This window comes from Andrographis paniculata, unplaced genomic scaffold (assembly GCF_009805555.1).
Source record: "Andrographis paniculata isolate CXL003 unplaced genomic scaffold, ASM980555v1 Contig52END, whole genome shotgun sequence".
NCBI lineage: Eukaryota > Viridiplantae > Streptophyta > Magnoliopsida > Lamiales > Acanthaceae > Andrographis > Andrographis paniculata.
In genome coordinates this window covers 4,985,512-5,190,654 of record NW_026137587.1, presented here as the reverse complement: position 1 = coordinate 5,190,654, position 205,143 = coordinate 4,985,512, and the positions used below count along the sequence as shown (strand labels likewise).

General features: G+C 32.7%; 30 protein-coding genes, 1 long non-coding RNA gene and 1 other non-coding gene across 55 annotated transcripts; 17 read left to right on the top strand and 15 right to left on the bottom strand.

Moving 5' to 3' along the window:
- The first annotated feature begins 5,927 nt into the window (after nt 1-5,927).
- Nucleotides 5,928-6,001, top strand: TRNAN-GUU (transfer RNA asparagine (anticodon GUU)). Its single transcript has one exon. It is a non-coding gene; the product is annotated as a tRNA-Asn (tRNA).
- A 1,512-nt stretch (nt 6,002-7,513) lies between these two features.
- LOC127254414 (MYB-like transcription factor EOBII) lies at nt 7,514-8,766 on the top strand. Its single transcript, XM_051279506.1, has 3 exons — nt 7,514-7,646; nt 7,876-8,005; nt 8,193-8,766. The coding sequence occupies exons 1-3, from the start codon at nt 7,514-7,516 to the stop codon at nt 8,764-8,766; spliced, it is 837 nt and encodes a 278-aa protein (XP_051135463.1).
- Nucleotides 8,767-17,582: 8,816 nt separating this feature from the next.
- Nucleotides 17,583-20,812, bottom strand: LOC127254565 (uncharacterized). 2 transcript variants are annotated; one of them, XM_051279732.1, is made up of 7 exons: nt 20,615-20,812; nt 20,339-20,518; nt 20,128-20,168; nt 19,002-19,165; nt 18,797-18,899; nt 18,530-18,699; nt 17,583-18,448 (listed from the first exon to the last, which is right to left on the bottom strand). In XM_051279732.1, exons 2-7 carry the CDS (start codon nt 20,491-20,493, stop codon nt 17,849-17,851), a joined length of 1,233 nt encoding a protein of 410 aa, XP_051135689.1. In that variant the 5' UTR covers nt 20,494-20,518; nt 20,615-20,812; the 3' UTR covers nt 17,583-17,848. The 2 variants fall into 2 exon arrangements, with proteins under 2 accessions (XP_051135689.1, XP_051135688.1); XM_051279731.1 differs by having other exon boundaries at nt 20,640-20,812.
- A 225-nt stretch (nt 20,813-21,037) lies between these two features.
- Nucleotides 21,038-24,137, top strand: LOC127254566 (nucleosome assembly protein 1;4). The gene is made up of 11 exons (XM_051279733.1): nt 21,038-21,259; nt 21,351-21,394; nt 21,475-21,570; nt 22,244-22,336; nt 22,465-22,549; nt 22,717-22,778; nt 22,859-23,043; nt 23,163-23,340; nt 23,433-23,476; nt 23,551-23,728; nt 23,826-24,137. The coding sequence occupies exons 1-11, from the start codon at nt 21,190-21,192 to the stop codon at nt 23,835-23,837; spliced, it is 1,047 nt and encodes a 348-aa protein (XP_051135690.1). The 5' UTR covers nt 21,038-21,189; the 3' UTR covers nt 23,838-24,137.
- A 248-nt stretch (nt 24,138-24,385) lies between these two features.
- Nucleotides 24,386-28,755, top strand: LOC127254567 (putative hydrolase C777.06c). Its single transcript, XM_051279734.1, has 12 exons — nt 24,386-24,522; nt 25,568-25,695; nt 25,803-25,915; nt 26,139-26,180; nt 26,505-26,560; nt 26,653-26,729; nt 27,291-27,410; nt 27,929-28,005; nt 28,085-28,148; nt 28,235-28,285; nt 28,358-28,406; nt 28,482-28,755. The coding sequence occupies exons 1-12, from the start codon at nt 24,390-24,392 to the stop codon at nt 28,598-28,600; spliced, it is 1,029 nt and encodes a 342-aa protein (XP_051135691.1). The 5' UTR covers nt 24,386-24,389; the 3' UTR covers nt 28,601-28,755.
- A 9,690-nt stretch (nt 28,756-38,445) lies between these two features.
- LOC127254563 (protein indeterminate-domain 7-like) lies at nt 38,446-42,155 on the top strand. Its single transcript, XM_051279728.1, has 3 exons — nt 38,446-38,837; nt 39,934-40,339; nt 41,183-42,155. Exons 1-3 carry the CDS (start codon nt 38,609-38,611, stop codon nt 41,988-41,990), a joined length of 1,443 nt encoding a protein of 480 aa, XP_051135685.1. The 5' UTR covers nt 38,446-38,608; the 3' UTR covers nt 41,991-42,155.
- Nucleotides 42,156-42,279: 124 nt separating this feature from the next.
- Nucleotides 42,280-44,029, top strand: LOC127254562 (uncharacterized). The gene has a single exon (XM_051279727.1). The coding sequence runs from the start codon at nt 42,294-42,296 to the stop codon at nt 43,773-43,775; it is 1,482 nt and encodes a 493-aa protein (XP_051135684.1). The 5' UTR covers nt 42,280-42,293; the 3' UTR covers nt 43,776-44,029.
- A 248-nt stretch (nt 44,030-44,277) lies between these two features.
- Nucleotides 44,278-52,491, top strand: LOC127254560 (beta-galactosidase 17). Of its 3 annotated transcripts, XM_051279724.1 has the most exons (20): nt 44,278-44,457; nt 45,313-45,614; nt 45,925-46,029; nt 46,120-46,315; nt 47,121-47,209; nt 47,600-47,680; nt 48,520-48,614; nt 48,845-48,915; nt 49,495-49,585; nt 49,653-49,770; nt 49,844-49,939; nt 50,042-50,090; nt 50,605-50,792; nt 50,891-50,962; nt 51,076-51,222; nt 51,298-51,348; nt 51,428-51,578; nt 51,678-51,811; nt 51,913-51,978; nt 52,102-52,491. In XM_051279724.1, exons 2-20 carry the CDS (start codon nt 45,480-45,482, stop codon nt 52,228-52,230), a joined length of 2,064 nt encoding a protein of 687 aa, XP_051135681.1. In that variant the 5' UTR covers nt 44,278-44,457; nt 45,313-45,479; the 3' UTR covers nt 52,231-52,491. The 3 variants fall into 3 exon arrangements, with proteins under 3 accessions (XP_051135681.1, XP_051135682.1, XP_051135683.1); XM_051279725.1 differs by lacking the exon at nt 44,278-44,457 and having other exon boundaries at nt 45,478-45,614; nt 45,909-46,029; XM_051279726.1 differs by lacking the exons at nt 44,278-44,457; nt 45,313-45,614; nt 45,925-46,029 and having other exon boundaries at nt 46,256-46,315; nt 47,121-47,680; nt 48,520-48,699.
- On the bottom strand, nt 52,339-54,073 carry LOC127254564 (uncharacterized). The gene is made up of 2 exons (XM_051279729.1): nt 53,968-54,073; nt 52,339-52,692 (listed from the first exon to the last, which is right to left on the bottom strand). The coding sequence occupies exon 2, from the start codon at nt 52,680-52,682 to the stop codon at nt 52,488-52,490; it is 195 nt and encodes a 64-aa protein (XP_051135686.1). The 5' UTR covers nt 52,683-52,692; nt 53,968-54,073; the 3' UTR covers nt 52,339-52,487.
- Nucleotides 54,074-54,189: 116 nt separating this feature from the next.
- Nucleotides 54,190-55,742, top strand: LOC127254619 (mediator of RNA polymerase II transcription subunit 9). The gene is made up of 5 exons (XM_051279832.1): nt 54,190-54,465; nt 54,583-54,645; nt 54,886-54,966; nt 55,226-55,284; nt 55,445-55,742. Exons 1-5 carry the CDS (start codon nt 54,217-54,219, stop codon nt 55,500-55,502), a joined length of 510 nt encoding a protein of 169 aa, XP_051135789.1. The 5' UTR covers nt 54,190-54,216; the 3' UTR covers nt 55,503-55,742.
- A 655-nt stretch (nt 55,743-56,397) lies between these two features.
- LOC127254413 (uncharacterized) lies at nt 56,398-57,464 on the top strand. The gene is made up of 2 exons (XM_051279505.1): nt 56,398-57,236; nt 57,335-57,464. Exons 1-2 carry the CDS (start codon nt 56,398-56,400, stop codon nt 57,462-57,464), a joined length of 969 nt encoding a protein of 322 aa, XP_051135462.1.
- A 17-nt stretch (nt 57,465-57,481) lies between these two features.
- Nucleotides 57,482-62,321, bottom strand: LOC127254219 (chaperonin CPN60-like 2, mitochondrial). 2 transcript variants are annotated; one of them, XM_051279202.1, is made up of 18 exons: nt 62,155-62,321; nt 62,033-62,069; nt 61,816-61,947; nt 61,333-61,489; nt 60,999-61,174; nt 60,668-60,763; nt 60,480-60,584; nt 60,064-60,150; nt 59,841-59,930; nt 59,597-59,677; nt 59,455-59,523; nt 59,294-59,371; nt 58,882-58,977; nt 58,708-58,807; nt 58,432-58,535; nt 58,239-58,344; nt 57,902-57,980; nt 57,482-57,809 (listed from the first exon to the last, which is right to left on the bottom strand). In XM_051279202.1, exons 1-18 carry the CDS (start codon nt 62,193-62,195, stop codon nt 57,710-57,712), a joined length of 1,734 nt encoding a protein of 577 aa, XP_051135159.1. In that variant the 5' UTR covers nt 62,196-62,321; the 3' UTR covers nt 57,482-57,709. The 2 variants fall into 2 exon arrangements, with proteins under 2 accessions (XP_051135159.1, XP_051135160.1); XM_051279203.1 differs by having other exon boundaries at nt 62,048-62,069.
- A 1,847-nt stretch (nt 62,322-64,168) lies between these two features.
- LOC127254217 (protein FAR1-RELATED SEQUENCE 4) lies at nt 64,169-67,569 on the top strand. Of its 2 annotated transcripts, none has more exons than XM_051279200.1 (5): nt 64,169-64,310; nt 64,461-66,571; nt 66,650-66,706; nt 66,873-67,037; nt 67,425-67,569. In XM_051279200.1, exons 2-4 carry the CDS (start codon nt 64,502-64,504, stop codon nt 66,996-66,998), a joined length of 2,253 nt encoding a protein of 750 aa, XP_051135157.1. In that variant the 5' UTR covers nt 64,169-64,310; nt 64,461-64,501; the 3' UTR covers nt 66,999-67,037; nt 67,425-67,569. The 2 variants fall into 2 exon arrangements, with proteins under 2 accessions (XP_051135157.1, XP_051135156.1); XM_051279199.1 differs by having other exon boundaries at nt 64,176-64,310; nt 64,441-66,571.
- A 93-nt stretch (nt 67,570-67,662) lies between these two features.
- On the top strand, nt 67,663-73,237 carry LOC127254215 (receptor-like serine/threonine-protein kinase ALE2). Of its 8 annotated transcripts, XM_051279194.1 has the most exons (12): nt 67,663-67,782; nt 68,025-68,092; nt 68,247-68,337; nt 69,884-69,988; nt 70,209-70,319; nt 70,406-70,507; nt 70,594-70,704; nt 70,804-71,175; nt 71,254-71,547; nt 71,634-72,011; nt 72,095-72,338; nt 72,420-73,237. In XM_051279194.1, exons 4-12 carry the CDS (start codon nt 69,961-69,963, stop codon nt 73,039-73,041), a joined length of 2,262 nt encoding a protein of 753 aa, XP_051135151.1. In that variant the 5' UTR covers nt 67,663-67,782; nt 68,025-68,092; nt 68,247-68,337; nt 69,884-69,960; the 3' UTR covers nt 73,042-73,237. The 8 variants fall into 8 exon arrangements, with proteins under 8 accessions (XP_051135151.1, XP_051135152.1, XP_051135150.1 ...); XM_051279195.1 differs by having other exon boundaries at nt 68,025-68,337; nt 70,227-70,319; XM_051279193.1 differs by lacking the exons at nt 67,663-67,782; nt 68,025-68,092; nt 68,247-68,337 and adding an exon at nt 69,117-69,373 and having other exon boundaries at nt 70,239-70,319.
- Nucleotides 73,238-74,012: 775 nt separating this feature from the next.
- On the bottom strand, nt 74,013-77,700 carry LOC127254218 (protein HOTHEAD). Its single transcript, XM_051279201.1, has 6 exons — nt 77,275-77,700; nt 76,648-77,041; nt 75,606-75,916; nt 75,140-75,525; nt 74,477-75,045; nt 74,013-74,374 (listed from the first exon to the last, which is right to left on the bottom strand). Exons 1-6 carry the CDS (start codon nt 77,393-77,395, stop codon nt 74,320-74,322), a joined length of 1,836 nt encoding a protein of 611 aa, XP_051135158.1. The 5' UTR covers nt 77,396-77,700; the 3' UTR covers nt 74,013-74,319.
- On the top strand, nt 77,286-81,733 carry LOC127254221 (uncharacterized). The gene is made up of 2 exons (XR_007839429.1): nt 77,286-77,428; nt 81,617-81,733. It is a non-coding gene; the product is annotated as an uncharacterized LOC127254221 (long non-coding RNA).
- Nucleotides 81,286-90,749, bottom strand: LOC127254216 (protein ROOT HAIR DEFECTIVE 3 homolog 1-like). Of its 2 annotated transcripts, XM_051279197.1 has the most exons (24): nt 90,603-90,749; nt 88,685-88,756; nt 87,797-87,946; nt 87,527-87,593; nt 87,330-87,432; nt 86,787-86,857; nt 86,615-86,678; nt 86,466-86,531; nt 86,321-86,368; nt 86,161-86,223; nt 86,011-86,067; nt 85,674-85,832; nt 85,512-85,580; nt 85,325-85,416; nt 84,937-85,015; nt 84,500-84,665; nt 83,931-84,055; nt 83,364-83,626; nt 83,151-83,247; nt 82,900-83,058; nt 82,594-82,698; nt 82,359-82,453; nt 82,132-82,228; nt 81,286-81,803 (listed from the first exon to the last, which is right to left on the bottom strand). In XM_051279197.1, the coding sequence occupies exons 2-24, from the start codon at nt 88,686-88,688 to the stop codon at nt 81,567-81,569; spliced, it is 2,436 nt and encodes an 811-aa protein (XP_051135154.1). In that variant the 5' UTR covers nt 88,689-88,756; nt 90,603-90,749; the 3' UTR covers nt 81,286-81,566. The 2 variants fall into 2 exon arrangements, with proteins under 2 accessions (XP_051135154.1, XP_051135155.1); XM_051279198.1 differs by lacking the exon at nt 88,685-88,756 and having other exon boundaries at nt 90,603-90,694.
- Nucleotides 90,750-93,366: 2,617 nt separating this feature from the next.
- Nucleotides 93,367-96,463, bottom strand: LOC127254220 (uncharacterized). Its single transcript, XM_051279206.1, has 6 exons — nt 95,783-96,463; nt 94,911-94,963; nt 94,644-94,731; nt 94,454-94,552; nt 93,772-93,899; nt 93,367-93,676 (listed from the first exon to the last, which is right to left on the bottom strand). The coding sequence occupies exons 1-6, from the start codon at nt 96,362-96,364 to the stop codon at nt 93,640-93,642; spliced, it is 987 nt and encodes a 328-aa protein (XP_051135163.1). The 5' UTR covers nt 96,365-96,463; the 3' UTR covers nt 93,367-93,639.
- Nucleotides 96,464-97,598: 1,135 nt separating this feature from the next.
- Nucleotides 97,599-102,508, bottom strand: LOC127254651 (beta-galactosidase-like). Of its 3 annotated transcripts, XM_051279874.1 has the most exons (19): nt 101,897-102,505; nt 101,706-101,801; nt 101,401-101,513; nt 101,246-101,312; nt 101,074-101,166; nt 100,833-100,976; nt 100,663-100,751; nt 100,454-100,559; nt 100,290-100,377; nt 100,080-100,198; nt 99,824-99,988; nt 99,585-99,757; nt 99,386-99,495; nt 99,179-99,288; nt 98,976-99,086; nt 98,784-98,894; nt 98,498-98,703; nt 98,093-98,429; nt 97,599-97,994 (listed from the first exon to the last, which is right to left on the bottom strand). In XM_051279874.1, the coding sequence occupies exons 1-19, from the start codon at nt 102,056-102,058 to the stop codon at nt 97,881-97,883; spliced, it is 2,514 nt and encodes an 837-aa protein (XP_051135831.1). In that variant the 5' UTR covers nt 102,059-102,505; the 3' UTR covers nt 97,599-97,880. The 3 variants fall into 3 exon arrangements, with proteins under 3 accessions (XP_051135831.1, XP_051135830.1, XP_051135832.1); XM_051279873.1 differs by having other exon boundaries at nt 99,585-99,988; nt 101,897-102,508; XM_051279875.1 differs by lacking the exon at nt 101,897-102,505 and having other exon boundaries at nt 101,401-101,524.
- A 1,753-nt stretch (nt 102,509-104,261) lies between these two features.
- On the bottom strand, nt 104,262-109,359 carry LOC127254653 (uncharacterized). 3 transcript variants are annotated; one of them, XM_051279878.1, is made up of 8 exons: nt 109,085-109,358; nt 108,745-108,866; nt 108,155-108,244; nt 107,520-107,572; nt 105,621-105,723; nt 104,673-104,837; nt 104,475-104,562; nt 104,262-104,399 (listed from the first exon to the last, which is right to left on the bottom strand). In XM_051279878.1, exons 1-6 carry the CDS (start codon nt 109,305-109,307, stop codon nt 104,736-104,738), a joined length of 693 nt encoding a protein of 230 aa, XP_051135835.1. In that variant the 5' UTR covers nt 109,308-109,358; the 3' UTR covers nt 104,262-104,399; nt 104,475-104,562; nt 104,673-104,735. The 3 variants fall into 3 exon arrangements, with proteins under 3 accessions (XP_051135835.1, XP_051135836.1, XP_051135834.1); XM_051279879.1 differs by having other exon boundaries at nt 104,262-104,562; nt 105,621-105,711; nt 109,085-109,359; XM_051279877.1 differs by having other exon boundaries at nt 104,262-104,562.
- A 2,160-nt stretch (nt 109,360-111,519) lies between these two features.
- LOC127254652 (protein FLX-like 3) lies at nt 111,520-119,826 on the top strand. Of its 5 annotated transcripts, XR_007839465.1 has the most exons (7): nt 112,608-112,748; nt 114,667-115,201; nt 115,308-115,453; nt 115,541-115,623; nt 115,725-115,891; nt 117,219-117,332; nt 119,003-119,826. XR_007839465.1 is itself a non-coding variant. In XM_051279876.1 (5 exons), the coding sequence occupies exons 1-5, from the start codon at nt 112,610-112,612 to the stop codon at nt 115,806-115,808; spliced, it is 987 nt and encodes a 328-aa protein (XP_051135833.1). In that variant the 5' UTR covers nt 112,608-112,609; the 3' UTR covers nt 115,809-116,038. The 5 variants fall into 5 exon arrangements, 1 of the variants encoding a protein (XP_051135833.1); XR_007839467.1 differs by lacking the exons at nt 112,608-112,748; nt 117,219-117,332 and adding an exon at nt 111,520-111,659; XR_007839464.1 differs by lacking the exon at nt 117,219-117,332.
- Nucleotides 119,827-125,336: 5,510 nt separating this feature from the next.
- LOC127254655 (PRA1 family protein F3-like) lies at nt 125,337-126,072 on the top strand. Its single transcript, XM_051279880.1, has one exon. It carries the CDS (start codon nt 125,337-125,339, stop codon nt 125,898-125,900), a length of 564 nt encoding a protein of 187 aa, XP_051135837.1. The 3' UTR covers nt 125,901-126,072.
- A 2,849-nt stretch (nt 126,073-128,921) lies between these two features.
- LOC127254863 (inorganic pyrophosphatase 1-like) lies at nt 128,922-130,471 on the bottom strand. The gene is made up of 4 exons (XM_051280187.1): nt 130,253-130,471; nt 130,014-130,135; nt 129,721-129,928; nt 128,922-129,566 (listed from the first exon to the last, which is right to left on the bottom strand). The coding sequence occupies exons 1-4, from the start codon at nt 130,388-130,390 to the stop codon at nt 129,174-129,176; spliced, it is 861 nt and encodes a 286-aa protein (XP_051136144.1). The 5' UTR covers nt 130,391-130,471; the 3' UTR covers nt 128,922-129,173.
- Nucleotides 130,472-151,355: 20,884 nt separating this feature from the next.
- On the bottom strand, nt 151,356-153,463 carry LOC127255035 (dof zinc finger protein DOF3.1-like). Its single transcript, XM_051280458.1, has 2 exons — nt 152,399-153,463; nt 151,356-151,491 (listed from the first exon to the last, which is right to left on the bottom strand). The coding sequence occupies exon 1, from the start codon at nt 153,034-153,036 to the stop codon at nt 152,404-152,406; it is 633 nt and encodes a 210-aa protein (XP_051136415.1). The 5' UTR covers nt 153,037-153,463; the 3' UTR covers nt 151,356-151,491; nt 152,399-152,403.
- Nucleotides 153,464-157,436: 3,973 nt separating this feature from the next.
- On the bottom strand, nt 157,437-162,656 carry LOC127254086 (serine/threonine protein phosphatase 2A 55 kDa regulatory subunit B beta isoform-like). Its single transcript, XM_051278971.1, has 14 exons — nt 162,069-162,656; nt 160,907-161,010; nt 160,695-160,793; nt 160,429-160,548; nt 159,852-160,058; nt 159,596-159,687; nt 159,276-159,394; nt 159,040-159,163; nt 158,834-158,957; nt 158,676-158,744; nt 158,509-158,600; nt 158,345-158,422; nt 158,064-158,134; nt 157,437-157,943 (listed from the first exon to the last, which is right to left on the bottom strand). The coding sequence occupies exons 1-14, from the start codon at nt 162,184-162,186 to the stop codon at nt 157,807-157,809; spliced, it is 1,554 nt and encodes a 517-aa protein (XP_051134928.1). The 5' UTR covers nt 162,187-162,656; the 3' UTR covers nt 157,437-157,806.
- Nucleotides 162,657-164,695: 2,039 nt separating this feature from the next.
- On the top strand, nt 164,696-172,142 carry LOC127254085 (uncharacterized). Its single transcript, XM_051278969.1, has 12 exons — nt 164,696-165,178; nt 166,464-166,690; nt 166,824-166,891; nt 167,714-167,785; nt 167,957-168,309; nt 168,408-168,476; nt 168,555-168,643; nt 169,323-171,140; nt 171,262-171,339; nt 171,424-171,535; nt 171,619-171,669; nt 171,753-172,142. Exons 1-12 carry the CDS (start codon nt 164,834-164,836, stop codon nt 171,801-171,803), a joined length of 3,333 nt encoding a protein of 1,110 aa, XP_051134926.1. The 5' UTR covers nt 164,696-164,833; the 3' UTR covers nt 171,804-172,142.
- Nucleotides 172,143-174,864: 2,722 nt separating this feature from the next.
- On the top strand, nt 174,865-180,617 carry LOC127254293 (uncharacterized). 2 transcript variants are annotated; one of them, XM_051279327.1, is made up of 16 exons: nt 174,865-175,094; nt 175,921-176,519; nt 177,077-177,206; nt 177,325-177,526; nt 177,786-177,872; nt 177,974-178,033; nt 178,121-178,207; nt 178,642-178,713; nt 178,805-178,860; nt 178,964-179,049; nt 179,217-179,307; nt 179,375-179,532; nt 179,631-179,722; nt 179,890-179,964; nt 180,111-180,184; nt 180,336-180,617. In XM_051279327.1, the coding sequence occupies exons 2-16, from the start codon at nt 175,961-175,963 to the stop codon at nt 180,409-180,411; spliced, it is 1,905 nt and encodes a 634-aa protein (XP_051135284.1). In that variant the 5' UTR covers nt 174,865-175,094; nt 175,921-175,960; the 3' UTR covers nt 180,412-180,617. The 2 variants fall into 2 exon arrangements, with proteins under 2 accessions (XP_051135284.1, XP_051135285.1); XM_051279328.1 differs by lacking the exon at nt 174,865-175,094 and having other exon boundaries at nt 176,371-176,519; nt 177,061-177,206.
- A 1,217-nt stretch (nt 180,618-181,834) lies between these two features.
- LOC127254294 (ESCRT-related protein CHMP1B-like) lies at nt 181,835-182,886 on the bottom strand. Its single transcript, XM_051279329.1, has one exon. It carries the CDS (start codon nt 182,730-182,732, stop codon nt 182,121-182,123), a length of 612 nt encoding a protein of 203 aa, XP_051135286.1. The 5' UTR covers nt 182,733-182,886; the 3' UTR covers nt 181,835-182,120.
- A 593-nt stretch (nt 182,887-183,479) lies between these two features.
- Nucleotides 183,480-185,137, bottom strand: LOC127254027 (60S ribosomal protein L28-1-like). Its single transcript, XM_051278882.1, has 4 exons — nt 185,018-185,137; nt 184,762-184,911; nt 184,226-184,386; nt 183,480-183,808 (listed from the first exon to the last, which is right to left on the bottom strand). The coding sequence occupies exons 2-4, from the start codon at nt 184,907-184,909 to the stop codon at nt 183,686-183,688; spliced, it is 432 nt and encodes a 143-aa protein (XP_051134839.1). The 5' UTR covers nt 184,910-184,911; nt 185,018-185,137; the 3' UTR covers nt 183,480-183,685.
- An 85-nt stretch (nt 185,138-185,222) lies between these two features.
- Nucleotides 185,223-187,549, top strand: LOC127254025 (IAA-amino acid hydrolase ILR1-like 4). 2 transcript variants are annotated; one of them, XM_051278879.1, is made up of 5 exons: nt 185,223-185,742; nt 186,105-186,230; nt 186,324-186,638; nt 186,713-186,841; nt 186,915-187,549. In XM_051278879.1, the coding sequence occupies exons 1-5, from the start codon at nt 185,383-185,385 to the stop codon at nt 187,320-187,322; spliced, it is 1,338 nt and encodes a 445-aa protein (XP_051134836.1). In that variant the 5' UTR covers nt 185,223-185,382; the 3' UTR covers nt 187,323-187,549. The 2 variants fall into 2 exon arrangements, with proteins under 2 accessions (XP_051134836.1, XP_051134837.1); XM_051278880.1 differs by having other exon boundaries at nt 186,324-186,663; nt 186,765-186,841.
- Nucleotides 187,368-188,774, bottom strand: LOC127254026 (glycosyltransferase BC10-like). The gene is made up of 2 exons (XM_051278881.1): nt 188,186-188,774; nt 187,368-188,114 (listed from the first exon to the last, which is right to left on the bottom strand). Exons 1-2 carry the CDS (start codon nt 188,714-188,716, stop codon nt 187,476-187,478), a joined length of 1,170 nt encoding a protein of 389 aa, XP_051134838.1. The 5' UTR covers nt 188,717-188,774; the 3' UTR covers nt 187,368-187,475.
- Nucleotides 188,775-190,517: 1,743 nt separating this feature from the next.
- On the bottom strand, nt 190,518-195,246 carry LOC127254024 (uncharacterized). The gene is made up of 10 exons (XM_051278878.1): nt 194,835-195,246; nt 194,343-194,585; nt 193,791-193,952; nt 193,011-193,120; nt 192,264-192,372; nt 191,735-191,890; nt 191,433-191,548; nt 191,179-191,345; nt 190,945-191,075; nt 190,518-190,873 (listed from the first exon to the last, which is right to left on the bottom strand). The coding sequence occupies exons 1-10, from the start codon at nt 195,198-195,200 to the stop codon at nt 190,766-190,768; spliced, it is 1,668 nt and encodes a 555-aa protein (XP_051134835.1). The 5' UTR covers nt 195,201-195,246; the 3' UTR covers nt 190,518-190,765.
- Nucleotides 195,247-205,143: the final 9,897 nt, after the last annotated feature.

The following is a 205,143-nucleotide window of genomic DNA, read 5'->3' as shown; positions in this document are numbered from 1 at the left end:
CCTTAGTAAAAAATACAACTAACAAACAAACTTAAATTCTACGAAGATAAATATGATACTTTCTCCTCGGTCTCGTAATAAGAATATCATTTGTTTTTTATATATATATTTTAATATTAATATTAATATTATATTGATTTGTAGTAAAAAAAAATAAAAAATATCACTATTAGTATGATATAGTATAAAAATATTATATTAGTTAAGTACTACGATTATTAAATTAGGACGACACCATTATTTTAAAATGGATAGAAATGAAAAATAACATTCAAGTACAATAATTACACTAAAATATAGTTTGGTTAAAGAGCTAGGTTTGTTTTGAAAATTTACATTCTAAGCGTGGCCAATATATTAGTCTGCAAAAATATATATGTATGGTCGATGCCTAGCCTATTTTAGACTCAATATTAAATAATAAAAAAATAAAAATTTGATCAATTATTTATTATTTATATATATATAAGAACAATTAAATTGATTATTATTTTTTTATATTTCAATATTATTAATAATTTTTTTTTTTAAAAAATTATAAATACCTAAAATATAAAATTATATATTAAATTATTTGTATATATATATATATAAATAAACAAGTCAACTTGATATCAATAAAGTTTTTTTTTTTTTTTTTTTTCATTATTAGGATTTTAGAAACACCTAAACTTGCTTGTTTGAATAAAAAAAAATCATTTAAATAAATTTAAAAATCTTTTAAATTAAGGGATGTATTCATTTGGAATTTTATTAAATTTTAAAAAGTAGGATTTATATGGATTTGAAAAATCTACAAAATTGATGGAGAGTTCAATGAATTTCATTTATTAATTAAATGATTTTTTATTAATTTAAATGAATTTTTATAAATTCGATTGAATTGTTTATGAATTTATATGAATTTTATAGTATTGTAGTATAATTTATTATTAATCTATACAATCTGCCTAAATTTATATGAAATATATTTGTAGATAAAAATATTTAAATAATTAAATGAAAATACAAAAATATAATAGTTGAAAAATACATTAAAATTATCCATTATTTTCATTTTTATTATCGTAATCTTCATTTTCATCACTATTGTACACATTTGTTATATATGTATATCCATATTAATTTACTAAATTTAATGTGAGATGACGATGAGATAAAATAGATATGAAAGAGAAATAATGTCCCAATTTCTATATATTTTTTTAATTAAATTTATTTGAATATTTTTTATGAAAAAAAAAGAATTAGTAATTCAGAATTTCAATAAAAAAAAAATATTTTTTAAATATTTGCTAATAATTTACTATTATATTTAATTTTTGAAATTATTATTATTTTTCGCTTAGTATATTTTAGTTTTTAAAATTATTAGTATTATTTAATTAAAAAATTACAATAATATTAATAAATATTATAATAATATTTATCACTTCTAATAATAATAATGGTAATAATATATTTTTAAGATTTTATTTTCAACCGAATTATTTATTCATCATTTTCAACAAGAATTCAACAAAATTCATAGAATTTTAAAGTTTATGAATTGCTGAATACTCGTACTTTTAAAAAAATTTTAAGATTTTAAAATTATTAGTATTATTTAATTAAAAAATTACAATAATATTAATAAATATTATAATAATATTTATCACTTCTAATAATAATAATGATAATAATATATTTTTAAGATTTTATTTTCAATCGAATTATTTACTCATCATTTTCAACAATAATTCAACAAAATTTATAGAATTTTAGAGTTTATGGATTGCTAAATACTCATACTTTTAAAAGATTTTTAAGATTTTGGATTAAATATTTTCGGATTTTAAAAGACTTTTAAAAATTCGAATTAAATACATTCAAATTTTTAAAAGTCGAGATTGAATACATTAAGGGTGTGTTTGTTTGGGGGATTGGATTATATTTTCATTATTCATTTCATTCCTCCTTAAAACATCAAATTAAACACCTATTTTTTTATTTTTTATATTATACTAAAAATCAATTTTACATCCAAAATATCACATCAAACACCTATTTATATCACATCATACAACTATTCAAATTCAAAATTTTTACTATTCAAATTTTAATTCAAAATCCGAACCCCCAAACAAACACACCCTAAAATTATAAAAATCCAATAGAATCGTACAAAATTGAATCAACTACAAATTGAATCAACCCTTTAATAAATTAGTCAAATCAAAGTTGGTCTTATACATATCAAACTGTAACCCCTTGAGTAGGTAGTATGATATATTCCACCCATATCAACAACCAGCTTGAATTGATTGAAATTAAGAAAAAGACTGAAAACATAAATGAACCAGAAACGATAATTCAGAGTAACTGTCATTTTATTTTAATGGAAATTGTTAAATGCAAGACCAAAACTAAAACAAGTTAATGGTGTGTTTGTTTAGTGAAATTGTTTGAAAAGATATATATATATTCTGTAAAGTATATGAAATTATATAAATAATATAAAAATAATAAATGTGTATAATATATTAATTTTTTTGAAAAAATATATTTTTTGAGATCGTACAAGAATTTAGAATTGTAATTTCATACATTATGCCTAGCTACAAATATTTTATTTTAATCATTAATCTGCATACACGTAAATTGGTTATTATGATTGTGGTGGTTCCTATCAGAATTATATATATATTAATTTAACAAGTTTAATGTGAAATGACAATAAAATAAAATAAATATGAACGAGAAATAATGTTCCAATTACTATATCTTTTTTTAATTAAATTTATTTGAATATTTTTCATGCAAAAGAAAATAAGAATGAGTAGTTCAGAATAAGTAAATTATTAGAAAAATTTTCAAAAAAATAAAATTTTCTAATAATTTACTATCATATTTAATTTTTGAAATTATTATTAATTTTCGCTTAGTATATTTTAGTTTTTAAAATTATTAGAATTATTTTATTAAAAAAATTACAATAATATTAATAAATATTATAATAAGATAATAATAATATATTTTTAAAAATTCATTTTTAACCGTATCATTTATTCATCATTTTCAACAAGAATTCAACAAAATTCATATAATTTTAAAGTTTATGGATGGCTAAATAATCATAATTTTAAAAGATTTTTAAAGTTTTAGATTAAATACCTCCTAATTTTAAAGTTTTTTTAAAAATTCGAATTAAATACATTCACATTTTTAAAAATTGGGATTGAATACACTCAAATTATAAAAATCCAATAGAATCGTAAAAAATTGAATCAACTACAAAATTGAATTAACCCCTTAATAAATTAGTCAAATCAAAATTGGTTTTATACATGTTAAACTGTAACCATGGGTAAGTAGTATGATACATTCTACCCATATCAACCACCAGCTTGAATTGATTAAAATTAAAAAAATAAATAAATAAATAAATAAATAAAAGACTGAAAACAAACATAATTAAATCAGAAACAATAATTCAGAGTAACTGTCCTTTTTTTAATGGAAATCGTTAAATGTAGGACCAAAACTAAAATAAGTTAATGGTGTGTTTGTTTAGTGAAATTTTTTGAAAAGATATATATATATATATATTATGTAAAGTATATGAAATTATGTAAATAATATAAAAATAATAAATATGTATAATATATTTATTTTTTAAAAAAGTTATAATTTTTGAGATTGTAGAAGAATTTAGAATTGTAATTTCATACATTATGCACAGCTGCAAATATTTTATTTCATTCATTAATCTGGATACACGTAAATTGGTTATTATGATTGTGGTGGTTCCGGACAGATACTTTGCTTATGGCACCCAGAAAAACACTAATCCGACGGCGGCTAAAGGCAACGAAGAAGGTGGAATTAAACGAAAACAACTCTTCCGAAAGGCAAAGGTATGCACATATGTTAATACATTTTGGTTTCGATACATATATCTAAACCTAATAATTTAAATATTTTAATATTTTAAATATTTTAATATTTTAAAATACTTTTAAAAATTTAAATTAAATACCTTCAAATTAAAAAAAATAAATTAAAAATCGAGATTGGATACACTCATATTATAAAAGTCAAATAAAATTGTACAAAATTGAATCAACCCCTTAATAAATTAGTCAAATTAAAGTTAGTTTTACGCAGGTCTAACTGTAAACACCTGAGTAGGTAGTATGATATATTCTACCTATCAACCACCAACTTAAATTGATTGAAATTAAAAAAAAAAAAAAAAAGACTGAAAACGAACAAAATGAAACCAGAAACAATAATTCAAATCGTAACTGTTATTTTTTATTTTTATTTTTATTTTTAATAGAAATCGTTAAAAGTAGGACCAAAACTAAAACAAGTTAATGGTGGATTTATTTAGTGAAATTATTTGAAAAAGATATATATTTTTATGTGAAGTATAAGAAATTGTATAAATAATATAAAATTGATAATTATATGTAATATATTATTTTTATTTTTTGTTCGAAGAAAATGCATTTTTTTTTTTAGAATCCTAGAAGAATTTGGAATTGTAATTTCATACATAATGCTTAGTTGTAAATATTTTATTTCATTCATCAATCTGCATACAAGTAGATTTGTTAATATGATTGGTTTTGATATGATTATGGTAGTTTCGGACAGATACTTTGCTTATGGTGCCTAAAAAGACACTAATCCGACGGTAAAGGCAACGACGAAGATGGAATTGAACGAAAACAACTCTCAAGAAAGGCAATGGTACGCAAATATGTTAATGCATTTTGGTTTGGATAGATATATTTAGATCTGATAATTACTCGATTCATGTCGAATTGAATATTTTAAACAGGCAAAACAATTTAACTTTAATCTGATCTGTTTATTATGATGTCAGATTCGTGTTAAATTCATATACATAATTAGGTCAAATTTTTTTATTCAAATTTAATTATTTTGTATTGAATTGTCATGTCAATTAGTTTTCATCGAATTTATTGTAATATGTATTGTGAATTTGATTGTATTATTGGAGATAGAAATTAAATTAGCGTGTAGCTAATTATCAAATTAGAGTTATTTTATAATATAATAAATTAAGGAATCAATACTAATATATTATAATCAGATTCACATGTCGGTTCGAATTGAGCACATCAATCATAACCTAATTCTTTTATTATTATTTCGAATTTGTGTTGATCTATATATATAATTAAGTCAATTTTTTTTTTTTTGAATTCAAATCCAATTATTTTATGTCAATAGAATTAATTTTTTTTCAGCTTTAGATATATCCACCTATCGTGGGTATTCATTTTGTATTAAGATCAATAGCCCTAAATCATAATCGTAATCATAATGGCATAGTTTTGTTATTTTATTTATATATAATTAACTTAATTTGTTGTATTTATTTAGTTTTATCTAGAATTACTCCTTTAGCTCAATTCATTTCTTAATGTACAAACAACTTAGCATTTTCAGACGCAATTCTCAATAAATATTATTTAAAAAATATAATATACACAAATATTAACACGATATAATATAATTTATTCGTTTATAAAAACTAACAGTTAATAAAAAATAAATAATCAAGTACAAAATATTATTTTTTATATTACCAATAAAATTTTTCGTACCCCACATAAAAAAAAAAAAAGTAAAAAACAAACCGACATCTAAATCGAACAAACCCACTATGTATCATTGTTCTATTTATTTTTTTAACAAATAATTTTTAAAATTTTTGCTTAATTAATTGGATTGTTAAAAAAAAGTTAAAATGAAGCTACATAAATAATTATGTCTATGCAATTGACTGCTTAAGTTAAAAAATTAGGAATGGATAAAAAGAATTAGTTAAATAATTGTAATTTGATATTATTACATAAAAAGAAAATCTATTTTTAGAGAAAAATATATCATGATAAAATTACAAAAGTACAGCTGGAGTAGCTCAGTTGGTTAGAGCGTGTGGCTGTTAACCACAAGGTCGAAGGTTCAAGCCCTTCCTCTAGCGCTGTTGGATATTATTTTGAAAACTTTTTGTTATTTAATTTATTTATTTATTTTTTTCATATTTTCTCAAATATTTACAATACTAATTAATAACAACAAAAATTAGAAAAGTAAGTCCATTTGGTTTTAATTTCAAATCAAAATCAGCACTTTGCATTTGAATTTTTTATTTTTTTTAATAAGTTTGTGTATAAATTATATTTGTGAAAAATAATACTATATGTTTAGTAAAAATAGTTCCTAATGAAAATTTTACAGAGATATATATTTTCCTAATTACATTGCTCAATCGTAACGGAAAATGATGACGCCATGAAACTTCATTCACGCGTATGCACATACGTACATCGAAGCAAATAATATATTTTGAAAAGGATGACGTCATACAACTTCATTCGTACGTAAGCACATACCCGAACTCACATATATGCAGTGTGTGAACACGTTCGTATATGTACACCTACATTTATTTTATTTGCAGACAAATTTGTTTCTCCTGTCAGAAATTATTCTTTCCCACACACTCCAATACACCTATACACACGTAAAAGTAAATAAATAAATAACAATACAAAAAAATTTAAAAAAAAAAATAAAAAAAATTGAATGTGTTTGTTTTACTTCATATTTACCAAAAAAATAAAATAAAAATGAAGTATTGTCTAAATACAATTCATATATAAGCTTTGAAATTTCTGTGTATTGAAGAAAATGAAAATGTGTGTATATATATATATATATATGTATATAAATTATTGGTATTTTTATTGAAAAAAAAAGAAGTGCATTGGAAATCCGAAAATTTTGATATATAAAAAACTATCCAAAGGAATAAAATTGGTAAATAATATCCTTAGCTGTATGAATATTTATGTACAATAACAATAATTGTCAATTAATAAAATGGATGCTTTCTATTTTCCCAACTAACCCTAAAATTTTTATTACATTCAGACCTTAATTAGCAAAAAACCAAACCCCCCTCATTAATTCCAACGATACACAGTCACACTAGCCCCATTGCCAGTTATGAAAATTAAATTCTTCAAAACAATTAATTATATAATTATCTATCAAAAATAAATAAATTATTCCCTTTTAAAAAAATTAAAAAAATAAAAACCTCGTTTTCCAAGTTCTTGAGAATTTGAGCACTGCACCAACCCTGTCAGAGTATATATATATATATATCCCTAAATGGCATAATTAAGGTTGTAATAATGTCGCGGTTTCGCCGAGCGTATTAAATGCCCGCTAATTAGGGATGTTCGATTTGTGAACTAATGATGCAATTATTCCTTTTCTTTTTAGGTCTATATATATGTGTGTGCCCCTTCACTCAATTGTATTGGATCTGAGGAGCTCTTGAGAAATTTTCTTGTAGGTAAATTACTATGTAGTAGTTCAAATCCAATTTTTAGGACATTTTCGGAGAAGTTCATGTTGATTCTTGTCTCGATATTTTTTATTTTTAATCTTTAGCTTGTTGTGTATGTAGATCGATTTGGATAAGATGTCTGGCCACAACTGTTGCAACAAGCAGAAAGTGAAGAGGGGTTTGTGGTCGCCTGAGGAAGACCAGAAACTCATCAACCACATCCAAACTTACGGCCATGGCTGCTGGAGCACTGTCCCGCGCCTCGCCGGTATCTTATTATACATATTTTTGTATCTATATCTCTATCTATATGCGCCGCATATGTACTAAAAGAAAGTATTCTATTTTGGGATAATCCTTTGGTTGTCCTAATTTGAGGAAGCATCTATATATACCAAACGCCTGAAGAAAACCTAAACCACCGTCGAATCCATAGATCTATTTTTTACATAATGTTTGATTTGGGGTTTTTTTTTAATTTTTTTAAAAAAAATTAGGGTTACAGAGATGTGGAAAGAGCTGCAGACTGAGATGGATCAACTACCTGAGGCCTGATCTGAAAAGAGGGAGTTTTTCTCCACAGGAAGCTGCTCTAATCATTGAGCTACACAAACTTTTAGGAAACAGGTATGGTTTTATGGTTATTCTTTCTTACATTTAAGGTAAAAGTACTGTCTAAATCAAATTCTTTCGATTTTTTTTTTTTTTTTTTTTTAATCTAGGGTTTTTGGAGAAATTTTGGATTTGTGTGTTTTTCATTTCTAGATTTGTTTTTTTTTTTTGGAAAAGCCCTGACGATCGATGGGTTTTGCAGGTGGGCTCAGATTGCGAAGCATCTGCCTGGTCGAACTGACAATGAGATCAAAAATTTCTGGAACTCGAGCCTCAAGAAGAGGATCATGGCACACCAGCAGAAGCTTCCAGAAGCTTCTGCGTCGTCTTCCCAATTCAACCTCTCTGAAACTGTGGCTGTGCAGAACCCTAACTGGCAGATGACGTTGATGGCAAATAATCCCCAAATTGGACAGCAAACCCTAAATCCCCAAATCTGGAACCCTAATTTGGCGGTTGTGCCTGCGCAGGGAATTGAACCTGTCAATCCTCATAATCATCATCTTCAGCAGCTGAATCAGCAGAGCAGGGTCGATCAGATGACTGTGGTTTCTTCCCCGCTGGACTCCGCCAACACTAACCTCCATGGATGGACCTTCAAACAGGACGACAGCTTGATGATTCCTACCCCAAAAATCAACTCTGCAGGGTTTGGAAATGGGTTTCAGAACCACCCGAATCACATCAACAACATTGCTGCTCTGATGGCTGCCTTTGCAGCGGCGGGGCCGTCTTCTTCCTCCGGCATTCCCCCAGCCGGCGTCTGGAAACCCTAATTGCTGATTTCCGCCATTGGAAGGTTGTTATTGCAGCTTGAGTATTATGAGTATGGTAGTGTTGCAGACATTTCTATATATATCTATGTTTTATTAATCAGACTTTGTTGCTTTGTTGAGTTTTCAATGAATGATGAACTACTATGAATGTCGAACTATGAATGCAGTGATATTTTGTGTTTTAAATTTGGCGTTTTGCTTCGATTTGGTTTCTGTTTTTATCGTATTCGATAGCCGACTTCTTGAGATTCATCGTTGCATTAAAGTCGAGCTCTAATTCAAACTTGAATGCGAAATATTCTTCAAAAAGTTATATGTCGATTTTAGGTAGTATTTTATTAGTTGAGTTGTTCGAAAAGCTTAGCTCATTAAAGCTTTTGATTTTTAACGAGCTTAGCTTGAACTCGAAAAGGTAACGATATTCTACTTTACTCCTGTCGTGCGGATAAAAAGATAATTTTAACTATTTTTCTTGATTCGTTTTCCCTGATTGAATGAGGGTTGAAGAGGTACGTAATCATATTCTACTTTACTCCTGTCGAACGAATAAAAAGATAATTTTAACTAATTTTCTTTGATTCGTTTTCCCTGATTGTATGAGGGGTGAAAATGTATGTAATCATATTCTACTTTGATATTAACATGTGAATAAAAAAATAATTTCAACTACTCTTTTTTCAATTCGTTTTCCCTAAATGTATGAAAAGTGAAAAGACACGTAATCAAATCCTACTTTGATCTTGATGTGCGTGTAGATATAAAAATAATTTTAACTACTTTTCTTCGATTTGTTTTCACTAATTGTATGAAGGGTGAAAAGGTACATAATCAAATTCTACTTTGATCTTGCCGTGCGGATAATAAAGTAATTTTAACTATTTTTATTCGATTCATTTTTCCTATTGTATGAGGGATGAAAAAGCAATGAAGTTCTATTTTGATCTTAGCATTGGGATATAAAGATAACTTTAACTATTCTTCTCCGATTCATTTTCCCTAATTGCACGAGGGATGAATAGTTAATCAAGTTTTACTTTGATCTTAACATGAAGATAAATAGATAATTTAAATTATTTTTCTCCGGATTCATTCGCCCAATTGTATGAGGGATGCATAGAAGAGAGTATCCTAATGCAAATCTACCATGAGTTATGGTGAATTAATGTCGAGTAGACAATACGAAAGTTTCACATATTATCGTTATTTATTTATTTTTTCATTATTTTCTATAACATGTTATAACATGCAAACTTATTTATTTAGGGTTAAACAAAACAAATAAGCTCTTTGTTTTTGTCTAAAATATGAAGAACTTTGAACATTTTATATGGCATGTTAAGGCATTTATAATTAAGTTCATGAAGCAACATCTAGTACAATAATATTAAACACAACAATTAATCAAATTATTGCTATATAAAATACAATATTTTAAGTACATTTCCTATATTGTTTTTCAACATATTTAAATATTTAAGTTAATACTCTCTCCGTCCATTTTCTAATGTCCTATTTGATATTTATACGTATTTTTAGACAATTAGGGTTTTTGTTATAAAATTACAAAATTGCCCTTAATCTTGTGTATAGAAAATGAAAGAGTAAATAAAATAAGCGTAAAAAAGTAAATTTTGTGTATAAAAATAGAAAAAAAAGACAATATTATTGGACATTCCAAATAAGAAAATAAGACGTTAGTTTGTGGAAAGAGAGAGTATAATGTTTAATTAGTCTCAACATATAAGTATTATAGAGTATCTTAACTTTACATAAATTAGTTTTCAACATATTTTTCGTGAAGGGACGAGTTTTTATTGAATAAGGATTGGATTGCTACTTTTTGCAATGGGATTTTGGAGACCAAATCCACCATGGCTAATCGAGCTCCCTCTCGCGCCTTGTTTGAATCTCGCTTGACTATTGTAATTTATCTATTGCTATTTTTAGAGTTATAATTTTTTTTTTAAAAAAAAAATATTTATCAACTCTATTTTTTTTAAAAAAAAGTAATTGTCAAGCCATTGTCTATGAGTCGTCGACTCATTCTTCAATTAGATCGGTGAGCTTATGGAGTCGGTTTAAGAGAATTGTAGAATGTCCAGACTGCAAATATAAGGAAGGTGATTATTATTAAAGTTTCTAATATGGGTAGAAAGAATTTGAGAAGTGATTATGGGATGAAATATTAAGAACTAATTAATTAATAATTGCAAAAGAAAATTGTAATTATATTATTTCAATGATTGGTAGTATTATAAAAAAAACAATCAAGTGAGATATATAGATAATCACATGATCAAATATGAGGAATGAAAGGGATCTTAAAATTCTTCTTAAATCTCAGGCTGACTCACTTTCGTAGCATGTAAAAATATAGATTGAATTATATATAATTTTATATTTCAAAATTTAAATATATACACTACAAGAAAAAATTGTAACAAAACTTTTTTATTTCTAAATCTATTTTTTCCATTAGTAATGACATTAGAGATGGAAATAGGAATGAAATTACGTTAGCTACGTGAACTTTAAGGACGGAATTCCATTACAAATATATTAATTTTTTTGTAGTGATAGACATATTGTTTCTGAAGAAGAAGAAGAAGAAGTAAATGTATAATAAGTTATAATCCATCCATTGTCCAAAAACTATTTTAAAACTTGTTAACTACTCATCAAACCCTAATATAAAAATAAAAGTAACAAATAGGTGGTAGCTCTGATGCTCTTTTTGTCCGAGAAATATAGATTTATTTTTTTGACCCAAACCCTCAAATTTGTTATTATTTGGACTATGCGTTACTCGAAAAAAATATTTCATAAACATTATTTTAATACTAAACTAAAACTAAATTTTTTTTACAAACCAATAAAAAGAAATGCACCCATATATTTGTTTGTTCCTATGTGAAAATTAAGAATGGAATAATAGTTTAATATAAAAGTAAAAATTATATAATAATATCTTGAAATATTGGTTGGAGAATGCATTTAATTGATAGCAGAAAGGTATAGTATTTTCTATTGTTCATATAGGTATCTAGGTATATATATATATATATATATATATGTGTCTAACATTTATAACAAGTTTTCCTCCAACATAGATGATTTCATGCTTCACTTTTGGTCATGTAGATTAGTCTTGTGCAATAGATTGTCCCTTATCTTTTCTATTTCTATGATATTGCTAGCAAAAATTAAGTTAATAATACATTTATTTTTATTTTTATGACATAAAAAATTTACAATTGCTATTGTTCAAATATAATATCAAGAATGAACATAGTGATAGCCTTGTAGAAAGGTTCCCATTATATTTTCTAATTCTATGACATTGCTGCTTGTAGCTTTTACAGTTTGATAGAATATGATCTCAATACTGAATGTAGTATTATTTTTGTAGAATGTCAGTGTAACTGTTTCTGTTCAATCTGAATCTCAGGTTGAATGCAGTAACAGCCTAGTAGAATAAATTATTATGAACACTGTAAGATCAATAAATTTTGAATTAAAATCACAAGTTCACCTATCATATCAACTCAACTACTTCTTACTGGATCATATTGACCTCTTTTATTAATATTGTTGAACTGCATTGCTTTAAATCTAACATTTATTTATATAGAAATTTTGAAATTTTGGAGATTTTAAAAATTCTAGGAATAATTAAAAAAAAATGATATTTAGTATTATATTTTATTAGAAAATATAAATAAATATTGTATATATATTTGTTTTAAAGAGTATTGATGATAAATTATGTTAAAACTTATATATATATATATGTAATAGAGTGTTAATTTTTTATTTTTTGTATAGAAATGAATATTACATGTGATTGTATGAAGATGTCATTTTTGTGGCCATACAAGGCTCGCATATAAACTTTAGTACTGAACCAGAGTCGGTAAAAATAGGCACAATTCGAATCCGACACACAAGAATTATGTTCGGATTTCAAAAAATATGTTCGAAAATTTTCGGACCGTGCCTAAACCAACACGGGAATGAACCGGGCTCATCATGGTCGGGCCATGCCTGGCTTGGCGCATGTTTCAAAATTAATATTTAATATTTAATATTTAATATTGTTATATATATTGACAAATAAAATAAGCATAAAAATCAAAGCATAGTTTGATGATAAAATTTTTGGTTGAAATTGTAATTGATTGTGGGTTCGATTTTTCCTTCCACCAATTGAGTTTTTTTATTATTTATTTTTTTAAAAAAAAATGAAGAAAATATTTTTTTATAACGGGCCAGCCCGACTTCAAATTGGGCCATACTCGAGCCTAGCTTTACAAGCCCGATTTGAAATCGGGTTGTGCTCAGCCCAGTAAAATTCAAATCCGGATCGGATCAAGTCGATTTGTCACCTCTAATTTATAGAATACTAATTTCAGCCAAAATCGGCTTAGTTTTAATTTCTCAAGTCAAAATTCACTGTTCTTCAAAATAAATAATAGTACTACTAGTACTAGATTTGAATCCATATACATATATAATAAATTTAATTTTACAACAACATAATTTTAAATAGTAATAAATAGAAAAACCACAATATATATGTATATATATATTCACTGAGGAAAGAACCACATTTTTACGTTCAAGTTTATTTTTTGGATACTGATATTTGAACATAATTATTATATCAAAATATTTTTATCAATGTCTTATAATATTAATATAATAATATTTGTACAAAAAATTATACAAATATAAGAGTAGTTTGAACATCAAGTAGAATGATGTAAAAAATGTATATAATAGAGAGTTTGTTTGTTCCTATGTAAAAATTAAGAATGAAATAATAGTTTAATATAAAAATAAATATTATATTATGATATTTTGAAATATTGGTTTGAAAATGCATTTAATTGATAACAAACGGGTAGAATATTTTCCATTGTTCATATAGGTATCTAGGTGTATATATATATATATATATATATGTGTGTGTGTGTGTCCAACATTTATAACGACTACTCCTCTATCATAGATGATTTTATGCTTCACTTTTGGTCATGGAGGTTAGACTTGTACAATAGATTGTTCCTTATATTTTCTATTTTTATGATATTGCTAGCAAAAATTAAGTTATTAATATTTTTATTTTTATTTTTATGACGTGAAAATTTACAATTGCTATTGTTCGAATAGAATATCGGAAACGAACATTGTTATAGCTTTGTAGAAAGGTTTTCAGTTATATTTCTAATTCTATGACATTGCTACTTGTAAGTTTTGCATTTTGATAGAATATGATCTCAAGACTAAATATAGTATTATCCTGGTAGAACAGGATACCAGAACAGTATGTCAGTGTAACTGTTTCTGTTGAATGCAGTAACAGTCTTGTAGAATAGATTACGTGTGTGGACATTGCAAGATTATTAAATTTTTAACTGAAATCATAAGTTCACCTATCACATCAACTCAACTACATCTTACTGGATCATACTGACCTATTTTATTAATATTGTTGAACTGCACTGCTTTAAATCTAACATTTATTTATATAGAAAATTTTAAAATTTTGAAATTTTTAAAAGTTTTAGGAATAATATTTATTTATATTATATATATATTTGTTTTAAAAAGTAGTGGTGATAAATAATGTTAAAACTTATAAATATGTATATATATATATATATGTAAATAGAGTGTTATTTTATTTTATTTTATTTTTTTTGTACAGTGTGATTGTATGAAGATGATGTCATTTTTGTGGCCCACATGAGACTCACATATAAATTTTACTATTGAACCTTTTTTATAGTAGAATCGGCAAAAATAGACACGATTCGAATTCGACATAAAAAATCATGTTTGGACCTAAAAGTTTATGTTCGAAAATTTTCGGGCTTTGCCTAAACCGACACGGCAATGAACCGGGCCTTGACCGTGTCCGGGCTCATAAAGGTCGGGCCATGTCTGACCTAGCCGTTTTCAAAATTAATATTTAATATTGTTATATATATATATTAACAAATGAAATAAGGACAAAAATCAAAGCATAGTTTGATAATAAAAATTTTGGTTGAAATTATAGTTGATTGTGAATTTGATTTTTCCTTCCACCAATTGAATTTTTTTATTATTTAATTTAAGAAAAGGAAGAAAATATTTTTTTATACCAGGCCGGCCCGGCATCACATTGGGCCGTACTTGCCTAGCTTTACAAACCCGATTTAGAATCAGGTTGTGCCCGGCCCAATAAGCCACCTAATATATAGTGTACTAATTGCAGCCAAGATCATCTGAGTTTTAATTTCTCAATTGAGCAAAATTCACTGTTCTTCAAAATAAATAATAGTATTACTTCTACTAGATTTGAATCCATATACATACATAATAAATTTAATTTTACAACAACATAATTTTAAATAATAATAAAAGAAAAAACCACAATATATATGTATATATATATATATTCATAGAGGAAAGGGCCACATTTATGATGTTCATCTTTGGGTATCCATCGGGTCATATTTATTTTTGCGTGTTGATACGTTAATATTAATTATTATATTAAAACATAGTACAAATTAAGAGAAAATGACAAAAATATAATATTAATATAATAATATTTGTACAAAAAATTATATAAATATAAGAATATTTTTAACGTTAAGTATAATGATGCAAAAATATATATATATATATATAATAGATAGTATTTGTTTGTTCCTATATAAAAATTGAGAATGAAATAATAGTTTAATATAAAAATAAATATTATATTATGATATTTTGAAATATTGGTTGAAAAATGCATTTAATTGATCACAAACGGGTAGAGTATTTTCTATTGTTCATATAAGTATCTAGGTATATATATATGTCCAACATTTATAACGATTTCTCCTCAACATAGATGATTTTATGCTTCACTTTTGTTCATGGAGGTTAGCCTTGTACAATAGATTGTCCCTTATATTTTCATTGCTAGCAAAAATTAAGTTAATAATACATTTATTTTTATTTTTATTACGTAAAAATTAACAATTGCTATTGTTTGAATAGAATATCGGAAACGTATGTAGTGAAGCCTTGTAGAAAGGTTTTCCATATATTTATAATTCTATGACATTGCTACTTGTAACTTTTACAATTTGATAGAATATGATCTCAAGACTAAACATAGTATTATCTTTGTAGAACAGAATGTCAGAACAGAATGACAGTGTAACTGTTTTTATTCAACTAGAATATCAGGTTAAATGCAGTAATAGCCTTGTAAAATAGATTACGTGTGAACACTGCAAGATCAGTAAATTTTTAACTAAAATCATAAGTTCACCTAGCACATCAATTCAACTACTCCTTCCTGAATCATATTGACTTCTTTTATTAATATTGTTGAACTGTACTACTTTAAATATAACATTTATTTGGATAGAAATTTTTAAAATTTCGAAGTTTTTAGAAACGATAGGAATAATAAAAAATTATTTAATGTAATATTTTATAAGAAAAAAATAAATATTTAATACATATATTTTATGTTTTAAAGAGTACCGCTGATAAATAATGTTAAAACTTATAAAATTTTATATGTAAATAGAGTGTAATTTTATTTTCTTTTTGTACAGAAATGAAAATTCCATGTGATTGTACGACGATGTCGTTTTGTGGCCGACACGAGACTTGCATATAAACTTTGGTATTGAACCCCATTTATAGTACAACTGGCAAAAATAGATACGATCCGAATATTCGATCTGAATTAGGCAATAAAAAATCATACTTGAACCTCACAAAACATGCCCAAAAATTTTCGGCCTGTGCCTGAGCTCATCAAAGTTGGATTGTGTCTGGCCTGCCTGATTTTCAAATTAATATTAAATATTTAATATTGTTATATAAATATTAAATAATGAAATAAAGATAAAAATCAAAACATAGTTTGACCGGAAACTCTTGGTTAAAATTGTAGTTGATTGTGACTTCAATTTTTTCTACCAATTAAAAAAAAATATATTATTTAATTTAAAAAGGATGGCCGACCCGGTATCTCATCGGGCCGTACTCGGGCCTAACTTTATATTTTTGAATTGGAATCAAGCTATGCCCGGCCCAGTACAGTTCAGATTCGGGTCAGGACGGCCCGAATTTACATCGGGCCATATTCGGGCCTAGTTTTACCTGTCCAATTTGAAATCAGGTTGTGCCTAGCCTAGTACAGTTAAGATCCCGATCGTCGATCATCTGACTTTTAATTTCTCAATAGTCAAAATTCACTGCTCTTCAAAATAAATAATAGTACTACTAGTACTAAATTTGAATCCATATACATTGTGGATTTTCCTTTTATTATTATTATTATTATTATTTAAAGTTATTTTAGTAAAATTACATTCACAGAAGGGCCACATCTATGATGTTCATCTTTGGTACCCATCGGGTTGATTTCCTAAAAATTTACATTTTCATTTAAACCATCATGTTAAACAACCATTTATATAAAATATAGTAATTACTAATTTATATGCGTAAAAATTTAATTCAAACTTCACTGTTCTAAATCTCAAATTTAATTTCAATACCCAAACATAAAAGCCCAAATAGAGATGACTATTGAAGTGGAGATTCAATTTCAAAATTTTATATTCTATAAATTATAAGAGTTTAATTTGAATCTGATTCAAATTCACACCAATATTTCTCAACAAATAAGCCAATCATCAGTTTCCAAACAATTTTGCATCACAAGACCAAAAAACTGCAATAGAAACATAACAATGCAATAAAGTTTCAAACAAAATGAATAATATATGTTAATCAAATAACCAAAAATCAAGTAACACCAAATTAATATCAATAATTCATAAACCTGAGTTAACAACAGGTTGCCATCAAATCCTCTTAGGATCAGAACCCATTTAATGGTTTTACAGAGCACAGCACAGCACAGCACATCACAGCCAAATAAAGCATTCAAATCCAAGAAAAACGTAGGCACCATCATATCTCTTTAAGCATATTATCATTACTACAATTCAAGAAAAATCAACCATCTATCACAATTCATATGTCTACCCAACTGCAGTATAGCGTACCTAAACCATCACTTCCGGTATGGGTGGAACCTCCCGCCGCCGCCGCCGCCGCCGCCAGCAGCAGCATTACCATTCCCGTAACCCTTGCCACCTCCATATCCTCCGCCACCATTGCCTCCACCACCACCACCATACCCTTTTGCAGGGCCATAACCTCCGCCACTGCCGCTGCCTCCACCATAGGTTTTTCCCCCACCACCGCTATCGTATGCACCTCCAGGGCCGCCATATCCTTTACCCATGCCGTAGCCAGAAGCTCCTCCTCCATATCCAACAGGTGCGCCAAATCCACCAGCCCCGTATGCACCACCACCGTACATGGGCCCACCAAAGCCGTAACCGTAGCCATATCCACCATACCCACCGTAAAACCCTGCAGCTCCACCAGGAAAATTTCCGGGGAAGTTTCCATATCCCCCATAACCACCGCCATAGCCACCATAACCACCATAGCCTCTACCCATTTTGCCTCCGAAGCTACCATCAAAGCCATCTGAACCACCGCCAAAGTGACCAGAAGACTTTGAACTACTGCCACCACGGCGGAACCGACCTTCACTTGAGTGATCGAAGCCCGATCTTTTGGGCTCGGCCCTCTTTATCTCAACCTGAAATTTAGTACAGATGCTAAGTATCAAACTCATCTTGACATTAACTCATTGACCTGAGATAATGTAAAAAAGACTCACTTGCTTCCCACCAAGTTCATGCATCTGACCATCAGAGAATATCTTATCAACAGCATCTTCATTCTCAAAGGTAACAAATCCAAAGCCTCTAGACCGACCAGTTTTGTGATCCAGCATAATTTGGTGTTCCACAATGTTACCATAAGCAGAGAAGTATTCTCTCAAATCATCTAAAATAAAAACAATAAGTGATTAGCTTAGGCAGAAAAGATCCACAATTAAAAAAAAGGTGAAACATATAAATAAAGTTTGGCAAGGTTTAGCTACCTTCATGTAGAGACAATGGAAGACCCCCCACAAATATCTTTTTCGTTCTTGATACTCCTCTACCGTGCATGTCCTCTCTAGGGACTGTTCTCTTCACTTCCACCTGATATGCAAAGAAGATCACATTAAGCTTTCCACCCTCAAAAAATGACGGTGATCTGAATTGAAAATCTAGATGCTGTTTGCTAGATTATAAAGGAATTACCACTCTGCCATCAATGACATGCTCTTCCTCCAAAACCTTGGAGGCAACATCTGGATCAGAAAATGTTACAAATCCAAAACCTCGAGGCCTTCCCGTGTTTCTGTCCATCATTATTACAGAATCTGTAATTTCACCATACTTTCCAAAGTACCTCCTGAATGACTCTGCAGAGGACAGCAACAACTCATGTAAGCAACCACAAAAGTCTCCTCAAATATTAATTTTTGGAAGATAAGTAGCCATGTCAATCAGAAACATGTCATGTCATGCGGTGCTAGGAGTCATTGTCCATCATTACAAATGAATAGAATTGGCACATCGAGAAAAATACTACACTTTGCCTCGGCACAATAATCACAAAATGTGGCATGGAAGCTTCACAGTTCACATTGTTATTTTCCAGCATGATTATAAAGCAACATCAGTCTTCATACAAGACTTGTCACGGCACCTGTTACTTAATATGTAATACCTATGAATTGTGAATCAAAGACAGCCACCTGACCCTAACCAGAACATGTGCTGCCAGATTAGCCTATCTATCAAAGTTGGACCTGGGAAGGAAACAGCACACAGACATTTACTAAACTATTCCTATTTGTTCAAGGAAGATGCTCACTGGATTAATCATAGTAAAACTGGCATTACTACAACAGGAAATATGGTGTAGGTAGAAATTGAGTTTTTAACAGTTTATTGAATAAAAGTTGTGCTATCCTAGTTATATAGTGGAGGAGCAGGACTTGCTAGAATTTCCAGCAAATTTGATTCTCTGCCTAGTTGTAGTGCAGAATCCCAATATAGCTTCGATTCTACCTGTTAGACTTTACATCCTAAATAAACATATTGTTTATGTGCGAAAACACGTAAATCAGCATATAATCCTCCAACAAAGATTGATAAATCTATCCAGGACTAGTCAGATACTAAAACAAGCATAAAAACAGTAAAATTAAATCTCAGAACTACACCTAAAATCCTCCAATATCTAATGTACTGAAGATATTAAACAAGACAATATCGCCAATTTTACCTCCTAATCCTGAATCATGCACAAGAATAATTACTACAAGTCTACAACAAACATTAGAAAAGAGTCAAGAAAAACTAGAGACGCATATTGTACCTTCCGAAGTCTCCCATGCAATGCCTCCAACGAAAAGTTTTCTATCACAACAAAAAACCAATAGTTACTACAGTTTTTCCACATCCCACCCATTTCTTGGGGATCGTACCCAAATCCTCACCTCCACCCCTCATAATACACAAGCTAAACCAATCAAAACATTTCAATCTAACATGAACCTAACGACGCAAGCTAAACTAACACAACTAACCCTGCAGACGACGAAGAATCGTGCTTTACGCCTGCACTATCATCTATGTTATCAATCGAATCGTAGTTCCCCTCTTCCGCTCCGTAATGCCCTTCACACTGCAGTTCCTCTTCGCCGTAAACGGCGTCGTTTTGTTCGGGCACACCATAATCCATTTGAGAAACTGTGTTCTATACCTACCTATACATCAAAACACAAACAAACACCGGCAAACGTATCAACAATATGGCTCTAATTCTGCATCCCCCCTTTACGCGTGGAACCCTAAACAAATACCTGAACCCGATAGCAACAAAATTACCTAACCCCGACGGCTAGCTACGATTTACTATTTGCTGATGTGTGATAGCAGGGGACAAAGCTTCCAGCTGCTGTGTCGTTTTCGTAAATTCGATCGGGGCTCTCGAAACCCTAGCATTCGCTCCAAGAGCTTATTGATCTCCCCTTTTTTACTCTCTGATTAACATTTTCGTCCTTCCTATGCCTTACATGCTTATATAGTAACCCAATACGACGCCGTATGAATATGTGTTACCGGTTAGTACCGTTCAACGTTTTTCGTTTTACTCTTGGGTTGGGCCGGGCATTAATTGGGCTTATCATGTTTCGTATTTATACATATAATACAGATAAAAATACGTATAGACATCGTATTTGTACGATGGTGATTATGACAGTTAATTGGCCATAATAAGCGATGTCATGATTTTGCAGACACGCAATCATCACCATTACCGCAACCCTTTGCATTTCCTTTCCAACCTCCCGCGGCGATTTCCTCTTCGATCTCCGCTTCGCGCCTCTGCTCGCTTCGTCGATTCCATAGTCCGTTTGCGTTTCGCTCGCCGATCATGAGTAATACTGAAAAAGGCAATTTCGATATGTCCGAGCTCGATTCCTCCCTCCCCGCCGCCGCCGCCGGTACAATTTTCAATTCTCTGTAGTATGTGTTGCGTGGCTATTTGTGCGGGCGATTATGATTGATTGTGTTTGTGATTGATTCTGTGTGCAGCTTTGAGCCCCGAGGATCGCGCTGTTTTGGTCAATGACCTTAAGGTATTGGCGATTTCTGCAATCGAATTTGCCTTCGTTTCTGTTTCTCCGCCGTCTGAGAGTTTTCCGAGTTTGGTTTGTAGAATAAGCTGCAGAATCTGGCTGGGCGGCACGCCGACGTCCTGGAGACGCTGACGCCCAAAGTGCGGACGCGTGTGGAGGAGTTAAGGAAGATTCAGGTGTTTGATATTTGCTATACTTTTCTTCAGCAATTATGTAATCGTCCTTCATACGCTATCTGTTTGTTCTTATCGGATATTCTTTTCTTTTCATGTTGTCAATTGAGTGTTATTGGTTGCTGATCAGTATGGTCTTTATTCTAGAGTTTACTTTGTCATTTTGTAATCTTGTGTTGTGTTGGCTGTTTCTTATGGCACTATAGAGCATAGGCAAGTTCGAATTAATGGCTAATGCTGGAAAGGATGTATAATCATCTTTATCTAAAAACTTTGTATTGGGACTTATCTAATACTGTGATTCCATTTTCCTCTGGCTGATCTTGGAGTTTCAATTCTGTTGTATATGATTCTAGGCATCTAAAATCCTGGGGAGGATATATAATCATCTTTATCTAAAAACTTTGTATTGGAACTGATTTAGTACTGTGATTCATTTTCCTCTGGCTGATCTTGGAGTTACAACTCTGTTGTATATGATTCTAGGGATCTTAAAATCCTCTAGTCTGCTGGATCCAGTCAATTTGATTGAATGTATTTAACACACTGGTTTCTTATAGTTGCTATTTCTGATAGAAATGTGTTTGTAATCTTTATGGATGTGAATTTCATGAATAGTCTGTTGATATATGTGGGATCCTTGCTGTGGTAGTCTAACATTTTTTCCAATTTACAGAGCCAACATGATGAACTAGAAGCAAAGTTTCTTGAGGAGAAAGCAGCACTGGAAGCTAAATACCAGAAACTTTACGAGCCATTATACACGAAGGTAAGTTTGTTTCTAAAACAGTGCAAGGTTTGCTTCTTGTTTCCAGTCTGAGGCAGCAGATTATACATTATTCTTGTCTTGCTTTTTTCCTCCTTCTCCATCCTTTTATTTTGCAAATTTAAATGCAGCGATTCGAAATTGTGAACGGTGTTGTGGAAGTTGAAGGAGTGACTGAGGGTTCAACGGAACAGGGCGAGGCCCAGGCAAATGAAGGTAACATGAATTGCTTCTTGTCCCTTTTTCCTGCTGAATGACCACTGAAATTGTAATGAATATAACGTCGTACAAATTATTCACTGATTTAGTTTCTTTATTAAATGAATTTTTGTTACTGGTTATGTAAATGGCTGCGCTGACATTAAGTCGAAGCTTCTTCTTAGGTAAAGGTGTGCCCGACTTCTGGCTGACAGCATTGAAGGCTAATGATTTATTGTCCCAGGAGGTTGATATTTCCAATGCCGAACTTTTTCTAGCCAGAAATTTATCTTGAACTTAATATATCTATCTATATGCCATTTTCAGATCACGGAGCGAGATGAAGAAGCCTTGAAGTATCTCAAGGATATAAAGTGGTCCAGCCTTGATGATTCCAAGGGCTTTAAGCTTGAGTTTCACTTCGATACTAATCCATTTTTCAAGAATTCCGTGCTCACCAAAACATACCATATGGTTGATGACATCGAACCCATTCTAGAGAAGGCAATAGGGTATATCTTTTAATCCTCTCAAATATTGTGGTTTCATAACCTCATGTGTCCGTTTGTTTTTCTTGATCTATATCTTTCATCGTATACTAGTTTTTTATATCATGATGAATACCTTTCAGCACACATATTGAATGGTATCCGGGAAAATGCTTGACTCAGAAAGTTTTGAAGAAAAAGCCAAAGAAGGGGGCGAAGGATGCAAAGCCAATTATAAAAACTGAAAAGTGCGATAGCTTTTTCAATTTCTTCAGCCCTCCTGATATTCCTGGCGATGGAGACGACATCGATGAGGATGAGGTGAGTATAATCAATTCTCCATATATCCATGAAGCTGTAGTAAGCTCATGAATTCCTCAATCTTACTCCTGCATCTACTGTTGTCTGGACAGGTTGACGATCTTCAGAATATATTGGAACAAGACTATGACATAGGGTAAAGCTAATTTTTCCATTTAGGGAGATGCATTCGCATTTGAACATCCTCTTGATTTTCGCCTTTGTGCGTAGATCCATAATTCGAGACAAAATCATCCCTCGCGCCGTCTCATGGTACACCGGGGAAGCTGTTGAAGTAGATGACATTGACGATGAAGATGACGATGATGACAACGACGATGATGAAGACGAGGATGACGATGAGGATGAAGAAGATGACGACGGAGACAAGGCCGACAGCCAGAGGAAGGTAATGAACGAACAATGAATCAATCGAATTCCTTTATGTCAATCTACATCAGCACCGTTTACCTAAGCTGACAATTTTTTTTTTCTACTATTCACAGAAAGACAACTGAGGTCAGTCGGCACAGAGACCGGCTTTGGTGTATGCAAGCAACATTATGGTTTCAGGCAAGTTCACGAGGTTTTACACGATTCGATGGTGTCGTCGATGACGACTTCGAGTTGTCCTAAGTCTGTTACATGCTTTGTTCATGAATGGGGTTTGGTTTTACGGTTGTGGAGTGGAATTGTGTTCAGTTCTTGAGTCGTTACATGAGCATTGTAACGTATATATATATATATATATATATATATGCTGTTTTATCTCATCCATATTTATACTCAAAAACAGCATACGCTGCTGCGGTTGTGTATAGAGGACATGTTTTAATTTTTAAACTGATTTATTATTATTTTTTAATGCAAAAAGAAAAAGAAATATTGCGTTGTTGTATTAAATATAATATTTTAAAAAATAAATTATGTATTAAAAAATGGAGTACACGAGAACATAACAAGATGATACACGACTTTTGTAATTAAAGAAAGTTTAGGGACAGATCTGTAAATATTGACGGGACGCAACTACCGCTGACATATAAACCAGCGTGTCCCTCTTGAAATCGATGGACTCGAAATCGTTTGCAGTCCAAATGGTTGTACCTCTCGCTTTGGGGCTTGCACGTCCTGCTCCGGTGCAGTTGCTTCGTTTCGCCCACGCGAAGAACCCGCTCCTCTTCCGAGCTTCACTTCATTCCGGTTAGCTTCGTAATCCTAAGCTCGTGTTGTGAGTTCCGTGGAGGTTTATATGAATGTGTGAGTTGTTACGCTTCCATCTTTGAATGCCATGGAGCCTGTTTTTTATTTATGTTAAATCATTTTTCGTCCAACTTTTGTGTATTGGAACCGATTTTTAGAACGGGGAGTTTAGTTGATTGAAGTTGCGCCGCGGGAATAGAAAGTTGGTTTTGATCTTTTAGAAGGCGTTCAATGATCTAATGTGTGTATTTTGTGTTTTTATGCGGTTGTGTTTCATGTTTTCATTCTCATTTTACTGAAGCATGGTTGAGTTAGGAAGCAGGTTTAGTGTTGGAGACTTTGTAAAAAAAAATGTTGTATTACTAGTGGCGTGATGCATTGGAATTTGGATGTGGTATGCCGTATTTTTAATTCATTAAGCAAACAGTTGTAAGATGTTATATTTGTCCAGCGATTGATGTTACACTATCTGTATGTTCAAGCTGAGTTGAAGTCATAATAAAAAATAAAAAAAAAAAAAAGCAAATTATGTATCTAGCTTTGTTGAACAGTTTAAATTTGTTGTAACTGCTTATATATGTGGATTGACTTAGACATCCTTGTTTTATCTGGATTTTTTATTTTCTTTTTATGAGAGGTTACAGAAAAAACTTCACATATTATGTTCATCTAGTTGCTTCTGATTATTAAATCATTTGCATCTTATTTTCACAATTAACTCTATGTGTTCCTCGTACATACCTGACTTGTAAATTGGATGGTGCTCTTTAGGTGTCAATAAAATATGTAAGCAGATTTGTTATATGCTTTTCCCTGTCTAATTTTCTCCTCATTATATATATATATATGTGTGTGTGTGTGTGTGTGTACACATACATATGTTTAGTGTTTGTTAATACACACTTGTGTCGACGGTGATTTGTTTGATATGCTCATATGGAGATCTGCATGCAGAGTTAACTGAGTAGTGTGGTAGTATGGATTTGTAGCTATTATGCTACTACTGCCTTAAACTGGTTGTTTAACTTTAGTGGAAACTGTGCAGATTCAGTGCGTGATTCAGATGGAGTGCGAGTGTCTGATCACCAATCTGAACTAATTTTCATAGGAAGTGGAACTAGTGAAGGGATTCCACGCGTTAGCTGCCTCACAGACCCCATTAAAAAATGCTCTGTAAGCCAGACTTTTGCTAATCTACCTCTAAAATAAACATGCATCAGCTCTTGATGAAAATGGGTTAGTCATGAGATTAAAAGATAAGGAACTTGTTTTAATTATAGGTGTGCTTCAGGGCTACTGAACCAGGTAGCCGAAATAGGAGACGCAATACAAGTCTCCTACTTCGTGTCCCCAGGCCTTCTGGAATATGTAACATTCTTATTGATGCTGGCAAGTACGTGTGAGATCCCCCATTTAGACCCTAGGAAAAAGGCTTTGTCATAGATTGAACAAATGCATCTATAGACTATAGTTGTCTTAGTTAATACTTTGATGTAGTGAGACTAATATATATTTTAAATGTATGTCAAATTAAAACCAGCATATTTCATACATTTCCTTGCAGCCCAAGGATTTGTAGACTGAGTAACAATTTTTTATTTGCTTGACTGTTACAGATTTTTCTATCACAGTGCTCTGAGATGGTTCCCCGCCTATGGGTAAGCAAACTTAAGTTCATCATCTCTGTCTGCACTTGCATACTTCTTTACTTGTTAACATGCAAGACAGATAATAGGATTTCTGTTGCTCTTTGCATTACTGGTTAATTGTCCACGTTGAGACATTGACATTTTGTTCGGTCACATGTTACTTCAATGTAGCGTTGATTTAGGATAGTATCAAAGAGGGATCTGTAGCATGTTATTTCAGAATAGCTTGTGCTGTACTTCTAATGTACTTATCATCTATCACCTAATTGAATTCTGTTTTACTTATCTGATGATTTCTAACCATCTGCAATGATGGCTTGAATTTTGTTCCAGGATAAGAACAGTTGATGCGGTTCTCATTACTCATTCTCATGCTGATGCCATTGGAGGTATCTGACATGATTGCTTTTCCCATTTATGTACACTTAAAACTATCAAAATAGCATGAGTTTGCGTGAATCATGATTTGTTTGGTTATCAGGTTTGGATGATCTGCGAGATTGGACGAACAATGTTCAGCCTTCTATTCCAATTTATACTGCAGAGCGTGACTTTGAGGTCCAAATTTCTCTGTGAATCTTCAATTCTTGCTAAAATTCTGTTTCAATTTGACTGCTTCAATGAACCTTGTCAATAGTTGAAAATTGCAGTGATATTATGAAATTAGAATCTTCATTAAAAATTGAATGATTTGCTTTTATCTTTCTATGGAGTCCTCCTACATGGCCATATGATATGCCAGACAACCTTGCCCTATGTAAATTAATGTAGCTGTGTGCAGATTTTAACAAATTAATTTATTATATCATGTGTATGGATAGAATCTGAACTGTGAATGAGATTAGCTAGGAAATTCAAGACAAACAAATCATATAATGCATTGTGTGAGAAGTAGATGAAGGGATTATATTCTAGTTTCCTGCGTTAAGCATGTAGCCCATTCTTCCATAGAGGAAGAAGTAGATGGACCCGGAAATACTCTAATTGCAAGTTCTTTACCAGATAAGAGTTGGGCCTCTCAACTCGCTTTCACCTTAGAGCGGGACTAGATTGGGCCTTTTGGATATGGCATTGCCATTGGGACATTTTGTTAACTTGATTCTACTTGTATAATTTCAGGTGATGAAGAAAACACATTATTATTTGGTAGATACAAGTTGTGTTACACCTGGTGCTGCAGTTTCAGCATTGCAATTTCACATAATACAAGAAAAACCGTTTGTAGTACACAATCTTGAAGTAAGATTTCTTCTGTTACATTCTCATTGATGATAAGCTTGTACATATGTTATATTTAGGCTCTGAATATTGCTGGCAGCAATCGTGCATTTATTTGTTTACTATATGTCAAGGCTCCATTATTCGCTCTAGCATCATACCAAGCACACATGTGTATTTAGATTTACAAGTAGCATTCTAGGTAATAATATAGTAAAGAGATATCTTGCAATTTCATTTTGATGTTATGAAGTTACGATTTTATAATATTGTAGTATTTTACTGCAGCACCTTTTTTATATTTGAATGAGTAAATCATAATTAGTTTTATAGTCTTTACATATATTGCAGGGTAATTTTGCATATATAATAATTTTGTTAACTGTGCATAAGCATTACACTAATTTCCAGGCATTAACTTGTCAATTATTCTGATTGATGAGTGATACTAATCTATCACTATTCATGAATTTATGTATATATACGATTCCGGATATGTGCCTGCATTCATCACAGCTTGATAATTCCTTGTGTTGCAGTTTACTCCTTTACCAGTGTGGCATGGTCCTGGCTATCGTTCTTTGGGCTTCCGATTTGGCAATATTTGCTACATTAGGTAGTTATTCTATCTAGTTTGCACTGATTGTGTTCACTCTAGGGACCCTGAATTTCTATGAGCTTGTTCTTTCTTGTAGTGATGTTAGTGACATACCCAAAGAGACGTATCCTCTGCTCGAGTCCTGTGACATTCTTATTCTGGTCTCTCTCTCTCCCTGGATGTCCTTAATTCTTGTAATTGGGTTATTCCTTGTTGTCATTAAAATGCTTCTGTTTTTACTGATTAGGATGCACTGAGACCCGATCGATCTTCTGCAACTCATTTTGGACTTCCAAGAGTAAGCTAAAATGACCACTCCAAACCTTTACATACACTTGAATTATACTTGTAAACGCTCACTATGTTTCAGGCCTTAGATGAAGTCCGGAAAATAAGACCCAAAAGAACACTATTCACCGGTACTTTGCTTCTTATTATTTTTCCGTAAACCCTTTTTCAAATCCGGAATCCTTATTTCCTCCATTTCTTTGAAGGTATGATGCATTTGATGGACCATGAGAAAATGAACGACTATCTTCTTAAGTTGAAGGACACGGAAGGCCTCGACATACAGCTCAGCTACGACGGTCTCCGTGTTCCAATCACTCTATAGTCTCAACATACTGCCTTGAGGTCAGTCTATTCATTTCCTCATCGATTAAACATACTAAAAAATGATACTACATTTGAAATAAAATTTCTTTGTTTTTTGTCATGTACTGGACCTTAAAAGTTCAAGTTTATACTGCGGAGACAATTTTCTTTCAATTAGATTGGTATATGGGCGTGCACATTGCACGTGTTAATGAAGTTACATGGTTTTGTTTGGCTTATTTCATAATTAGGTTGGAAGGTTCATTTATTTATTTATTTAAATTTTATTTAGGTTGAGCCATCTATTTTTGACTTGATTTGTGGGGATTATCAATAGTTTTATTTGACTTATTTGGTCCTTATTATCGGGATATGATACCTAATTTCATGATTATGGTGTGTGTGTATATATTATACGCGTCTTCCGAGCAAGCTGGGAAATTTTGGGGATTTTGTTCAATTGACCTTATTTTAAAATATTTTAATTTAATATTAAAATAAAATATTTGATGTGATGTTTATATATATATATTTTCGAAAAAAAAATAGAATTAAAATAATAAAAACTGAGATTTGGTTCACAAAAAAAAATAAATTAATGACACTCCTGATATTTAAAGTGAATGAACCATATATACTTAAAAAAAATGTAACCCAGGGAGAGTTGTAATATATGTGTGTCATGCAAACTGCAAAGACGTGTGAGATCACCGATCAATCTATTGTTATTATTACTGATTTTGAAATTTATAATTATAATATGTTTTTGTTTCTTTTTAAATTTTTATTATAAATAATAAATTTGATGTAGTGTCTTATTAAAAATAAAAATAATTGTTAGTTAAACAGAAATCGAAGGTGTGCTATTAAAAAAATATATGCAATAATATAATAAATTAAATATTTGATGGTCGAACAGTTATGTGGGCCCCTACCTACCCTCTACCCATATTTTAGGGTTCTCGTGAAGTAGTAGACTGGCCTCTCTTAATTGACTGACCCGTACAATCAGATATTTCTTGCAACACTATTCATCTTATTTTTAATTTTTAAAAATATTAAATTAAACACTTATTTTTTATTTTTTATATTATATTAAAAATTAATTTTACATTCAAAACATCACATCAACACTTATTTATATCACATCATATAACTATTTAAATTCAAAATTTTTATTATTCAAATCCCAACTCAAAATTCAAACCCCGATACAAACACACCCTTAAATTTCTAAGCAGAATTAAAAAAATAATAATAATAATAATATTTTAATTATAGTAAATATTTAAATATAATGTAAAATTAATTGTCATTTACTTTTTTTTATAAAAATAATAATGTCATAAAATAAAAACATTTGTTAAAATAAATAAGATATTTTTTAAGTAATTATTTTGTACTTGGATAATTTAAACTAAAAATGTTTATAATTTGTGAGTGGGTAGAGATTAGAGAGAGTATTATACATATACTTTTCTTCAGTGTAAATTGAAAATGTTTTTTCTATTATTTCTATCTTCTATGTAAAATTATTTATTTTTATGTAAATTATAAATATATTAGTATTATTTATCTAAATACTTGTTTGATTAGATATCAATACGTATTGTATTCGCATTATGTTTTTTAATATAAAATTAATTTTTAATTAATATAAAAATAAAAAATTGAGTTAATATTTTTTAAAGAATAGCAAATAATGAAAAACTATTTTTTCTTTTAAAAAAAAAAGAACGTGACGTTTAATTTACTTTTGAGTTTTAATCATATTTAATAAAAAAACTTATGTGTAATTTTTAATATAAAATATATTTTTTTTCTTGTACTATTGCACAAACTTACCGTTCATATAATTACAAAACAAGACAACTCATGTTTCAGGAATTTCGAAATATAATAAAAATATTTTTAATATAATATTTTTTTTAAGATTTAACTATAAATAAATAATAATAAATATTTTACCTTATTTTATTTATATATGCAATCAGAGCCTTAATAATTTGACAAATTTATTATTTTAAATATACTCCTGGAGTTATGAAGACAAGATTCTATTATTAAATTTTGGTTAAGCTGTCAAATTAAATAAAATGATTAGTTATTAAAATAGCATAAAATAGTATATGAATATAAAATTCAAAGTAGAGGTCAGCATTGGTGGCCTCACTCACTCTCGCAGTCTCACTCATCAATCACCAATCATATTATATTAAAGTAGTATATAGTACTTTCTCAATCGCCTTTTTTAAAAATTAAAAAAATAAAAAATGAATTTGTTCAATATGTTAGTTTGATTCACTCGAATTTTATTTATTTATTTTTATTTTTTAAAATTTTGCAGCTGTAATATTGCATAAAAAACATTAATATTTTAAAATTTATATGTAAAAAATAATTAGAAACATGTATACAGTACAGAAGAAGTATTATATAAGTAGAATGTTTTTTGTTTTTTTAATTAATTCAACATATTTTTTTTATTTTTTTTTTCTACTTAAAAATGTAAAAATAATAAAATTATTTTATATATATTTTTATTGATCAGTCAAATATTATTATTAAGTTAAGGGTGTTTGGTAATTAATTTTTTTTAACAATTTAAATTTATTTAACCGTTTTTAATTATTTGAACAGTCAAAAAATTTATTATAGTATTTGGTAAATAAATTTTTTGAAATAGTCTATTGGACTTGAAAAGCTATCGTATACTCAGTAATATTTCACATTACCTTTACTTTTAATCTTATTAAATTCAATAATATTTTAAAATTTTTTATCTTATACAAACTCATTTATCAATATAATATAATTAATTGGCAAAAAATTTTCGAGACAATTTAGGTTTAGTGACACGAATAATGATGTTAAATAGGAGGATATTATTTTTCCTTTTACTCCGTCCAATTTTATTTTAAATATTTTTAAGAACCAAATGATACTATTCTTATGGGAGGATTGTAATATTTGTTTGATTTGATTTAAAACAAAATTTATTTAAATTATAATTTAAATATATTTAAATATAATATTTTATAATTTAAAAAGAAACTCAAATTAAATATTTATTTGTCAAGTATTTTTTTGTTTACTATTTTTATCTGTCACACTCACAAGTATTACTTTTATGTTATATTAAAAGTAATTATATATTAATATTAATATATTTTTAATTTTTATATAGATTACAAATATTGGGTAGTTAAAAGTAGTATAATCATATTTTTATCCATATTTTTTGGTGTAAAAATAATGATGTGATATAAAGTAAGTGTATTTGTGCAAAAAATAAAAAAAGTGAAGTATTTAATAAAATCTTACTTTGTAATTGGACTTCTCAAAATAAAAATATGTATACTTTTTAGTTGGATCGATGGAATATATAATGTACATATAAAGAATTTATACCTAAAATATATATATATATTAAAATTATTTTTATATATTTTTATTTACTTATAAATTAGTAGTATTTTTTAAGTTAGGGTGTATTTGTTTGAAGAATTTTGCAAAATCTACATTATTCATCCAAAAATTTCTCCTCAAAAATATCAAATTAAACACATAATTTTTATTTTCTATATTATTCAAAAAAATCAATTTTACATTCAAAATATCACATCAACGTGTGTTTATATCACATCATTAACTATTTCAATTCAGAAATTTTACTATTCAATAGAGCATCTCCAACCTGGCTTATTTGGCGTTGGTTGTCTCCGATCGATGTCAAATCCAACGCCACTTTTTGGCATTGATATTTTGGTGTTGCACTGTAGCAACGTTATTTTTGGCGTTGCTTTATTATTATTATTATTGTAATTTTTTAATTATAAATTTGACTTTTAATTTAATTATTATTTTTTAAAAAAAATTTAAAATTTTATTTTAAATTATAAAAATAAAAAATTGTTTAAAATAATAAAAAAATTAAATATTTGAAAAATAGTAGTGAAAAATAAATTATAATTATAATAAAATTATTATAACAGTAACATATTTATAATTAAAATTGGATAAATAAATTTGATGGGTTGGAGATGCGGCATCAACAACTCGTTGATTTTCACTTGTCATTCTTATTTTCGCAAGTAAAATTATTTTCCAATTATTTTGACACGTCAGCGTTCACATACATATATTTATTTTATTATTTATTTATTTATAAGCCATTCCTTAGAAGTCCAAATCAGAATATGGTCCTCAATTCATTAGTCAATTATAGCAGCTCACTGCATAATAGTGAGAATGGTAATTTCAAATTATTTTATTATTTTTTATATGAATAGTATGGTTGATATTTTAAATAATTTTAAAATTATATATTAATAAAATTTATATAATATTTATATTATTTTGTATATAATATAAATAAATAGACAAATAAATTTATTTATTTATAATTAATTTAAAATTAATTTTATAAAAAATAATAAGTTTTAGATATAGATAAAAATATGTTTATTGAAGAGATAAATAAAAATAAAAGAGTTTTGAGTGAGCCTACGTGTAAGAAGTTAGAAATTTAATTAAAATGATTTATGTTTTTCTAGGGTGTGTTTGTTTTGAGGTTTGGATTTTGAATTGGGATTTGAATAGTAAAAATTTTGAATTTGAATAATTGTATGATGTGCTATAAATAGGTCTTGATATGATGTTTTGAATGTAAAATTAACTTTTAATATAATATAAAAAAAATGAAAAATAGGTGTTTGATTTGATATTTTTTTTAAAAAAATGAGATGAATAGTACAAATCCAATTCAATCCAATCCCCCAAACAAACACATTTAAGATAATAATTTTACTAAAAATAATTAAGATTTATATTTTATGGAACAGAAAAAAAAAAAAAAAAAAAAAAAAAAAGGGTCATATGTAGCTGGACGGAAGGAATATAATTTATTTTGTTAGATCTAATTTGCAAGTTAATTATTAGCAATTTTTTTAAAAAAAAATAAAGAAATTATACATAAATAAGAATTACGAAAGTTTTATTCAATAAAAAAAATTAACAACTTAGTATAAGATATTATTAGTATAAATGTATTTTAAAAGTTTCACAATATTTATTTCTATTTAATATAAAATTATCCGTATATATGTGATTCTTAGTCGTTATTAACGTTGGATAAAAAATATTCAATATAAAGTTTATGCTATTATGAAAGAATTTTATGTAATAAATATTTCATCTGTCGCAAACAAAGTGCAATATTTGTTTTTGACACGAGTTTTTATGCGAGTAGTATTAGGTAGGATAATTTAGAAATTAAGTGATGTGATGGAGAGATAAATATATATATATTTTTTATTTGTATGATGTGAGGGGATAAAGTGTAATAAAGATTAAGTATAATTAATTATTTTTTATTTTAAAAATATTACATAGTGTTTAAGACATACCCAAAAAAAAAATATATTAGAGTGGTTGAGACGAAGGAAGTGCAATTCAATAATATGTCTTGCGCTGAGAGGATTTCTTACATTAAGACAATGCGGAGTCTTTTTGCATTTTGATAGAATAAAGGGATATATTATGCAAATTATGTTATACAGTTATAATAATGATTAATAATCATTTGTGTTTTAATTTCCTCAAAAATCTCATCAATCAATGACTCAATCATGTACAGTAATAAATTGGAAGGAATAATAATAATAATAATAATAATAATAATAATAATAATAATTTTAAATTCATAAAAATTAATAGTAAACATTAATTCAATTTAAAATCTTTTTTTTTAAAAAAAAATAAAATTAAATGATGGATTACTTAGACCATCAGCACAGTGATATCCATTTTTGGTATTTTCACTATATTTTATTATTTACTTTATTTTCACATAAAATTCTATTTTATTTTATATACTCACAACAAAGATATTTTTTTATTTTTTAATTAATTTTTATTCTCATATTATATATATACCTATATTATTGTTTAATTATATTTTAATCTTGTATTTTTTTTATTATTATTATTTGTCAAGATTTATTAAAAAATTATGCAAATAGAAAGTTATATTATTTAATTGTGTTATAATATATAATTATATTTTATTATAAAATAAATTATTTTGTTAATGAAATTAAATAAAATTTATATTTACAGATTTTAAATTTTAAATTTTAAATTAATAAAACATATCCAATATTCATATCATTTTTAGGATATAAAATCCTGTAAATTTAAAATTTAAAAATATATGTATTATATATAGTAGTATATATATCTAATATAGGAGTATATCATATCATATAATATATGTTATGTATTCTAGGGTGTGATCTTTACGCTGGGTTTGGGAAGATTAAGTTTGAATTTGGTTTGGATTTGAATTATTTTAAAAGTTTTGGAAAATCGCGTTTCTTTAGTGTAGTAGGTTTTGTTAGGATTTGAGGAATTTTATTGAATAGTGATTTGATAGGTGATGATTGGAGTGATGAGATTTTTAATTTAATTGAAAATAAGTCATATTAAATATAAAAGTAATTGAATATATGTGAAGAGTGATTTTTTTTCTCCTTTATTATTATTTTTTTCATCTGTGACTAAAAGAAATATATAATTTCGAATCTACTTCTATGTCTTGCCTACAGCTACACATGCAAGAACAAGCTTTGTGCACGGTTATGCATGAGTCCGTGGCTGTTCGGAAACAACACTAGATGCACCGGACAAAGAAATGCAGCCACATTTGCACGGCGGTGATCGATTGTTGTTTGTTGTGTGCTTCACGTAACATAAAAAGCAGCGTAATAGAATTAATCAAGTACGGCTGTGCTCATTCCATATAAGTGGTTGTTTTTCGTAGAAATTGAAGCAGAAAACCGGACCTAAATGCACATCCGTTCACAACTATCCATATTCTTCTGGCTCCCATATGAAACCCTTAGCGAGGCAACGCCGGATTGGTGTGTAGGATGGTCCTATCACAGATTTATCGAAAATTGCACGAATTTACGAAATCGACTAATCAATTAAATCCCAAATTGAAATGTAGTTCAGTTTTCCTTACCTCTTTGCGCTCAACCGCCGAAAAACCTATACCCTGTCAACGTTCGTCCCCCGAACTTTTTCGCGGCAATCCTCTGCATCAATCGTCGACGAAATCGCTAAAATTCCACGATCCTTGCTCTGCGACGAAGGGGGTGAAAAAAATTTGGGAGGAAAAAAAAAACATGTATTAAAGATGAGAAATAATGGAGGAGGGAGAAGAAGAAGAGTAACGAAGGGAAGATGAAATAGTTGAGGAGTGAGATATACGTACAGTCAACGCCTACGAAGCTAAGTTGCAGACTTTGTCTGCCTAGATCTGCCCTCGCCCCAAAATAGCCATCAACAGTAAATGAATAGTAGGTTTGAGAGGAATTGTGCCAAAGAAACACACCCTGATTACTGAGGTGGCATATCTCCGGATACATATTCTCTCCGTCCGTCAAATTTATTCTCACTTTCCTTTTTAGTCCGTCAACTAAACATATCTCATTACTAATTTTGACAAAGTTAATAAATCAACATTTAATTATTATCCTCTATTCAACACTTATTCACAACAAATATCACTAATTTTATTACATTCTTTCTCTTCGTTTACTCTGCTTTTTAACTAAATTTTCAAAAATACCATCAACTACCTATTATTTTTTTTAATAAGATATTTATTTTTTCTTAATTCTCATGTTGAGGCCAAATAAATTAATTTTAATAGATTGAGAGAATATTTCCCTAAAACAATTATATATAATAGACAAAAATTTGAAACTATTGAATATTTGAACTCATAATTTCTTGATCAACTTAACAAAAATGAAGACAGAAAGGGTGTGTTTGTTTGAAGGATTTTGGAGGATTTCCACTATTCATCCAATTTTTTTCTCCCAAAAACATCAAATCAAACACCTATTTTTCATTTTTTATATTATACTAAAAATCAATTTTACATTCAAAACATCACATCAAACCCTATTTATATCACATCATACAACTATTCAAATTCAAAATTTTTACTATTCAAATCCCGATCCAAAATCCAAACCCCAAACAACCACACCCAAAGTGCATCTCACTCACTCAGTAGTCAGTAGTTGTTGTGTGTATGTATAAATATAATTATATATATTTATTTATTTATTTATTTATCTTTGTTTTTGTGGTGTTGAGGGTGTTTCTATCTCTTCTTTCTTTCTTTGTATATTTGATGAGTGAGAAAACTTTGAACTTGGTTTTAGAGAGAGAGAGAGAGAGAGAGAGAGAGAGAGAGAGACATAGGTAGGATGATGGGTTTCGTCGTGTCATTGTTCTTACCTCCATCCTCATCTTTGTCCTATGGTTGCCAATTTATTTTTTAAAGTTTTTTTTTTTTTATTTATGTAATATATATAAAAATATAAAAAATAACATTTTATTTTGAATGTTGATTTTTTTAAAAAATTAAAATATATATTGTTTCATAGGGTTTATCTATATTTTTCATTTTGGTTATTTTTATATAGTTTGTCTTTTTCTTAAAAAATAATTATATTAATAGCATTTTATATTTTATAATTTATTATATTTTTAATTTAAATTAATTTATTTAGTTGTCTTAAATTTAATTTTATAATTATTTTTATTATATTATAATTATTTTAACTAATACACCTATTAATTATTTACTAAACAAATAAAGTATTATATATATAGAAATTGAATAGAAAAAGATTACTGGACAAATGAACTTATTATTCTTTTTTAAAATTGTATTAAATATTTATTTTATTTTACAAAATATTATATTAAACATTCATTTTTTCTAAAGAAAAAAATTCGAAAATTTTAACAACAATTTTCTAAATAGAATAATATTTTTCTTAATTTTTTATCAATAAAACAAAACCTATTATTGAATAATTAAAGTAAAAGGCTCTTTTTCTCTCTTATATAATACTCTCCTACTATAAAAAAATAAATAAATTATACTACCTATAAAAAACCAGGTTATTTATTTTTTTTTTTTCTCAAGGTCCAAAAAATATTCTAGACAACCCTGAAATTTTTTGTACCAGTTTCAGTATTATTATGTTTGGTTAAAAAAATGCAAGAAGTGGTGTAAACTATGTTTGTTTTGTATTTTGATATTTTTTTTTTTTATGTAAAATATAAAAAATTGTATGAGTAATATAAAAATAAAGAATATACATAATATATTAATTTTTTTAAAAAATATGTTGAAATTTTTTATTAAAAGAACAAAGACATAATATTTTACAAAAATATATGTATATTTAGTGATAAATAAAGAAAAACACTAATTTAAAAAATGGAAAAAATAATACAGTATTCTAAAGAATTAATTATTAAAAATAATACTCCCTGTTCCAATACAATAAGGACATAAAGGTTTTTTATCTGTACCTTTTACCCAAACTAAAGTTATGGGACGGAAGGAGTATTATTTTTTATTACAAAATATCGTATTAAATATTAAGCAATTGTAAAATAATAATAATAAAAAACTATAACAAGTGCCTTTAAGGGTGTTTTTGTTTGAGGGATTTTACAAAAAAATTCACTATTCATCCAAAAATATCAAATCAAACCTCCATTTTTTATTTTCTATATTATTCTAAATATCAATTTTATATTTGAAACATAATCTCAACCCCTATTTATATTACATTAAACAACTATTCTGATTAAAAAAAATTTTACTATTCAAATCCTAATTCAAAACCCAAGCCTCCAAACATACACACCCTAATTAAACTCTTCAAGTTGAAAGAGGCTCTACATGAAATTTTTTAAAAATTATAACCCCACATATATTTGCCCAAATTATTATACTATTGTACTATCTATCCCCTTCGCCTCCTCTCCAATTTGTCCAAATCCTCAACTCACTTTAGCCCCCCTTTTTTCCTTTACAATTATTATTATTATTATTATTATTATTATTATTATTATTATTATTATTCGCGAGTAAATTAAGTAAGTGGAATCTGCAGGTAAGGTGTTAGTGAATGAAGTTGAATTTGAGATGACAAACTCAAACTTGGAAGAAAACATCTCCTCCTCCTCGAATCTCACTTCATCATCTCATCGTCTTCATCTTCATCGTGTCTCCATTGAAGCTGAAACTGAAGCTGCAGTAGTAGTTTCTTCCAATTCCAACACAAGAAATATTCATCTTCATCTTGATCATGATCATCATCTCACTCCAACATTACTGCTCAAGAAGAAGAAGAGAAATCAGCCAGGCCATCCAGGTAAATTATTAATTAATTTTAACCATGTCAAAACCTAATCTTGATTCATTTTAACCCTAATTCTGATTTTTAATTTAACAACTTGGGTCTTCTCAATTTCACTCCCATTTCACCAAAATGAACTGTTTGGGGAAATGGGTTTTTTTGTCACTGAAATATTCGATCTGTATTCTGTAAATAGTGAATGAATGTTTGAATTAAACGTTTCAAGAAATTTAAACAGTGTGTTTCGTTAATTAAAGATGGTGCTATGACATTAAATTCTGCACTATTTTAATTAATTATGTTAGGGCCCACAAAAGCAATTCAATCAGTGGTGTATAATTCGAGTGAGTTTTATTTTTATTTATTTTTATTTTTATTTTTATTTTTGAACTCATATATCGAATTTAAATTCACTTGAATAAATACACATTTTCAACTCTATTTTCTTTTTCTTTTGCTTTTATATAATTCAATTTTGATCCAAGGTTTAGTCCAATATTTTATTCATGAAATATAGATTTATTCTATTATTGAACTGATTTTGTTTGACTCTATTGTTTTAAAAAGTTTCTTTTTTCTTTTTGAAAATCAGCTTTTGAATGCTGACTTGGACAAGAATTATTATGGGTGTGTTCTTTTGTAAAATAAACATATACATTTTCTATACAATTTTCTATATTTTATATAAAAAAAATAAAATTATAATTTTAAAATATTTCACAAACAAACACATTTTGTTTTGTCAAGTAAATTTTAGTGCACGTCGCAGCATTATGGTTAGTTTTTTATTATTAATTTTTGTTGCAAAGTCAATAATTTTTTATTCATATTTGTTTGATTGTTTTTTAAGTGAATTATACTAATAATTGTAAAGAAAGTGAATACTGTTTTAATTTCTTGAAAACCACAAAATTGTATAGTTAAAAAAAAAAAAAAAAAGCAAAAAAAAGAGCTAGGCCACAATTTAATCCTAGACTAGGGTAAACTTAATTGTGACAAATAAATCTTGAAAATACAAAATATATATATATATATATTTATATTGCATATATCTAAACAATAATTTGGGGTTTTTAATTCATATATATATGTTTTTGTCCCATGTTTGCAGACCCTAATGCAGAAGTAATAGCTTTGTCCCCAAAAGCCCTTTTGGCAACGAACAGATTTGTATGCGAAATATGCAAGAAAGGGTTCCAAAGGGATCAGAATCTGCAGCTGCACAGAAGAGGCCACAATCTGCCATGGAAGCTGAAGCAAAGATCCTCGAACAAGATGGAGTTTGTACGAAAAAAAGTTTATGTCTGCCCAGAGACAACATGTGTCCACCACGATCCTTCGAGGGCCCTGGGAGACCTGACAGGGATAAAGAAACACTTCTCCAGGAAACATGGGGAGAAGAAATGGAAATGCTTCAAGTGTTGTAAGAAGTATGCTGTTCAATCTGATTGGAAAGCCCATTCCAAGATTTGTGGCACTAAAGAATACAAGTGTCACTGTGGAACCCTTTTCTCAAGGTAATATTAATATATATATATTTAATTAATTAATTAGGCTTTATATATATATATATAATTATTTTGATTTTAAATGAGTTATAAGAAAGAATGGCCTTTAGGGGTTTTGATTGTTTGGCTGTAAATTATTATTGCAGTATGGGTTTTGGAGGTTTCTTGAATTTTTGTTTGTGGGGTGGGTTTTGATTATGATCAAAATTCTTACTTTCATTTATATTTACACATATTAGATATACAACATTAAATCACATGTGTATTTTTCGTTTACAATATCATGTTAAGCATTTATTTTTATTCAATTTTTTTAAAAAAAATAATTTTAATTGCTAACTTAAAAAAAAAAAAAAAAAGTTTTAGTTTCTCCTAGTATAGTTCAACTTTACATCAATCATTAGAAAAAACTAAAAAATAATCCACATACAAATATGATGCATGTCATTGATTACCAATACATTTTTCATACTATTTTTCTTTTATACAATTATATTTTAAATTTTTTAAAGCTGAATTGCTGTAAATAAGTGATTTTTTTTAAAAAAAAATAATTATTATATATATATATATTTTTTCTAACGGTAAGATTGATGTAGACATTGTAATTAAGTCTAGCAATAATGTTTAGAGTAGTGCAACTAATTTGTTAGTTGTTATAACTTATTATCTAGGATTTAAATTTTGTATTTTGAAATTTATTTTCTAATGTTTTAAATTTAGTTACGTGGGCTTTGAATTTTATTATAAATTCGGCAATGAGCATGCTATCCCACATATATATATATATATATGTATTTATATATTTGAGCTAACTTATTAACAAATTTCTGTAATATTTTGTGCATGCAGGAAGGATAGTTTTATTACACACAGAGCATTCTGCGATACTTTAGGGCAACAAAATCAAAATCAAAATCAAAATGCAAGAAAAAACAGCAGCACAATTATGATCCCAACCCTCGAATCATCTGCTTCAGATAATAAAGATTCTCTTCACCAAACGAATCTCCCAATCAAGAAAGAGCACCAGAATGGTTGTTTCACCCACACCCCCCAAATCCAGTCATGGCACCGCCTGTCCCCCCACCCACCACCACCACCCCCTGGTCCCTTCTTCCTCTCTGCTCCACCGCCGCCGCCTCCTCCGCCGCACCCGATCTTTCAAGATCTTCTCCACCAAAACCCTAATTATCCTGACATCAATGGCATCTTCTGGCCCTCCTCCCAGTATCCGTACAGTCACGTGCCGCCGGCTGCGGGTTTCATCAACAACAACAACCTCGACCTCCTGCCGTCACGTGACGAGCTTATCATCACCGGGCTGTCTTCTCGCCCCGATCACGGAGGGACACGTGGCGGGACAGGGACAGCACCCGCGGGTGACGTTATGATCAGTCACCCGCCTCCTCCGGCTGTATCTTCTGCTGCTTCTTCTTCTTCCCAGTATGCCTTGGTCTTCCATGGATTCGACGGGTCTGAATTCGAGGATTGCCTGAAATTGCAGGCGGTCATGGAAGATCAGTTCATCGGCAGCTGCAGGAATATTAATTATAACAATGGCGGCTGTAATGACGATGGATTGATGGCGACTAGGGATTTTCTGGGATTGAAGGAAAGTGATGATTTATTCAGTTTGAGCAATTACTTGGATGGATAATTACCAGGAATTCTTCAAATTAAATTAAAACCCTTGCAAGATTAGTTATTAGCTAGCTAGGTCTGTAATTTAATTTCAGGATTATTATTATTATTATTATTTTTATGGAGTATGTGTGTTTTAAATTTTAATGTTGTAACTTTTGGATAATTAGCGGTTTCGGTTCGGGTTTGGATATACCCGATCCACATCCGGACCCTACCCAAAACATTATTTTTAATTGATTAATATAGTATATATATTTCACATTAGTTCAAACTCCCTCATGCCCGTTTGCCTCCCAATTTCGAATTCAATCCAGCAATGGTGACGAAGAAGAGATCTGCAGCAGCAGCAGGAGAAGACGCCCGATGCCTGACGCTGCAGCTAGTGATGGAAAAAGGTCCGCTCGGGGGTCAGATCAGGGGCTACAAGCCCGGAACTTTGGTCAAAATTGGCCGGATTGCTCGAGGCAATACGCTCGCAATCAAAGACGCCGGAATATCCTCCAAACACCTCCGCATCCAGGTTGAACCCGCCCGGGACGGAGGACGCCATTGCTGGACTGTAACTGACTTAGGGTCTTCGAACGGGACGTTCCTGAACGGCGCACAGCTGGAGGAGTCGGAGCCTGCTGTTATCGCGGACGGTGATGTCATAAAAATGGGTGAGTTGACTTCGATTAGAGTTAAATTCGAAGCGAATGTGGAAGAGAGTAGGTTTAATTCTAGAAATGTGAGGAGGAACGCGAAGCGTAGGATGGGTGCGGTTGGGGAAGAATTAGGGATAATTGATGAGAACTCTGAGTCAGGGTTAGGGGAGGGTAATTGCACAGAAAATATAACCAATTTGGTTCCTGAATCCATAAACAAAAAGGATGAAAATTTGGGGGCATTAGTTAAAGAAAATGTGGGAGGAAGAAGAACACGGGGATCTGCAACGGCTAAATCAAAAAATGTGGGCGAAATTCATGTGAAAGTAGAGAGTTTGGAGAATGTAAGTTGGAGGAGGACTAGAAGTTCAAAGAAGGAAGACAATTTGAGGAGTTTGATGCACGAGGTTGATGAAGGTAATGAAATTTCTGTAGCTGAGGTTATCCAAGGGAGGAATGTGAACCTGGGAGGGACTAGGACTTGTAAGAACAATTTGAGTATGTCTGAGGATTCAAATGCTGCAGAAGGGGACAAAGATTTGGGGCTGAATGAGCTGGATGAAGATAATGAAATATCTGCTGCCATGGCAGAGATAGAGGTTGAGCAAGGGAGGAATTTGAGGAGTTCCAAGAATGAGGATTTAGAGCCCAATGAGGCTAAAGGCGTGCAAAGAGCGTGCATGAGGAGTACAAGGAGTTCGAGAAAGGAAGGAGTTGTTATAAGTGAAGTTGGAATTGATTTGAGTGTTAATGATGATAAAAGGATGAGGAAGGGTCCGAGAGGGAGAAGGAAGTTGCCTGCCCGAATTCCTGAGGAGAAAGAAGAAGAGAATTTGGAGAATATGTTATGTGAAGAAGAGGAAAGGGAAACAGAAGCTGCTGGTGTTGATGAGTTGGCAGAGCCAGGGGGAGAAGGTGTTTCGGGGTTGGCTAGCTCATCTGGGATCAAGAAAGATGTCGCTGGTGTTGGGAATGGGGAGGAGGCTGTAATTCCACTTCCGGATTTGGAGAAGATGACAATGGGGGAGTGGTTCGATTTTCTTGAAGTGTTTCTTCCTAAGCAGATTATTGATGCAACAGAGGCCATGGTTTCTGAGATGAAGTGGAAGGCGAAGAGATTGAATGAGTATATGATGAAGAAGAAGAAATCTTAAGGCAGCGACCTGGCAACAAATTTGTAAGTGTTTTGGAAATTCAAAACTGCATTATGCTGACAGTTTTGTTTTGCTATGTGATTCAAGAGTTTAGATCACTTAGAAGTTTGCTACTAGAACATTAGATCGAATGCTATTTGCATATAATACTGTGGAATCCAATAGAAAGATGCTTGGCATTTTGTTTACATTCATTGATTTCTACTATAGTTGTTAGATGCTGTAATGCTGTAAGTATTTGAGTTCGAATCTGGTTATCGATGATTTATCTAATTGCAGATTCGTGTTGGTTTCAGTTTTCCAAATGGCTTCTTATATTCATTCAGACAGCTTTATGGTCTCTTTGTGAATGCTCATCTTCTTTTTCATTAAAAGGAGCAGATGAAAGAAATCTCACATGACTGTACACATCCACACACCATCACTGCATAAATCTTTACTCCTTTTTTCACAGGAAAACTGCCCGGCCTTTGAATATGAGCCTCGAGGATTCATTCGAAACCCCACCTGAAAGCACTACTCCTGGATGCCACTTTCTCTGGCATGGCTGTTGAAGAGAAAGAAGAAGATTTTCATCCGAGGAAGAGTATCAGCTCTTATATTTGGTTCAGTGAGTATTTGGGAGAATGGGAAGATGACAACTTTCTAATGTATGCAAGATAGAATGGGATCATTACTTCAGGTAAGCTCTTCCATTGACTTTCTTTAATACGACATTTCCTCCGTCCCACGTCATTTGTTCCTATTTTTTTTTTTATTATATTTGTTTGTTTTTTTTATTTTTTAAAAAATTAATTATACACTTTAATTATATTTTTAATTTTAATTAAACTATTTACCTTAATCTATAAATATTTTTAGTATATAATAATTCTTTTTATTAATATATTTTTTAATTACTTATTAATTATATTTTACTTAAATTTTAAATTCTCGCAACTAATATTATCTAATATAGAGGAAGTACTGTATAGCATCGTAATAAATTGGGCTGGGTCAGACCTTTGTGGCCCGGGGCACAGCCCGGTTGGAAATTCAAACATTTTCAAAGTGGAGGAGGGAGTACTATATAGCATCGTACTAAATTGGGCGGGCCCAGACACGACTGTCCTTTGTGGCTCGGGTCACAGCCGGGTTGAAAATCCAAACATGATTTTTTTCAGCGTTCGGATCGAATTTTCGAACATGCTCTATTTTGGTCGATGCTCTCTTTTAATTTTTATCTTTTTCTACTGCGTTCACAAAAATTTAACATTACAAATGCCAACATTTCTAAAACTATAATATAGGGAGTATTATATTCTAGAGTAAATAATGTTATTGTTATTTTATTATTATTATTATCTTTCACCATTTTTTAAATAATTTTATGATAATTTATAGTAGAATTGAATTTTGTATGGATTTTTTTCTTAAATTAGGTGAAAAAATTATGTTTAAAATTTAAATAGAAAACACAATGATTGATAGTAAATTTGTTAAATATATGTATAATTATTACTAAAATAATGCCAGTCAATTTATTTATTATATCCAGAGTGACTTCAGAGCTTGGCGTTTGAGTAAAAGGCAAGAGAGGGAGACAAGATAGAGAAAGCCAAAGTGCAGGGAAGTGTTCGAAGCATTTGAGCTGCCAACAGTTGATCAAGAGCTGAATTGATCGAGTGTAAACTGGCGTCCAGGCATCGATCGAGTGAGGAGAGGATGGCTAGGAATCGGAGCTTCAAAAAAATGGCAGTGATCGTCTTCTTTTTTTCCATGTCGCTTTTGGTTTTGGTGGCTTTTGCTCCATTGCCTTCGGTTTCGCATCATCCTTCTTCTCCGATTCGTTTGGATAAAGTGAGTTGGTAGATTTGAAGTTGTGATAGTTAATTGTGTGTCTGTGTGTTTAGCTGGCTGGCTATTATTTTATTGTGGTTTGGACTTGTTTTGGTGAGACGTTGCAGTGTAGAATTTGAAAGGTTGTAGTTTGATTCAATAAGTAATCTTTCGAATTGTTTGATTTTAATGTGACCATTGAAGTGTTAGCTAGCTTAGGTTGGTTTTGAGCTTTGAGGAGTTAGTGAAACGGCTGCAGTCACTTAGAGGTTTAATATCTTTTTAAGATTAATAGCATTGAAGTAGTTTTTATAGGTTTATATTGTGGCAGGGAAATGAAAGAAGATTTGAGATAGCCGAGGACATGTTCTGGAAAGATGGGAAACCATTTAGGATAATTGGAGGTGATTTGCATTACTTTCGAGTGCACCCTGAGGTATAGTTTGACTTTGTAACCTTACCTGGTTATTTACAGTTGCTTGGTGAAAATTTAACCTTGGAATTATGTGTAACCATTGGGGTTTAGTACTGGGAAGATAGACTGCTGAGGGCCAAGGCATTGGGATTAAATGCTATACAAACTTATGTTCCATGGAATTTGCATGAGCCGAAACAAGGCCATCTGGTATTTGAGGGCTTCGCAGATATATTATTGTTCCTAAAGCTTTGCAAGAAACTAGATTTGTTGGTTTTGCTGCGACCTGGTCCATATATATGTGGAGGTTAGCAAATTCAATTTGGAGTTTTATATACTGCTCATCTTTTACCCCTCATTTTCTTGATGTCATCTGATTCTGATATAAAGGTGTTTCAATGTGTATGAATATTTCACCAATTCGCTGAAAGGTTCTTCTTGTGTGTTTGGTATTTGAAATTTTGTAGGTTTTTGCCAGTTAGTGGAAATGTATCAGTTTGCTTGGAAATTTCAGTTCCTTTTGTATAAAGTTGTTTATAGGCGAATCAATCTTATTCTTCAGTCAATGTGAAGAAAATTCAAAGGGAGAGCTTTTTTATTAATGCAAGGGAGCGTGTAGGCAATTTGAAATAGTCTTTTTCTTATCGTTGTTCTTTTTTATGAAACTAATATATCTGGTGGAGCTGACATGTGATCCATGTAGTTTTCTTGTCTGATGGTGAAATTTTCATTGGAGCTGAGGGCACTGAGTGCATGATAGGATTGCATGTATAATAATGATTTCATGCTTGTGTTTCTGCTTTAGCATTTTCTTCCTATGAAGGTGGATATTAACATTTGGTTGCCACATGAACTTTGCTAGCAAAATATGACTGGTTAGGACCCTATCAGTTATACAAAAAAATCAACATATTATTGTACTCAATCCCAGTTTTTGACTTTACATAGTTCTTCCAAATGCTTGGTTTTTTCTTCAGTCAGTTGAAACAGTTTACATCTAGATTTCAGTAGCTAGCACTTTACATGAAATTTTGATCTGGAGATATGTATAGCACAGACCTCAGGAACTTCTGCCACTTAATTATACTCTTGACCTTTTCTTTTGGTTGTAGAGTGGGATTTGGGTGGCTTCCCTCCATGGTTACTTACTAAGGAGCCTGCTGTTAGGCTAAGATCATCAGACCCTGCCTTCCTTGACTCTGTAAATTTTTCATATGCATTTATGTTCTGCTGCATGGTGCAAGTATACTGGTTTGCAAGGATAGCTTATTTTTTCATGTTGCATTAATTTCAAAATAATGTATCTGTGCCACAGCCCACAGGTATGCAATCATATTAAGTGGTAAAAGATTTGTAATGAACTTACGAAGCATGTAACAGCAAGAGATATTGCACAATTGTTTGTACAAGTGAAAAACTGTGTTACAAAAAGAAAAAATAAAGGGTTGCATATGGTGGTTTAATTCCTAAGAAAAGTTTTGAGCCATTTGGCAGTATTAACTTTGACTCGCTGGTTCAGCAGACTTAAAAGATTCATGTGTTTTATTCCTAAAGTTTACACAAATTGGTGCTTCATGATAATTTATTCTAGGTTGAAAAGTGGTGGAATGTTCTACTTCCAAAAATTTCTCCTTTTCTCTACAGCAATGGAGGTCCTATTGCAATGGTCCAGGTTTGTTATATCTATTTACTCATCATATTGAATTTTGAATTGATAAGTTGTAGTAACTTGTGATACAGACCAAGAATTGTAAGCAACTAATTAAATAGAGCAAAAATAAAATTTAGTGGATATTAATCACCACCTGAAAACAATCTGTTTCCATGACCTTAGCCTGCCTGTGAAAAAAAAAATAATATTTTCCTCAATTGAGTACTCTCAGTTAGCAATAATGAATCATCAGTAACTTAAAACAAGATGAGTAGCCTCTTAAACCTGCAAACCTACCAGTTTAGTACCCAATAATTTTATTAATTTGAAGAGAAACTGTTTCAGTTTCAAATACAGGCCAATTCTTTAGTTCCATTAATTGCTTCTATCAAATTAATAAACTTCCAAAAATTATAGGTTTGCTTACGGTTTTTTTTTGTGGGTGAAATAGTTGTTGAGTGTGATGCTGCGTTGGATGTAATGTTTTTGAAGAGAAAAATAAAAGATTGAATAGTAAAAAAAAATTGGAAAAAACACCAAGTAGGCAAACCCAATGATCCTTGCCATTATGTTGTAATACTTTTTCCTTTTTATTTATTTATTTTTAAATTTATGATAAAACCATTGTGCAATACTGTTATTGTTTGAGTGGAGTTGGAAAAGGTCAAAGATTAGATTTTCTAGCTCCATGTTAATTTGCCTTAATCTGTGCATTGGAAACCATACTGCTTATAGCTACTAATGAGTAGAAGCTCATCATATTTTTACTCCATGTTGTGTAAGATGATGGTAATTATGTGATCTTGTTTAGCAAACATATTATATGCCAATTTCTGACAATCGTGCTTGTTCGCATATAGGTTGAGAATGAATATGGTTCATATGGAGATGACAAGGCTTACCTGCATTATTTGGTCAAACTTGCACGAAGGCACCTTGGGGATGATACAATATTGTGAGCTGAAGCAGCAAACAGTGGGCATTGCCGCTGCTTTTATTAAGTGGACATATTCTATCTTTCCATTTTGCAGAAATTTAATGCAAGCAAACTACTTAAATTCAATTTTTGTTTATACCTGCAATGGCCTGAGATCTAGAAAAATATTAAAATGATGTCAACCAACTTGTTATGTTCCAGGGTTGGTGGACATTGATGTTGTTCTCATTTTCTATTTGGGTTTGCAGGTATACCACCGATGGAGGTACTAGGGAAACCCTTCATAAAGGAACAATTCCTGGAGATGTTGTTTTCTCAGGTAGCATGACTGGAATACTTTATAGATATTCCTCGCTGTCTAAGTGAATTCTGACTTTACATTGCTGCTTTTTATTCATTTGTACTCCGATATTCACAGACACTTATTTTGTTGAGGAAGTATAACCAGTAATAAGGTCAACGTTGACTGTTAAATCGGATCCGCAAAAGATATGTTCAGATTATTACCATGTCCACAGCCACTCAAGCAAGCTAATGGTCATTGTGGTTGTTGTTCATTAGCAATCACACGGTTCACATGGGATTTGTTGGTTTGATTTTTTGGAGGTGATATGGTTATTGAATGTGATATTTTGAATGAAAAATTGGTGTTCATGTGATGATTTTTGGAGAGAAATTGGGAGGTTAAATAGTAAAAAGTTGGTCTGAAAACTACAAGTAAACAAACCATCAATTCTTTGATCATATCTTCACAATATTGGACTTCACACAGGGCATGAGAGGAGTCTTAATCCACAGTTTGGCTTCGTATGCTACTTGAGTGTTGAGTGTCTAACCAGTTAGTAATTCATTGAGTGTCTGACCAGATGGATCTTTCTTTATTTTTATTTTTTTACAGCTGTTGACTTTTCCACTGGAGAGGAACCATGGGCAATATTCAAGTTACAGAAAGAGTTTAATGCACCAGGGAAATCACCTCCTCTTTCAGCGTTGGTATCTTCTAAAATTTATTACTACATTTGCATTGCAGCATATAACAACCATGCATCATTCCAGTGAATTCTATACTGGCTGGCTCACACATTGGGGAGAGAATATTGCGAGTACGGGTGCACAGTTTACAGCTACTAACTTGGAAAATATTTTGTCAAAGAATGGATCTGCCGTTCTTTATGTAAGTCTTTAAACTCAACCTTTATTTGTTGAAAATGTCTTTTTCCACCACTCACTGAATGCTTTATATCTAGATGGCACATGGTGGATCAAACTTTGGTTTTTATAGTGGTGCTAATACTGGATCAAATGAGTCAGACTACCAGCCTGATCTTACATCCTATGATTATGTGAGGACCTTAGTAGACTCTTTATGTTTTTTGTTACCTTAATAAGTGTTACCACAACCATAATTAATTCATTTTCTTTTTCAACTGTCACCTGTTTTCTAGGATGCACCTATTAGGGAATCTGGAGACGTGGATAATGAAAAATACGAAGGTACTTGAACCTTGCAGATACCTTTCCCAGATATATTTTGCATTTCTCTTTTGTCTTTTACATGATTGGTTGCTTCATTCAGAGCCTTGTTTCAGTTTAATGTTTGAATTGACTTTAAACCAAGTCAGTTTACAGAGGCTACCAGATATGTATTTTCAGAATCCTCATGCAAATGCAATTTATTTTCTTGATCTAGTTTTTATCTTCTTATTTTTTATGCTGGACTTTCTCATAAGAAACTGGTTATCTGATACGGATGCTATTATTACAATCATTAGGCAGTATGAACACTGGGTTCAATCCTCGATTAGTTTTTGAAGTGGTCCCTTCTGATCTGTTTATTAGAATAAAACTCAAATGATTAGATACATTGTATATATTATCTATTTGTTTTTGTTGCAATTTATAGATTTACTTAAAAAGGAGTTTCAAAGTGATAATTATCTTGCCCTTTAAATGAGAAACCCTTACTGATTATTCTGTGATTTTGATGATCATGTGGCATTGCTTTCAGCTCTGAGAAGGGTTATTGCCAAATACAGTGCAGAGCCACTTGCTTCTGTTCCCCCTAATAATGAGAGGATAGCTTATGGCCAAATTAAGCTCGACAGAGTTTCATATTTGTTTGATACAATCAGCATGAAAGGCCGTGCCGATGTGGTTGAGTCTGCTAATCCAATCGCAATGGAAGTTATTGGACAGGTGATGAAGCACCAACTGCACTTTGATTCTTGAAAACAAGCTTAAATGATTGAATACAGATGATGAGTTCATTTAACTTGCTGTGTTTTCTCTTCCAGATGTTCGGCTTCATCTTATATTCTTCACAGTACACTCCAAAAGACGACAAAAGTATATTGTCCATACCAAAGGTTAGCGCCAGTCATATTTGCAAAGGAAGGTTCCTTTAATTCACAACCATTCTTGTTGGCCTGGTCTTAAAATGTTCTGTAACTCTCACATTCAAGAATCATCTATTTTTCAGGTGCACGACCGAGCTCAAGTGTTTATTTCCTGCCCAAAAGATAGTGAGAAGAGGCCAACATACGTTGGTGTCATCGCAAGATGGTCTAATAAACCCATTTACCTGCCGCGCTTAAAATGTGAATCCGAAACTAAATTATATATCCTGGTATGGATACCCAATGCTTTCAAATTCTGTAAAGAATTTCTTTTGTCAAGTTGACATTGCTCTTTACTTTTGCAGGTTGAAAATATGGGTCGCATAAATTATGGGAAATATATTTTCGACAGGAAGGTAACTATCATTAACCCTGTGTTGATACCATCACTAGTATTTCACCGGCATTGATTATTGTTCGGATATTTGCTTTCAGGGCATTTTGTCAGCTGTTTATCTTGATGGGAACCCTCTGTACCATTGGGAAATGCTTCCTATCGCCTTCCAAAATCTGAACGAAGCCCGTAACCCCATCATTCTGAAACAAAGTATGAATGGATCTTCGTACAAAAATCCGAAAAACAAGAGTGAGTCCCTCTATAAGCTGCCATTGCATCTTCTTTCCTCGATATTGTTCTGTAGCTACAAAAAGGCATGTTAATTCTAACATTTGCTTCCCTTTGCAGATAATATTCATGAACCAGCTTTTTACGCCGGCCACTTCACCATCGACAAAGTCAGAGACACATATCTATCCTTCAGAGGCTGGAGTAAAGGAATTGCATTTGTTAATGATATTAACATTGGTCGATTTTGGCCGGTAAATTTACTCATTTTCATCCGGCAAAACAGCCTTGATTGCCTTCTTGTTCTGTCTTCAATGTGCAAATGACACTGTGGTTTCGTCTCGATTTTTTGCAGTCTGCTGGACCTCAATGCAACCTTTATGTGCCGGCGCCATTCCTACGGCAAGGAGATAATAATGTGGTATAAATCATACTGACATACTAATGTTCTTGAAACTTAGGGAGAGGAAACATATTTGTAGTAGATTGCATAGTGAATTTATTTTGAGACTAATTAACCAATTGGTTCATTCTGCACAATCAGGTCATCTTGGAGCTCGAACCCCCGAAACCAGATCTGGTTGTGAGCTCAGCTGATGGCCCCGATTTCACCTGCGGCTCTAAGAGCTCAAAACTTGGTAAATCAAGAAGACAAGGTGTTTTGATCTCCTGATCTCCTGAGGTACCGAAATGAAATAAGATCATGTAGATTCTATCTGAGGAATATCCTACACTCCAATGTCCCATTGGGCCATACCATACAGTATCGAGCGCAGAAGGCTAAATGTGTACCTAGATTCATTAGCATATACTTCGCCATTCATTAGAAGAATTCATAATGTTCTGTCCCAACAGCGTTAACACGCTCCGAGCTAAATGCAGATTATGATATCAGCAAAAATTCCCGAAAAAATAGGATGGGGTTTTATTTTAAGATTGTGCTTCAGTGTTTTTCAGTTCTGGTTTCGATCCGGATACAGCAGCCGTTGCTGCTGCAGTCACGGCAGCTGCAGCTGCGCCGAGCTTCACTCCACCAGCTGCTTTCATTGCGCCTCCGATTTTAGCAAAGGCAGCAATCCCTCCGACGAGCATTGCTCTTAATGCTACTGTTGGTTTCACCGACATACTTCACTGACTGCAGATTCAGGGTCGAAGATTTAATAGGGGCGAAGAACTAAGGAGCGACAATAAATCAAAATAAAATCGAAAACAGGCACCACCCAACAATTCATCAAGTTCAATAAACAGTTCATCAAGAATGTTAATATGCAACCAGTAAGATATGTAGATTCGAAAATACTTTATTAATAGCATATGCAGAGAGTGCATATTGTTTTATTGGAAAAATGAAGATAAAATCTCGTAACATAAATGAGAATGAACAGCAGCTCCTTCTACATTATTATGGAAGTCAAACTGTTGCTACTGATTCAAGTTTCTCACGCAGTGCATATGTAAATTAAGCTTCAAAATTAGAGCTGTTAAACTAGCCGAGCGCAGTGCATATGTAAATTAAGCTTCAAAATTAGAGCTGTTAAACTAGCCGAACGAGCTCGAGTATCGGTTGTTCTAGCTCGACTCGAACTTGTTGACGATATAAGCTCAGCTCGGCTCGGCTCGTTAAGAATTCGAGCCAAAATAGTGGCTCTAGCTCGACTCGTTAGACTCAAATTCAAGCTCGAGCTCGACTTGAATTTTATATATATTCTATATATTTTTTTAATATATTTAATTTTATTCATAATTTTTTATAATAAAATATTCAAATTTTAATAATAAATGTAGATTTTGATATAAAAAATTATATATATTATATTAATATATAAATAATATAAATATATTATCACTATAAGAAAATTAATTTTTCGAGCTCGAGCTCGGTGCTCGGTTCGTTTATCTCTATAAATGAACCGAGCCGATTCGTTTAACAGCCTTATTCAAAATGCATAGTGAAACCCTAAGACCATGAAATTGAACAAATAATTCACTCTCCAGTTTCAATCAACACAAGAACACATCACAAATTGTTCCAAAGTCTTTCAAAAACGATTAAACAAAATGAAAAGGCTATCATCTCATCAAGAACACACAGCCATGCCAAATTCAAAGCCTTCTCAAAGCTGATTGCCAAAAGAAATGTCAATTTCCCAAAATGAATCATTACCTAAACACGACACATCCCAACAAATGCTTAATTGTCACTCAAAAATCGCCCAGCCAGATATTCTCTAGGAGCAAAATAGAAGAACTAGAGCTAAAAGGCAAAACGAAGCTAAAATAAATCATCCGGAGCAATCAGCAACCGGCAATCCAAAGAATACATAGAATTTTCACCAAATAGTTGTTCGAAAGCAAATGAATTCGATTGATCAAAGCACCTAATCACAGAAAACACAGTTGAAAAACGAACCTCGAATCAATCCCCAACTCTCGCAATCCAGCAAACGGAATTCTCCTCGAGTCCGATTTTCTTTTTTTTTCTTCTTCTGTGCGCACCATTGTAAAATGTTTTGAATCCACGTTGACTTAACAGAGATCATTTTGGGCCTTACTTTTGGCCCAATAATAATTTTTAAGCCCAAAGCCATATGGGCTCAGGGAACTACACGACGACGTTTTTATTCGCTCTGTTTCTTCGTGAGTTGGGAGGTCTCCAACAATGGAGAATTTCGGTGGAGGGAATTGGACGATGATTCCCAACATTCAATCCCATAGTAATCCCGCTACTCCGTCAAATCAGGATCATTTGTTCCTTCAACAGCAGCAGTTCAATCAGCAGCAGCAGCAATTTCAGCAGCAATTCAATCAGCAACAGGCGCGTTTCCAACAACCACCACAACAGCAGCAGCAGCAACAACAACAACAACAGCATCACCAGTCTCTCGCCTCTCACTTTCATCTGCTCCATGTAATTTTCCGATTTTCGTCCCTTTTTAATCGATTCTGTTTGCGCGCTAGTTAGGTTTTTTTTTTTAAAAAAATAATAATAACAATAATGATGAAACATGTTTGGAATTCGTTTCAGCTGGTGGAGAAATTAGCTGATGTGACTGAAAATGGGGCTAGGGATCAGCAAACTGATGCTTTGGTTGGTATTCTATTGTTATTTTGACCTTTAATTGCATCAAATTGGTATAATTTCGAGATCAAGTTTGCCTGACCTAATTAGAAAGTATAATCATGCTTTCAGTTGTTGCAATATAATATGCATTTTATGTATGATGGTACAAATAATCCATTTGCAATTATTCTTCTGTTGCTACTGGATCATTCAGCTGGATTTTGGTTTTTCTGATATAACAATGGTGGTTGTTTACTTTCATGGAAGGTTGGTGAGTTGAACACACAGTTTGAGAAATGCCAGCAACTATTAAACTCTATCTCAGGCACAATTAAGGCCAAATCCACGGTAACTCCCGACTCAATATTTTTGCCTATTTTCCATTATTTTAGCCATCACGAGGGATTACTGAAGAATTTCTTTGTTCAAATTAAATGCCATAGCTTTAAAAAACTAAATCTTGTTTCCTGTATCGAATGCTGTGTTATCATGGCTTAGTTTAAACCCGACAAGTGCATAGTGGTTTTGTATTGATAAAGCACGGATTGAAAATAATTCTTGTTCGATAAATACTCAATTGTTCTTTCTGGTGCATCATGATTGACAGACTGTTGAGGAACAAAAGCACAGGCGGGAGGAAACTGAGAAATTGCTGATGCAACGAAGGTAGGTTTGTGTGTTTTCGTGTAAATTTGCCATGAACTGAACTTGGTGCTGCATTAATTGGCAATCCATTCTGCTCTATTTTGCTAAAGTAGAAATCATTATTGGTGTTATAGAATTAGAATGTATGTCTGTATATGAGACAAAGTTTTCACTGGTTCAGGGATCTTATATCAAAGTACAGAAGTTCAGTTCAAGAACTCATCCAGGATCAAATCTAAGTGCTTGCCCTCTAATTTGGGTAAAATCCCTTGTGTTCTTGCATCCTTACAACACGAAAAACCATTGTTCTAACTCTTTGGTGTACCTGATAGAGGTATATATATATATATATATATGTTCTCATTTGTGGCTCAGATATAGTTGGAAAGTTTTTGTAATGTTGATATTGATATTTGTTGATTTTCTGCTTTGTAATGACTTCTTTATTTTAGATCATTGGAACCAAATGGTTTGGGTTACTCTCTTATTTAAATAGGATCATGAAATTGGGATGATTGTGAGATTATCCTTCATTAAAGAATACGGGTGTGTTTGGAATTTTGGTTTTAAATAATAAAATTTTGAATTGAAATAGTTGTTCGATGAATATGTAAAATTTAATTTTAGTATAATATAGTAAATAAATAATAGGTGCTTGATTTGATATTTTTCTGATGGTAAAAAAAAAAAAATTACAATAGTAAAATCGATCTCACAAGTAAATACACCCTTTGTGTTTTCATACTTCTATTTTGCAAGTCTATGTTTGATTTTCCTTCTCATTTCTAAAAACCAAAAACAATTTCCATATCCCAAAAAATAAATAAATAAATAAAAATCAATAAACACAACCAGTAATAACATAAGAATATAAAAAATGATGACAAATAAAAACTTGATAACCCATATGATAGATAAGTTTCCCTCCAAGAATCCCTCCCAACCTTCCAACAATAGATTCCTTAAATATTATTATTCCCAACAAATTAAAATTAGTACAAAAATAACAAACAACAATAGACGAGAGACTTCCCAACAACAAAGCCTCAATTCAATCATCACTCACAAAAATTCTCCCCCTTCCCGCCGGAGCCGCCCCCCACCCCTCATATATCCTACCCCCCACCCCCCACCATGCACCCCCCCACCCTCCAACAACATTCCCCCCTTCCTACTAACAACATCCTACATTCAAACAACAACAATTATAACAACAACAACAATAACAATTCCAAGAATCGAACTCGGGACCTCTCGACCGGCATTCGCCGCCACCACCATCCGCCGCCTCCGCCGCCGCGCAACCATAGTTCGTCGTCGACGCAAGTTTGCGCTGCATGCAAGTACCAACGGCGCAAGTGCGCGTCGGACTGCATCCTTGCCCCCTACTTCCCCCACGACCGCCAACGGCAATTCCTCAACGCCCACCGCCTATTCGGCGTCAGCAACATCGTCAAGATCGTCCGCCACCTCGACCCGCCGGCCAAAGACCACGCCATGCGCACCATCATCTTCCAATCCGACGCGCGCGCCGCCGACCCCGTCGGCGGCTGCTACCGCATGATCAGGGACTTGGAGGACCGGATCAGCCTGGCCAAGGCCGAGCTCGAGATCGTGCTCCACCACCTCGCCGTTTGCCGGGCTGCCGCCGCCGCCTCCCAGGCCGGGCCGGTCCCGGATTCCGGCGAAGCTCCGGCGATGCATGCCGGGGATTTGGGGCCTTATGATGATGATGAGAAATGGACAGGGGAAGATGAAGTTGTCAATTCTTGGGGATGCAATGTTTCTGCAGACTCGATTTCTGATTCATTTCCTCATCAGAATAACAATTTGGAGGAATGTCCGAATGATATGAGGCCAATTCTCGAACACTTGAATTGCAATAATAACGACGGCGACGACGAAAATGACGACAATGTTCGAGAGGACGATCGCTTCGGATTCGACGCCGATGGCAACATTGTATTAACAAGGTTTGTCCCATTTCAAGAACGGTCTCATTATAACAAAAAATTCATCGAAATCACGATGAAATCGATCAATGATGACGAATGTATTTTTATGTTTGCAGTAAAAATGGTGTCTTGACAGAGGAGAAAGGGCTGTGCAGAGAAGAGGAAGATTGTTTTTCATGTGTTGAAGATCATAGTGATTTGAAGGCTTCTGATCCATTTTTCAGCCTCACAAATTGTGACATTTGATTCGAAGATCATCGAAATTTGTAGATATGAGAATAAATATGAAGAATGGTTATTGCAGGAAGGCATACAAATGGGCAATTCTTGTCTTGTAGGGGACAAGAAAATTGACAATGCAATAAATGTTTTAGGATCATATGGGAAACATATGATATTGTATTGTACATGTACAAAAATGATGAGAGATTGATTTGGCTGAATTGGGGATTCTTGTGTTGGTTCTTTCTTTCCTATTTTCGAGGGTCGAGTTAATACCCCATTGAGTCTAAATCTGCCACGCGCTTTTTAGGCTTCTCCCCTTGGGAGACGAGGACAACAGCTTCGGTTGTTGTCAAAAGCAACGAGACGCTGCAGATGAGAATAGGATGTTAGAATATATGTCGATGAAATGATGTAGGAAATGTGTGTAGGAGGATAGTATAGCAAAGTTTGATCCTCACCTTGCGGCGTCTACCAAAGCTGTTCTAATGACTTTCACGGGATCTATGATTCCTTCGCTTATCATGTTCACATACTGATCTGCTTTTCACATAATCGAACAACAGAAAGACATACGAAGATGAGTGAGAACTGAAAAGTTGTCATCACAGGTACAAGTTTAGCATCACAACACTTTATGAGACAAGGCGAAGCTAGGGCCAATAGTATAATAAGAAACATGGCAAAGATAAAATGGTAAAAATAACCAAAAGTAGAGATGGATAAATGGCAACTAAGAAAGGTTAAAAATAACCAATATCCGAAAAAATTAGTTCATGCTTTCACAGGTATACGAACCTTTGGCAGCATCATAGCCCAAGTTGGGATCATCCTGCTCCAATAGCTTACCGATAACTAGAGCCCCGTCAGCTCCTGCATTCGAGGCAATAGTAAAGGTCGGTGCCTGTTACATAAAAGATGTCAGCGGCTCACATACTGCTAGCCATTAAGATGACAGAGGGAACAAAGAAACATTTAAATTATAAACCACCTTCAGGGCATTTTCTATTATTTCGACTCCTCTTTTTTGGTCCTCATTTTCCGTTTTAAGGTTTTTGAGAGTTCTTGTTGCATATAAAAGGGCGACACCGCCCCCTGCAAGAAAGCCACCCCAAAAGTTTCTCAATACGCATCTTCCTTTCCTACATGTTTTCTAAAAGAGAAGACTGGATTTTGCATTCGTCAAAAGGTTTCCGTCTGGGTGTTTAAATGAATGGATTCATAAATGGTGTCTTTCGACTCCACCTTCGCAACCCTTAGTGTTTACCTGGAACAATGCCCTCTTCCACAGCAGCCCTTGTTGCATTTAGAGCATCTGTTACCCTATCTTTCCTTTCTCCAACTTCCATTTCACTGGACCCTCCAACCTGCGAGAGGAAATTAGTGGCCAACAAGTGTGGTATAGAAGCCGTCGCATCGAATATTGATGTGATAAATGTACCTTGAAAACAGCAACACCACCAGACAGCTTTGATAACCTTTCTTGTGCTTTCTCCTTGTCAAATGCTGCACTACTTCTCTCAATAGCAGATCGTAGCTATACAGATAAGAAAGATTAGTTGGCTGATTGACAATAGATATTGCGAGGCATGCAATATACACTTTATGATACGTCCCTGTTATCATCTAGGACTAAAATGTTATGGTTAAATAAGATGTGGGTGTGATTTTAGAGAAGTAAGCAGCATCTATTGAATAACAAAGCCAAGAGAACCAAAAGAATGCTTCATCTACTGGAGATAAATCTCAGCAATAGATTTTCTGCAATCGCTAGGAGCTAAGAAACCGCCAAGAAAGTGATAAAGCAATTTAACCACGAGAAGTTCTCAGATTTTCATGTTCGTCGCTCATACCTGCTCACACCTTTCTTCTATCAACTTTTTATCGCCACCACCATGTAGAATTACAGAGTCATCAAGAGAAACAGTGACCTGCTCCACCAGAAAAACAAACAGGCTCTATAGAGTTCGTACTTAATATCATTCAACAAGTGTATTCATAAAATTATACAAACCTTTTTGGCTGAACCAAGCATATCAATTTGAATTTTGTCTAGACTTGTTCCATGTTCTTCAGTAATGACCTGCAGATTTCACAATGAGCCGGATACTAGATCAATGTGTACAACTGTATTGTCAGGTTGACGCCTGTCTCACCTCCCCTCCAGTGAGAATGGCAAGATCTTCTAAATTTGCTCTTCTGTTTTCCCCAAACCCAGGAGCTTTCACAGCACAAACCTACCAAATCATGGGATAGAGCATTAGAGTGTGACCTTCTCAATTAAAAAAGAGAGTTGGGGGGGGGGGGGGGGGGTGCGGCTGCTCCATCAAATACCAGTACTAATTCTTAACTATTATTTTACACAAAACAGATATTATTAACAACACATGGTCATCTTACCTTCAATCCTGCACGATGCTTGTTTATTATGAGCATGGTAAGTGGCTCACTCTCCACATCTTCGGCAACAATTAACAGAGGCCGGTTTCTCTGTAAAAAATAAAGTCATGAGATGCAGTCATTCATCCTAATGTTCATCTAAGATGCACCAACAAGTCTTTTCCTCCAATCATCAAACTTATAGGCATGGTGTTGAATATTCCGTCGAATGAGCATATATTACCTTTACAGCAAGCTCCAATACTCGCACAAGAGCATTCATGTCTGAAATTTTCTTCTCGTGAATTAAAATTAAAGGATTTTCAAGTTCCTGTTTGCATGAAAAAGAAAAATTACAAAACAACGTAACGAACAACATTCAAAATAGAACAATAGAAAAACACAGAGTAACTTTAAAACTAGCATCGTTATCATTCATATATATCCATCTGTTGTTACTCTGTCAAACGTTGAGTAGCTTTGCAGGCAAGACATTCCAGTTTAACATGAGAACCATCAGATTTTTTCCTAAGAGAAGCAATTTGAACTAAAGAGTCATAAAACAACTCAACCGACCGAGCATGTTGCAGACGCACTCAGCAACTATTGAAACAACAAATATGGTGACATGTTTTTCCATGTACAGTGATTTTTACATACACATTTTTGGGTCTTTTCATCTGTAACAAAATAAGGGGATATATAACCACGGGAAAGCTTCATTCCCTCCACCACTTCCAATTCATTATCCAGTGTATTACCATCCTGCAAAATTTAGGAACTGCCTTTTAGTTGTGCACCAATCATTAGAACACATAGTTGCAAGATTAGAATTAAAGCATACTAACAGCAACAGTAATGACTCCTTCCTTCCCAACTTTCGCCATAGCCCGAGCAAGAAGTTCACCAATTTCACGTTCGCCATTTGCTGATATAGTTCCCACCTTTAATACGGAGAATGTGCATAAGAAACAAGAAAAATGAAATCAGTATAAGTGTATAAAGCCTATTTCTATAAACATGCGATTAGCTATCAAGCCGATTAATGAGACTATTTTCAAGTGACTAAGCACCTAAAAAAAGGGCATAAGTGCCAACATGTTGTAAATTTAAGTTTTTCCATTCCTAATACACATATACAAAGAAATATATCAGTTCCAAGTTCCATAGGCCAGTCACCTGTGTAATTTCTTCACGTGTGCTGATCATGATAGCTCTGCCCTTCAAATCTGCAATAACAGCATCAACCGCCATGTTTATACCCTTCCGCAAATCCATCACATTCACCCCAGCAGCCACTGATTTGCAACCTTCTCTGAATATTGCCTGTGCCAACACAGTGGCACAAGTGGTGCCTGTTGCAACATCATTTTCTGTGTCATGATCTTATAGCTTGAAATAATTCTTATTAAAAGTTGTTCTGTAATGGGAGAAAACTGTTTTCCATTTCATACAACATTTATCAATCAAGGGAAAATGACGATCCTCTTAAGTTATAAGGAAATTAGATTACCGTCACCAGCAACTTTATTAGTTGCCTTAGCAACCTCTTTCACAAGATCTGCTCCTGTATTTTTCGCCTTATCTGGAAACTTGATGCTTTTGGCAACTGTGACCCCATCCTTTGTGACCTTGGGATCTCCATGTTTCTCAATAATTACATTTCGACCCTAAACAAGACATGTACAACCATGAGCAGCTTTTCAAACCAGAAAATCGAAAGTGCAGAAATGGAACGAAAAGAAACAAATTGTCACTATTCAGGCATTATGGTACACTGTCCAAATAAGATTAATGTTTATCATCTATTGCTTGCTGCCATTTAAGATTTAACAATAAAACATGATGCTCCTTTCCATTACATAACCAGAACCAAATTTTAGCACACCTATTTAAATGATTCATCACCTTGTTCTCAATTGCCCCTTCCAAATTGGACTTCGTACAAAAACTCGCAAATTAATTATGAGCAAACTAAAGCGAAGCCCCCACATACCTTCGGTCCCATTGTGACTTTAACAGCTTCCGCAAGCTCATTAACCCCAGCGAGCATAGCCGCTCGAATTCCTGTCCCGAAACTAATATCCTTAGCAACATAATTTCTGCTATGAACGACCCTGCCGCATACCTGTCCATCCAAATTTAACCAAAAAGGAACACGCTAATAAAGATTATAGCACATCAATAAGCAAGTAAGAATCAACCGAACTCACACTTGAAGTACACACCTGGTTTCTGGAAGCAGAAGACCTGCACACAGAATCATAGAGTAAATATACAACAGAGGCCACATTCAATACATAATGAACTAAGAGCAATCCAGCTGGCATCTAACCTTATCGAGGAGGCAATGGCAGCGGCGGCGATTCTGTACATGATCGAATCAGATGACGAATTCCGGACAGGGAAACAGGGTGAGAAAGTTAAATTAGGGTTTTAGGGGTTTTTGACTTTAGTGCAGAGAGAAACGTGTACGGCGAGTTGTGCCTGTGCTGTGTATTGAGGTTTTAGTCTATGCTTATAACATACACTATGGCCTAATTTTATTTTATTTACTAAAACCTTATAATATAATTTCATTATTTTTATAATTTGAAAATTCGCAGTACACTTGTAAATTCTGCGCTATCTAATAATTTGCAAAATAAGTTTATTGAGTTTTTAATGTGCTTATTTATTTTCTTTATCATAGTTTATTGAATTTTTTTAACAGTTTTATATTACAACATTTATTTGTTTATTCAACAATTTTTTAATAAAATAATTTTTCATAAATATTATTAAACAATATAAATATATACATATCCTATCATATCTTATCCTATATATCCTATCTTATATCCTAGAAAAAAAAAATTAAAATTTAGTACAAGTATTTTTTATTTTGAAATTAGTGTTTAACAATTTTATAATGGGTAGTGGGTGGTTTTAGATTTAATATAAAAAATTAATTTTGGATAAATTTTATAAAACAAATCATCACTGAAGAAGATCAAAGTACATATATCTCATTTATTTTTCCATATTCTTCACCAATTAATTTTACATTTGTTTTTTTTTTTTTTCTATTTACTAAATTATTATTTTTTGTTATATATATTTTTTTATGGAGTATAAATTTTGTATATGGTGGATGTATGAAGAACGTGAGATCCAGCTCTGGAAAAGACTGTGCCGTCTTCGCCCATCAATTTTACATTTGTTTGGATTTTATCTCTTTAATCTCATGATTTTTTTTTTCTATAATTTCATTTAATTTTAAAGTTGGCAGTAATATAGTTTTTTTTTTTTTTTTTTTTTCCACTATCTAATTTGTGTATATTTGTATTCATTAGGTAATATTTATTCATATCTGAGCAAAATGCTATGTGAACGCGAAAATTGTTCATCGTCCTAATTATTGTCGTTGATTGAAGTTGAACATAATATTTTAGAAAAAAATTTTAGAAAATTTTATTAATATTATTTTACAGTATTTGCAAAAAAAAAAAAAAAATGCCGATTTTTATATGTATAGTTTAATTTGTTTTGCATTTTCTTTTTCCAATCTATTTTTTAAATAGTTTTTTTTTTCTATTTTATACGAATTGATTATATTCGTCTTAGTAGTTGTCGGTGCCCTTGTCATTAAAAAAATTGTCTGAAAATTTTTATTTATTTTTGTTAAACGTTATTTGATTACAAACAATAATGTTATAATTACAAATTAATTTATTGTTTTGAAGCAAATAAAAATAAAAATAAAAATAATAATATGATGAAAAATTAAAAAACTATTAAAAAACTAATAAGATAGTAAAATATTAAATTATATAATTATTTACATAATTTTTCTAATTTAAAATATTTTTACATATAATATAATTTTATTTATTATTTAAATTTAAAAGTAAATAATAATTATTGATACTTTCAATTGTAATTATAAATATTGATAGTTTGATATTATAATTTTATTTTATTTATATCTTTATAAGTTTTTCTTTTATATTTTTTATTAATTAGTATAATCTATTGTATTTTACTAATTAATTATTATATTTAAGTGACTTTGAAAAATATTATCTTATAATCTATTGTATTATTTTACTAACTAATATTATTTTTTATAATAATCTCGCGCATATCACACGAATTTAAGCGCTAATTTAAAAGAAAAAAAAAAGTAGTAGGAACATATATATCGTGTAAAATTTTGATTTGGGCAAATAAACATATTTTCGTAATTATTTATGTAAACGGAATTGACAGCTCAACAAGTCAACCTATCCTATCCGTTGGTTTTCAGAAAAGTGTTTTTTGGGGAATGAAAGCAGATACACAGAAGTTTGAGGACTATAGTGCAACTATTGAAATTATGAAGAAAACGTTCGCAAGGCAACAATCTTACTTCCCCAAATCGCCCGACTGACCGTGGTGATCTCCTCAAAGAGCCCTCTCGTTTCATCAGCGGCTGATTTGCAGAACAATAAGTACTCTGACGCATTCCTGGTACAGTTCTTGCTTCATGTGTTGTGGAATTTATTTTATTTTATTTTTGTATAACTATGGCCTTTAAAGCTTTTATATTCATCTGTTGGATTAATATTCTAGGAGGATTCGTTGCTCTAATTTTCTTTAGGTTTATGATTTCATTGGCAGGGATTGAGTTTTAGTTTCTTCTTGTTTGGTTTAATTGATCAATGGAGGCGAGTGGTGGTAGTTTGATTGTAAATTCAAGCTTAGAACCGAGGGATGACATGGAATTTGATACGCACGAGGCAGCTTATGAGTACTATAAAGAATATGCTAAATCGTTAGGGTTTGGTACGGCCAAATTGAGCAGCCGTCGATCCAGAGCATCGAAGGAATTCATAGATGCCAAATTTTCATGCATTAGGTATGGAAACAAGCAGCAATCAGATGATGCTATTAATCCAAGGCCTTCGCCGAAAATTGGGTGTAAAGCTAGTATGCACGTGAAAAGGAGGCCGACGGGGAAGTGGTATATTCATAGTTTTGTGAAAGAGCATAACCACGAGCTTTTACCAGCTCAAGCACACTTTTTTAGAAGCCATAGGAATGTTGATATTTCTAATAATGATACGAAGGTCAGAAAGAAGAAGGCTGTTACTTCAATGTCTAAACAGTATGGTGCTTATCAGTTTTCAGGTTCTTGTACAGAGGGTGTAATCCGGAACCAGCATGATCGGGGGCGTTTTCTAAGTTTAGAAGAAGGTGGTGCTCAGATTGTGCTTGAATTTTGTGCTCAAATGCATGAAGAGAATCCTAAATTTTTCTATGCATTGGACTTCAATGAGGAACATCGGCTTCGAAACATCTTTTGGGTCGATTCAAAAGGAGTGGAAGATTTCACATATTTCAGCGATGTGGTTTCATTTGACACTACCTATTTTGCAAACAAGTACAGGATTCCTCTGGTTCTTTTTATTGGAGTGAACCATCACATCCAACCTACATTGCTTGGTTGTGGATTGATTGCTGATGATACAGTGTATACTTTTATCTGGTTGTTTCAGTCATGGTGTTTGGCAATGGGGGGACGGAGTCCTAACGTTTTACTAACAGACCAAAGCGACACGATCAAGGCTGCTGTACAGTTGGTTTGTTCAGACACACGCCATTATATCCATCTGTGGAATATCCTGGAAAAGATACCAAGGCAGCTCGGCTATCTTAGTATCTGGCATGACCCTTTTATGGAAAAACTCAATAAGTGTATCTATCGATCATGGAATGAAGAACAATATGAGAAGCGGTGGTGGAAGTTGATTGAGAGGTTCAACCTGCGGGAAGATGAATGGTTTCAAATTTTGTACGAAGAGCGCAAACTTTGGGTGCCTGTGTTTATTAAGGATGTCTCCTTTGCCGGGTTGTCTGCAGCTTCGAGGGCTGAAAGTTTGAACAGTTTCTTTGATAAATACATCCATGGTGAAACTTCATTGAGAGAGTTCATTGAAAAATACAAATCAATTCTTGAAGACATATACGAAGAGGAGGCAAAAGCAAATTTTGATGCGTGGCATGAAACACCAGAGGTGAAGTCACCCTCACCTTTTGAGAAACAAATGCTGTTTGTTTGCACTCATGAAATCTTCAAAAAGTTTCAAATGGAGGTCCTGGGAGCAGCTGCGTGCCATCTGAAAAAAGAGAAGGAGGATGGTTCAACTTTATTATATGGAGTGAAAGATTTTGAAAATAATCAAGACTTCATTGTGGAATGGAATGAACATAAGTCAGACATATACTGCTCTTGTCGTTCATTTGAATACAAAGGCTATCTTTGTAGACATGCTATTGTGGTTCTGCAAATGTCAGGTGTGTTTAGCATTCCTTTTAAGTACATACTGCAAAGATGGACAAATGCTGCCACAAGCAGAATTCCCCTCAGTGAGAAATTGGATGAAGTGCAGGCCAAGGTCCGACGTTACAATGACCTCTGTCGCCGAGCTATAATATTGGGTGAAGAGGGCTCACTATCGCAGGAAAGCTACAATGCTGCAGTTGAAGCCATAAGTAATGCTCTGAAGCAATGTTCAAATGTAGATGAACATTCCGAAGATGTTTTGAGACCCATTGCTCCCTCGATGGCCATTCAAGTGGCTGCAGGAGTGAGCCAAGATAATACAAGTGTCTCGGGTGGGCAGATGCTGCATACATGTAAAGGAACCAATATGAATAAAGGTTCCAAGAGGACAAATCTTGGAAAGGAACCCACAGACAATGGTGGAATCACAAGTAAAAAAGGGAAGGTTAGTACTTTAGCTCCTTATCTCTTTCTCAGTATTTTTTTTGATAATTAGCTTAATTTTCTTTAAAAAATGCAACAGGTACCAATAGATTCACCAGCTGCTAATCCTGGGACACAAGGCATTTTTCAGCATATGGTTTGTCTCCTTGTCTCTTAATTGTTCCTTTGAAGTATAGGAGGCTGGATCTTGTTTTGACATATTTTTTCCTGGAATGATTCGAAATGGCACTTTTTATTTTTACTTGTTTATCTAAATCTAATTGTATCATGGGGGGCTAAGATTTTGATTTTCATTTCTGTAGGATTTGCCTGGTACCATGGATTACCATGCATTGTACCCACGGTTCCTTACAACATTATTGAAAGGTGGCGAGATGTCCAAGAGAAGTGTAGAGATGCTTGGGGAGATTTTGGAGGAACAGAGTTGAGAGGCTATGATCGTTCACAAGTCTCTGAAAATTGTGAAGGTATTTTTGCATTTACTCAATTCGCTTTGTAAAACATTGATTCAATTCACCTCATAATTATTAATACCCGAACTTCCAGCAGCTCAAATTGTTGTAATCAATGTATGTTTTTGCTCTTGAAATTACCCCCCAACACATGTTGAGTTTGATAGAGTTGCGTGTCTATCACAATTTTTCGAAGCTTGTTTCATTATTCAACTATTGAGTTTTCCCATATCATGAAATGGCTCTTAGCAGTTTTCTTGTCACCGTTTCCTGGTGCATGAAATTCAGTGCATTGTAAATAAGTTTAATTGCTTCTTGTAAATTACATTTTATGCATTAGATATCACACAGGCTGCTCTGGTGCTTGTCTGTGGCATAATAAATTTGATCTCCTGTTTGCAGCAATTTCTTGACTGGTTCACGGTCATTCTTGGGGCAAGGAAGAACTTGTTTCAAGGAAATTCAAGCCCGTATATCTACCGGAGGATCCTGACTGGCTCGTTTACATGATTAGCAATCTGCTCCCTTTAAAGTTGGCTTCTTTTCATATCCTAAGTTGTGGGAACTGGGAACTTCAATACTGCATGCCTTTCACTGGCTGTTGGGCTAATCTTGGGAGCTCTATCGAACCTATTAACGCTGTGGACATGCTTTGTGCATGGCAGAGGATTCTCCTGGGATTGGGTTCCAAGGAGCTCCCAAGAACTTGCGCAAAAATGTCTATGCATGTGTATAAATGACATGCTCAAGAGCTGTACAGGTTGTTACCATATTTTCTGTTGTCAATACATATCGTCTCCTCCATGTATCAGAGGAGACATGGGAACCCATGATGAATGTAAAGAGTGATCCATAGCGTGATTGTTTATGGCTGCTGCTTGTGTTGAGTTTTATAGGATCATTTTTATTCAATTCTTTTGACAATAAGAAATTGTGAACTTGAAGACTGTCAATATTTTTTATTCCCGGGGGTTATTTGTAGCTCGATTTTGAAATGTGCAGCTCTAGGACTCATTTGGAAACAAGAAAAAAACACAGACAGTGTTGTGAACCACTTCACTGATGATCCTGTAAGATTTTAGTCAGTTTATCTATGTTATGTTCGCAACAAACGTTTCATCTGCAGATGGAGATTTACAGTACAAGAAAGGGACACCAACCTATGATTAGAACAAGGTGAGTGATTGTGTTATGTTTTTCTTACTTGATGCTCTATGTACGCAGGGTCGAATGACAGGGAATCAATGAGCTCAACTTGGGTCCTCGACTTACTTCAATTCAGCTACATTTCCGTTGCTCTTTCGAAGGACACGAGGTTAGTTGCCCCGTGTTCTCCTCATCTTTATAGATATTAAGATGATTAGATGATCAAGATTTGAGTTTGAACTTCGAGAATCGAGTCTGGTAGCTACTTTGAAGGATCATTTTGTATGTGTGTTATTCTGCTTATGTCTAATTTAATTGTATTGGATTAATTAATATTTATATCATCAATTCTGAATATTATGTAAAATTTGTATGAATTTTGTGGGCAAGAAATCTTCTCAATCTATTCTTTCTACTGGACATTGGTCCCTTTCTTCCATCCCTAATGGGCAATAAAAAAATTGTATTGGAATGTTAGCCACTTAAGTTGGGGTTTGACAGGACCTCATCATAGGTCCATTCTTGGTTAAAACATCACTACCCACTCTGACCTTTGAAAGGGTCAATTTGTGGACCAACAAATATGTAATATATATATATATTCTACAAATTAAAAAACAAGAAACACACACAAGTCTAAACACACTTTGACTGGTGTTTAACTTCTAGTTAGGCAGCAAATAATTTTAAATTTCCCAATAATACCAAGAATAGGCACAAGCCCAACAAAAAATTCAGTAATAACCAATATAAGTAAAGTTAATCCATATCTAAATATTGTTTAGTGTCAATCAACCAGTAACTAAAATGGAAGTGGGGATTCAGACGACAAGAGAATGTTCCATGAATCAGACATTTGGCAGATATTGCCATGTAAGAGACACTCGCTGCACAGCCATTGGACTTCCTTCTTGAATTATTTCAATTTTTTAAAAAACTCCTTTTTCCAAACTCAATCAAACAGCAAAGATTTATAAAGATTCATTCAAACCCTTTCCTTTACTTGCACCATTCATTCATCCATTCTTACTCACTGTATCTCATTTTCTTTCACTTCAAACACATCTTTAGGGATTTCTTGGGAAGATAAGAAATGGGTTTTGGTTTTTGATTTCTTCTGGGAGATATGGTGCTGAAATTAAGCTCTTTCTTTGAAGGGTTCTTTTTCTTCATAATCTGTGTCGGGTTATTACAACAATCATCAGGTAATTAATTGATGAGCACTGCTTTTTCCGCATCAAATCTTGTTTTTAGAATATTCAGTGTTTATGTTGGAATTAGCTTTTTTATTTTCTCGAAAGTTTCGTTGAATCCTATTTGCAGTTGTGTTAGGATTTTTAGTTTTAATTGAAAGTTCTCAATTAGCTCTTCTTTACTAGATTATGATATTGAATCTTTGTTATACGATCATAGGATTTTGAGTGTAATGGTTCCTGTTGCTATAGTAATTCTCAATCTTACATAATAAAACTTTCCCCTATGTTTTTCCTACATTTTATTTGTTCACTTATGTTATTCATAGAATCTAGTTATTCTCGTATTGAAATTTTCATCAAGAAGTAGCATTAAACCAAAGCAAATTCTGGACATAAGTCATATTTTTGTTGATTTATTTGTTTAGTATTTATGTTAATTTGTATTTATTCTAGCAAATACAGGTCTTACAACTTCTTGATGTTCTGTTCTTACAGTGTATGGTGCATATCTATGTACAGGTCTTGGTTCACCTTCGATAGGTTCTTGGCTTCATGGTATTGAACGGAAAGCCGGTGATCTTACCCCTAATGGGCGCATGCACCGGTTTCGATTTCTGCAATATGGTAGCTCGTCTTTACTACCTCGTTTTACTTGTATGCCTGTGCACGTGTTTATTCTTTTCATCGACCATTTCGTATGACGTAATGAATATGTATTCGAAATCATTGAAACTTGTTGGAAACTAGAATCTAGTATAAAAAAAAAATGAATTGAGCTTGCATTACTACTGTTAGTTAGCAAGGGGTCTTCAACACGATTTGTTCCTGTTTTTCTGTAACAAAGACGATGATCTTGCGCCAGTGTCTGGAATAGGGCGGACACGGTGGAAAGAATGGAGGTTTATTCCTTTTCCGGCAGCGGTCTCGTCGTGGAAAAACAAGATTCGTAGTAGAGGTTGGTTACTCGACACCAAAATACTGCAGGTTGTTTCAATTTTGTGCTGGTTCAAGTCATTTTACGACATTTATGTTCTTGTGCAGGATCAACAATGGCTCCATCGCCTTCTTTCCTACCTACTTTGCACCGGCGGACGTCGAAAGGACATCCCCGGCCGCCTGCAATTCCTTCCCATCATTTATTTGGTAACAGGATATTCGATCTTCATCGCATGGTTGTATTTTCATGTTTCACCATCTGATTCTAAAACCATTTGCACTGCATCTTCTAGTGCCTGGCCATTCTCCTGCCATTGCTCCGATGAGCTCGAGGATGATAAATGATAAGAAATCTCTTTCACCACTTCCAACCATGACATTACCACAGCTTCCTCCGAATCAAGGTATGGTTGTACGTGCATTCAAGAATTGTTCAATTTCTTTTCTATTACCCAATCCATTTCATCGTACCCAAAATCGCCTCCTGAATTCTTGCCTTGCAGGATGCACTTCCGTAAGCTGCACTGCCCCATTGACTTACGCCCCTCCTGGCTCGCCCTGTGGCTGTGTTCTGCCAATCGAAGTTAAACTTCGCTTCGGTATTCCCCTGTACACATTCCTTCCGTTGGTCTCCGATCTTGCCGAATGTATCGCAGTTGCTACGTCGTTAAATCGAAGCCAAGTACGAATAATGGGAGCGGATGCAGCTGACCAACGGCTCGACAAAACCACCGTGCTTATTAACCTGGTGCCTCTAGCTCAGATGTTCGACTCTAGGACCGCATTTTTTATTTATTCGAAGTTCCGGAACAGAAACCTTCCCATAAAAGCATTAGTATTGGGCGATTATGAGGTGCTCTATGTTCACTATCCAGGTAGTCCTCGAAAAACACCACTTTTTTTTTATCTAACATCACTGTAGGCGAATCGCTTAAAAGAGTTGAAATTTTCAGGCCTTCCGCCGTCACCCCTCTCAACGACCTCAGGATCTACAACAGTCAACGTTCAACCGTTCCCTGGTGGTGGAGATGACGATGGACCGATAAAACCGATGGGAGTATACGTGCCACGAAGAAGAAAGAACGACTCGAGCAAAAGTATGGTCATCATTGTGATCCTCTCGTCGGTAACAGCCTTCGTAGCGTGTGGAGGTTTTCTACTGCTGCTTTTATCAAAATGTGGCTTTTGTGGTTGCCTTCACAAACAAGATCGACGAAGTTTATCATCATCGGGCGAAAAGATTTCAGGTATGGTGCCTGGTAATCGAATGCATCTTAGTTATATATAGTTACATTAGTTGGCACTCTTGAATCGAACGGATACGAATCGACAGGTTTAGGAAGCCAACCGAGCTCAGCTTCGATGTCGTCATTCAACTCTAGTCTTATGGCATACACCGGTGCGGCAAAGATTTTCAGTGTCGAGGATATCGAGAGAGCCACGGATAGGTTCAATATGTCGAGGATTCTTGGGGAAGGTGGTTTCGGGATAGTGTACGGTGGCACTCTCGACGACGGAAGAAACGTGGCGGTGAAAGTTCTCAAGAGGGACGATCAGCAAGGCAGCCGCGAGTTTTTAGCAGAAGTCGAGATGCTCGGCAGGTTGCATCACAGAAACTTGGTTATGCTGATTGGAATATGCCCGGAAGACCATCGTCGATGTCTCGTCTACGAGCTTGTCCCTAATGGAAGCCTCGACTCACATTTGCACGGTCAGTACAAATACTAACGATCTTCGATTCATGTTCATCTTTAAGGTATTCGTAAAATTAAGTGGATCTGTTCGACGGCGCAGGAGCTGACAAGGAAACTGGAACGCTCGACTGGTGTGCGAGGATGAAGATCGCATTAGGCTCGGCCCGGGGCTTGGCTTATTTACACGAGGACTCGAGTCCTCGTGTAATACACCGAGACTTCAAATCGAGCAATATTTTACTCGAAAACGATTACACGCCTAAAGTCTCCGATTTCGGGTTGGCTAGAGCGGCGATGGACGAAAGAAGCAAACACATCTCGACTCACGTCATGGGAACTTTCGGGTACGTCGTTCGGATTGACGATCTTATGCGATGCTTTTAAGCAACGCCGTTTTAAAGAACGTCGAAAACTATCGTTTGCAGCTATTTGGCTCCCGAGTATGCGATGACGGGCCATCTCCTAGTCAAGAGCGACGTATACAGCTACGGGGTCGTGCTGCTTGAGCTCCTAACGGGGAGGAAGCCCGTCGACATGTCGCGGCCGCCGGGGCAAGAAAATCTCGTATCGTGGGCGCGTCCGCTCCTCGCGACGCGACAAGGCACGGAAACGATCATCGATCCGGATTTGAAACCTGGCGTGCCGGTCGATAGCTTCGCTAAAGTTGCGGCGATCGCATCGACGTGCGTCCAGCCGGAAGTGTCGCACCGGCCGTTCATGGGCGAGGTCGTGCAGGCGTTGAAGCTCGTCTGCGATGAGTTCGAGGAGACGAGAGACGTGGTTTCGAGAACCTGCAGTAGCAGAGGATCGGAGGGGATTGTTGTCGACGACTTGGAGAAATGCGAGTCGACGGTCGATAGTTGTGCGGCAATATCCGCGACGGATTTGCAGAGTGCATCGTTTGGGTTCCAGAGGGAGTCGGAATCTTTCCGGAGACTGTTTAATTCGGCGCCTCTGAAAGTGGCGCGAACTCGGAGCTTCTGGCGGCAGCTGAGAGGACTGTCTCGCGGCAGTGCAAGCGAGCCGGAGTTGTCGTCGACGCTGTAAGTCGGGGCCGTCGATATATATATATATATACACATACATACACAAGATGAGGCTCCAACACCATGTTATAAATGCAAAAAAGTATAGAAAGAAAAAACCTGCAGTCTTGTTCATAAATCTTTGTCTTGTATCATCGTACAGAAAGTTACATCGAACAAAAGAAGCCAGGGAAAGTATAAAAAAATTGTTCTTTAAATGATGACTGTTGATGTTAGGATAAATTCGTAACTATTTGTTGTAGCGGTTCGGAATTTGCCTATATTTAAATTTATTTAATTAAATTATATTCAATTCAATTTTCAACGGCAATTCCAACTAGCAACAAGAAACAACCTGCGCAGGGATGATTACGGTGTCAATTTAAAAAAATTTCGCATCATCATGCGGTTATATATATAAACAAATGCTATCAGACAATACACGATGTGCTGTTGAAATTATATTATATTATTTATATTTATGGATTGTATTTGTATTATATTAACATCATATAGTGTATTATTCTATCTGTAATAGTATTATGTACTGTCAAATAGCACACAACCTGCTGTTCAGCACAATGCTGAATTTTAAATTGCGGCATTTCCAAACTATTATGATGTTGGGCATAGGAGTGTATCCTTACTTTAAAATTCAAAATTTAATAGACAACCTTTTTTAGAATCGACATTCTCTTAAATATGTACACATGCATTTCCAAAACTGGTCCTTTTAGATGTGGGCTCATCTCATGTATCCTAAGGCATTGATTGAGCCATTCGTGTCATATTCATATTTCATTATTTGCTTCGTAAGTGAAAACAGTAATGTTAGTTCTTAGTTTATGCTTACTTTAAACGTTACTCAACCTCAAATAAAACCAATCACGCTAAAATTACCAAACACGCTAAAATCCCACTTAGCAAAAAGTTGAAAATAAAAAGAAAAGGGACAGAAAAACAACAAAGAAAAAATATAAAAGGCAATAAAGAGGACTCAAAAGTGATATATAGATGAAGAAGTAGCAAAGAGCAAAGAGAAAGAAGTGACTCACACATAACAGCAACAAGAAAAGAACATATTGATACACCAAAATGGAGTTCACCTATTTTCACATCTTCACACAGGACACGACAGGAGGAATTTCATCCTTACAACTCTACATCAAATTTCTACCTAATAATAATAGGATTAAAAAGAATTATAACAGTAGAGCTCTTTCCTAACATCAAGATCAAGATCAAGATCGGTCCGTCGTCGTCGTCGTTCGATCGAAAATCGATATCTGTCGCCTACTCGTCATATCCCGGCTGCTTCGCCTAATCTCCCCCTCAGAATCTTCACTCCCATGTACCTGCATTCGTCATTTTCCGATCAAAAAAATCCTCGTTTAGTTATCGATACGCAATGCTAACATTATGTGCTGTGATATTCGACAATGTACATCTCGATTTACCTTCCCATCATCATGACTGTGGCCTGAGGATTAGTCCCGGGAGATTCTTTGAACGTCGAGCCATCGATAACGCGGAGCCTGTCGACTCCGAGCACCTTATAATCCCGGTTTACGACCTGCCCGACGTGGCAGCCTCCATGGTAATGCCAGATCGTGATCACGGTGTCCTTGCAGAACTGTTCGAGCGATTCCGTATCGTTGGTGTGCCGAGGAATTAGATTTACGTTCGCTTGAACGCTCATGTTGAGGAGTTTGTCGACGACATCTTCGTCGTATTGTGTGTAGTTGAGGAAATGCTTCGACTTCACCATCTTCTCGATGATGCGTATCCCGTCGACGCACCGCGCCAAGTCATCCGGGTGTTCAAAGTAATTGAACGTGATCAACGGGTTGTCGTCGACGTTCGTGTTGTTGAGGCTGATCTGTCCCCTCGACTTTGGCAGCGCGATCTTCTCCAAGATGAAACCACCCTGGAACGCCTCGTACGGAAGGTCTCGCTTTCGACTACGAAACTCGTGAATTGCTGCGTGCGTTCGTTGCTTCGGAGGGATCGTTGACAGCTGGCCTATCTGTTTATAAACGCAACACAAAGTTACGTCTACAACGACAATAAGAAGAAAGTGAAGATTTTTTTTTTTTTTTTTTTCGAGTTTCTCGACGAACCTCGGCGGAAGCAATTCCGTGGTCTCGATGAATGCTATCGGTGGATTGCCCGAAACCGCAGCTAGCCTCGATGTACACTCCCAACTTGGTAATCCCGACGGTTTGTATCAACGACATCTTGACGGGGTTCTTGCTCGGGACGAAAATTGTGTTGAGGGGATTATCTGCCATTCCCTTCCCGACGAACTCGTTATCGAGCACGATGGGGATGTCGAATTTTTCGAGATCGTTCTTCGGGCCAATGCCGCTGAGCAGAAGCATGTGGGGGCTCCCGATGGCGCCGGACGACAGGATGACTTCGCTCCCAGCCCTTTTCGACACCACGGCTTTATGCAACTTCCCGTTTTCGTCCTTGAACGTCACTCCGACCGCCCTCGGCCTTTTACCTATATATCATTTCATCAATCGAGATATTTTTGGTGTTCATAAAACTTGCAGTTTCAAAAGTTTTCGGGGTTACATTTACCTGATGTGTCGAAATCGATTTTCTGAACTGTGGCATGGACTAATACTTGGAGGTTTTCGGGATTAGCTGAGGCGAGAAGCTCGGCAGCCGTGTGGCGACGACCAAACCTGTCGAAGATGGTTCCGCCGACTTTGGTGCCGTAGATGTGGTCGTAAGTGAACCCGTTGAATGGCGAGACCCCGACCTCGACTAGGCTGTCTTTAACGGCTTGCTGCCATGGCGGGAAGTCGGGTCGATGAACGATCTGCTTCTCGACCCAGGGGAACGACTCATTCACCAGTTTTTCATCCCAACCTACACTCCTTATGTAGCTGCAACATTACATTGATCTAAATGAATCCCAAAGTAGCAAAAACATCGGAAAAATGTTTGTTTTTCTTACAAAACATCGATCACTTTTTAATCTATAAACATAACAATAGAGAAGAGAACACAGCCTTGACAAGAAAAAATCCAAAGAACAAGAAGAAGAAATACAATCAAATCAATGGTTTGGATGATCTACACAAAAGAAATGATTTTTCTTGTTATCTTGCTGCTGTCTAACTGTTTTTTCAGGTCCACCAAAGAGTCAACAAAGAAAACTGTAAACTGTACATTGAATGACAATAAAAATTCTTCCCACGTCTCAATCTACATTGCAAAATTGGATATTAACCAGCTTTTCTATAATGGGATTCAAATCTTTTTGGCACAACTTCAAAAAAATAATTGAAGTGAAAAAATCCATGGATTGACAAGAAAGTATACTGTTTGGTGGTTATTTGATATTAATGGCAGTAACCTAACCCCACGTGTCTGCATTCAATCGTATTGATGTGTTCCCATACTCCGTATCGATTCTTTGTTAAGCAATTTAATTTGGATTTTGCTTTGTTTGGTTCTTTTCTCACTAATTAAAAAGATCATTTTGGTGGGTGATTCTTGGGAGCTCCTGGGATCTCAGAGCCAGATGGATCCGCACCGTTGACGGTGTGGATCCATCTGGTTTCGAGGTCCCGGGAGCTCGTGAGCAAATGAAGAGCCGGGGGTGGAGTTGTACCTTGTGCCTGCGCGGGTGTAAAATCCGGCATTGATACAAGTGCCGCCGCCCAAAACCCTGGCTCTGGAATTGAAGACGCCGTCGGTGGAGATGAACATCTGCGACGCCGACGTCGGCGAGATGTCGGCCAAGGTGATGTGGAAGTTCTGCATAAAGGAGACGTTGGAATTGGCAAATGGCGTCCCTCCCCGTTCCAGCAGCAGGACGCTGAAATTCCGGGAGAGCGTGGCGGCGAGGGGGCATCCCGCCGTGCCTCCGCCGACGATTATGTAGTCGTAGGACATGGCGGCTTCGCCGCCGCTCCCCGAGGCGGAGGATTGGCCGCCGGAAGAGAACGAGCTCGCCGGACCGATGAAAGGGTAGCGGTATTGGGCGGGATGCTCGTACGGCGTACCTGCAATTTGGGAATTAGGGCAAAATTCAATGTAAGGCACTGTTTGGCAGAGAAAACAACCAAAAAACACAAAATTCGTCTCAAAAGAGAGCAGCATTGATCTTCATCGACAGGATCAATACATCCTCGATCATAACATCAGAAGCGATCTTAACATTAATCTTAACATTCATCAGAAGGACTTGCAATGAAGAATTTAGGATTTTCGAGAGAGGTGGCAAAGAAGAACCAACCTTGACAGAAAGTGAGCACAGTGGTGAACCAAACAAGTAAATGCAGGTAGAGGGCAGCAGCAGCAGCAGCTGCTGCTGCTGATGCTGATGCTGCAGAGCCACCGCCACCAAGCAAAGCCATTGGAGAGATTAAAAAAACCCACAAACAAACAAGGTACTACTACTTCAATTCACCTTCTCTCCTTCTCTTCCTGCAGAAAAAATTATTCACCAAGTTTTCTTGATGTGGCTATTACTGGTTGGCTTGTGTTCCTGCGTTTCCCTAAATTTTATGCACACACACAGAGAGATATATATATACACACACACATACACATTCAAGATTGAGAGTCTTCTGTGTATATTTATATGTAGGTTGTAAATTAGTCTTAGGGGGTGGGACTGGATACACCCATTAGGGGTGCATAATTTCATGTATTTGTTTTTGAACAAAAGAAGCTGAGTGCATAATAAATGACGCACAGAAATCCCCCAAGTTGGAAAATGGATGGCAATCAATGAGGAAATTAAATGCCACAGTTGGAGAGATCATCAATGATGGTTTTTTTACATAATGGCTTAGCTGCTTTTTGAACTTGGTTTGGTTGATGATGAGAGAATTGGTACTCACTTAATGGACAGCTCACAAAACGCCAGCCTGCTATTTTCACCCTTCTTTAGCTTTTTATTTAATTATTTGGTCCTGTTCTTTAAAAAAAATATATAAAAAATCAATCTTTACTATGCAATTCTCACAATTAAACTATTATTTAAACACAATACATAAACACAAACCAAACACACCCTTTATTATTGCACTGTTATCTTGAAAGGAAAATTTCAGGGTTGCATTAAATACTCTAACCAACCCGCAAGCTTTTCTTTGTACATGTTGCATTATTAGAATATATAAATATATATATATATATGTATGTATAACTCTGTGTGTGTGTGCACCATTGAACTAATTGCTGGTGAGTGTTTTAATACCTATATGTGAAGAGTTGGGAAGTTACAGCGGTTTTTTTGGAATTCTGATATAATATTGAGAGGAAATAAAGAAGCAATTATTTAGTTCTATAAATCTGTGTGTGTGAAGCTTTCATAGTATATGTAATTGTGTATTTGTATTTGGGATTTGGGATTTGGCATATGGGATTGTTTTACATTGAGTATTTTAGGAAATAAGTTATACATTTATAGAATGCATGAGATCACCTTTGATTACATGGAATCTTTTTTGTTTTGTTGCTAAATATAGGCTCGATTGAGTTTCTTGCATTATTTACTTGAAAATTGTTAAAAGTGCTGATTTTAATATTTATTAGGCAATTGTATACTTAGATTTTAAGGTTTGGATTTGGGTTTGAGAATAATAAAAATTTGAATTTAAATAGGTAGGGTTCTCAGTCCTCACTAAAGTGTTTACCTTAAGGCCGGATGGAGGAATTATATTAAATGAAAAATAAGTATTTGATTTGATAATTTTTTAAAAAAAGAAAAAATGATTTATTGTGTGACACCAAAATCAAACAATAAAGAAGCCTCCAGACCACTTTCATTATTATTGAATCATCACAATGTTTTAGTTTCATATGCAGTCATTGTAAGCAGGACAAGTGGACACATTGATAGCCACTCCTTATTACATGCATACATTATCTATATATATATATATATGTGTGTGTGTATTTTAAAATATTTTTCAAGATTTCATTTGTTACTTGCCAACCCATTGTCCTTTTGCTCAAAATAGAACTCATCAAGAATTGCACCATTTGATTTTGGGGCCATAAAACCAAAATCTATACACAACTATAAACTGTTTCCTTTAGTTATTATCACTAAACTTAGGGGATTGCTTTGACTTTTCTAAAGATTTTATAGTTGTAATATTAATTTATATACAGTACATATAAATTCTATTTAAAATTTGAAATCCCATTTTACTATTCAGCCTCATTACTCAAAACTGCCACATTCACTGCAGTGAGACAAATGCACATGAAAACTGTCAATTTGCTAGCTGGAAATACACCTAAAATTTAACCACAGCTTTCAAACATTGTGATACATACATATATATATATATAACTAACTATGTATATGTGAGATAACACACCCAACTCTTCATCTCTATACATCCATTTTCTAGTGGTACACATTATATCATCTTTTACTGATAGGGAAATTTATTTAGGAATTAATTATGGGGAAGTCAAACTATTTTTTGGCCTGATTGATTCCATCTTGTGAACAATGGAAGAGGTAATCTGTGGTCCATATTGCATTTTGGCATTTCATTTTAGGGAAACACCAAAAAAAGTGCTTGAAATGGACTCAAATCAAGAATTGACATTTACTTTGATGAAAGTGGAAAATAGTTAGTAATTCATATAGATTTTGAAGGCTTTTAGATTTTTACGGGTAACTAACATTACACAAATTATGTGAGGTAATGTCTTTTTCTTCATGTTAATATATGTATTTAAAGAGAAGATCACAACTGCCCATTCAAATATCGACATCTGTCTAATCTTGTTTAATTACATATTTTCCCAATTTTAGGAATTAGTTGATCATAGTGACATATAACTGCATGGCTTTATATTCCACTTTGGTACACCATTGTTTGTGTTGTGGATTTTCCCTAATTACTATTAACTTCAAATATGCTTTGATAGATGATACAATTTTGCAAGCCTCCAAAAAGGATGATGATTTTTAGGGGCAGGAATGACATTTTGATTCTTGAAAAAAAAGGATTATGTTTTAATTTGAAGGAAGTATTTGTTGGTGGGTGGGTAGGTGCATTATATGGTTATTTTGTTTGGGAGTGGGTGAGTAGTTGCATTATATGACAAGACTATGTTATCTCTTTTATTTATAGTACTTCTTGAATTGTTAGGGTCACTTCTGTGGCTCAAAATGGAACATATCACAAAGCTACAGAACCTTGGGGCACAGAAGGGCATTCTATGATCAAGATTTTAGATTCATAGCGTTCCTTGTCTTTGATTTTTATTTGAATATGGGCTCCTAATCTAAGTAAATTTATATGTGTCCCCTTTGCTAGAAAAATAAAGATATGATCATAATAATATAGAGGGTGCCCCATGAAAGTTGCCAGGCAACAATAAGACACAATGCATCAAATGCACTTGTCCCTACAAATTAAAGACCCTCTCCTGCAGCCTCAACTGACTTCTCAATGACAACCATTAATACTCACAATTTGTTACTCTTATTTTGTTATTAATTGTTTGTTTTACTTAGTAAATGTGATGAGAAAGCTAGCCTGGAACAGCTAAGCTACCTCACAATCAAATTGGGCAATAATGTATTAGCGTCATTACAAGGAGATTTAATTTTGAGGCTTTATGGATGCATCTGGAGGATGTAATTGCAAGGGCAAATTTGTCATTTTGCTATATGCGTGCCTTCGACGGAAACTACTAATTCAAGAGAATGTAAAGCATTGAAGTCTCAGCTGAACGAAAGTCTAAATGTGGACCAATTTCATAAGTTGATTTGTGAAACATAACAGTAATTCTAAGCTCCATTGCTGTTTCTATGCATAATAATAATTTTAATATAAATAATGCGTAACAATCTAATAAATAAAAATGAGATTATTGCTCCTCTAGATTTGTAGGTATGCTTTGATCAAATAATAACCTCAGTAGCTGTTGCACCCTAGTTTTTATGTGTATGATTGTGCTAGGCTGACATTATTCGCCTCCAAGCTAAGTTCAACCTCTAATTCAAAATATTTGAGCTACATTTTGCACATAATTAGGAAGGCCATTCAAGTTATTCATCTATATCTTAGTAGCAAAAGCTAGTTTATAAGGTTTGAACATGTCCGGACCTGTATCAAGTTGCAGTTAATGTTATTCAATATAAGATTATAAGGGGAGCTTAATCAAGGAAGAAAAGAATCAGAAAAAAATGGATCTACATGTAGCAAGTTAAACTATTGAGTCAGGCAAATCAATGCGCTGTAGATAAGATTATTGCTTGGACAAAGTATATAAAAGATGGTATTGATAACAGATGTGAAGTTATTACAAAGAATCATATTTGTCATTTAAAGAATCAAGTATACTCAGATATGTAGTAACATAGGAAATAACTTCTACAAGTAGGAAAATGAATCGCAATCTAGGCTGTGTTAGTAAAAATCCTAAAATCTGCAGAAACTTTTGTGGCGAAAACTAAGAAGAAGAGATCCTATACTTTCTTGATGTGCTCATTTCATGCTTCTACACAGTAAATTCCTCGTGCTTTTAACATGAGATTAATTTGGCAGCTTATTGAACTTTTTGATGTCCAGTGGAGTTATACTTGTCTCCATTTTCAGATGAGGTTACCTCAGAAGAAGCACTTGACGATGTGTTGCTATAGTTGCTTGTACTGCTCCTTGGTGGATTTGGATGATTTTGCTGAGGGCCTGTAGTAGTTTGTTTTTGACCCTCCTCAGCTAGTTTCTTGAGAAGGTTGACAACAGTGGGAAGAAATTTCATGGACACTGAGAGAATTCCAGGTAGCTGCAGAAATGCAAGAGAACTCATTAAGGGCTGTATAGTCTTTAGGTTATGAGAAATACTAAGTAGATAGACATTAAAGCAATATTTGTTTTAAATTTTTCGTAATTGTCCTCCCCAAGTTCAGAAATGAAAACCAAATAAACAGAATATAAAGAATGTTCCCAACATTTCAAATATCACTAGCAGAACACTAGACCATTCAAGATGAAGACTAGATGCTTCACAGAGAAAAGTATGTCACTGAATACAATGTTAGTTTGTATACGGAAGAAACAGAACACGAGTTTAAATCGAGGGATCCATACATTTATAAACTGAGTTAACTTACAAATCCATTCTGGAATTCGCGGGAGATGTCTAACTGCGCCCACAAGGCCTTAACAAGGAGAAAACCAATAAATATGACACCCACGTACAATGGATTTCTGTTGAAAGAAACAAACTTACTCAGCAGATGTCAGAGACATAAAATATTGATCATCATATGTTCTTTCTCGTTTTGTTTTGATGGGTGTATACCCATTGCCTGTGGCCAAAAATTTATACAGTAAGTACCTTAAAAGGGTCATAAATTCATTAAAACCCAAGATGAGTAATGCTGCAATTGCCCATGGAGGTGGCAACCAGTTGTTGCCTCGCATGTTAGCCTCCTGAGAGTTTTGAAATAAGTAACAATCAGCTATCTGTCTATGAAGTTACTCGAATGAAAAATCGAGTCACCAAGAAGTACTACAATATGATCTATGCGTAGCATGTGGTTTTTCCTGAAGTAGTTTCATAGTAAGTTTACCTGTGCAGCAATGGCTTGGCTAACTGTGTACTCAGTCTCAGTTTTGAATTGCCTCCACAAAGATTTACATTGGACTGGTGTTAACAAGGTTCTAGACGGCGGAACCTGGCGTTAAAGTTTTGAATGAGATAAATATTTTTGCCTATTGTTATGATATACTTGATCACTATAAGCTCTAAAAATGATCTAGCAACAAAAATGCAAGTCAAGAAGTTTACATGTGTTGGCATATGGAACACATTCAGATGAACATCATCAATGAGGCACTTTAATTCTGGAGTTCCATACTAGTATTCAAGTTAATACCTTATCCCAAGTGCTTGATGCAAGAGGATCCACACTGCCGCTCTTATTGTTGGAAGCTGCCGGTTTAGGATCCATGAGGGCAAGCGACAAGGTATTGTCGACATTATCAACATCATCATCCAGACGAACAACAGCCATTACAGCAAGTAGCTTCAAAGACTGGAATGAGAAGCAAACGAACCATTTGTTAGGAAGGAAAACAAATAATATCCAATTTGATTACCAAAAGTAAATGTCAGTAAAGAACATACAGAAGAGCGAGCAGTTTTGGTGATTGCTCGAATGTCTTCGTTTCCAGTCCAAAGTCGTGGCATTGAGTCTTTATCTTGACTAAATAGTGTTAAGAACCTGCCAATGGTACCCCCATATATTCCCATTCAAAACATGAACCAACAAAATATAAAGAAGTGAAACAATATTGAATTGCATGATCATCTAGATTTTGATCACACCATAGCAAATACCTGTCTTTCATACGGATCAAAACCCTTCCAGCTTCTTCTTTAGCCTTGGTTTCAACTAACACTTTTGCATATCCTTCCAAACTTGCAAGCATTTTGTCCTTGGTTATATCATCTATTTCGAAACCAGCAAGCGCACTATAAAACCCTGTAACAGCTTTTTCAGTCTCACGCTGCAGAAGTTTTTTAATTGAGGGCCATGTATCCTCGCTAGCTTCATCTAGCAATGCCTCTACAGGCGCGGATATTGCATCGTTTAATTTTTTCTGCACATAAAACTTACTGGTGAGAAAGCAGTAATCACATAATCTAAGAAGACAAAACAAACCAAAAATACTACCAGAATAGAAACTCGAATCCTACTATCCACTTCATAGACAATGTATTAGATACATCTGTTCACATTTGAAAGCTACTGATTCCTTTTTATAAATATAAAATTTATTATCGTAGTGATGCATTGTTGCAGAAATCCATGATTTTCCAGATATATCTTAGTAGTTCAATCTTTTATGAAATATCTTAGTGGCTTGAAGGTGCCAATCAAATCTAACATGACCTAGTCCATACCTCATACATGGTTGTAAGCTCAGATAGCTTTGCCTCCCGAGCAGCGGCAACATGAGCATCTATGTCGCGTCGAAGTTTCTCTCTTACTTTAGAAGAGTCCCAACTAGCTTGCTCAATCTCAGTGGCTACAAAGCAGAAAGTAATACATCAATTACAACTACTATATCAAGGATATCTTGCACAAGTCTTCGCTTTAGCTGCAGTCACTATTTTTATTGTGCTTTTCCAAATGGATTAACCAGTCTATCTAGGGGTACATTCTTACCGCTTCATAATCTCTGCATTCTATAAAAACTTTTTCTTATTGCTGAATGAGCCGGTATAATTCCCAAAAACTAGAAAAAATAATTTATTCTATACATCAAATCAGTTTTATGATGAACATCAATGAGAAAGCTTTGCAAACAAAAGAAAATAATAAGTAGTTATACATAGAAGAATAGAAGATACCAACATCAATTTGAATTGCCTTAAGGAGTTAAGTTTACGTAGAGCAAAAATTAGCTGCATTATTATGTCAGTGCAGAAACTTCATGTCCAGATCTGATGTTTCTTATCAATAACTGTACCTGCAGATTCTTCATCAAACTGTGACATAAAATGCTCAGTAGAATCACGAGCAGCTGCAGCAAAACCTTTTCCGTCATTCAAAGCACTCTCAAATGCTATTTTGAATTTATCCAGGATTCCATGGCGAATGTGTCCCAACATTAAGTTGTATGCTGGTTGGACAAGCTGTTGCAACATAAACAGGAACAAGCTGTAAGTGCAAAAGGAGTGAAAAGAGGTGGCTGATGGAAGAGTTCAACTCGTATGAATAAACAATGACAGCATCCCAACTCTCATCTAATAAGAGTAGATGTACTGTTAGAAATATCACAGGACTATCAAGTACATGCAAAAGAGGACTATTATAGTCTTATGTAAGCTAAATACTTCACGTTAAGGTGCTTCATTTCTGCACAAGCAGGAAAGAAACTAATATATCAACATCAATAATTCTTACTTGCAAAAGTTTTTCTTCCAGCAGTTTTCTCTTTGCAGTTCTGACACCTTCATCGAAAAATGTTGCCTCTGCATCATACCTACAAAAACCAAAAAATTCAATACATTCACAATGACCTCAACATCTCATTTTCATGTTCTATCACTGAAGGATACAAAAAAAAAAAAAAAGAAAATCAGATTCCAACCATAGTCTAACAGTTTACTTCTTTCGTGTGATAAAACAGATTCAACATAATGGTATCTTGTCCATAATCATATTGACATACTAACTCCTGCAGTAAGTTGACAAATTCTTCAATGTTTTGCTAACCTCTGATATGATAGTATGTGACTAAATTGATCCTTCAGCCACCAAAGAAATTGTCATAAAAAAATGCTTCACTTACTGTGATAAACCATCATGAAGGATCGAGCTGAGCTTCTTCCCAAACCCTGGCACTGATTCTGATTGTACCGTTTCTTCTAATTCGTGCCACTCCTGCACGTACGGATTGATAATTTATCAATATACAGTTTTCACTTTAATATAAAAGGAACTACTAATAAAAGCTACAGATTTCATAGGAGATGTACTTCGTTTGCCACAAAAGAAGCGTATCTTTCATTAGCAATCTCATCACAGCGAACAGTGGCAACCATGACCTACAAATGTACCAACAAAATTTATTAAAATTCAATAGTAAATACTAAGCTTCCTTCACTTCTCACCTTAGAAAAAATGTATTAAATCATAACCTTGTGAGCAGGTAGGTCAAGGTCCTTATTCTCCTTAATAATTTTCCATATCTGCTCTGCACTGAATGAAAAACCAGAAGCAGGAATGACACCACGCCTATCCCCAGCAAGACCCCCCGGAGCAATAGAATGGAAAAATCGGCTTCTCAAATTTGCCACCTTTAAATGAGGATGTGAAGAATAAATCAAATGTAAGGTTCAAGTTTTCAGTAATATATAAAGTATCAACCTGTCTCTAAAAAGAAAGTATTCACACATATCTTGCCAATCTATGATGAGTTAAGGCAGTGGCATATTTGCAAGATATCTTAAAAATTAAAAAATTTCAAACGTCAACCTGCTCTCTAAATTGTTCTTCCTTCTCTTCAAAACTGGAAAGAGCCACAACTTCAACCTGCAATTTACAAATTCAGGAGTGGACTCTGTCACATTTTCATTTTAAGTTTGGAAAGACATTATAGAATGTCCTAACACATCCTGATCTTACATTGAAAAATTCGCTCAGTGGTGTTTCCTTGTGAGCTTCTGGTTTAGGAACAGCATCCCATATCTTCCCAGTAAGTCGCAGAAAGAAAAGCACAGAGGAAGAGTTAGAAAGCAAGTATGCGAAAAACATTGAGCATGCATGAAAAAATAGAATGATGTACCTTCTGAATATCTTCCCTCAAAACTGGTTCTAAGTTTTCCAAAGGTGTCTATAATAATTTAAGAGTGAACAGAAATGTGTATAGCAACATGAAAAAATGCAACAAATTAAATTACACAAGAAATAAGATTGAAAAAAGTGCACACCCTTGTTTTATCACGAATAACAAACAACAGAGTTGTCTTACGTGGGCTGAACAATCTCATCATAACCTGCAGCAGCATATTGCAATGTAAAATCAGTAAAGCATTCATAAATTGCATAACAGACGTGCACCAAACACGTCTGCGGGCACCTGGAAAACGGTCTTTAAGAGGGGCTTATTCGCAGCTTGCTCACGGCCAATGTCATGACACCACCTGAGAAGATTATTAGAGAATTAACTCAGAGAAAGAAGCAAAAGTCACCTGTAGATCATTATTTGCTAAAGACAATCATATCATTACTAATCAGCTCATCATCCTTACATATTTATTAGTACTATATCCGATATGGCAAGTGCAAAAAGAGCACTCTGCTTCTCAAATGTAGTATCATCCTGAAAAACAACAAAGAAGTTGGAAAGCAATAGAAATTAATGTCAGGATCGTAATTGAATGCCAGGAACATATTATATATTTTTCGGTTTTATTTAATTTCAATATATAATATATATAGTTATATAATTGAGCATTCACTGATACAATGCAACAGATTGATTTAGTCCCAGATTATGTTCCTGATACTAATCCTTGCAGTAGAATAAGAACTCTAGAAAAAGTTTACACTAAAAAGAAAGAACTATCTGTTTTATGTATCCATAGACAAGGCAGAGAAACTTAATCATCATTTAGCTGTGTGGAATCAAAAGGAACATAACAACACGGGTAGGTAGAGCCAAATTATTAACAGAAAAATATAGATGAAGATGTCAAAGCATGAAATGCAGCATGTGCCAGAATGAATGCTTCAAACAACAACTGCATAGATCAACATTAACATATTTTTATTGGGAAGGAAATATGGCAGACCTCTCCTCTTTCTCTTCCATCAGTACCCTCTAAATCCATCACAATAGTACAAGGTTCAATGCCCACGCATCGTGCCATCCATATACCTTTTGTAGTTTGAGACCTGATGAATATTAGATACTGTCAAGAATTTTCAAGCAATTGATATTAACGGGCCAATAAATGACACGAGAGGTGAGTCCATCATAAGTGCGTGCCTTCCTTTAAAAGCATCCATTTCTCTGAAATCAGTCTGGAACAGGTTATTCAGCAATGTACTCTTCCCTGTCAATAAGTCCATTATTTGCTCACAAAACTAATGCTGTAATCCACATTATCATCAGCAGTAAAATTTGAGTAGCCAAAAACACAAAAATAACTAAAAGGAAAAAAATTAAATTAAATTAAAAAATTTATAAATAAGTTAGTAACTCAATAAGACTTAGTTTAATCAACGCAAAAATCTGTCAAAGATACACAAAATATACCGCTACTCTGAGGACCCATTATGGATACTATAGCATATGAAAGCCCACATTCTGCAAGTTTAACTTCCTTCGTGAATTTTTCAAGCCCTTCTGTGTTAAAAGTGCCATCTCCATCAATGAGGTGAGTTGAACAACAAGGTTTGCTTTCATCTGTAGTCACAGTAATAGATTAATCAGAACAAAGAACTATAAAATATGATGATTCATTTATTCCCTTAACAATAAAAAGGAATCATCAATCAAATATTATTACTATCACCAACTGGCCTAGGAGCATGGATCCATCTCTATAGAATCATTAGATTATAGAGTAATATAGCGTTATAATGTGTGCGCGCATGTGTGTGTGTGTGGGAGCTTTACTTTTCAGTGACTCGGAATTTCATTGTTAACGTGAAGTCACCCACAACATAGACAAAAAAAAAAGAGAAAAAAAAAGGGATGAATCACTCTGGAAATGGCACAAAAGTTTATTTTTGAAACAGTTATTGTTGGTGTGGCAGAAGGTTGATCGATCAGATAGATTATCGTACATCTACCTCAATCATCATAGCTTAGGATTCCAATTTTCAATCTCCAAAAATTACCGTAAGATCAATCCCTAACTTAGGAGCCAACGAGATCATGCATTAGCTCTGGCTAGGTTATAAAATAAATTAAAAGCATATCTAAGGCAACAATCATGCGATTTACAATCCAAAGCAAAAGCAGAAACAAACACCAGTCAATCTGTCATTGAAATCGACAAAACAAATACATTTTAAAAATTTTCTCATTGACAGAGATAAAACGTCTAATAAGACCTCGTCATTTGCATTTCAATAGCAGAGCATTGATTGCTGTGCATAAAACTTGTGCGGAAGAAACTGAATCAAATCGATGACTCACCCATGTGATGAACGAACAAAGGAATCTTCCGATTCCAATTCCAATTCCGATCGACGCAGGGAAATCAGATAACTGGAGAAGAAAATTAAAGCGAATCGCAATGCAAGCAACGGAGGATTACTTCATGATCATCTTCATGCACACAAAACATATTATGCGTCTCTTTAATTTGTTTCCACATAAACGGTTGCTTTTCAGATGAAAGCTTCCATACGTATACTCGTCGTATGTATATACATACGTACGTACGGAACCAAAATTTACCGTAAGAAAATAGCATTTTATTTTTGGTAAAAAAAAGAAAACACCGAAAATAATGTTCTATTTTTGTAGCTTATTTTATTTTATTATTTTTTTAAATTACTTGTTTGTTTGGATTGACTTTCTCTAGCTTTTCCAAAAAATTTTAACATGCTAACAAATATTTTCTGTTATATTATAAAAAAAATAATAATAATAATTCTTTTTTCCATCTATTTTCGACATATGAACAAATAGGTAAGTTGTTGCAACTTATTAACACCATTTTGAAAAATTTGTAAACATACAGAAAGTTGACCTAATTGTCTACCTTGATTGCATTGAAACTTATGTTATACACATTGAAATGAAACAGACAAACTTGTCTCGTTAAGAGGACATGTAGAAAAAGTCAATAGTGTCTCTCTCGTCATACATGACATTAATTGTCTCATACACATTTATCAAAATATGCATACCGGCCATATTTGTTTTGGTATGGAGAGTGTATATTTTGTTTTTTATACAAGCGTTTGAATTGATTGGGGTGCTATTTGTTGAGTTTATTTTGTTCTCTCAACTTTATAGAGCATTGAGAGGTGAATTTATGAAACTTTAAAATTGACCAAAAAAAGTTTATGGAGTCGAAATCGAATAAGATAATCAACTGATATGTAACTTTACTTTTAGCTTGACAGCAAGTAACATCCAATCAGTCTGTATTTGTAAAACATAGATAGGATAAATTTGTTTGGTGTCTTGAACACTGTAAAATCAAATGTTTGATTTAGTTAAAAAAAAAACTGCTGGATTGACATTATAAAATATAGGTTTTAACACCGAATTGGATTAACAAATTGTGTGTGTTGTTTGTTCTTGTTTTGCACTTATTTGTGCACATACACCTACTGGTTTCAACAACACGACAACCCGTTCACCGATGATTTAATATTTCTGCTTCATATTATGTCCTCTTTTTGGAACTAATTCAAATATATAACATTTTTTTCAGTTATTGTGGGTTTGTTCACTTTATATTTTAAAATTATGTGTTTATTATATTATATATTAATAATTGTATTAATAATATAAAAAATAATATTTTATATTAAATTATTTATAAATAAAACATATAATAGATATTGTGTTAATAGTATATATATTGAATTTTTTAATATTATTTATGAAAACGTTACACTCAAAAATACTAATTCAATTGTGATTATGTAGGATTTAGTTGGTTTTTAAAGTGTAAATATATATAATTTAGACTTTTCTTCAATCTAAATTTTTAAAAATATAAATAATAAATATTGCTAAAAACTTATGGCATATAACACCAATGATTTATAATCATCCTATCACTCAAATCATGTAACACATACTACATATGTATATATATATTTAAATACACACATTGGATGTTTCTTTAACAAAATTTTTCATATTTCTACATATTTAAAAAAAAAAATTGTATATTTCTTTCTTTCACAAAACACCCGTCAAACATTATTTTCATAGCAAATTCAAACCAATTTTTTTTCAAACTCATCAAGAGTAATACAACTATCCGTAGGAGTAGATAAAATTAAGAAGTGTGTATGCACATTACATAATAATATTTTAAGAGCTTGAATGTGATATTCCACACGATCGATGCTTATTCAATTATGGTTACCTTCGTCCCTGGGGATAAGAATTTGCGAGAAGAATCATTTTTGGTTGCCTTCTCATACTGTTCTGCAACTCTAGGGGATCCTTCAATGATCAGCTCCTCCAATGGCGATGCCTTGTGCAGGAGACGAGACACCTTCAAGGTTTGCAGGCATGGAAATATGGAAAGGGCAGGGGAAGCTCCTTCTGCAGATGAAGATGATCCAATAATACCCAACTTATCATCATCGTCATCCACTGTTATTCCAAGAAAATCTGGTCCCAAAATCTCCAGTTTTGCAGCCATAGAAACCTCAAGCACTTCCAAACATGGCAGTTTTCCTAGAGGAGGCAATGATGTCAAGTTTGAACAATCTTCCAAGTCATATATACTTTCTGGTAACACTTGAATAGAGTCGGTCCGGCTCAAGTCCAAGTGCCTCAATTCAATCAAATTCCCGATTTCTTTAGGGATCTCTTCCAGCTCACATCGTTGCAAAATGAGGGATTTCAAGTTATACAACTTTAAGATCATTATCATTTTCAGCTCAGCAGTTTTATCGATGTTTCTATCAAGTGTAGCTACCTCAAGTGAATCAGTTTTCCAGTTCACTCAATCTAATTGTCTAGATTTGATATTACTTTTCCCTTTCCTTACAGATCGAGCAAAATCATGAACTACGTCGTGCATCTTGCACTCGATGACCGCATTCTTCTTATCTCCAACTCTCCAATGTCTTATAAGATCTTCCACATTCATCACAAAGTCTTTAGGGAAGATGGCACAATATGAGAAACAACGTTTTAGGGATGGGGACAACTCATTATAACTCAAAATAAAAAGACAAAAATTTCTTGTTCGAGTTCTTGAATTTCCCATATGTCACTGCCCGACAGATTTTCCCACTCTTCTAACCCATGTTTAAATCGTAAAGCACCTCCCAATGTCTTTGCTTACCTATTTCTTCAAACTTGCCACATTCATTTTCGTCCCTATCGAAAAAAGCAATGTGGCTAAGTAATTTCCAACAATCATCATTAGAGAGAAATCCCAGATCATGAATCTCAATCTCTTTGGTTCCCATGGCTTTTGCAACTCTTTCATTTCTTGTGGTTACCAACACTTTACTACCTACTGTTGCACTTGCACATGAATTCAGACAAATTTTCAGGGGATCCCACTTGAAAGAGTCTTCTGTCCAAACATCATCAAGAACAACAAGAAATCATTTTCCATCGGTTGAATCTTTTAATTCTGTTAAGATCTCCCTTTCACAATCCCTACCAAATCGAAGGGATCTGAAACACAGATCCAAATCCTCAATTTGTCTATCATTGTAAACCAGTTGAGCTAGAGTTGTCTTCCCAATACATTCAATGCCCGATTCTTCTTCATTACATGTGAGTTTGGCCTTAAATTGATCTCGCAACCATCCACCAAAGGGATTAGATATCTCATATCTGGCCAGTGATTGCAAGCCCAAATCGATCTTTTTCACGTAAAGTTCGATCCAGATTTGATTTCACCCTTTTTATGTTGGTGGCTATGCGATGACGTGTAGAAAGATTCTTGAATTAGAGACATGGTGAAAATGGGGGCAAGAAGCATACCTTAGGGTTTCGACTATAAAACTGCTCCTCCATCTTTCGTTTGAGGAGATTCATGTAATTCCATTCATCCAACAAATCCTCCATTTCAGAGCATCTATCTTCAAGCCTCATCAGCCAATTCTTGACAGATTGATCCATGAATCCTTTCCTCTCTGCTTCGTACAACATATTTCTGGTTTTCATCACCTCGTCGGAGAGATTGCTGACCTCCTGCTCGACGCCCGTCAGCAACCCGACTTGGCTCCGAAGAAGCTCTATTGCAGTGTTTGTAAGCTGCTCCATTGCAGCAGAAGCTACTGCTTCAGCCATTAGTTACTTGTATGATCAATTGACGCTTATTGCTTGATCCTCAGCAGTACTGAACATGGTCTTGACCTTTAGATGAGATGGAGCCTGCAGTAGTTTGTACTATGATCGATAATGGATGATGATAAGGAATAAGAATTTTGTGGCTGTGGGACGTTAGGGTACTCTTTCTTGCATGTTGGTTTGGTCTCCCAAATTATCTGGCCGACAAATTCTTTTTTTTTTTCTTTCATAGAATATATTATACTATCAAATTATTTTAGTTCTTGCATGTAGAGCTTTGCAAATTTAATTTTCATTTAGATCAAAGTATCGCCATCCATCACCGTTCAAAATATCATATAAAATTGTTAAAACTATTGCAAATAATTGAATGCAAGAGAAGGCAGAAAATCAAATTTCATAAGATGTAAGCCATCTTGAATGTACTTTGAGTAAGTCATACTCGTTATATGATATGTTTTTTTTATAATATATAATCAGAACCACTGTTCGTCGAGTGCATTTTGAATAAACTTCTGATTGTATACGAGAATAAAAATAAAATAATGTTAAGAAATTTAGATAAACATAAAACATACAAAATTGAGAGATTATTTGAATATACAAATTTGTTTTCCAGAAATCTGGACTATATTATTTATGAAGGAGTGTTTCTCAGAGAAAAAAAAAAAAAGTGATTTCAAAATCTCATTCCAATCGTAATCTACACAACTACCAAACAGACTCTTACTGTTCCGATCATTGCAAAAAATACAAACAAAGAATCATAACCAGGTTTCATTCACTGCTCCAGCATACTTATGATGAAATCATGTAATAACAGTGTTGTTAATTATCAAATCAGTAAAAGAAGGTAAAAAAAAAAAAAAAGAAGAAAAACCCACAATTTGGATATACAAAACATGTGTTTCCTCTAAGCACCATAGATTAGCCCTCAAAACAAAACAACTGTTGTAATAGCTATCCACGATTGATCAATCGATCCATACGATTTCATAAGAAAATCGATGAAACTCTATAAGGGCGGGCGGGAATTGAACAGTAAAATTTCGACAACTCTGAAGGGATTTTGGGTTTGGGATGTACAAACTTTTATTAGTAAACTTCTGATTTCCGAAACTAACCTAAAAGTTAGAAGTCTCTCAGCTCGAGCACGATCTAAGTTTCCCGTGTCTTTGCCTGCATTTAATTAAAAGGATTTGTTTCAGTATCAATCAACATTTGAAGAAAAATTAGCGCAGAATTCGATCGGCTGTTCAAAAGTTGGAACAAACCAAAATGAGTCTTTCTTCTCCTTTGCCAATAACTCTTCAAACGATATGTCTGAAAACTCAGGTTCTATAGTGTCCACAAGTTCGCCTGCTTGGGCTTTTGCCTCAATACAAGCACCCATTTCTATCATCTTCAAGTCGAGAACATGCCCAAAAAACAAAAGAAAAGAAAAAAAATTCAGCCCACAATTTAATCTAAACTTCTAGACCGGAAAGAAAATTAAAATGCTTGTACTTCAGTTCAGAGGAATTTAAATTGATTTTGTTATTCTAAGTGCCGTAAACATGGAAATTGTATGTCTCACACCACATTTTTGTCAAAAATGTTAATGGCCTCGAAGTTTTTGAGATTGAATTTACTTAAACCTCGTCTATCTGTTCTTACATTGAAAAAAAAAAATTCACAACTAATGTCATATGCCGGCTGTCATATAAAAATATGCTCATATTTTGAGGCATGGGTTTAATGTGGTCATTGTAATTGATAGTCTCTTATAGTAAAAACGAAACCAAAATGACAGATATATATATATATGTATATGTATTATTTTTTACTTAAAAAAATAAACGATAACATTTTTATGGCAATCAAAAAAGAAGAGTGAACGCAAATTTAGATGATAGAAAGAGTAATACAGTACTTAACAATAAAATTAATTTAAAAAAATATGTGATACAAAATTACCTTCTTGTATGCCGGAGAGAGCTTTAGTTGGTCTTGGAGCCAGTTATATACGAAGGCATCTTCTTCTAACCTTTTTTGTTCTAATTCTAGTTTGTATATCTATACATATATACATAACAAAATTGGTAATGAAAATCACTATGATACAACAAATTGTAAGATAATTAATTTTGAGGAAATTTGGTGTTACCTGTTGGCGTAGGCGATCGAATGACGACCTGTCCGCCTTACAGAGTAATGCCTTAGTAATTGTGAATCTCCGTTTGATGACCTCGGACCTATGCATCAAGTGGCGGAAGTTAAGAAAATGAATTAACCCACATTTGTCTCCAAATTTCAAGATTTACATATTAAGAATCAAGTTTCTCAAATAATAAGTGGCTTCCATAGTCGAAATGTAAGTTGGAATCGAGCTATGGATGTGTGTGCCATATAAAAGAAATAGTTACAAACATACTTGTTTTGCAGTTCGTTTCTTGCCTCGACCAAGCAATTGACGAATTGTCCAATCTGCCATGAATGTAATCATTTGAACATAAATTGCCTCAACCAACACGAGGAGCGAAAAAAATGAGAGAAAAAATAATAAATCCAATATTTATACCAAAACCAGATCTCTACCGACTCACATAGAACATACATCACACTAAAATAACGAATGGGTGATTTAAATTACGCCGGTCAGGATGGAAATGGATATTAAGGACAAAAAAAACTCAGAGGCATCAAGAATCTTCAGTGATCGTAAAAAATGAAAGAATGCAAAAAGATAATCAATCATAACAACATAATAAGTAGAGCTCAACCTCAAGCTCGATAAAATACTCAATTCAAGTGGAGTCGTTTGACATATTCGATAATAACTTCAAACATATCACAAGTTAGTAGGCGAAATCACTTCTTACATTCGTTTTTAGACGGAAAAAAATACACATTTCCCCTTATCATCAAACCTGAGGATCATTCAGCAAACATCAGATTCCCTACTCATCCATGTCTATCTCTAATCCAAACCATTTTCCATATTAAACAGCAAAGATTTCGAAAACAAGAAAATCAAAGGCCGAACAAGTGAACTAAAATCGGCCCCGAATTCACAAAACTTGGCAATACAGAAACCATTGTTAGCCTTATCAGAAGCCATTTTTATCAATTATCCAGCTAAATACCAAGTCCATTGTCAAAAAAAACTCATCCAAATGCACAAAATCACTCATCTAAAGGATCAAACAAACTCAAGCAATGAGACTTCAAATCAGCAACAATGGAAACAATAGGAATATATATATATATATTGAAAACAGTAAAAATAAATAACTCTGGTAAAACCTGAGCAAGTGTCAATCCATTCGATCCATGAGACCTAACAAGCTGATCATACTGTTGCTTAATCTTCCTCTGAGTAGCACTGCAAGATTTTGTAAAAGGATAAACGCAAACCACACTTTCTTTCTCCTTCACCGCCGCCACGTCATCCTCTTCATTCGGCCCGGCCCGCTTCTTCTTCCCCCGCTTCTTCTTCCTCCTCTTCCCCTCCTGGCCCGGCCCGCCTTTCTCACCCCCATCCTCCTCGAACTCCTCACCTTTCCCGAACAGAGCTTCCCACTTGGCCGAATTCGAGGGAAGAATCTCCAGCAGCAACGAACGGCTCAGATTCGCCGGATCCGGATCGGGCTCGGGCTTCCTCTGCTCGGCTGATTTTGCAGGAAAACACTCGGTTTTCCCGGGGCTTTCGCATTTTCTGACGGTGGTTTTTAAGATTGTGTAGGCGGTGAAGATGAAGATGGAGAGAGAGACGAAAAGGAAGAGAGTGAAAGAGGAGAGCATGGTGATGTGGAGAGGCGACGATGATGATGAATCATCGAAATCGAGAGTTATTAGAAGAGCATCGAGTGTGGCCGCCATAGCCATGGGAGGAAAAGCTTTTAAATTTCTGGGGGTTTTGTTGATTAATTTCGGTGGAAACGAACAAAAAGCAGATTGCGAGTTGCAATTTTGGGTTTCTGCAGAATTTCTCCTTGTCCGTATTTCCATTATTTTATTTTATTTTTATATTAAATTTAAATCTTTCTTGGTCAGATGATGATGGGATGGCATGGGATGGGATGCCGTTGCTTTCTTGTTTTTTTCCTCTTTTTATCTTTGGAATTAAATGAAAAGGAATTTATCACTTGTCTGAATAATTAATTCTTAACTAGGGTTTATACTGGATTTTGGAGTAGATCAGATATTTAGATATACTAATTTTATTTGTGCGATTTGCCTAATTTTAAAAAACAATAGAAACAAGGATGGATGTTATTGGCCGTCGATCCGTTTGATCCAACGGTGGGCAAAGCACCAAAGTGGAGACTCCATTTTGTCTGCGTCACGAATCTGCCCAAAAGAGTAAGCGTATGTTTACGTGTGGTCTCAAACTAGGTTTTATTCATCGGCGATATAGATTTTTTAAATATTAAATTTATTTAGATCAAAATAAATAATTTTAGTTTTAAAAGATTTTTAGAATAATAGAAAATTTAAATATTATATCCGAAGATGATATTCATGCAATCTAAGTATTTTATTAATTAATGAAAATATTTTTGATATTTGATTTTATGTATAAAATAATTGTATATATAATAGTAAAAATTATATTTTAGTATTAGTATATTATTATTTTTTTCTAAAATAATGGACATAAGAAAATAGTAAAAATATGTTTAAAATAATATAAATATTATAAATTAAAATAATAATAATAAATAACTTTAGGTAAATCCGAAACAATTATATTTCGAATTATCAGATCAATTCATAGCTTGACCCGAACACTACAAGAACTTTTTTCGTCTCGAGTTCGGGTCTACCCGATATTTTACAAACTCGAAATATCCAAATTCGTACCTAAAATTTCAAGTCGAACATGTTCGAATTTTTGAATCGGGTTTAATTTTGTTACCCGTACATTTAGGCCAACAATATATAAAAATATATATAGATAAAAATATCATACTCAACTTTGAAAATCGTCAATGTGGTATAGATTCGTTTTCATGTATCCTACCCTAAGGCAAGAATCATAACTAACAACACCATAGTATGTGTCCACCATAGAACAATTTTGAGGTTCCTTGTAAAGAAAGATCCTATCGATACATTCATATATATATATATTATATATAACTTCATAGATTCCGATTACAGAATGAATGATACAATTGAGCTGATTGCTTCATCATCATCATCTTCTTCTTCTAAATCCTAATTCGTGACGACTCGTTACACCAACTTATTTATCGCGACTCGAGGTCGAGTCGACGACAAAATCTCTCTCTATATATATATATGTTGTAAGAATCGGCATCCGACTGGCCGGCGTGTTGTCAGCGCAACTTCACTGGCAGCGGAACCTTCCAAAACACAGAATCGAAAATGGACATCTTTATTTACTACAGACGGCTTCCACCGATAGTTTCTTCATGACATTCGGACACGGATCGCCCCCAAAGATCTCCGGCGTAATAGGCACCGCGCAAGACTGTTGCCCCACGCAATACTGCAAAATCATCGATCAGATGCCAACATTTTCAGACACGGTTCCAACATATCTAAATATATGAAGCAAAGCGATGTTGCGATAAAAAGAGTACGTACCCTTTGAAAAACGTCGTAAGAATGGAAAGCGTGGCACCCGCCCTGGCTGAAGCTGCCACAGACGCCCCCCGGAGTTCCAAAGCTCGCGAATTTGATTGACGAGATTTTCTGACCCGAGCCGCACGAGAGGTGGGCCTTAGGGCGCAACGGTTTGTTCACTTTCCCGGACGATTGCATCTCCCAATTCACTAACGTCGGCTGCCACTCGAAAATATCGGCGCACACGGTGTCGACTTCTCTTTTCGCCAGGGAGATCCCGGACGGACTCCCTCCCCATTCTTCGAAAATGACGAGCAGATTCCCGGTCGGGTAAAGCCACGAGCGAGGAACATGGTACCTGAACGCTCGAACACGTTATTTACCGACGTCGCAGAATCGAACACGTTCGTCAAAATTCAAAGTTACCATCTTTGCGAGGCTTTGCCGCAATTTCTTAGGCATTTTTTCTCGTTGAACCACCCGGCGTAGTCGCACGCGCCGCAGCCGCCGGATGCTTTGTACTGATTCCAATACCGTCCGACGCTGTGCCCGTTGATCCATATCTGGCCTTTGCTCATCGTGTTCATGTCAAGGGCCAAAGGCTCGTCTCCGTCCGGAGCATTGAACGTCGTCTGGGAAATGATCAGACGTTTCTCAGATTAGAATTTTCCGTTCAAGATGTGAGATCGAGCAAGAAAAGATGTACACTCACCTTGTACCATGTCAACGGTTGCCTTTCGCTTACGTCCAATCCTTCAACCCATTCTACGGAAGAACTTCCGCTCAGCGAATGAAGGCTCAGCGACTCACCTTTAAGACCAACCTGTCGGGAATAGCGTCGAAAATCGATAAAAACGAACAGAGTAGGCAATCGAGTTTTTGGATGTCTCCTTCATGAACTAACCTTGTAATACCATTTTTGCCATGTCAAGTCCCGTCTCCCCTCGTTGAGGCCACCGAGCGAAACGGGGCCAAGAATACCAGCATTCCATGTTTCAAAATGCGGACCGACGTTCTAAGCTCGTGTATAAAAACATAAAAGGTGAATTCTACGAATACGATCAAAGTGAAACTAAAGAATAATGATTCAAGGCAAAGAAGACGAACCGGGAGGCCAACGGCGATGCTGAGAAGTGCAATATGGTTCACACCAGCCTTTAGATAAACACCTTCACTGAATGTAAGCCGAGGATTTTCTAAACTTCCGTATGCAGTTCCTTCAAGAAACAAAAATTTTCAAATAGTTTGGATTTAGCGTCAATTTTCCATCAAATGTGAGTTATTCGAAAGCTATATAAGATACAGATTCCTTACCAGAGAGTTGCCCGTTGATGAATACATGTAAGGCATGTCCTGCGGACAACACTGTAAGAACGGGCCAGCTCCCGCCTCTCATAAATCCTTCACTAGGATCGATCTCAACGCTAAATAATAGAAACCGGAGGGAGAGAAAAGGCGTAAATATGGTAAACGTTAAAGGCACGGCCGAGTCAAATTCATCGGTAACACTTACTCTGTTGTGTACCACAAATAGTCGGTACGATCTCGGGTGATATTAATCTGCTCGACCAATCCAACTGTCATAAATGCATGATCATCGTTTGCTGCTGTCTCTTCATTGTACGACTGCCAAGAGAAGTCACTCCCGACAGTTGTCATCTTCATTTGCGCACTTTGAGCGCCAATCTTCATAAGGAAAGTCGAATGATAAGTCAAGAATCCATTACAAAACAAAAGAAAATCTTTTCTTACCCTAGCTGTGTTGTAGACGGTGTTCTTGCAGTCGGGAAGGATGCTGATGGACCACGGAGGCAAGTTATAATGCATATTCCCAAACGGCACCTTTGCAAACGAATGCTGATTGTAATTTGCGAGAAAAGCAGCACAAGATCCATCCCTTGATTTGAAAACACGAGCCTACATTGTAATAACAACAGCAACTCCGGAAGATTCAAATTCAGCTTCACTTTTCATTATGAGCAATGCAAGAGAGGTAAGTAAGCCGAACCTCTTGGTAGTTTCCAAGGGGCATAACGGAAGAATCTCCAGACACGAGAGCCGGCTCGCATAGCTTGATTGCTCTATGCAAATCTTTCAAATGACCCCATTTTGGCTGCCGGAGTAATCCTATGTGCCGAATAAAATGCAAACTTCACTACCAAAAGAAAAATGAAAAAAATGAAAAGAAAGGGAAGGAAAACTAGTCCAGTGTGCTTACCGTATTCATCAAGAGGTGCATCATAGTCATAACTTGTTGCAATAAACGGACCACCTGCAGTCCTGCCAAAGTTCGTTCCTCCGTGGAACTGTCGATAAAATGGGGTTCAGACAATTCTGTTTCAAATTACATTTACTTGGGAATTTCGGAAACAATCGGTTTACCATGTAATAGTTGATGTAGGATCCTCCCTTTTGAATAAACTTGGCGACCGAGAATGCTAAATCTTCAGCTGGTCGATACGGTACCGGACCTCCAAACTCAGTAAACCTATCGAAAGATGAGTTAATAAAATACCAGAGGAATCGAAGATGGCTTCTTTGAAAATTGAAAGATGCAAAAACATTGAAAAAAAAATGGGTTTGGAACATACCAGCCAGTCCATGCTTCAGTCCACATTTTCGGTTTATAAGCCTTGTTCGGAGAGAAATAGTCACAGTAAAAGCCATTACAGGTATTAATCTGCAAGAACGAACCACGACGATACTCAATTTTTGACAACTAGAATTACACACCGACATTTTACACAAACGAAAAGCTTACAACAGGATCGGGAGCATCATCTTGCTTGCACATGACCCACGGGACACCAGTGTCAAGCCCCACCGCCATTTTTGCTGCCCATTCGGTGTAAGCTCGGGCAGGCGCACCAATCTCATATTCCATCGGACCATACTCGTTCTCAACCTATCGCACAAAAACAGAACTCGAGGCATATAAGCAAATCCCCCCAACGACAACCATTCTATAGATTGTAAGACAACATAAATCATGGAAAAAAAACCTGAGATAATATGATCGGACCGCCCTGAGTTTCGTAGAGCTTCTCATTTTTCATCATCCTCACAATCTTGGTCGTGAATTTTCGCATGGCGGCCTTGTGTTCAAAGCAATTCAAGCGTTACAAAAACAATGATTTGGGAAAAATCTCTGTAAAAAATATGCTCGAAACTAACCTTGAAAGGGCCATTGTTTGTCCTGAAACTAATCCCGGGTACATACTTAAGCCAAACCGGAAAACCCCTGGAATCGAAAGCAATAAAAACTTACTAATTTCAACACTAAATAGACTTCAAATAGCATCAATCAATGTGCATTGACATATTATTACCCAAAATTCCATTCAGCACAAGCATAAGGACCAATTCTTAGATGCACATAAAGCCCAGCTTTCTGCACCAGCTTAATGAACTTCACCAAATCATACCTATCTTCAAAATAATACTGCACAAGCACTATCCAAGAATATTACCAAATATGCCAACAAATGTGGAAAAAGCCCAACAAATGATGCAAATTTTATAATTTTCCAATAACGCTCCATCTAGAATAAACTCAAATAGACTTGGAATGAATCTTGAATTACAAACAAAATCTTGAAAAAAAAGAATAAAGATTTCCAGGCATCAAACTGACCTTCCCAGGCTCAGGTTCATGTCCATTCCAAAAAACATAGGTCTGGATGACATCTAGGCCCCCTTCTTTTGCCTTCTGGATAAGATCTGGCCACATCTAACAACACCAAGATGCAAGAAACATATCAACATCCCTTAAATTTCTCAAAAACTAAGAATCTTCAAGAAACCAAGAAAACAATGATTTCATACCTCAGGTGTGCTCCTGGGGTAATGAATGGATCCAGAAATAAGAATCTTCCTCTGCCCATTAACTAAAATAGCCTTGGAATCGTATGTAACAGAGCCTTCCCCGCAAGAAATCCAGCAGCTGAAGAACAATAAGGCCACCACAAGCAACAATCCATTGTACATTGCTGCTGCAAAAAATACTCTTCAAAAAACTGTAAAGAACTTTAGAATCGCCCAATGGCGTTTCTTATCCCACCTCCCCACTAATATGCTGCAATCTATATCTACACTTAGATTCCCCTCCACACTTTATTCGACTCTTCTTTCACTTAGAATGAGAGAGAGAGTGGGAACTGAAAAAAGATCCAAACTTTAGAGAGCAAACATGCCAAGAAAACAAGAAGGGCACCAGCTGTGAGGACTTGGCTTCCCTTCTCCTCCTCCCTTTTATTTATTATACTACTAATCGAATTGATGATGGATAAATTACGGGGGAGTGAGAAGAAGAGTGAGAAGAACCCTTTAAAATATTTGGGGAGTTTGAAAAGGGAGCAAGAGAGGAATTGGGTGGTTCGATTTCTTGAGTGTGAAAGTGGGACCAATTGTGAGGGCTTCGATTCCCCCACCGAATGTCGAGCCCCAAATTGCATTCTTTTTAATAAAAAGAATGGAGGGTTTCTCTGTCTTGTTTCTCTTATGGAAAAAGCTACTCTCATTTTGCTAAAAACAAATTGCAAAATATAATTAATAAAGGCACGTTTGGGTGTTCATGAAAGCTGCTTCTCTCTCGCTCTTTTCACTGTTCCTCAACGCGTTAATTTATTTGCAGTGAGAGAGAGAGAGGGTAATAATTAATGCGTTAAATGTACAAAGATGCTCTACAGACTAAAGTCTCACTATAGTCAAATTATACATCACATATTTACTGTCGGTCGAATTCTTTGACCTGTGAAGTGTTGAAGTCTGCTTGTCTAAAGGGTTTCAAGCCCGCTTGCACCGTAGAGCGTGGCGTACACGCTCCAAGTATAGCCGATCATTAGTGTGAATCAGATTCACGTCATTGAGGAGCGCGTGTGAAGGTATCTTCGGTGATTAATATATGTTTTAATCAAATGTTTTAATAATAAATTTTATACTAATATTTTAATAATAATAAATTTAATGTGTTTTTCCTAATCATATACAAATGTACTAGATTAAATATAATCACATTAAATCATTTAACTATAAGTATGTTCCATCAAACCCTAAAATTAAATTTGTCTTATTCGTCATTATTATTCTTTGTATCGTTTATTCATTTAACTATTATATTTTATTAAACGGAGCCTTTGCTTTTTGAAGGAGACAAGCATATGGATCATCAAACGAAAAGAATGACAGATTATAAACCATTTAGCAAATCACCATCTCTCACCAAATTCCAAATGCTTACTTACAACTTAAGCATGCTTGAAACCCCAAGATGATTCCAAAAAGTTTTTACATAAATATATATATATAACAAATCTTTGAGCGCGAAATGATGCATGCATAATGATGATGATGATCAATAAAATTATCCAAATCTTTGGGACAGATGGGCATTTTCATCGATGAGTTATCCATATCTTGGTGACAGATAGGCACATATATATATATGAACACGAAAACACATAACTGTACACATGTCCAGAGCTGTTGGACTCAGATTTCTTTCATTTTCTTTAGATACAAATATATACCTATATGTGCATACACATGTGGATTAGGTGAAGTCTGCCATTTGTGTTGGAGTTCTTACAGGCATCATTGCATACACCTTCTTGCATTCTCTTTCTTACACTTAGATTACATTAACATATTTATAGAAGGAAGGATTAACACATCATTATACCTGAATAAGTGCATTCTATTCTTGTTATAACTGGAGGTGGGGGTGGGGTGGGGTTAGTCAATTAATGATGAGCCAAGACAGCTCATTTGAAAATAATGCAGTTTTTATATAAAGCATTTCTCGAACTCAAGCTCAACTCATTTATCGCCTTAACAATGAGCCCAAATCGGGGCTTATCAAGTTGAAAACTTGGACCCCGACGCAACTATTTAGTTATTACCCACAAGATTAGAACTAAGATATTTCTACTTATATTCCTTGCTATAAAAACACTAAAACTATCTACTTTAGCATCAATTCTCATCCTAACTTTATGACAACTAACCCTTCACTGTTCATTGTGTCTAGTACACGGCAGTTTCTACTGTGCATACATCTGTCCTCAAATTCTTGTTGTGTGTTTGTTGATATGGGGCCAAGAGCAAATTGTCAAATTGGTCATGCATACATGCCCAGCTACCTCTAATTATTACCATCACACATGCATTGATAAAAGTGTGCTTCAGCATGTAAGAAAGAAAGATACTAATAGGGGGGCCAACCCCTTGAAATTTAAAGTTTCGGGCAGCTACATTAAATGCATATATGGCTTCAAGCATTGAAGTGATGATTGCTGTTTTTTAAATAGCTACCATGAAAGTAACAGACCTGTGATCCAAATAAATCACTCTTGAATACAAATTTGTATAACATAACAATGCATAATAGGCTCACATGACTAACCTTGGAGTGCTTGCTCTCTTTAATTGATCAAGGATTACATTCTCTCGAATTTTGTATATTCTGGCAATGCAAGTGACCGGGCAAAGGCCTGAGAGTAAAATGTTGGAAGTGAGAATCGATATTCTATTTTATCCAATCGCCAATGAAAGTTCTGGCCAATCGTTATCATCATCAATATAACAATGGTTTTTCTATTACCTCATCGAGATATTTTCTTTGGCAAGCCCAGTCATTTCTGGGGGATAAATCTTCAAACCTTATTTAAGACACTTGTTCCAAGGAGGTAGAAATATCAGTTGAGAACCCTATTTTTTCCATGATCTCGTTAAGCCGGTGAACATTTGTAAGGTACAAATAACCAACCTATAAGATGGATTACAAGCCAATGGGTTATTTTCTGCCAAAGAGAAACTACCTCAATATTTTATGACATCAATTGCTCTCATAGTGACAATAATTAAATACAATCATTTTAACAATCAATTGTTGTAAAGATTCACGGACATAGAGAAAAGTGGTATTATTGCACTTCACCACTCTGGCACAGAAAGTATAAAAGTTAAATAGCAAAAGCCTAAGGATCCCATGAATCTGCTACCTGTGGAACCTCATTAGGAAATTTCACCCAAGAACTTAATTTCATTATATTGGTGTATGGAAGATTTACATGAAGAGTACATGTTTTAGAACAAAGAGATTCCTCCATTTGATTTCAAAGGTAGATACCATAATCAAAATGAAAGAGAACAAATATAAGCAAGTTATATTGTAACTAGGTTATGCTTGACTCAATAGATATATTGCATATTACTATGAAAGTATGGGACAACTGTAAACGTTTAATTTCATATATTTTCCCTTTCACACCTCCAAACACAATTTGGAAGCAATTACTAAGAGAATATTCCCGCAATAGTGTGATTAATGAACACTGACAATCTTTTCTACAAGAACAGCAATAATTACGATTACAGTATATTCAATGTTTCTTGTCAATATAGATGTTTAGAAAAACAATAGAAACCTATGTTCACTAAAATCTGGTCTTGGAGAAAGAGAATAAACACTCGATGAAATAGGTACCAATCCAAATTTTGTCATTAGTGAAAAGTAGAAGGGCAATGTAGTGAATGTGCAATAACTTACAAGTGTCTCCAGAGAAGATGCTCTGTTGTAAACTGCTACACCTGCTCGCTTCTTTGTCCTTGTTTTGGAAGAACCAATGTTTTTCCCCCACCTAAGGACATCCCTAATTACCAAATGCATGCATAGATGAAAAATTCATGATATGATATGGAAAACTTAGCTATAAGATTGCACCACAATGAACAAAAAGGCAGGATGTATAGTGTTCATGCCAATCACCTTCTGATAGAGATGATTAGACTCAATGAAGCCATTGCTCAAGAAAATGGACCAAATGATTAAATCCGCCATTGTTTAATTTGGCACAAATCCAAAAAATTAGCACTGTTCTATGTAAGTTGGAAGTATCAAGGACCATGAGTACAACTGGAATCAACAACTCAGGAGAAAAAAAAAAAAAAAAAAACATGATAGTTCACTCAGATGCAACGAAAACACCATTATCTTTCTGTTGATGTGTTTTTTCAACAATAAAAAGTAAAATCCGAAAATAGAGAAATATCTTCAAATTTGATAGATGAATGCATGAGATTAGGAATCTCTAAACACCGTAGAATATATAAAATAAAATAAAAAACTGGAAAATAAAGTGGTGATCCCCAAAAGCAATTCTCTTGAATTTTTGTCGATTGAAGATGTCTTTTTTTGAACAGCACTGGATCCTTAAACCCCTTAAAGAAGGGGTTTGAACCACCATTTGGTCGGTTAAGCAACTGCTGTCAACCGTTCACCAAGTTCTCCTCTGTTGACACGTGTTGCAACTTCCTTCAACCGTTCGCCGGTTGCAACTTCCTCCAACCGCCCCAGAATTGCCTTTCGTCCGACCTGCATACCCGCTGCCATGTCCCTTCTTGCCCGACTTCGTTTCGCCCGACCTATGTGCCACCCGACCAGTTCAGAGACTAACTGGTCGCTAGACCAAACGATTCCTTAGCCGCCCCATCAAGCGACCACCATCTGGTCTCTTGTCCAACCATGTATCGTCCGTCTCATTCTTCTTCGCCCGACCTCACTTGGTCCAAATTCCGCATCAATCGACCTCCGTGTCGTCCGACTCAACCGACTGCGGACCGCCCGACCTGTTCAACCGACTTTGGACCATCCGACCTATTTAACCAACTAAGCACCAATCGACCGCAGACCAACCGACTGTGGTCCCGACCACGGTCCAACCGACCTCGGTCCCGACTGTAGACCAACCAACTGTGGTCCCGACCACAGAGCAACCGACCGGCTCTATTTGCCTTACCTCCTTGGATGAACAGACTGTCCTCTTGACAGACCTCCGCATCTGTCCATACTTCTTTCTTGCCCGACCTTCGTCTTGATAGACCTCCGCGTCCGCCGATACTTCTGCTTTGCCCGACCTTATCACGCCCGAGCCCTGTGCCCGACCTTGTCCTGTCCGACCTCCATATCGGCCGATCATGCTTCCTTGTCTGACTTCTTTTTCCCGACTTTTAGCTTATATCTAGACCCATCCAAAATTCTACTGCCATTACTTATTATTATTATTATTATTATTATTTTTTGTGCTCAACACTTTCCTTTCAGTTAACTGGGCTTCCAATCCCAAATGCCAATAGTTATAGATGATGAGCGGCTAAAGTAAGGCCTCTTAACCAGTGTCTTGCAAACAAATTCAAGAATAATTGGACTCAACTATAAACCAAAAGCAATACTAATAAAAATTTATAATATACATATAAACAAACAAACAAATTGGCACATATTCATTAGCTAGAGAATATTGTTTTTACCCAAATTAAACGACACACAGATTAGTATCCCTAACTTTTAGATGGAATGGTACTTAGCTTCTGTCTCAGTGACAAATTGTTCACAAATTAATCATACAAGCAAAAGAAAAAATAAAGTTTTGATCAATAAACCACAAACCTCTCCTCTTGGGTTAAGAACTTTTCATTCATTAGCTTCTGCAGCATTGCATCCTGAAACATCAAATCAGAGATTTGGTTCTCTATCAATTTACGATTTGAGATGATAGATATTAAGTGCATATTTGTGAACTTTTAACCATGCATTCAGGTAATTTGATTATCTTAATGGCAGCAAATGGATCAAGGAGTATGCTTCTTAAAAATGGAATCAGTCATTTAATAATAACATCAAAGATAGTGTATGCTGAAACATGACCAATAACTAAGAGGCATCATTCTAGGTAGTAAAAAATATAAAAAGTACGCATAAAACTACCATTGGAAAGAATCCCAACATATTTACAAGATGATTAACTGAATAGCCAAATACATTAATACAGTGTTGATTCAATTTTTATTTATGAAAAGCCAAAAGTTTAACCAAATTTTGATGAAACTGGACAAGGCTGATGACACCACAAAAGGTGTTAGAAATGAAAACGATAAGAAAATTCCAAGGTAGAAAGATGTTTGTAGATGCACAACTGATCCAAATGTAAAAGCTGATAAAACTTACTTAACCCATAATTTATCAACAACCATTGAAGTATTGTCTTTAATAAAATAAACACATTCATGGGCCAATGGTAGTACCTGGGCCTCACAACGTACGACAGCCATCACACGATCGTTGAATTCTTCAATATTTAGTGGTGGAAACAAAAAGTGCCTGCGTGCATATAGCTGTATCTAACTGATGAGATACTAGAAAAGAGAAGTATTTGATTGCATGTTCAAAGACAGGGCAATATATGAGGTCTTCAAAAATGTCCAGACAACTATGAAATAATATAGATAGCCACGACAGTTGTTTGATTTCCTTCGTTGTGGATTATCTGTAACTTGTTGAGGGTATACGTCCTCTATCCATTGCATAACATAAACCAAATTCTTATTGGACAGGAATTAAGTCTCTGTCAGCAGTTAACAAGCACTTAATAAAGTAAAAAAAAAAAAAAAAAAAAAAAAAAACCTAACTCTACAGTGCCAATTGGAGAACTTCTTGTCAAGTGATCAAAATATAATTAACTAAAATCTAATGCTTCTCAGATACTAAGGAACTGATGAGATACATGTAGCAATTCACTAGACAAAACATATTTTACACTAAGTATACCAATAGAGAACCTAGATACCCTACTTCTAGCTGATTACTTGATAACACAAAAAGGAATCATGTGCACCTCGTAAATGCAGTCACCAATGTAAGCAAGTGATGCAGGATTCAACACAGACCGAGGCTTCTCTACTTTCGGTGGACTGGGCACCCATGTTTCATACCCCAAATACGAGCCAGCTAATTCCGCTATATCAACACAAAAAACATATTACAGAAAATATATATATATATATATATAAACATGTGTGTGTGTGAATTCCCACATCAAGGATGCAATACAAGTTACAGCAGCTCTTTCAAACCCATGTCAAAAAATATCACAAATTGTCAATAACTACAGAAAACAAGTACAAAACGGCACACGTTGAAACTAAAGGCAATTCTTAATTAGACTTGACCATTACCTTCAGTAGTTTTAGAAATGTCTCGTCTAAGAAGGTCGGGTATGGAAATTCTAGCCGCAGACTTATCAAGCTGGATGGCTGAAGAAGATGCTGGTACCGCCGTTAAGGCCTCTTGCTTTTTGGGATATGTTCGTTGCCGATTGTAAGGGAGTCTCTGTTCAGTGTCGATAGACGAAGCTCTCACGGCGGAGCAGAGCGGCGATAAGCGAAGCGCCGTTGCCATTGGATTTTTCCGATAGCCCTCCGCGACAGCGGCAATTTTCTATCTCTGCAGTTTAAGTAAAGCGCGCTTTTAACGAAAAAAAAACGTAATAGCGCATTTTTCAGATTTTACTAAAACAATTAAAAACGCGATTTTCATTCTACCAAACGACGTCGTAGCCTCGCAAAACCCTGATCGACATGGCTGACGAAATCGGCGACGAAGGGAGGAGAGCGACGTTGGTCTGAGAAGACGAACGGAAGCTGAACATTGGAAGAAGGTCGACGATGAGCGGAGAAGACTCTAAGCTCTTTTCCAACAAACGAAGAAAATGTAAGTCAAGGAAGAAGATTTCACAGTTTCCGATTTTGATTTTTGCCATTACTGTTGTTTGGTGTAAAATTTCGGCAGCCAGTGGTTACCATTGTTGATCAGTATGCGGTTAGCCGGTTACTCTACTGTAATCATTTTCATATTGTGATAGCGATGCAGAAGGCGTCGGTACCAACCACAGCTGCGTCGTCGTCGTCTTTAGGAGCTGCTCCTCCTCCGCCACCGCCGCCGCGGTCTCAAGCATTTCCGCCGCCTACAAGTCGTTGGCGTCTGATTAGATCGTTCATTCGGAACTATGTCTGGCCTCTTTTATTGGTTGGCAATATCGGCCTTTCAGGTTTGCAAATTTCTTCTCACCTGCTCATTTCAACACTGACTATACAAAATATGCATGCTTCGTTAGATTCGCCTTTTGTGAGTTGTGCGTAGCATAGCTTCACTTTGTATCCTGCTTTCAGCTGTCTTGATTGATGTTTCTCTCTTGGTGCCTAGTACTTCTTACGATGATTGTAGGGTTATTTTCCATTAGTGGAGGGGAATTAGATGAACTTGCACCCAAAACTTATCAAGAAATCAAACCAAGCAGAAACTATAACACAAAAGGTTTAAGTAGAAAATCCGAAAATGAGAAAAGTGAAGATGACTGGAGGATAATCACTAGAACAAGATACACTCTGCTTTCACTCTTTATGCAACTATAGAATGTCAAGATTGTGCAGAAGTTATGAATACATCAGCTTCACAAAGTATATATTTAAGTGTGCTCAATAAAAAACGTGCTAATCGATCTCTAATCACAGGAGAAAGAAGGCTTGATGGGAATCGGGTAAGCTTTGGTGTTACAAAGGCTAAAGCTAACAAAACGTAAAATTAAGAACAAGAAGAGTTGATGTTTGCAAGATTGAACCCAACAAATGAACATATGTTTGCCAATTGAAGCACCAACCTTAATTTATCCTAGTGAAGATGAAGAGTATGTGCAATAGATGGCCACAATCATTTGCAAAAAGTTTGAAGCACCACAACAAGATGATGAAAATCCAATTATAACAAAGTGACATGTTCTAGTTTGAGACTTCACTGTTATTACAATCGAAGGAACTTACTACTATGCCCAAAGCTCCGACTCTGATGCTCTTATTTGCCTCAATATCAAATCAGCTCAACTGCTTTTAGTTTATGATTCACGTATACAATTGCTAGTTTTATGTCTTGTATTGAGCATGTTTACCCTTTTCGGTAAACAATATTGAATTGACCATGTTTACTCCATTCAATTTATGCCAAAGAAGTATATCCATGTGTTTAGACGTGTTTCTGTGCAACAACTTGTCGCTTTTTTGCTTGTGAACACTTACTCTTGCCACAATCATTTATCAGTAATGGCAGAAAAAATCACATTTGACATAAATCTTTTGCTTAGGCAACATCGCGCCTCATTTGTGTTGGCACTCATTAATTCAGCCGTTACAATAATCTCCTGTTGCTTATGATGTTAATTTCAATATCTTTGCTGGTTTTTTTTTTTTTTTGTCTCCGAACTAGTTGGTATTGCGGAGTTGTGCATAAATGACCATTCGAGTTGCGTATGATCTTCTGTCTCTGTATTTTTTATCTTCATATCCATTTGACGGACGAATACGTTTGCTGGCTTTGAATGTCTATACAACTACAAAGAACTTTCATCCTTCATTTCTTGTGTTTTTTCCTGAGAAATCACATTTTTTGTGCAGCATATGTTCTTATTACCAGAATGTGCAATCCAGGCAAGTTAGAATCAGACACACAGGATGACTCCACTGCAGCCTCTGATAAAACAATAATGTCCTCGCCAAATCCTCCACTCATCACAGAATCCTTACAACAAACAAGAGTTCCCGAGGATAAACAGCGCGAACTGTTTAAATGGATGTTAGAAGAAAGGAGGAAATTGAAGCCGAGAGATGATGAAGAGAAAAGGCGGATTGACGAAGAGAAAGCTCTTCTCAAGCACTTCATCAGAGCCACTTCTATAGTCGACCTATGAGTTTCGATTGTTCGGTAATTTTCCTCTCTTAGAATATAGAATTTTATTCAGTTTTGTATTAAGCTAATTCATGATCAATTTTTCTATCACGTTTAACTAAAGTGCTGGTTTGATGATGTTCTTAGTTTTATTTTAGAATTGTGTTATCAAATAGGTTCCTTTACAACAAGTAAAATATGTTGAAACATGAATAGAGGATGCATTGTTAAAACTATAGTGCAAATACAATGAACTATTTGAATGGAGGGATGTTAGTATATGGTGATTAGACAAATAATACCTTGTTTCAATTAACAGTAATCTAACTACATTAAAAAAAATCCTAACTCAAATAAAACAAATATTTAAATGCAACTATTATGTTATTTTCAAATTAAAACAGTTATTTATTATATAAATAAATAAATATTGATACATATTTTAGGTATAAAAATATTTTTTTAATGTTTTAAACAACAAATAGTTAAAATTTTAATTTATGTTTTTAGTTAAAAAAATATTAATATTAAATTAAATATTTATGTTTTATTTGTTTATATTATGCTAAAGAATTTTTTATATTTATTGGATATTTATTGGCATGAATAACTATTTAGGTTGAAATTTTTTTTTTTTTTCAGTATCTGTGTTTACTTTTTACTTTTTTAAAAAATATATATATTTTTATGTTCTTTTAATAAAAATATATTACTTTTTATTTTTTTTACTATAAAAAGTAAAAATATAAAAAAATTTCAATTAAAATCTCATACATTAATATTCGTATAAAAAAAATTTGAACACAAAATTACAAGACAGAAAAAATATTACAGTATTGTTTAAAATTTTAACATTAAAATCCACAGGCAAACATCCTAACAAAACAATACGCCTATATAACTGCTAACTTTTGATGGGGGCTAAAGTATATAAAACAAAAATTGAGGGATTAAAATAGAATTAAATGGCGAGGTCAGGGGCCACTATGTATATGCCCTTCGGCTCTGATTCTATTTCTATTTTCTGCCGAATATATTTAATTAACCAAACCCTATCGAGCGGTGTGTGTCAGTTTTTTCGCCGGTGCTCCGACGCTGCATCGCCGATATCTTCGTCCCTGAAGGGTACAAGGACTGAATTAAGCTATAAAATTCATTTTTCCTTTCAATTTTGGTATGACTGTTGTTAGAATTTGCGCTGTGGAAGTCCGAGGAGGAGGATTGCTCGTTCTTTTGGCTTTGTTGTATGTTTTTTTTCCTTGCGACATGAGATATTTTTTCAATTGTAGTTATTATTGAGAGTTCATGTTTTGATTGAGTTAGTGTCGAGAATTCGTGAATTCGGTGTAGTTTGGAAATTGTTGTTATTGTTTGATCTTACTGACGATGAAGGAATATATATTTCACGTATTGTCCTGTTTGTGCTTCTGAATGAAGTTTTGAAATTCCTTTTTTTTTGCCGATGTGATTCAGCTGAACTTCTTGATGGTGAAATTTTCTGGTATTCGCTTTATTGTTCTGTTTTGTATGTGGCGTTTTCTTTATGCATTCATGGTTTCAATGCGGTCATAACAGCATGTAGTTTCTATCAGTGTGGGCTTTGAAGGGTTTTTTCATAAAAAGGAAAAATGAATTAAGAATTGGAGAATCATTTGGATCATATGCCCACACTCCAGAATTCAGATCATATTACTTCTGTATGCTCTTCTAATTATGCCAAGACTGTTGTGATCTTTTCCATCTTACGGTAGCTAGACTCTTGTCTGTACCCAAGTTCATAAAAATCTAAGTTGCATACCTCACAATCGCAATAGAATGTAAGTGCATTCCACTGGGAATAGTATTGTTTTTGTTTGAGTTCATTTTTTTTCTGATCTTAGTAATACAGACAATGTTTGAGAGTAATATTCTGGCTGCCAAAGTCTATAAAATTCTGAGTTACATACTTTACATAATTGGCTGCAGTTCAGCTATTTCTTAAAGTCTTGGTAGCTTCACAGGGATGAGATAAGATCAGCTGAACCTATTCTGGAATTTTTTAATCTATATTTTGCAGAAGGCGCATTACTCAGTTCTATTTGTTGTTCGCACAAAATATATAAAAAGCCCAGTCCCATTCCATGAAGGAGATATCTTTTAACATTGAAATGAACCTGACTGTTCTCTCGGCTTACTTGGTCTTTCAAATGATCTGCAGACCAGTAGACAATTGTGTGATTCATATTTTATAAGTGATTCTCCAGGGATGAGAAATTTGTTAGAAGTGTACACGAATTGGAATGAAAGGCAAAAGGAGAAATAAACCATGGATGTTTTGCAAAAAGGAAGTTCCATGATTAGCTTCTATTTTATGCTTTTACCATAGATTATTAAAGAAAGTGGTTTTCCAAAGATTATTTTGAGTATTTGAATTAATTATAAATTTATTGAAAAATATAATAAGCCGAGTTCTATTAATTACACTTTAAGGTAGTTTAATAGAACCTTAAACGGCTTCTAGATTCTCATCAACAACTTAAATTTTAGTGTTCAAAGTCTTTGCTTCAGCAAATTTTTTTATCTAAATTTTAAAGTAGAAAAGCATAATGGTGTTTTTTCAGGTGTTTATGAATGCTCCAATTGCATCTTTGTTTCTGCATTACAAATTCAGTGATGCGGTTTTCTTATTTTTAATTAAATAATGGCATTGTTGAATAGAATTGTGGTGTTGAATTATCTTTGCTGAGGTTATAGAGTTGCAGATTTCTAGTTTTTTTTCCCCCACTTTTTGTCATAATGTATTTCTCAATTGAGATGTAACTATCTCATGCTGTCTTTGTAATAAAATGCTTGTGCTTTCTTCAAAAAAGTTTCAGTTAATTTCCTCAATATGTGAAATTTTCATAAATGTGATGAAGAAGCAAATACTAAATGATCAGAGTATGATACAAGAGTTAGCATAGGTTTTAAGCTCATTCATTTGTCAAGAAATTGCTGCTGAAACTCTCTTTCTGTTTTTGTTCCATCTGTATGAATATTTACAATATTCTTTTGTATTTTTCAGTTGAGATGGCAGGAAGAAATCGAGTTGCTCGTGAAGCTTTTGATCACCGTCGTGGTTATCCCCCAGAAGGACCTGTTGCTCGAGGTCCTTTGCCCCATCCCATTCCTCCTCACCCTGCCGTATTAGAGGAAGAACTTGAAATTCGGCATGTCGAGATTCGTAGACTTATAGGAGAGAATCGGAGATTGGTTGAGGATCGAATTGCTTTGGAGCGAGAGTTGACTGCTGCAAAGGAAGAGTTGCGACGCATGAATATTGCAGTTGCTGATATGCGTGCCGACCAAGAACTCCAATCCAGGGAGCTTATTGACCGAGTTATGAAGTTGGAAGCTGAGCTTCGTGCAAATGAACCAGTTAAAAATGAGGTTGCTCACCTCCGAGCCGAGGTTCAAAGGCTGAATGCCATCAGGCAAGACCTATCTGGCCAAGTTCAGACATTTTCTCAAGACCTTGCAAAGTTGAGGGCTGATAACCAGAGGATTCCTGCTTTGAAGAATGAGAATGATGGGTTACATCAAGAACTTCTGCGAACCAGGTTTGTTCTGGCAGTTTTTCCATGTATTTGTGCATTTTGATTTCTGAATAATCTAGTATAATAGATTTACCTCCTGATCTGTGCATGCTAATCTTTGGATACCCAGAGCTGCCATTGACTATGAAAAGAATGCAAATATTGAATTATTGGAGCAGAGACAATCAATGGAGAAAAACATGATTAATATGGCTCGTGAAGTTGAGAAGCTTCGTTCTGAGATTACTAATTTTGGTGCTAGGGCTTGGAATGCAGGTCTCACTCTTATTCTGTCTGCTTTCAGGGTTTCTATATTTGTCCATGTAATCACATTACCTCAATCATATTCTATTTGAGTGTTAGGTGGTCCTTATGGCGGGGTGGCATTTAGCAATCCGGATGCCAATTTTCCTATTCCTTATGCAAGTGGATATGGAGCTCGTCAGGTGTGAATGCTGATATTTCAAATGCTTTCAGGACTTTGTGTGTGATCATAATGAAGTGCTCCGCACAGTATTAGGTTGTATAACCTTTTACATTGTTCTAGGGTGCTGGAGATAAGGGCCCAAACTATGGTTCTAGTTCTACTTCCTGGGGAAGCCATGAAAAATCGCGGATGGGTCGTCGCTGAGATGTGGATGGATATGAGGACACTTCAAAAGTTCTATTCATCACTTGCCTGATGGAGCAAAAGGATCAAGTGTGGTTTCTTACGTATGATACCCTGTACTGTGGTGCCTATGTTGCTTGTCTTTAAATACTTGAAGAGATTATGGCTTTTGGCGTAACTTATGATTTTACTCTTTGCCATTTTAACTATAAGCATGACTTAATTGCGTAGTAGCGACAATCTTTGCTGCAGCTTTTTACTAGCATTATTGTCCTGCTTTTGATTCTCCCTTATCCTTATGGTTCTTATTCTTGATCATTCAATATTTCATCTCTGAAGCTGGTTTGTGGGGTTTAGGCTAGCTCCTAGGATAGGATCCATCTATAGAAATACATTGTGATTTCGTGAATGAAGCTAGATTTGAATTCAAGAAGTTTGTGTTTTGTGACTGAAGGATTTGTCTGTGGCACTGGTTGTTTGGGGAAACAGGACTACAATGCTTTTGAATGTATGTCAGCTCAATTGATTGCAACTTGGCCATCCCATAAAATATTCTATAGTTTCAGAAGTAGGTGAAGACTTCACTTGCGGGTAGTTTAATATGGCGCTGATTTGAGGGGGGTCATTTAGTTTTCAGTATATGCTCTTCTCTTAACTAATGTTTTTATATATATATTTAGATATTACAGCAAGTGTATCTTTTTCAAGATCTGTTAGGTCATATCTTCATTGGCCCCATCTTCTGTCATGTACCGATTTGTAAAAAACCTGACTGTCTTTGCCCACCCTGTAAGCAATAGATTTAGGAATTTAGTTGCATTGAACGTTTGGGCAAGCTGTTCTTCCTTCATAAATGTGTCCCAACTCAAGAGGCATAGTGTTCTTGTCCTGAGACTTGGGGTTGTAATGGTCTCCAAAGACTTTACTAGGGAGAATTTGCTACTGAAAAGAGTAGGAAGGTTGTTATTTGGGTGGTGAGTCATATGCTAGTGTTATACTGCAGGAGCTTAAAACTGAGAGAAGAGTGTAAATTTTATTGAGTGTGTTTAGGTTGTGGAAAAGCCATCTATAAAATCACTTATTTATAGGCATTCTAGATGGCTTTGTAGAATCATCTGGGAAGGTGTTTGTTGATATTGGAGAAGAGGAGATACGGAACTTCACTGTATTATCTTTGTACAATACCATGATGTATCATTAATAGATGGAATCTTGGCACACTTGAGGCCATTCTATGACCCACCATTTGCAGAAATGCCTGACATAGTTTGGATTTATATTCAGAAGGCTTGTCCATACCCACTCATTGTACTTCAGCTTTACATAGTTTGCTCATAGTATCACCACTCTGCCAAGTTCAAATTCCCTTGAAGCTTTCATTGTACATTACAATGCTACCTTTTGTAAAGTGGCATGCTACCTCTGTGGTAGATGAGATCCTTTGTGCTTTGGCATGGTCCTGGAACAACAGAAAAGGATGACGGTGGGCTGCTGTATGATGATGGCAAACTTCACTTCATAGGCAAAAACCCTCCAGTTTTGTAGGTACTCTCTCTCTTGACTGGTTTGCAATTTATGTCTTTGTTTGTATTCAGGTGTTCTGGATTTGGACTATGCCCTCCGCATAGCACACTTGCGCTCACCTTATTTGTTCTTGTTCAGGAATTGCCTCTAGAATACATATTGAGTTATTAAATCTAGTTTGCTTAATGTAAGATACGTGGAATTTGAATTGAAAGTTTGATGTTAGAATTATATTTGCTAGTTTCTTGTTCCTCACATTGATTTTATTTGGAAGTGTCAAGATTGGTGGTAGAGCAATCTTGAAATTATGACTCAATCTGTTGGAATAGAATTTGGATTTCTTTTTTTTAATAAGACTAATTTAGTTTGGCTCAGCTGACTTGTAATGACAGAAATTTGTTTCATTAGGCACCAGGATATGTAGAAATACATGCTTACGTAGTTCCGAGGTTTCGAACTGTTGTGTAGTTGACTTTTACTCTGAGATTTGCACATTAGGGCAGCAGCTTTATGTTTACGAAATCCATATGATATAATTATCAGTAGTGTACATATACTGACTCTTGCCTGCACCTATGAAGAGATCTCTACTAATTTTTAGTCCTTGAAGTTAGTTCTTATATAAGCGACCTGCTGTGAACTTTAACTGGAGATTGTTTATGTAGATCACATATTGATATCACTTCTATTTATGGAGATAATGCATTTATATATAGCTCGCCTATGGTCCGCTGATAGTTGGTGAAGGAAAATTCTAATCGGTTGCTGCTTAGTTGGATCTATTGTGCTAGTGAGATTATTGGAGTCAGGTTATTTGATGATAATGTTAAATTGGAAGTCGAAAAGTTCCCCAGTTTTGCTGCTCACTTACATCTGGAAGGATCATCCTGTTTGGAGAAGTTAGTATATGGTTTTTGATAGGCTGAGTTACCTTTTGATGGTTAGAGATTGAAACATGATTGATGATTCTCTACCTGTGCCTTAAGTGGAATGAAATTTCTTAATGAAGTTCATTCAATTCACCCTGCTCAGTTGTAGCTGTCTTGTTGAAAGTTTATAAAGCATCCTTATAAGCTGAGAACTCAGTTATAGGGTGATCAAAGATGCCTAAGCGTGTTGATTTTCTTTTTGGATATATTGCGGATAGTTTCTTGAAAGGAGCATGTGAAACATATCCTATTGGCTGGAATTGTGAAGACTGAAGATAAGAAGTAGCAAGTTAAACAGATTTAGGTTATCAATGCACAAGTCTGCTATTTCTTTTCTTGTTTTCATTTTGGGGGGATGGGAGTAGCGATAAAGACATTTGGACAGGCGATAATTGATATCTTCAGTGGCATCTGTTGAAGTTGTGTAGGAATGAATAGGCAGAGGGATACAAGCTAGAGTGGAAGTCTTGCGGGTATTTTAAGATTTTTTATTCTACCAGGTGACATTTGTACAGGCAGCCTTGGATATTGCAGTAGTGGAGAAGATGACAAGAGTTTTGTAGGATTATCAAGTTAACTAGCCATTGTATAGACTTTGTAAATTGATTCCTCTTTTTTTCCTTTTTTTTTTTTTAATATTTTGTTATATGACTTATTCATGCTGTCACCCTATCCCATTCTTCCTTCTCCGACCATTAAAGTTGTTTCCCTTTTGAAGGAATATATCCCCTAATACAATTTTCCACTCTCTGGTTCTTGCAGGCTTGGATCGGGTACTTCTAACAGTATCATCTTCCGGGGGATAAGGTAAGGTAAGTTCATCAGGTATGTCTTTCTCCCGAGGATATCTGATTCATGTCATTATTTCCGGCACACTTTGAATGCATGATAGGCGCGAAGCTCCTGGTAATAGGTCCAGTATCAATTATGCTAATGACCATAATTATTGTGCCTATAGTTATGATAAACTACAGAATCCGGCTGCTTTTGTCATATTTTAAATCCATAGTCAACCCTGAGAATAAATATCCTATCACATGAAACCTTAACAAAACCTTTTTACTTCACTTATATAGGACCGGTTCTTATAATTTGGATTATAGCACCGCCACTAAACTTAAATTAGATTTAGAGTTTGCTATACACCAAAAGATTTGTTTTGAATCCAAAATCCACCTTTCAAAGCACTCTCATGCTTTTTATTACGCATTTTTAAATTGCATCCAAACCCAATTTGATTACTTTTACCCTCTCAATGACTTATTTCGGTTGTTTACATTTTTGTATCATTACTGTTGTGTTACTTTGATTACCCATATATATCCTTAGAATACTGCACTTGCATCACACCATATAGGTGCTCTTATTGTTACACCTGGAAGAAAATAGCTATGGTTGTATTCAAAATTCTAGGTCAAGTGTTTCCTTTTTCTTTTCGATTTTCATGAGCTTTTTATTGTTTAAATACATTACCTGTTCTTCCTTCTTCATGAAGTGGTGACATTGTGATGGAAGGGTGTACGTATAGCCATAATGTGTGTATCTATATATATTGATAGACATGATCCTGTACCTGTTTTAAGTTCTATTGTAGTTAAACGAATACATCAGTACTATTCTTCAAATCATGATTATTATGTATCCTGATAGCCTTTGGCAATCAATTCCTCATGAATTATTTCCAAAAACTTTCATGCCTTCTCAAAGTGTAATTGCCCATGTCTCATGTGTGTTTGTGTCCAAATTTCAGTCTCTTTTACAGTTTGTGGTGGTTCAGCTTTCTGCCTATTAACAATAAAGCCTTTGCTTTTATTTTTTGAGTTGTCTGTAATTGACATTGCCATTATTTGCTTTAATTTTTTATATTATATATTGTGCTGCATTTTCTTGCTGCCCATAATAACAGTATATTCAGTCGGCTTTGAATTATGGGCATTTATTTATTTATATATTTTGACGTCATATTGTGCATGAAAAATATTACTTTGAAAAAAATTTGGGACAGGTTTTGAGCAAGCCACGTGGTGAAAGTAACATGCCATGGTAAGGGGGTTCTTTTTGGGGCCCATTTTTTAAAAAAATGGCCCAAACAGCCCATTTCTATGTACGGTCGGATTAGTTGAAAGTGCCCCAACTTTACACAGCCACCATGTTTTGCTTTTCAGGTTCGTTACCTTTATTCCATTTTTTATTTTCCTAAAAGGATTTTTAGATATTTATTATATTTTGTAAATACATGTTTCGTTTTTTAATTTATTCTTTTATGGGAACTTTTTCTGGGTGTTTTGGGGTGATTTGGATATGCATCTTTTTAAATAGAAAATTGGTGTTGTATTTGAATCGGATTTGTTTAATATTTTAGTTCGAAATGATTTTTTTTGTGTGAGATATAGAAAATTATGTTTTAGATATAAAAATTAATTCGTTTATCAGCCTTTTTAGATTTGATTTTTGTGTGTGATATGAGAAATGGTATCAAAAGTTTAAAATATATTATTTTAAGTTGAATATTTTGATTTTATATAATGATTATTTGATTATTTTTTTATAAAAAAATATTTTTATTTTTTATTATTATTTTTAGGGAATCGCATTTGAAAGTAGTGTTAAAGAACGGATAAATTTGTGAATTGTTGACTTCTATGAGAAAATGGTTCATTTGTCGAATTTGTGCCTGCAAAATACATTTGAAGCTATTAGTTTTTTTCTTTTAGTTGTCTAGACTATGCTATTATTTTATATTTGAATTTTACATTCTTTAAAAATTTATCATCCTAAGGTTAGTGTGTTGATTTCGTTGAGTAATTTAAGAAATAATATAACACCAATAATATAATAAAATGAATCATTCATTATTAAGGTGATGTTTGTAATGGAATTATAGAATAGTAATGTAGATAATTGACTTGGGGTGTGTTTTTGTTAGTGTTTGTGCACAAGGAAACACGTATATAAAATACACATAAATAATTATTTAGACACGGCTGATCTCAGATTGGGTTGCAGCATTAGCATATGATTTAATGATTAAATGCATTAATAGTTACTATGCCTCTTTTTAGGGTGCGTTTGCTTTCGAAATTTTACAATTTTCGGTGCGCACTGCTTTTAACGAAAATATATATTCTTTGATAAAAAATAGTACTGCTCCATCCGTCCCGGTGCAAGATTGTCGTTTAGATTTTTAATATTAGTATTATAATGAGTTGTAGTGAAAAAGATGAAAATGCTTTTGTTAGTATTGTGTAATAGAAAAATAATGATATTTGTGTAATATAGTGTAAGTTGGAAGGATATTTATTATGTTAGGTAGGAAAATGATAACACTACGGGAGTATTAGTTTTAAATGATCATATTTTTTTATGAAATAATATTTAAATTCAAATTTAGATATTAAAATAAATTTCAAAATTTAAAACATATATGTTTTAAATTTTGAAATTTATTTTAATATCTAAATTTGAATTTAAATGTTTTAAATTTTGAAATTTATTTTAATATCTAAATTTGAATTTAAATATATTATTCATTAATAATTATTTTAATATACATCATATTCAATGTTCTTTATTTATATTCTAAAATTATTTTTTTAATTTTATTTAAATTTTTAGAAGACTTCTAAAATATATCTGAACACCATATAAGTTACTCCTTCAGTTCTATAGAGATATATATATATATATTTCATAACTTGAGAATTTTCTTATTTGGGTAAATATCCTGTTGAATATTTCAGGTCTATATTTTTAGTTCTATCGTCATGTTGTTTTAATTTGTTTCATATTTTTAATTTTTTAATTTATGTATGTATATATTTAATTATTTAATAATCATGTTCCTTCTAAAATTTTGAATGCGAGATAGTATAAAAATTATTAACTGATTGAATACGAAAAGTGCAATAATTCTTAAGATTCGTGCCGGCTTGGGTTAAATAGAATATCTCCCTTTCAGAATCTCCAAAGCACTAAATAATGACCAAGATATCATGTCTGCTACACTGAGACACTATATAATTAGTAGATAATTAAGAATATATTAGTAAAAATAAATATTTTATAATATAAATAATTATAAATTAAAATTAAGATAATTAATTAGTTTAATTAAAATTTAAAAAAAATAAAATTTAAAAATTTAAAATAAGATTAAAGTGTGTAATCATTTTTCAAAAAAAGAAAGTGACATGATATGTGGGACGGACATAAACGGTAACTTGGACATGGTATCTGAGACGGAGTGAGTAGTTCATATCGCATCCTTTCCATGAAATATTACCTTGTTTTATATTTGTCCTTTTTTCCCGTCGAAGATAATTAAGGTGAATTGTAAGATATATTAATTTAATAATAGTTATATATTGGCTCTGTTTAATTTTAGCGTATTTTAACTAATTTTTTATTTTGCAAATTATAAAATTCTATAAAAACATATTAATTGTCCATAAAAAATACTATATTTAATTATTATTTTATAAAAAATAAATAAATACAAATGGTTCGTTTAGTTAGAGTTTGATATTGTTTACTTTGATTTTAAGAATTGTTAATGTGATTTTTTTAAAAAAAATAATAATAATACTCCATATTTTATAGAAATTTAAGTGAGATTTTTGGAAATAAATTTTATATTATATAATAATACTCCATATTTTATGTGTGTTTGTTTAATAAGATTTTTGGAAATAAATTTTTAACGTGAGTTATAGAAAATTGTATAGATAATATAAAAATAATGAATGTGTACAGTGTATTATGTCCTACGTAATTTGTCCCTATTTTCTATTTTCGTCCGTCCCACATAACTTGTCTTTTCTATTTTTGAAAATATAATTATGCATTTTAATCGCATTTTAAATTTTAAATTTTATAATTTTCTTAATTTTAATTAAACTATTTACATATTTTAATCTTATTCTATAATTATTTTTACTAAATAATAATTAGTTTTATTAATATACTTTTTAATTACTTACTAATTATATTTTACTTAAATTCTCGTATCTACAGTAATACACATATTACATGGGACGGAGGGAGTAATATTTTTGGGAAAACGTGAGGAGAAAAATTGTAGAAAGAATAAAAGTTTACATGAAAAGGTTTGCATAAATTTATTTCATTATTGAAAATTGTATGAAATACGTACCAAAGATGCGTAGTTTTATATAAATTTGTTTTTATTTTTTAAAACATTTTGTGAGTAATATATCTATTCATAATGGTAATGGTATGTAGCATTTTGTATTTTATGTATTGTGTTGTGAAAATAAATAATTCGTTTAGATAGGAGATTTATATATATATATATATGTTTCAATAATTTATTATAGTGTTATTTAATACAAGTTATTAGTCACATATTACTGTGATTAAATATATATTATTTGTAGATGATTTATAAGTTGTTTTCACAAAATCAAAATAATAAAGTCCGATGAATTTAATTAATTATATGTAGTGTGATTTCGTATAAATTAATCTCTATCTCCATCATTAATCTTTTAAACATTATCTTATCTTACCCTAATTTGTTTATTACATAAAAATAGAATTGATGATTGCTCACAAGTAACTATACGGTAATGGTCTCACCAAATTGTTTTGAATAACAATTCATATTAGTCTTAGGTGCAATAATTGAGCAACCCTATCATAGTAAATAATTAAATAAAATGAAATAGAAAATTGATGTTCTATTTTCATGCTTATTTTTTAAAAATTTTGTCATTAGTTATTAAGGATGATTATATGTATATATAATATTACATCAAATTCCTTATTGTTATTTTATTTTTACAAAATATTATACCAAATATTCAATATTTTACTACATCTAAATTTTTTCATAAGTTTAAAACTCTCTAAAATGCGTCTATAATTAGTAATTACCTGGGATTTTTATTCTTAATTCCAAACAATGATTATTTTGTCACTTCATTTATTTTATGATTGATTTATTTACAATAATAATAATAACAATCGGATATTTATGTATAATTAAGCTATCATCAATTTATTTACCACCGAAAGAAACATCACACTACAAGGTTGTCATTGGTTGTTTGCATGTTAATTTTTTAATACTATCTCCGTCCCTTAACAATTTATTCATTTTTTCATTTTGGTCCGTCCCATAACAAAGTATCCGTTTCTTTTTTTAGTAATTGTACCATCTACCTAACATTACAAATACCCTTTTAATTTACAATATATTACACAAATGTCATTACCTTTGTATCATACAATACTAATAGAGTTAATTTAGTCTTTTTACCTTTATTTCTACTTTATCCCAATATAATACTAATATTTCTAAAATCTCGTGCATAAACAAAATTGATAAATAGATTGGGGACGGAGGGAGTATTAATTATTATATCAAAGTACAAATCGATAAAGTATTCAATAACATTTTTTAGAGTAAAGTATTCAAATATAAAGATATTTTTAATGCAAACGCAAAAACCAAATAACAACTTTACAGGAGAGAAAGTATATGTTTTTTGTTATTTAAATATTAGTATTTATTAGCATATTAAGCTATCATCAATTTACTATATAATATTTTATAAATATATATTTATTAAAAATGATGTAATATATATGTATATTAGAAATGATAAAATTTAAAGTGTGTTTGTTTGGAAGACTTTTTTAAACTTTCACTATTCATCCAAATTTTCTCTTAAAAAAATTTCAAATCAAACACTTATTTTTTATTTTTTATATTATACTAAATATTAATTTTATATTCAAAATATCACATCAAACACTTGTTTATATCACATTATACAACTATTTAAGCCCTCCAAAACACAGCCTTAATTGGATAATTCACAGCCAATGAGATTCAAATTCTATAGTAAATAATTATTTAAACAGCGTGTTAGTGTTACAGTGCACCTCACAGCACCATAGCATTACCGGCATCTACTCCTCTGCATTGATACATATATATACATATATTATTTCCCTGCAGTTCCTCAGTTACACCGCCATCATTTTTTCCACGCTCTTTCTTAGTAGTTAATGGTTTAACTGCACCAATCCGCAGGCACATTAACCGATTCTGAATCACCGTCACAGGAGAATGACGAGCTACGGCACAATCCCCACGTCTTCGGGCGCCGGAGTTGACCTCGAGTACATCTCACGCGCTAAGGAGCGTCTGAAGGCCGGCCTCGGCACGCGCCGCCCCTGGCGACAGATGGTGGAGCTCCACAGCTTCGGACTGCCGAAGTCCGTCCACGAGGCGGTGGAGAGAGTCAAGGCGAACGTCGCCTTCTTCCGGATGAACTACGTGATCGTCGTTCTGTTTATTCTGTTCCTCAGCCTTCTCTGGCACCCGATCTCGCTCATCGTCTTCCTCGTCATGATGGCGGTGTGGTTGCTGCTCTACTTCCTCCGCGACCAGCCGCTGGTGGTTTTCGGACGGTTGATTTCGGATCAGGTGGTGCTGATAGTCCTGTCGCTGGTGACGCTCGTCGTCCTCTTCCTAACCGACGCCACAATCAACATCCTGGTGTCGCTGCTGGTCGGAGTGGTGGTTGTTCTCATCCACGCCGCCGCGAGGAAGACGGACGATCTGTTCGTCGATGAGGAAACCGGAGGATTATTGAGGTCAGCCGGCGCTACATCTCCTTCTTCCTCTTAAATTAACTTCAAATTAATCTTCCCCAATTTATCTCCCACGGTCTCTGTTGTTGATTGAATACTTGATTTGATTATCTGTGCATCCCGATTGTGATCCTTTGTTTTAGGAAGTTTGTTGTATGAATCGTATGTGTATTTATTCACTCTATACAGCATTTTTCCAAACCTTTTAATCCAACTGTTCTTATCAAATATTCTTCCAGCTCAATTTCCTTCTCCTATTTTGATTATCCTGTTAAGATCCATCTGCTCCATATATATATAAACTCCTTTGAAATTATTTGTACAGTGAACAAAACTTGTACTATATTATTAATTAGAGTTGGAGACTCTGAAGAGTTTCTTCAATCTCTAGAGTTTCCATTAGTATGAACATTGTTGATTAATTTGGCCTAATGTTTACAAGGAAAACAAAACACACAATACACTATATAAATTGTAGACGAAGAAGCTGATTCTTGAAGTTTAGCTTATAACTGAAATAGAAGCTCAAATATAACATAATGATATTAATCTTCTTACCTATCTATTTTTTCTTAGAGCTCTGTTGCTTAATTAATCTTCAATCTGTTCTTCCATTGTGATTAAATCATCTGCATATCATATTCCATGGGATCCATTTTTCTTGCAAGAAATCTATTTGATTGTGTTTGAACTTTTCTGTCTACTTTTGGGCTGTCTTTTATTTATTTTAAAAGTTGTATTGGGCTTAGCATTCCTATTTTATTTTTAATTTAATTATTTTCTGGGCCATTTATGATTAATAGTCCACTTCATATGTTGGGCCTAAATTGATACCCAAAACCCTCTAACAAATTTGTTGGGCCTAATTTGTTTGAATCATGCTACATCCATTTTACTGTTTTGCTTTCTATTTTGGCTTTTACACTCTATTTTAAATTGTATAATTTTGGTAATTTTTTAAAACTATTTTTCCTTTTTTTTATAATTTTATAAATTGTATTGAAATGGATAAAAGAAAAAAAAATAAAATTATGTGTAAATATAAAAAATAATTGTAAGATTTTTGGATATTCCAAATTAAAAATAATAGAAAAAAATTGGAATGGAAAGAACATGAATTCATGAAATACAATATTATTGTATTGTTAAGCTACTTTATAAATATATTAAATCATGTAAAGAATTATTAAATCATAATATAATTTTTAAAAATGCTTATATAGACAATAAATGCATTGCTAAACTACACAAAATTATCCAGCAGACTAGTGTTAAATATTGTACTTCAGCACATAACTTAGATTATTATTATTATTATTATTATTATTACTACTATCGGTTCATAAATAATTTAGATCGTTTCAGCATTAATGAAATATTTTAAAATTTTTATTATAGAACCATCATAATTTCTTATAAAAGAAAATATACGTCCAAATTAATGTTAAATCAAAAGACCAAAAAATAAAATCAAATCAAACTCAAATTCAAATTAAAAAAAACATATCTTGTATGCTAAAATATACTCCATCCGTTTATTTTCTAATATTTGCACGATTTTTTAGATAATTGTTTTTTTTTGTATAAATTGACAATTTTTTTTTTTTTTTGTATAAATTGACAAATTTGTCATTTATTATTATAAAGTAAAGATTAAAAGTAATATATGAATGAAGGGTGAAAAAAAAATAAATAAATAAAATTTGTATTTAAAAAAAGAAATAGAATAATAGTTATTGGACTTTAAAATAAGAAAATAGAATATTAATTTATGAACGGAGAGAGTTTTATAGTATTTTAACAAATTTTGTTGGCCCAAAAATCGATCAAAATCAAACAACAATTTTTTAAAAACCCTCAATTATCAAGCAACAACACCAAAAAGAACAACAAATAAGAACATCACCAAAATATTCTCAGACAAACTTATATAGACATATTCATCTACAGGTAGTTTACAAAACAATCAAACAGCATGTAAGACTTATAAATGGAGAAAAATGAAAGATAGAAAATTGATAACCCAGTTCGATCACCAATGACCTATACGTGCGGTTCCAATACAACTTCATTTAAAATCATCAAAGAACGAATCAGACATACAAAGTTACAGTCTCAAATGCTCTGTTTATTTGTGAAATTTTACCTCTCGATTTTACTATTTCAATTTTTTTTCTTTCTAAAAATCAAATTAAATACTCATTATTTATTTATTTATTTTATTACACTAAAATCTAATTTTACATTCAAAATATAATATCTTATATCATATCAAATAACTATTTCAATTCAAGATCAAAATCCAAAACTAAAACTTCACGAGTAAATATTCTGCTCTCTTGAATTTCCCAGGCCTCTAGCGGTAAGATTTCTAGCCTCACATTTCTGAATCTATAAATCACACCAAAACTCTTTCACCATGATCAGCACATCACAAGCTACGTCAATACCCCTCTGACAATCTTCAACAAATTCTACACCTCACCAATTTCACACTCACTCATCATTATTGAATTTCATACCATAAATCTTATTTTGCATATATTTAAATTAAAACAAAATAATATACGCATTTTTTTTTAAAAAAAAATGTAAAGAAATATTGTACATATGTTTAGCATGGAGTGAGAGTGACAGCCACTAAAAAAATAATCTATATGAGGCTATTATTATATTCACTTTTTTATTACTTGATAGTAATTGAGGAATATTTTGAATTATTTATCCACATTTCAATCAAAATTAGTTGCTTTAATAATTAATATTCGAAAACAAAATTGTAATTTAATTGGGAAATTTGTGGCATTTGTTTGAGGAACAATAAGTATCACATAATAATAATAATACATCATTTGTCTAAATAAATAAAATAGTCTTTGCTACCTTTGATAAACATATTAGGATGTCACAATAGTTCAATAAATAAATTAGTAGAGATGTCCCTCTTCATTTCATAGGTGCAGCTGATAATTATATCATCATATCATTATGGATTTCTCAAACATAGAGCTGCTGCCCTAATGTGAAAAGTCATTTTAGAAAAATGACAGAACAATGGTAATAGCAACAATATCTTCAATAAAAACATCAATCCTTAAGCTCAGATACATAGTTCATATCATCATCTCTAACCTGACACCCTAAAAAATGGCCTTACATACTTCACAAAAACTCCAGGCCCCAAGAACAACAAACAAACAAGAACCAATGGCAAGAAGAGAAAGAGGGTTAGCATATACTACTAGGATTGTGTGTGTATGTCTGTGTGTGTAAGTGTGTAACCAATCAACCAACTAAGCAACCCTACCTACTACTGGTTAACCTTGAGTAGAGGTGGAGGCAGAGCCTCATGATGCCTTGGCTTGGGCACAGGGATGCTCTCAAGCTTACAGTCCACCACAGACATCATCTGATTCTGAACCCCTCCTGTATTGGAATTGGAATTGTTCATCTTCTCCACAAGCTGGATTAGGATTTCCTCCATGTCTGCCCCATCCTTCCATTCATGGATCTCTGCTTTCACCAGGCCATGGTTCTTGCACAACAAATCCCACACTGGGAAGTTCTTCCTTGGCATCAGCATGTCCCCTTCCCTCAGCTTCAAACTCGGGCAGAAATCCCCACTCCCATCTCCCAAATAGATCATCCTTTTCTTGCTTACTTCCTTCGCCATCGACGCCAGGATCCTCTCTATGATCAGTCCCTTCATACATCATAAAATTTTAATTTGTTAGTGGAAGATCTGGTGGGGTCAACAACTCTGGTTTAGTTAGGTCAGGATAAGAATAATTCTTAGAATAAAATAATGCTAAGAATGAAGAATGATTCGATCTTGGGGATGGAGCTTTGTGTAATACCTTGCACATGTTAGGAGGACAGATGCCGAGGTTGCAGCCATGGGGGGACGTCTGGTAATCGACGTACGGAGAGATTCTCAGCCGACCTTGCTCGTCGATATGGCCTGGATTTGTGTTGATTTCACTGAAGCAATCCTCGATCCCTAAATGCTCTAGAATTGTCTCGATGAAGAACAGATTTGCATCGCTCACTATTCGAAGCTCACACCTGATTCATTCCATTCATTCATTATTGATCATCGAATCAATTCAACCAAATAACCTAACAGAAGAATTAGTTCATCGTTGCTTACCCTAGAGAATGTACGGCCTTGATTGTAGGTACGATTCGTGGATGAATCGGAATCCTTCGTAGAACTTCCTTAATGTCCTCCACACTCTTCCCTTGATTATGCACTTCCTTCATCATCCTGTCCTGCAATTTCCCCAAAATCCACGTTCATACCCAAACCACACTAAGAACACAACCAACAATCGGTGTTCGTACCAAACCAGAAAAAATGAATTAAAAATGAAACGCTAACCGACTCACCATTAACGGATTCCACGGCATAGTGGGGAGCAACTGGTTGAACAAATCGGTGAAACCGAGCTCGTCCAGAACCCAATTGTCGCTGTCCACGTCGATAATCGTCTTGTCGAAGTCGAACACCACCATAATTCCTGCCATTGCGAGAATTGGTGGAGGGGGAATTTTACCTTTAACCTAATGTAAAATTCAGAATTAAACTGCTGGTGTGTGTACAAAGAAATGGGATTTGAGGCCATATATATACAGTGCAGGTGCCCGCCATGGATCCCAGCAATCGTGGGTTTGTAGTGTGATCTCAAAGATTTGATGCGAAGGAATATTACGCTGGGGTGAATCTGGAAGGTAATCAATCTTCTCCATTCAAACTGCTATTTTCTTCCGCGGGTCAATCCTAGCCGTTGGATTAATCTCCATCTAGATAGATCCGTTAGGAATATTCTGTCCGGGTTGTTCACTTTTCGCATAAGCGTCAAATATTCCGTTAAAATACAAGCAATATTCCGTCAAGTGTTCATTCCCTATTCTACCCCTTGAGGTATATTCATGGAATTTGAGGTAAATCTTCTAATAAATCAAAAAAGGTTTCAAATAGTAATCAACTGTTGGACAAATTTATAATCTGTTTGATACAGAGAAATAAAAATATCTCTATTTTTTTTTTATTTGATTGGAATAAGAGAATTTATGATTGAAAAATAAATTATTTTTTATTCTCTTAATTTTATAAAATTAAAGTTTTTTTTATAATTAATTTTTATAATTTAATTTTTGTTTTTCTTTTATTTTTTTATTATTATTATTTAATTTTTGTAATTTTATATTATTCAAATTTTATAAAATATTATATCTAAATTATTATTAAAATAAATTATCAAACTAAAAATATAACTAAAAAATACAATAATATTTTCATATTTAATTTATCATTTTTTAATGATTTATATATCTTTTTTTAACAAATAATGCATATTCTATTTCTATTTTTACTTTGCTTTTTTTGTTTTATATTTCTCAACTAAATTATCTATTTTACCGAACAAAAAATCGATTCTCATTTATTCGCAATCTATTAGTTGAGATACAATTTTATTTTTTTTTTAAATTTGGATTTATTTTATCCTTAAAATTTTAGATTTGGACGTTATATGTATTTTTTATTTTTTTATTATTTAATATATAGATAAGTTTTTATTTTCTATTATTATATGTTATTGAAATAAAAAAATGCTTATATAAATTGTTTGTTTATTTTTATTTTAAATATACAAATTAGTTTTCATTATATATTTTTAATAAAAATTGTATTATTTTTTTTTAAAAAAAATACATATTATAATACTATTTAAATTAAACATTAATTTCAAATTATAACAAAATAAATCCAAAACAACCATATATTATTGTGGGTTTTTGTGTGCTGCGTATTTCAGATTATTTAAAAATATTTAAAACATGTACAATATAATATAATATAATATTTTTAATAGAAAATTCAAGTATTACTTTCTCGACATATAATATATATTTTGATCATATTTTAAATTTTAGTTAGATTAATCAATTATTTTAATATCAATTTATAATTATTTATATTATATTATGATTAATTTTACTAATATATTTTTAATTATGTATTGATCATATCCCTTTTAAATTGGTGTGTCTATGGTAATATATAATGTGAAAAATAAAAATAAATAAGCAAAACAACCCATCTCTATATTGTTTATAAATTTTCTGTGAAATAAATATTAAAATTTTAATATATAATTGGTAAAATAATAGTCGCAATTTCACATAAAGGTATATTAAAAATAAACTAACAAATTATTTATGGGTGGATGCGTGTGTAGATATTAATTTACATTATTTGGTAAAAATTTCAAACCCAAACAAACTTTAAATTAAAACAACCAATTATATAAGGGTGTGGTTAGTTTATTTTCTATTTTTTCACTTTTTGCTTTTATTTATTTTGCTTTTTAAGTAGACGTGGTTTGTTTACTTTGACTTATTTGTGTTAGATTTTTTATTTTTTATTTTTATTTTTATTTTTTAAAATTTTATTTAACAATAGTTTACTGTGGTGTCTTGTGAGAATCAATTGTACATTTCTATATGAAATCGAATGTTCAATATAATATTTATAAATAATAACCAAAGGGTTGAATAATAAAATATATATATATATATTAGAAAAATAAAAAAAAATTAGGGTAATTTAGCAGCCCATGTGTTGTTGTGTGAGGCGATTAGTATTGATGAGGTGGGGAGGAATTTAGTTTGGTAAGAATAAAAGTATATTACTCCATCTGTCAATTTATAATTTTCTTAAAGTATATTTGTACGAATTTTATAGATGATTGTCTTTTTTGTATCTTTTATGATAGAGTATAAATTAAAAATGACAAATAAATGAAAGATAAAAAAGTAAATTTTATGTTTTAAAAATAAAATAGAACCATAGTTATTGGACGTTCCAAATAAAAAAATAAGACATTAGTCTGTGGACGGAGGAGTATTTATTAATACTAAAAAGGTGAGATGCATTAATTAATTAATTAATTATTGTTGGATAATGCCATTAGCATGTAATTTCAATTTGCAGGAAGAATTATGAGAATGGGCATATATACGAACATATGCCAAACACAAGTGCTTCTCACTGATACCCTAATTTTGGCTTATGCTAAGGATAATATTCCATTTATTTTGACTAAAAGTATTTTTATTTTTACTTTTTAAATATGTATTTGTTTTTGTTAAATGGTTTTAAATGGTTTTTTTTTTTAATATGAAATATAAAAATTGTGTAGTTATATAAAAATAATAATTATGTATAATATAAATGTGTAGGTTGTTTTTGAAAAAAAAAAAAAAAAAAAAAAAAAAAAGCATTCTTGTTTTTTTCATTCAAATATTACTTTTTTATTACAGTAAAAGTAATTATATATTAATATCAAAATATTTTTTTTTATTAAAGCAAAAATAATTATATATTAATATTAAAATTATCTTAGATATTTCTATTAATTAATAAATGATTATTATTTATTAAAGTATTATAAAATTCCAAAGGAGTATATTATATGTATATATGACACTACAATTTCTAGGAATTAATTCTATATTATTTTCATGTATATACAATGTGTGGATTGGTTTTAATTATTTACGCAATTTGTCTGGATTTTTTTAAAGTGAAAAGTAAAACTATTTCAGTCTATAAATTTTTTTGGAAATATATATATATATATATAAATTTAATAAAATATCAAATTAAAATATTGTTTAAATAAAAAATTTTAATTAAAATCAAACAAATCCATAGGTATATATATATATATTGGTGGGGGCTGGGGTAGAGGGTTTTGTTTATTTATTTAAAATAATAAAAAAAATAAATGAAATAATATTCCCTCTGTCCCAAATACCATGTTCATATTACCGTTTCTGTCCGTCCCAACGTACCATGTCACTTTTTTTTTTGGAAAATGATTACACACTTTAATCTCATTTTAAATTTTTTAATTTTTTTTAATAACTAATTAAACTAATTAGTTATCTTAATCTTAATTTATAATTATTTATATTATAGGATAATTATTTTCACTGATACATTCTTAATTATTTACTATTTACACTCCTCCTAAAATATTGTGTCTACGGTGTAGCAGACACGATATTTGGGACAGAGGGAGTACTATATTTGAGATACTACTTTTGATATATATAATTATTTTAACAAAAACAAGTCTTAAATCGATGTAATATTTTTAAAAATATTAATAATATGAAAATAAAATTCAACATACTCCCTCCGTTCCACTGAAATTGAACCATTTGATTAGGATACGGTATTTAAGGTGAGAATGTTTAATTAATTAATAATAATTAATTATGATATTATTATATTAATTTTTTGTATAATTAATAATATTTATAGCTTAAAAGTAAATTTAATATATATGATTAAAAAATTAAAATATATGTTTAAATATTTAAAAATTATATAGCAATTAAAAAAATATATGCAATATGGATATCATTTTGTAGAGAATAAAATCTTCTATAATACAAGTAAATAAAAAATTATTTTTGTTTATTTATAATTAACATAAATCAATTTTATAAAAGATGTTTAATTTTAAATATAGATAGAAATATTTATTTTTTTGAAGAGAGAAAGAGGTAGAAATAAAAGGATTTTGAGTGGTCCTACTTCATTTATGATCTTGTATGTTATGTAGTTAATTAATTTGATTTATATTTGTTAAAATAGTGTCAATTATTGTGGGACGAATGAAGTACAAGAGTGTAATTGCTTTATTTTTTTTTTTTATTTGATTTGAATATAGTAATTTAAATGTTCATTGTGAAATAATATAATATCTATTTTTGAAAAAATTAAATAATTATATAGTAAAAATAAAATCAAATTCCAAAAAAAGAAAAAAAAATTAATTTTTATTATTAAAATTTAAAGAAAATGGTTATTGAACATGTAATATTTTATATTTAAAGAGCAATGAAAATACATACTACAATTATTGAAAAAAGAAAAACAAAAAGAAAAAAAAGAATGAAAGATAGAAACACACAGTTAGAACATAGCGTAAGTAAACAAAACTTTATAATCAAATTTTCATCGGGTATATATTATATTATATTTATATATATAAATATATAGTTATAACTTAAGGGCTTGTTTGATTTAAACTTCAAACAAACTTTATACTATTAATTATTCACTTCATATAATTTTAAATAAAAATACTTATTTTCTATCACAAAATACTGAATTAAAATATTTTTATAATTAAATCTTTAAAAAATATTCAACTCAAATGCAAATCAAACAAACCCTTAATAATAATAATAATAATAATAAAACCCTTTTTAAATAATATTTTAAACTAGTATAAAAAATATTCATAATGAAAAAGAATATATTTGGAATTTGAAAATTGTATTATGGTCACATATATCTAATTGATTTTTATTTTAAAAAAATGATTGTTATTCTAGTCTAAAAAATCAATTGTATTTGAGTTGTAGATCGTTACTCATCTGAAGATGAAAAATCATAATTGAATAATAATAATACATGTGTAAACATAGTATTGTAGATCGAAGTTGGCTTCGATGTGGCCGGTTTTTGGTATGCCACATTAGCATTCGTATCGATCACATACTAATTTTAATATATAATTAATTGTAAAATAATTTTAGGGATAATTTAAATAGATACGAAAGTGATCGAAGTTCCTATATATGGAACTATGAGACAAAAAATATCGGTGTGTTTTGCATGTTTTGATATGCTTTTAATTTATTTATTTTTTAATTAAAAATATATTTTAAATGTTATACTAATCCAATTGTCTGAATACATGATAATATGTTTTATATATAGAATATTTTATATTCTTTTTTAAAAAATAAGAATATGTATTATATATATATAAATGAAAATAAAAGCGACATATAACTTTCATCTTTTATATATATATATATATTTGAGTGTTTGATTGGTTTTTTTTTTATATATATATTAATTTTAAAAAAAAAAAATTGACGTTCTCAATGTAATTAATTGATAGAAATAAACCACTATGGATTGACTAAATTGTATAATAAAGTTAAAAATATATATAAGTATGTGTCATCTTTGTATTTAAAAGAAAAAAAAAACAAAAAACAAAATTTAAAAATAAATAATATTTTTGATATTTTTTTAAAAAAATAATATATTTTTATGTGAGATTGTAATAGCTAAATGGTAAAACTATATATATTATAAATAAAACAAAAACAGAGGGTGTGTTCACCGTGTGGGTGAGGTTTTTTTTTATAAAATTAATTTTTATGTTATATATGAAAAATTATGTTGGTAATATAAAAAATAATATTTTATATTAGATTGTTAAATTTTTTAAATAATAGTATGTATTATATATATTGAATTAATATACTTATTGTATTTTTTAGTAAAATTTATATAAAATTGTATCACCTAAAAATAAATGGATGAAACAAACCCGAAAGGAATATCACAATATTCTTATTGACGAAGACCATTGGAGAAAATTCAAATACACATATTATTATTATTATTATTAATATTATTATAATACTATTCATTTTTTAAAATAAAAATATCAAATTAAATATTTATGTTTCATTTATTATATTACATTAAAATTTATTTTTACATTAAAAATATCAAATCAATATATATTTATTCATATTAAATAAGTATTTTAATTCAAACTTTTACTATTTAAAACCAAAACTCAGAAACAAAATTCCACGAATAAACACACCCATCTATATCATTGGTTTTCTATATTTTCCTTTGGTTGGACATAGATACAATCCAAGAAAATATTTTATTTATTTAGTAAAATGGTTTGAAGAAATTTTATTTTTTTTCTTTTTCTAATGTAATGTATAGAGAATTTTGTAAGTAATATAAAATAATAAATATATATAATATTTTTTTTGAAGATTTTTATTTTTTATTTTTAAAAAAAACATACATATTTCAATATAAATATACAAAATTATAATTATTTTGAAATATTTATTAGAAAATATACTTAATATATGTGTGAGATAATGACAACAGACAAAATAAGAGAAACAGATACCTATATATATATATATATATATTATTACTCTAAATTTATTTTCAATTTTAGTTAAACTTCCTTTTAAATTTGTTCCATTTAATCTTCAATCATGTTCGGGTTAATCTTATGTTTCGTTCCACTGCAACAAAATAAATTATTTTTATAACAAGTGAATGATAGAACAATTAATTTATGTTTAAGGAAGGAAAAAAATAAAGAAATATTATATTATATTATATTGGATTTAATTATTAATATTAATTACTTTATTATAATTGAAAATGATTGAAAGATACATATGTAGCAAAACAAAAATTATTAAATTAAGGATGAAATTGTCAATTCGAAAATAAAACTATCAAATTTTCAAAAGAATATTAAGGGAGACCGAAAATGGATGAAAGAAAAAAGAATACAAAAAATTTGGTGTTTGTTTGTTTAGTAAATGGTTCGAAGCAATATTTTTTATCTTGTGGTATAAAGAATTAGGCAAATAATATAAAAAATATTAATATATATAATATTATTTTTTTACTAAAAAATATATTTTTGAAAAATATGTTTTTTAATAAAAAAAAAATACATCCTTAGGCCTGTAAAGGTAATTATATAAGATACAAGTATAATTTATTATGGCGAAAAAAAAATGTTCATACATATTTATAGTCATCACGCAATTTTAATATAAATTCATAGTTAATTTATCCCGCTATTTATATATATATATAATATACACACTAAAATGTAAAAGAATCACTAAAGTACAAACATGCTCCCTCCGTCCAACCAGAAAGTATACATATATCTATTTTGGGATGTTTAATTACAAAGTAAATATTTCATTAAAGACTTTATTTTTTTCTACAGATACTCTTACTTTACATCACATCGTTACTTTTATACCAAAAAAAGACAAAAATATCATTTTACTATTTTAACTACCCACTATAATTAAAATATTATTAATTTTTAAATACCGCACCAAAAATAAATGTTTACTTTGTGTATTCACGGATAAAGTATTATATTATTTTAGTATTTTAGCAATAGTGAGATTTTTTTTCCTAGTAATTAAATATTATAAAAATATTATGGAGAATTATATAAGTTTGTTTGGTTATAGTTTGAAAATGATTTAAAATAGACTTTGATTTGAGTTTTTATTTAATTAATATTTTGATGTTATATATTGTGAAAATGAATAGTATATTTTTATTCAAAATTTTACCGAATGAATAATATTGATTTTTATTTAAAATGCTAAAAGAACAAACTCATAATAATCTACGTTTGAGTGAATTAATTTTTATTATTTTGTACAAAAACAATAAATATATTTTTATTATAAATATGTATAACGAAAATTCTAGGAAATTAAGATGAGATAACAAAGACAAAAGAACACAAGAGTTTGGTAACCCAGTTCAATCACAATGATCTACGTCTGGGGCGCTGCCAAGCCAGGAATTCTACTATAAAGTACGCAGGCACATGTTAAAGTGAGAATACATGAATATTTATAGCGTAAGCCTTTGACAATAATATCCAAATCATATCTCTAAAATCTAAAATATAATATCCAAATCATATCCCTAGATTTTAGAATATAATCAGGCTTCATATCCCAACAATCTCCCACTTGAAGATTGATTTCATCTTCCACTTCAAAATACCTCATCCAATCTCCAATCTCCACTCCCCGCCATTCGGTGTTCTGATTTGAATCATTCATTTACCTACAATTTTCAGTGTCTCATCATCTGCAAGATAGACAACACCAAAATTACCTATGGGATAGGATTCCATGATTCTCGAATCACTGCATGAGTGGAATGATGCTCCTGAGACCAAAATCACCAAAATTACCTGTAGTATAGGATTCCATGATTCTCGAATCACTGCATGAGTAGAATGATGCTACTGAGACCCAAATCTATGACTCCATTGGACTATTGACGCTCAGAATCAGCGCATCAGATATCTCCTCCGTTGCGTTTGCTGAACCCTGATCCTTCTCCGACGCCCTACACTGTCGTTTCAAGTGCCCCTTGCAGTTCCAATATACCACCTGACTTGCATCTTCCTTGTCCTTATTATTCGGCTTCAACTTTGACTATTCTTGATCTTCACCCTTTACTTTTGCCTCAAATCTAAATTCAGTCGAGACATTCTCCCAAAGAGTTAGTCGAACCGCACTCATCGTCTTTCTGTCGATCTTCTTGTATTCGGCTTCATCCATGTCTTTGGATTTCTCCTTCAATACCGCATCTAGATCTTTGTCATATCGGATATCTCCTCCGCTGCGTTTTCCAAAATCCTTATCCTTCCTATTTTTCTCATGCCGTAGATATAGCCTAGCAACCCGTGTTTCTCCGGGTACATTCAACCTGGATTGTACCCGGAGGTCTTGTGATTTTGAGATTATGCCTTTGCAAGTTGTCTTTTTGCAAATCTGTCTCATCTCGTCTCCGATCTTCATCTGTCCGCTGGATCTTCGTTGCTTGTCTGTTGCCTGCGAGCGATCTAAAACGATCTGCCATCTGTCGTTGCCTGTCCGATTCAACTCAACACTGGTATGATATTATCCGCTTTGGGCTGAACCCGCACGGATTTGTTTTTTGATATCCTCCAAAAGGCCTCGTACTAGTGGAGTTCACTTGGGACTTATAAGGTGTGAAATTTTCTTCATACCTCCTCAATGTGGGATTTGGGTTTGCACCCCAATAATCCTCCCCTCAAACTAAGGACCAACCAATGGACATTTCCTGCCCACCTTGTACAGCCTATCACAAAGGAACTCGCTGCTTGATCACTTCAATCGGGACCGACCCAACAACCGTCAGGAGACTTTCGACACAAGACACATCCGCAGGTCACGAGGGCGAGCCCACCACCACAACCAATGCCCAATGCCACCCAGTCCACTTTACCATTTAACCGGGCTCTGGTACCACTTCTTACAGAAATTCCAGGAAATCAAGATGAGATAACAAAGACAAAAGAACATAAAAATTTGGTAACCCAGTTCGATGACAATGATCTACGTCTAGGGGCGCTGCCAAGCAAGAAATTCTACTATAAAGTATGCAGGCACATGTTAAAGTGAGAATACATGAATATTTATAGCCTAAGCCTTTGACAATAATATCCAAATCATATCTCTAAAATCTAAAATATAATATCCAAATCATATCCCTAAATTTTAGAATATAATCAGGTTTCATATCCCAACATGAGTGAAATGTATATAAAAGAACAAACTTAATGTTTATATTTTGAACTTAAACATTTTTCTTTAATAAAAATATAATATTAATTTGGATTGAGTTTTTGTTTAAATATTTTATCTTTATATTTTGAAAATCAATTGAAATGAATAGTAAAAATAAATCATTTAAAATCAGAACCAAACAAATTCATATACTTAATAAGATATTTTGAATGAAATTTAAAATTTAAACGCAATACTTTTATAAATAAAAAAAATATATATGATACTCTCTGTCCTAGATCTTGCATTCTGGGTAAATGCAAAAATTTAGATATATAATTACAAATATATTAATAGGAAAAAAAAAAGTATAATGAATTATAATTAAAATATATAATAAAAATATTGTTGAGCACAAATAATAATAATAATAATAATAATAATAATAATAAATAATGGCACTAGGATTCTGGATGGATCTGGATATAAGTCACACGGCCCAGAAGTCGGAAAAAAAAAAAGTCGGACAGAAGCGGAGGTCTGTTAAGAGGAAGGTCGGGCAAGGAAGAAGTATGGACAGACGCGAAGGTCTGTCAATAGGACAGTTTGTCCATCTAAGGAGATAAGGCAAATAGAGCCGGTCGGTTGCTATGTGGTCGGGACCACAGTCGGTTGCTCTGTGGTCTGGACCACAGTTGGTTGCTCTGCAGTCGGGACCGAGGTCGGTTGGTCCGTGGTCGGGATCACAGTCGGTTGCTCTGTGGTCGGGACCACAGTTGGTTGGCCTGCAGTCGGGACCACAGTTGGTTGTTCTGTGGTTGGGACCACAGTCGGTTGTTCTATAGTTGGGACCACAGTCGGTTGTTCTGTAGTCGGGATCATATTTGGTTGGTATGCGGTTGGTTGGTTTTCAGTCTGTTAAATAGGTCGGATGGTCTAAAGTCGGTTGAGCAGGTCGGGCGGTCCGCAGTCGGTTGAGTCGGACGACACGGAGGTCGGCTGATATGGAGGTCTGTTGATGTGGAGTTCAGACTAAGTAAGGTCCGGCGAAGAAGAATGAAACGGACGATACGTGGTCGGACGAGAGACCAGATGGTGGTCGCTTGACGGGACGGCCAAGGAATCGTTTGGTCTAGCGATCAGTTAGTCTCTGGATTGGTCGGGTGGCACAGAGGTCGGGCGAAACGAAGTCGGGTAAGAAGGGACATGGCAGTGGATGTGCAGGTCGGACGAAAGGCATATTTGGGACGGTTCAAGTCGTGAGAGGCAGTTCTGGGGCGGTTGGAGGAAGTTGCAAAACGTGTCAACAGAGGAGAACTTGGTGGACGGTTGACAACAGTTGCTGTAACCGACCAAATTATGGTTCAAACCGCTTCTTTAAGGGGTTATTTAAGGTCTGTTTTTGACCTAAAAAAAACCATCTTCAATCGACAAAAAAAATTAAGAGAATTGCTTTTGGAAATCACCACTTTATTTTTCAATCTTTATTTTTATTTTTTCTATTTTATTTTATGTATTCTATTTGAGATTTCTAATCTCATACACTAATTAATCAAATATAAAATTATTTTTCATATTTTTTAATTTTACTTTTTGTTTGTTGAAAAAATCTATCAACAAATATAATTATAAACTTCAAAACTACATAAATTATAAAAATACAAAAATAGCTTCGTAGTCATGTACAAAGACAATAGTACAAACGTTGGTTCACACTTGCATGTAAAATATTTTATTAGCGTAAAAAAAAAATAAATAAATAAAATCGAATGGAGGTGGTGGCGGCGGGGGTCAACATTGAAGGTCAAAATCAATGGGCAGGAAGGAAGAACAGTAATGTGACGTGGTGGTAAAAACCGCACACGTTAATATTTAATAATTGATTAAGATGTTTCTAGATAATCCAAATCCACGCGGCGGAATTTTCTCAATTTTATTTAATATGCTTAATTTAAATTAATACACCCACCAATCATATCTTATTGAATTTATTTATTTATTTATTTTATATAAGTAACTGTAACATTATGTTCAAGTGGGTGCGGGTGTCGTTACGGACCAAACACCACTTATGTCACGACAAGACAGCTCTTCTTTTATAATTAATTGAATATATGTATTTATTTAATTTCATATATATATATATATATATATATATATGTTCTTTTAACGTGACGTGAAAATGGGTGACATCTGTTCCTCATGATTTCGAGTCGCTTTCAGGGAAATTTAGATTTATTACAACAGGTGGTCGCATAATGTTCATGTCTTTGCACATGCATGCATGTTATCTTTACATTATTTATTTTATCTAACTAACTTTTTGTTTCGTTTTTTTACTTTTAGGTTTGTTTGATTTTGTATTTAAATTTAAATTTTGTATTTATATTTTTATTTAAATACAACTAATATATAACATTGTATATATTTCATTTTTTTTTTAAAAAAAAAGAAAATTATGAGCTCCGCTATTTAATACAAATACTTTTATATTTTTTATATATTTACCATTATACATTTATTTTTATATTAAAAAGTAATAAATATCTTTATATATAATACTTTCGACCGTTTGTAAATAGTGTATATTTTTGCCCGTATTACTATTAGATTAAAAATTAGAGTAAGTTTATAATTATTTTTTAACTATTCAATTATCAGTCTCAAAAAATATATATATTTTTTCTTATAAAATATTATATTAAAATGCTCATGTAATTAAAATTTAAATGCAAAATCGCAAAATAAGTTCAACATGAGCACACCTTTTTTTATTAAATTTATTGTAATTATTATTATTTTAAATATTTTTTTTTATTATTTTTAAATAAATATATAACATCTAACACATATTTAATATAAATATTATACTACTATAGTAATTATTTTACCTAAAAAATATTAAAAATTTAAAGTACTTAAAAAAAAAAAACTGAAAATAACCTGCTCTAAATATATATACACACAAAATTTGTTATTATAATTATTGCAACGCTATAATTTAAATTAATTATTTTTAGATTGGAAATGGCTGTGTTTTTTGTGGGTTTTAGAGTTCGACTTAGAATGTGAGAAAGTAAAATTAGTATATTGTAATATATATGTCTTATGTAATATATATATATATATATAATATTGATATGGTTTTCAAATTTATTTTATTTTTAAATATAATAAAAAAATAGAAAATAATTTTATTTTATTTTTTTAAGAAAAAATCAGTGAATAATAAAATTCAAATTGAAAATCACTATAAAATAGAGCTTAGCTTGTCTCTCTCAATAATTTATTTAATTATCTCCAAAAATAATCATACTTTTTACTATTTTTGTATTTTGATTGAAGTCTTTTTCTCTCCTTTGTCGATTTTGAATTTGTATATTTTTATTCAACTTAGTTAACAGTATCATGTGACAATTAGAAACCGAATAGACCCGTGATGATTAGACATTTCGATTGTGATATATATACTATATATTATAAATATATATATATAGTCGTATTTTTATATATTTTGGATTGTTTTGAAAATTTTAAATTATTTCATATTTATTTTTAAATAAAAATAAATATTAAATTTAATTTATGAAAAAATTTGTTTAAAGATATATATATATATTCATTTCAATTTATTTAATTTGTTAGTTTCTTTTTAGATGATATAACTAATTTAATATTTTATTATTATTTTGGCCTTATTATTTGTATGTCGTGAATTATAAATCGTATTCATATGGATAAAATAAATAAATAAATATTTTTGAACATTCAATGTAGAAATAAGAGCAAACAATCTAAGATAGAAGGAATATATTTTAATATAATAGGCACAGTAGATTTACTATTTAGGATGTGCTTGTTTTGAAAGTGATTTTACGAGTATTATTTATTTAGGATGTGTGATTGTTTTGATTTTTTATTTATTTTTGTAGCACCAAGTATAGAGAATTGTATAGATAGTCCAAAAATAATGAGTATGTAATATACTTCATCCGTTCTAATACAATAGTTTTGCTTATCATTTTTGTCCGTCTCAAAATAATAGTCTCATTTTCATAAATAACCATATCACTATAAAACTATCCCTACTTTTTCATTATTATTACACAATTGTCACTACTTTTTACACTAATATACTCACATGGGCAAAAGAGTTATTTATCCTTACTTTTTACCAACTGCCGTTATAATATCAATATTCCTTAAATTTTTTAGGACCGAGGGAGTATTAATTATTTTGGCAAATGTGTAGAAAATTTTGTACAAAAATAACAAACCCGATATGTTCACATTGAATGTTTTTTCGATTAATTTTTAAATTAAATGATATTTTAATATAATATGACATATGTATTTTATGTACTATTTTAGCTACAAATATAACTTTTGTTACAGATTTTCTTTGATATTCTACATTTTATAAAGATGCAATATATATATATATATGATGACTATATATTAATATATATTATTATGTGTAAAGAGGTTTTAAAAGATTACTCAACAAAATATTTAAAAACATGATTGATTGCTTTGATGCGTAAAATCATATATATATATATATTTTTAATGTGAATTGAAGTGTAAATAAATATATATTTTTTTAATGATATTTGAAATTATTATTTAGTGGGTGACAAATAATATTGTTATGACTTTCATGTAATATGAAAAATAAAATAAAATTGTAATATAATTTGATTTACAGTCAATGAAATAAATAAGTCGATTTTTATTTTATATGTATGAGTGGAAAGTAAAATGAACTTAAAATTTTATTATATTTGTTAAGAGTTTTTAATATAATTTTTACTTAATATTAAGTAAAAACCATAGTATATTATGTGTTATTTTTGATGATATGTTTATAAAATTGAATTATGATATTAATTTTTTCAAATAAATTAAATTATAGAAGTAATATATATTACATATATCTATAGAAAGGATATTACACACAAAAAAAAAAAAAAGGTTAAATAGTACAAGTATATAAAGGAAAACATTATAATAACAAATAATATGAAAATTTTAAAATATATACATATATATATAGTATGATTGAATTAAAAGCTTATTGTATAATCATTTTTTTTATTTTAAAATATACCGATTTTGACCCCAAAAAAAATACTCTCTCCGTCTCAAACAAGGTGCAACATTTACTTTTGACACGGGTTTTTAAGTGGGCAGTATTAAGTAGGATAATTTAGAAATTGGGTAACGTGATGGAGAGAGAAATATATATTTTATTTTTTTATTTGGATAAGGTGAGGGGATAAAGTGTGAGGTAAAGATTAAATATAATTAATTATTTTCTATTTTGAAAATATTGCTTGGTACATACCAAAAAGAAAATATTGAGTGTTTGGGACGGAGAGAGCAATAAGATTTAAAATAAAATAAAAACATATCGATGGAGATATAATTAGCTATCATCATATGAGTATATTCAGACATCTTTTTCAAAATCTAATTTGTGGAATTCTAATTTTTTAATAAACTAATAATTTAAAAATGAGGATGTGTTGTCAACACCACCTAATTTTAAATTTATTTAATTTAAAAAGAACAAAATATATATATATATATATCTTAATTAATATTCTATAAATATTTTTTAATATAAGTGATGAATGACAAAGAAAACTTAATAAAAGTATTCAATTCCATCACGCATAAAAAAAATTAGAGCCTTTAAAAGAAAAGGTATTTCATATATGTGACATTTTTTAGAAAAGCAAATTTGGAGTAATTGATTTTTTTATTTGTGTTTATTTTTTTTGTTGGTGGAAAATCTTTATATAAAGTAATACTCAACAATAAGTTACATTTTGTTTATTTACTTTTCTTTAAATCACTTTACACTATTTATAATTTTCTAAAATTCTCGTATCAAATAATTATTTTTTCTTATAATACATTATATGTGTCAGATTTTTATTTTTTACTATTTCTAAAAAAAATTCCAAAACTCTAAAAATCCTTCAAAATATATTTAATAGGTGGCTTAAATATTCAATCAATAATTCTAAGATGGAATTATTTTTACTTTTGGTCAAGTGACACGTTAATTAAATTAAAATAAATGTTGTCATCCACATGTAGAACTGTTAACGATTCGAGCTGAAGCGAGCCAAATTTTAAGTGTTTGTCAACGTTCACGAACAAGGTTCGTATTTGTTCGTTAAGCTTTCGAGTTCGTTCGTAGTATTCGAGCTCGGCTCGTTAAGAATTTTTGTTGTTTAAGCTCGTGTTCGTGTTCAACTCGTTTATGCTCGATTAAGCTCGTTCGAGCTCGCTTGTCTTATTATTTAAAATTTATATATAAATTGTAAAGAAAATTTAAATTATTTTATTTATATATTTTAAATTAATATTTTATTTATTTATAAATTATAATTTTATATGTGTATATAATATTTATAATAAATATATTATTTAAACGAACGTTCGCGAACAAAGCTCGGGCTCGTTCGTTAACCAAGCGAGTTTGTTTATGTTGTTCGGCTCGGCTCGTTAACGTTTGCGAACGAGCTTTAACCGAGCCTAGTTCACGAACGACTTAGTTCGTTTAAGAGCTCTATCCACCCACATGTTGCCAATAATGATTTAAGAAAAAACTTTCAAGTTACGTGATTATTAATATCATAAGATCGTACATTTACTTTCACAATAAAGTTGTTGGATAATATATACATTTAATTATTTAATATTCAATATATTATTTTAAAAAAATAAAAAATAAAATCTCGTGATGTGATTATTATATTTATTTGCATTAAAAGTCTAAACAAGGGATGTATAAACATTAATCAAATCAAACTTAACCTTAAACAATCCTAATTTGTTCAACCCTGTCGTGCTCTACCTAAAATTCAGTCAAATTCAATTAAGATTAAATAATTATATGCTTAAATGAACATATTAATGAATTTATTTTAAAAATTAAGTAAATTAAATGAAAACATTAATTAAGACAGTACAATGTGTTTAGTTGTAATTTCAAATGCAAATCATCGTTGTTAAATTTTTAATAAAAATATATATTTCTTAATAAAATATTATATCAAACTATTGCTTAAATAAAAATAAATAAAATTAACACTAATTTCGAATTAATTTTAAACTACAACCAAACAAAAAAATAAAATAAAATTTGTAAACCATATACCAATAAAATATATATTGAAGCAAATAAATCAAAATAGCCTATTTAAATCCAGTACCAAAATTGGAGTGTTTATTTATTTATTATTTTATTATTTTAAGAACCGGAGTAGTTATATGTAGGAAGCATGAGGCCCGTTTAAGAAGGTAAAATGGGCCCAGTAACAGGCTATGACCGGAATTTACGAGGCCCATTTTAGATTGAACATGGGCTTGAATATTTTTATTAAAAAAAATTATAAATTAATTTTCAACATTAAAATCAATTAGTAGTATTGAGTAAATGAGCCCAATAATGTGGTTTGGGTTAAAGACATAGGTCATTACCCCATTTAAAAATAAGATTGGACTTATTGATTGGCAATGATTTTAGATTTGGATAACTCTTATTTTGCGTTTATTTATTTATTTTTAAATAGTATGTAATATTTTATGAAAAAAAATTACAAGTATTGTATAATAAATAATTTATTAAATAAAAAGAAACTTAAAGTAAATGAAAATATATGGCTCAAATACAGTCAACTTAATTGGAATTAGATGAAATTACTTATGTATATGTATATATTGTTGTAAATAATATTGTAATTTGAAATTAATTTAAAATACGGTGATTTAAATTATTTTGTTTAAATCGAATTTTAATATGATATTTTGTGGAAAAAGATTAATATATTTTTATAAAAAATAATGAGTAAATGATGATTTCAAATTGAAATCACAAAAAATAAAGAAAAAAAATAAAAAATTGATAAAGTATATTACAAGAACAACCTCAACATGCATGAGTGTTATTTCAAAGTTTGTTTTTATATTTGAATAATAATTTGAATCTAATATTTTGTAAACTAAATAATATAATTTTATAAAAATCATGAACATTATATAGTTAAAAAAAAAAAAAGAAAAATAGAGTGTCAATTTGTAAGAAAAAAACATATGGAATCGAAAGCCAAGTTCTCGTTCACAACATTGCAACAACTAAGCTTAGTGAAATTTTGCCGAACTTGTAGTCATAGTTAGTCAAAAAGTGCCCAAAATTAAAATAAATAAATAAATAAATTGACAATGATATTATAAAAAATCTCTATGTTATAATAATTATCACCAATTCAGAATAAATCATGGGACCAAATGTGTCCAAATATATATATATATATATTAGTCAACTCCTCTCTCAATCTACAAAGAATAGTTATGTAAGATGGTAAGAATTTACATCTAATAAGAAATATTTATTCAAATATATATTTTGATAATTTTATGTAACATAATAAGATTTTTTATTAATAATATAGGGTTCATATATATATATATATATATCTACGAGTTAAATAAAGAAAAAACGTCCATTATTTTGTGAATATGTTAAATAATATATATAGGAGATGATATATAGAGGATTTTATTCAAGAAAAAATGGCATGGTTAAATGGTGGATAATAATATAATTCAAATCGTTTACAATTGAAGGATATTATTTTAGAATTACATACAAAAATTGTTAAATTAATTGACTTGGCTATTCATTACTTATTTTTAGGTTAAAATTCTTATGACTTTCTATAAAAGCAAAATGTATTTTACCTTATAAAATATCACAAATCACCAACACACCTAAAATATACTCTCTCCGTCCCAAACGAGACGTCTTATTGAACGTTGGCATAGAAATTAAGGAATAATAATATTTAATTGAAAGTAGGTATAAGGTAGAATATAAAAGACTAAATTACATTTACTTTTTGAATGATTTTAAAAAATAGGTTAGGTAATAATTAGGGGTAGTTTGAAAAAGTAAAGATAATTTGTTATATAGTGGGAACCACGGTTAATAAATAAAGAAACGAGACAATTGTTTTGAGACATACCAAAATGAAAAAATAAAACAACTCTTTTGGGACGAAGGGAGGGAAGTATAATATTAAAGTAGTTTGATTTGTAATTTTTTTTTTTAATCTAAATAATATTTTAAAATATAAAAGAATATATTGTAATTGAAAACGATGCAAACTAAAGAATATTATTTTTTATTCTAAATATATAAAATATAAAAAAAAAAAAAAAAAAAAACCCAAACGCACCCTAATTCATGTTCGGAACAAAATGTATTGTACAATGTTAATTACTTACCTATTTGAAAGATATATACTATAAAATACTTCCTCGTCTCAGATATCATGTCCATGTTGCCGTTTCTGTCCGTCTCACATACCATGTCATTTTTTTTTTTGAAAAATGATTACACACTTTAATTTCATTTTAATTTTTTTAATTTTATTTTTTTAAAATTTTATTTAAACTAATTAGTTATCCTAATCTTAATTTATAATTATTGATATTATAGGATAATCATTTTTACTAATATATTTTTAATTATCTACTAATTACATCCCTTCTAAAATACCGTGTCTATAACGTAGCAGACACGACGGAGGAAGTAATAAATAATAAAATAATTGAATCAAAAACAAAATACAATACACCCATAAATAAATTGAAACAGCACTGTTCCTAAATTAAATTGTTACAATTAATTATCCACTAGTTTATACAACAAGTCCAAAGTCAAATGTTGCAACCAAGTCAACAAAATCCATCCAAGTCAACGCCCAGAGTTGTGTTTGACAATGCTTCCTTCATTGTTCATTTCATGGCCACTATTAATTATTAAATTATTAATTAATGCAAACCCAATTTTATTTATTTTCCCCCTACCCATCAATAAATTCACTATTGCATTATTGAATTAATTTAATTTAATTTAATTTATTCTTGAATATTCTGCAGAGATATTTAAATTCCAATAAATGCTTTTCAAAACAAGTTTACTAATTATACATTTCCATTTTAGGATATAAATAGATTTGTTATGCATTATAATTGAGTTTACTATAAACATTTAAATTAAGAAATAAATATGAATCATCAAAATTGTTATTAGAGTAATTGTATAATTTAAATAGTTATGGTATATGAAAATTTATTATTGCATACTCAACAATTTTTATATGCATAAAAAAGTTCAAAAGATATATTCAATTTGTATTTGTATTCTGTATTTAAATAGTGGTGGGATGCAATCACGACAAAATAAATAAATAAATATATTTGTAACGAAATTTCGTGCCTAAAACGTAGCTAACGTAATTCTATTTCTAATTCCGTCTCTAATATCATTATTAACGGAAAAAGTAAATTTAGGAAAAAAAAAAAAAAAACTCATTACAAAATTGATAATTTCATGATCTCTTGGCATGGGTATTTTATAATTAAACAAATTAATTTATCCTATTTAACCAACAATTGTTAAATTAATATTTTCAGCAATGAATATTTTAATTAAATAAGAACTTGATAAAATTAGGGTGAGCATTGGTCGGTTCAATCGAAAAAATCAATTTTTTTTTTTATTCGAACTGTTTGGTTTGGATTGTTCGGTTAACTGGTTGGGTTCGGTCCAAAATCGAATTTATAAATCTCCGTTTCGGTCCGATTATGGTTTTCAATTTTTAATTCTGATAATCGAAAAAACTGAACTTTTAAAAAATAAAAATTTATATATTAATAAATAATATATATTATAATTTTGAGTATTTTACTACAAGAAAAAATCATTTTTGTAACAAAATTTTTTTTTGTCTCTAAATCTACTTTTTCCGTTACTAATGACATTAAAGACGGAATTATGAATGGAATTACGTTAGCTACGTAAACTTTAGGGACGGAATTCCGCTACAAATATATTATTTTTTTGTAGTGTTTTTATTTGATTGTATATTAAAAATATATGTTAATAAATAAAAGTTCGGTTTCTTCAATTTTAAATCGAACCAAACCGAACTAGTTCGGTTTGTTTGGTTTTAAAAAACTTTGGTTCGATTTCGATTTTAATTTTTATAAACCGAAAACTTATCAAAATTGAAAATTCAGTTCGATTCAGACCGAAGCAACGGAATGCACACCCTAGATAAAAACCATCACCACCAAAGTATCATTGCTAATTTTAGAAAAGGAAAATAAAATATACTATAAGATGTGTGTTTTGTATGTAAACTTTAAAATTTATTTTAATGAGAAATAATTTGAAATTAATTATATGGATAAAGACTTTAATACTGTATTATAAACAACATTTATACATATGCTATATTTTCATCTATATATTTTAGATTATAAATTATATAGTTCAAAAATAAGATGGATAACAAGGTAGCACAAACCTGAAAAAAAAAAATAAAAAATTAATAAATAAATAAAAATTAATAATAATAATAATAAAATAAAATAATTAAAAAATTAATTGAGTAAGTGTGAAGGAAGTGGACCCCATATTGGGTTGATATAAATTAAAGTGGTCCAATAAAGTGGGCACAAATGGGCTTTGGCCCATTTACATTTAATTGCCTGTCATTTCCAAATCCAGCTCTCTTCCAATCTTTATCTTCTATTTTTGTCTCTCAGATACATATATATATATATATATAATAAAATATTCATTTTCACTTGTAAATATCCAAACACAAATCATTAGGCATGCAAGATTTCCACCATACTACATTCTATTTTTATAAAGAAATTATTTTTAGCATAATAATTTTTTATGACTTCTGGGCTTCCTGTCTGCTGTTTAGGGTGTTTTTCTGACTACACTCAGAATACATACATAGACTAGAAGACCAAATCCAGAAATTTCCTCACTAAATTAATATTAATATTAATAAAAAAAAATTACCTAAAAATAGGTTTTGAGTCAAGTGCATCAATTTGGTACTTTAATTTGAGATAATCCATTGGTTATAAGATGAATAGGTTTGTTATGCATAATTATATTATATATCTAATAATTTTGTAGACACAAATTGAATAAGAAGCCATTTCATAATATTAGTGTATTCAATACAAAGTCTTGAAAAATAAACACACAAAAATCAGCAAAAAATAAAATAAAATAAAGTGCATAAAGAGATGATCACAACCCAAAAAAACAGCCCTATATATGTATTTTTTTTCTTCTTCTTCACAATGAAATATTTAAATAGAAATGACCCTTTTACTATATTTTTTTCCTTTCAAATAAAGATTGAAGGATAATCATATATAGAGATATATTCAAACATTATTTCTCACCTGTGTTACTGAAAATTTGAACCTGGCGTGTACATAGCAAGATCAGGCCAAGAATTGCTATTGCCACTCCAACCATTACCACCTTCATCTCCGTCAAGGAACCTAACCGTCTGCGGATCCACATCCGGACCCGAACCCGGATCCCCAAAATGGTCGGTCATCTGCAGGGCCGGGCCACCCGGCCCGAGCCCATCCAAGAAGTTACCAAACTGGCCGCCGGCAGACCCCAGCAACGAGCTGAAGCTCCCACTCGCCGCCGCCGAATCCATGAAATTACCAAACTGCCCTCCAGGAAGGCTTTCGCGGGTCTCGCCATTACTGGGCTTGGCGTCGTCGTTTTTCGAAGCGGCGGGCGGGGCCGGCGCCGGCGCCGGCCGCTTGACAGCGGAGGAAGAGGAGGTGGCCCGCTTGGCGTGCTTCCTGGAGCCGCCGCCGACGGGGATGTTCCGCAACGCGCCGCCCTTGGTCCAGTAGCGGCGGCAGCTCTTGCAGAAGTGTCGGGGCTGGGAGAGATTGTAATTATTGTAGTAGCAGAATTTGGTGTTCGTGGAATCACATCGAGGGCATTTCAGCTGTTCTTGTTCTGGGAATTGTGATTTGATCTGAGAATAGAGCAGGGAAGACGATGGGTCTTGCATTTCTTGATTGGCCCAGATATTGTTCAATCTTGGCTTTGATGATGATCCAGTTCTTGATATGTCGGAATTAGGGTTTTGTGATCTTCGGATTGAGGGAATTTTGGAGAACTGGAGATCTGAAAAATGGAGTCTTGGGTTAAGAGTTAAAGGAAGTCTTGGAAGGGATGAATATTTTGAAGAAATGGAAAAGATTGATTTAATTTGATGATATGAAAGAAGAAATTAAGGATGAAGATGATTTGCTGACTGATGGATCATATCGATGTGAATAATAATGATCAATCCATATATGCAACTCCGCGTGACCTCAGAGAAAACAGACTATTAGTTCATCACTATATATATAAATATATATTAATGGAGAAAATAATTATTTCATCAAAACACAGAACAAAACAAATCCTATTCTTATGTTGTTGGAATTGTAATATTCCTTTGTTTATTTTGTGTGTATGTTTTAAAGTTTACATATTTTGATTTTTTGTAATGTAATATATTTTTTTGAATAGTTTTAAATAATATTAATATTTTTATAGCAAATTATTATATAATGCAAAAATAATTGAGAAAACAGAGACTAATGTAACGTGTTCGGAAGCTGACACATCCGGTGCCTAGGCTACGCTTGCGCTGAGGCTCAGACCAGCTGTCTTTTGTGCGCAACACGTCCGGAATATATCATACAGTGTGGGAGAATCATGCGGAACACGCATCTGCACAAAGATACGAGTCATTAATCCGTCGTACACATGTGATGAACTATGGCAAAGAAACAAGGGTTGGATTGTCAGCCCACTAATGTGCCCTATCTCCAATACAAATTCTAGGGGGGTGGGGGGGAAGGCGCAAAAAACACAAGCAAACATACCCATCAATCTCTGATGCAAATTGGGGTTTAGGGAGGCTATTAATAATAAGTAATATATTTGATTACTGACTATAATAATAATAATAAAGATTATGCATTGTGGGCTGCTCTAAAACCATAGCCTCTCCTCAGGAATTATTGTCCAACTAACTCATACTATTTTCAATTTTAATCCAACTCAACTAAGGAATAGAAAATGACTCGGAAATTTCAAAATATTTATAAAATCTTAAAATAAAAAAAAATGAAATTTTATTTTATATTTTGTGAAAAATATATATTTAATAAGATGTTTTCCTTAAAAAAAATATTATTGTTGATTAATATATTAAAATTTTAAAAAATATTTATGTAACTATATGGGAATTAGATTTTTCTTTTTTTTTTTTTAAAAAAATAATAATAAATCTAATCAATTTAAAATAAATAAATATATAAATATGGGGCCATTAATTAAAGAGTGTGTATATGTTTGTGATTCCCCCTCTAATAACAAATACTTTACTTAATATTGAAGAACCAAATGCTATTGGCAATAAGTGGAAATTTTTTTCATTCCATATACTTTATTCCTTTGTTAAAGAATATATCCTCAAACTATAGCTTTGCTTACTTGTGAATTTTATAAATTTTCACTTAATGTTTATTATATTAAATATTTATTTTTTTAATAACTATTTTGTTTTAGAAAGTATAAAAATACAGTAACATGTTTATTATTTCAAATTTTATTTTTTATTATATTTTGATATATATATATATATGATTCTCAATAAATATATCTTTCTAATCTAATAAATATTATTCAAATTAAAATGCAAATCGAACAAACTCTAATGGTTTTTATGAAAGTTAATATACTTTTATAAAAAAAATTTTAAAAAAAATCGTGATTTTACAATAATGAAATTGAAATTTATTCAAAATAAACATAGCATACATATAATTCTTAGGTCTATAAGTCATTTTAACATTTTTTATTTTCATTTTAGTTTGAAAAAAAAAAAAGAAAAAAAACTTGTGAACAACATATTTTTGAACTTTCAAATTATTAAGGAGATTTTATTGATGAGTTTTTCTTCAACTTTTTTAATATATATATATTTTTAGTAATAAGAAATAATAATAATAATAACTTTTTAAATATTATTTTATAAGATAGTATTATGAGAATGGATTGTCAGGGAGCAGTAAAGGTGGAAACAGTGATAAAGAAGTCGAGCATCATTTCAGTTCCATTATGAGGAAATCTGGACCGTCCGTTTCGGAAGTGGACCATCCACAGCCGTCCATCTGGGTGAGTAATATGTGAAGTCGTAATTTTGGGTGGATTTAGATGGCCGCCATGTAATGGCCCAGGCCCAACGCTGGGCCCATTTATCATCATTATATCAATTTTATTTTCTTAAAATTTTATTCATTTACTTTTTTTTTTTTTTTGTTTTTTAAAAAAGACCAGTGCGGATAATTATTGAGTTTAATATTCATATATATACATATATTTGAAGTTTAATAAAAAATTTAATAAACCATAAATTAATATTCATTACTACATTTTTCTTCATTTATAAAATATATATATTTATTTTGAATTATTTAATTATACAATAATCATTTTTATTTTCATAAATACTTCTCAGCATTATTATTTTTACACTAATAATTAATGACAAAAATTGTCTTTATATTATTTTTTAACTATTTATTACAATCAAAATATTATTATTTTTTAAATTTTGCACTAAAATAAATATATACCTTTTAGATAAAAAATATATATATATATATATATGGATTATATTTAAAAATTTCATTTTTAGTGGCATAGAATATATGCATAGTACGTCATATATAGTGGATAAAATGTAAAGTGTAGAACACGAGTTATGATGACATGTGTTGGTTAGTCCGATGATAAAAGCCTATTATTATTAATTAATTAATTAGGTTGGATTTGTATTTTTTTTATTTGATTTAAATAGTCTTTTAACATGATGTTTTATAAAATAAAATTGAATTTATATTTTTTTATTTAATTTAAAAAATATTTTATATGATGTATTATAAAATATATTTTTTTTAATTAAAAAATATATCAATTGAATAGTATTGATTTTATTCGAGGCCAAAATCAAACAAAAAAAAAACGCTTTGATCTTATTTTACGCTCTTTTCAATTTATTTATCAAGCTGTTTTGATTATATTTAAAAATTTAAGTATTATTTTTTCACGTCCGTTAATTTTAGTCTATTTGTTAAAAATAAAATTACAAAAAATAGAATAAAAATTAATGGGCAAAAATTATTATTTTGTAAAATATCACATATAACTACTGCTTAAATATTTCGAAGAAATGATTAAAAATTGCCGATAAAAGTTGGAATTGGAATTGGAATTGCATGCCGCATTCAGACAAACTCAATTAGGTCAAGATTTATGATTACAATAAATCCCCTATTAATTAATTAATTAATTATATTATATTATATTAGTCCCACATGCCTTTCTTCATCATTTATTTATACTGCTTCTTCCACTCAACTCTCAAACTGTAGCTTGCTTGCATATTTTGCATTTGCTTTGAGTTTTTCAAAATTTCAATAAAATTATTTGTTGCAGAGTCTCAATAAAACAATACTTCTTTTTCTATATGAAATTGTTGAAAATCTTTAGGATCAATCGACTAACACATGCGACCATAAATCATAAAATAAGAAGACAAGATTTACGATGTTCAGCCAAAATTGCCCACTCCTCACGGTTCGCTGCGCTATCCTTGCTCTGCTCCGCTACATTCGACCCACGGCCCCTCGATTTATTTTAAGCTACTTTCAATAGAAATATGTAGCTTTTGTTATTTTTATCCATTTAAAAAAAAAAATTATATATTTTTATTATTTAATAAGTGTAGATTTGATTATATATTATACATATTTATATTAATATTATGAACAAATCTTTACATATAACAATATAAGTTAACTATTATTTAAATATAATTATATTTTTAAATTTTGTGTCCAAGTAAATATTTATGTATATTACGTGAGCATCGGTCACCATCGAAGAATAATAACCTGCAAATTAAATCGGTAAATCAAGTCACATTAGGAAATGTATGATAGAAAATTAAAATCACACTCTCGAGGTATTAGTACCAGCTACCTGATCCATTCCCTGGTATGATATAGTATCACGTAAACATTCTCAATAAACCAAACAATAAAAATCAAAACATTAAAATAAAATAAAAAAGAAAGAAAGAAAAGACTGAGATGAGATATATCCAAGAAACACAATGAAAGAAGAACAAAATCATGCTACAAGAGAGAGAGAGGCCTGCTGACTGTCTGAATTATCTATCTATCATTCATTAGGCCACAGCCCCGTCGAGATTCGTCGTCGTCCCGGGACTGTGACGACAATAGTCACAGCTTGATCCAAAATATACATCCAACAAAATAACAGAAGAAACTAGAAAGAACAAGACACACAGACAATGTAAAAGACATCATCTTCTTGGTTTTTGAGTGAGAGAGAGAGAGAGAGAGAGAGAGAGAGAGCTACAAATCACATTTCTTCCCTACTCAAAGAACATGGTCATGATCATGATTATCTACCCAATGCTCTGTAAGAAACAGACCAGCAACATTACTACCAAACACAACAAAAAAACCAATGAAATAAAATACGAAATTGCTGGGTGGTGGTGGTCCATGCATTGCATACAATGGCGCAACCGAATGTTCCTGTTGTTGCCAATCCTTTGGCCGTCCATGGCTGACTTTCTTTTTTTTTTATTGTTTTCTTTATAAGGGTGTTGGGGCGGATGAAGGAGCCTCGATCTTGTCTGAACCGAAAGCAGTTCCAAAAATGTTCGTCTGGAGTGGAGGGGTGACTTTCACGCGTAATACATGTACAGGCTGTTTGCAGCAGCACAGGCAATAGAGTTTTCCGATGGATGCCAGGCCAGGTGGAGCAGCTTCGTGGTGAAATCAAAAGAGTTCCCGTTGGCATCGACTCCTGGTGATTCTGCCCCTGCACCATATATACGTACATACATATGTAAGTATGTGTAGCATCTATGTTCTTTCAGGTTGAAGAAAATAGGTAAACAATATGATTTGCCAAAACAAGATTAAGAATGTAAAAAGATACCTCGCCGTACAACGCGGCTGATGCTACTGCTCAGGGAACGGGTGGGTCTAGAGGGGGTCGCAACCTGCCTCCTGCAGACGTAAATAGTTTTATCGACCAAGAAAGATTGGATCAAAACTGCATTTTTGTTTCCATTAGGACAATACCTCCTTTTTAATTTTAGTAATTAAATTTGATTTCAATCGACTTAAGCCATGGATGGTAATAGTTACAGAACCTTCTAGCAAGACCAGATACGATATTTTTCCACACGCATTAAAGTTCAATACTATCAAACATACCTCATTGGATTTTTGCTAGCTTCCAAAGTGGTCGTCTCGGTACTTCCGGGAGCACAGCCAAACACACGGAACAGATTGCTGGATTTGTATAAAGCATTTTATTACACAGGCAGAGATGAAGAAGAAAATTGAACAATAAAAAGTGAACAGGAGGTCCGGGATACCTATAAGAACCAGTGGCCACTCGAAGGCCATCCCCACTCAAGCAGCATTCGAATTTATCAAAAATGGAGTCGTTTTCGTACAAGTCGCATAGCTGAGCATTGTTGAATTACAATTTAAGCAAGCAGCTTGATAACATTAGACAAGAACGTGGATAAAAGTAGTTTACCTTTGGTCTCAAATACTCGTGAACCTGGAAAGTTGATACCGGTCCGGAGTCCATATTAATATCCCATAACTGATACAGATAGGTATTTCATCAGCAAAGGATCGGACAATATTGTAATACGGTAATAAGTATGTGGACATGTGCTTAGGACATACTACCTTAAGGGTCATGTAATCACGGCTCAGTAAATATCTACCGTCCCTTGCAAACTTAATATCTGAAATTGAAGCAATTATCTCGGTGAAAAACGATCTAGAGCCTGGTGCCTCTTGTTGCTCAAATCTGTTTCATGATAACCCAACATTAAAATCTTACAATAAAGGACAGTTTTATCATTGGTAGTTAGAGAATTAAATGGGCTTACATCTTGGAATGTGAATCACAGAGCGCAGATTGCCGCAAATCAATGAGACGAATTGATCCTTTAGAACTACTGTATGCCAGCATGTTGCAATGATGAGGATGGAACTCAGCCGACGTTATGACCTCTGAAATGATAAACAAATATTATGCAATTGAGAGTTTCCCGTGATTAAAAAAGGTGCTTCACATGAATTAAGAAGATACTCAAATCGAAAAATAAATAAAATATTAGGTTACCAGTTAGATCCTCCATATTGGCTGGTTTAACATCAACAATGTTGAAGCTTTGGTTGCTTATTGCCAAGTTCCAGAGATTTATTCGGAGATCATCAGCTGATATAAACGTTTCACCATCACTGGAGGGCATTTGCACATGGAAATTATTTTTAAATTCAAGCAAATACTATAACCAGAAGGAAGAACAAAAGCAAAACTGACAAACACGGAATACAAATTTAATTTAGGTTCATTCAACAGCATACAGTAAAGTCGAAGGCCAGAGAACAAACTTGGTAGGTGTAACAGAATAACAGCGTGAATTGATGATGGGATTTTACCTGTTATTCGAGATAGAGTTGATATGGTAATCATGTGCATGAGCATATATTCTCCTGCATCTTGCAATGAGACTGCTCTCACTGCTCGTGACCTAGATACATTATATATTCAAGTCAGGAAATGGAGAGAATTAGCATTAAACAATCGAAACACACACACACATATCCACGTATAAAAAATATATATATTCTGAATTTCAAGAAGCATTGTATAAAAATTTTATACACAAAAAATGTAACCAGGTTATACAATTACCACTGGCAATCGGAGGGAGGCGATGCCCCCAGGCGGAAATGATGAGTTTTTGCTCAAATAGTCGGAAGGCTGATCTGGATAACTGCCATTAGCGAGGCACTGTTTAGAACTGGAAGAAACACTAGAACTTGCTACACTACCGTTTCCAACGGATTTAGATGAAGCTGCATTCATGACAGAAATTTTCTTGACCTTCTTCTCATGGACCTGTTTGGATAAGAAAGTTACATACAGAAAAAGGGAATCATGTGAGGTAAGAAAGTTAAAGGTGAGAAATAAAAATTTCGACTATTTCTCATCAGTTAATGACTGGGAATATATAATATATACAGTTCCATTCAGTAGGTTAAGAAGGCTACCATTTCCTAATTGAAAATGCAAAGCTACCCTTTCCTAAATGCCGTCCATATTAGATATAATCATCAAATGTCGCAACAAGTCAACAACCAATACACGACTTTGATGAGACGAGTGCAAGGCTTCATATCCATGTTGCCATGGTGAAACAATCGTAATTTAAGAGTAATGCCACCTGAATCTCTCTCTATCAATCATGATATAAGCGAAATCCTATTACCTTCCAAAATTTAATGGTCTTATCATTAGTAGACAGAAGAAAGAGTGCACCATTGGACGCTTGGCACCACCGAATCTTGTTTATTTTCTCCTCAATCTCCAAACTTTTAAGATAATCGAACTGTACAAAGTAAACAAAAGAGAGGTCAACAATTTTATTCCTTATTTGTAAGGAAGGGTTAAGAGTGTGCAACTTAAAAATGGAAAAAATAAAGTAAAATAAAAAAAGATAGTCTTCACGATAAAGTAAAAGGCATGAAAAAGTACCTCAGGTTCGTGGCTCTGAAATTCAGTCTGGTAGCGGAATTCAGGATGTCGCCTATTTGGACAATCCATCCTTTCTAAATCTCTTCGATTTCCACCATGCTTCATATCCAAATTGTAAGAAAAGACATATATATTAAAAAGTAATAAAATAAAATTGAAAACACAATTATCGAACCATAATATTAGATCTTGTGACATCAGTGTATCCTCACCTCCTTTTTGTCGGTCCTTTCAAATAACACGACTCTTCCACCACGGTCCCCAGTAGCTAGATGGTCACCACTTTTGTCGAATTCAATGGCAGAGATGATATCAACTACAAGCAAAGAAAGAAAATCAAGCAAGCAATTAATGCCATCAAACTTTCAAGACATAAAAGCAAAGAGCTAAAACAGCTAGAGAAAAGCACACAAATTCCACCACTCATATATACTATAAACAATCGTCACTGATCTCACCCATAACCTTTTAGCTTAAATAAGAACAACATTCCTATCCTTACAGGGCTACTTTACGGCACTTTCCCACCTTACTCTCTCCGCCTAACCAAGAAACATTGCCATTTATAATCCGCCAAGTTAGCACAACACGCAATCATAGCAACAATGGCTTATTGAACAACAAGGCATGCACAACTTACATTGCGCACAATTAACCCGACAACTTAAAAACAAAAGATGGTTTTGTCCAAAGACATACGTATACCGAACCAATGAATTATCAGGGAACTTCCCAAAGATTCCCACCATATCACAGGCGTCACAAAACCATCCACCGACCGAAAACTACAAAAATGGACACAAAACCATCCAATGACCGAAAACTACGAAAATGGACAACCCAAATGGCTGAAATCGTAATCATTAAAAACGCATCAGCAATCTAAATTCACACAACTAAAGAAACTCATTATCAGTAGTGACACAACAGCTGACTTCTTATATTATTAGTACTCAAAGAAGAGCAGCTAAAGTTATGCCTATCTCCAATTCTCTCATAATCATAATCATCGGATAACCTTAACAAATCTAGAAAGATGTATGCTTATGGCTGATGCCATAGAGTTGCAGCTCGATTCATGATTCCAGATTGAATAATCCCCACAGAGATAAGAACACAGAGCAAAAAATTCTCACAACAAGCAACAAAAATCAACATTGAAGTCAATCCACTGCACTCTACACCATTTTCCCTCAAACAATCTGATCATAAGCAAATCATAGACTGTAAATCCCCAATAGATTTTCCACTAAATCAAGCAATCAACGATCCCTCCCTCTCCCCAACAAAATACCATCAAAATCACAATATCCCAAACCCTAGCCACGAGATCCGAGCACAAATGAAAAATTTTTCCCATTCATTCGCTATTACCTTCTTGTACTTCCTCGCCGGCCGTCCGCTCGCCGAAGACCTGCGAGAATTTCCACTCGAGGGGCGCAGGTGGACCGTCCGCCGCAGATGCCACCCCCGCGCCATCCCCGCCGTTCATTCTTCTCGGCAATCGGAAACCCGAAGCAAATCAAGACGGCTACCAACGAGAGGAGACGAAACGAAACGAAACGAGAAAACAATCGCAATCGCAAGGCAACAATAGAATACAATTGATTCTGCCTTTTCCCCCCTTGCCTATATACACTTCATTGAGGGAAACCCCAAAAAGAGCGAATTCAGGTCCGCAAATCGGAAGAAGATCGGAGCAGGCGAGGGATGTTGGATTCAGATTCAACCATTATTTCTCCAGTGTGTTGATATACACAACAACATCGATTAGTACACAAAAAAGAATTGAGAACTCAGATTTCTCTCTGCAAATAATATATATTTTTTATATATACATATACATATGGTTATTTATTTTGATGCTTATAAAGCTGAAATTTTTACCACTTTTTCCTCCTCCCTCAAAAGTGTATTCCTAGTTTTTTCACCAAATCAGTTTTATTTTTTCTCACTCCTCTTATGAGGGCATCTCTCGAATATATAAATATATATATGAATATAGAGAGAGAGAGAAGGGCAAAAGGGAGAAAAAAGCAATCAAGATCTAAGCACAATGATCAATCAATAATGAAATGGAAATATACAAACAAACAAACAAACAAACACATGTATGTATGTAATAAATCGATGGTATCACTTTGATCCAGGTTCCATTTTATTTATTTATCTTCCATTAATTAAGAATAAAATTGCAATCTTGAAATAATTAATTGTAATGAAAAGGCAGGCAGCCCATAGCAATGTGTTGGTGTGTGCTGTCTGAACGGAGATGGGATGTGAAGTGTGAACTCTCTCTCTCTCTCTCTCTCTCTCTCTCTTCTTTTCTTTCATTTGTCAATGGTGGAACCTCTCAGGCTCTCAGCCCCCTAGACCTAGAGTGAAGATGAAGAAGGTAAAGGTTGGTGAAATAACATTTATGCCCTTTATTCTTTTTATAATATATATAGAAAGAAAAAAAGAGAAGTGGTGTTTTGGGCGTTTCCCTCAGTAGCCTTTTGGTGAAGGAATCTGGCTGTGTACGTGGTTTCGGCAATGGAGGATTTCTTCTCAATTTTTATTATAAGAATGACTCATTCTTTTTATTAAAAAAATATATTTTCTTTATTTCAATGCAAATGAATCACTTGAAATTTTACACTATATTAAAAAAAATTAAAAAATTTTAATATTTTTATCATTTAATAAAAAAAAATAGGAACGAAAAAGTATGTGTTTTTTTTTTGTCAAAATTTTTAAATATTTAATTTAAAAATATATATATATATAAACAAATTATAATGAATTTTATAAAATATTCTTTACCGTTCCACTTTAATAGTATTTTATTAACCAATAAAAATGTATAAAATTTTGATATTTTTCATATATAATGATATCTTTGTAATTCATGTATCAATTAAAGGATATTTGGATATTACTATATAATTAATTTTACTAAATAAAAAATTAATAATTTTGAATAAAATAGATGAAAATAATAAAAATAGTACTTTTAAGGTGTTAAGTATAAAATATATATTTATTTTTGACATGGAGTTAAATAATACTATTAATATTTTAATTGCAGTATATAGTTAAAAATAATCTAAAGATAATAACAATTTTGGTCTTATGTTTTAATATAAAAATAATAATGTGATTTTGTAAAATAAGAATATTTTTGAAATAGTTATTTTATAATTAGATAATTTAAAATAAAAATATATATTTTGAGTGGACAAAAAAAAATAATAAATATAATAGATTGAAGTGATACTACAAAGGTGTTGAAAAGAAATAATCTGATAGGGTTTGATATTGAATTTAAATTTTGAACGATAAAAATTGTAAATTGAAATAATTGTATATAAAATATTTTTAAATTTAAAATTAATTTTATAATAAGAAAAATAATGAATATATATTTTATTTGGTAAAATTTTTTTTAAAAAAAAGGAAAAAAGACAAACGTGTTTAATATGAATATGATATAAATAAAAATAATAACATAATGAAATTAAAATTATCGTTACAACAAATACTATTTGAAAAATTGGGTTTACTTTTTTTGTGTATTTTTTTCAGTCCAATTTAATGTATTTTTAAAAATAATTTTCATCTTTATCATAAAAATATATATATACTTTTCATAAATTTTACAAAAATATATCTTTTGTTTATATTTATATTTGATGCTATATTATTTAGTTCATCAGTCTTGTATTCAAATTTTTATTTTCTATACATGATCTCAATGTATATATTTAATTTTTTTTTAAAAAAATTCAATATTTTATCTAAAATATTATTTTTTATATTATCAAAATATTAAACAAACAAATTCAATAATACTAAAGTCTTAAAGTTACAGTCTAATTATAATATTAAATTTTATATTATATAAAAATATCATATAGGGTTTATTTGTTCTAATTTGATTTGAAAATACTTGTTTGAAAAATAGAAATCTAACAACCAAACCCAGAATTGTAATATTTTGAAAATTTAAGGATGAGCGAGGCAATACATTTTGATATCAGAGATAATCGGGAGAATTTAAAACCCAAATTCAAAGGAACAATTGATCGGCTGCTGTGCCTGAGCCCTTCCAAATTTGGTTCAACCGCCGAGAGACAAACCCCCCAACCCCACCCGGAATGTACGGAGCCGCAGGGAAGCTCGGCCGCGGCGGCGGAGGCGCCGGGAGGAGGAACATTCACGCGCCGCCAATCAACCGCCCTGCTTCCATGGTTCGCCCCTCCAGGGGCGGCGCCGGAGGACGTGGCCGTGGAGGTCTGTCGTCCGCCGCAACTTCGAACCGCTCCGCGCCCTCCGAGCTGCAGGTGGAGGAGAGTTTTGCCCTTGTCAGGGAGAATCCTTTGAATTTCGGGATGGCGATAAAGCTGGCACCAAACCTCGTCGAGGAAATCAAGCGCGTTGAGGCGGAGGGCGGCACGGCGCGCATAAAGTTTGACGTCGGTGCGAAAAATCCCAACGGCAATGTGAGTGTTTGGAATCGAATTTAATGTTACGTGATTATTGCAAAATCTGAATACACCTCTGCCTGTATGTATTGTAATGCAGTATAGAATCCATATGTACTTAGGGTTTAACTAAGAATCTGGAAGCTTATGGTTCGTGTAAAGTTAGGAGGGTTTCAGTTTTGGCTTGCTGATAGAATTTATCCGTTGATTTAGGTTCCTTTTTGGTAAGAGTTCGGACTAAGTTTCTTCATAATGAAGGATTGCTGCTGGAATTTTTCAATGTTTATTTCTGATGATGCGATTAAAAATTGAGTACTTTTATGGAAGTGGGGAGGAAAAATGCAGAGATAACCATGATTGTTTTGATAATATATAAAAGACATGACAGTAGTTTGTCTTGCTGAATCATGCTATGGTGATGATTATGCATGGTGATTGCAGAGTACCTTTGGGATTTTCAAATGCTCTTTGATTGGTCGTTTTTGGCTTGATTAATGTGAAGGTTGTTTATCAGAATGCTATTATTAAAAATTGAGTCAATTAACAGGTGTAAAATGAAATTGCCTGAGGCTTAGAATTCTATTCATATATAGGGATGATTACCATGTCTTTTGGCTTGTTAGTACTTAGTTGTTAACTTCTATTTTATTTTCTATGTTCCTAACCCTTGTGTAAAGTGTAATGTATTTGGAGCCATAGGAAATGTTGCCATTGTTTAACTGTTTGCAAAGAAATGATATTTGGCTTGAAAATGATATAGTTTTTTTATTTCTTAAATTTGCTGCCCTCTTGCAATCTTGGGCCTGTTTTTTTCCACCATAAATATATTTCTTGATGTTCTGCAATTCTTTTGTCCCCAAATTCTTGTAAGGATAATAATATATTATCTTTAATTCATAGAGCTAAAGATTTCTTGTGTCATGGATATATTTTGCTTTAGTTAGTTGCATTGTTGATTAAGCAGTATTGTGTAGGATTTCCCCATTACATGCGGAGACAGTGCTTCCAGTCATGCTTTTCCTGAAGTGACTTGAGATGAGAAAATTAAGGATTGATGCTTTTCTATTCATGTACTGACTTTCTTCAATTCACCTTGAAATCTGTGTGCTTTCGGCCGTCTTTTTTACACTGTTATCTTTCTCATTGAAGTTTGTTCTTCTGGTCCACGAGTTAATATTTTTATTCTTGTCATATGGATTAAATATTTTTTGTATTCTGTCTGGTTTTATGGTTTGTCCTCCCTAATACTAGTAAACTTGAGACCCAGCTAGTCATTTTTTTTTTTTAATTAATTTTTTTATAGGTTATTCAAGTTGGTGATAAAACCTTCAGATTCACTTGGTCGAGAGAGCCAGGGGACTTTTGTGACATATATGAAGAACGTGAAAGAGGTAAAGATGGGAACGGTTTGCTTGTAGAATCAGGAGCTACTTGGCGCAAACTGAATGTAGAGCGCGAATTAGATGAATCAACAAAAAACCATCTAAAAATGAGGTCAGAAGAAGCAGAACGTAAAAGTAAATCACGAAGGTAACTTTCTTTCAGTAGAATGAATTTCCTCGCAATGGAAGAGTGATATAAGTTCATTTCTGTTATAGGAGTGGATGAAAATGAAGCCTATCATTTAATTATGTTATTAATTTCTTCTTTGACCTGATAACAGAGCCATTGTTTTAGATCATCAAACTCCAGCTGTGAAGAATCAATTACAGGATTTTGCTGCTGCCGAGTGTATGTCATTAGCTTTTATGCAATAGTTCTCTGTCATTTACACATGTGCAATGTTTTGGATATATGAGTTACAGCTAGTGTCAATTTTTTTTCTTTATAAGGTGAAAATTTTATTTCAAAAAGCTTGGCCATCAGCTCGCTCCTCATTTTCGTAACACTGTAGATGCACTTATATAATTGCTTCCAACTGTGATTTCCCATGCATTTTTTCATATCCCTCTTTTATAGTTTAAGGTCTATGAACTGCTATAAAATAGAGTTGTTCAAGTATATTAGTTTATCTTCTCTCTCTTTTACCATTCCTGCTTTTAACTACATGTTGCGATTGAGATGGCTGATGAAATTGAGATAGTGATAATCTTTAAAATCTGAAAGAGATATGTTATTCTTTGCTTCCCATTCCTACTTGCAAAACAATTTGATAGCACTTGGTAATTTAACTTGACGTGGTCATATGATTATATGCGCATACTCTAAGAAAGAGAAACCTAAGTTTCAGTCCATTACTTTTTTGGTTATTTCTTTTGGAGAGATGAACAAGATTTGATTTTGATCATACTGAATAATTTTCTTATAGATTCTTAAGAGAGTACATTTTATTCTAAACTTATCTCCCCATATTATTTTTGTCGTTCTCCTAAAATAGTGACAAGATAACCATCCATTATGATGTTAAATTTTGTGTTGAAGTAGAATGGAAATATAGTGTATGGCACTGAAAAATATTATTCTATATATAAATGGCATCTTAATCATATTTACTAAAAGCTTTACAGCACTGTCACCAGCTTTGAGCTAAATGTAGTGTAATTTATTTTTCAGCCAATCCGTGGAAAAATTTCAAGAACAGGAAAGAGAATCCTTTGAAAAAGCCAAAGTCTCAAATATCTTCAGGTAAATGGAAGATCAAACCAGTTTTTTATTTGTTCCCTTGGATTTTGTTAGGAAATTAATACTGAGATGATACTCCTTTGAATCTATTGCAAGCATATGACCATGGATATATTTCTGTTTTGGGCTTCATTAACCGTTTTCACATTATTGCTTGTTTATGAATTATACTAGGGGGACCTTCTAGGCCGGTCTGTAAATCTGGTTTGCCTCCTAGTGGCCTTTCAAAGGTTAAACTCTCATCTGGTTCACCTTCATCTTCCCAACTGGAGCAACACAGTGACTCAGTACCCCCTCGTGTGAGTGGCAATTCTGTTAAAGGACAGGCAAGCCTACCAGAGGCTGCACTTCAGAATAAGATAAAAATTGCCAGCTCTGACAAGGATTTGGGCGCCAGCCTCTCAAATAGTAGTACTTTTAGTGAAACAGTCAAGCATGGCCAAAACACAGAGGCTAAAACTACTGATTTAAGAAGTCTGATAATTACACTACTTCTGAAGCACCAACATAAAGGACTGAGCCTAAAGGTAAGCAGTAGAAATTTGAGAGGCTTTTGCGTTCTTTATGAATATGTACTGTTCTTTCCTTTGGACATCAACATGTGCTTATTATGGTTCTTTGGCAGGCTTTGGAGAAAGCCATTGGAGATTCTACGCCGAACTCAGCCCGGCAAATAGAACCAATTTTGAAACAAGTATGCAGTGCACATGCTTTAAATAAATAATCTTTTTATTTCATGGACGATTCTCACTTATCTATGTTGTATTGGTAGATTGCAGTTTTTCGATCACCTGAAAAATATTTCTTGAAACCTGGGGTGGAAATGGAAAGCTTCAAGAGGCTTCCACCTCAAATTGGAAGGTGTGTCCATCACATCTGTTTATTTATTTATTTATTTTATTGTGTTCTCAATGCTCATCTTTGTGTTTATCTGTGGTTCATTTCTCTTTTTCTCAGTTGTTTGAAATATGGGCATTGGTGCAGTGGTGCTATTAGTAAGGTTAAGTGTCTTTGCTAATAAGATGACAGAGGAATGGCATAAATAACCATATTGTTTGAGTTTGTCCTTCGGTACATAACCATTATGTAATTGAATCCGTGGAAATGAACATATAGATTACAGAAATTTCAATTTTATTTGTATTTGTTGCTTTCAACATACGATATATGATCTGTTGCAATTTGCCAGGTGTGCTAGGTATTAAAAATCTGCAATAATAAGCAGTTATTTTGTTTATTTATATTTCACTTTCCATGATTTTCTGTGTGTTCTTTTTTGATGTTGTATCAATATTTTTAACTTGATTTTTCTTGTTTGTATTACTTATTTATTTATTTTGCATGGATTGCAGTCATGAAACATGCCAGTTTCAAGATAGAAAGTTTTGTGCTTGTTAGATGTAGTTGAAATCAGACCTTAAATTAAATTGTTGGTCCCATCTGCCTGACATTATATGCATCCATCGTCCATGTACTGCATATTTGTTTGTACATAAGTTAATGGTTATCACTAGGGCTCTAATGTTTCATTGTTCACCAGTTCTCCAGAAATTAGACTTGAATCTCCTGCACTGCAGAAATCGGATCAACTTCCTGCACAAACTCCAAGCTTTTCCATGAGAACAGCTGCCACAGATGAAGAACCCGCTGACTTAAACTCTACACCAGTACATACAGTGGCTTCCGAGGAGAATATTGATATACTATCTAATTCACCAGAACCATTCAGTGACCAAAAGGTTTCAAACAATATTGAGGGGTTGGTAGGCAGCTCTAGTGATAGCGGGAGTGTCAGTGACACCGACAGTGATAGTAGTAGTGATACCGGGAGTCGTAGAAGTAGAAGTCAAAGTCCAGTGGGAAGTCGAAGCGGGAGTAGTAGTGATAGTGATAGTGATAGCGGAAGTGATTCAACTTCCAGTAGCAAGCAGGCATCTGAAGATGATGTTGATATTATGATGAGTGATGATGACAAAGAAAGTGAGCGTAAATTGCAAGAATTTGATCCTGTCTCATCGAAATCTCCTCTAATATGGAATTATCTGGATAACGAATATCCTGATGTAGGCAACTCTGAAAGGCATGATGATCATGTTTCTGGTGAGGTTGACATTGAGAATGAATCCCCTCACGATTTTATTGATGCTGAGAGGCTGCGCGGAGCTATTCATTCAGTATCTAATGAAGAACGAGACCATGTAAGAAAAGCTGATAATGGATTGGGCTGTGTTGCTGAAGATGGATTTAAGCCTGATCAGTCTGGTAATGTGGAAAGATCATCAAAGAGTGGCAAATCTAAACGACCTACTGATAGTAATGATTTTAATGGGAGGGTTCCCAACAGAAAGAAACTGAAGAGCCAAGACTTGAGCCAACCGGTATCTGGGACCGTGAGTTTGCTTTTTGGAGAGAGTCCTGGCAATGCATCCCCTGATAGACCTCTAGATGTCCCTGACATAGAAAATACTGAGGCTCCTTCAACCGAAAGAAAGCCTGATAAACCTGAAAGTTTGGAGCATGGGGTAAGACATTCTGAAAGAAGCCTTCAATCCCATGAGGGTCTTTGGACACAGAAAGGAGAAACACAAAGTAAAGATGATGCGAAGGAATCCAATTACAGAAAATCAGAAATGCCGGGGATGGTTAAGAAGGGCACATCTCATTCAATCTCACATACAGGTTATTCTCCCAATAGGATGAGCAACACGAGTGGTGCACTTCAAAGAGGTCAGTCTGACTTGGAATTGGGTGAACTTAAAGAATCTTTCAATGGGGAAAACAAGAGGGATTCGGAAATTTGGAATTCAAATTCTGCTAGAGGTAAAACATCAAACAGTATCACTAAAGATTCATTGTCCCCAGCAGATCCAGAGGTGGCAGCATATATTCCAAATGGAGCATCTAAAAGGAAGGCCACAGAACATAATGCTGACGATCTTACAAGACCTTGTTTGAAGCGTCCTCGACCTTTGCACCGGCAGAATCAGCCTCCTGGAAATCATGTTGAGGTTGGTTCTCAGCTCAATAAAGGACCCAAAATTAGTAATAAAACTAGATTTGCTGAGGCTGGAAGAGCCCCGGGCCAAAACTCAGATTCTTGTAGAGATACTTCCAAGACAGTGCCTATGACACAGCAAGAGCCTGTTTCCATACAAGGAGTTGGGCTCCATACTACAAAAGAAAACACGACCAACATGGCTCAGGACTCGAATGATAGACAAAAATATGCTTCTTTAACGGGACACAACGGTGCCATTGGAGAAAATATGAAATCTTCGTTAGATGCAGGCAGTTCTCCATACACAAAATATGAGAAGGAGGAGCCTGAACTTAGAGGACCAATAAAGGATGTTTCTCAGTAAGTCTTCAAGCCGTGTTTTCATAAATAAATAAATCAACAAACAAATGAATGTAGGTGTTCTATAGCTTGTAAGCCTACATTTGTGTCCTAGACTTTTACGATAATCTATTTCTTTCAGGTACAGAGAATATGTTAAGGAATATCAAGTCAAGTACGAGACATATAGGTCCTTGAACAAAATCCTGGAGTCATACAGGTAACTTAAATCTTATTAGCTCTTATTTGGGGTTTGTTCGTCTACAAAAGTTGTCTGATGTTTATAGTTATGGTGCATGATTAGGGAGGATTTTAGTAAACTTGGGAAAGATCTCAAGGCTTGCAAAGGCACAGATATGAAGAGATATAGCGACATATTGGAGCAGATAAAATCATCATTTTTAGAATGCGGCGAGGTGTGCAGATTTCTATCTGGTCAATTATGGATAGAGAACTTTATGGATTCATGCTTAATCACTACTTTGTCTCGATTTTGCAGAGGCACAAACGGCTGAAGAAAATATTTGTCGTGCTGTACGAAGAATTAAAGGTGTGACCGGATTCATTTCTCTGTAAATCATCCCCCAGAATTTCACCATCGTTTTTTAACTCATACATAACGTTGGGATGCAGCATTTGAAAGAGATGATTAAAGACTATGCTTCCGCGTATCAGAAAGGCTGATGGATCGATCATTTACCAATTGCCCTTTCCAATTCCAAAGCAACACAAAACACATGGAAATCAAATTTGTCGCCAAGGATTGATGCTAATGTCTGTGTGCGGGCATCGAAGATTGAGATAGCTCCATCCTGTTGCAGGTAACCCACCCTACAACCTGGAACTGAGGCTGTGAACGTGTGTGTGTATATATATTATATATATATATATGGTTTTTTTGGAGAGATAGAGAACTTGTGTGTATAGCATATGAATATATATCTATGTAGTTGTGGTCTGGTGTGACTATCTGTAATGCAGCAGTATCATTTTCTTATGCTTCTTGTGCTACATTGCAGCGTACCTTTCGGTTTTGCCAGACTTGGAGTTCTTAAAAGATTTGGGAATATAAAATTTAAAAAATACAAATAATAATAATAATTAGTGTGTTGAGACAGCCCATTTTGAGCCTTTGGTACTTTGTGCAATAGTAAATTTTTGGTGTGTTTGTTTGGGGCATTTTTTTCCAGATACACTATTCATTCTATTTTTTTTTAAAAAAATATCAAATTAAACATTTATTTTTTATTTTTTATATTATATTAAAAATTAATTTTACATTCAAAATATCATATCAAATCTATTTATATTACATTATACATGTATTTAAATTTAAAATTTTTAGTATTCAAAATTCAAACTTCCAAACAGAGTTTCGTATTTATTTATCCGTATTATATTAGGATGTAGAAACAAAAGTAAAAATACTACACTATTGTATGATACAAATAGATTGTTAAGGGACTAAAAGAGTATACTATTTCGTCACAATATAATAGTCTTTTACACGTATTTTTTACTATTTTTTTATTATACAAATATCACTATCCTTCACACTAATATACTCACAAAGATAAACAAAATTAAAATAAGAAGTAATTAATTATATTATATATTTTATCACACAACTTAATAAAAAAATAAATATATATTTTTTTATCACATTATTTAATTTATATTTTATTTTATCTGTCTAAATTCTTGTGTTTGAATCAAAATATTGCATCTTATATAAAAAGGGCCGAATGAATGAAGTATATTATACTCCTCCATCCACTTACAATGTTTAAATTTATTTTTGGCGCGTGTTTAAGAAATAATAGTATTTTAATTATAGCGAATAGTTAAAAACGGATGACATTTTTGCCTTTTTTGTGTAAAAGTCAATGCGATGGAAAGTAATGGTATTTGTGGAAAAAAAATACGGTATTTAATGAAATGTAAATTTTGTAATTGGATATCTCAAAATATAAATATATATACTTTCTAGCCGGACGGAGGGAATATCATATAAAATATATTATACTCTATGTACTTTATTTTGTTTTAAATTATTTTATATTAATAATAAAGTAATATTTTTATTTTTTTATCATATAAAATGTTATTTTATAATATATATATATTGATTATATTTGTATAATATATTTATAAATTTTATTTTTTTATAAATATATTAAATTAATATTTTATTTTTATATCACGAAGCATATGATTTATTCTATAATATTATAATTCAAAAAACCATCCAAAAAAATAATTTCTAAATTGAAGTAGTATTAATATTTAATATGATGTTTGGTGATAAAAGAATAAATATTTGATGAGTAATGCAAAATCTTAAAAAAGGAAAAAGATCAGTGTAAAACTTAATACAGTTAACTTTCATTGCCACATTTATATTTTTGCTTGGCACCAATTTCAGTTAGCCTACATTGGTGAATGTATCATTTGGTTAAATATGAAAAGGTCTAGGTGCTTTGGGTTTATTTATTTTGTTTATTTTGTTTATTATGTTATTTTTTATTTTTTTTTAATAATAGTAATATTTTTTTTTTTTTATTCTCACAGAATATTCAATAAAATCAAACTAATCAAAGTTGAAAATTTTAAATAATTTTTTTTTTTATTCTCAATTTCTATTTTTCCTTTTTTTTTTTAAATAAACTATATTTGGATCTATAGTTGATTAATATTGCATTCGATACTACAAATCTAAAATCTAATATTTTTTCAATATTATTTTGTATTATATAATTCGCCGTATATATTTATAATATCCTTTATATATCATTCTAAAAGGTCACATTTTTAATTCTATTAATTTCTATATTAATTTAGTATTTTTCTATTCTATTGGTATGCAATTCTTATATTTTAAAAAAACAATAAATATATTATTTTTATCATATACATAGATACAAAATATAAATACAAATTCATTGTTTGATTTTGCATTGTAATTTCTTCTTTAATAATGATTGAAAGTTTTGTAAAAAAAATAATATATTTTATAAGGAAAAACTTAAAATAAATAGAATTATAATCTTAAATAAGTTTTTTAGGTTATGTTTGTTTTGTGAGATTGGTGGAAAGAATTTATGTTTTTTCTAATGTAAATTATATAGAATTATGTAAAAAATATAAAAGAGTTATAAAAATAAATGTGTAGAGAATATAAAAATTGATTATGAAAATTTTAAACACATGAAATAAAATTGTAAGTTTGTTTTTTTTTTTTATATAAGGTATAAAAAAACGTGTCAATATTGTAATATAAAAATAATATTTTATTTTAATTATTAAGTTTTTATGAATAAATAAAATATATATTATATAAATGTAAGTGTATATTATATTTTTTTAATATTAATTAAGAAATATAAAATTGTTGTTTGACCATAATTCATATTATTCCTATTTTTTAAAATTAAATTATAATTATGTACAAATATTTTGTATTTAGCATTAATTCTATTTTAAAAGAAATATATTAAAAATTAAAACTAATTTCTTATTCAAAGATGTTTCTAATGGTAATTATTTAGCCGATGAAATTAATTCCTATATTATACGTCGATTGAAAATATAACAGATAAATTTTAAAATAAAATAAAAATAAAATAAAAATGAAACTGACGATAATAGATAGCTTGCAAAAAACTACGGTCGCAACTGTTATCACATACCATTTATGGTAATTGCACGGAAGCACCAATAAAATTAATAATTGCAATTAGCTCCACCAAATCAAACCTTCCGCCACCCAAATCATTCCCCTCTTTGCCCTTTTTTCTCAACCCTCAAATTCCCACCTTTTTCTTCATCATCTCTACCTGCAATTACTTCTCTAATTAACTGTTGCTACTGGTGGAAGAAGATCCCGGCAGTTCAATTTGATGCTGACAGTTACCTAGCTGGTGACTGTTTTATGTGGTTGAGTTGCGGAAGTGAAGTACAGTGATTTCGTCTGAGGTTTCTGTTTCTTTCTCTAATTGGATTGCTAATTTTGGAATCTTGTGATTGGTTTTCTAGGAATCAGTTACTTGCGTGCTGTTTCGTTGCATCGTTTGTTTGCTTTCAGAACAGTGGTTGCTTTCTCAACCATTGAATTATTGTGTCTGATAAGCAAATTCTCCATGTTTATTTATCCATCTAGTGCGTTTGGATATGTAATAGTTTGCGTTTGCGTTCACAGGAAATGTTTCTGGAAGTTGAGTTTGTTGGATATTATCAGTCTTTTGATTTTCTCCCATTTCTTTCTTTCTTTTAGTTTTTGTGACCTTTTTGTGGATTTATCTATTTATTCATTTTTTATGTTGATAATGTTAAACTGCTCAAGAAAGTGAATTCTCAAAAAAAATTATCAAAAGGCATGCTTATGTGTAGGACATCAGCTTTAAGAAGTGTTTTGTAGCATTGGGCAGAGCTCAAGAAAGATTGAATCTTAAAGTTGAAAGAAAGAGCAAAATTAGCAGTGTTATATTTAGCACATGAAAATCAAACTTTTGTTGATGGAATATTCTAGATCTTGTATTGACAAAGGACAAAACAGAAGTGGACCAAGAAGGATTGTCTTTTGATTCCTGTAGATCTTATGATAAGCTTCTTTCTACCTTACACTAGAATCAGATGTTTCAATTGAATTTTTGTTAAAGACAGTTGGTTAAAAATGTAGAATCATTTTCCTTTCTTTATATTCTGTGTTATGATGGATGTATGATTGATGTTGATGGGGTTGTTTATTTCATTCTTGTATTATCTGTGAGGCTCATGGAGATCAATGTGTGAACTTTTGCAGAGGGAACAATTTTAAGCTAAGAGCTGCACTGTCATGCTTAATGTTGCTCCCGGCTGGTGGGATCGGGATGAATTCTGCAATGGATGATATGAACTTGATCCAGCACGCTCAGAGGCATCACCTTGTTGTCAGGGATCTTGGAGAAGAAATTGATTTGGAAATAGGCCCCGGAGATGATGATCCTTCTTTCTCACATGATTCTCTTCTTCGTGTTCAAGCACATGAAGCATCGGCCAAAGAGCATGGTGAAGACAAGCTCATGATGGGTTCTCACCTTCCTAACGAGGATCAAGATTTGTCGAAGGCACAATCAGGGAAAAGGAAGAAGAAAGTTGTTAAAAGATGGCGAGAAGAATGGGCTGATACATATAAATGGGCATACGTCGATGTAAAGGATGGGACTGCGAGGATATTCTGTTCTGTATGTAGAGAGTATGGCAGGAAGCATAGGCGGAACCCTTATGGAAACGAAGGAAGTAGGAATATGCAAATGAGTGCCCTGGAGGAACACAACAATAGTTTGCTTCACAAAGAGGCTCTCCGCCTGCAACAAGCCTCTAAAGAAAAAGTAATTGTTGACAAGCCAATCTACGTGAAAGGTGAGCTCTTGTTTCTTTATTATTTTACTTTAGGATTTTTAATGGTTGATATATGATTTTGCTGGTGTATTCTTGTGGCGATTGGATTTGCTTTCAGTATTAGCATTCATTTTCTGCCTTTCTCTTTTCCTATTTCTAGCTGGATATTCGTGTATGCAATATATATGAATTCATTATGATGTGTCTTTATGCTCTGTCAATAGTAGAAGTTTGTCAGAAACATGTTAACGCATTAATTAAAGAAGTTACCAAACTATTAAATGTCACTTTTTTCTTGCCTTTTTCCATCAGTGACTATGTTTATATAGTATTATGTTTCGAACACTCTTGGAAGAATATATATATATGTACACACAAATAATCCAATAGATCTCTCTCCGTCTGAGGTCTGTGCGTCGCTTCCTTTTTATTTCCCTTAAAATTGAACAAAATAGTTTCCCTTGATGCGTTTTGCATCCAGATTGTAATCTTGACTTGTATACTGATTTATCAAATGTGTTATGTGATTTATAAAAAATAATATTGACACTTATACAATTAGTGAAACCTTAGCACAGCTCTTATGTCAAAAACGGCTGGATCAATTGTTGAAGCTGCATTGAGAAGAGACCCTCATGAAACTGAGTTTATACAGTCTGTTCAAGAAGCGGTTCATGCTCTGGAAAGAGTGATTTCAAAAAACTCCACGTAGGTTGCCTTATCAATATCTAATTATTAAGTCAACATCTCCTTGTGAAAATAAACTTGGTTTATATGTTATGAATTATGCCTATAATCATCATCTTATTGTTTGCAATTATGCCAGTTATGTCAATACCATGGAGCGATTGCTAGAACCTGAGCGTACAATTATCTTTCGGGTTCCATGGGTTGATGACAGAGGAGAGACACATGTCAACCGTGGTTTCCGTGTTCATTTTAACCAGACGCTTGGCCCATGCAGAGGTGGACTACGCTTTCATCCACTGATGAACTTGAGCATTGCTAAATTTCTCAGTTTTGAGCAGGTTCTGATTTTGATTTTGACCTTTCAAATCATCCTTCTTCTTAATGTTTCTTCCTTGTTTGCCACTGGTGTATTCATTTTATCTGTATTTCATAGTGGATTTCTGGATTCAAATTTGTTTTCCAATTTCTTGAGTTGTTCTCAATGTAATATATTTATCCGTATATATATACATGTCTGCACACATGTTATGCAGTATTTGCTAGAAATTGAGATAATTTAAAATATGCTCACTGCTTAATTCTCTCTTTCTGTCACAGACTTTAAAAAATGCTCTATCTCCATATAGGCTGGGAGGCTCTTCTGGTGGGAGTGATTTTGATCCCAAAGGGAAAAGTGATAATGAGGTGTTGCCTTTAGCCTTTCGTTTTTTAAGGAAATAGTCACTATGGTTGAGATGAAAGAAATGTTGACTTTTGTCTTCTGGAACTGCATATCTCATATACAGGTCATGAGATTTTGTCAGAGCTTCATCAATGAGCTGTATCGGTATTTGGGTCCTGACAAGGTATGAAATTGGGGTTGACACTAATTTTTGTAGTCTGACTCTGATCACAAGTGGTTATTGCTCATCCAAATATATCTTGTACAATAGGATCTTCCTTCAGAGGAGATGGGTGTTGGCACTCGTGAAATGGGCTATTTGTATGGACAATATCGAAGGCTGACCGGCCATTCTCAGGTAAACTTTGCGTCATTTATATAGGTTTTTAGCGTTGGTAAGTTTAATTTTCCCTTACTGTTTAGTCTGTTGCCTATCCAAAACAGATGTCTTTGTTTGCCTTGGTCATGAAATAATTTTCTTAGTATTTTCAAAATGAGTCTGTATATAATTCTAATTGCTTGACAATACTTGTTTTTCTTGTAATGTGGCAAGAATAGAAGAAGTCGTTGTAAGGTGATTCTGATGTTTCATCGTAACTTGATATTATTACTTTAATCTTCTAGTGTAAGGTCTCATATTTGTGGCTGCAGTAGTTTCGAACATACATACAGTCTGAAAGTTTACTCTGTTGAAGAGATTATCTGATCTTGTCCCTTTACCATGCAAATCTTTTAGCAAGGAAACTTGTGATGATTGGCTGTGGTTCTCATTAGTGTTCCCTAAGTACGCAGGGAAGTTTTACGGGGCCTAGAGTAAACTGGTCTGGATCCAGCCTTCGAACTGAAGCTACTGGCTATGGATTGGTAAAATTTATCCAATTATTTCTCACATCCTTTTATTTATTATTTTCTTATATTTATTTGTCCAGTTAGTTCTTTTCTTTGCTCGCTACAGGTATTCTTCGCCCAACTTATGCTTGCTGACATGAATAAAGAGCTGAAAGGACTAAGGTTCTTTACTTCACTGTCCATTTCAGATAATTTTTTAACACTATCTTTCGCTGCTTATCATGGCAAAAAATTCTCATCCCGACACATTTCACATTACGCCCAGATGTGCAGTTAGTGGTTCTGGAAAAATATCGATGCATGTCCTAGAGAAGCTTATTGCATATGGTGCAGTTCCTATTACAGTTTCAGGTATAAACGGCACGTATATGACAAACAAACTGCATATAATGCCAATACTATAATTCGTCTCTAAAGTGCTTTTCAAATATTTGTCCTATCGATAGAGAAATTTAGAGTGTCATTGTAGCTTCCCATTATGCTTCATTCTGCTATCTCCACTTGTTTGTGGTTAACAGATTCGAAGGGTTATTTGGTGGACGAGGATGGGTTTGATTTCATGAAAATTTCATTTTTACGAGACATTAAAGCTCAGAATAGAAGTTTGAGGTTCGTAACCACTCTTCTACCCACTTATAACATGGAGTCTGCATCGGCTTACACATATTGTTTACAGAGACTATTCAAAAACTTATGCTCGCTCCAAGTACTACGATGAAGCAAAGCCATGGGGTGAAAGGTGTGACGTTTCCTTTCCTTGTGCTTCCCAGAACGAGATCGATCAATCCGATGCCATCAATTTGGTAAACTCAGGTTGCCGGATACTTGTAGAGGGTAATATCCTACAATGTGCTTGATCAAAATGCTATTTTTCATAATTTTGTATTGTTTTTGTTTTGTTACGGCTTCTAACAAACTTTATAACATTTCAGGCTCAAATATGCCTTGTACGCCCGAAGCAATCGATGTTTTAAGAAAGGCTAATGTTCTTGTTGCTCCTTCTATGGCTGCCGGAGTGGGAGGGGTATGTCGATTCATTAAATCTTAACTAGCTCATTTTTTGACACCATTGAAATTTAATAGCTTGCTTCGTTGCGCTTTGGGATCTTTCACGTTATAAATGACCAAAACGACACCTTCTGCGCTATTTTCTTTGCAAAATATTGCGAAATTTTTTGTTGCTTTTGACAGGTAGTAGCTGGAGAACTAGAACTAAAAGAATGTAATTTGAATTGGTCTCCCGAAGATTTTGAGTCGAAACTACAGGTAAGGGCTTCTAATCTTAGTGGAAAGAACTATTATATAAGACGAGCTTGAGATCATTTTAAGTTTTGGAACACCTTACAGCATTGATTCTTGCAATACAGTAGATTCGATTGTCGTTTTACATAACATACGATTTAAATCTCCAGGAAGCAATGAAGCAAACATATCAAAGAGCACTAAAAGCAGCGGCAGATTTTGGGTACCCGAAAGAGAGTCCCGAGTAAGCTGTTTTTCTCATACACGCATTCATGTTAGAGATCAACGAATCCATTCAGTACAGGGTTGTCTTTGTACTGAATCTTGTGTCAGTTTATTTGAATCTTTTACTGAGTAATTCAATAGTTTCAAGAGAGATTTTGAATAAATTGCAGGTCATTGGTGCATGGTTCTGTTATCTCGGCTTTTCTGACGATCGCAAGCAGTATGGCCGATCAAGGGTGTGTGTAAGTCTTGACTAAATTAAGCTATGAACTGTAAGACATTCTTTCAATCAAGTATTTGTAAAACCGGTGAGAACCGATACAGTTCTTTCAATTTTCTATCGAATATTGAGCATAGGTTGGAGCCTTGGATTGTATAGGTAGCAAAGAAAGATTGTATATTCTCTTGTATCTCCTATTTAAAATGTAGATGGTAAGTGATTATGTGGGTTCCTTCTTTTGTCCATTTTTTATTTTAAAGAAAATTGAAATATTAGAATGATTGTAAAATTTTACAAAGTAGATTTACAATTTTTTCTACCAAATATTATATTTAAAAAAATTCAAATCAAAACCAAACAAATCAAAAATTCAACGTAACACGTGTAAACATATACAATACAAATACGAAAATTGTGACACTACACACATATATAATAGAAACAATATGTATAGACCATTTAAGTTACTGCCCTTGTTCAATAATAAAGATACTATCGTCCCAAACCAAAATTACTATTTATAATTTAATAATTGTACTATCTACCACTATAAATATCTTTAAAACTTGCAATTCATTACGAAAATATTATTACTTTTCTGTTACAAACTAATATAATACTAAGTAAATGGTACTTTTTATATGGGACTCCGAGGTAGTATATTTTATGCCCTGATCTGTGGTACTGATTATCCCTAATCAGGACCCTATCGATTCCAATGAATCAAACACTATCTACATTACTATAATGACTGAAACATCTAAATGCTGGTGAAATTTGATCATATAAATTCATACTCCTAAAACAATGAATCCAGTCGAGCTGTAAAAGCATTGTATCCTTAGGCCATGTTAGAATCTACCATATAATGAATCATGCTTTCAACGGTAACTAAGTAATACCATAAGAGGTACACGAAGATCATACAAGGGAACAAAGAAGAGCATGCAAAACAACTACTCACTCCAATTTGCCAAGAGATCATAGCATAGGAGGAGGATCAGACCAACAAGTTAAGAAATCACACCCAAGAAAATCGAAGAATGTGATATAAATATAATGTAAAGTGCTGCTTTTCCATATTTTGTAACATTACAAATTAATTTTAAAACCAAGTGAACATGATGCACAAATACAAGAATCTGACATGAATCATGACAATGGGAACACAAAAACCCTCTTCATACAAGATAGCTACTACATATTGCATTATGTGTCCTTCAAAACCACCACCCCACAAAGAAATACTGCCGGAAACCCGGGTGTGTTTGTTCTTGATTTCAAATAAAAAACACTATAGTTAACACCGGATAGTTTTCAATAAAAATATATTATTTAATCTAAAAAAATATCATATAAAGAATACTATTTAAATCAAAACCAAACAAACTAATACAACTCAAGAATAATATTCTCTCAAATATTCAAACTAACAAAGAAGCTCCAAGATCATAAAACATGCATATATAGCAAAACCAAACACCATATAAACATCATCAAGACATGTCAAAGTGTCGAGAACAAATAGATAAACCAAAATCAAATCCAAACCCCATCAAAGAAGAGCTTAATGAAAGCGAGAAAGCAAATTTATACACAGCATATTCCAGAATTTAAAGAAATTGAGAGGTTTACTCTACAAGACACAAATAACATAAATAAGGAGTAGTAATTCCGTGCCATATATAGAATAATAGCTTAGGTACCAATATGATTGATTCTTCAGATGTTCAATTCACCCACGCGCCTTGAGCTCTGCAAGACGCCTGGAGAGATCGTCTTCATCGACCGTTTCACTGTTTTTGGTCTGGACTGCGTGCGCCGCCGGCTGCGGAAGCCCGACGGAAACCTCGAGGCCGTAATCATCGGCCACTTGCTGCATCAGGCTGTTGACCTCTCCCTCAGGTGTGGACAGCGACGTGCTCCCCGCCATGGAACTCTCCATAAACTCCGCCTGCACTTCCATGTTCACGAACTGCTTCTCGAACTGGTCCATCGTCTCCGACATCTTCTGAAGGTTCCCCGTGGTGAGCGACGACTCCAGCGATTTGACGATGTTCCCCATCGATTTGCTGATCACGTTCATCTTCGCCTGCGTGTCGAGGCGCGCGACGACGGCGTCGAGCCGCGACGCCAGACGGAGGTAGTTCATCTGCTCGTTGCGCTTCCGGATGGAATTCTCGGCGTAGATCCGCGCTCCGTCCATGTTTCCTTTCTCAATCGCTTTCTTCACCTTCAATTTCTCCGCCTTCTCCTCCTTCTCGCACTTCCGCGCCTGCCGCTGCAGGCTCTTCGATGTGAATTTCAGATCCATGATCTGCTGCATCAGCTTCTCCGTGTTCCCCATGTCTGTCTACTTTTTCGGAACGAGATTTCGCACAATTTTCCGATGGAATTTGGGGAAGACGACGGTGTTCTTATTGTTCAACCAGAAATCGCAATTAGGGTTCCCTTTCTACGAAATATCCTGACCGTTTGGAGTTGTGATCTGCTGTACGCGGGTTCACCAAACAAGCCCAATTGGTAGCCTTTGTTTATATACGTCGGGCATAGACGGGCCGGGTTCTTCTATGTGATTGGATGCCAATAATAGAATGCGCGAACGCTTTTGAATGTTGCTTAACGACGACGTTTCTTGGTAGCGTTCTGTTTGACTGACAAAATCTGAAAAGCGTTTTTACTGAGACTAAAATTGATAACATTTTTATATTGGGATCATTATATTGGAATCAAAATTAATTTTTTCTCTAAATTTTGTATAAACTTAGCGTGTTTACTTCTACCATTTTTGTTTTGGTTTTAATATTTTATTATTATTATTGTTTATATATTTATATAATATGAAACAATTATTTTAATTTAGAATTTTATTATTTAAAATCAAAATAATCGAGTTGACGAGGCATCGAAATACCGTTCTTTGTCTGAATATGGATATTTCTATTTTTCTGTTCCTATTCATACGTACCAAGCACCACCTAAGTTTTTCAGATCAATTCTATATGCATTAATATTCATATTATCGACTTATTTCACTTTACTTTTATTTTTCCTGATAAGAATTATAATCTTTCCTGATATAAGAGCAAACAAATTCATAAATTTTTTTTTTTTTTTTTGCTTTTTGTAAAAATAAATAATTCAGGTACACACAAGTTCAAACTTCTTGGAAGCCCCAACTGCAATTTCAACCGAATGGAAATTTGCAAGAACTTTGGGGCTCTCTAAAGAACATAGAAGCAAAAAACAGATAAAACAACAACATATTATGAATTTCTAATTTTCCGACAGCCGGTCGACCTAAGAAGCTTGTCGATTCCTCTTCTTGACACCTGACTTGGCAACCTTGAGACTTCGGTTTACAACACTGAGTCTTGCAAGTGCGGCCTTCTTCAGGTCAGGCCGGTAATAGTTATCAGCAACCTGCCCCATTTGAAAGTCATTACTGGAATCAAAATCATCGTCCGAGAAACAGAAACACAGGCAAGAAACGACTGACTATGAATTCACAACCCCTAATTTGAAAATGTACATTCCATTTGATCAAGGGGTAGGGATATATATCTCAAAGAATAGTGGGTCATGTGGCTAAGTTTATTTTGGTGTTGTGCTGTTATAAAAAGCTTTAATATTATAATACATATTCAACCATATCGTAGTCGTATCAAATATGCTGAACTGCATTACTCTAAGTCTCTAACACACATCCAAATTTATCTAAAAGATTCCTTATAGACTTTATGAAGGATCGAACAACAGGCTTTCAATAGCTAATGTGGTAGTTTGTTGCACAGCAAGGAATAATACAATTCATAAGAAAAAATGGGATAAGATAGTTGCCTGGTTAGAAACAGCCTTCGCCATACGGTTGAATTCTTTCTTCAAGATAGATTTGTGTAGCAAACTGGAGGGCTTATTCTGTTTCTTGGTCTTAGAAGTTGCCAGCAGCACCGTCTGATCCTTTCCCGGTGCAATTGTCACTGTTTTCTTGTTTGCCAATCCTGTTAATTAATTACAGCCCATGTGGAAGAACCATGAACAGATATTTAAAATGCTTAACAAGAAGTATTCCTCATAATGTTTGAACATCAAATTCAATTGAAATACTCATCTCCTAATCATGTTTGAAGATCAAATATCATTGAACAATAAGACATGCTTATATCACAAATTGTAGCTGCAACATCCACATGAGTAAACAAATTTGTAATGAGAAGCGAATTCCAATTCCAAAACACATTCAAATTGGTTTCAAAAGTTCATTACAGCATAATCTACAGCATATAACAGCTCTGAACTTTTATGTACCACACACACAGACACACAAAGGCAGAAAACCACTAAAATGAAGAGAATCTAGAATTATAAAAACCCACCGGAGTGCTTGTAGGAGTGCAAGTTGTAGAGATTGTTGGGCTCCCTGCTGAACTTAACACTGGCGGTTCCATTCCCGAACTCCTTCACCAGAAATGAATTGTTCTTCTTGACGATCTCCCATATCAGCTGTCCAGGAACCGTCGCCATTACTTGCACCAAAGAAATCCCAAATTACACAGCATAACAAACCATACTATTAAACCTACGGAAACGAACACACACCAATTACATCAGCGAATCAATCGAGAGAGTTACCTTGGAAAGAGGACAACGAATTCCGACCCTAGGGTTTCGCTGCCAGGCGGCTAATTGAACAAGGAGGCAGAATTTTTCAGACAGTGGCACAACATTTAAACCCTAGAAATGTTAAATGACGAAAATACCCTTTTGTCTGTTTCCCGCAGTTCCTACCGATTTTCTTATATTTACACAGGTTTCGTCTCCGCTCTGATGTTCTTCCATTTTTGACCATAGAAGCAAAATAATCCCAGGCAAAGAGAGACCTTTATGTAAGCAAATACTCCATTTCTGCATTGTTGATGGCAGTATTCTCTCAACATTTACAGAACAAAACTTTATAAATAGTTAGGAGGAGAAGGAACTAGCCATTCGAAGAGATCATGGGTCGTCCCAAAAGGGCTTTCTTGATTTTCATTTTGGTCGTGTTTTCAAGCAGACCTATTTCCTCAGACTCGATCTGGACCACGGAAGAGCCATCTGAGATTCCCACAAGTTTCCTGAATTTCGCCAAGAAGCCTGAGGTCTTTGATTGGATGGTGGGTGTTAGGAGGAGGATTCATGAGAACCCTGAACTAGGGTATGAAGAATTCGAAACTTCTAAGCTCATTAGACAGGAATTGGAGAAGATGGGAATTGAGTATAAGCACCCTGTTGCTGGTACTGGAATTGTTGCCTTCACTGGTTCAGGGAAACCTCCCTTTGTTGCTCTAAGAGCTGACATGGATGCACTTGCCTTACAGGTATACATATATTGATGAATACTTTCTTATTACTGTGATCATATTGGGACTGTGATTAACAATGTAAAGAAATGCTTTGTAGTTATTTAGGTTGTGTTTGTTTGGGGATTGGATTTTGAGTTGGGATTTGAACAGTAAAAGTTTTGAATTTGAATAGTTGTATGATCGTGATATAAATAGGTGTTATGTGATGTTTTGAATGTAAAATTGATTTTTAGTATAATATAAAAAATAAAAAATATGTGTTTGATTTGATATTTTTGGGGGGAAAATTTTGGAGGAATAATAGAATTTTGATAAAATCCTACAACCGAACAAAATTTTAGATCTAGATTTTGCCAAGTTCTTGTGTTCTTGACTAGGAATTGGTTGAGTGGGAGCATAAGAGCAAGAACCCTGGAAAAATGCACGCTTGTGGCCATGATGCACACGTTGCAATGCTTCTTGGAGCTGCAAGAATTCTCCGGGATCATCGCAGCTTTCTGAAGGTCCATCTTGTTTGATCGACATTTGCCAGTGTTCTTGGTTGCAGATTGTATTGTATGGTATAACTCTGTGTGAAATCTGCCTGATTGAAGCAGGGCACAGTTGTTCTTGTTTTCCAGCCGGCAGAGGAAGGCGGTGGAGGGGCGTCGAAGATGATTGAAGCCGGAGTTCTTGATAATGTCGAAGCCATATTTGCTCTCCATTTACATCCTGTCGCATCGGTTGGGCAGGTTGAAGGCAGAGCTGGCCCGATCGCTGCAGGTGCCGGTTCGTTCGAAGCTGAAATAAGCGGGAAAGGAGGGCATGCGGCAATTCCTCAGCAATCGATCGACCCGATTTTAGCTGCTTCGAATGTAATCGTCAGCTTGCAGCAGCTGGTTTCCCGGGAATCCGATCCTCTCGACTCCACGGTAACTCAAATCGGAAATGACGTAGGTAGGATTGTTTGTTTGTTTGATATTTGGATCGGAATACATTCAAACAGGTGCTGATGGTCGCTAAATTCCGAGGGGGCGGTGCGTTCAATGTGATTCCAGATTCGGTGTCAATCGGCGGCACATTTCGCGCCTTCGCAACGCAAACGTTGTTGCACCTCAAGCAGCGAATCGAGGAGGTAACAAAGTTATAAAATGAGTCGACGATAACGTTGTTTTCTTAGTCTCCTCAGAACTTGTAACGATTCGCAGGTCATCGTGGGACAAGCAGCCGTCCAAAGATGCAACGCGACCGTTACGTTCAACTCAGGCGAAAAGCCAATGTGGCCTCCCACAGTGAACGACGAGAAGCTCCACAAACTCTTCGAGAATGTCGCGGGGGACATGCTCGGCGCCCACAGCGTCAAAACCGCACACCCAGTTATGGGAGCGGAGGATTTCTCGTTTTACCAGGAACAGAAGCCGGGATATTACTTCTTCCTCGGAACGAAGGATGAAACGGCGGAAGATCCCGCATCGTTACACTCGCCGTATCTGAAGATCGACGAAAACGCACTTCCCGTCGGTGCTGCGCTGCACGCGTCACTCGCAGTTCGGTATCTTCTCGAAAATTCCCCGGCAGCAACACCTTATAAAGAACCCGAGCACAACGAGCTATGACCACGGAACCATTACAATAAGAGTCGAGAGATCGAAGGCTCTTCGGTTAAGTTAAAAACTCTTCGTTCTATCGATCGATCTATATATATATATATGAATCTGTTCAGCATTCTATGCCTATGTTGACAGAAAAGAATAAGAAATGTTGATCTCTCAAAACCCGAGAAAATCGAACGAGTGTTCGAGCAGCTGATCGAGGGCGCCGGGGGCGAACTTTCTGGCGAAAAGGTAACATAGCTTCGTCGAATCATTGTTATAGGTGCACGGTTCGCCGTCGAGAATCCTTTTAAAGAAATTATCCGTTATGTCGCGCTTTCCGAATGTGGCGGGGTGGGCTCCCCCCCTCGACCAGTCGACCCAGGTGAGGCTCCTGTTGGCGAGTAGATGAGGGGTTTGTATCGTCAGCATAGTCGGGAAGTAATGCTCGTCGACATAGCACGCGGGTCTACAGAATTGCTCGAACTTGGGGTAATATACGGTGTCCTTAACAATGTTGACGGCTAGTTTCCGGTTCACTTCGAACCATTGCGACCCTTTGCGCCAATCGGTGAGATTGACCTCCGGCGTCATGTTTTCGTCGTATCGACCTCTCCCGTAAGGGCCGGGATCGTCGTACGAGCCCATGAAGCTGAGCCACGATCTCGAGACATATTGGTAGACGGTATCGAAGTTTTGGACGGGAATGCAGGCCTCGGAGACGAGAACGAACCACTCGTTCGATATGTCGAGCAGCGCGTTCGCAAGAAGTCGCCGTTCCGCGTCGCACATGCTCATCTTTCCCCACTCGACGACCTGCGATTCAACAACGAAACTTCATAGCGAAACCGAGACGCATCGATATAGCTCGGTCGATAGATCGATACCTGGTTTGGAACTTGCCTCCCGTAAAACACGGACGACAATGCGAAATCCGGACGGTAATAAGATGGCGACGAGTGAACGTAGATCGAATAAAGCTTCTCATTCCCACGGAAGAACTTCTCCCAAAGCGGAGACATCGGCAACGGCCCTCTCGTCAAGAACATGAATGCGATCTTCGGGATTCGCTCGAACGGGTAATGTCGAATTACGGGCACGTGTGAAGCGCGCCAAAAGAGCTCGGTATCGTTCATTTCATGCAGAAGGTTCGACGGAGGCTTTATCCAGGTGGCGAGGGTTGTCGATTCTTGAACGCACGGCTGCAATAACATCGACTGGAAAACGGTCCCGGGGATCGACAGGCTGCGGCTGAGGTACAAACTGAGGAACGAAAATGCAATGCCAAGCCCCAGCAGAAGCAGGATGAACTGAAGCAGCCTTACAGGAACAGGCCTGGTGGATTGATTTAGTGTTCTGACATTAATGGCTTCTTTTCCTTCCTCCAATGATCCAAAACTCCCTCCTCTTGTTTGCATCCTTAAGATTATCGATCCAATTCGCAAGAACAAATGGGAAGTTTCTCCCTTCTCTGCGAAACCCTAAACCCCAAATGTCCTCAGCATTCTCCAGCATGAACAAATTTCTGCAACACAATCAAACAACCACAGCAGCAAAGATCAGGAGGAATCTGAAATAGATAAAACAGAGATTTCTAATGGGATTGATTACCTTTAGACTCAAATTTTCTGCAAAATTGGGGAAACAAAACACACACAAATACATATATATATATATATATTATTGTATATATCAGGAGAAGAGCAGAATTGGGATAAAATGGAATCCAGCGAATGGGGGAGGGATCATATTTATGAATCTGTCAAGAAACGAGCAATGCGTTTAGGGATTTTTGGGGAGATGTAACTGAAATTTTTTTTTAGGGTTCTTTCTTTCCCCTTTCTCACACTCTTTTTGGGTTTCGATTAATTTTGGCCAAACAGCGGTCGGAACCCAGGAAAAAATGCAGCGCTCATGACGTGGTTATACGATGGGATTGGAATTGGATGTGGATTGGAGATTCATACTCGTTCTTACATTGGCAGGTAAGAGAGCATTATGAGTAGAGGTTTCGAGAGCATGGAGGAAGAGAACCTGCGATGTCTTCGTCTTTTGTATCGATATTGTTCTGTAGGTGATGGGAGTGGGTTTTTTGTTGGGAGATCCTGGATTTGGAGTCCTGCATGAATCCCGGCCATTGAGCGATGTGGATGGATCTGTTTGAGGAGCTCAAAGTCTCCAAGAATTGGTGGGACTGCTGATATGGGCAAGATGAATCACAAAAATTATTAGCGATGACCGAAGAAACCATTTGCGTAATACTATTAATTATTATATCAAAATATAGTATAAATTAAAAAAATAAATACAAAAATTATTTCAATTAGAGTCTTATAATACTAATAGAAATACTAATAAAAGAATATTTATAAAAAAAATTATACACATAAAAATATTTTTAATTTTAATTCAAAATTTATTAATCCTAGAAAGTTTAATTTGATCTATTCTTTTAATCTCATCTCAAAAAGTTTTGAATTTAATTAGAGATTATGGCTTAAGATGTGGACATTAAATAATTAATGGTTTAAGTAAATGATGTATGTGGACGAAGTCGATAGGTCTAAGAATGTTTACTAAAGCATTAAAGCTGGAAAGATAGATATGATTCAAAAAATTATTGCATGCATTGGGAAAAGCGTGATGCATAAATTACATATACAATGAAATTTGTTGGCCGCTGCTGCAACAAAAATGATTCACCCAAATAGAAATTTATAGAAGTTGTTGAATTTTGAATTTGAAGAAATTTGAATAATTGAATTTAAAGAGAAGTAAATATTAAATAGCAGTAGTACATATTAAATTGAAAACCAGATCTTTATAGTATGAAATGCATGCCATACCATAAATGCAGAATTCATCCATCACTAGATTCATGATATATGAGAGGCACATAATTTGGCTTTCTTTACATGTAAATTTAAAATTGGTAACTTTTTTTTTTAAAAAAAGGAATATTATATCAAATCATTTTTTCCTCGCACAAAAAAATCACAAGAAATACTTAATTATTTTTAAATTTTTTCTAAATTCTAGAACTTCCAAAACTTCAATATAAACAGAGGACAAGTAAAATAAAATAAAAAAATGCAGCCCCTCTTAAATCATCTGCAAATTGAAAGTCTAAAGAAGTAGAAAGAATTAAATCAGGCAGATGGGGTTAGCCACCAAGATGCTCTACTTAGAACCAAACCTTCAAAAAATAAAAAATAAAAATGGAATCACGAAAGTCACAAATATTCATATATTAACTCCCAGCATCAAAGTAAATAATCTAAAGAAATCAACAAGTTCATAAGACAAAAGGATGATGCTTTTAAGTCTTACCTCTCGTTTTTTTGTAGAAATGCCCTTGCAGTCGTGTCGATCAGCTACTATCGGCGCTCGATGTCAAGAAATCTTTGTCGAATCTTGCATCTGCTGCTCTGCAATCTCAGCCAGTGTTTCAATTCAATCTTGTTGAGTCAGCGTAGCTCCAAGAGGCAAACACATTCGATGTGAGGAGTGTGTGGGAACATATCGACTGGTTGTATGCTTTTCAGTTCGTAACACCCTCTGATGTTCTGCTCCGGCTGCATTTTACACATTTTATCAGTGCCAGCAGATGGGATTATGAAGCTCTGGATGGCAGACTGAAACTTACCACGTCATGGCAAAGATAGTCGAGATCACGGGCACAAGTAGCAGGATTGCACGATACATACACAATGCGGCGTGCTTTCAGTTTCAGTAAAAACTTTATTAGTTTCATGTGCATTCCGGGGCGATTTGGGTCTGCATCAACGAAATGGATACCAATTAGTACAGTAAAGTCTCAAAAATCGAGTCTCTTAAGAAATAATTGAACAGAGGAAGATTGGATTAAACAGAGGTTAACCTGTGATAACAAGATCCGGCTTTGGAAAATTTTCTCCAAAACTATCACCAATTTTGTTAAGATCCCCCTGGAGGAATGTTGCATTGGATATGCTGTTGAGTTCTGCATTACGACGAGCATCTGATATGGCTTGATCAACTATCTCAAAACCATAGATATGTCTTGCCCTAGATCATAAAATAAACATTAGGACAAATTAGAACCAGCAGGAAAATGCATCGAATGAAATTATGGAGAACTTTGGGGAAAATTACCTTTTGGCAAGTGTCAGGCCAATCGTGCCCGTTCCACAAAAGAGATCTAGAACTATTTCAGAGGCATCTCCTTTTAGACAAGCACAGTCCTCTATTAGTTTATACAGGATCTCTGCCTGCATGGAGCAACTACTTACAGGTGACATCAAATGCTATCAAACGAGAAAATGTAAAGAACAATGCGACCTAGAGATATCCTTTTGGCTCAGATGAATAATAGCTTCTTAACATGCAGCGTATAACAGATAAAAGGAATATAGAATTAGGAATAACATTGAGTGATATTCATGTTTGTTGTATACCTGATGTGTATTTGTTTGGAAGAATGAGTTGGCTGAGATTTGAAACTTTAGTCCTCTAAGGCTATCCATAATTGTTGATTTACCAAAGAGTGTATACTCCTGCTCCCCGACAGATGTGTTTCCCACGGAAGTATTTACATTGTTCATGATGCTCACCTATGTTCAGGAATTAGTAATAAATAACCATTACATATGTACATATTTTGATGGAGCTAAAATAACCCATAACTTGCAAAAATAAGTAAAGGAAGCTTAGGCATGGTGCTTAAAGTCAATATTTCCCACTCCATCAAGTGACTACACATTAGAATTTCACCACGAAATACAAATATTTAAAACCACTCAAGATGCTATTCACATTGATGGAGTCACATGCATGTGGTCAGAAGAAAATACTTAAGTTCTAAATTTTACATAACCGATGTACGTTATGAATATTGTCATATTGTAGGGAATTAGCTCGTAGGGGAAATTTCAACACTCACCCAGCCAGGTAGGAAACTTAAAATATTATTATTCAACTACTCACCACATTAGGAAAAGCTGCAGCCTTCTCAACTAGGGGCTGCAAGAGTTCCGGTTTGTATGATGAAGTGACAAAATTAATCATCAGTTCTGGCTGACCAATCTCAATATTCCTGAAACAAATATATTAAAAGATTCAACATTGATCATGTAGCTAGCTGTACTTCAAATTTGAATAACCATCACTAGGAACAGGTGAAGATAAGTGTCAAGAAGTATTTAACAAAATATATTTTCCAGGCGCCATATCAAAGCCAGAAAACAAGTAAATGTACAGTCCCCAGTGATTAACTAAGCTCCAAAACTTCTAAAAACCTTGATTAAGGTAGAACGAAAACAAAACATTTAGAAATATTTACTTCATTACTGTAACAAATAGCAAGCACATTTCAATTTCTGTCTTTCTTTTCTAGTTAGCAGCATTCATTCAAACTATAAACTTTCTTTCCTTTCCTTTCTGATGATGTACAAACACATGGTTTGTTTCTAGATAGTACTCATTGGAAGTTTTCACACAGTAGCTGTGTAGCTTCCAAGAGATGTTCTGTGATTGTGATATATATGGCTTTAAGATGCTAGATCAAGCATAATAAAGCACATCTTAAAGAAAGGAATAATTAGCAATCTCGCTTAAGAGTCCAAACATATAAAAGGAGTCCACTTAAAGGCTTGTTTATAAATTACAGATTGGAAATGCAAGTACATTAAGCAAGAACTATCACATATCATAGAAAACAAAACATGTGCCTACCTGCCAGTTCTAAGCATTAAATGCTTTAAAAACCCACGATGGGAGTGCACATCATATGGAGTAAGGCCAAGTTCATGATCTCGCCAGAAGTCTTGAATAGCTGCAAGGACCTATAAATCAGAGAGAGTCTTTATTTGCAAAGATGTAAATCTATTTGAAAGATGGCATGCCCATGCTTATTAGCTTGAAAACTAAACATATCTTGGTACAAGAAGAATTCTTAGTAAAAACTGGTTGTGTTTGCATGGCCAACTATTTGCCAAAAGAGGATGGCACACTGAAAAGATAACCGACATGAGATATTCCAATAGTAGTTTCATGTTTCAAGTTTTATTGAATGCTGGAAAGAGCTGATGCAATCTAAAGCAAAGAAGTGATCAATGATGAATTAACTCTATCCAATTTAATTTGATCAAGAGATGTGGATTTGGAATAATCTATACTTCACAACAAGGAGTGCAAAATGAAAAGATAACCAACATGATATATCCCATATTCTATCATACTTCCATCATTCATGTTGCAAAGTGTATTCAATGCCTGGAAGCACTTGATACTATCTAAATCTGCAAGTGATTAATGATACACTAATTTTATTCAATACAATTTGGTTAAGAGAATGTAGTTTTGTGCAATTTATGCTTCTCATGGATGCAAGACAATAGAAAATAATTCTCGTGCCAGTACTTGATGTTCACACTAGAACATTAACAGATACAAATAATGAATAAATAAACAAACAAATGATCAGCATGAAATGAAAATCATTAACCACCATACCTTGTTTGCTGGATCACTTTGTAATAGGCAATTATTGATATTAAGAACCTTGTCAAAAAATCCAGGGGCATGCAATCCCAGTGCATATTCTTCGGTCTCATCACATTCTTGTTGCAAAAGTTCTGCAGGTACCCACTTTTTGGTGCTAAATGAGAACTCCATCTATATAGAAGCAGAAACGAACTTAAAATGTTAATCTCCTGTATAAGAAACTTTTATCTCCCTTTATTACATGCATCTTATCCAGGCAACCTTGGATAATCCATGTCATTGAGCAATGAAGAAAGATAATACACTATGACAGTGTACACCAAATTGGAATCTCTCTTTACATTAATGACTAAACCATATTATCAAGAAATTCATAATTATATATCAGTTCTGAAGTACAAAGCTTTACCCCAAGAACTAAGAAAAATTATATTGCCTGTGCAAACTATTCATGGCTAGCAAATACATTGCACAACAAATATTTAACACCAAAATACAACACTAATGCCACTAGATAAGTACAAAATAAATTGAAAATCAATCAATGTAACACAAGCTGACCTTGTTTCGGTAATGAAACTGGATATCACAAGGAACAATGGGCTTCAAGACTCCTTCACGTTTGAGGTCATTATCCGAAAACCTGCCAACATGTGTAATTAACTCGTACACCTGTTGCTCCTTAGCTCTAATCTGAGCTCCATACAACAAGTTCTGTGTTTTACAACCCCCACAATGCGATGCAAATTCACAAGGTGCTTCGACATAATCCCAATGTGGAGTTATGGTCTTCAGCTTCTTCACCTGCACCATTATGGAATATACACTAAATCAATAACTGAAACCACTCAAAGCATATAATATTTCCCTAAAAACATATACTTACTCAACCATTATATTCACTACAAAAGCTATACAATGCTCAAAGTTCACACCGTATTTCACCAAATAATTTGAAACCTTGTGATACACAATGTTTTTTTTCCAACAGAACGTTAATATAATGAATTTAATAAGATAATGTAACAAGTGCGTAAAGGCAACAGATACAACCTCTGCATAGTTATCCTTCTTACGAGTTACACGACCCACGAACCTTTCTCCCGGCAACGCGCGGTCGCACATAACGACGAAGCCGGTGTCAGCTACCTTGCACAATCCCTTTCCTTTGTATGCTAAGCTCTCGCAGACTAGCTCCAGTGTCTGACCACGCTTCGGGTAGTATGACACCACGTTCTTATCCGTTTTTGTGCTGATAGGAGGTTTAGGAACCGCAGATGTAGTTGCGATTTCTTCTTCCGGATGTTGGATTGGTGAGGTCGCCGAAAGTACAGAAAATTTCCTCGGTCGCCGGAGGTCCCGCAGCCAAGGGTGAGGCCGAAAGAGGCGGGCGCCGGTCGCCGGAGCAGCCGCCATCATTTGGGATTCGCTGAGAAAAATTGAAAACCGAAAACGGATTAATGTTTCCGATATTGAGCTAATTGACAAAATTACCCCAAATTAATTTGCTTATATTTTTACTTGGATTTTTTAATTATTATTTTTAATTAGTGAAATGGTATAACATTTTTATCAGTTGATTTAACATATGAAATAATTTTATACGATAATTTAAATAAATATTTTTAATATTAATATATAATTATTTTTACTAAAATAGTAAATATATACTTTAAAATAGACAAAAAAAAAAAATAATAAAAGACGTACTTCAATTTGGGACAAGAATATTGCTTTCTAACATGTAAAATTAGTTCTTATGGATCCTGTTACAATATTAATAAAAATAAATATTTTATCAATATGATAAAATGTAATTGTCCTATTTTTTAATTTTTAACTAAAATAAAAAACGAATGACAAAATAAAATATAATAATAAAAAAATTAATATTTTCATCATAAAACAATAAATTTTTTTATTTTATCACTATAGTTTGTATAAGTTAAATTTTTTTATATTTTTAAAAAAATAACTATCAACTAAATATCAATGGAGTGCTTGTTTTGTACTTTCGTTTAAAAATATGTTGTTTGATGGAAGGGTACATCAAATTGTGCATATGAAATACAAAAATAAAAGGTATATAAAATTGTATATATAATATAAAAATAATAAATATATATATAGTTGTTGGACATGGGTTCAAAAACGCTGAGAATGAGGCTTAAAGACAAAATGGTGCCAGAGCTTATTGGCTACGGAGCCGCTCAACAGCAACAGCAATGGAGTTTCAAGCTTCGGAGCCAAAGATTGCTGCTTCCACGGAACCGAAGGCAACAGTTTTTATTGAATTGTGGTGCTTCCACAGGCCGAAAGCAGCAGTCTCCATAGACTTTAGAGCAGCAACTCCTCGGACTATGGCGACTCCATCCCGGAATAATATTTCCATGAATAATATTTCCATAAGGTCAGAAAGTGTTGTCTCCATTGGATTGAAAACAACTACTTCCATCCATTGGACTACGGTGCTTCCACAAAGTAGAGGAAGGTTGCCTATATAAGATAGAAAGCAACCGCTTCCACAGATCATGGGATAACTACCTTCGTTGGCTCCGGGTTAATAATTTCGTACTTAACATTAGTGAAAGACCTATGCACTCTCATGTTTTATTCAAAAAGCTCCATGGAACAAACCAGCAAGAGGAAAACCGAAATTTTCATTTAACTCGAGGTTGTTGGGGATACATCTCCGTTGATCGGCTAGGAGTACGATGGAAACAAGTCGGAGTAAACAATATATCTGGTCTAGAGGCAATGGAAGAAGTTCAGAGCAAGTGGAACCCGGTCCAGAGGCGATGGAAGCGGCTAGGAGCTGATGGATGGAAGGAGATTACCAGATGGTTAGGAGCTTATAGAATGAGGTTACCAGGGAGCTGATGGAAGGGGGTTACGAGGTGGTTAGGAGGTAATGGAAGGAGGTGACCAGGAAGTTGGAGGTAGTAGTGGGAGGTTACCAAATAGTTGAGAGTGGTGGAGGAATAATTGTAACCGCCCCTTTAGTGGAAGAGGTGGTTATTCTAGCTTAGCAATAAAGTTAGGGAAAAAAACACAACACACGCACGACAAAACAATTCGTCTATTTTCCTACTTTTCTTTCATGTTTTATTTTCGTTTTATGTATTTTAATTCGAATTACATATTTTTATCCGCTTTTCAGTAGATTTATCCAAATTTTAGTAGATATTAGTTTAAATCCATCGAAATCGGTCGTTTAGGCTCGAAGCCTCGTGGACGATCAAAGCTGTGCAGGCTCCATCGTAAGAGCCGCCTCCAATCCGACGATGGACAGACTCTCTGGAGTACTTTCGGAACCTACACCGACAAATCGACGAATATTTTTGGAACCTCCGAATTTCAGGATCCAACAATAGTATATTCAATTTTTTTTTAAAAAAAAAAAAAAAAAAAAATTGTTTTTTTTTTTTTTTTGAAAATACCTAATTTTACATTTTTTTTTGGTTGAAAAAAGCTGGCAATGGTATATAATCTTTTTAAATATGTACATAATTTTGGATGTAGTTTTGTTTGTAAGTTTAAATTTTTTTTAAGTAAAAATAATTTAATATTTAATATAGTATTTAAAATAAACATAAAATTTATATATTGTTTTTTAATTATTATTATTATATAAAATATATTAATACCAAGTGTGGTGAGCCCAGTCACCTAGAGGGGTCAATACGCAAGGCCTGGGTACACGTTCTGTAGAATAACTTGGGCCGACTATAATCTTCTGTAGTATACTTCATTTTTGTTGTCACTTTGGTAGAAAATAATAATAATAATAATCATAATCTAAAAAACATTAAATAAATTGAATTTAAACAATTCACGTGGTTATTGAAGGACCTAAGGCTATAAACTGTTTACAAACTTGAATAGTTGAATATATATATATATATATCTTATTTTACTTTGCTAATGAGACTAAATTAGCTATAAGATTTGTATAATATATTGCAAATTGTAAGGAAATTTATTATGTTAGGTAGATATATAATTACTAAATTAAGAAATGATAACAAAGTCAAAAATTAAAAATTATAAGAGAAAGTATATGACCAGCATTTTTGCTTGAAAATACCATTAATTATATTTCATATCTCGAATCTTCTGTTATTATTTTTTTACATTTTTTTTTTCCCTTTCATATATACTTTGAAATATTTTTAAAATTATATTCCACGTAATAAGTAGTTGACAATTGTAAAAGAATTGTACAACCTAAAAAAATCGCATCAAAACGAAGAAAGTACTGAAAAAAAAAAAAAGAAAAGGATCTTTCACCGTAGAGACTAATTTAAGAGAATTTAATCCTGCATATCTAAAAATAAATTAATTCATGTGCTTATTAATTTATCATCATATATGATCTAAAAAGACTAGCAATGTGTTTTAGACCTAATCCTTATTACACACATATATATAAATATATTACAAGAAACAAAATGGATGTGTTTCTTTTGATGGATTTGTGTAAATTTTAGTTAGATTTGACATTAAAATAATGTATGATAAAAAAATATACTTTCTCCGTCCCGTAACAAAGTATTCATTTTTTTATTTTAGTCCGTCCCATAACAAAGTATTCATTTTCTTTTTTAGTAATTGTATTATCTATCTAATATCACAAATATCCTTACAACTTACAATATATTACATAAATATCATTACCTTTATATCACATATACTAATAAGATTATTTTAGTCATTTCTACTTTATTCATACTACATCCTAATATAATACTAATAATTCTAAAATTACGTGCAAAAAGCAAATTGATATCTAATTATTGGACGGAGGGAGTAATATTTTTAAAAAATACGAAATTTAAATAGTAAAAATTTAGAATTTTGAGTAAAAGAAACGGACCCAATTCAGTGTCCATTATGGGGATAACGGTCTAAACATTATATTTCGCCGTGTTGGGCGTTATTAATGAGCGCATTGATTCGTTGTTGGTATATGCATATATATATATATATATATATATCGCGATGGAGGTCGATGTCATGCATGCAGATAGATGAAGTGCAGCTTTGAAATAATCCAGCTTGGGAGTGAGTTCTAGAAAATGCTGTAGGATTGAGACATCCCTTAATTTGTCTTGCTGGGGACACCAATACATACATATATATATATATTTGTATGTATATGTGACGAAGCCATTGAATATGACAAAATTTAAAATTCTCAATGCATGAATGTGAAGTTATGATTTTTATATACATATATATGTTTTTATTGCTACTGCTGTCGGATAAGTGACACGCATCCTTAATTGTTCTATGTTACAATGAAATTGAAATTTTCATTTAAGGCTTTGTTTACATTTTTAAGTTTTGGATTTTAACCTTATTTATCAACTATAATTTATTTTTATTTTTAAAAAAAATGTATTAAATATTTAATTTATTATATATATATATATATATATATTCATTTTTCAAAACTTAAAATTTTTTTTATTGAAACCATATCCAAAATCCATGATTATGTTTCTCAGTAAAATTAATGATATATATATTTTTTCGATAAGATAAATATTATTGAAAATAAAGGATGTGTTTGGTTTTTTTTTTTATGTACTCCCGCCGTCTCAAACACTGTGCAACATTTGTGTTTAGCACGATAATTTAGGTGGGAAGTATTAAGGGGTTGTTTGGCAAATAACTTTTTGAAGAGCTTTTAGCTTATTGAACAACTTTTAGTTGTTTAACCAGTCAAAAAACTAATTTAGGTGTTTGGTAATTAGTTTTTTGGAATAGCTTTTTGGACCCAAAAAATTAATTTCTGAAAAGCTAACTTACCCAACGTTTTGAAAAAGTTTTTTCTTTAAAAAATTTATTATACATTTTACATTTTAATTCCTTAAATGCCCTTACGTTTTGAAATGCCCTTAAAAATTTATTATACATTTTACACAAATAAATATATTTTGATTATTTAATAATTATATTATAATATTTTATTATATCGTAGTTTTACTTTTATAAATTTAAAATAATTAATTTTTATATAAAAATTATTTTAATTGTAAAATATATAAATTTATTAAAATCAACATAAAATAAAAAATATAAATATTAATAATTTATTTTTTTATTAAAATTACATTATATAAATTTTATACTAAAAATAAATTAAATAAATTAAATTTATTGAAAATTATAAATATAATGAACTAATCGATAACTAACATAATAAATATATACACGCAAAATTTATTATTTTATATTTTACATCATTTTCAATAAAAAAAATATTTATATATTTTAATAAAAATATACTTATTATTTTTTAAATCTAACTGTAATAAAAATAAATACTTTTATAACACTTTTACAATTTTCAATAACTAATAACAAAAAAATTTAAATATTCTAAACTCAAAAAAAAACATAATTGAATATATTAGAAACAAAAATAAAATAGAAATGTCCTCAATTGTCATTTTACGTATAAACAACTAATATCAAACAATTGTTTTACCAAACATTTTTATACAAACAGCTAATTGAATCAGCTAACAGCTATCAGCTAATTGAATCAGCTAACAACTAACAGCTATCAGCTAATTGCCAAACATGCCCTAAGTATGGTAATTTGCCATAATTTGGATATAAAGTGATGTGATTTGAGAGAGAAATGATTATTTATTTTTTTTATTTGAATGATGTGATGGGATAAAGTGAAATGTATATTAATATATAGATATAAATATTATTAATTATTTCTAAATTTGAAAATATTGCAGTGAGTTTGAGACAAATAAAAAAAAAATGTTGTAGAGTGTTTGGGACAGATGGAATAATATTTTGTGAAAAAAATATATAATATATTTTTATTAATATATTTTTATTAAAGATATGATGAATAAATAAGAAAAAATAATTTTTCTTTATCATTTTAATATTTGTGTGTGTATGGGTGTTTTGTGGGGTAGATTTGACCTTTTTCTTTTAAGTTAAAATAGTGATTGAATATAATGTTGTAGATCAAATATATATATTATTTATTGAAAACGAAGATATTGTATAGTAAAAAAATAAAAAATAAAATCGAATAAAGATGGTAACACTCGATTATATATTTTTATAATTAGATATCCGAGTAGTGTAAGAATTTTATGTGTGTGCCGACGTCTATGTTCCTCCTAATTAATACCGTTGATTATGTGGGGGCTTCTTTGTGGTTGTGGGGATAAACATGGACTCTGGCTCCATGGACCTCCTAAATAATAGAGAGTACAGTTTGTTGGAAGTTAAGTTACTGTTACCTCTGTCATGTAATAACCTGTCCATTTAATTTGTTTTTATCTTTTAATATTAAAAATATTACTCCTCATGTGCTCATTTGCTCTAAGCATGAATTTTTAAAAAAATAATTTTTTTATTCTTTGTATAAAAGGAAAGTAAAAGAAAAATAAAAAATGATATTTTGTTACTAAACAAAAAAATGAAAATAAATTTAGATGATAATCAAAAAAATAAAAGTACAAATATATTTGAATGATGAATAAAGTATATTATATTAATATATTTATATTTATATTTATATTATAGAATAGAGACATTTTTATCTTGACATGTATCATATTTTTTATATAATAATTAATATTAAAAAATTTATATCCAAAATTTATAGCCATTTACAATGAATTTTTAGCTGATTCTATACGGTTGTTCGATTGTAATTTGAAATTTAGTTTTGTATTTGTATATTATTTGAGATAAATATTGGTAAAGGAAAGGAATTTGAAACGAATATTTCCCGCTACAAACTGTCAATAGTTTTTTGGAAAAATTTATGCCGCTATTTTAAAACCTTTTTGTGTTTGAATTAGAAAGACAAAAGATTTCATCCTTAATTTCGTCGCTAATTTTAAGGACGGAATTAGGGATAACCGCTTTAGCGATGTGTAATTCATAGACGGAATAAATTTAATCCCTAATTCATTAGTAACAAAAATAGTGAACTTAATTAAGAATCGAAAAATTTTATTAAAAAATATTATTTATAATAATAATAATAATAATAATAATTTTTAACAGTATATGTTCACGAACAAACTCGAGTTTGTTTGTGGCCTTTGACATTATTCGTTAAAGGATTAAAGTAATATTTTTATATTTAACAAATATATATGTTCCTATAATACTATACTTTATTTTAATTTTTACATAAAATTTATTAATAAATAATTATTGTGTGAATTTCTATCTAAACAAGAAATTTATTAACGACTCGAATCAAGATAAATATAAATAAAAAAAAATATATTTAACGAATTGAATTAAATATAATAATAACTTATATATATTATATATCACTCTATCCGTTCCACTCTAAATGGGCATTTTGGGGGATTTTGTTATAAATTAAGAAATAATTGTATTTTATTGATTATTGGAAGTATGCAAGATGTTTTAACATTTTTTTTCCATTTGACTACATGTATAAAGTAAGTGTATGTGTAACGGTATATTTGTAATTTTTGTAAAAGTTAAGGGTATTTTGGTATTAATATATGATTACTTTTACTAAAATAAAAAATAATTATTTTATAGTGAGACAAACGAAAATGGTAAAAAAATATCCTTTAAGTCTGAATGGAGAGAATATTATTTAACTTGAGCTACAAAAAATTTCATATATATATTTTAATGAGCACATATTAGTCGAATTTGAACCCTTTAACAAGTTGACTGGAAAAAAAAATCGATTTGATTCGACTCATTAATAATTCTATATATTTTTTAATATATATATATATATATTATGACGAATACAATAAAGATAATATAAACAAATAAGCCGAATTATGTAGTTCACCAATGAAGAACGTTGGTTACTTTCATAGTATAAAAAGAAAAATCTTATTAGAATTTCCGAATATGGCATACGCAGCTTTACATCATAATAAGTATTCATAATAACTCAAATCAAAGACAGACTACTAGGCGGCCAAAAACAGTGAGATCTCATACAACTCAGCGAAGTATTAAACAAATATTAAAACACCGAATTCAAGATTTTCCAACAATCTATAATCAAAGTATCCAAAAACACGAAGAAGCCCACCTTGTAAAGAGATCCTAAATTAAACATATGTTTCAGGGTGGTTTGTTCGTGGGTTTTAGTTTTTTGAGTTTAGATTTTTGAATAGTTGTTTGATGTGATATAAATTAAAATTGATATAATGTTTTGAATGTAAAATAAATTTGTAGTATAATATAAAAGAAAAAATAATTGTTTGATGCGATATTTGTAGAGGAAAAAAAATAATTCAATAGTAAAAATCTATTGTAAAACTCACAAAAGAACACAATCTTAATATATTAGGGTGTGTTTGTTTGTGGGTTTGGACTTTTGGTTTAGTTTTATGAACAGTAAAAAATTGAATTTGAATAGTTATTTGATGTGATATAAATAGATGTTGATGCGATGTTTTAAATGTAAAATAAATTTGTAGTATAATATAAAAAAAATTATTTAATTTGATATTTTTGGAGAAAAAAAATAATCTAAATAGTAAAAACATGTGTTAATCCACAAAAGAACAACACAACCTTAATGTAGATTGAGATACAGCGGCGGAACTAAAACATTATTAGAGGGGGAAAAAAATTTTAAATTTACAAAATAAATTTTTATTTGTAAAATAATATCAATATCGTCAACTTAATAAATTTATATTTACTTTTTTACACTAATATTAAATATTAATTAGTATATCTAGTTCAAATAAAAAAAAAAGAAACAATCTTTTTATATTGATATATTATATTTTAAAACAAAAAAACTAATGCACTTTCTTATTAAAGAAAAAAAAATCAATATTTTGATATTTTTATTTATTTTTTATAGATTATATACATATATATTATTCTTTGAAAAATAAAAAAAAAAAATTAATAAAATAGAGTAAAAGTGGGATGGGGTTAATAGGTCCGGCACTATATATATATATATGTGTAATGTTAACAGTAGACATGGTCCCTAAGAGGAAGATGTAGGTTGAGGTTCCATGTGGGCAAGATATATCTGATTGTAATAACTTACCAATAATAGAAAGCCACGTGTTAATCCTGGCAGCGTGTTCACGTGTGAGCCGATCCCCCTAGCCTTGTCTCTAATAATAGCCAGCCGGCGGGTCCTACATACGCCAACGCGCCGAGCCGACTAGAAAGTGATGTAATGAAAGCCGACAAGCCAATATCATTAATCAGAATATGGGAAGGGAAGAAGCTAAGAAAGAAAGAAAGAACTTTATACTTAGATTTGGACATTGTCAAATAAATTCAATTCAATCAAACCAAACAGGATTTTATTTGGGATTGGGAAGGGGGACTGTACTGTACTCTATTATACTATACTCTATTACTTCAGGACCACTTTTATTATTTTTTTTTTAAAAAAAAAAAATTGAAAAGTTTTATTTATTTATTTTTATCCCGAGTATGTTTTATTCTTGTCCGAATGCGCGTAATGACAAATAGTTTATATGTAACAAACACTTGCTAGTAAGGTCGTTACGTATCGATACGTAGTATTTTCGATTAGATTTTATTTGCCTACCAAGTATAATACAATTTAATTGATAAAAAAAAAAAAAAAAAGGTGTGTTTAGTTATTTTGTCTAATAAAAATACATTTATTATTATAGTAAATTATTAAATTAAAATATTATTTAAATTAAAATTTAACTAAAAAGATCCAAACAGATCAAATAAAAACCAAACAACCCAAAGTTTTTCTTTTAGTATATTTTTTAGCTTGACATGTGTTCATTTATTAGGAAAAATGAGACACTATTTATTTCATGATTTTTTATTTTATATATATATATATAATATTACATCAAATCTAATATTTTAACTAAAATTCAATGAACGTTACCAATATTAAGCCTATTAATATAAAATAAAAATATTTTTACGAACTTAATGAATTAAAAGTTAATGTGTTTTTGTTCTTTTCTTTTTTCTTAAAAAAAAAAAAAAAAAAAAAAAACCTTATTCAACATTTTTTTATTGAATCTGAATGAATCGAATTACTGGACTCGCGAGCAATTTATTTATTTATTACCAATTTAAATTAAAATGTTATCTGTTAAACCTCAAGATATAATGATATATTTAGAAATAAAGAGTTCAAAGCAAAAATGAGTTGAAAAACAATAGTTTGATATTTATTTATAAAAATAATTAACTCCTACGAACAAGTGTCTTAAGATGTAAGAAATACATTGATATATAACTATAATATTTTAATTTGATTATTTAACAAATTGATCACCTATACTATAAAAATAAAGGTGAGATTTTTTAATGTTATTTATAGACATAAAATCAT

Coding starts and splice junctions, on each gene's coding strand:
- LOC127254560 (XM_051279724.1), top strand. CDS start 45,480: ATGGCTAGGAATCGGAGCTTCAAAAAAATGGCAGTGATCGTCTTCTTT. Junction 51,349..51,427: donor AATATATTTTCGACAGGAAG/GTAACTATCATT, acceptor ATTTGCTTTCAG/GGCATTTTGTCAGCTGTTTA. Junction 51,812..51,912: donor ACATTGGTCGATTTTGGCCG/GTAAATTTACTC, acceptor GATTTTTTGCAG/TCTGCTGGACCTCAATGCAA.
- LOC127254085 (XM_051278969.1), top strand. CDS start 164,834: ATGTACGGAGCCGCAGGGAAGCTCGGCCGCGGCGGCGGAGGCGCCGGG. Junction 166,691..166,823: donor CGTAAAAGTAAATCACGAAG/GTAACTTTCTTT, acceptor ACCTGATAACAG/AGCCATTGTTTTAGATCATC. Junction 166,892..167,713: donor GGATTTTGCTGCTGCCGAGT/GTATGTCATTAG, acceptor TTTATTTTTCAG/CCAATCCGTGGAAAAATTTC.
- LOC127254566 (XM_051279733.1), top strand. CDS start 21,190: ATGAGTAATACTGAAAAAGGCAATTTCGATATGTCCGAGCTCGATTCC. Junction 22,337..22,464: donor ACGAGCCATTATACACGAAG/GTAAGTTTGTTT, acceptor ATTTAAATGCAG/CGATTCGAAATTGTGAACGG. Junction 22,779..22,858: donor ATGATTTATTGTCCCAGGAG/GTTGATATTTCC, acceptor TGCCATTTTCAG/ATCACGGAGCGAGATGAAGA.
- LOC127254026 (XM_051278881.1), bottom strand. CDS start 188,716: ATGCAAACAAGAGGAGGGAGTTTTGGATCATTGGAGGAAGGAAAAGAA. Junction 188,115..188,185: donor GGAGGCAAGTTCCAAACCAG/GTATCGATCTAT, acceptor GTTGAATCGCAG/GTCGTCGAGTGGGGAAAGAT.
- LOC127254565 (XM_051279732.1), bottom strand. CDS start 20,493: ATGGATTATGGTGTGCCCGAACAAAACGACGCCGTTTACGGCGAAGAG. Junction 19,166..20,127: donor TGCATGGGAGACTTCGGAAG/GTACAATATGCG, acceptor TGTCCTCTGCAG/AGTCATTCAGGAGGTACTTT. Junction 18,449..18,529: donor ATGAACTTGGTGGGAAGCAA/GTGAGTCTTTTT, acceptor ACTAAATTTCAG/GTTGAGATAAAGAGGGCCGA.
- LOC127255035 (XM_051280458.1), bottom strand. CDS start 153,036: ATGCAAGACCCATCGTCTTCCCTGCTCTATTCTCAGATCAAATCACAA.
- LOC127254863 (XM_051280187.1), bottom strand. CDS start 130,390: ATGGCAGGAATTATGGTGGTGTTCGACTTCGACAAGACGATTATCGAC. Junction 129,929..130,013: donor AAGGCCGTACATTCTCTAGG/GTAAGCAACGAT, acceptor GGAATGAATCAG/GTGTGAGCTTCGAATAGTGA. Junction 129,567..129,720: donor GTCCTCCTAACATGTGCAAG/GTATTACACAAA, acceptor TGATGTATGAAG/GGACTGATCATAGAGAGGAT.
- LOC127254217 (XM_051279200.1), top strand. CDS start 64,502: ATGGAGGCGAGTGGTGGTAGTTTGATTGTAAATTCAAGCTTAGAACCG. Junction 66,572..66,649: donor TCACAAGTAAAAAAGGGAAG/GTTAGTACTTTA, acceptor AAAATGCAACAG/GTACCAATAGATTCACCAGC. Junction 66,707..66,872: donor AAGGCATTTTTCAGCATATG/GTTTGTCTCCTT, acceptor TCATTTCTGTAG/GATTTGCCTGGTACCATGGA.
- LOC127254218 (XM_051279201.1), bottom strand. CDS start 77,395: ATGGCTTTGCTTGGTGGCGGTGGCTCTGCAGCATCAGCATCAGCAGCA. Junction 75,526..75,605: donor AATCGATTTCGACACATCAG/GTAAATGTAACC, acceptor AATGATATATAG/GTAAAAGGCCGAGGGCGGTC. Junction 74,375..74,476: donor ACAGTCATGATGATGGGAAG/GTAAATCGAGAT, acceptor TGACGAATGCAG/GTACATGGGAGTGAAGATTC.
- LOC127254413 (XM_051279505.1), top strand. CDS start 56,398: ATGCACCCCCCCACCCTCCAACAACATTCCCCCCTTCCTACTAACAAC. Junction 57,237..57,334: donor GGCAACATTGTATTAACAAG/GTTTGTCCCATT, acceptor TTATGTTTGCAG/TAAAAATGGTGTCTTGACAG.
- LOC127254025 (XM_051278879.1), top strand. CDS start 185,383: ATGGGTCGTCCCAAAAGGGCTTTCTTGATTTTCATTTTGGTCGTGTTT. Junction 185,743..186,104: donor TGGATGCACTTGCCTTACAG/GTATACATATAT, acceptor GTTCTTGACTAG/GAATTGGTTGAGTGGGAGCA. Junction 186,842..186,914: donor TCAAGCAGCGAATCGAGGAG/GTAACAAAGTTA, acceptor AACGATTCGCAG/GTCATCGTGGGACAAGCAGC.
- LOC127254563 (XM_051279728.1), top strand. CDS start 38,609: ATGACAAACTCAAACTTGGAAGAAAACATCTCCTCCTCCTCGAATCTC. Junction 38,838..39,933: donor AAATCAGCCAGGCCATCCAG/GTAAATTATTAA, acceptor CCATGTTTGCAG/ACCCTAATGCAGAAGTAATA. Junction 40,340..41,182: donor TGTGGAACCCTTTTCTCAAG/GTAATATTAATA, acceptor TTGTGCATGCAG/GAAGGATAGTTTTATTACAC.
- LOC127254219 (XM_051279202.1), bottom strand. CDS start 62,195: ATGTACAGAATCGCCGCCGCTGCCATTGCCTCCTCGATAAG. Junction 60,764..60,998: donor CACGTGAAGAAATTACACAG/GTGACTGGCCTA, acceptor TCCGTATTAAAG/GTGGGAACTATATCAGCAAA. Junction 57,810..57,901: donor GCTTTGGTAGACGCCGCAAG/GTGAGGATCAAA, acceptor TCTCATCTGCAG/CGTCTCGTTGCTTTTGACAA.
- LOC127254655 (XM_051279880.1), top strand. CDS start 125,337: ATGACGAGCTACGGCACAATCCCCACGTCTTCGGGCGCCGGAGTTGAC.
- LOC127254619 (XM_051279832.1), top strand. CDS start 54,217: ATGGAGAATTTCGGTGGAGGGAATTGGACGATGATTCCCAACATTCAA. Junction 54,646..54,885: donor ATCAGCAAACTGATGCTTTG/GTTGGTATTCTA, acceptor CTTTCATGGAAG/GTTGGTGAGTTGAACACACA. Junction 55,285..55,444: donor AAATTGCTGATGCAACGAAG/GTAGGTTTGTGT, acceptor TCACTGGTTCAG/GGATCTTATATCAAAGTACA.
- LOC127254567 (XM_051279734.1), top strand. CDS start 24,390: ATGGACTCGAAATCGTTTGCAGTCCAAATGGTTGTACCTCTCGCTTTG. Junction 26,181..26,504: donor AGATGGTTCCCCGCCTATGG/GTAAGCAAACTT, acceptor ATTTTGTTCCAG/GATAAGAACAGTTGATGCGG. Junction 28,286..28,357: donor CTCATTTTGGACTTCCAAGA/GTAAGCTAAAAT, acceptor ACTATGTTTCAG/GCCTTAGATGAAGTCCGGAA.
- LOC127254651 (XM_051279873.1), bottom strand. CDS start 102,058: ATGTACAATGGATTGTTGCTTGTGGTGGCCTTATTGTTCTTCAGCTGC. Junction 100,977..101,073: donor GTCCGATCATATTATCTCAG/GTTTTTTTTCCA, acceptor TTTGTGCGATAG/GTTGAGAACGAGTATGGTCC. Junction 100,378..100,453: donor CCTACATCAACTATTACATG/GTAAACCGATTG, acceptor TTTTATCGACAG/TTCCACGGAGGAACGAACTT.
- LOC127254414 (XM_051279506.1), top strand. CDS start 7,514: ATGTCTGGCCACAACTGTTGCAACAAGCAGAAAGTGAAGAGGGGTTTG. Junction 7,647..7,875: donor CACTGTCCCGCGCCTCGCCG/GTATCTTATTAT, acceptor AAAAAAAATTAG/GGTTACAGAGATGTGGAAAG. Junction 8,006..8,192: donor CACAAACTTTTAGGAAACAG/GTATGGTTTTAT, acceptor TGGGTTTTGCAG/GTGGGCTCAGATTGCGAAGC.
- LOC127254652 (XM_051279876.1), top strand. CDS start 112,610: ATGTATATGCCCTTCGGCTCTGATTCTATTTCTATTTTCTGCCGAATA. Junction 112,749..114,666: donor GATATCTTCGTCCCTGAAGG/GTACAAGGACTG, acceptor TGTATTTTTCAG/TTGAGATGGCAGGAAGAAAT. Junction 115,624..115,724: donor GTGGATATGGAGCTCGTCAG/GTGTGAATGCTG, acceptor ACATTGTTCTAG/GGTGCTGGAGATAAGGGCCC.
- LOC127254294 (XM_051279329.1), bottom strand. CDS start 182,732: ATGGGGAACACGGAGAAGCTGATGCAGCAGATCATGGATCTGAAATTC.
- LOC127254564 (XM_051279729.1), bottom strand. CDS start 52,682: ATGTCGGTGAAACCAACAGTAGCATTAAGAGCAATGCTCGTCGGAGGG.
- LOC127254562 (XM_051279727.1), top strand. CDS start 42,294: ATGGTGACGAAGAAGAGATCTGCAGCAGCAGCAGGAGAAGACGCCCGA.
- LOC127254027 (XM_051278882.1), bottom strand. CDS start 184,909: ATGGCGACGGTTCCTGGACAGCTGATATGGGAGATCGTCAAGAAGAAC. Junction 184,387..184,761: donor GCACTCCTACAAGCACTCCG/GTGGGTTTTTAT, acceptor ATTAATTAACAG/GATTGGCAAACAAGAAAACA. Junction 183,809..184,225: donor CGAAGGCTGTTTCTAACCAG/GCAACTATCTTA, acceptor CAAATGGGGCAG/GTTGCTGATAACTATTACCG.
- LOC127254086 (XM_051278971.1), bottom strand. CDS start 162,186: ATGAACGGCGGGGATGGCGCGGGGGTGGCATCTGCGGCGGACGGTCCA. Junction 158,745..158,833: donor GTGATTACATGACCCTTAAG/GTAGTATGTCCT, acceptor TATCTGTATCAG/TTATGGGATATTAATATGGA. Junction 157,944..158,063: donor CAGCCGCGTTGTACGGCGAG/GTATCTTTTTAC, acceptor TATATGGTGCAG/GGGCAGAATCACCAGGAGTC.
- LOC127254216 (XM_051279197.1), bottom strand. Junction 85,833..86,010: donor AAGAACAATTTAGAGAGCAG/GTTGACGTTTGA, acceptor CCTCATTTAAAG/GTGGCAAATTTGAGAAGCCG. Junction 85,016..85,324: donor CTTCATGATGGTTTATCACA/GTAAGTGAAGCA, acceptor TGGTTTTTGTAG/GTATGATGCAGAGGCAACAT.
- LOC127254220 (XM_051279206.1), bottom strand. CDS start 96,364: ATGGCTATGGCGGCCACACTCGATGCTCTTCTAATAACTCTCGATTTC. Junction 94,964..95,782: donor ATGGATTGACACTTGCTCAG/GTTTTACCAGAG, acceptor CATTCATGGCAG/ATTGGACAATTCGTCAATTG. Junction 93,900..94,453: donor TCTCTCCGGCATACAAGAAG/GTAATTTTGTAT, acceptor CTCGACTTGAAG/ATGATAGAAATGGGTGCTTG.
- LOC127254024 (XM_051278878.1), bottom strand. CDS start 195,200: ATGATGGCGGCTGCTCCGGCGACCGGCGCCCGCCTCTTTCGGCCTCAC. Junction 194,586..194,834: donor AGAAGGATAACTATGCAGAG/GTTGTATCTGTT, acceptor ATAATGGTGCAG/GTGAAGAAGCTGAAGACCAT. Junction 191,346..191,432: donor GGCCTGACACTTGCCAAAAG/GTAATTTTCCCC, acceptor TTTATGATCTAG/GGCAAGACATATCTATGGTT.
- LOC127254293 (XM_051279327.1), top strand. CDS start 175,961: ATGTTGCTCCCGGCTGGTGGGATCGGGATGAATTCTGCAATGGATGAT. Junction 177,207..177,324: donor GTGATTTCAAAAAACTCCAC/GTAGGTTGCCTT, acceptor CAATTATGCCAG/TTATGTCAATACCATGGAGC. Junction 178,208..178,641: donor GGCTGACCGGCCATTCTCAG/GTAAACTTTGCG, acceptor CTAAGTACGCAG/GGAAGTTTTACGGGGCCTAG.
- LOC127254215 (XM_051279188.1), top strand. CDS start 69,295: ATGGTGCTGAAATTAAGCTCTTTCTTTGAAGGGTTCTTTTTCTTCATA. Junction 69,989..70,208: donor GTTTCGATTTCTGCAATATG/GTAGCTCGTCTT, acceptor TCTGTAACAAAG/ACGATGATCTTGCGCCAGTG. Junction 70,508..70,593: donor TCCTTCCCATCATTTATTTG/GTAACAGGATAT, acceptor TGCATCTTCTAG/TGCCTGGCCATTCTCCTGCC.
- LOC127254653 (XM_051279877.1), bottom strand. CDS start 109,307: ATGGCAACGGCGCTTCGCTTATCGCCGCTCTGCTCCGCCGTGAGAGCT. Junction 108,245..108,744: donor TTGGTGACTGCATTTACGAG/GTGCACATGATT, acceptor AGTTAGATACAG/CTATATGCACGCAGGCACTT. Junction 107,573..108,154: donor TCGTACGTTGTGAGGCCCAG/GTACTACCATTG, acceptor TTGATGTTTCAG/GATGCAATGCTGCAGAAGCT.